We start from the raw sequence: 258870 nt of genomic DNA on the forward strand, positions 1-258870 counted from the left end.
ATTGAGGTCTGTGCATGGTATGTTATAATTAACAAATGATCTTACTGAAAATTCTCAATAAAATCCAGAGCATTTTAATGCTCACAATTTCTGTTTTGCAGCCTTCAGAAATTTCAGGTGAAAATCCGAGTCCCAGAGTGCTGGTAATTTTTCCACATCTAACAAGAAGAACTGATAACTGAGAAGATGAGTACAGCATTAGGGTTAAAGTGACCTGTCCAATGTCATGGGCAGAGCTGAGCTGATGCATGGCTCCTCCTTTCATATTCACACACTAATTATGCAGAAATGCTCCAGGATGACCCATTCCCAGGGGCTCAAAGACTGCAGACATGTTGCTGAGGCTGGAGAAGGTTAGAAGTTCATTTATGTGTCTGCAGGGTTAGACCCTGTTCTCGTTAGGATGCTGCTGGGAACCAAGAAAGCAGTCTTTTCTCAGGCTGCTCAAGGACAAGAAATTATAGCAATGATTACACACCTGCTGGATATGAGTATACATGTTGTTTAGCAAAAAGCATGTTTTCAAAGAGATGTTTCCTTCTTGGACCAATGAGTCTTTTCTATTCTGTATGGCACAAACTACCCTATATAAGTGTAGTGTTTCTTTAAATAAAGCTCTCTTCTGCTTCTCCATTACACAAGGAACCATGTTGTATTATCCTTTTTACTGCTCACCTACAGCCTCGAATGCAACACCCTGTCAGCCCTTGGAGGGATGGTTCCATCCCTCGTCCTGTCTCTGCCTGCTGCTGGTTCTGTGAGCTGTTGCAGCATCTGGAAGTGTTGAGTGAGGTGCTTGCAAGACTTGTCCAGGACCTGGCGAGGTGGGAAGCCTGGAGGGAGCTCACCCAGGGACAAGTCACCCTCTGTGGCTGGGGGTGGGTGCTTGTGACCATCTGGTTTAGAGGAGAAAGGTTACCTCCCCATGGCTATGGCCACACCAGTCCTGGAGCTTTGTTTTGGGTTTATCCTAGATTTTGGCAAGGATGCCTTGAACCTTTTATACAGAAAGGAAGGAAAGAAAGTTTTTAATACCTTTTTTCCTATACTTTTCCCTTATATATATATATATATATATATATATATATATATATATATATATATTTTTTTTTTTTTTTTTTTTTTTTTTTTTTTTTTTTAAAACCTCCTGGTTACGTTAATTGGATCACCTTCCCAGGTGGGATGAGGGCTTATTTCTTCCTTCTAGCTACGGAGAAACCATCTCCTGCCTTGCTGTGCCCTCATCTGATATTCCACATGCTGCTCTTCCTGTGGAGCTTGGAGCTTTCTGTCTTTGAGGCATCGTTAATGGGGACAGAGTTTTGTTAAGCAACCAATGCTGCATAATGGAACAGCCTTTTTTCCTTTATTTCTGTCTTCTTAACCCATTGCAACTCCTGGAGAAAGCTTTTCACATAGAAAAAAGAACTGAATCAAATAACAGAAAGTTGGAATGGGATGAAAAATTTGTTTGAGTGCCATGTTAAAAAAATGCTTCCTGCCACTGACTGCCAAACACCTGCTTGACTTTATCATTAACCTCTCCTGCAGAATGAGAGTAATGGAGAATGATCTTAAGCACTCACAGCCGTCAGTTTCAGATGGCAATAGACTCAGATTGGAGGAAGAGACCAGAATCAACTGAGAGTACCTAATTAATTGGATTATAATTACATTTGGAAAGCTAAAAGGTAATAGATCTGTTTGAATTATGATCATCACAGGCTCTTTAGGGACTGAGTGTGCAGTGTGAATCACTTGTATGTGATCACCAGAGACATGGAGAATTAAATGAGTGCAAATATTTTAAATAAGAGCACATGTTCACTAGTGGGAATATTGGCTGCCAAGCTTGGCTGGCATGAATATGTTTTCATTGAGGTGGCAGTCACTGCCCTTTTGTAGGCTTATTTTTTTTTAAGGATACCTGAGCCAAAAATATTGCCTTTGGTGTGGTTCATCTCTGGAAGAAGGATCAAGCCTAAAGACAAATGAGGGCCTGGAGATTAAATTTGCGTGTGGCTGGTGCTTTCCTAAATTGCAATTCAAAGGGGCCACACAGCATCATTGGACATATATTTTTGTCTGTCTTTCTTAACTCTTTTATCTTTTTCCTGTCACCATAAACATATAGTACTGACTTCCCCAGCCTTGAATATGCACTTCTGCACAAATCCTTCTGATAATAAAAGAAAAAAAAAAAGTTAAAAAAACCAAAACAAAACAGAAAGAAAAGAGGCATTTCAGAGATACAGAGCATTAACAAAAGCCTGTAGATTTCCAGCACAGAGTAACAGGGTGGTGGAAGTATTCGATCAGAGCCGTAAATCTAATGAGATTGTAATGATATGCAAATTAACAACACCATGAGCCAAATGGGTAAAGTTTCTTTATGGAGCATATTAAGAGGCGTTTTGCCTAAGTGGAATGGTTGGGTGAGCAATAAATGGTGAGCCACAATAATGCAAGTATTGGCTGACAACAGCAGTAAGATAAATAAAAACAGATGAGGACAAGTATTATTCTTCCATTTAAAAGGACAGATGCTGCAAATGAAACCATACTTCTCTCCTGCAGTGGGAAACTGCAGCTATGCAGCCTCCATGAAATACCAGGGATTTTTGGTTGCTCTTGTTCAAATTAATACTCACAGGAAACTTCTAGAAAACACAGTTTTGATCCAGCATTTATATATTCAGGGATGGACAAGAAAATGGGAAACCTGAGGCCAAATTGTTTTCTAGTGTAAATTAGGCAGCCCCCATTAGCTCTACCAGTTTATGCTAGCTTTGGATCTGGATCCCAAACTGTACCTGCCAGCATCTGACTCTTGATAAATACTGAGTGGTCTCACCATGACATTTTAATTATAACATTATGGATTTCAGGAGGAGGGGGAGCAAAAGAAGAGAAAGCATTTATTTTTGGTTTTTAAGCTTAAAGGAAGAAAAAAAAATAGAAGAAGGAAATAATATCTCCCCAGATCCAACAGGGATTTAGTGGAGATCAGCTAAATCTCAGCTCATCATTTTCAAGGGCTCCATCCAACCTTATTTTAACTTCCTTGCCATGGGCAGCTACTTAGTAATTTTCACATGGGATGCCTTGAGATCTCAGTGCTGTCACTGGCCACACTAATGATTTCTGTGCCAAAAATGGTGCTGGTGAAGCCATGTCTGTGGATGGCAGAGGGACTTGCTCCTTTGATGTTACCTTGTGCCCTGGCGAGGTTGGGGCACTCATGGGGAATAGAGCTACTTAGTTATTGGAATAAAAATTCTATTTCAGGAGGGATTAGGAATGGAGAAGGAAAAGGTGGGAGCATGACCCTCTAGTCTTGTGGGGACTCCAGAAGATGGTTGTTTGCTGTTCACTGAACATCCCAGCAACGCCACATTCAAAGATACTTGAGAGAAGGAAGAGCATTAAGTTGTTGTTAGGATGCTGCTGAGAACCAAGAAAGCAGCCCTTTCTCAGGCTGCTCAAGGACAAGAAATTATAGCAATGATTAAACACCTACTGGAGATGTGAGAGACGTGATGTTTTGAAGAAGACATGTTTTCAAAGAGGTGTTGCCTTCTTGGAACAATGAGCCTTTTCTATCCTGTTTTGCGCAAATTACTCTATATAACTGTTGTGTTTCTTTAAATAAAGCTCTCTTTTGTTTCTCAATTACACAAAGAACTATGTTGCCTTATCCTTTTCCCCACTCTCCTATAGCTCAAACGCAACATGAAGCCATAGCCAAGGCTGTGCTAACAGGAAAATCTCACGAGGAGTTTCCACTTTCCCAGCCATGGAGCTGGAAGGTCATGGCTTTGAGAGGGGCCAGACCAGCACCATCCAAGGGCATGGAGCTGGCTCAGATCAAGAGTCTCTGAGATGATGCAGTGGCTGGCAGGGACAGCAGCTTTGCATTTTCCCCGGGAAAGCCTCTCTGCCCACCTGAGGGTGGCACTGCCTACTGGGTCACTTTTCCTCCTTGTCAAGTGGATGGATGCCCACCTCCAGGCTAACTTCTGGTTTTGCTTGTGACTATGCCAAGGTCAAATTAAAAATTCTTAGAGACACGAGATTAAAATGATACAGGCCTAGTGTATGAACCTATGAAAACCCTGAGTACAACAAATGCAGCCTAACAGTTTTTCCAAACTTTCCCTCCGCCTGCCTGTCTAAACTTTACATCAAGCCTACAGGACCTGGATCATCTCTCAATGCATTTACCTATGATTCAGACTGTCTTGTTGATGCTTTAGGATTTAGCTTTTGTATTTTTCAGATCACTACTGCTTTAGTGTGTAACTCTAAAACCCTGTAGCCGGCCAGGTACCATTCTCCTGCCTTATTCAGACAAAACAATTCCTCTCTAGGCCTGAAACTCAAGGACACCTTACTGTCTCAGGCCCCAAAAAGTATAAACAGAAGTGAGCTGGGTGCGGAGCACACTGGGTGTAAATGACTTCATTACCTGAAGCTGTAATTGGAGATTAACCCCTGATATGTAAATGGACCAAACTTTTATCTGTCTGAAAAACTCAGTACGGTTGTCCATCTCAAGTGTAGCTCTCAGAGGCTTCTGACTGCCCAAGGTGAGCCTATTGAGGCCTTTAATAAATACCCACTTTTATTCTCTTAATCTTGTCTAGCCTCTGTTCCAGGTAGCCACTCCAAGGCATCACTGGAAGAGTCAACAAGATCCAAGAAAGACAACAAGGCTGAAGTGTTTGAGAAATGTTGTTTAACAGACTGCACATCGATCTAGGAGTTAAGCAACATGGTTTCTGCTCCTCAGTGCAATTTCTTTATAAAGCTCTTTCAGATCTGTGGAGGGAAAATAAGATTCATAGAAGCTAAAACCAGAAGTGTTATAGCAGTGTAAATGTGGGTGCATGGCATTTCCCCTTCAGAGCTTACTAATAAAAATAGCCAGCTCCATCTGTGGTCAAGTTTAATATCTGGCAGAATCCATTCTGTTCACCTCTATTTCACCATCTGGACTGCCCTGTCAATTATTAGCATTGTGCTCAATGGAGCTGCCACACAGCTCATTTTTGTGGTTACTAGCTTAGTAAATAAATGTGTCACACTAAACATCATGACTTCTAAGGGAGTTTGAAAACAAACGGACAAGCAAAGAGGTGCAAAATTACATTAAAGCTACCACCCTCCTCCCACACAGCCTGCAAAGCTCCCTGTTCTGAAAGTGACAGAAAGGATGGAGCTTCTCCCTATCCAAACATTGGGGGTCCCCCCACCTTGAATGTAGTCCCCATGTCTCTGAGGGCAGCCCAAACCCTCTGTGTGCTGGCCCAGCACATGATTGTGCATTGCTAACACGATTTTTAGGAGGTGTGTGGCTTTGCCTGCAGGATGCTGCATGCTGGCTGCTGAAATGGATGCTGAGCAGAGCATCTGAGACCTGAACTTTCTTTGACTTTCTCTCAGCAGCACTGCAGCCTTTGCCTCTGCCAGTGATCTCAGCACAGTGGTGTGATGGTTGCACCATCAAAATGGCCAAGGGCATTGAAGAGGGAAGGTGAAGGATGGACTAACACTGTGCAAGGGGCAAGTGGAAAGGTTAGGAGGCAAGTGGAAAAAGAGTCACTGCTGTGGGCCTGCTGAAACATTTCAGATCCAAGCTAGGACCAGTGGTGAAGATTAGGCTGATGGGTTTGGGGTTTGCTGTTGATTTTTTGGTATTTTTTTGCCACCTTATGGCAGCAATATCCAGCCTGCCCATGCAGTGTGCATGGCCAGCTTGGTCTAATCCAGTATCTACACCCATTGTATTTATTTGTACAATGTCTCCCAGGCTCCCTGTGCTGCATGCAGTACAGTCACTGAGGAGTAAAGGAGTCAGAGCAGGAGGTGAGGATGCTCAAGGCTTTGCTGAAGGGGGTTTTATTAATGAACATCTCCCATATGGTCACCTTCAAAGAAAAGATGGAAGCAGTTACACCAGAAGAGAAGCATGGGCTCTTGCACAAAACAAATATTCTTTATGCTGCCTGAAGCACTTTGCCTGTGGTTGGTATCTGGGGAGAAGATGAAGTCTGGCCCCATTCTCCTACTACCTTTTTGGGATGATGGGAATGAGGTCAGTCCACATGCCCTACATGTGGAAATCTCACTCCTGAAGATTAGCTCCAGAACTTTCCAAAAGGACTGTTTTGGAATGGTCCTGCAGGCAGAGACAGAGAAGCAAATATTTCATACATAAGTTCTGTTTATTCCCTGTTCCAGCCTTTTTTTGAGGCTGTTTAATTCTTCACACACAACTGTGCTCAGAAAATTCAAACAAATCACAGAAATGTCAAATGAGACTCTCTTGCAGAACGAGGGTAGCCTGTTTATGTGCTGAGTTGATATTGCTGAAGAAAATGACAGATAAAGTTAAAATTTGTATAATAAAAGGTGTTAGTGCCACCTGCAAGGCTCACCTCCTCTTTCCGCCTTCTTCACCAACATTCCACATGAATGCAGCAAGGGCAGCTTCATCTCTCAAAAGCCAAAGATCTTCTCCACAGTTAAATCCTCACGAAACCTGAGCCCTTTTACAGCACCTGAGGTGGAAATCCCCCCGTACAGATTTACCTCTCCGTGCTGAGCCAGCATGAAGCCAATTCAGTGCTAAATGCAATGTTTCCCCCATATGTCCTTACAGATAGAGCAATATTATCCTGTATTAGGGAAGTGCCTGACTATGTCACTTGCAACATGCCAAAAGCCATAAGACTATATTGGTTTTCAGACCCCTGCTGTGTTGGCCTGGGCATTTTCTGTTCTCTTCTATCAGAGCACTCTGTTTTCAGCAGAGATGTCAGGACGCCAATGAGCCAATGAAAGGAATCTCCTTGGCATTTATCCTTTAGTATTTCTAGGCTCTTAATCTTGGGATGGGAAATCTAGTGATGGAAGATGGAAGTTAAAAGGATGGCTGGTTTTCTTTATTCTCTTCCTAAGAACATGTATGTGGTGTTTGCATGGGCAGTGGCACTGAGTGCGACTTAGGTCTTGAACAATCAGTCAAAATGTCAGAGTGATGGGATCTCAACTTGGGGATTCCTTGTGCTTACTTTCAGCAGCTTGTGAAATGTGGGATGAATAGGGAAAGAATAAAAGCTGAATAAGGCTTGCTTCAGAAAGTCTTCAGTAAACAAGGTTTGCTCTTGTGTAAGTTTGCTGAGCTGGTGGGTAGCAGGAAGCAGAGCTAGAGCCAGAGCCAAAGGCAAATTCATGGCCAAACCACTACCTTGGCACTAGGAGGAAAGTCAGACTTCCTCAGCAAGTCACACATCCACAGGGAATATTCTGAATAAACCAGATGTGGCCCTTGTTTGTGCTGAAATAACTCCAGGGCAATGTCCTGGTATCAGTGGAGTGATTCCAACTTCAAAATCACATAGGTGGCATATCAATCAAGTCCAGGAACCAATTGCCTCAGGATGAAGTTAGGAACTGCCACACTGGGACTTGTTGCATGAAGGTCTGGAGCATCACCTGAGCTGGGTGCTGCACCCATAAGAGTCCTCACACAGGTGCTGTGCCTGTCCAGGGTACACACCTGAGCTGGCTACTCTGCTCAAGGAGAGCAAAACAGAGCTCAGGGCTGGGAGGTGGACTCTAACATCTTGAATAATCCCTCCAGACATCACCTCACAGAGTTTCAAAGGAATTGTGGGGATTATATTGTGGAGACAGCAATATTCCTTCTCCCAACAAGACAGACAGAGACCATGCAGTGTAAATTCCTGTCCAGAAGCTTGATATTCACATCAGAGACCCACTTAAAGTGTTCTCAGCAGGTTCTCCACCTCTCTGGTCCCTGTCATTCATAACTAGTTAGTCTCATAGGTAATACTACTTTTAAACCCACCATGTTTTACAGGTGTTTGTTCTCCTAGAGTTACAACACTTGACTCTTCCTTCCAGAGCTGGCTTTAACAATCCAGCCCACAGGAGCTGGCTAAAGGTCTGCACACACCAAATACATGCAGCAGCTGTCATCTGCTCCCCATGGGACCCTCATCTCCCACTTCTGCCTCCATAGGATCACCCCATTCCCTCAGACATTTTGACCAGCAGTTCCCACTGCCCTGTGACTTCTGCTCTGGACCATGATTGCTCCTAGGAGAACATGGCCCAAAGAAAACAAAAGGATGAGCCTTAACTATCAGACCTTTTCCCCCTTGGCAACCATGGTATTGCATTTTTTCTTTTTTAATTTCATTTTGCATTTCTGCTGACCTGTACTTAAGCAGCTGTAGCTGGACAAAAAGCCAATGTGAAACTCATTCCATTCCAGTGGGGGGATCAGTTCCCAGAAACCATGACGTTTTTGTACAGTTGTCCATCTTGTCCCCTTCTTGCTATTTTTTCCCAGCACACTGGATTTTATAATTTCCACAGCATGAAAGGTTTTTTCCCATTTTATTTTTGTCGCTGGATTTAGGGGCTAGGTACAAAAGTTTAGGTGACATTCTGATATAAATGCTCACTCCCAGCTGAGATGTGGCTTCCAAAAACATTTAACATGCTCTGCCAGCAACCCTGAGACACATAGCTGTCTGAAATAAATAATAATAAATAAATAATAATAAATAAATAATAATAAATAAATAATAAAATCTATTTAAATTTCTAATTTAAAAATAAATTCTATTTCTTTCTTCCAAATTCCACCACTTTTTGTTATTCACAAACAAAAATGTACATCCCAAATGCCATCTTTCAGCTCCTGAACACTGGGAACCTTAGCTGAGATGCTTGGGACAGAAAGTAAAATGCTTTGTTTCCCTCAAGGGAAGGGATGGGATTGGAAAGGACCATCCCAAAGGCTGACATGCAAATAAAGGTGTTAAAAGAAAAAAATATTTAGGGGAAAAAAAAAAAAAAAAGGAAGGAAGGGAAAATATAAAGAAGAAAATAAGTCTCCTTGGTGGAGCACAAATGGAGTTCTAGCTAGGTACCATTTGCTGGGGAAATTGCATTTCTATTTGAGAATAAATGAATGTAAAACTTGTTTGAGATCCAGGTAATAATAGAACAGGGGAGGAAATTGAAATTTATGACTTTGCAAATGACTCCTGTAGCAAAGAGAGACGCACATCAGAGATGTCTTTTTATCCCCCGCTCTCCTCCTCCTTGCCTCCCGCCTTGTTTCCCGTTCTTGCCGCAGATGAGGAGGACAGGTCTGCAATAAAGGAGCTCTAAGCCGTGCGGGCCCGCGATGCTGCGGGGGAGGCGGAGGGGGCGCGGGGGGAGAGGGGACATTAGCGTTGTCACCGCCTATGTAAATGGCCGCGTACATAGTCAACAAGACACACTTGGCTGCCCGCAAGTGGGAAGTACTTAAATCTTGGCACTGATAAATGGAATATTTTTAAGGGAGCTAATCAGTGAAAATGGGGTTTCATCAGGCGCTGACATGTCTCGCTTGCTCCAGCGAGTCCGGGAGAGAAAAATGATGGCGCGGTGCGGGCCGGGGCCAGCTGGGGCTGGCGAGCAGGGAGGGGGCGAGGGGCGACCGGGGATGCTCGGGGGCCACCAGCCGCGGGGACCGGGCGGTGGCCACGGGCAGCGCTGGCAGCCCCGGGCCGTGATGGATGGGCTGGCACGGAACGGGCCCGGCGCAAATCCCCGATCTGCAGCCTGCTGGGCTCGCTTGGATCAGCAGCAGGCGAGCTGGTGTTTCTGGATAAACACTCATAAATCTTCCTTTGCTTCGCGGCAAGTGGCGCTTCCTCTGCCTGCCCAGCGCCCGGCTTCCTCCGTGGAGAGAGGAGAGAGGGAGGAAAGGCGGGCAGGGATCAGGATGGGGATGGGAGCCAAGCCTGGATATGGGCAGAGATCCTTCTGGGGAAAATCTCTGCACCAGGGGCTTGCAAAGCCTCCCTCCAGGCCTGCCACTCCAGTCCTGCTGCTGGCTGAGTGGGGACTCAGTTTCCCCTCTCTGAAGTCGTGATGGTCATCCACTTCCCAAAGCCTGGGTGAGCTGTGGGTACAAAGGGGCTCCAGGGGTTTGGGTTTGGCTTTTAGCCTTTGGGGAGGGAGGGGGGATGTGGTACAGGGGCTGTGTTCAGCATTTTCAGCTCAGAGCTTCACACTGGCCCCTGTGTTTGGTTCCACGAGTGTGCCAGGGCTAGCTGAGAGCCACCTGGGCCAGTGTTTGGGGCAACAGAGAAATGAAATAGTCTGGGAAAGGTAACTCTGACCCTGCTCTAACTCGTGATGTGCACAACTCCATGGGGTTCCCACAATGACCATGAAGATCCAATCAGACTTTTTGCCTACATCAGCCAAAATCAAGCAGTTGAAGCTGTCCCTGTAACCAACCTACCTGCAAGTGACCTCAAAATCACCTGTAAACCAAAATACAGTCAGTAAGAGAGGCAGCTCCCACTGTGCCCTCACCCTGTACTGGTGAGGGACATGCCAGGATCTGTTCTCATCTGAAGGGAGTGCTCCATGCATGTGAAAATTATCACTGAATGAAACTGTCTCACCAGACTGGCAGAGGGAAGAAATACATAAATTAAAAGATGGGGGAAAAAAGAAAAAAGAAATAAAGCCTGGTGCTTACATCATTTAGTCATAAAGGTTCAAAGAAGGATTCCCTCAGTAATCAGGAAATGAAAATGTCCTTCAATTACGGAGCATTTTAAGACATGATTATTTCATGTGCATGCTATTAAGAAAATGACAGTGGAAAATTCATCATGAAATAAATTAATACTTAAACATTTTTGAAAGGTTCCCTGGTGTATTCTTATCCTCCTCCCCTTCTGACACAATAATGTGTTGTTTCTAAAGAAAATTTTATTGGACTAGAGATGATAAAATACACAATGAAAAATACATTTGGAAAACAAATTCATAACTACCTTTTTTTAAAGGGAGGCAGCTTAGCTGAAAATACACAAAAAACACAAGGACAATTTATTATTCCTTGCTAGTGGAAAAGAGACTTTTTTTCCTCCTTCATAAACTCAGACATGCTGGTGTTTGAATAATTGCCTCCCAAATTCTTGCAAACCACCAATTTTGGCTATATTTGGTTGGTTATTTTTTTAAATTCTGCCTGTCTCCATCTTACCAATGCAGCATATTGCTACAGGTCACAATGCTGCATGAATTTATTGCCACCATGGCAGAAGCTGATGCTCACTGGAAAATGCAGATAGCCCTAAGAAGTATTTGATTTGATCTGACTCCAAGCAAATTGGTGCTGGGGAGAGATACAACAATGTGGCTTTGGACACCTGAGCCCTCCAAATGTGTCTGTTCCAGAGTCTGCTGAAGCCCAGATTTTTTTTTTTTTTTTTTTTTTTTCAATTTCTTTGGCATGGATTTTGGCAGACTTTTGCTTAGGAGGTGCCTTGTGGGAGCCACATGGAAAATTCTTGCTCCTTGGAAAATGGGAGAATTGTTTGAGGACTCCCAGGAAATAGAAACTTCTACTCCTTGACACCACAGAAGAGTCCTACACAGCCAGGCCATGTTTTTGTAGGACAGCGTGCAAGATTTTACCTTGAATTTTATCCTAGTTGGTAGTCAGCTGAAAAAACAAAAGAATACAGATCCAGCAGTGCCATGGGCATTGTTGCCCAGATCTGCTCCTGCTTAGAGCCAGCAGGGGAGGATGCTCCTTGATTTGAACAGAAATGCAGCTGTTGGACACGATGGACTCGGTGATCCTTATGGGTTCCAACTCGAGGTATTCAATGATTCCTTGATTACAAGCCTATTCTACCACTGTGCTTTCTGGCCCATTTTGTATGGTTGTGGAGTATCTATTTTGCTGTTCTATGGCTCATATTTTGAGGAGGGACCATAACTCATGAGGGGTGCCTGCCTAGATAACTCACAAGTGGGATATACACGTCTGTCTCTTACTGAACCACATTTTGCTGCTAACATGTATTATATTTGTACCATGCCAGAGGGGGTGTCTGCAGGTCTAAAAATGTTGGTTATAACAGCTACTCATGCTATTAGTATAGTTGTAGATATCATATGATTTATTGATGTGTTTTTATTTCCCACTGGTATGGTATAAATATATTTATTTCACAAAAGTGGCCAATAAATTTCCCTTATGAATCCTGTTATCTGCACCATTAACCATTGATCATTTTTATGAGGTCACAACTTAAGGTGTACATGAATTTACACCTTAATTTGTGACCCTTTCCAAAATAATACATAGCCACTTCTGAACTATTCACCTCACAAGAGACACTGCTCATTTTTGCTGCTTCCTACTGCCCTCAGTATTTGTCATCAGACAGTGTCCTAGCATCATGTGCCATTCAACTGTTTCATCCTCTCAGCACATACAAGAGAAATGGATGAACCATTAGTGACATGAAACTTTTCTGCACCCAGTTCATTCCTTATGGAGCTCTGGAATTCAACAAGAAAATAAGATGACAAAGCAACACTGAATAACCCGAAGACACGCTCTAGTCTTCCTGCTATAAAGACCAAGATTTCCTAACATCATCCAAAGAACAATAGGAATTCCAGATGGTCCCAAGTAACCCTCTCTATTTTCTCTTTTTTTTTGTTGTGTTATAGGTGATGTTTAGGATCTTGGGCAGCATGAGACCAAGTCTCTCCTTGTGTCCTTCATCAGTCTACTCTTTGATTTGTAAAAATCAGTGTTAGTGGGATTTTTTCATCTTTATTTGTTCTCAGACTGGATTAGATGCCACATTCCCCTGTTCTACTGGTGACCTTCCCCACCTCCAGCTCTTCACCAAGAGTGCTTCATAGACACTTGGCTCTCTTCAGTTGTTTAATTTCCACATTATCTATTCAGCTCTGATCTGCCACTGGTCTTGGCTGTTCTCTCCTCTCTGGGAATGCCTCATCACAGCATTTGGGACATTCTCAAGCCATGGCCAAAGCTGTATTCCCCACTGAACCTCCAGTGAGCTCCTTTCTCAGTTTCAATGACTCATTCTTCAGGGGTCAAGCAAACCTCTTCCTCCCTTTCACTTAACCCCTACTCCTCCCTGGAGCTGTTTTTGCCCAGCCATCCCCTTGCCTTGATGTGTGTCTATTTTGTCTCTAGTCAATCCCTCTTCATCTCCTTCACATCTGCTGGCAAGTTCTCACACAGGCTTGGCAAGTCCATCCCTTCTACTAGAATTTGCCTGGAGAGAATATTCCCAATAATCTCCAGAGTCCACACATGTTCCAGGGGTTGTACATGACAGTCCTGTTCACACTTTGTGGCTGTGCCATGTGCATGAACAAGTCCCAGCTGTGATGCCAAATGATCAGGAGTCCCATGAGCCTTTGAAATCATAGGTGGGGGAAAACCTGAAAACTTTTGATGCCAAATATGCTGCAGCAGATTAATCCAAAATTTTCAAAAACAGGCACAGCATGAGCCAGAGCACTCTTTCCCCACACCCCCTCCATAGCTCTGTCTTACCCAGAGTTTGGTTGCACAGACTTTTTATTTGCACACAGTTGTCCTTAAAAATAATAAGTGACTATTTGCCTGTTCAAAGCCAGAAACAAGTTGACCAATTGCTGCTGTGTTTTACTTCAGGGTATCCATCTAAAGGCAGGGAGAGAGAATCAGGCTGTAATGGCTTGCCTGGCTCGAAAACTCCATTTTGGGCCATGGAGAGTCATATTTCAGAGAGTATTGATCACAGTGCAGTTTGTGTTTCCTCACGTCCATGATCCTGTTTGCAGCCCTGTAAAATAATAACAGTACTCATGTCAGTAAGGTAATTACCATTGATCTAACACACTGTGACAAATTTTTCAGTCATGCCACTTGATTCATACTTAAAGTTATGGCACTGCTGACTGCTCCTTAAATAATTGAAGGATGCCCTTTGTAAATCAGCACACTCTTGCCAAAAAGTGGCAGTTTCTTCTTTGTTCCAGGCCTTGTTTCTTAGCTTCATCAGGGATTTCAAAATTAAACAGACAGCTTTCCACAGCCCACACAGTTCACACTTGGAGCAAATATCATCTGAGCTGGCAAATCACTTATGACACCTTTGTTCGAGAAAAGCGGGAAAAAAAAAAAAAGAAGAAAAAGGTTAGACTACAGGGAAGATCAGAGTCTGTGGTTGGGGAGGAGGGTTGCTAGCAGGTGGTAACAACAAGGGAGACAAAGCCAAATTTGGTTAGTCCCAAACACCCATGAAAGAACTCGTCATCCTCTTGTGGCTGGGATTACTGAGGGCTGAAGAGGAGCACTGAGGACAGTCCTGGTCCTTTGCTCCTGGATCCACTGACAGCCCATGGGCAGAGCTTGTCTTCTCAGGAATTGTTTTGGGATCTGCACCACCACCACACCAACCCCCAACATGCTGAGAGTTAGCACCACAACTTCTTGGCCTGGGCTCTCCAGGCTGGTGTCCCCAGAAAATATTTGAATCTTTGACCCGCCTATAGCACAGACATTAAATAAGACTCCTGAGCTGCCTTTGGCAGCTGGGTAAGTAATCAAGAAGAGTATGGTTCTGAGTTGTGGGACCTTCTGGCAGCTAACCATGAACCAGTTTTCCACTACTGAAATGTGGACACCCTTCAAGGTGAGTTTGGATCTGTTCCCCACAGTTTTCATCAAATCATCCTCCTGGGTTGTCAAGGAAGCCTTTGAATGAGTTTAAATTGGACATCAAACACCATGAAGGATACATTTCTCATTGACATTGATGCATAGATATTTACTTTGGCTCTGGAGTACCTTCTGGAATAGTCCCTCTCATTTTCCACAAAATATGAAGACCATATAGGGAGATCACCTTGTTGCTTTCCAAAGATATTTCTCAGGAGAACAATCCATAATAGGCAGAGGTGCCTGTGGAGCAGTCAATAAAACCTCCATCTTTGTTGTCACAGCAGACTGCCCCAGTTACCAGACTCTTCTTTCTCAGCTCTCCTCTTTAGGAACAGTGTATGGGGGACTTTGCTGCTGACCAGGGGTTTGCAGCTCAGTCTCAAAAGCCAGCAAAGAAAGTCTGATCCATAAGCCTGTCGTCACCACAGCTCAACAGCTGCACTCTCTGCTCCCTTGGTTAGGAAGAAAATCTTGGCTGTGAGGGGGTGAGGCCCTGGCACAGGTTGCCCAGAGAATTGTGGCTGCCCCATCCCTGGAAGTGTCCAAGGACAGGTTGGATGGGGCCCTGAGCAACCTGGACTGGAGAAAGGTGTCCCTGCCCATGGCAGGGGTTTGGAACAAGGTGATGTTCAATGTCCCTTCCAACACAAGCCATTCTGTGTTCCATGAGGTCTGGTGGCTCTCACAGGACCTGCAGTGGCCCCCGTGGCATTCCAGCCTCTGGAGAGCAAATGGAGTGAACTGTGCTCCAGCAGAGCCTCAACCTGCCCCCCTGGCATTGTTGGGACACACAAAGCAGTGGCTCTGCCTTTGATCCACTCTGCTACCTGTAAAGTGTCCTCTTTTGTGGGCATTCTTGTACCTGCTTGAGATGAGGCCAGAACAAACAGAAAGCACCTTTTAAAGGAGCTTACTAAGTAAGTCTAGGATTGAGCAAACAGCATATTCGAGGGGTCAAATTTAATTCCTTCCATCCTTTTGTATTCAGATTAGAGGCCAAGGTAGATTTGTGGAAGCCAGGACTCCTCAGCTAATGCTGCTTTTGCACTTAACCTGCAATTTACCTGTCAGTAACAAATACATAAAAGGCCAGCTAAGCTCTTCAAACTTCCAAACAATTTACCACACCATCAGATGGGCTCTTTAGCATCCAAGAGCATAACAGTCTGTTCACATCTAAGGAAAACATCTGCTGCCTGTAAGAACCCTCCTCAAAAATGCATCTGGTGAAATGAATGTGCATATTTAAAGGAACATCATGTTTTAAGTCAATCAAACCCCTCAAAAATAATAATAAAAAGCCTTCCAAAGAGACTACTTGCCAGTGATATATTGGCTTGGTTAAGAAGGGCTGTGTTTTCAGAGCCTCCTAAATTCCTCAACTCAAGTGCTGAGTGGAGGTTTATTAAGTGACCTGTCTGGATGTATATCAGCCTTGTCCCTAGTGGGGGTCCTGTGTTAAATTCCATCATTAAAACCTATTACCGAGCTATCAAAACCCGCTGTAATTCCATCTAATGACCTCATTTCCCTAAGCATAACTCAGTGCAAGGTTTGCTGATGTGGAGTTGCCTCTTGGTGGGCCACAGCCCCTGAGCAGAGCAGGGGGTGGGAGGGGAGAGAGGCAGAAATCAATGTCTGCGGAGATGACAAGGCACACGGCCAGAGACTGGGGACCAAGAAACTATCCAATATCCCATTTCCTATCCAGTCTATTAGCAGCTGAAGTCAGCCAGGGCTCGGGGTTTGATTGAAGGCTTAGCTGAGACCAGATAGAGGAGGAGAAGCCCAGGCAACATGGCCACCAGGAGAGCTGAAACCGCTCCGAAAAGTCGCTGTGCATAAAAATGGATTACTGCGTTAAAAGTTCAAAATGGTCTTTTTATTTCATGTTAATTTTTTTTTTCTCAGGTTGGACACAAGGAAAAAAGAAAGGGGTAAAAAAAAAAAAAGCCTTTCCTTTCTTCCCCCCCTCCTCAGTCCCCTTTCCACACACACCTCTACTTGCCATGAAATCATTTCGTAAATACAAAAAAGGCCCCTCAGGCTATTGGTGCCCAGACACTCATTTTTAGAGTGGATAATTGACTCCTTTCAGTTGATAATTCATAGCTTGCATATGCCAGCTAATACATCAGTGCCCAGAGACTCAGCGAGAGCCCCAAGCACAAATGGGAGAGAGGGAAAGAAAAAAAAAAAAAAAAAAAAAAAAAGAAAGAAAAAAAAAGAAATATTTTGGATGATAGATGAGTGCATTACGGCTTTATGAATGAATTATGTCCTGCAAATACCTTGAGCAGGAGAGACTGTCGGCCTGTATCTATACTAATCTGGGAGGAATTATGACGATTTTCACATTAAAAAGGGAAAAGGGAAAGAATTAATTGAGCAATTGGGCCATTAAAAATGTATGTCAGCATGTTCTGTATGTCCATTTTCCAATTTATCATACACTAGGAAGCTTCCTCCCAGGGTGACTGCCATTTTTCTTCTCTTTCTTGTGTTTGATCTTTTTTTTTAATTTATTGTGGGTTCCTGTCATACAAAGCCAGCTCAGGAGTGTTTTGACAAGACAAAATCTGGGAATTTTTTTGCAATGAGGAGTTTTCTTTGTGCTTGTGCTCCCTGTAAAAAATTAGGGGTGAGGGAACCCTATGAATTTCTTCTTTGCATCCCACAGCTTCTACAGTCAGTGTTCACAGCTTAACAACAAGAAATTATTTCACCCTCTAGATTTTTATTCCTTTTCCATCTGAGAAAGTTTGAGATGAAGTTAGCATATAGGTGGGTGGATGAAGTAGAGGTTTTATTTAAAAAGTATTTTGCTGTTGCTGGCTCGTCTAAAAGCACTAAGGGTGAGTGCCAGCACATGCAAACACCTGCTCTGCACACATGAGTGAAATGTCACACACCACTGCTTGAAAAATGCACTGACACCAACAATGCATCGCCCAGCCCCTGCACTGAGCTGTGGATCATATCCACTGCTGGCCAAAAATGTCTTATGCATGCTTGTAGTGTTTGTATTCCACAGAAGTCTGCTGTAGAAAGTGTTAATTATTTTCAGGTCTGAGAAATAATGAAGTAGATTAGAAGAGTTTGCCAGTGGGAAAATGTTTTTAGAATAACAGCAATGTTAGGAATTGTTTCCAACTCTATAATTAGAAGGATTGTTTAAATAGCTAAAATAAGAACAAAGTTTTTTTTCTGCTTCCATATGCATAATATATTCCATTATATTATATTGGCTCAAAATTTTAGTACCCTTAAAAAACAAACCTTAGAGACTAGCAAAAAAATATCAGTAATTCAATCAATGTCAAAAAATTCCTGTCTCAGACCTGCCAGCAAATTTCAAGCAGCCTGACCAACACATATTGTTTAACCAGTGTCTTCAATTTTCTAATCCAGGAATTATGCTTCACCTGAACTTCCTCTAATACAATTAGTGTGGTGTATTTGCTGAAACATAATGCCTTTACAGAATAATGTTTTATGCTGCAAAGCATATCTAATCTCTTCACGCAAGCCACTCTACGGCAAATCATTTTATAATATGCAGAAAATTTTTGATATTGTTTATGTTCTCATGTTTATGAGGTCTTTAATTGATTGTAAGCTGCTCTTTAAGTACTTAAAGATGTTTTTTAAATCCTATTAATTTTTCTTGTCTTCTCTTTTTCCCCCCCTAGACTTGTTAAATATTTGCTGATGTGGTGGCTGAAACATGAGAGTGCTGGAGGAGAATTTCAGCAAATTATTGTGTTTGTATTCAGGACCTTAATGTGGGATATACAGGTTTGTTGTCTTATTTGAAGTGCAGCAAATTCCCCTTGATCATGTACCCGGGACTGGGGATTTTGCTGTGGGTTTGATTTAGTTATTCTCTGCTCTGGTACACAATGAAGAGGCAAGCACATCTCAGTGCAAATATCACCCTCCTTCATATCAGTGCTTTTTCAGCAGCTACTGTGCTGTACAGAAGCTTTTGGGAGGTTTTAACAACCCCTGTGAGAGGGCTGATGTGTATAAAAGGGATGTGGAGCAGATTTCTGCCACTGCCAATGTTTCTGCTCTTTGAAAGATACCTGTGTTCCCCAAGACTCTGCAGTTTTATACAGGGGAAAAAGCAGAGGCACCCACTGAGCAGCACCCAGGAACATCTCCAGCCCTTGCTGAGACCTGACAAAGTGCCCTGTGTCCCTGGCAGATCCAAACTCAGTTATTCACTTCCTCCCTCTCAGCTAGGAGCCCTCTTCTCCAGCTAGGCTGGTCTTGGGGACCTTGCACCCCTCTGGACAGTTTTGTCTTCAGCAAAACAACCCCTTTGCTGCCAAAAACAACCACAAAGCATTTTGTCAATCATTCAAGGCTTGGAAGGAAAACAGGAGGGAAGATCAAAAGCAGCCTGCCTCCCCTCTGACCTTGCCTATGGCAGCAGGCTCAGCACCATGGCCAAATGTGAGATTTGGGATCCTACATGGATGCAGCCTGGAGGGGACCATGGGAGTGACTGCTGGGAGAGGCAGGACACCCCTCTTTCCTCTGGGTTTCCACCAGCAGCCTTCACTCCAGCTTGAAGAGCTGAACTGCTGTGCAGAGATGAGGCTGAGTCATGGCAGGGGAGGGACAAAGGTGTGGGGTGCACAGAGGAGCCTGGTGGGCTTGTGCCAGGCCATGTCAAATCCTGCCAGGCTCCTCCTGGAACAATGGGATACAGCATGAGGCCAGCAATAAACCACAGTCCCATCCCCCTTCACACATTGACTTGACTCTTCCTGTCCTGACCACTCCTGACCTGCTGCTCAGGAAGAATTTCACTGTGGGTTTTGTCCAGTTTTGCCCACCCAATAATACTCACTTCTTTATTCTGGGGATCTTCATTTTCTGAAATCAGAAATGGATCAAACGGTGGGACATCTCCATGTGTCTTTAGGATACTGCTGGGAGCCAAGAAAGCAGCCTTTTATCAGGCTGCTCAAGGACTAGGAATTATAACAATGATTAAACACCTGCTAGAGATATGAGACATGATGTTTTACAGAAAACATGTTTTCAAAGAGGTGTTGCCTTCTTAAACCAATGAACCTTTTCTATTCTATGTATGGCACGAACTACCCTATATAAGTGTAGTGTTGTTTTAAATAAAATCTCTCTCTTTTGCTTCTCCATTACACGAAGAACTATGTTACATTATCCTTTAACCCAGCAGGGCCTTCCACACCATGGCAACTGAACACAGTTCATCCCAAAACCAGCACATCAGTCTTGCTGATTGCACACGCCTTCTTCTGGAAACACACATCTCAGGAAAGGATTAATGACAGCCAGAATCCCATCAGGAAAGAAACACAAATTCCCCAGCTTACTTAATATCGGGTTTCTCGCACCTGGCTGGCTGGAGTAGGATGTAACTGCAGAATATAAAATGTCCTGTTCTTGCCTTTGCCACTGACACCACAGAGAAGTGTTGTGAGGAGCATTTATGCATTTATAGACATTTATAACCCAGCCTCCCTCAGACCTGCTGAGGCATGCACAGACCTGAAGGTTGTGCATAACCTTTGCAGCAAGGTTGCTGCTCTGTTCTCCCTGTGACTGAGCTGCTCATGTTTCGGATGGAGATGTAGAAATGTGGATTTTTTTTTCTTGGTGAATCCCACAAAAAGACATCAAGGAATGTTCTGCTGGACAAGTCTGTGAAAGCCATGCACACAAAGGTCTCAGGTGGCTGAAGCATCTAAGACACCAATGCTAGGGTGACCATGCAAGTTCTGTGGTTTTTTCAGAATCCTTCCTCTTCTGCTGGAATCCAAGGAAAGCTGTCCAAACCAGGATATTGCTTATCCATGTATAAACTTCCCATGTTTTTTTCCCCATGGCCTTTCACTGTGATTTGGGTGCCTCTAACCTCAAAGCCATCTCAGATCAGATGTTGCTGAAAATTGTCCCCAAATGAAGCCTAAGTGAGGAACAAGTGAGAGCTTTCAAAGTCAGAGACTTTTCCCTGTCCTGCTTCCTGGGGGACTTTACCTGGGAAAAATTCACCTTCAGAGGACCTAAGTTTAGTACCAGAAAATTTTATGCCTTTTGCCTTATGTATTTATCATTTTGTAGTTACACCAAGCAAGACAAAGGCAAAATAAATGTAGAGAAAAAAGTCAATATGCTACAAGGATAGTAGCACTTTTCTCGTTTTTCTCCCCTGAGATGAAAGCATTTAGTAACAGACTAAAAAACAGAGTTGCCTTTTAAAAACAGATTATTTGCTTTAAAAAATCCCCAAGTGTCACATTTTAAGGAGTATCTATAAGTAGTTTTAACTTTTGTATCCCAGTAATATGGAACAGAGCCTGTTGACCTATATTGTCGGAAACACAACAAGGTTGCTGCACTCCCTGTGAAAAAAAAAAAAAAAAAGTTAAAATTAAGTAAATAAGTACTAATTAAGAAATTAAGTAAAAGTTGGGATATCTGGAGAAGCACTTGCAATGGGAGCAGTTTCTTGCTGGAGTCAACAGCTACACCATCAAGTGAATCTCTGTCCTGCTGTTTCAATACCTGAGATGACTCTGTACACTCATGATCCTGCTCAGCAGGATTTAAAAATCAATTAGACATAATTTGCCTACTTTTTGTCAAGCCTCTATCACCAGCAGTGCCTCCTACTGCATTTCCACAGGGGCACAGAGCAGACCCTCAGTGTGGGGCTGAGGTGTTCAGAAGACTCCTGCATCCAGCCAAGAAAATGGGTCAGGGATGTGGCCCCTCTCTGGAGCCAAGCCAGCACTGAAACCCACCAGGAAAGCGCCCACATCCAATGCATCCATTTCCCCACCCACCTTTATATCAGGCCTTTTCTGCAATGAGATTATTTTATTTTTTTTTCTGAGGGAAGGGTTCATTATTATTAGTGATAATGAAATCAGCCATGCCCTTTTCTCCACCTGCCTCCCCCCAGATCTCTGTTTGGTTACCTGCTGCTTTAGGGATCCACACTCAACCTGTGCTGATAACTCAGGTCTGGCACCTTTCTTATTGAACCAGGTGGGAAAAGCAGCTTCCAGTGTCAGGAATTTCTTCCAGACGTTCAGCATCTGTATTTAAATTAAGAGGCTTAAAGCTCTCCTGAACTTTTCCAGGTTTTGAATTTTAGTTTAACTTCGGGAGTGAAGTTTTAAGCTCGGCATGTCATATCCGGAGTGCCATCTACCGTGTCTTCCAGGGACTGCCACAAAAGCATGGAGCAGCTGGCCTGGAATTCTGGATGCAGGTGTTTGTGGGCAGGTAGGGATGGGAGAAACTCACCTGTCCTCTCAGGAGCACTGAAAATAGTGTGAATGGAGGTTGGGTTTTCCCGAAGAATGTGAGGTAATGTGGGTTAACCACACAGCCACTTCCCTCACTGCCTCCCAGTGTGATGGGGGAGAGAGAACAGGAAGGGTAAAAGTGAGGAAACATGGGCTGGGATAAAGACAGCTTAACAGCAAAAGCTGTGTGTGCAGGTAAAGCAAAACAAGGAATTATTTTGCTATTTCCCATGGGCAGGCAGGTGCTCAGCCATCCCCAGGACAGCTGAGCTCCATTATGTGTAGAAGTGACTTGGGAAGACAAACACCATCACTACAAACATGGCTCTCTCCTCCTTCTTCACACTGTTTTCACTGCTGAGCACAACATCACATGGTCTGGGTCACCCCTGTGGTCCCTGTGGCCAGCTGTCCTGGCTGTGTCCCCCCTCAGCCTCCTCACAAGGAGATGGGAGAAGCAGGAAAGCCCTTGTCTCTGTGCAAGCCCTGTTCAGCAATAGCTTCAACATCCCCCTATCACCACAGTTCTGGTCACAAATCCACCACAGAGAACCATCCAAACTACTTGGAAGAAAATTTATTCTATCCCAGACAACACCAGCAGAGATTAAGAGAAAAAAATTAAGGAAAAAATAATAAAAAAGCAGGGGGAAGAAAAGTGAAAAAAATGTGGGGAAAAAAAAGAAGGAAAAATAAGAAAAAAAGTTTGTGCTTCTTGCACCTTGAAGTTAATGTAAATGTGTGAAAATAAAAAGAAAAATAACATTCAGAGGACTGGAAGACAAAATAACAGATTAACTTGCCCCATAAACTCAAGGTATTTTATGATGACCTGACACACAAATTTGTTCTCAGATTCAAAACCCCAGTGCTTGTGAAGTGAGATTATGGCCAGAGGAGACACTGCCACATCCATCACTCATGGCCACAGCTTTCCCGTCCTCCAGAGGTGACCAGAGCACCAGAGTCCCTCTGTCAGGTGGGACACCTCACTGGGACCATTTGGAGCTCAGCTTTTCACCTGCTGACCTCACGCTTGCCATTTTGGCATTTTGGAAGCCAAATCTCCTTGAGGTCTTGCCTAATGGGTCAGAGATTCTCTGATCTTAGTGGGCAGCACAACCCCACCCCAAAAAACATGGTAAAAATGGAGTTGGCAGGGATTTACCCAAGTGGAGAGGATGCAGCAGCTGTGGTACCCCTCATCTCGTGAGTGCAGGGCATCCACAGCCCCAGAGCAGGCAAATCCCAGCTCCGGGTGAGGAAACGCCGGGAATTGCTGATGCCAGTGGAGAGAGCTCCATCTGCTGCCCAAATCCGAGCGAGCAGCGGTAGAGCCGCATCCTCTCGGAGACAAAATCCTGTTGTCTGCAGGGCAGGACCTACTGCATCCCCTGAGCTTCATTCCTAGCGCTGACCATCTTATCTGGGAGCCTCCTGCCACCAGCATGCCCTCTCCCAGCCCCTGCTGGCCCCAGCATCCTCCCTGGGGAGCTGGGGGTGCAGCCTGCCATGGGCAAAACACAGGTTTCACACTGCTGGGGGCCACAGAATATTGGGGTTACAGCATATTGGGGTCACAGAATATTGGGGTTACAGCATATTGGGGTCACAGCATGTCTGCCCTACCTGCAGCCAAGTTAAATATTTACCCTGTCTTGTTGTTGCTGCCTGCCATAATTAATTAGAGAACAAGGGTGAATTGTCTGTCTTTTGAGTGATTTCTTGCAGGGAGATCACATGGGGCTGTGCAGCTATGTGGGTTCCTGGCTTTGGCTGAAGGATTGTTATAATCCCTATAAATTCATTAGCATTTATCAGCTCCTTATTTGTGGCTGCAGTGCTCTGTCTCCTCCTTTCTTGCCCTTCTCCTTCCAGGGAGCAAAAATTTAGAGCTGCATTAAAGCTGGGAGCTCCCAGCCAATGAGCTGGGGAAGGAGGATAATTCTATTACTTGTCAGAGTGGTTGAGGGGGAGGTTGTGTGCAATAACCACAGCTCAGAGCTCCAGAAATCCAAGCTTGTGAGATGGCACAGGAGAAAAAATGTGAATAAAAAAAGACCAAGCAGATGTGGTGGTGCCCAGGGCTGGAGTTTCCTCAGTGGAAACTGAGGCCAGCTCCTCTGAGCTCAGCCTGGGCTGGATTGGAGTGTGTCTGTCTCAGCTACTCTGTCAGCAGCCAGTCACATTTTGCTGAAAAGTTTGAAAGACAATCGTTATATCTGCTTTTCCTGACTAATGCTGGTGACCACAACCCATTTCCACTGTCCTTTACTTTTAGCTGTGCTCTCAACAATCAGCAAATAACCATTTGTGGACAGTAATTTTATTAGGAGACAAAAGACACCACAGCACTCTGGCCATCACTGAATGAGGAGCCCAAAGTGGCTGGGGCAATATCTGTGTTCCCCCAGTGTTGTGCTGTGCCAAAAATGCACACCCCAACCAGACAGTGAAGGCTTCATAGGGAAATCTGAACTGGACATTTCTGCTCTTCTTTTTTCAGTTGTACTTACTGCTGGTGACACCTACCAGCTCCATCTGGAAGCACAGGCAGTGAGAACTGGCACATATCCCTGTGCTCTGAGGAGGATTGATGTTTGCTACAGCTCTCCGTGCCCAGGATCAGATCAGGTCTTAGCCAAGGTTATATTTTACTCTGAGGGTCCCTGTTCCACCTCAAACTGGAGCAAAGCTCTCTGGTTGATCTGCTTGGGGTGCCAGGCGGTGTGCTGCTTTTTGCCAAGTTTTGGGAAGGATTCTAGGGATGAGGCTCGGATGTGGGAAATCAATGACATTCAGGGTTATTCTGTGAGTCTAAAAAGTCCCAAAGAGCCCCAGATCTGCATTGCTGTGGGCTAAATTGCCTCCAGGAAAATTCCCCCAGTGTTTGGCTCTCACCTCGATGCATGAGGTTTTTGAGGCTCAGGCATCATCCATCCCTCACCAGAGGCTGATTGCTGAGCTTAGGACTGATGGCAGCTCCCCACTGTGCTGTGTCCCAGGATATTTCTGACCTGGCCCATGCAAAATTTGAGAGCTGAAGTGCCAGTTCAGGATCTCTTCTGCTGTTTGCAAATTGTCAGGTCAGGGGTTTTGGTCTGGAAGCTCGGCCATGCTCAGGGAAGTTGGTGTAACAGCAGCATGAGATCTGGTCACCTACCTCCAGCAATTGCTGCAGAAAGGCTGAGGGGATTTATTTCCCAAGGACTCCTCTTGCAGCCTTGGGTATAAATTTCCTCCCCTTTATTTGTTGAAGGCTCTGCTCCTGTGCTGTGTTTAGGCTGTCAGCGGTTGCCTTGGACATTTAGGTCAATCACAGATATTATTTCTGTCTCTGGAGCTGGCAGCTTTCATCCTGGTCCTTCAGCTCTGTGCCTTGCCTATAAATAAAGCACCTTTCATTCTCAGCACAGTGGGAAGAGGCAGTGGAGGTGCTGCACTCAAGGGGAGGGGTGCTCATTTTGAATCACTTGACCCCTCAAAGAATTATCAAGCTCCCTATTAAGAATCCCTATTGCTTTGAGAGGAAGCCTGGTGAGAATCAGAGGTACAAAGACAGACATTAGCTGTGGTGTAAGGCAGTTTGTGTTTGCAGCTCATCTTCCACAGGCTGGATGAAAGTCTGTGTGGTGGAAACTGCTGAATGAGGACTGGAAAAGGCAGAGCCTGAGGGCTGCAGGAACATTTGTGTTTGCTGGAGTCCTTGCAGGTGCTGGTTTATCACACAGCTGATGTTCTGCAGGGAATGAGCCCCCAGAAGCAGGGATCTCACCAATCCAAAAGCTTCAGGACCATGGCTCAGCTTGGTCAACATTCTAATTGCTGACAAATACCAGATCCCAAATCCCAATCTGACAATAGGCCACTGAGTCTTTTCCTCTGCAGGGGAGAATGTTGACACTAAAATCCAAACCAAACAACTTTTAAATCCAAGTCCTATAAAAGGGTGTCCTCTGGAGGATGCCAGGTTGCTCATCTCAGAGGGTTTTGGATAACAGCTGCAATAAATAGTTTTTTATTTGGGTGCTCATCATTCTGCAGCCATTTCTGCTCGAATGGGCTGTGGATGCAGATCTATGCACTGGTAAGTGGAAGAAGATGTACATAGGAGGGGCTCAGTTTTTTCAAATTATTTTGGTTACAAACAAATTTGAAGCATTGTTTAGGAAAGGGAAGTGGGAAAACTTGCAAAACTGGTAAACAACACATCAGGCAGGTGTCTTTCACTGTAAATTATTTCCTGTCTCAAAGCAGCAATGATTATAAGTTCTAAATCTGTGTTTAATCTCTTACTTCCTTAAGAGTGCATGCATATTGTTTTGTCATTTATTGGTGTCATTTTGCAAAGTGGATCCTGGGTGTTTCCACAAAGGGTTTCCATTGCACATGATTGACTGAGAAGATTCCCTTCCAGATGCTCACACATCTCCCTGCTGCATCTGTTAGAGCTGAGCACTTTTTATTTTCTTGCTAGGGAAATAAGCTCTGGCAAATAGAGATGAGATGAACATCACTTTATTTGGGGGCTGAGACAAGGGTGGGGGCCAGAGAGAAGAAATTACTCTGGGTTTTCCTGGGTCTATCTAATTTTATTTTTTTTTTACACTCCCACTCTGTAAAATTTGTTTTGTACATTTAAATACTATCCCAGGCACCTGGTGATTATTGTATTACTGCACTTCAATGCTCAAAACAACTGACAACCCTCTGCCTTTCAATTTCCAACCACAACAGTGAAATAGGGGCCAGATTTTGGCAGGAGGACCCCCAGAGGCTGCTGAGGGGCAGGACTGTGAATCATCTGCTGTGCCTGAAGCCAGGTGGAGCAGTCCTGCTGCCACCCTGCATCTCCTGCATCCTGAGCTTTGCCCTTGGCCCACTGCAGGGTCTGATCTGCCACGCTGCTCAGCATGGATTGATCCCCCCCCATGCTGCTCAGAAAGACTCAGATTTCCCTGTCAGCTGCACTTCCTACTCCTCAATGATAAACCCACCAGTGAGAGCCACAGCTCTTTCTAACTGGTTTGTGTATGCCCCCTAATTAGTCCATATTTAACCATTACAGTTAATAAAAGGCAGGGACATGTTGCAGCCATCCTTGAAATCATCTTTTGTCCAGATGGCCCACAAAGTACATTATAAACCTCATTAACAGATTGCACCAATTAATTAACTGATATGGGAATCACTTTGCTCACCACCCAAGGCAGCTGCCTCCAGGAGGGAGCACAGCCAGGGAAGGACTCACAAAACTCATCCCCAGCTAAAGGACAGGGAAGGAATCACAGTCAGCCACACCAGACTTTGCCACCGTTTCCCCCAAGTTTTAACTGTTTTTAAATGTATTATTTAAAAATCTGATTTTTGGGGGAAATGCCAGCTATTTTCCTGAAAGATTTACCCACATCTGTCCCAAACTGGGAGACATGTGGCTTGAAAAGGAGCTGCCTTCCAAACCTTGCCAACAACAGGGTGCAGTTTCCTCATGGCCTTGGATGTATCTTTAGCTGTGTGAAGTTACATTTTTTTTTTTTTTTACTCCAAAGTAAGCAGATTATAAAACTTCTTTTCTCAGTCTAAAACTCAGTACTTATTGATAACTCTGTAATGAATTTGCACTCTAGGCTATTAACTGCCTTGCAGATGTTTAACCATAGGATTCCAGTGCAGGAGGAGATCGATAGATGCTGAGATTAAATTATCCCACTGTTTCAAAACCCAAATAATCACTGCTTGAGCTTGTTTGGTTTGGGCTCAGGACAAAAGTCAATTCCTTCCCTGTGGACATTTCTACAAAATACAGCTGACGTAAGAAACGATGAGACTCTGGAAAACTTGATTGAGCCATAAATATTCATCTCTGCAGTGGATCCGAGAACAATTACTTAACTTTCTTTAAGGCCCAGCTCTCAGGGTGCTTAACAAACTCTCTATTCTTGCAGTCCTTGGATATTTAACAATTCAGACCCCCTAATCCAGAATTCGGGAGGGAAAAATTAAGATTTGGTTAGAATAAATCCCTGGTTGATGGAGTTAGAGGGGCTTTGCTGTGGCATTTGCAATCAGCCAAAAAGAACAGAAAAGGATGGAGAAGAGTGTCCCTGCCTGGAGGTATCTATAGCTACTCCAGATAAGCTCTCCTATAATTTTTTAATGCTTTTAAGTTGCTACTGCCTAGACAAACATTTGCATGTACTTGCCAGCAATCTCCACCTCCTCTCCCTCACCTGAGCCCTCCCTGGCTCTTTCCAGCCCCAGGAACCACAGCAGCCCTTCTCCTGCAGCTTAAGCATCTGTGCTCAGGGGCAGGAGAAACCTTTCCTGGCCAGCTGCAGCCACAGGAGGATGTGGCATCCATTTATCCTCTGGAAGTTTGCCCATCAGAGTCGCCTGATGCTGTCTGGAATGGGAATTTTGCCCTGTCAGTGGGTGTGGAGCAGCCCGCAGCCGGGGACCAGCACTGCCAGTGTCGGGGTGTCTCTGTGCGTGGTTCTTCACCTGGGCAGGGCAAACATTCCCTCGGGAGCTCTGCTCGGTGGGGAGGGTCCTGCAGCACATCCCGGGCACATTTGGGATTCTAATCCCTCCCTGCCCTAGAGGTGCTTCCCTTTCCTGCTCTCTGCCTCATGCTGCCCCTCTCAGGGATGAAGTGCAGGGGGGGCTCTCTGCTGAACTCTCCCCTGGTTTTCTCAGTACCTTTTCCTTCGTTTCTTGCTGGCAAAGAGCTCAGTTGTTGTTATAGCAACCTAAGTCTCTGGAGGCAAGGTTTACAGGGAGAGAAAATATATTTTATTAGACTGCCTGATAAAGCTAAAAGAGGAATATAAAAGAGAAAGAAAAAAAGAGGGGTAGAGCAGCAGCTCCCTGGTTCACAAGCTCATTGCAGGTCCCCAGAGCAGTGGGAGAGGGGAACAAAGCAGGTACAGAGGGAAGGAGGTGACACCTGTGGACTTGTTGTGGGCATCAGAGAAGGGGCAGACCTGGCACAGGCTTGGCCATGCTGACAGGACAGCAGCCCAATAGGCCAGGAGTTTCCAAGGATGCTAAATCTGGAAGGAAGCAGCGATTCGGTGGGAAAACAGACTCATAATCAATGTTGTCTCTTCCTGCCAAATGCCAGCACTGTGCTGGTTTGCCTTCACTGCCCCACAGCATCTCTCAGGCAATGGTAGCTGCACTTGCTGCTGCAAGAACCACTGCATCCAATGCCTAAATTACTCCAGTCCCCCTGATGCTCTGTGCATCTGATTTTAACCTCTGGTGAAGTCACTCAGAGCAGACCTTGGCAGCACTCAGACTAAATGGTCCTTTTGGGTGCAGTCCCCACCTGATGTACCAAAGGCAGCAGAAAACACTTCTGGTGTAATCCCCAGCCTCAGCTCCAGCCCCAATCCCAGCCCCTTGGCTGTGCCTGCTCTCAGCTCTGCTCCCAGGACATCTCTAGCAGCACTGACAGTCTCTCTTTGCTCAGATCCCCCTGAGCTGCTCTGCTCCTCTGCATCCATCAAAACCAAGCCACTGCTGTCAGGTGCCTCATCCCTCAAGCAGACAGCTCCTGGTATTGGTTCTTCCTCATCAATCAGTGTGGATAAACCCACCTTCTGCACAGAGTGGGATCTATTTCATGTGCTGACTGCTGGGGAGTCAGTCATTCAGATCAGTCAGCTTTCAGTTAAATTCATGGCTTGGTGATAATTTTATGTAAACACTGAACTCAGGGCAAAAAGCTTTACAGGCAGTGATGTAAGAGCTCTTTTCTTGCAGACTGGTGTTTCTAAACTTTAGTATTGCTCAATGGGTAAATTACCTTTCATTTTGCATATTCTGTTCTGTTTAACGAGGCCCTTGCAACCTCCTGAACAGAGAAACAGATCAGGCAATAACTCATAGCCTGGCTACTGAAGCAAACTCAAGCACTTAAAAGAAATGTAAATTAATTCAGCATTAAGCAGGTGGCTCTGGGAAAGGATGGGCTTGCAAGTGGCCCAACAGAATGATGCAGGATGGAGTCAGCTCCTCAGAGCAAACAAAAGGAGAAGCAAGATCTGTGATGTGTGGTGGCTGATTTCTTTTTTGTAAGAAGGGGGGAAATTGCATGACTTTAGATAAGGTAGTGCAAGGCTTCCTGTATTCTAACAGCTGCAGGAAATTTTGGGTTGACAGTTTTGGTGACCACAGATGCTCAGGGGTGACACCACCATTTGAGGTGATGCTGGTTGGTTCTGGGTGCAGTTTGGCCCTGTAAGTTTGGCCTGAGATGGTAGGGATTGGACTCTGGCAAAAGGGCAGAATCAGACTGAGACCAGCAAAGAGCTGTGCAGACAAAAGCATACAGAAAATGGGGGAAACAGCAGCTTCACTGGTCCCTCCACGAGCATTAGCAGAGCATCAAAAAAAAAACCACAACTGGGAGATTCTGTGCACCAAGGAGACCTTTCACCATTCCAACATCCCTTGTGTGCCCACTGCAGTCTTGGCTGATGAGAAGAAAACCCTCCACAGCTCACAAACTGTCCCCAGGTAAGTCCTCAAGGTGAGGGTCAGGTCTGGATCCAGGGGAAGATGTTTAGAGGGCTGGAGCCCCTCTGTTGGAAACTTAGATTGAGAGTTGGGGTGGTCCAGCCTGGAGAAGGGAAGGGTCTGGGAAGACCTCATTGCAGCCTTCCAGTATTGGAAGGGGTCTTATAAAACAGAGCAAGAGGGACCTTCCACATGGCAGATAGTGATGGGAAAAGGGGGCTTGGTACTGCTTACACTGGCACTGGGTGCCCAGAGAAGTTGTGGCTGCCCCATTCCTGAAAATGCTCAAGACCAGGTTGGGTTGGGCTCTGAGCAACCTGGTGGAGTGGAAAGTGTCCCTGCCCATTGCAGGGGATTGAATCTGGATGATCCTTGAAATTTCTTAGCTCCATAAGCCCTGTTTCAGACTGGAAGAGACAAACAGGCTTGACAAGGTGACATGCAAGAGTTACAGCTCAGCCTTTTGCAGACACTGAAGTGCTTTTTGAGGACTCAGCTAATCACAGAAAGGGATTGAAGGGATCACATGGAAGGATGAGGACTGTATCCTAGATGGGAGGTTGCAGTCTTCCAGCATTGCATTTCCTTGTCCTGAGGGTCCCTGCTGCTGCACACAGGCTGCATGGTGCTATCCTGTACTGCTACTGCCTAATTGGATAAAACTGGCTCTGATTGCATTTGGGGAGCTGATAAATGGCATATCTGAAAGGCACTGGTGCGTTACAGCCCAAGTGTCTCTTGCTGCAGGGAGTTAATTAAAGCCAAGGCTATAAAGCTCCTTTTGCTGCTGTGGAACTCAGCTTTTGGGGGCGGCTGGAGGCATCAGTCAGAATGGAAACAATCTGGGGAGCCCACACAGGCTGCCTTTCATTTAGAAAGAGTTATCACAGCAATCCCAATAACCCCTGGCACTGAAATGTGAAACCTTGCTCAGAGCTTGTCTAGAACTCATCACCACAGCAGGTTGCATTAGAATATGTTGACTCCCTGACACATATATATTTGGTGGGTGTCCTTGGTTTCTACTGCATTTTTTCTGCAAGAGTAGCACTGGTCTAGGATATTGGACACAGAGGGGAAAGAGAAGGTTAGGAGATTATGAAGAAACTGTGAGAGTCAAATGATTCTGAGGCATTTTTGTGGTTCACTCATATGAAAAACAAAAAAGCCAATTCAACACTTCCATCCATCCTTTTGGTGAATCCCCTTCCCCAAGAGCTCCCTCGCCCCATGACAGCACCAGAGAGAGCACCAGGGATTTATGGATGTGAACTGGAGCCACCAGGACCCCTCAAATGCCAAGTCACTGAAAGGCTGAGCTGCTGCAGTGCAGGGCAGACAGACACCAGTCCTGGGCTGCAGGGAGGAGCAGGAAGGCTTTAGGGTCCTCCTGGGTGCCTGGGGATGTGCAGGAGCCCTGTGGGAGCATCCCAAGGTCTGGAGAAGGCTGCCCAGCCGCAGCCACATGCTCTCTGCCAAGATCAGCTCCTGTGGCACGCAGGATCTGTCACCTCACCCCATCAGTCTGGCAGACGATGCTTGTGGCTTGATGCAAGTTCCTATCCCATCACCTTTACCCTGCTTCACACATCATGAAAGAAGACAAATCACTGCTGTTCTCACTACAGACAGCCCATCACCTCCCCTGAGTGGCTCTTCACTTTTATTCACACAGATCCACACTCATGAAATGCAAACCAAGAACCTTGGATCCTCCCCTGCCAGACCCATGACATCTGCAGGGTCTGTAATTGCTGTTCCAGGCAGCTGCTGCTCATCTCAGCAGATATCATCTCTCTACCTTCAGAAATGTGTTTTATCACTCCTGCTCTCCAAACTGAAACAAAACCTTTTCCCCAGAACTCAGAAAAATAAATAAGAATAAAAAAGTTTTGCACGAACCCAGCCTCCCAGGCTGGACTATGGATGTGAACTTTTGCTCTGCCGTTTTCCTGCAGGTACTGAGCCTTGGGCAGAGGAAGGACAGATGACTGGGAGAGAGTCAATGTACTCCTGTCACCCCAGCTACAAGAATGTCTGCCTGCAGCAGGAAGCACATCTAGGAAAAGGGGAGTCTGGAGGGTGAGTCACAAGAGGCACTAACTCTAAGCAATGTTTTCCCCTCTGCCACCAAATCCTTATGTGACTTTAGTCACGTCACTTCATCTCCTCGTACATCCAGTTCCCTACCTCCAAAACATCCCTTTTTCCTGTTTATTTCCACTCAGACTCCCAAGTTTTGTTGGAACAGCTTCCTGCCTTGCTTTGCACCTACACATCCCAACACCTCTGGGTCGCTACATCAGCCTGAGCACTGATGTAGTAAACCCAGAGTGCCTGTCTTTCAAATGCCCTTAAAAGTGTGAGGATCAAGATGTATGCCCTTACTCCTATTCACTCCCTCCACCTGCTGCTACCTTTTTCCCTGTGGGGAATAATGAGGCAAAATATTTCACATGGAATGGGCTCTCTCCTTTTCTCTCCTCAGCAAACGCACTTAGCACCTGCTCATTAATGAATGTACACCCTGCACATCGACTGGGGCTGCTGCTGAATTGAACTTTGAATGCCTTTTCAGTGCCATAGCCTAGTTAATAATTACTTCTATGACTCACTCAACTCCATGCTGCTGGAGTGCCATTAGGAGAATTGACAGCAAAATAACAGAAACATTAAACCTAATGATTTTGCCAGTGTTAAAGTGTTCCCGGTGTCACCAAAGAAGAGCTTTTCCCTTTAGCAGTTGTCCCTCCCAAGGGGGTGATTTCTTCCCATGCCTGGCATCACAGAGGAACATCAGCTGGCTGGTCCTTTGAGTTTTGGCAGCAGGAGTGTGGGGTGCCTACATGTGCCATGTGTGCACAGGCAGGGATTGTCCCCATTTCAGAACAGAGCCACAGGATCTATTGGGCTGGAAGGGACATTAAACATCACCCAGTTCCAGCCCTGCTGCCGTGGGCAGGGATGCCACCTGCTAGACCAGGCTGCCCAGGGTTCCATCCAACCTGGCCTCGAGCACTTCCAGGGATGGGGCATGCACAGCTTCCCTGAGCAACCTGCTCCTCATCAATCTGAGTAAGGAATTTCTTCTTAATATCTAAATCTCTCCTCTTCTAGTTTTAAAAGAGCTTTTAAAACCACTTCCTCCCTGTTTTATCACTACCTGCCTGTGAAAAAAGTTGCTCTGACAAACATCTTTGCTCCCAACCAGCAAACTCTGACAAGTTCAGTTTAAGTGTGGTCTGGCAGCTCCCACTGCCCCTACATCCTGGAATGCCCCTCCACCAACCACACCCTGCCAGAAGCCCACAGGCTCACTGTTAGCTTGCCTAAATCCTCAGGGAAAACACACTCCTGGATTTCCCTCCCTGCTCCACAGGGACAGAGGGTTACCCACAGCCTTGCTGATGGGTAGGTGGTAACAGCCATTATCACAAAGCTTTTTGAATGTGACAACAAACCTGACAGGTTTAATAAGGGACTTTGGTTCAAAAGGAGTTTCCCCCACTGTTATTCCCCAAAGCAAAACTGTTTCTGTGAAGTAGGCATTTCCTTTTCTTTTAACAGGAAAATTCAATTTCTCTTCCCTTTTTCTTAGCCAATTCCTCCTCTTTGCCTTCACTGCCACAAATTCCCTAATCTCGTTATTCTTTCGTGTTGGAAAAGTGTAATCATCCAAGCCATGAAATCGAAGACAACAGCATCACTTCCATGGAGGTGACTTAAGTCAGAGGAATTAATTTTCCCAGCAGACAGCTCTTATTTAGAACAAATGTGATTTTCAGAACTGAAGCTATGTATTTAATGAGTCTCTATGAAAACATATGTAGCCCAGAGCTGCTGGGAAATTCAGCCTTGTGCCAGATAAATGCATCAAGTCAGGAAAACAGCATCCAACAAGATTGTTCAGTCAGTTCATCCCTGAGTTCCCTGCAGAGAAAACCCACCTCTGTGTTTTTGACCCTCAGACATTGCTGCCCTTTTGAAAAAGGGAGTCTACATGCATTCATTGAGTGCCTGAATCTGGCCCACCCAAAAGGTGTGTTTTGAGGTTTAATCAGGAAAAGGGATGGTGTTTCCTCCCTCTCCTTCAAAGGAAGCCAGCACACACGAGCAGGTGGATATCCACACAACACAGGGTTAAGGCATGGAAGTCCTTGCCATGGTATGTTACAGATGATGAGAGTTGTGGCTTTATTCCTTCCCTGGGAAAAACTGAGCTCCCTCTTTTCATCTCTCTGCCTCAATTTCCTTTCTTGCCTGTTGTCTTTACCCAGAGCAGGGTCTGCCCTATTTGTACCCACACAACAAAACACCAGGAGAATGGAGGGGGCTGCTGGTCATCTTCATGGTGTCAGACCACATTCAGAGAGATTTCCAGAGATTTATGGCCACAAAAATCTATTTATCCATTGAAAGTTTTGGGACAGGTTGTTTTCAGACAAAGGATAAAAAAGAAAAGCCATTTGTGGTCCACCATGTGGGATGAAGCTGGAAAGGAAGCCTCAGGGAGCTTTCTGTGCTCTGCTGCCTGGGTTTACCTCTCTGGAGCAAACAGCTCTGTCACTCCCAGGTGCAGCTGTAGCTGCCAGGTAAAGGTAATTTTTCCCCAGTGAACTCCCTGTGAAAGGTTCCCAGAAAACAGATCTGGCTGCTGATTTGCACAAGCAGCCTTGGGGTGCAGGCAGCAGTGATGTGCCCACTCCTAAGTGAGCTACAGAATCTCTGGGTTTGCCAGCAGCACGTCCTTCCCACATGTAAAATCTGCCTCCAAATGGAGACTGAGAGACCTGGAGACAGCAAACAGGATAAAGCACCAGCTGCTTGCCATGGGAGAAGGAGGATCAGCTCCTAATGACAGCATCATGTTTGCCTGGCTCAGCTGGAGATAAAAGGATGAACTAGAGATCACACTGATTTCTCATGCCGAGGTAACAACAGAGAGGGATTTTTCTCCAAAAGAAGCATCTTTTCTGCCTACCTGCCAGCAAAAGAAATAATTTTTCTGTCTGACTTTATAACTTCATCAAACATCCATCTGGCACCAGGCCAGAGCATTATGTATGAAGTTGTATTTGCTGTCACAGCAGATGGTTGTGAGAAACTCTGAAGATTTCAGCAGGAGAGACCTACTGTGATGTTTTGGGGAGGGTACACAGATCTTCAGAGACATGGTTCATTAAAAGCACTCTTGTGGAGAAATCTGGCTTTTTGGATTTGATTGAAAACAAGGGGTTCTGATAAAGAAATGTAGTCCCAAAGCTGCCTTTGAAGTTTGGTCCTCATGTGGAGACAGAGTTCAGCAAGATCTTTTTTTAGGGGTGCCTGGAGGATTGAGTAATAGAGCAACACTCAAGAGTTTGGATCGGAAATTTCATCTGGAACCTGGGAAGTTTGTTTCCTGGCAAAAGCATCATGAGAACCAATGTATTCTCAGGACAGGCTAATTTCAAGAAATCAAAATTTCCAGATGACTTTGGGCTCCCTGGAAAAACTCCTGGGGACTCTGTGGATGCCTTGAAAAACATCATCTGTCCTCCCAGGCCAGCCACTGTCTGTGCTCTGAGAATTCAAAGCCATGTCAGTGTGTGCAGAGGGGGGATATCTGCTCTGGCTTCACATCACCCTGAGGCCACCCCAAACAAGGAGCTCCTTGGGGTCATCAGTCTGAAATCCAGGAGTTTTAAACAAATATTCAAGCCTCTCCTATTTCATGTTGTAGTGGGGCTGCTGGAGGGATCTGAGGGTCTCTCCCAGGGCTGCTGAAAGCTCAGTTGAGCTGACAGCATCTGACAGTTGGAGAAAAACAGCCTTTCAGCCTTTAAATTGAGCACATTTGCCATGGACACAATGGAGGCTAATGACATAAAAGCTTTTTTTTTTTTTTTTTTTTTTTTTGGTAACAGAGGGACTCTGCAAATGGAAATCTCCCATTTTCATGGATATTTTTCCCTTTTTTTCCCCCTCTTCCTTTCCTTATCCAAGGAAAATGCCCCATTTCTTGCACAAGCCAGACCTGGAAGGTTTTTACTTTTCTGTGGACTTGGGAGTCCTGCAGAAGGATGGCAGTTCAGAAGCATTCATGGAGCTCCTGAGCCAAAACAGAGGAACAAGGCAGAGAGAAGTAAGGGCTCCTGGGCAAAGGTGAGCATTTCACAGGAGAGAAGGATGGAAGGAGTCAGCCAGCTCAGCCTAAGGAAAGAAAAGCTCTAGGAGATCTACAAACCCAAAATGTTTGCAAACCAAATGTCCAGGAGGTTAAAAGGTACCTTAGTTAAAAGCCATTGTTGGTACAAGGATAAAAGGAAATAAACCAGCCACAGATAAATTTGGGCTGGAAATTAGAAAAAGCTAATTACATTTTATAGAATGTTTCTGGTTTATTCTTGCAGATGGAAAGAGAAGCTCAGGTTAGTGCAGAGCAGCTGCTGTGACAGGAATGCTACAGGCTGCAAATCCAGGAGCATGGCAGTGGATGCTCAGCAAACCCTCCTCTGTGCTTTTCTCTCTGGTCCCACTTTTAAAAAAGAAAAACCTTTCCAGGGAGTTTTTCCCAATGGCCAAAAAAAAAAAAAAAAATCCTTTCTGGAGGGAAAAGGTTTTCATTTTACACACATTGTCAGTGGAGCCTTCTTAGCCAGCTCATTTCTCAGGTCTTTAACCAGCCAGGCTGCCTGGAATGGAGAGATTTCCTCTCCTCTCAAATCACGTGGCTGCACATGGGAGAGAAGCCCTTTGACGAGGTGAATTTGCAAGGCTCTCAAATCCTCTTTATTCTCACTGTGCTATCCCTCCTTGACTCATCTCCAAGAGACCCTGTTGGGCTAAGCCCAGAACGAGCAGGGAAAGGTGACAGCACCAATCCCAGACACGGCACACACAGATGCAGCTCCCACCCCTCCCCTGCACCATAAATTAAATATAATTTCTACCCAGGGCTGGGGAGGATCGGCTGAAATAATCCAGTGCAGTCCCCCATCACCAGAGACCCTGAACCAGAGCAGCCCACAGTCCTCACCCACACCCAGCCCACAGCCCTGCTCCCCCTGTGTCCCTGAGAGCCCAGCGGCTCACAATTCACACCTGGCCTCTTCAGGTGCCCAACTGGGGTTACACACACATGCAGACAGAAAAGGCTGAATTTAGTTATTCCATGTCAGTCAAAGCAGTGGCAGAGGGAGTCTGCAGTGGGATTAGCGTTTAGGCAACCAGGATTCCAAGGAAAAGTGGCACTCTGAATTCTTAGGGACATTTTTCCCTTTCAGCTGCTTGCACTGTCTGGGAGAACAAGCAGGAGAGTGAGGAGCAGGAGGCAAAATGAGCACAGGTAGGATTGGGGCACACACAGTCTGGGAAAAAGGAAGAAGGTGTTTGTTAGAATGAAAGCAGGCAGGCCAAATGCTTTCTGAGTGCAATTATTTTAATGTGTCTGTCTTTTCCAAATTCCACATTGCACACATGGAAATAGCAACTTTTAAAAAAAGACTCACACCAGAAATGCTGACTTGGAGAACTAGGAACTCTCCTTATCTCCCACTGCACAAGGAGGCACGAGGTTCACAACAGCATCAGGCACAGCTGATCATGGGGGTGAACACACAGACAGACATGGAAATCACAAAAGACAGGAAAAGGCAGGAGCAGGAAGGCAGCTGATGTTCTCATGGCCACCCTGCTGGGCAGGCAGCTGGGGTCACAGCTTGGTGGGCACACCCACCACACCAGGGGATCAGCATCTCACTGCTCCCACCTCTCTGCCTGCCCAGATACCATCTCTCCTGGTTGGCATAGTTTTATCCATCCCTGGTAGCATTTCACAGGGCAGCTGTGATAAGGAGATGCTCTCCAGACTTGGCTTTCAAGACTTCAGCAAACAAAGAAATTAATTGCATGGTTATCACTTGATTTTACTATTTTTTTTGCTCCAATTACTCAAAGAAATATCTTGCAGTAACCATATTCACATGGGAAATGCCTCTAGAAGACTTCCAAGCTGTTGTATGGTAGTGAGGCCAGCAAGCTGGGAATCAAACCTATATCATAAGCTGTTCTGCTTGATTGCTACAGCACTCAAGGGCAGGTAGAAATCATGGGGGGGTTTTCTCAGCACAGCAGTTCCTGCATTGCCAAGGGCAGGCAGTGCTGGGGGCAGAGCTCCCCAAGAAAATGAGCTGTAATGGGATCACACAGGGACCAGGCTGCACAGACCCCTCCACCTGGAGCAATCTCCAGATTCAGGTGTGCCAACACCAACCCTGGCAATGCTCATCCTTTCTGCAGATTTCCATGGAGCTGGGAGCAGGTGTTTGCCCTCTCACAGCACAAGGCATTGACTTGCCAGGACCTGGAGGCTGTACCAAAGACTTGAACCCATTGCTACCCAGCCCTACACAAACACCCTTCTCCCAAACCTGCCTCCTCTCCTCCTAACCAGTACAGACCAGCCCTGCTAAAATCAGGATGTAATTTCTGGGTGGAGAAGGAGCAAGTTTGCTGGAGAACTCAAGGACTCACATTATAACTCTTTGGTTAACCTTTTGTCAAGGAATTGTTTCAATTCATCCTACCTGGGCTCATGCAGTGGCCATCAGCTCCCCAGAGCAGCCAGGACACCTCCTGCATGGCCTGTACAGCTCCATGGCTTTGCTCTTCAGATCCCACATGGCTCTCACAGCCTGGCCACACAGAGGTACTTGGTGGCCCAGGGGAGCCTTGGCCATGCCACAGTCCCTGTCTCTCCTCCAGCACCTCCCCTTCAGCCCTCCCACCTCTCTCTACATGCATTTCTGATAGCTAAAGGTTCAGGGCTGTGCTGTCCTCAGCCAAGCAAGCAGCTGATGTTGGGCTAAATGGGAAGTGTTACCTCCCTCTGGCTACAAGAGATTTAAAGATCTATAAGAAAAAGATGACTGGAGGGAACATGACATGGAAAACACATCTCAAAACCCCACTGGTGGCAAGGACATAGAGTGCTTGCTGACCCTGGGAAATTTGGGCCAACAAAGGGAGGTAGTAGGATGCAGGATGAAAATAAGCCAAAGTGTGCAACTCCCTGCTGCAGGATCACAAATGATGAGAATTGACAGTCGAGGTGCAAATGGATTATTTCACGGAGGAGAAATCCATTTAGGCTACTACATACAGGTACCATTTCCAGCTCAGGAAGCTCCTAAGCAATAGCACACTGGAAGCTGGGAAAGCACTTTGGGCAAGCAGCATCCTGGTTTTCCCCAGTCTTTATGCTCTTCTCCAGACCTTGCTCTCAGCCTTGTCAGACATTGGATCCTGGGCTAGCTGGGCTGTTGTAGTGATCTGGTATTGTCCAGATGATTTCCTTGTCATTCCAAGTCACAAAAGCCTCATTTCAAATATAGAGTTACCATAAAAGAGGACCTGTGCAGCCATTCCTACTCTAAATCCTCTCTTGCTGCTGCCTCCCCACACCGAAGTCCTGCCTAGCAGTGCTGTCCTTCCCCAGGCTGGTCCCAGGTCCCACACATCAGCAGGACTCAGAGCCCATCAGCACAGCACCCTGTTACCAGCCAGAGTCACCCAGAGAGGAGCACAAATCCTTTGCAGCATTATTCCATCAGATTAGGGTCTTTCTGAGGCAGAGGGGGTGTCATTGCTTGATAAATTATCTTCTGCAAACTCATCCCACTGCTTTGCATGCCCATGAGCACACTGAGCAGCCAATTTCCTGCAGCAAGGATCCACTCCTGGGCAGTGGATCTCAGTCACTATCTTCCAGCACAGCTATTCTGAAGCCCATACAGTTATCTACTCCCTGCCCTGAGGTGTGCCCCAGGCCAGCCTTCCACAAAAATATGGGAAGAATGTTGCCTAGTACTCAATACGTAATCACAGCCCAAAAATTTAATTTGCAGGCTCCTGTTAGTCTCTGGTTACCCCAGGAGCTTATCACCAAGGATTCAGCCTGACTGACCTTCCAAGGAATATACTGTGAGTGGTAGCACAGCTGCAGCTCAAACTCATTAACTTGAGAGGAAAATCCCAGTGGTGATCTGGAAAATCCCAGAGAGGTGATCCTTGTGGTTCCTTCTTTAAGAATGGGCAGTAAAATCACCCAAATGAGGGCAAGATGGGGCAAAAATTTTCAGCAGAGGGGAAATGGTTTCACATTGCTTTTTCAGCAGCAAAGACATAGCTTTGTCCCTACTGCCAAAAAGTCTGGCAGTAAAAATGCTGAAATCTTCTTGTGACTGAGTGGCAGCAAGCTGTAATTTACTGCATTCCTGCTTCTTTTATGTCCAAGAATTGCTTCACTTCTGAGAAGAAAGAGCTGTCATTTGTCAGTCCCATGTAGCCTCTCCATCCAGTTGTCACATTTCCACATTATATCAGACAAATTAATTCATTCCCCTCTTCCTATCTGCTCCCCTAAAACGGCAGAGTATTTCCAGGAACTGAAACCATCTTTTCACAGCAGCATCATTATCAGTTTTCTTTTTAAAACTGTATAATGGGCATGTTTCAGCAAAAATCTGGATTTTTTTTTTTTTTTCCTCCTGTTGCATCCATCTCCCTTAAAGCGGTCCAGAGAGACCTGCCTGCCTGCTGGCTTTTCACGCCTCTGACCGATGGAACACTTCCAGCCCACCCAGTGCAGCGCTGGCTGCAGGCTGGCAGGAGCTTTAGGATGTGGCCAGGTCCCTGGGCAGGTTGAGCTGTATGGCCTCTCCTCCCGTGGTGTATTTGGCCACCGGCCCGTTGCCTTCCATGGTGAAGAGCTTGCAGGCCTTGGCGTTCTCGTGGACGGGCGTGGACTTTTTGGAGGAGACGGGGGAGTTGGTGGGGCTGAGCTGGACGGCGGTGGTGTCCTGCACCGTGTGCTCGCTGGTCTCGATCTCAAAGGCTGTGTTGCCGGGTTTGATGAGCCCCATGTTGGAGCCTGGCTTGGATTTGCGGGCCCCGTGCGCCGGGGGCCGCCGGCTGCAGATGCAGCAGGCGCCGAAGAAGGTGAAGGCCACCACCAGCAGGATGGGGCCGATGATGATGGGAGGGTTGTTGACAGGGAGGAAGGTGCCGAAGGCGAACGCTCCCACTAAGGTGATGTTGATCCCTGCTAGCATGATGCAGAGCCCACAGGCGCAGCACAGGGCAGGGGAGGGGAGGCCCTGGGGTCGGGTCTTCTTCTGGGTGGGTTTTTGGGACAAAGAGGCGCTGCTCTTTTCGCTGAACATGCTGGGAACAGTCTGGGAGGTCACCTCAGTCCTCACAGGGTGAATGCTGGGTTGAGAAGGCTGTTTCCAGGCTCTTGTTGCCTTGAAAACCTGGAGGGGAATGAAGAAGCAACTGTTAGAGCGATGAACCAAAACACCTTTTCCCCACCATTCCTGGTGACCAGCGTCTTCTCCAGGTTTGTTGGTGCCAGCAACTAAGCACAAATCCAAGCCTGCTTTCAAGGCTGAGCTCTCCCTGACTGTGGTGGTCACCCCCAGGCTCTCGTGAGCCCACTGTGCTCCATGTCCTTTGCTATCCACGTGGATGATGCCCAGGTGAATTGTGTTTGTCACCACCCACACCACACCTGCCCAAAATAACAGAATCCAGCACTGCCCTGAACAACCTCTCTGCAGTATGAGGGGGATATATTTTTGGATGGGTAATGGCCCACAATCGTGACAGAAAGGGGGACACTTTGCTCCATGTCTCAGTTTTCCAGTAATTGGAATGGATCATCCAGAATTGCCTTTTCAGCCATTGGGGAATAAAAGTCCCAGAGAATGACCCAGACCATCCCCAAAAGATGTCAATATTGGGAGGCTGAGCTGACTGCAGAGGTAATCTGACCTGGAGGTCACTGGAGCAGGTAACACTTGGATGCTCAGTGACACAAACACCATCCACAAACACTGACACCTTCAGTCACACAAGTCCATAATAAAATGGAGCAAATGTGGGTGCTTTGTCAGCTAGACCATGCTTTCTACCACACATCTCACCATCTCTGGTGATCACAGGAGACCCCACAGAAGGGGACTGGAAACCTCGTTTGCCTTGGCAACCATAAACCCAAACTTGTACAAGATTGAGCACGAGCAGTATCAGCTCCAGGATGGAGACTCTTGGAAACTGAGATGCTGAAGTTGAAAAAGAGCCTATGTGAGGATCTGTCTAGGACTTAAGGCAATAACACTTGGCACTGACTGACAGCAGCAGCTTCTCCGTGGAGGAGATTATTGGATGTGATGAGTGCTGGCTTTGTGTTTGCTGTACTTGCTGGGAAGTCAAATTGCCAGAAGCCAATTTGTCAGCAGTTTGCTGGTGATGTCTTTGATTTTACAGGCAGGAGAGCATTTCTCTTCCCAGCCTGATTGCAAACAATAGCAGTCTGCTCTTCCTTCCTCCCCTGCCTAGCTCCCTAGCTTCTTCCCTCCTCTCCTGTCAAATCCCTTTCAAAAGTGTTGTCAGAGAAAAACTGATACCGCTCAGTTTCTATGGCAAGAGCCAAGAATCTCTGTGGTGCTATCAACACTCTGTTGCCACTAAATTAAAAATAAAAAAAACCCAAATCAACAAATAATAAGCCATCACCCATCACACTGAAACATGCCAGTGGGATCAGCCGGGCATTTTCAACATGTTTCCAAGGTTATAAAAATTTCTGGCACCTCCAGCTGAGGCAGAGCTCTCTGCTGCTCTGTCAGGTGTCATATCTCATTTCCTTGGCTTGGGCTTTTGTTTGGACCTGAGTGTGTGCAGCAGTCAACTTTCAGCAGTTCCTATTCAATGAGACATCAGCTGGAGCTGACAGGGACAGATGCATCAAAGGATTAAATCCTTCCTCATCTGGGGATGCCTGACTGGGGAGGGGTCTCTCCTTTTTCAGGATACTCAGAGTGTGTGAGAGAGAAAGGGCATTTTCTCCATCAGCCAGACTAACACACATGCATGTTTCCCTAGCAGTGTCCTTTTGTTCTGCCTGGGAACCCTGGCATGCTGATGGGAGCTGGAGCCCTGATTCTGCCTCCTTCACCAGCCCTGGGCCAGCAGCAAGATAGCTTCTGGTTAAAGACACACAAGCACCACTGCCTGCAGACCAGCTCCTGCAGATGCCAATCCAACCTTTACCACACAGAGGCTGCAGCCAGGGTGGCTCTTCCCCTTGGTTTGCCCCATGTTCTCCCACTGCAAAATGTCCCCAAGGAACTGCGTGGCTTCTCATGGTTAAAAGATATCACAGATTCACTCCACCAGCTTTCTTCCTCCTGGCTTCTCAGCACTCACCTGCTTCCTGTCTGAAGGAATTCTCCCTCCTGGAAGAGCCAGGCAGCTGGGCTCCAGCAGGACAATAAACATTTCAGCTGCTTCTTCTGGCTGCCACTGAGATTTTCAAGAGGAACTTCAACCTGTTGCCCATGCCATCTGTCAGTGGGCACCTGTAGCCACTTCAAAGAGACCCTGCTGGTTTCTGGCTGCTTTCAAGGCTGCACTGATGTCACCCAGAATGGTCTCTCATAGCTCTTTTTCTCTGCCTGGCAATTTTTCCCCATTATTACAGATCCCTGAGCACAGAGGCTTAAGCTTGTCAGACCCTCTCTGCAGCTGCACCAGAAGTGTTCTGGCCATGCTGTGTCCAAGGCAGAACTTCTTTCCAATCCTCTTTGCTTGGAGCTCCTAGGTGGGATAATGGCCCTTTCCCAGCAGAAAGCAATGGACTCACTGGAGGTTCCTGCCCAGAACCTCTCCCATCAGATCCATCTTGGGGGCAGATCTTGAAGTCAAGCATGATTGCAGGGCTAGAGCATGATCTGCACACACACCTCAGGGTAACTAACAGCACACAGAAATGTTTGGACTGGGAACACTTAGAAAGTGGAACAGCGGTTGCTTTTCTCTTGATCTCCATATGAAACATCAAGGATTATAAACCAGGGATTCCTGTTAGACAACCAGATGACATGGAGATGGAGCCAACAGAGCAGTGGAGGATAAAGCAAAAAGGAAACCAAAACCACAGAATGCCTTACACTATCCTCTACCTCACCTGGCCCTGTGACAACATAAGGTCCATGTTTATTCTGATTTCGTCTACAACAGAAGCACCTTTGCTCTTCTGTCATCTCCTAAAGCACAGGCTGATGCTTCTCCATCCCCCAGGATGGGCTGATGTGGGTAAGCTCCCATTGCTGATTTGCCTGAGGATATCTGGCAGCTTTTACCTTTCACTACAGTGAAATCAATGTCTTAAAAAATTACCAACTTTTCAGCCAAATTATTCTGTTCAAAATGATCAACTTCTGTTCCATCAGGAGTGGAAAAAAGTTCTCTTTGGGCTCTTTGTTTGGGTTATTTTCTTATCAGTTAGAGTGTAGGTTTCTTCTCCAAACCTTATTTCAGCTTGAAATGCACTACTGCAAGCAATGCTATGCAAAAATAAAAACTGCACACTCAAGCTGGCATGATGGAAATCCAGAGGCTATAATAATTCTGTCTAGAGGAATAGCCACCCCTCCCTGTACTCTCAGGGGGACAAAGACAGACTTTCACCCATATCTCTGAAAGTTCCTAGAGCTCGAGGGGCATTCTGACATATTCAGCCAGCATTTTAGGAACATCATTTAAAGCCATAGCAGCAGCAGCATGTACAGCTAAGCACGCTTCCTTCTTAGTTGTAGTGGTGAGAAATTGAGCTGTCATCCTTCCACACCATCTCAGTGCAGCAGCACAATGAAAATATTTGACAGACCACAGATGAGTCTCCTTTCCAGAGGTGCGATGGCACAGAAAAATAATGACAGTGATCAGCAAACCGAAATTGCAGTCAGACAGCTACAACCACCCCACACACAGGCAGGCTCACAAACACACATAGCAACATTTAGCTACCAGGAGAGCCGCAAGACTTTTTTTTTTCCTAGCAAACTGCTGGGAAACTCTCTGGCAGGGCCAGGGAGAGCCTCGGTGGTGGAAGGGGAGGATACTCACCTGGGCTGGAGCGTGGAGCCGGGTAAGGCGATGGAGAGAGCAGCTGCCCTGGCTCTCACCTTCACCCTTCGGTCGGGGATGACAAAGCCACGGCCAGTCCCAATAGAAGCGGGGCTGGAAGCCCAGCTGTGCGCTACGGGGACGAGGATCTCACATCCCTCCTCCCCTCCTGTCAGGAAACTTTGCTGGGGTGTCAGGCGGGCAGTCCCCGGCAGAGCTCCGCGGGCTCTGTGCGAGCTCCGCCGCTCTCCGCCACTTCCCTGCTTGCCCTCGGAGGACGATGCTGCTGCCCTCAGGCAGGTGGGTGTTCAGCCGCAGCATCCCTGCCCCGCCGCATCCTCTCCTCCTCCTCCTCCTCCTCCTCCTCCCGGCCGAGCCCGGCAGGCTCAGCCCACCGCCCACCGCTGTCCGGCACCGCTCCCCGCTGCTTTTCCTTCTTCCTTTTCTACTTCACGGCTGCAGCTCCCGCCCCCTTCAGCTGACAGAGGTGCCCTGAGCAGAACAGCCCCTTTTTCCCCCGGGGAGAGGAGAAATGGGGGAGCGCATCTCGGCCGAGGCTGAGCCCGGCCGCGCTCCGGGGCGCAGAGCGGAGCGCGGGGGAGAGAAGGACACGGCGATGCCAAATGCCAGGGAAAAGGAGGCTCCCGGTGCTGCAGCCAGGCACGGATCCCTCAGAGCTTTGAAACGCACGGAACGAATAATAATAATAATAAAATAATACAACCCCCGTGCGCGGTGCCTTTGGATGGCGGGGGATGCCGGAGGGATGCATGCGGGGAGCCTTTGCTGGCACTGGGAGATGCTGAGACAGGACCTCCAGAGCTGCAACGTCCAGACTGTGGGGAGGTGCTAAAAAATAATAAAAACCCGTCCCCAGATGTAAAACCAATGTTTCAAAAGAGCAGTTGGGTCTATGGTACACTTAAATCACGTCTCATGGCAGACCCTGCTGCGAGCACAGCCAAATCTTAACTCCCATATTGAGGCCAATCTCTGTTTGCAGAGCTGGTGAGCACAGGGAATGTGGCAAACCCCGAGCTGTGCCCTGGAGGGAGTACAGATAATTCTCCCAGAGCTGAAGACGTGCTGATACTCAGCTGTCCTCGTCTGCTCTCCATGCCCACACTGCTGTAACCAGCCTGGCTGCTGCCAGTGACAGCACAGGCTCTTCTCCAATTTATTGCTGAAGAATGCCCTATGAACCAGGCTGGAGCTCACTGAACATCAATCACGCTCCCCTCTCTTTCAGATTGTTGCTTTCATGAGAGAGAGAGGGGAGAAAGGTAACAGAGGCAGTGAAAAACAAAGGTCAAAAAGAGAAATCACTGAGGAGGAATGAACATTTCCCTCTGTTCTCCAAGCACCACTTCAGCCTAAGAATTCTTAATACAGCAGCATCCTCTACTGCACCGTATTACATTTCACCTTACAGGTCATCCTGGAAATTCAGACAAAACCAAAATTTGCAGAAAGGAGTTCAGTCTCTGCTGAGTTAGACAATTCTGGTTTCTTCTTAGTTTGAGCAATGCCAACAGCATTGAGCAAGAGGTCAGGAGGGTATCAGAAAAGCAGCACTGATCAGATATGTTTACTGCCTGGGCTTATAGGAAGAAATAACTGGGAAATCTCATTTCAGACCTTTCCAGAGATGCAGTGTCTCCTCTAGGGATTTCCTGGACCTGTAACATGAAGTTCAAAATGGCTCAGTGTACTCAGCCCTATCAGAAGAGTGATGAGAGAATGCACAATGGAAGATCTCATGGAGAAAATCTCCCCCTAGCATCTCTGGGAGAGACAGTTCCACCTGTGGCAGAAGTGGTGTTCAGTGTTTGCTGACTGTTGCTGGGTAGAAAACCAGAGTGTCTGTGCTCATTCCTGGTGTAGCACCCCAGAGCCCAGCAGGAACAATCAATCAGCCACGTTCCTGTAGGAACAGAGTGAAAGACAACATCAGGGTCATTGATTTGAGCCCACTGCTCTCACTTTGTGTAATAGTATTCATAAAGCTCAGGCTCCAAGGGGGCCAATTAATACTGAATGACCTGTCAGTTGTTCCCTAATTGCCCAAAGCAGCGATGAAGAAGCTTCCCTTTGGCTGTTGCATGACTCTCCATCACACTTTCCTCTTAATGGTCCATAAACCCCCAAAAAAGGCTGCACTGAAATGTTACATATTTCGGGCTCCACTGAAGCAGTAATTCTGTGTTTTGCATATGTGCCCCTGACAACTGGCAGACTGCATTCATGTGATTAAAACAACTGCTAATTCAAGAACTAAAATTAAAGGCTAGATTTCCCACTGGTATAAATCAGAGCAGATTCATTTCCTTGCAGAGCTTTGATAGCTCATGAGCATTCATGATTTGCCAAGGGGTTTCTGCCAGACTGATGGTTTCTGGCTTCAAACTTGCCAGGAACTCAGAAGCCCTGCCTTCTTTAAAGATCCTAACCCTGTGCTGCCTAGAAATTATATTCCTCTGGGAGAAACTGTTTGTTCCCAGCTTCTGCTGTATTCAGAAATTAGCTGAAGTCAGAAATTTCTGAATGTGAGGAAGCATTGCCTGCTTGTCTTTTCCCACTGCCAGTTCCTGACTCTGGTTCCAGCCCTAAGAAATCTGTCTCAGGCACTCTTGCACCCTCCAAGGCTGGGCTTTAGTGCCACCACGTCCTGCCCTGAAGCAGGTCAGCATGGTGAGTGCCACAAGCCCTTAGACATCACACTGCTTATGGAGGGGTTTCCCTCCACGTGAGAATGACTGGAAAAAAGGTGGGAAGGGTGAGAATGTTCCATAGAGGTTTCAGAGGATTTAGGTTGGGACTGATGCTCGAGGGAAGGCACAGGAGCAGCATTTGTGAGAGCAGCAGCAGTGCTGTGCTGGTCCCCCAGCACAGCAGGAGCAAACTGCACAGCCTGTGCTGCTGCCTGCTGAACCATGCCCATCACAGGCACAGTGTTGGGGAGTTTATGGCCCTTAATTAGATCATTAGACAAAGGTCACTGCAGAAACCTCCCCCTGCAGATTTCCATGAGGTCTCCAGATCTGGCACCTCTCTGTGAGTTTAATTGCCTCTTAAGGGAAGGAAATGCCAGGCTGAACCTGCTGTTGCTCCAAACCAGCTCTAAATGCCACCATATCTGTGTGAAAGTTTGCTCTACGTCAGGATCCTCACAAATCCATGGTTCTGTGCTCTGTGCTGCCTCTGGAAATTCAGTGATGCTAAGGCAAATTTCTGCAATGTTTATGTGTCTATAGCATCAAAAAGGAGGCAAAAAAAATTAGTATTTGTCATTCCTAGAGGCAGCTGTGAAATTACCATGCAGAACATTTAAACCCATGAGGGACACACCTCCTTGTACATTGAGTAATTAAAACCACAGGACTCTACTGTGGACAACACCAGTATTAATGTGCTCAGACCCAGAACACAGGCACAGCTGTCAAACACAACAGACCAGCTGCAGCTCCAGATACACCATGTTATCACTGGGAATGACCTGGGGAGGAGAGCTTGCTCCAGGTTTGCCACTGTCCTCCTAATCTGTGATACTGACAGCTGTTGAGGCAGAACAATAGATGCCACCAGCCTGACATCCAGCTTCACTAAAGCTTTGCCTCTACCCTCTCATCTGCTGGTCTACAGAATACCTCTGTGGTTTGCTATGGGTTTTTAAATAATTTGGAGGTAGTTTACTCCCCATCACACAAACAAACAAATAAATGAACTAAACAGGCTTCCAGAACCTCAGACAAGTTTCTCCTTCCAAGACATCTTCTCACAACACTGAAAGGTTAGTGGACAGGAAGCATCTGTGCAAGTGGCTGTCCTGTTACACAAGCAGCTCAGTAATTTTTATAAAGCTTTCTCAAACAGGAGGAAATCAGTGTGTCAGTTATCAAGCAGGGGCAAATATTTTTAATTACCCTGCAGGAAGGATTGGGTCTATTCTGTTTAGTTCTCAAAGGTTCCCACTGGCAGTCTAATTAACAAGCAGCATCACAGGAAGAGAAGGCCTGAAGTTACATTTTTTTTATTCACCCAGGAGGCAAACACCCAGTTCATCCTCCTCTGTCACTCATGGCTCTCTCTGCCAGCCAGATCACACCAAAATGCAGTTCATCTGGAAGAGACAAAACCACACACTGTGCCCATCAATAGCTCTACTTCATCATTTCAAATGCTGTTCATCAGCCACTTCAGCATTACATCTTCTTTAAAAGAAGGGCTAGTAGAGATTTTAGTTGAGGACTGTTTGTTCCTCATAAACTGAAATCAGAGTGTGCTTCACACCTTAGAGATTATACATTGGATATTACATATTACATATTAAAATAGTTTTTCTTATTTTCCCCTTCTTCTCCAGGAAGAATACACCAATACATCTGATCTGCATTTGGGTATCACCACAAGAACCACTGCTCTATGTACATGGGAGCAGAGCAAGGACCTGCCCTTCCAAGAGGATTTATGCTGTGCTGTTGGCAATATGTCTTAGGTGAATTTGCAGAGATTCCTGAGGATGGGATTCAGGTGGCATCACAAACCAGCACTGGAATTATGATAATGAAGAAAAACAAAGATGATGGCATCTGAGAGAAAGCCATAACCATTCTTGGGGCTGAGCCCTATACACAGGGAAAGGTCAGCCAGCTGTGTCACGTTCTGACTGCGGCTGATGGACCACATGAGTTTGGATTTGGGAACCAAATCCACCCTGGGATCCATTGTCCTGCCCACAGAGTTTTCCTGTCCATCCAGGCACTCCAGCACCCCTTTGAGCAAAGCTCTGCTGCCCATTGAGCCATGGACAACATCAGAGCCTGACTGCAAACGTGCTCTCAGGTGCCTCAGATGCAAATATGTTCATTTCTCTCATCCCCATGGGGGAAAGCAGCCCCTTGGTGATTTAGACCAACAGAATTGATTTCCCAGTGGAAGCAGCTGTGAGTAAAATGAGGGATTATCATTTTCCACATTCAGTTTGTCCCTGGATGTGGAGACCAAACCCCCTTTGGAACAGATCTGCTGCTGCTTTGTGAGCCAACAAAAAAACCCTGAATTTGTGCCTGTTATATCCACCTGATGGTCAACTTGTAGCATGCCAGACCACAAGAGACACTAATTACCAGCAGCACAAGTCACATTAGTCTCACCAGTTTGGATTCCTGGAAAATCTCGCTTTGAGGGATGTCAGGCTCAACACCATGAGCAGATGGTGTTTCTGTCTGAAGAGGAGACATGTCCTCGATCAGTCTGTCACTGCTCAGGGCTCTGACGTTTTTGTTTCTCATCCAGCAGTCTGCACCCAAGAGCTGAGGCTTTACAAGGCAGCCCACAGTCTACAAGGGTGTTAGGACCTGGAAATACAGGCAGAAAAGCAATGTCAGGGTGATAGAGTCCATGTCCCCTCAGAATATCTAACAGATTGGACACAGGTGTGATCTCTTATCAATTTTTGTGGCTGGCAAAACTCTTGGGCTCCCCATGGCTTGATCTGCAATACAACAGTAGAACACCTCTCAAGGTGAGTCCTCAACAATTCAGCAGAGCAAAATAGGCAAGAATTAAGTGAAAAATAAAGACCAGAATTAGAAGTCCTTATGTGAAGGTCTGAAAAGCTTTTCAGTGAGTATCTTATCTCCTCAGGTGCTGGGTGCATAAAGAACCAGACTGCTTTGATCCTTCTGGTGCTTATCCAGATCCCACAGAGCTTCATGGAAGTGCTTCCAGTGACTTCAGCAGGCTGTGAACAAGGTCTGTAGGATGCTGTCCTGTGAATATTTACCCTCTGGCAGACAGCAGATGTCTACCACCTCGATGTGGGATATCAAGTTATACCATGACAAAGTACAGGTCATTAATCACATCCTTCAGTGAAGTGGTTATAAGGTCATCACATCAAACCCTGCCTAGCACCATTGTGCCTGCACAAGTTTTATTTTACACAGAGCCCAGGAAGCATCTGTTTAAGGCACTTGGCTCCTGCTCATTAGCCCTGGCACAAAGCCTCTCTCCTAATACACCTAATCTTTCTGCCTCTCAGTTACTGCATTGCTGTCATCAGCACACACAGGGAGCAGCTTCTCCTGTCCCTCCAAATACCTGCTGTCAGGAGAGACTCAGGCTGCAGACACCACACAGCAGAAGTCCTGTGTTTGCAGCAGACACAGAGAAGCACAGCCCTCTCAAGTCCCCATAACCACTCATGTCTGTAGGGAGCAGCTGCTTCCCACAAGATTGAGATTCCCTGTGTGTGCAGCTAATGCCTTCAAGAGCATCCAGAGAAGGAAAAACAATCCCATGATAATCATGTGCTATGAAAACTATGGCAGCTCATACATGATTTCCTCAGCAGGCTTTGGCACCAGATCCTCAGGAGAAAGCAGAACTGTGATCCCGTAACTCTTGCAGAGTTTTATCTACAGTAGCCAAAGAGAGAAGTGAGGTACCCCAAGTAAACAAGTTCTGGCTCCTGAAAAAAGCTGTCTCCTCTTCTTTTAAACAACAGGCACACAGCAGGCCCCTGTTTCACCACACCACACCACTTACAGGGTGATGGGACCCACAAACCAGCGAGCTAGGACATGTTCCTGTCACCTGTGACACCATTTCAGAGATGTGTCAGGAGGAGTTGTGTCAGTGGGTTTGGAGCAGAGGGACCTGGGTAAGCACCACCAGCCTGGAGCTCTGCCAGCAGATGCAAGGAAGTGCTGCTCACCTGCTACAGCTGAGTGAATAACTGAGGGGCAGGACAAGAGCCAGATTCACCTTTCTGCAGACACTGGTTAGTGCTGTCTAATTTTATAAATTGCTGAAATTGCTATTTCCTATTTCCCTCTCCCATCCCACACACAGACAGTGCAGGCAGGGAAAAGCTGCCTTGAGCATCAGTGAGACCCTGCTGACTCCTCAGCCAGCAGACTGATTCAAACCAGGTGAGAATTAAACACAGGGTGCTCAGCTATCACCACTTCCAGGATAGACTGGAATTCTGATTAAATCTGACATACACTTTAGCAAGTTGTGTAGAGCTGAAAAATCATGAAGTGCTACTGAAAGTAGATTTGGTTTATCAGGAGCACTTTTCCAGCAGCACAGATGTGGTCACAGCCACACTGCCCTTCCCTCATCACCTTTCAGTCTGCTTTTTGTAACACTAACATTTCAGCCCTTCCACAGAGCTCGAGGACCAAATGTGTGTTTATCTGCTACATAAACACGTGGATGTAAGGGATTTCTGTCTCAAAGAGCCCAGGAAAATGGTGATACACACATTTGGCACAGGAGGAAACTGAGGTGCAGAGGCTTCCCAGAGTTTGTGCATCATCAGAGACACAGCACAACTGCAAAGATACTGTGAACATCCCACCCCATCCCACTGCCAAGGAGACTGGCAGCCACCAGCTGAGCATTCCCTAAGGTCTGCACAAGATAAAGGGTTGCACACTTTTTCACACTAAATCATTTGTAAAGAGGGTAAGGACCCTTAACCTGTCTCTGTGAGGAGTCACTGTTTATCTCCTCCTTGGGCAGTAGAGGTGGTGCCTAGAATTATTCACCACCATTTCAAGCAAATTGGAAAGAAGTAGTCCATGTATTCAATATCTTAAAGATCAAACTGTGCAATAGAACAACAGCACCTCAGGCTGAGGTTAAGAACCTGGGACTGGGAGGAAAAGCTTGGCCAGCACAGGTTTGACTGAGGGAGGTGCTAAAGCAAACTGCTGGGGAAAGATCTGCAGGACTTAATGAAGCCAGGGTGGAGCTGCAACCATTTTTCACGTCCAGCAAGTGAGAGATTGCCCTAAAAATACTGCAACGTGTTTGGACACAGGATGAACTCTCCAGCCATTTTCTGAAAAGCCTGAGATGCTGCAAACATGGTGCAGGAAGAGAAAGAAAAATGAATAAACCAAATGATGGATAGACACTGAAGATTGTTTCTGTGACTGTAGAGAATGAGTGAACACAAGGTTCCCCTTCATCTTTCACATGTGCTCTTTAATCGATCATTCATTGCTCTAAAAGAGGGCAGGGGAATGGAATCATTCCTCTGGCTTTGTGGTAAGATGAGGACTGAATGTTCCCTGCCTCCTCAGGGACAGGGATGGGGATCTGAGCTTCTGCTGAGTGTTCATTTGCAGTTCTGACCTGCAGCCCCCGCCCAGCCAGCACAGTGTTTTTCTGCTGAAGAAACCCCTTTTCTTAATGGCTGCTGTTGGTTTCCATGCAGATTTGCTTCTCTCATCCCTTCTCAGGATCTGACTGCATACTCCCATCCCTTTCCAATTAGGGGCTGAGCTGTGTTAGCAGCACCATGCATCAGCTTCCCTGTGCATGGCACAGGCTGGGAGCACTCACAGAGGCAGCTCTGGAGACTCAGCTAACGAGGGGCACCTCATTAAGTACCTTGGGGAAAGCTTTCAGCTGCTGTGCTTCCCTTTGCAGCAAGACAGGCCTGGAGCATTCTCAGGCAGTGCTGAAAGGAGCCTGCTCATCACTGCTACCTCATTAACTGCAGCAGCTCAGTGACTTGCCACATCTTTACTAAACTCTGTAAATTATTAAGCATTTCCCTTATTGCTTCTTCCTGCTCCCTTAGCAAGTTTTCTAGCCCAGCCATCACCTAGCTGTCATCTTTTCTCCAATGGAATCTTTGAGGAGACCTCCTGTGTGTCCCCAGCCTTCCCCCTCTGCTCCCCCAGTTCCTAGGCTGCCCACAAGAATAACCAGCACAGCTTTGGCAGGGAAGAAGCTCATCATACAGTCTCCAGCATCTTCTCCAAGGCCTCCAATGTCCTGACAAGCTTCACCTCACCAAGGGCCCACATCTCTGTCTCTAGGCTTTTGCCACCATATCACCCCAAGGATGTTCAGGGCATCCCCAGGCACAGAGGATCACTGGCTCACCTGTGTATTTGTCACATTTAACCTCATTCTATAAAACTAGAGGCAAATGCTCTCCCCATCCCTAATTCACCCAGGAGGAATTTTCTGCTGGCTCCCCTCCGTGTTCAAATGGGTGCAATTTGGTGCTGGGTGGATTGGAAGTGCACTGGCACTTCCCTGTGAGGTTTTCTGCTCGCTGCTGGGGCTTGTGCAACACCTACTCATCTCAGTGGGAAATGGTGTGTGCTTCATAGAAAGAGCAGAAAGATAGAGTACTGAGTATGTGCATTTTTCAAATAGTTCTTTATGAAACTGCAGCTTATTCCTGATTCAATAGCATGGCGATCCCAGGATCTGGAGAGGCAGATTAAATCTATGATTAATTTAAAGTAATTTATACTTTTTATAACCATTCAAGCCTATTTTCCAGGCCTGAGACCTGCAAGCCAAGCTGGATCAATGCCTGGAAATCTATGAGCATTATTTCAGGTGTAACTATTTATTCCCCATAAAACAGCAACATCCTCACTGCTAAGGAAGCAGTTCAGTCCTTGGTTCAGCTGTTTTCTGGCATTTTGGGGTCAGTTCAGTCCAGTTCACTTGTTTGGTCCTGCCAGGGACCATCTCCAGGGAGTGTCCAAGTGCTGCACACACAGAGATGCTTTTCTCATCTAACCCATCACTGTGCTTCCTCCAAATCTGCTCCTGCACAGCCTCAGCCCACTCTTGACATGGAGCCAAGGACCAGGGCCCCTGCTGACCACAGCTCCCAGCAGGAAAACTCTCAAGGGGCTCTGCAGCAGCCCAGGGATCAACAGGCACTTGAGCCCTCCCTGTTTTCATCATGCAACAGTCTTGGTTGTTTTTCCTGGTCAGGAGATTTTACTCAGCTCCTGCACAGCCACACCAGCCACAGCACAGGACAGGGATCCCTGCACCAGACAGGGACAGAGAAAAGGTTGCTGTGAATTCAGGAATGAGGGGATGTGCCCTTTTCTTCCTGCCTCGCCCTGAATCCCACATGGCACCTTTGGAACCACAGGATCTCTCTGCACCTTGCTCACCCCTTCTGCAACACATGGCTAATTGTATTTTGATTTCATCAGAGCCATAAGCTCTGCTGCTCTGCATCTTGCTCCAAGTCTGCAGCAATCTGAGTGACCATGGGAATAGAACAGCTGCAGAGGGACTGAACTGACAATGACCTGGTTTTATAGACCACATAAAGCTGATTCTGATACCCTTTAGTGGCAGAAGTGTCTGTGTGGGGAGGGGGGGGCAGAAGGATTTACTGCAGCAGAAATAAATTTTTTTAAAAATTAAATGCAACACACTTTCCCATATAGTGTATGACTGACTTCTCAAACCATGAGTGGTTGGTTTGCTAGAAAGCATTAATAAAACTTGCAGTATAATCCAGGAGAATTCATAGGAAACATTAAATGGGAATTTATGGGTTTGCTGCCAAGTTTTATATTCTCAGTACTGAGGCTCATTTCCAGAAGAGAGACTCTTGGGTGGGCTGAAAGCTCTCTCTGCTCTCCAGGCAGAAGGGGAAAATAGAGGAAGAGAAGCCCTTTTGGGGTGGCAGGAATCTCTGTGGGATTTAGCACTATGCCAGTAAGGTACCAGAGTGTTTGGATTGATTGCTGGTTCCTCCAAGGCAGACAGAATTGCCCCACATTGATTCAGGTTTTGGTGTGGCTTTTTCACCCACCAGAGCAGAAGTCAAATGAGAATTTTATTTGATCCTTCCCAGCCATACCCCCCAGTGCTTGTGGGAGCAGGAGGCAGGGAAGGGCAAGAGCAGGGGGAACAGAGAGAGAAACAAGAGCAAAGCAGAGAAACACCCAGAGACACATGAACAGCACTATGTGAGCCTCAGGTGGGAAACCTGGCCAAAAAAATAATTAAGACCTATTCATACCCTTGCCAGCTGGAGCCAGCAACAGGCATGTGCCTCCTCCCAGGGGTTTCAGAGCTCTCATTTCAGACCCACCACAGATCTGTGCAGTCAGGGAGCTGCCAGGTGTGGTGGGGATGGGACCAGGCAGAGGTGATGCTCTGAGCCTCCACCTGACTGTGCACAGCTGCACCCAGCCCCAGCAGGCATCCAGAGATCCCTCTGCAGCCAAGTGAAGGAAGTCGGTGTAAAAGGTGGAGAAAAATAGCAGGAATCAGCCAAGAATTAAATACCCTGAGAAATTGCCAGCAACAACCCCTTCTGCTTGTTATCATTCCTTTTCCATTTGCTTTTAATTTGCTCAACCTATAATTTGTCAAGCAGGCTGCCCAGTATCATCTCAGAGCTGACTGTTTGCAGGTGCTGCTTCTAGCCTGGAGCAGAGAGAAACATATCAACACCCAGACTGGGGCACAGCCAGGAGAGCTGCTCATTGCACTGAGAAAATTATGAACATAACCCATGTCCTGCTTCCTGCTGCTAACAGCAGCATTAAAAACCACAATGCAGCCAAAGATAAAACGTGACAGGAGCAATGCAGGGACACAGATCCCACAGGGGACACACCTGGAGCCCAGAAGGCCCAACCCACACCAGAAAGTCCAAATTTTTCAAGTCCCTCTGCTCTGCATTAGCAGTGCAGCACTGGATACCAGGGGTCCTTGGGTGGAGATGTGAGAGCAGAACCAGGCAGAGCTCATCAGGAGCCTTCCAAACCCTTGCTGCACCAGGAAAATCAGCAAAACATCTTAGACCTCATGAACCTTAGCTGATTTTTTTTTTTTTTTTTTTTTTTCAGAAACTGGATGCCTGCTTTCCTCCCAGACTGCCCAAGGACTGGCACCAGGTCCCAGAGCCTGCTGGAACATGGATTAAACAGGACCTTGGAGCCAGGACATGGCTACAGAGATCCCACAGAAGCATCAGCCTCTAAAAGGCTTTAACAGCTCCTAAAGGAAACTACACTCAGTGTAAAAACACACAGACACCACAAGCACATACCAAAACACAACAGCATTACTCCAAACTGAAGTCCTCTATCCTGAAGAAAAATTGGATTTTTAAGCTTACTTTAGACTCTAAAGGAGAGCTGCAATCCCCCAGTATAAATAACAAGATCTATTTGGCTGCTTAGATGTTTTGTGATGGGAGGGAATCAGCGTGACTGGGACCTGAACAGCCATGGGTTGGTTTGGAAAAGGAATCCACAATAAAGCATCAGCTCTGACACCTGCTGAAGCTTATTTTCCCTGCTGAGTGCCCCTGGACACCTGGTGAATGTTCCAGGTTAGCCACCCAGAGCCTGAGGGTGATTCACTGGGATGTGAAGGACACACATTGACTTCAGGCCAGCTTGCAAAATGAGCCCAAGCTTGCACTTTACATTTTTTTTCCTTTTGCTTTCTGTAAAATTCTCTTGTCTGGGCAGCACCACTGTGTTTTAGACCTTTCTGAAGACATTATTTTTCAGCTATTTTTTGTGGTTTTTGGAGTGCAGTTCCATGTCTCTAGCACTGCAGGCTGCCACCCCCACATTGCCATCCCAGCCCTGCTGTGTGGGCACTCACTCAGGTCTCCCAGGTCCAAGGACATAAACAGTGTCAGAAGCAATTTCTGTCAAACAGCACAGCTCAGCTCAGCCACAGGTGAGCCCACAGAAAGCACAGGAGTAAAGGCAGCCTGTGGTCAGCCTGCAAGCCCTTTACAAATCAGGATCCTGTAATGTTCCCACAGCCCAGGTGCAATCCCCAGAGCCTGCACTCTGCAGATGTGTGGGAAATGCTGTCTGCCTCCTCTTTCTCCCTGATTTTCAGTGACACAGGACAGTTTTGTGGCCAGTAGTTCCCATCAGCTCCAGCCCCTCTAGCTGTAGGTGTGAGGATGGGAGGCAGTCCTGGCATTACCAGGACCATTCACCCCAGAACATCATCTCAGCCCATCCTGCCAGACCAGAGGGACAGGAACACTTTGTGGTGGCTTTGGTGAAGATCTGTGACAGAAAGCAGAAGATGGAGACAGATATTCCTCACCTGCTGAGCTGAACTGTTTGGTCACTGATTCAGAAGGCAGGAGCTCCTCCAAGACTGCAGCTGGCACACCCCAACTGTAAAGCTCCAACTTTGCAAGGGATTATTTCAGGATGAAGATGAGCTGCTGTTTGTCTCTGTAAGTCTTGTGAGAGCAGAGTGACCTGGTGTTTTTTACCCACTGTCCTCCTGTTTTCATATGTCATAGGAAGCAAACATCAGCTCTCTGAGCCCAGACAACTTCTACTCAGGTTTCACCACCAACTAATTATAACAAAGGGCTTGGAAATAGAAGCCAGCCTGGGATCATATCAGACATGGGTTAGGAAAATTCTCAAGTTCATCTTCTGTAGTTAAGCTCCCTTACACAAGCTGAACAAGAAAGATTATTAAAGATAATTGTTATTGCAGTTTTGAGCCAACAGAGACAGCTTGTACTGGGAGGACAACACATTGTGCCTCAGCAAAGCTGCTGTAAGCATTAGATTACATTTGCTCAGAAAGGTATCAAGCTGAAAGGTGGAAAGGCTCAAATCTTTGGAACACCAAATAGCAGCAAAACAAAGAGAGAGTTGGATGTCCCTGGGAATGGGGAAGATTAGGGAGAGCAGTAGTGAGTGTGGCTGCACTAAATCCTCTAGACACTGCCAAGCCAGAGCTCTGGGGGAGTGCAAGCAGGGGCTGCAGCAGTGAGGGAGAAAAAGTGGGATGCCATCAACACCTTGCTGCCTGCTCCCTGAGCCTGTCCCACCCTCAGGCCCTGCAGAGGTCACTGACTGGTCAGTGCAGCTGTACCAGGGTCCAGTCCCCACAGGAGGTGCTGACAGGCAGCTTGGATGTGCCACAGAAGAAATCCCCCTGGTTCTGTTTTCACATGCTGAATGAAATGGCTTTTGTTGGATCTCCTCACCATGCTGTAGTAGGGCTGAGAACTAAAACTGCTCTTTTCCCAACCATTCTCCTCACCCAGGTCACACTGATAAGGTCTTTGTCCTCATTTTGTCTCTCTGTAGCAAACCATATGGCAACTGATCGATCTGAATCTGCAGCTTGTAAAGACACTTAACCATTATTGCATCTAGTAATGTAGAAAAGTACATGTGCTGATCCTTGGGGCAGCAGGAAAGTCTTCACAAAGCTCTTTTTCCAGCCCCAAAATCTATTTCTTCTCTTCCTCCTGAAGTCAGAAGCTGGGAGGGAGCAGAACAGTTTTTCTCCTTCTGGTGAGACACAGAGGGAACCCAGAACAAGGCCAGGTGCTGAAGAGAGCAGGCAAACACAAGCACTGCTGACCTGCACACAGCACACTCACCTTCCCTCCTGCATCGGCTTTTGCCAGCTTTTCAAAGGACATTTAATTAGAGAGAGGTTTGGTTTTTTCAGGTTTTACTAGATCTGGCCCCTCCACTGTTTTCACCTTTTGCATTAACTATCCAGATGCTCAGAGCAGAAAAGGACAAGGTTCTCAGCTCACAAGACCCTCAGCCAGTCTGGGAGACAGGCTGTGCTCTTACAAGCCTTTAAGAAAACAGGCTGCTAGGCAGAGAGGGAGAGATGCTCCTGCTGAAGAAAGGGCAGGGCTTGGCTACTGCTGAGTGAATCCAGGTAGAAAACCAGATGGTCTTGGCCAGGTCAGCCTGAGGCTGCTCTGCAGATGCTCTGTGCTGAGACAGCTGAGGGGATTGCATCAGGAGGAGCCAGGAGCTGGCACACAGGTACCCTGCAGTCCCTGCAGTGCCCACATTGGTGACAAGCTGGGAACAGAAATGACAGTGCTTCCTGCATCCCCCGTAGGGAGACACCCAGAGCATCCCTGTGAGAATCCTCACCAGCCCAGAAACAGAGCCATTGTGTGGAGAGACAGCCCATTCCTCCCACCTGAGCTCCTCTCCTCCCCAAGGCACAATGAAGGACCTTGCCCCTTGGAGACCCTGGCGATGGGGAAGGAGGGAAAAGAACAAACAGCAGAGAGAGCTTTGTGAAACCTACAGCAGTGCTCCCCATGAGACACTGCTGGGGTCTGAGCTGAGCTGGAAGGAGGAGAATCTGCAAGGTCAATGAACAGCACAGCTCATCCCTGAAGCCACAGGGACTCTCCTCCCAGAGGAGCATCTCTGTAGTGCTGGCATTGCTTTGTTAGAGGGAAAAAGGGACAGTCCTGTCGTGCCAGGCTATGTAAAAACACTAAGGCCAAGATGCTGAAGAGAGGCTGCCCCAAATAAAACAAGGAGGCAGATAAAGATTAATTATCACATTTCCTGTCTTGAAACTGGAGGTAAACTGAGGCACAAAGCAGTTCCCAGGACAGGCATCTGTGTGAACAGCTCAAGTTAAGGGTGCTGGGGAAAGCAAGAAAAAATCTCTAGGGAAACAATCCAAAAGAAAGGAATACTGATTTCAGTGACTGCATTTTTAAAATAGTTTGGGTATTTTAGTACATTCCAGAAATTGTAGCACATATGTTCTTGTGCTACACAGACTCAGCCCCTGTCAGGCCTCCAGCTTCTGTCTGGAAATATAACAATGGGGGAAATCTGCATTCCTCTCTGGAAATGTTCCCACAAACAGCAGCACAATTTTAATTAATATAATTAACACTCATAATATATTCTGTTCTTACAGCTGTGGCAGCACAGACACCTCAATCTGTAGTGCTGCCTCTGGTGTGAACTGGGACGTTCTGTCCTTTTTCAGCATGTTATGGCCCAAAGGAAGTCCTTCCTAAATGTTTTTCAAGGGAAAGACAGGATAATGGAAGATTTAACATTTCACAAGAGCCTCTGGTTCCCCATCCCAGCTTTAGGAACAGCCTTGTTGGATCCACTCCTGACCACACTGCTGAGAAGCCCCAAGATGTTTCCCACTCCCTGAAGTGGATAAGCAAGGTGCCACAGTCTGCACTCCTGGAAAAGGCTGCCAGAAACCCTGAGCTGGGCTTCCAGCTGAGAGGGCTGAGCTGTCTATGAGGCAGGTTCACACACTGCTAGACAGATCAACAGGGATTGATTTTTATGAGCAAGCCAGATACAGAGAGCTGAAGAGTTATTTAATTATTCTCCACTTCTCCTTTTTCAAAACACCCTGCCAAGGTCTGTGGGTTTCTAGGTTGGTGGGTTGTTCAATCTGTGGATGAACGAGACACATAATGTCCCCAAGGGTAGCAGCTTTTTCTGGAAGTGGGAGCTTAAAAGATATTTATTAGGTGACAGAGACGAAGATGGCAGGGAGCAATGGATGGGAAATGTGGGAAGAGTGCAGGCAGAGGCACTCCCCAGACCTTCCTTCCTCACCTTTCAGGCTCACAGCTGTGCCCTTTGCACTGCAAGATGCAACTCTGGGACCAGTGATAGCTCTGGAATAAACTCTGAGGAAGGACCAAGGATGCAGATTGAAAGACAACATGAATATGTGCCCGATGGGCAAGAACCAAAAAGAGCCATTATCCCTGTGGAGTGTGCAGCCACACAGCAGCAATCACTGACTGCAGCCAAGTGTATTATCTCTTCATGTGCTCTTCTCCTGCAGACTCAACAATTCATCTCATCCTACACCTCCAAGTGCCCCATAGCTGGGAGATGCAACAAGTGACACCTCGCACCACGAGACATCATTAGTCTGGCTGCATCCACTCAAGGCTGTTTATTTTTCTTCAACACAAAGCAGAAACGTTTAAAACCTTGATGTGCAGCCATGGGAACAAGTGAACCGAGCACCCAGCACATCTGACAGTTCCCCTCTTTTGCACACTTTGCTAATTCATGCCCGCTGATGTTATGTGACAATTCTCCCCCTCATCAGGAATTATTTATTAGCCACGGAGCTCACTCAGCCTCCTCACTGATGCCCTGTGAGACCCTGGCTGTTCCCTTTCCCAAGGGGGCAAATACACCTCTCACAGCCTTACTATCCCTTTGGCCAGACTTTCTTCCTCATCCTCCTGCTCTTTTTGTTGTTGTTGTTTTAAGAAATAAAGTTGAAATGAAAATGAGACTGTTTCCACCAAGAGATGGTGTCAGCATCTCTGAAGCTTTTCTGCACTACACGTCAAAGGGGACAATCCTGCTGGGAATGGGAAGTTATCACTTGCTGTCATCAGAGGACCTCCTGGGGGGAGCTGAGCCCCAAGTGTCCCAAAAATTAAGAGCACAAATTGATGTGTGCTCCTTTGCTTCACAGAATCTGTGCGTCATATGAAGTAGGGGTAGCTGTTACCATGGTAACTAATCTAATCTTTATTTTAATTTTTGCTGTAGTCAGATCACAGCAGATAGGAAATAGCTATGCTCAGAATTAGAGCAATTGCATGTGCAAACACATGCACAGAAAACATGCAATTGCAGGCATGGCTGTAATTAAATGGAAAAAAAAGACCTTTAAAAATGGGGGATACACTTTTTGAGGAAACCACATTTGACTTGATCTCAGAGATGCATAGAACACAGCTCAATGCACAGCTGTGATGTGCAGTGTAACTGAGCCTACTGCCATCCTAGGGAAAGGACAGTGTACAAATTCCATACCTTCCTTTGGAAGAAGGACCCTACCCCATCCTAAACTGCCTGCCAGCTCATTCTCCACCCCATTCCAGAAACAAGGCTTCTTTTGTAGAAGGAACACAGGGCAAACTCAGTTGTGTTCTAAAGCAAGAGCTGTGATATCCCTCAAGCATATTTCCTGGGATCCAGGTATCTCAGGGATGTCCTGGTTTCAGGACACTCTATCATCTAGCTGGGATAGGTTAATTTTCTTCCTAGTAGCTGGTATAATGCCGTGGTTTGGATTTATTACCAGAATGATGTTGCAAGCTGATGTTTTAGTTGTTGCCAAGCACTGCTTACACTAGGTCAAGGCCTTTTCTGGTTTCCCTACCACCCCACCAGCAAGGGGGCTGGGGGTGCATGAGAAACTGGGAGGGGACAGTCAGGACAGCTGACCCCAAGTGACCAAGGGACATTCCACACCATGCTCAGGAGATTTCCTCAGCATATAAAGCTGGGGGAAGAGCAAGAAGGGGAGGTGTTTGGGGTGATGGTGTTTCCCTTTCCCAGCTGCCATCACACAGGATGGAGCCCTGCTCTCCTGGGGCTGGCTGAGCACCTGCCTGCCCATGGGATGTGGTGAATTCATTCCTTGTTTTGCTTTGCTTGTGTTCATGGCTTTTTTCCTCTGCCTGTTAAACTGTTTTCGTCTCAATCCGTGGATTTCCTCCCTTTTACTCTTCCAATTCTCTCTCCCATCCCATGCAGGGAAGTGAGCAGCTGCATGGGGCTGAGCTTCCCACTGGGGTTAAACCATGACAGTGGTCACCAGTCAGGTACCCCCTCAGGCCACTGCCACCACTACAGGCTTCCAAAAGGACAAGCTGGATCCCACTCTGAACTGAGATAGTTTTCATCAACAAAGCTCCATTGTTTTCCATTAACTTAGTTTTATCAAAGGGTCCTTTTACAATGACTCTTGAGCTGGCTTCTGGTTTGTTGCTGTTTCCTTTTACCTGGAGAACAGGATTTTCCATGAAAAGCTCCCAGCCAGAACACCACATTCTGACAACTCTGCTATCAATCCAAATCTAGAGGGCAGCTTGCCAGCTGAACTTCAGGAGACAGCACACAGCAAAACTCATCACCAACAGGAGCCACCCTGAAACATCCTGACTCAAGAACAGCATCAGCTAAAATTCAGCCTGTCTGCTGAGCCATGAGACTGCAGGAGGGTTATGCCATGGGTGAGTCAGACAGGAGGCAAACATGGAATAGAAGGTCTTCTTTAAATTTCATAAGGGCAAGTAACATCTCTGTCTTTTCTACTGCACAGCACACACAAAGTTGCTGATTGCCAGAGGCTGGGGGTTACCAGCAGAACAAGTGCAGTAATTACATTTCTCCTTTCAACATGTCCTCCTGCCCTCTGACTGAAAAAGGATCCAGAGTTACACAGGATTCAGCTTGACCCAAAACAGCCCTTCTAATTCTCAGCAAGAGGCCAGGATTTTCCAACATCCAATTTAGAGGTTGATGGCATTATCAGCCTTCCCTTCAGCTATTACCAAGCCAGACCCCTACCTTGAGGGCCAAATCTCCTGTTAGCTCAGCAGGAGAAAAGTCAGGACTATGGAATAACAGGTTCCCTAAAGATGAAGTTCTGCTTTGAAGAAATGACTTAATTTAGTCAGAGAAGAGAGGTGTTTAGAGAGAGATGGATGTTTGTGCCTGGAACAAGAGCAAGCAGAGGAAGCAGCTCAGAAAATGATATGATATTAGGTATTTTTAGTAAGGTAATGCAGCAGTAAGAGGAAAACAAAGAAAAAAGAGCAAGAAATGACAGAAATTAGTTTGAATCCAACCAGCTACAGTGGGATCACAGTGGTGCATCAAAGCAAGCTCCTGGTCCCCACCTTTATGGGCAGGCAGAATAAACCCAATCCTATGATCCCACTGTCCAACAGAAAGCCTAAGCCTGGAGTGGGGCTGAGCACACCCCATCCCAGTGGATTTTAATCACACCCCACCAAGACTTGTCTGTCTTTGTCCATCTGCTCCTGGTTGCTGCTGGGACCCCTCCCATCACCCCTGATTGCAAAAACAGCAGCTGCAATTTAATAATGAGGAGACACTGTCAAATGCTCACCTTGACAGCCATCTGGCTTCACATCACACACATCCCTGCCAGGCAAAGCAAGGGTATTTCATCTCCTGCCATCAGCAGCTGAAGGATGGACTAAGACACGAGCAAGAATGATGTGAAACAGGAGACAGATTTTAACAGAGTAAGAAGCAGAGGGAGCGTGCTCAGCAACACATCCCTGCAAACAAAAGGGGATCTGTCTTCCAGAAGCAACAATTGTGAGTTTGCATTCCCTGAGGACCCATTTTGAACAATGCTCCCAATCATTCTTTTTGTCTGTTTTCCCCTGTTTTTCCTTACCATCATCATTTTGCTTATTGTCGAGGCTTTGAGAGCAAACACAACAAGCCAGGTCTTTAACCATTCTAATTTGATGCAATTCCCTGGATGTCCATATAGCAAGGTTGATTTAACTCAGCCTTGTCTCTTCAAAGGACCCTTGAATGGCAATTACAGGCCAGATGAGTGGGATTTTATTTTCCAATCAAGCCAGGTTAGCTCAATTCAGAAGTGCCAAATTTTGCCCAGCTGTGCCATTCAGCTTAGAGTTCTGCATTTCGTGCAAATGCTGGCAACAAAACAGGAAAGAGATGAGAAAACACTTCCTGAGATCAGAACACTCTCTTGGACTCATGTTTGTACAGTATAACTGGGACCTTGCCATATGTGAGGACTTTAGATGTACATTTTTAAGTCAGTATTTGAGATAAAATCTTCTTATCAAATTAAGCATCTCATCCTACATCCATGGGTAAGAATTTGACCCCAAGACCTAAGATGAGTATCTTCCCTCTGTGGCAGCAAACATCACAATGTTAACAACATCAAACTCAGATGCAGCACTCGGTGTAACTTCAGTTCAGCTGCAGAATTTCACCGGGCAGGAATCTGAGATGAGAGTTTTGGTGTCAGACAAGCTGCTGGCTTGGGAGAGGACTCATCTGAGCCACATCAGCTTGACTTTCTGCCTGCTCCCCACTTGTGGCACTTCTCATCCTGCAAAGGAGATGAGGGACCTGGCAAATGTCCACCCCAGTGGGACTCCTCAGGAACCCAGAGTTGCTGAACCCAGGAAAAGACAAATGCAGAGAGGACAGGTTAAACTGCTCATCTGAAATATGTCAGTGTGGATTTTTATCTGAACAAGCTCAAGGTAAAGTGATGTCAATGTCATTTTAAACGGGATTCAGCAATGTGCAAAAAGATATCACATACTTATTTTTTTTAGTCCCATCTCTATCACATGGACTGCAAATCATCCAGCCTTTTTAAAAAAGAACAAAGTTGGCAAAGAAAAAGAAAAAGCTTTCTATACAAACCTTTATTCGTTAAAACATGGCAAGAAACAGAGCTGCCAACAGCTACACCTACACTCATCCTCTGAATTAGGTCTCTCCAGCAAGTTAACATCCTTTTTCCCATCCAGCTTTCCTGCTTGCAGATATTGAGACAAAATGAGCTTGCAAAGACATTTCTATTACCATCACTTCCTTCCACGCACGCTTCACCTTCACATTTTGTTTTCCCAGGCAGGGCTTGGGTTTCTTTTATTTTGTTTATTTTTTCTTCCTCGCCTGCTTAAGTTAAGACAACAACGTTTTGTTGTGTATTGCCACGGCTCTTCCATGGTGATTTGTTAATAGTGTTGGGTTTGCAGTCAAATGACTGGAAAGATAAAAAGCTGGCAAGCTGCTTCCCTCATTAGGGAACAGCTCTCAAGTGCTCCAGTGCCAGCCTATTAGCTGGATTATTCAACAGAAGAAAAAACACAAGACAAATAAAAATATTAAAAAGCTACAAGAGTAGGCAGGGAAGGGCAGTTCATTGACTTTGGTGCTGTTGTAAAAGTTTGGCAGCATTCCTCAAAACTCATTTTGGGATTAAACCCATCTAAGGAGCTCCAGCAAGGCTGAATGGCTGCACAGCAGCAGACAGAGGCTGGCATTCATAATTCAGATATAGAACTGTATTGTTGCTGTCTTGAACTGATAATGAAGAAGCCCAAGGGGGAAATATTTCCAAAACCATAATGTAAGGGATCTGTTTGTGTGCAGTTTGCGAGTAACTGGTGGTGTTGGAAATTTTCCATATCCAGCCAGAGGCTTTAAGCATTGAAACAACTCACCATGAGGAGTCACAGTAATAGTCTGTGTGTGTTCTTATTGTGCAAAAATTACTGTGCAATTCAGGGAAGCTTAACCACCCATGGCAGAGGAGAGGGTTGCCTCACATGTGCCAGTGGCAAGATGTGCTACAAAAAGGTGTGAACTGCACCAAAAACTCTGATGGAAAGTTGAGATTGCCCAGCATCTGTTCTTGTGTCGCCTAAAAAAAAGAAAGTGCTTGATTCATGCACAGAATTAAACAGGGTGGTGAAGATCCTGAGGATCCTCACATTGCTGGGAAGCTGCATGCAAGTGGGCAAACCTGGGGTCTCAGTCTTAACTCTTGAGGGAGATGAGAGGTAAAACAGAACTGGTAACCCAGAGATGCCTCCAGATTAGGAACCAAGTCCTCCACTGCAGAAACCAGGATTCAGATGGCACAGAAGAGCAGGGACAACTGTCTATACTCCAGAAGCAACATGGACATGGCAGGCAGAATAATTAGGTATTTTTAGTATGGTAAATTCAAAAATTTACCTGAGAAGGTAAAAAGGGTATGAGTTGAAGCAGAAATAGGGACTGTGTGATTCAGATATCAACTGGTAAGCAAAAGGAGGAGGAATTTGGACTTCTCAAAGCAAAAACACTCAAATATTGGGAAGAAAACAGGAAAAGCACAGATGAGATTCTGACTTTTCTTACAGCTTATATAATTTCCCGTGATAAAGCAAAAGTTTTATAAAATTTTGTAAGCTATAGGCATCTGCTTATTTTAATTGGCATGTGATATTAGGGAGGTAAAATCTGAGTCTAGAGGACAGGAAAGCACATCCTTTAGCTGCTGCAGAGCCTGAAAGAGCAGCACTGTTTATGCAGCAGGCTGCCACCCACACACTCATTCCCAGGCAGGTTCTTCCTTTCACCCTGAAACATTGTACAAATAGGTTCGTGTATGTTTTTCTGAGGAGATTGGTCGTGCATACATTTTGTGCAAATGTAACTTCAGTGATGTGAGCCCCTGAGAGGAATCTGCACAGAAGCCAGAATTTCATGGCATGGTCATGTTGACAGGACAGGATCTAACAAATAAAGAGAAAGCAGGAACAATGGAATTCCTCGAATTCCACTGGAATGGAAGCAATTAAATCACTTTAGCTGATAACCCAGACAGAGGAGCCAGGCAGCGAGATCTGGTGATGACACTGAGCCCTCATCTAGAATATCACAAGGATGATATTAAAGAGCACCTCAGTAATGTAACAGGGCTGAGAGTCAACAACAGACAGCCCTGCTCTTAGGGAGCAATTAAAATTTTTGCTATGAAAACTTGACCTCTAGCCCATTACTCCCAGAGGGGAGGAAAGGACTGGGTAAACAGAAGCAAGCTAGTGGCTGCAGACACCAAGACAGCAGAGAAATCTTACACAGTCAGCTGAGAGATTTCTGTGGAGCAGGGAGGCATCAGGGCAATGTGCAAGGCAATGACTTGCCTTGGTGCACAGCTGGAACCAGAATGGGGGGTTTTCATCCAAAGGACTCAGGGTATTTACCTGGACACACAGAAGGAATGTGATTACAAGGAGTAACATTTAGAAAAGTAGAGATATTTACATTGGAAGATGAGGTTATTGCATGGACTAAAGGGTAGAGAGGCTACAAATGTGTTCTGATGTTGCCTTCCTTCACAGTCCAAAATTTTCATGGAACCTTCTCAACAACCCAAAACTTTCATGGCATAAGGACCTGGCTTTGAAGGTGGGAAAGGCCCTTACTCCCAACACACAAGCTTACATTGCTTCCAGCCCTGTAAAGAAGGAAAGGGATGCCATGAGAAAGAGGCTGAAAAGGCAGAGCATCTTGGAGAAGCTCTGGTGCCAGCCTAGTGTCTTCCCCAGAGATCCCCTAAAATCACCATCCTTTGGGGTAATGTGTGTGGAAGGAAAGCACACCAGGAAACCCCAGCAGGAACCCTTCCAGGTGACTGTGTTTGCAATGTTACTCTGATGATATTTGATGTCTCCATATCAAGGAGAGGAGTCGAAGTTGTGATCTGATTTCCTAAAGATCTCCCTCATCACCCCAGTTTTTTAGAATCAAAAGCAAAAAGGCTTCAAGTTCTTGGCTGAGACTTTTGCAAATTTTTCCACAGAATCACCAAGGCAGGAGAGGAACTGTTGGTGCTGAGGAGTGCATGGCTTTGCCATTGATTGAAGTAAAGGTCTTGCTCCACACACCTCAGGCAATGCTTTTGGCAGTAGGAAGCGTGCTGACATGTTTCAACAAAGGGTGATTAATCAGAAGCCAGGGTAATTGAACACTCCCACTGCTGCTCAATTAATCTGATCACTTCCCCTATAAATCCACAATCACAGCCTGTGACTGCAGCAGAGCTCATTGATATGCCAGCAAGGTTTCCAGTTAGGATCAGACAGACTGCTCTGGCATTTCCAGCCCAAGCCTTAGGGCTGTGTCTATGCCACCAGCACAGATACCACTGCTGGCTTCCTGCAATGCAACTGCATGGGGAAATCACCTGCTCCAACAGCACATCTGGTGAAAAATTATGGGATGAGGGCCTTCAAAGCTGCCCAAACTGTTTAGACCTAAAATTAAAACTAGGACAGTCAAACCTATGGGACTCTCATGGTGTTTCCTGCAGGAGTTGGAAACCTGCTCCAGTTTCAAGTAAATCTTGAAGTAAATTGCTCAGAACAGGGCAATTTTACAGCTGCCCTTCCCTGCACTGCAATGGATCTGAGAGCAGGTGTAGGGATGGGAGGAAACAATCTCTGTGCAGATGAAACACCTCAAAAATGGCTTTGCAGGGCATCACAGCACTGTGAGGCAGTTTAAGGCCAGTCATGAGGAAAAGCTGTATCCTGATGCTGCTGGAAGAACATGTGGAGGATAAACAGGACCTTCCCAAGCCAGGAGTGACATGAACTTTTCACAAAACACAGCAGGAAGTTCTGGATGGCATACTTCACTTAGCTCAGAGAGAATTAGAGGATTGCTGTAAACTCAGCTTGCAAATACCCAAACTAGGTTAAGAGTTCTCTGTAGAGCAGCAAGGCTATAACATAGCTCAGCATAAGAGGAAATCAGCCAGAGTGGAAGCAACACTTGCTGAAGTCAATTGGAAGCTTTGTACCAGAGCTTGGTGCTTAGGCTGAGCACAGAAAGCACTTGCTCCACAAAAGTTTAAGGCAGCTGCCAAGAAAAGCTCTCAAGTCCTGAGGGTGATGATTTTGGGCAAGGGGACAATGAGGGAAGTAAGACTCCCACCTGTAGACACACACAGTGTTGCCTCAGAACTGGCCACAGGACTCTAATCAGATGTGGTGCCAGTTAGCTTTGCTCTGGATCACAGACAAAGCAAAAACATGAAGCATCCGACTCCAAGCTCCTGTGTACCCTCTGCTCTGCTGTCCTTGCCCTGCTTCTTGCTTAGCAAAACATTTCAGGAGGCCCAATTCCCCCTTCCCTCCCACTCCAGGCTGAATCAGAGCAAAGTTGCTGAACTGGGGCTGCTTGTCAGTCTGCCAGACTTTGCTAACCAATCTTAGTGTGAAAGCAGCTGTGACAGGCAGCAACAGAAAATCTGGTATCAAATTAATTAGCTGGAAGGGACCCAGCAAAACACTGGTACTGTGGCTCACAACCACTGGATGAGTCAATTCTCACCCTCCTCAGTATTACAGATATTGGGCTGGAAGCAGAGTCCAATTTCCCAAAGCAGCCCATGGCAGCAAGCCCCCACAAAACAATCTAAAGATGAAGCATTTGACTTAAGAGTTTCAGGGTTTTATTCCATATTGGAAAGAAATTTGTGTCTCAGTGACATATCCCTCCAGACTTGAAAGAGATTTTTTTTTCCCCCAAACAATAGCAGTGAAATGGCACCATTGGTTTTACAACTTTTTTTGTTCTTCCCAGAGAAGTGAATTTCTATGGTTGGAGAATTTTAAAAGTGCTGATGGAATCTGGCAGGGGTAACTAAATACACACATGGGGGGAGGGAAGGGAAGGAAGGGAAGCCTTTTGGTTACCATGGCAGTATGTTTCCATGGAAGCCAAATTTGAAGCCTGTTGCTGCCACTGGAGTGGCCTGAAGAAAATTATTAGTTTTGAAAATTAACAAAGCTACTCACTACCTTGAAAGCCAGCCCACCCACAGCCCTCCAAATAACAAAGGCATCTTTGCATCCCTGATAAAAGATTCAATAAACATCTGGAGAAGTAAGAGAGCAGAAAAAAATACCACACTATGAAAAATGGGAGCTTCCTTTTATGCAACCAACAATACAGAAACCATGCTGGTAAGCAGAAGGCTGAGTGCAGTTTGTAAAATACTGCACATTAAAGGTCAGCAATATCCTACAGAACATCCTGTGTCACTGGCTCCTGAGGGGACTGCTTTGAGACCAGAGCTGCTTGGTTGCCATTTGTTTGAAATTATTTCCCCATAAATCATGCTGACAGTTCTCCCTCAGTTTGCTCACCCACCTCCCAGAAAAACCTTGGGGATGGAAAGCAAGATTTTCTTGTGGGTTGCCTAATCAATATTAAAGATCAGCTTAGCTGCTCTGATGCTCTCCTTGCTGGTCAAAATGACTTTTTGAATTCTTTAAAGTCACCTTGTGCCTTCCCAACCCGATTTCCTCACCAAGAAGACACTTTTCCCTCATTTTTCAGAAGCCAGGGAGCCCACACAAACTGCTTGGTGTAGTTTATCACATGTGACTGAAAAAACATGGCACAGATTCAGCCCCCTTCCCAAAAGGGGAAGCAATGGGATTCAGGGATGAAGCATTCATGTTCCACAGGCTGCCAAACAAGAGGTCCACAGGCATCACAAGCAGACCCAGCAACACTTCAAAAGCACAGATCACAGAGTGACTTAGTGACCTTCTACCTAGAAGCAAGAACCTCCTCCTCACTAACATGAGAAAAGCATTGTGAAGGCCTTCCAATGAGGCCCTCTGGGGACAACTCACCTGAAGAAAGCTCAACTCTCAATGAAAGGTAAAATCAGAGAAAAAGAGGCATCTTTCAGATCATCAGCTGAATCTGACTTCTCATTTTGAGGCAAAGAAAGATTCAGTAACCTGCAGCCCCACTGAAACATCACTCCAGTACTCCTGCTAAAAGGTCTGTGTTCTGCTACCTCTCTTGTCCAGGAGGAAAAGGGAAGGAGAAGCAGATCATTTTAAAGCATAGTTTAATTAAAAGCATTTCCTTTGAAAGAAAGGCAAGTACAAGTAAAAGGCCTGGCACCTGGTTTGGGACTGCTGCTCTGTTCAGATTTCACTCAAGGCAGGAGCTGCACAGAGCACTGGGGAGTGCTGCATCCCACGCCTCTGGGAAAACAAGAGCCACAGACCTCCAAAGAAACTGAAAAATGACTCTGCAAGAGGCATTCAGAACTAGACTACACATGAGAGCAGAACAATTGGCTTAAGTTAACACCTCTTCCCTGCTTGAGGCGCTTTTCTCAGTTCCCAAAAAGAAATCTGAGCTCACAGACTGATAAATAAAATAAATCAATAGAAGAGGGAGGGATGCCTAGTCCTAGGAGACTTCAACTGTCTTAAATCCAGTATCACACAAAGAAATAATTCTCTTTTCTGTGTCACCACAAATAAAAAACCACAAAGAACTGCCAGATGTGTTAAAAACATAACTTAGGGCATTTTAATACAAAAAGCAAAATACATTTCATCGTTCATAGGCTGGCACAATGTATAAAAACTTTTACATAACAACTTTAATATTAGTCACAAAATACAGCATGTTTTATAAAAATAGCTGTGTGCACTGATATTACTGATATGTAAAATAATGTAAAACCACTCTGAATAGGCCATGCAAAGACATTCAATTTGACCTTTCAACTTCCAAGTGCTTGTTGCATCTGCTACTTTAGTCCTTCTCACTCTGCTTGGGAGGGTTTTGTGCTGGCACCTGGGAGCCTCCTCTTCCCCCTCTGCACACAAAGCCCTGGAAAAAGGTTTCAGAAAGGGCTGACAAGTTAAGGTGCACCATGGGCAACTCAGTGGCCCAATTTTCACAGCTTATGTTTCAGAAAGTGCTCAACATCTGTGTCCTTCTCCACAGACCTCCCTTTGGTCACTCAAAATCTTCAGCTTTTCAGCCAAAACCCTTCCAAATGATTCTTGGCTCTGTTGCACCACAGTATTGAAACTGGAAGCAAAACTCTTAGACATCCAGCCTGAGATTACTGCAGGAGGCAGAATTTAATGGCTGCAGCACCATTTTTGTACAGTTGTACCTCTGCTTGTGGCATTTCTAAATTATTCACATGCCAAAATTCACTGATGCCTGCCTGTTCTCCAGGCAGGACACACAAAAGGTCATGGAGAAATACAATTTTACACAGAGGAAGGTTTAGCTGAGGATAGCATTAATATAGTAAAACCCCACATTAGTATTAATAAGCTTATCAAACTGCAAATATAAACTGTTACATAAACAGTCTCTTACACTGTGGTTATCAGATTTAAGAATGTAACTGTTCCAAGGGGACATAATGGACACCAAACTCCAGAAAATTAAAAAAAGAGATGGTTTAGAGTACATTATAGTTAAGGGTGAAGATAAGTCAGATAAAAAAACCCTACCTCTTCAAGTTCTCACCCCACATGCTGACACACAAATGATCAACAATGTAAAAAAGCTACCCAAAAGCTTTCTCCATCTCTAGAAGTATGAGCAATCTTTGCATCTTTACAGTGCCATCCTCATTCCATTTAAGCCCAATAAAGGTAATGGAGACAGAGATACACCCAGCCATCATCTTCATTCCTGAGTCTGCAGAAAGAGAGGAGGGCACTGTTGGCTGAGAACAGTCCCTACTGCTGGAAATAACAGCAGCCCCTTCAAAGTGTGCCATCAAGGAGAGCAGCCACTGGCAGGGAGAGGCTTGATGCTCTGCCTGGCAAAGTGTGGGTTTTTCCTGATGTTTTCAAGTTTGCATTTTAAACTGTGCTCTTCTAAGAAGAAAGTGAGGAAAACTTAGTGATTTATCACCTCAGATAATACAGCTGCAAACTCATCTTCTGTAGTTTTAAAAAAAAATCAGTTGAATTATCTTAATGCACTAAATCTGACAGGCAAAAAACATTCCCATAAAAGCTGTCCCCTTAAAGTTACAAGTCACATCACAAGTGCAAACTCCTAATCAAAGTGTCAGAAGCAGAGCAGCTTTTATCAGCGCTGAAAATCCAAATAAGAACACAGACCGATCCTGTCCCCCCCCCCCCCCCCCCCGCAGCAGGAAAGAACTTCAGAAGGCTTTATGGGGAACTGGCTGGAAGTCGCTGGTTTTGGTGGCGTGTGCCATGGCCCTGCGCCGGGCCAGGCGGGATTTGGAGGGAGGGGACAGTCTCACGGAGCACACGGTGTGGGCGGTGCTCTCCTGCTCGGCGCTCAGCTCGCTCTCGTGCTGGGACAGCTGCCGGTTCAGGGCTATGGCCTCGGCAGCGAACAGAGTCAGCTCCTTGGTGCTGCTGTTCCTGGCCAGGCAAAGAAAAGGAGGAAACAGTTTCAACACAGGCACTTCACCCACTTGTCCTCACAGCAGAGTATCTATTTCCAGGCGTGTTTATTTCTTTTACCAAATCATTGAGACTGCAGGCAAAATGACCAGTTAATATTTGCATTTACCCTCACTCAGAGGACCAGCAATACATGAGAAAAACACTCAGGGATTTTGGAAACAGCCACAGTTCTACTCCTCCTTCTGCCAAGGACTTCTGATTTTAAACCCAGGAAGCCACCTGAGATGTCACCCTTAATTTCTACCTGTTCTCAAAGGATGGGCATATGGGCCCATTCTGCTGTCCTTCTCCAGAGGACTGCAGTCCCACTGTACTGCACCTGTGGCTTAAGGAAATGCATTTCTGATGGGAGAACCTCCTGAAACCACCAGAAGCAGACATAGAGAGAAAGAGCTGTGTGACTCAGACTCTCAGGCATACAGAATCTCCCACCAAATCACCTCCAATGAGGCTTGCCCTGCTCACAGTAAATGGATATTGTCAGTGCCACTAACTACAAGGAAAGTCAGATCCAAGGCTGTGTTTATGGTGATTATTCACCCATCAGAAAACAGTCTCTGGGTAACACACGCCTTTATGCCTTTTTCTCCCCCTCCTGGGCAGCAAGCTGACAAAACCATCATTATCTCCTGTCTAAGATTAACACTGCACTGCAGGAATTCCCTCTAATGCTTTTCCCACAAACAAGCACGATTAGATCATAAAGAAAATTCAGAGCTTTAATATTTCTGATGCTCTTAACAAAATTACTGCAGCACATTTATGAAGCTCCATTCTCAGCCAGGGATGTTACCTCCTAATTTGTCAACTCCTCTCTCCCTCCCATTCTTTCAGTAATTATCCTTGGCCAAGTTTACAGATGTTTAGACAATAAACTCTACCTTTGAAGAACTTGAGGTGTGGGCAATCCCCTTTCAGGAGCCTGCTAGAAGAAGCAGTTAAGAAAAGTTAGTTACATATTAGCAGCTGGGAACCAAGCTTTCCAAGAGTGAGAAATACCAAGTGACTCCCCCAAATCTTTGCAATTAACAGATACTGCAAATAAACTAATTCACTGTGGGCTTACAAATCACTGTTTGCAAAGCATATTTCATAATCTGTCTCCCCTCACAAGAAGATTTCACAGCTTGCAGGTATAAGACTACAGCTTTGGAAGCTCTCCAGAGGGTCTATTCCTTCTTTCCTGAACAGGAAACTGAAACAAAAGAGGAACACTGCTGTTCTTTTATAACCATATTTACCAGTGTTCTGCATTACTGTATTAGCACAATAATTTGTGTACTGCAGTGCTTGCTATTCACAAGAAAGCCATTTAAAATGCACAAAGAAATAATTAAACAAAACAAACACTTAAAAGGCTGACATATTCATCCAAATATCTACCACTCAGAAAAAATAATGCCACTGTATATCATTTAATTAATCAAGATACAAGCACTGAAACACAAAAGGACTAATAAAAGTTCAGAGACAGGGAACAGCTTGTTTGTCACTTTGGAAGAAGAATAACTCTTAATATAAAGAGAGATACATACTCCTTGAACCCATGAATGCTGCAAAACTTGAGCAGCACTAAGTCGTTCTTTGGCATCACAAACCAGCAGCTTTGAGATGAGATCTTTGGCCTCAGAGGAAATGTGTGACCAGTCTTTGTCAGGAAATTCATATTTGCCTTCCTGAATGCTCTCAAAAAGCTTGTTCTAGTAAAGAAAAAAATATTCAATTGAAATATAGTGCAACCATAAGTTTTCTCAGGTGAGACCTCCCACTCTTATCCATCTAAAGTAGAGGGCAACAACTGAAACCATCCAGTCTCCTTATGCAGTCACTGGAGGGTGACAGGCAGCTCCAGAGTGTCTCAGTGCAGCCCAAGATGGACACACACTGTCTACTGCAAACACTTCCCACACCCCTTAGAGGGCAGATAAAAAACTCCATTTTTAGAAAATAAATTTAGGCCCTGCATGGCAACCCTCCCAGGGCTCAGCTTTAATCTAAGGAATTGCAGTGACTACCATAAACCAGATCAAGAATTACAGAACAAGGCAGGATTCCAGAGTGGGGAATAGGGTGAGGAGAAGCTCTGAGATCTCAACAGGAGGAAGGAGAGGTAGTTGCCCAACCTTTCTTTAGCAACTGGCATCACTCAACTTCAATAGAGCCACCCTCACTTCTCAGTGACAGCTCATCCTCCAGCTACCTGCCAGCATCAGGCACAGCTGTCCACTGCTGACATTACAGCAGGTCCTACACACAAAGCCTGGGGGGCACTCTGCACTCCCCACACACCCAGGAAATGCACACCCACCTGGCAAACTCTGCAGACTTCCCCTCTGTCCCAGCCACAGTCTGTGCCACAGTTGCCCACAAAAGGGGGGTAACCACTGAGCATGATGTACAGAATCACCCCCAGGCTCCACAGGTCACACCTCTTGTCATAGAACGTGGCCTCCTCCATGAAGACTTCCACCACTTCAGGGGCCATGTATTCTGCAGAGCCACACTAAGAAAACAAATTTGAGCAAGTTTTTAAAGGGAGGGTCACATCAAGACAAGACTCAGGTTCATCATTTTCCACTCTTGATACCAAGTGACACGATGTAAAAGCAGAAATCAGGCCTCAGTGAATACTGAAATTCCTATAGCTCTTTAGGAACACTACTTTAGCAACACTAGTTGTTCCACATGGCTGTGAACCTTTAATCCAAGGTCAAAATATTAATTTACATCTTTCAGGTTTTTAAATCTTATCCATTAGTTATCAGACAAGTGTACCAGGGGAATAGATTACTGTAAGATTTCTGCAACACTGCTGGGTTTTTCTTTCACAGTAAATGGCAAAAGCACAGGACTGTAGTTTTTCAAACTAATGGGTATTATAAAGCTACACACATTAGAGAGCTTGCATTCTCCTGAGCTTGTTGGCTTGGCTATAGAACCAAAACATGGAGAAATGAACACAAAACCAAGGTTCAAAGTCTGTCCATAAGCACACAAAAATGGGCACAAAAAGCTTCCCCTTTGATTGTGTAAGAGGTAAGCAGGACCAATGTGTTGTGTGCTTGCAAACAGGAGAATTAACACTGTGAGTCCCTGTGCTTTTGTGTATTTGCTCTGTGACTGGGAAAGTCAGCCAGTATTTACCACACATACACTTGCTTGAAATGAACTGTCCAGCACTAGGTAGTAAGCTCTTTGGAAAGTCTCCTCTGGAGATAAGAAAAACTAGTTTCTAGTAGAACAAAAGAAGTAGAAATCCACAATAGGTCTCTCACCGGCGTTGTTAATTCGGGAGTAGTTATCGGAGTACACGCACTGTTCAGCTTCACCCCACTGCCAAGATCAAAGTCACATATTTTTACTGGTGATATCTAAAAAAAATAAGAAATCAGGAAAATTAGGATTAATGCAAAATATATGAATACGTATATATGTGAAGTAGAAAACCCCAGGACAGAACACAAGTCCCTAGTGAGAGCCAGTCTCTTACAGCCACCTTCCCCTCCTTGCCTTCATCTGCCCTGCCCCAGCTGCACCCACACCACCAGCACCTGATCCTGCTACATTATTTTTTTATTTAGTTAGGCAAGTGCCAGTATACACAGGGGCACTTTGAAAACTGGCCATATAATGTGACCAGCTGGCCTCTAAATGCTGCTTGTCTATCTGGGTACTGGCTCAGAACAGATGAGGCACGAGGGTGCCATTGCCATCCCTCTACAAGGCCAGTTGGCTTTTTATCTCTTAGCCAGCTGTTCACATTTTCACAGCTCAAAGAAGATTTTAGTCTCTTTTAAGCTTCAGTTCTGTTAGATTTAGTTGAAGTTCATTAATGGGTTCAAAAGCTTTCAATAAGAGAAAAAACACAAGGGCTGTTTTTGAGAACCAAGTTTTAAAAATTCAGTTTGGAAAGTTGAGAGACCAGAGCAGCACCTTTTCTGGAGATTCACAGAGGATGTTTTCAGGCTTCAGGTCCCTGTGAGCAATACCTAAACACAGAGTACAAATGTTCATTAGAAAGGATACTCCCCTGTTTTATTTCTCATAACTTCTCTTTATTAGAAGGTGGCCTGAGAAATATTCCAGGTCTGAGCCTGCTACACACATCTGCCCCCTTAAATATAAAAATTTAATTGTAAAGTGCAACTGTTACATATCACTGTTGCATCCTGCTATGCCTTTATCATCCTTAATTGTATAGGAGAGTCTGTCAAGCAAATAAGAACATAACATCAGAACTTTTTGTGAGCCCAAATTAATTATGTTCCTTAAAACCAGCTTATTGAGATGACTGACGTGTAGGAAAGTTTAATTCTTTAAACAGTTTAATGAAATTATTTTTGTGCCTTTTACAGTAAAGATGTTCTTTCCAGATCCATCAACTGGCTTGCTGAAAACCTGTCAGCACAAACAGTACTTGAGGCACTCTCCTCTCCAAAAAATCCCCCGACTCCCAGATGAAAATATCCCTTTGAGGTACATGCCCACTGCTGAAGCAAATGAAAAATTAAGGGTTCAGTTAGAGATGCAGAAGTAAAGCTAAAGGAAAACAACCAAAGGGCTTCTTCATTCAACTCCTATAAGAATAGACAAATCTAACAGGGAAGCCAAAGTTATCTGTGTAATCCACATACAAGGTGGTTCTCTGCTGTCAAAGAAGTTCTTCAAATGCCTAAAACCACAATATCTAGAAGTCCTCCATTTAATTTGATCAAGCTTAGTTGGAAGGTAGAAAACAAGAGACAAAACAAATCAAATCCAATGAGCAACTTGGCTGTAATTTAACTGCAGTCTAGCCATAATTTAGAAACTTACACTCCAAGGACACCTGCTATTACTTCAGAATACAAGAAGGAAAATTTCACCAAACTCTAGGCAAGGGAGCTTTTCATGTCATTTCTTCAGCACACTCCACAAGATGTGGCTTAAAATGTAACACCAGAGCCCAAACCTAAAGGAATCAGTGTTCATACTGACACAGTGCACATGGCCTTGGCACAAAAGAAGGCACAATGAACCCATGGAGGTGGCCTGTGCTGACATTTACAGCAAGGCTGACCAAACTCCCAACAGTTGGCTTGGCTCACAAGGGGAAAGTCAGAGTCTTTTTGTATTATTGTGTGAATTCAAATGTCTGATTATGCAACATTTGATTTTGCAGTTGCCCAGAGTACTGAGAAAACAACTGCCTTTAAACACCCCTCCAGCAGATTATTAGCAATAAAGCACACACATCCCAAGTGGGTGTAAGGCAGGATTATCATCCAGCTGAGTTTTAAACTACTCCTGGTAAAAGGATTAGTTGTCCTCATTCAAATGTTTTTAAAACCATTTAGCTATAGGACTTCACCATTAAGTTGTGCAATAAAACTGCTTTAATTTCCTGTTTACTTCAGTGTTCTGTATCCTACTTACTAATTATTTTAATGTCACACGGAAGAACCATAAAGAGAACAATAAAATGAAAAGAGGACGTGGCTGACTCTGCAAGCTATGTCCCTGCTGTCCCAGCCCACAGCAAACAACAAGAAAACAGATTGCTGCTCTACAGCTATTTCAAACACCCTCCTCTTGTTTGGGAAAAAGGGAATTAAAACTAAAAGCTGAGAGAGAACTACAGAAAGGTATTAGCTCAATTGATGTTAAACCTCTTGAGTGGGGTACCTGGACTTTCAGCTGTTAAGAAACCCACTATAGCCCTGCACATCAAAAAAGATTTTTTTTCTACACATTCAGCCTAAGTTTCCTATTTCTTATAAGTCCCATATAGTCCCACAGGTATTCAAGAAGCACCTTCTGTGAAGGTTTAATGTTGAGTTATCACATAGAGAGCCTGTGAAGGTTATAAAAACTCTTAATGCAAACTACATTTGGTTTCACATTCAGATTAACTTCTTGTAACAGTCACAACACGTGACAAGATCCACATTCCTCAGGTTTATCACTGTTATCCCTATGCATTGCTACAATTTTCTTAATGGATTCAACCTGTTGAGGAACCCAGTGCTGTGATTCCATCTCAGCATATAAACAGTCCTGTGACTTAAAAGTAGACTCCAACTAAACATTTATTGAACCAGGGCCAGCCTTCTCTCACCTTTTGTATGAAGAAAGTCCAGAGCAGAGGCAATGTCTCTCACCACTTTGCTTGCTTCTCGTTCATTGAAGTGCTTTCTCTTTTGTATATGGGTCAGGATTGAACCTGTCAGGGTAACAGGTGAAAGAGAAAACCTCAGTATGAATGCTGAACTAGTTCCAAGTATCATGAATCCATAACCTCATTTTCACACTTTATAGCAGCCTTTCACAGCAGGCAGCTTCGGTGAAGCAAACAGGGGAATGACTGAGAAGAAAAGGCATAACTGAGCAGCTTCACCTCTTAAGTGTGCTAGAACATAATTTTCAAACAGTACAGCTGTCTAGTTTAAGCACAGGTTGAGAGGCAATCACTTTTTACTGCCCCAGGACATGACTGGTCTGTTTTCCACACACTGGGACAATAGAGATTTGCTATTAGTACCAGTAAAACTCAAACATCAGCAAAGGAGATACATAAACACTTCAGCAAAACCCAACCTACCCAAGGTCCTGGGTGGTCATACTCAAACTCTCCTCATTTTCTATCATGTCACCACTGAAACCCTACCCTAAAAGTCAAGGATACACGTTTTGTGCATCAACACCATCAAAGTAAAAAGAGATTTGACCTTTAAATACACATCAAAATTCCCACAGGCATCAAGACAAGGCTTTTGCACTGATATAAAATCTGACAAAAGATCTCTAAATTAAAACATTCTGAAGTACTGGTAGCTTGCAGGCAGAACCTCACTGGTATCACTAACAAAGAATAGAGGAAGGTTTGATTCCTCATCTTCTTGAAGTGAATTCAACCAAACCTCTCAAAAGATTAAAAACCACATAATCCATAGAGATCCCAGCTCCCTAAGCAGCCTTACTATTGCCTTTTATTTTCTTATTCAGAGAGGTGTATTTGTAAAAGCAATCAAGCAAAGAAATTCAAATAGTAACTGCCATTTGATATTAGCCCCAGTACAATAATTTCTAACTCATGTGATTTCACTTTTATTCTTCAGTTCTAGATGTGGAAGGAAATCTCCTACTGGGTAATTCCTATTCTAATACCATCAATGCCACTGCCACTTCTCCACAGTGAGCATTCAGAGAGGGAAGAGAAAGGACTTTCAGAAAGGAGAGATGGACAAAAGACTGCTCAGATATGCACAGCCATGCTGTGTCAGGTAGGTGGAGGAAGGCCACTTTGGACCAGCTTATTAGATTTCAAACACAGACATTTTCCCTTGCCAAAACCAACACCTTTTAGTTTGCTACAGATTTCTTGAGTGCACAGAGTTCAAAGGGGTTTCCTGGTGTACTTGTTCTTTGCACCTTTAGAAAGCAGTAACAGCTCTTCAATGTTTCCAGCCCAGTGGAAAAGACCCCACACTTTGCAGGAAACAATACTAAGCCACTGGAAGTTCTCATTTCACCCAGCAGGTTTATCTGAAATTACCTTTCTGAATAGAGCTGATGTTCAAACTCTCTCAGATAAGAATTATATCAATATCAATAAAAACATACTTTACTGACTTTATATTCAGCCCACGTAGAGAATTCTCATGAACAAAGAATAACAGGGCACTCCTGCCACAGTTGTTCCTACCTCTCCAGTACTCACAGAGAAAGCATAGCACCTCTCAAAATGCATTTCACAGGGAAAAAAAAAAAGGAAAAAACCCTTAAATCATACAAGTTCAATCTAATCAGCTCAATTTAAACTCATTCAACTCATATAAAATGCTGTCAGACAAGGATACTAAAGGGACTCTGGACATCACAGTGAATTGAAAACAGATAAAACAGGAGCAGAGCTCCTTCAATTACCACAGCTACTGGAAGGCAAAGCTGAAAATGGAAAACCCAAAATATGCTCCAACACTGTAAGTAAGAGCAGCCTCTGAGACTGGAGTTATTGAAGTAAGGCTTGCATTGAAGATTAATGTTCTCATTCTTGCTAGCCTTGCCACTCACATCAGAACCTGCAGTGCATCAGATCTGACCTTAATTCCCACACTTTGTCTTCAAACCACGTACCTAACTTTTCAAATACTGATTTTCTTTTAAGAGAAAACTGGCCTCAGCCCTAGCTGAGCTTGTAAAAACAGTAGCTAAGTGGGAAGCAGTAGCATTATTTTCCTCTCAGCAGCTGTGCAGGTACACTGACAATCACAGACTCACAAAGAAGAGGGTTAACTAATGGAAGAATGTGGAGATGAAAAAAAAAAACCAAACAAATGCAGATTCATCTCCATCAAGCCCCATTACAGCTAATTTGTCAGAGACATCTGTGCATTAAGACAAACCATTATGGGAAAACACAATAAAAAGATGCAGCAATTTTGAGAAAAGTTAAACAAAAGCTTTTAGTCACGAAAAATACCCATCCATCTCTTTCAAAAATAGTTCTGCATCTATGCAGAAAGAGTTTTTATTTCTTGCACATACAGTTTAGATCTGGAAACCTTCCAGACCAGATGATGTTCCCTGGGCAGCAGGATGCTCCAGAAGCTTGGTTTTCCTTTGAAGGGTTGGCCACATTCACTCCTGGTTTTGCACAGCCATGCAATTAGGGTGTACTGTAATTATACTCCACACAGACAAATGTGTGAGAAAGTCCATGAAGTGCTTGCTGCAGCTTTCTCATTCCCCAGGTGAGTGGGAAGTGCTGGAGCCCAGTGACCACTCAGGCTCATTGATGGATCTCCAACACCAACAAGCACAACTGGATCTCAGTAACACCAACCCCAGGCACAGGCAAGGTGATTTTCATAACAGAGTTCCACAAGTTCCAGGCAATGAAGGCCATCCTACATCAAAGGAAAACTCTGCCAGAGTATACAGATGCTGCACTAGGATCAGGCAAAACACCTGACATCCTGTGTCTCCCCTTGCCTGAGGGTACTGTGAACTGATTGTATTTCAAACCTGCCACTTTAATAGAGCTGGCATTTCCATCACTCAGTCACAGAAAATGATTGCAAATACATGACCAAACCTATCAATATTCCAGAATAACCATGCTTCAAGCTGTGTGTAATACTTCCTCTACTTCTTGTCTTGAAATTCTCAAGGATTTTAAAGTAAGCTCTTCAGTTCCTACTTTAAAACAGAGACAAATAGGAGCCAAAATGATACAACAAGCAAAGGCCCAGTTTCTGCACAGTACCTCCTCTTAGCTTCTCAAAGACCAGGTAGTATCTTGTGTCATCTTCAAAAAATTCTATTAACTCCAAAATGTTCCTTTAAAAAAAAGAAAGAAAAAAGAAGGGAATAAAAGAAACAAGCATGGAGTGTACACACAGCAATGAAGAGCTTCAGTGTGGATAACTAGGAAGTGCCAGAAGTAACCAAAAATACAAGTTCTAGTTAAACAAGTTGTTTTGGTTGCCTGTGGCATTAAAACCACATTTCCAATTCACACTGAAATTTAAGCACAGGAAACAGGCCAAATACCACACTCAGATAAGATTGTGAGAGCTCTGCTACTGCTCAATTGACAGGAAGATAATTGGTAGTAGGTTGTGTTTAATAATTTAAAACACTGCATTTGTGCTGAAGGCAGAAATAAAGAAAAAATAATTAAACTGGCATTCTTTCTCTCCAGAAATCACAAAGCAAAACACACAGGACTCAAAGGATACAGGCATCTGTCAACAAGATATTAAATCCAGCTCCTTAGTTGCCATTTTTACACCAATTCCTGTTTAGCTCAAGTAAATTCTTTGCAGCACAAATACCCCAGGTTGTTTTGAGAATGCCAAACATCTAAGTCAGAATTTTTTACATTTAATGATATACCTAACCCCCAAAATTCTGCATGTGGTTGTGTGAGCTTGAGTTTTCCATCAGTTGTGCTCTGGGTGACCATTTAACCTCACAAAAGAAGAAAGACATGGTCTGCTCCTCTACAGCACGACATAAGCCCATGAGTTTAGTAAACAAGTTGGTTTAAAAATTATTTCTGTATGTTATATTAAGTATTTGTTGGAAAAATTCAATCTAAACTGCACAATTGTAATATATATACCATCTGTTGTATATACATTGTATATTAACAGAGACATCTAAAAGTAGCCTCAGAACTGGTTCAAATCCATCACAAAGCTCCCAGAGAATGCTGCCAGTGCCTGCACAGCTTTTCTTCCTCTTCAGACATGAGTAGCAGCTTTACAGTTGCTTCATCCTGTGGCTACATGAAGTCAGCACACATCCAAATGAGAACTATGTTAGCTTTTTGCTGACCTAAGAGTTCCAGTGCAAAAGCAGGAAGGTTGACACAAGGAGGAGGACAAATCACACATCAGGGAAAGGAATGGTAAGACTTTCTTTTCACAACAGTTGGTATCATGTCAGCTTTTGCTGATGGTGAAATCACAGGGGAGAGTGTCAAAATGTTAATTTCTCATCTGGACAAAAGCCATGCAGCACTGAAGCACAATCAAGCTACACTCACCTGGCTGCTAACTGAGTTATATAACTATTGATCTGTAAATAGTTCCTCTAAATTTCATAGGTAAAGTAGAGGAAGTTCTTACACTGAATAAGTCAAGTCTAAATTTCAAGTGGTTTTAAGGAGACTACTACAAAGCAAGCCTCTAACCTTGTCACACATAAAAATTTGAAAACAAATAATCAAAACACTTTTAAACAAAATCAAGACTATACTTACTTGTTACCCTGACACTGGTACAGAGTTTCTATTTCACGAAAAACCCGACTCCGACTGTGCCCAGCATTTTTTTCAATGATCTGTGAAAAAGAGTTTTAAGAATTCATATTTGAAAAATTACTGCAAGAAGCATGCATGTAGCTCTGGAACCAGGTAACTGTTCCAAGGTTTGAATCTAGGGCATGCCCACTGGAGAAAAACACTCCACCTCTGTTTGTTTGTTCAATTTCTCATTTGGCAATTGTTTACAGAGCAGAGCAGTGTCAGCAGAGCTCTGGAAGGCATTCAGAGGACAAGAGAAATTAGGGCAGGAAGGGAAGAAAGGAACTAAATCCACACATTACACAGCCAGGAACCAGTTACCACAAGCTTTTTCTTGCATCATTTTAACTTTGTAATATGCAGAACAGGATATCCTCCTGAGTTCTACCAAAAATAGATTTAAGTCACATCAGACACTGAACGGTCAAAAAGAAGAGATTTGTCATTAGAGGTACTTAAGCAACAAGTACTAAATTCACCACAAAATGGGAGCTAAGTTTATAGTGTAAACTTTATGGAGACCCAATAATAAAACCTAAAGAAAACATACATTCAGTCTCAGAGTCACCTTCCTTCACACTGTCCTCAGGTTGAAAGAGGATGAGAACAAGAGCTTTCCACAGAGGCTGAGCCCGAATGATTGCTGCATAAACTGAAAGCTCATGATATTACCAAAACAACACCCACCATCTTTATTCAGGACTGGTTTCTTATTTCTGCAGTCTGAGTTTTCTGGTTCTGAACAGGCAGCTATTCACCACAGGTCTCTGTTTCTGATCACATCAAATTCCCAATGCAGAGCTTCAGAGCTTTGTTTATTTCATCCTTTCAACTTGAACAATTTTACAAAGTACAGACAAAATCCCGGCATCTATAGAACTACATTTTTAAAGGGACTCAAAATTTTGTGCTTATTTTTGAATAGAATTAAACATAAAGCTATTATTTGTGGATAGCACAAGGATAGCAATGAATTTGTAAATGAGTCCTAATGCTTTTCAGTGATATTACAGGGAAAAGATTGGCCTCAATCAAAAAATAAAGCTTTACATGAACCATTGGCAGCACCTGATGCTCTCTGAACTTGGAGCAGCACCCTAAAGCCTGCACTATTTGGGAGGCCATGCTGTATAGTGACTCAGCCTCTTTCACAAGAAGAGGCAAAGGTAGACTACAACTAAAGCAGGGCCTGAGAGGAAAGCCTGCCCTGAGATGCAACCATCACAGTGATTTACTGCTTTTGATTTTTACCTGCAGCTGATCCACAAGTTCATCTGGAGGCACAACACTTAAGATGATAGGTTTGCTCAACACTTATAAAACAAGCTCCTTTCAAACATCAGAAACTTCCTAGAAGGATTTGCTATACCCACTCTATTGCAGGACACTCAGAGGGAGGAGGAACATGACAGAAGTGATGCTGCTTTATTCTTTACTACTTTCACTGCATATTCTTTCCCAGTCTGGAGACTGATAGCACCCTGAACTTTAGCATATGCTCCCTCACCAAGCAGCTCAGCAGTCAGCTTGTACAAATCTGCCAAAGAAATTCAAAGAAAGGACACATCCATCAAAGTGAATTGTGAAAGTGGAAATTATTTCAATAGATAATATCAAGACAAGAATCTGATAAGCATCCCTCCAATTTATGTGGCATTAAAGCAGACATGCCAGTTCTAACTACACTTCCTCTTTCACCTCCCTCTTTCAAGTTCCAGAAAAATTAGAATTAAACTTTATTACAGCATCAAAATTGCACATTAGTTCACACTAGAAATGTTTTACATCTCAGCAATCTCTAGGATCTCAGCCACCTTCTCTGTCTTCATGTAAAACCGAAACATTTTTTTTGAGGTGGAAAACAACTCTTTGCTCAGAAAATGCCTACCATACATAATCTACTTGCAGAGATAGTTTTAAGTATAACAAACTTGAACATTTAAATCTAGAACATTACTACCACTTGTATTTGAAATGTACCTTCCACTGCTACTTGCCTACTAAGAACTTTTATACTACTCAGTTTTCTCACTTATGTTTTAAGTGAGTTATAGTTATAAAACTATTTTATTTACAAAAACTTCACACTATTTGTGCACATATCTATTCAATGAAAACACTTTGACATCGGCACTGTTGCTACCAAAAATGCAATGTTTAGAAAACAGAGAAACAGCAAAAGCAAAGCAGACTGACAATTAAAAGCATTTAAATTGTCACTGACCTTCGAACTTCCCAGGGACCTGATCTGTGGCTCTGGTTCTTTTCTTCTTTTTCCTTTTCCCATTGTCTGCTATGGGGACAGGCTGACTGCTGACCATCTCTGTGTGGCAGAACATAGAGGTGACTTTAACAATCAATTACTTCAGGAGAAAATGCACATGTTCTTATCTACCCAAAAGTTTCTCTGCTTTTTTTCATCACAAGCTGCCATCTCTTTTCCAAATATCAGAAGAAACCTAAAAAGGCAATTGGAGTGCCAATTAATAGTGGGGGAGGGGTGTTGATAAATAAACGTAAAATCAGGAACAATAATGCATCTACACTGAATCCTTATCTCACAGCACAGTAAGGCAAAGCACAGAAATAACCCACAACAGAACACATGCCTGATACCAGACAGCACATGCAGCCCTCACAAGGGCGCTCTCCTCTGAGCTATCCCACTGTTTTACAAATCAGCTCAAGAAAAGCCTCCAAAACAGCAGGAAAGTGTGGGGAAGTTTCAAACCACCCAGTGAAACAAAGCAACCACAGGAGTTAAGGTATCACAGGAGCAATCTAGGTCAGTTGATGCTGCCAAAAGGCCATAAAGAAAACCATTTCTCACAGAACCATAATATATCTTTTTAAACCACCAATGAGTGGATAATTTATGCTCCAAATCAAGAAGTGCTTATGGCACTTAGATTTTTCTTCCTACAATACTAGCTGCAGATAACATGGCAGAAAAAACCATCTGCATATTGTTATTGAAGGCCTAAATAAGAACACTGCCATATTTGTGCACCTAACCTATCTCCAAAAAGGTTAAATGATTCCTGAGGTTCTAGCTGGGAGCACTCCACACCAGCTGAAAGTCTTCAAGTCAGTAGCAAAGTGCACCTTCACAGCCAGGAGGAATTCTGACTAAATTCACTTTCAGTGATCTTGTACTACAGAAAATGTTAAATCAATAGAAATAGTGTAATTATTAGAACACTGGTAATGAAAGATCAAGTCCCAAAAACTAATGTCAATTCTCTTTTAACAGAGATTGTGAAGAGTAGTTTTTCTGCCTCTTGCTATTTCTAAAGTACTCAAACATGGGAGAAGCTCCAATGCAGAAAATATTTCACAACAATCTACCAATACATAAAGTACTTTTTCTTTGCTCCATTACATTTTTCTTCTTCTTATCTGTCAGTAATAGCTACTCTGTGTGTCACTTAAAACCCACAGGTCTAAAAATTTAGGACAAGTGTTATTTTGAAAATCCTTTCTCCATAACAACTTAGTGAAACATTTAAACATATCACTCAAAGCCTCAAAAAAACTGTAAAACCTCATTTTCAAATCTTAGGCAGAATGTGTTCAGAAATCATCATGATGGATGTTATATGTGACTTCTTAAATACAATAATATAAAGCACAATTTTACCAATTTCTGAAGAAACAGCTTCCTCTTAACTCAATCTGACACACAGCTTCAAATTTTAACATAAAGAGAAGATGAGCCTTTGGCAGCTAATTCCAGCTCTCCTCTTTTTCAATCCAACCTGCATCAGGAGTTACTCAGAACTGGGACTGAGATGACACACATGAAGCTGCTCAGAGATAGTGCTGCTCTGCTTGAAGGTGGTGCTTGATTTCCAGATATCAAATAGATAACCTTAAAGACCTGACCTTCTATAAGGCATAACTAGACAAATTCTATTCCATTTCAAATATCACAGTTTCAGAGCTTAAAAGAGACTGAAACTTAGCAAAACTCCAGAATGAGAATCCTGTCTCTTAGCACAGTGACATATTCACAACCAGCTCCTGCACTCTACCAGTTGGCCCTGATATTTACAGTCAGCTGTTTATTAACTCACTACATTATTTCAATTCCCTTTAGTCTGACTCAATTCCTAAATTGCAGAGAATTGCTTCCCTGAAAACAGGAAGTTCACTAGTCATGTATATAGAAACCAAATTGCTGAAAAGTTGACATTTTTAACCTATAGTCTTGACTAAATTTGTCATCACACTAAAGCATGAAATATTTGCTATATTAGATTCTTATTACTGCTCTGGTCTGCTATTTCACATCATTGTGTAGCTCAGTTCTGCCAACACAGCTTATCCCTTAAAGGTATCACAGCTTCACTGTCATTACTCACTTTGTTATAATGAACCAGTTCTTAAGTAACAGGTGGGAGTAGAAGAAAATGCCTTTAGTCCAGCCAAACACTTCAGAGATTTTTCAAGCTTTCAAATAAATGCTCTTTTTTTTTTTTTTTTTTCTGCAACTGCACAACCAAAAGAGTTTCTGGTGACACTGAAGGACAGTATGCCTCAACCATCCAAGCAATGCTGAGGTGCTCTGCATACTGCAGGAATGCTTCTGGTGACAGGGACACTGTGGGCTCTGAGGCAGCTCACCCTGCCAGGCAGAGAGCCCGGGGACTGGATGGACTGCTCTGCAGGGAAATGGCCTGTGGCCACATCAGGTCCAGCATGGGTGTCTTCAAATTCTGATCTTTCTCCAGTCAGGTTAGGATCATTACTCACAGGGTAATGTTACCAGTGAAATCCACACTGTAAGTAAAATGGGAGCAAGTCTCTGTCTTAGCTGCGGTTTTGTTGAAGCCCCTGAATTTCATTTCCATCATCATAACTCAGTGTTGAGGCAATATTTAATACACACATTATTCAGAGCCTGTGTGGGAAGGTAGTTACAGCCTTTTGCTGTTAAAAAAAAACAAAAAAACAACTTGCAAACAAAGACAAGAGAAGAAGAAAGGGAACAATTAACCTAAGTTTCACTTCATTCAGACTTCAAGTCGTCTTTATCTTGCTTCCTAACACTCCATATATGAACATGCACTACCCAGACCTAACTCCCCTCACATTCTAATCTGCTTCCCAAAGGAAGGAAGAGTATATTTGGAAAACAAGCACATACATGTGTGTAACAGGAAGCACTTGGAGAACACAGAAGAGATGCCTTTTTGGAGAACATAGAAGTAAATACCTTATTTGTGTGTTTGAACTCAGTGGAAGCAGAGTCCAGGTACCACCACCTGCTCCAAAACTGGGTCTTGCTTGAGCCAAATTGTTCTGGAGCTGAAAAAATAAACCTTCACATTACCATTAAAAATCATGAAAATGTTTTTCCATATATTTTGGTAGTGCCAGAGCCTAAAGACATTGCAATGACCTGTTGTGCTGGCCCACAGACCACACACACACACACACATATCACAAGCAGACCTCTACAATTTCACTGGAACAAAATGAAAACAAACTTCAGTCCAATTTTCCTCCCAGCTCAGTGTATCACATTGTTCCTGGACCCTCCCTTCTCATCAACACTGATTCCTGAAGTTGTAGCTCATAATGAAACTGGACACACTCAGCAGGTGCTGATTCTACAAAACCATCTAGCTGCAGGAAGTTCAGAACAACCCAAGCTGACTTTATAAAGCAACTACATAGTGATTAATTCTGTTTGTACTGTTACACATCAAGAGAGATACAATTTGAGGAGGAAGAATGTGCAATGGTGTAAGACAGTCCAGTGCCAAATCAGACAGATTATTTTATACTGATTCTGTATTAAGTATATTAATTTCAAATTGTAAGAAGTGAATACTCTTGATTTTTGCACTATTTTGCCACAATTAGGTCTTAGCTGTCAGTTACCTTCTCATTCCACCTACAACTTTTAGTTTCATTTAATCTGAGATATCCACGAAGTGAGAGGAACTTAAAAACATTCCAACATCTTCTCAATAGTATACATAGTATAACATTTTCAAATGAGCAGTCAAAAGTTCACAGGAAGCCTAAGCAATCCAATTTCATGCCAGAGCAAGTGTGACAAAAATTATTGAACCAGCCTTATCACAGCATCATTGTAACAACTCAGAGTGTCCCAGCTGACACCACCTGCCTGAAACCTTGCATGTTGGAGAAAAGGTTACAGCAGCCTTTCTCTTTCCTTCCCCCTGCCATTCCCTCTGTCACATTTTCTGAAAATCAGTGTCATGTTACCTCCTGCTTGTGGAATTTGCAGAGTAACTTTTTGGTACTCTGAACTAACACTTCCCTTGCAAACTAAGTGGGGGGGGGGGGTGTGTTCCTGAAACAAATCCTCCAGCAATGGGTGGATTTCACTTTTCAGAATGGCAAATCAAGTTACTTCAGGTAGATTCCTCCCACCCCAATTTCTTACTTCTCCAGGATTACTGCTAGGGAAGCAGGGAGAACCTTAATAGAGAGGAGAGCACACACTTTCCCTCTTGTGCTGGACAAACAGCATATTTTGACACACATGCTGCAGACATGAGACCTCCTGATATCAGCTCATGCTTCCCCAGGTACACATGCATTTCTTTAAAAGCATTAGTAATCATCCAGAATGACAGCAAAGAACTGTTATCATCCCCACTGGAAGGACAAATGCAAACAAGAGAAGTGTCCTGATCCAGCTAAGACTAAATTAGACTGTAATCTTCTTAATTCCTTGTTCAAGGACAACGTGTCTCCAAGGCAGCCACACGGATGGGAGGATATAACAGAGTGTATTTCACAGGGCTAACAAATAATTGTGAATGGTGAGCCCTGTGGGGAACAACACAGAACAAACGCTGGTTATTGAACTAAAGAACATCCTCTGTGCTCCCACATCCAGCAGAACAGTCAAACAGAGTATTTAATGCTACTCACCACTGGCAGACAGCTCACATTTCAGACTTACCATCATCACATGGCAGTAAGAACTTATAAGCAAAGTTACTTTAAACTCCATCACACACATTCTAAATGAGAAAACTCCTCACAATAGTGTGTTGACTTAACTACTTAAAAGATTCTTCAAGCCCTAGAGCACTTTAAAATTAAGGAGATATCCAATGTAAGTAGATTCTGAGGGCCCCTTACTAAACAGCAAGCTGTTTCTTCTACATCTGATGGCATGAACAACTCTCAGAAGACTGTCTCTGCATCATCAAGCAGCTCCTCTAATCCCCCTCAGCTCCCTTATTAGTGTGAGCCAAAGAGAAAGACTTCTTACACAACAACTTTCCATTTCATACAGATACAAGATAAACATTTCCTGCTCTTGCTCCACACCCCACAAACTATCAATCAGATAATCACATCTGTCACTGGAAAATAAAGCTACACAACATACACCTACATCAGAAAGCAGTCTTGTTTGGAGAAGCTAATCTACCTTAATGCTTTTCTAAACTTTGAAGCAAGACTAATTTTTCTTTATTTTCCCCTCTCTGTGCTTTCAACTCTAAAATTAAGTCATTAAACTCCACTGCATTGTCATATTTGATGCCACATAAGATTTGCACCAGTGTTTTAACATTTGTTACCAGGAAGGTACTAGAAGGAGAGAAGAAATTCATCACAGCAGTAAATACTTTTTTTGAAAACATTAGAGTACTGGTTACCATTAAATAATGTCATAGAAGCATTTTGGTTGAAAAAGACTTGTAAAGAACCAAGGAAGGTTCAAATGCGCAAGGCATGCCACTTTACCTGGAAGGCTGCCAATACAAAACACCTTTAGAATTGAAGTGAAAGAGGTTCAGCTCTGCAGGAGTGTTTTTTTGCCTTGCTTCCATCCAGCACCTGGGAGGCATGAAGAGGAGCTCTGTTTAAGTAGGAAAAAAAAATAAAAATAACAGAAATTATAGTTCTTTGAAGTTATCAGAACATACACCAATCTTCCCAATCCAATTGTGAGTCATAACATTGTGTGACAGAGGCTCTTAGAAGTGGTCATCTTGTAAATGGAAAGGAAGGGGGGGGGAAAAAAGAAAAAAAAAAAGAATAAAAAAAGAAAAGGCAGTGGTTAATATCTCAACAAATCTGACACTGCACAGACAAGTGCCAGTGGTGTCAGGGAATGGGCTGATTTTTGGCTATCACAGGTCCTGCTGATGCCAGCAGCCGAGCTGTCACCCAGGGCTGGCCCGCGGCTTCTCCTGCCTCAGAAGGTCACCCTGCTCAAACTAATGCCACAAAGTGCACATTAGGCAGATCTTCAGTGTTCCTCGGGGTTCGCAGCTCTCGTTTTATGCCAGAGGAAAAACACAGGACTAAAAGATTGCTGTGCTCACACCCAGGAGCTGCTTTATTCCTTCGCCTGCTCTTTTCCCGCTCCAGCAACGTCCTCAACAGAAAGCAGCTGCCGTAGGAGTGTACACACTCCCCACTCTTTATTGAAAAACGCAAGAAACAAAGCACTTTAAACCTTCGGGGGATAAATTTCCAGCTGCAGCCACGAGGAAACTCCCGCATTCCCTGGGGAGGGCCCCCAGACCCAAAGCTACCGCCGGAGGGCTGAGGCACCTGAGGCTGCCGGCGCCCGAGCGCTCTGCCCGCCGCACTCCCGGAGGAGCCGCAGCAGCTCGGAGCCCCCGGGACTGCTCGGAGCCCCCGGGGACTGCCCTCCCTCGCGTCCCCTCACCGGCCCGGCCGGGCAGCGCCGCGGCCGCAGCCCCCCGCCCTCACCTCCATGGCGGCCGCGGGTCCCTCTCGGCACCGCCCGCCCCCGCCCCGCCACGCTGAGGGGCGGCGGGAGCGCGCCTGCGCGCGGCACCGCCCCGCCGGGAGCGCGCCCGCCCCGCCCCGCCCCGCCGGGAGCGCGCCCGCCCCGCCCCGCCCCGCCCCGCCCCGCCGGGAGCGCCGCCCGCCCCGCCCCGCCCCGCCCCGCGGGAGCGCGCCCGCCCGCCCGCCCCGCCCCGCCCCGCCGGGAGCGCGCCCGCCCCGCCCCGCCCCGCCCCGCCGGGAGCGCGCCCGCCCCGCCCCGCCCCGCGGCTCCTCTGAGGGGACGGGACGGGCAGCGGGACGGCGAGCTGTCCGGAGAATTAACCTACAACACCGCAGGAAATAGAGGAGTACTTTTGCTTCGAATAAAGGGAGAGGCCGTGGGGCATTCGCCTGGATCTCTCAGTTTTTTAGAGGACGCAGCTCCCCTCGTATCTCATTTTCCGGCGGCATTTCCCTCTGTCCTGGTTTTAAGGACAGGTGTCTGCCAAGAAAGGCAGGAGCTTCTCTTTGAAATGGAGAATGTAAACCACCCTCTCTCCAAATTATTATAATTTTGAAATTAAGGGGCTCTCAGGCAAAGATAGGGGAATTAGGAATAACAGTTCTTTACTAAGAAAATTAATTAATTATTAATTTATCGGCAAAACTACAGTTTTCCCTGCAAGTTTTGCTGGGAAATGGGAGATTTTGATGCCTAGAGACTGAAGCATTGCACTGTGTGGTTGCAGATATCAGAGCAATAATGGGAAACTTTGAAGCAGAACCTCAACATGCCTGGAAAAAAATCAAAGTAAATTGCAAGTTATCAAGTTATCAGGACTTTGGAAATCATGTATAGATGTTTTAACTCGTTTTACTTTGCATTTGTGAAGATCTGAAAATGTTCACACTGTGTTACCCTATTTCACCAGGGAGATGGAAACTGCCAAATGGCAGAAAGCCTGTAGGAAAATGGATGGCAAAGGGAAATAGCTCTTTCCACCTACAGAGTGCCAGAAACCATATTCAGGGTGCCAAGAGGTGAGAGCAACTTCTTTTAGCTATACTAAAACCCAAACCTTTCTGCTGCTACATAGAGGGTAACTTGTTGATAACAGCATTTTTCACTCAAGGCTGTTCGATTCCAGTAACATTTACTGTTGTTGAAATAGCTCAGGTGGAAACGCAGAATTCAGGTTAGTTAATGAGTTACAGCTTTAACCCATGAGCATCCCAGCATTGCCCAGTTTCCATCTGGATATCCCACTTGATATCCACAACTCTCAAAGCCACAAGCTCAGGGAATCCAAGGCAAGCTCAGACATGTGTTACCTACTCCTGCTGCCTTCTCTGCCAAGGGGCCAGGAAGGTGCACCAGTTTTAGAGCTGCCAATTCCTCACCTGGGTTCAAAGGACTCAGCTCAGAAGCAGAGCAGTGCCTGAGCCAGCTGAAGCCTGCAGGTCCTGGATTAGAGGGGTTAGTGACCATCAGTGGTTTCTCTGTGGTATCCTCTGCCAGGATGAAAGCATGCTTTGTTCTTGCCACCAAAGTGGCAGCATAAACAGCAGAAGCATTGAAGCCTGCGTTCTGAGGGATTCACCCCTGCAAGTTGGTGCAGAATCTGATGTCTGAGAAGGTGCAAGCCCAGGAATATTTCTCCACAGCAAAGCCAGCCCCAGCTGCTGTTCCCCACAGGAGTCTCTGGTAGCCCATCCAAGCTGAGGATGCTCCTGTTTCCCTCTCTGCCCTGAGGGAAGGGATTAGTAGTCTTTGCTCTCCACTAGCTGCCCATCTATTTCCACAACATCTCAAAACCTTTAATCCTTGAATGGGTCAGGACTTGAGTCTGTACAACTTCTCATGTTGATCTCCACTTGAACAGGAGTAAAGGGTAGACTGTGGGAGTAGCTCACATCCAAGCAATCACATTCTGACTCTCAACATCTAGAACTGTATCAGCTCAGGGGAAGTCATGTCAAACTTCTGCAGAGTATTTTCTAATTAAATTCATTGTGGTTTTGAATTCCCATCCATTTCTTGTTGTTCTGCCTTTTTCTGCTGGGTTAAAGGGCTTTTACAGAAAACAGCATCTTCTTACTGTGGGAGCAGATGTCTGCTCTCAAAGCAAGGTGTGTATACTTAACTTGTTGTTTTTCTGCCCCTTTTCTTCTTTGAAAGATAACCCAGCTGCACAACACACTTAACCAGAGGGCAAATCTTGTTTCAATCTAGTTTGTTTTAAAGCAGGAGGGGGAAACAAAATAAAATATAGAAAATATTTTGGTTTTCATTTTGTTGTTTTTAATACAATAGGTATGGTATTTCTGGGAAATGTTTATGCTAATATTGCAGGGCTGAGTCCCATATAAAGTGAAGAAGAAAGCACCTCCTCAAATGATATAATTAACTTATTAACTACAGTAAGTCGTTCTTCCACATCTCTTTTCCTTTTATTTTTTAATAGCTTTTCAAGTGCATGGCTGTTTTTTACCCATGCAACATGCAGCAGAGAAGAGAAGGAGCCATCTGTGTTGGCTGTTAGGCAAAATAAAAAATAATTACCAAAGCTAGTTTTGGTTTAGCAGTGTTACAAATGGATCACACTACTCTGGCCTATGTTTTACTACTGAAATTATTTCAAGCCTTGACTAGAATTATTCTGCTCTTATCTATCCACAGCCAAGCACCTGGATCTATATTTAAGCACCTGCAATCTATTCTGATTTTCAGGACATACAGCATGTACTGTTCCCTCTGCTGTTCAAGGAATCTGTACAGGCTCAGTTTCTCTGAAAATTTAGGCAGTTAAACCCAGAGAGGCTTATGCAATCACATTTGCCAAGATCAAGCTTCTGTATCATTCCTTTGTTGTGAATGTCCCTTCTCCACCCCCTAAAACCACCAGAAAAATAAAAATAAAAATAAAATAAAATTAAATTAAAAAAAAAAAAAAAAAAAAAAAAAACCAAAAAAACAAACAAACAAAAAAAAAAAAAAAACAAAGAGAGAAAGCACTGTTTCTTGCAGGAGACCTTGTGATTAATGTGTAGTGTATCAGTAGTGTGGGATATCTCCCGTTTCAGTTTCTGGTGATCTTACACGTGGTGTTTTGATGATATATTCCTATTAGAATGAACAGGGCAAAGCTGTCTCATGCCCTTGGGTTCCCTGGGATATTACCCACATGAGTAAGAACCTCTTTGGCCAATTTTTTTGGATGCTGCAGTTTTATTCCATGACACTGTACATGCCACATCTCTCTGAGCTGTCCAGAATTTTAGGCAGTATTTGTACATAGATAAAAGTCTTGGTGCCAGGGATGACCAACAGTCCAGACAGTCCATCTGATAAGTGAGGGTTGATAACTTCATCCTACCCAAGTGGGTTCCTCAGATATGAGATTGCTGCTGTGCAAGTGATCAGCACAAAAGAGGGAGACTCTCAGAGTCTTCTTTTTGTGCTTTTGTGCTTGTGCAGGAAAAGGAGCTTCTTTAATCCTCCTATTGCTATGGGCTTGTTACAAGATAGTGTAATATAAAAGTGTCTGTGAGTTTTAATGAATTTGTAAGTCAGCACAAAAAGGGTTTCTTGGGGAGAAGATTGTTGTCACTGCTGGAAACAGAAGTGGGAAGATGATTTTCCCTCTGAGTGGTGACATTTTCAAATGCAGAATCCCAATTTCATCTCATTCTCCTGATCTATTTAGGTTTGGGTTTTTTTTGCATCAGAGAGCAGTAATACCCAGCAGATTGCTGCTCGAGGATCACACAAATGGCAGTGAAGCTTCTCCTTCTAACACAGGCTGAAGAGTTGAACAGGTTGAAGAATGCTTAAAATATGGATCCTCTCTCTTTATGGTTGTTGCTCCTGGCAGCAGATTGTTAAACACATTCCACCACTTGCTAAATATGGAGTGCCCAGCAGACAGCACCTGGACTCAGCTGTGCTGTAAGGAAAGCCCTACAATCCAGGATTCCTGCAAAGTACTAAAATTCCTTCAGGTTTTTCCCACAACACATGGTTTGGAAGAACAAGTGCCAAATACATTTAAAAGCAGTTGTGGAGCTGCTGTACTCACTCAGTATCCAAGGGGGATTGCCTGGGCAGTGCTGTCCCAGCTCTCCTCCTTGCTGCTGAGGAACCTGTGGCTGGCCCCATTGGTGAGCCAGCTTGGCTGGGTGGAAGGATGGCTGAGCTCAGCATGGGGACAGAGCAGAGATGATGGGGCAGTCCAAGTGTGGCCAGCACTGATGACTGCACAGGCAGTGAGTCCTGCCCTGTGGGTGTCAGGAGCAGGTGACATCACCTGCAATCCCCAGTGCATTAAGGTGCCTCATTGGAGATGAATGGATTGTGTTCCACTGAAACCTTCAAGAAATTTGCAGGCAGACCATGCTTTTGTTTCCCTCACAGCCACCTCTACAGCAAGAAATTCTCTTGTGTGAAAGAACTCATGGAGTTCTGTTCTCCAAGCAGACGTGGCATTTCAGGGTCTCTTTACAACAGGGGCCTGAATGCTGCACTCTTGCTTCAGGGTTTTGCTGACATTTCTGAGTCGTTTGTCCTTCCCTGACCTGCATGAGGGAATCTGGCCAACCAGGCTGTGTTAGCAAAGCCACCACTCCCCAGAAAGTAAAAGCTGCACACATTGAAAGAAGCACTCCTGTTAGTGTTAGCACTCCTGCTAGTTGTTAAAGTCTTTTGAGTCATGTTAGCTCAGTTCCAAAAGAGTGAACAAGGAATTAGCTGAGTACTAAGTGGGATTAACCTGACCTAGTGTTATTAACCCATCTCAACCCTTTCTGATCCGGAGTGGATTCGTGGTCATCTTCCAGCACAGACAGTTTTTGAACCCTTGGAAACAACAGATTCTAACTGTCTGCTTTTTTGCTCTTCCCAAGACTTCTCTTACACTTGACAAACTTTTATCAGGAGAGGAATATCTCAGCCCAGATGGTGTCATGGTTATTGTGAGCATTTATCCAGGAATGTCCAGCCTTAGCTCGGGCAGGTTTAAACTCAGGAGCCACCACTCAGACAACCCTCCACAACCATCCCAGGTCCTGCCAGGGTGGGTCAGCCTTGATCCTTGCCTATGCCTGGCCAAAGGCATTTGCTTCACTGGCTGAGCCCAAGCCCTCTCCATAGCCACATCCCTGTGGCAACTGGGAAAGCAGCCATTATGTTCCACAGAGCCCTTTTTCTCCCGTCCCAAGCTATTTCTAAATTCCTTAATGTCTGCAGATATTTCCCAGCACAGTCTGTCCCATGCCATCCTCTAGCTGACCTGGTCACCAGCAACACAGCCTTTTGTTCAGTTCCAAAGGAAATGCTGGCTGCAGAGATGAAAAACAAAATCCTGGCAGTAGCACATCTGCCCTTCATCACAAGAACCAAGGAATTGTGCATAGGGACAGATGAGTCTGAGGCACCTGGCAGACAGCTGAGCAGATGAGTCATTTGAGGAGCTGGGGCTAACAAGTGATATGTGCATATTTAATATATCCCAGGATTCCTGTCTGCTTTCAAATTGCTCAGGGATGTTTGTTGAGGCTCTGGGGATGTTGGAGCTTCACAGGCACACTTGAGACTCCTGAAAGGAGCAGTTTGACTCAGATACTTATCTCAGCACTTTCTGCTTCATCAATATCTCAGGCCTTAAAGTCTCCAGGCTGAGAGGCACTCAGATGGATGAGGACCTGGGGAGTAGTTCAGTGTCTTGGAGAGAAACAAAAAGACCTTTCTGGCAGTGAATGATCTCCCTTTCTAAACTGCTTCCAGTTACTGAAGACAGTTGTCACAGCACGATCATGGCCTTTATTTCCTTGAGTGAACCAGATTAAAAAGGGAGACAAATGAAAAAAAACCACAATGAGACCTTAGAAATTATTTCTAAATTGGTGCTTGAGATGAGTCTGTGAGCTAATCTTTCAAAAATAGTGTTTTCTGTTCCACAGGAATCTATAGGAGCTCCATGGTGTAGAGAAGATAAACAGGAAGCATTCCCAAAGCAGCAGGGTTGAAATCCTCAGGCATGGTTTTGAAGTACATTTCCCTTTTGCAATTCATAGTGAATAAATGACTTAGTGGAACACATTGCCTCAGGACCATGGTAAGGACAAAAATAAAAGCAGGCTTCTGTGTTTCATTTATTTATGGAAATTATTTACACCACCTCTTGCCTAACCAAGGAAGGTTAACACTTTCTCTCTGGGTAGCTGTTAGCTGATTGCACCATTCCTTTGCATTTTGTTTTCCACTGCCCAAGTTGAACCTCCCAAGCTGCAAATTGTTGCTGTTGGTCACTGCCTCACCATCTTGCACTGTTGAGAAGAGCTTGACTTTGTCATCCTGGTACCTCAGCTGGAAGTAGCTGTAGGCTGCTGCTATCAGTTCATGCCTTAGACCCCGCTGTTGAAACAGCTTCTCCATAATTCCCAGCCTTCCCAGCTCCCAGAGGGTGCTGTGCATTGAGTCCAGCCACACTTCACTCCTCAGCAAGGTAGAAACTTCTTGACAGAGCTGTTGTTGACTCGTGCTTCTGCTCCACAAACAATTTGTGCCTGGTTCTGATTTCTGTGAGGAGGCAGGAGCAAGTATTCCAGGACTTGGACACCTCTGCAAAAATACTGAGTAAAGCTCACCACCATGAATTGCTGGGAAAATGCCTTCAGGGGAATTCTGGTGCAAAGCCTGCAGGGAGGATGCTGGCCAGCAGCACTGGCCTCTGTTAAGCTGCTCTCTGAGATGCAAGCTGAGGTCTCAGCATGGCACTGAGATCCATCAGTGCTGCAGCTCTCAGGGGAAAAGCACTCCTCAGGTTATCCTTGTTCATTAGGCCTGGTTAATACAGATGGATCAGGGAAGAATGAAGTACATCAGGCTTATTAATGTTTCTTTAATTAGTAACAGAGCTAATATGTTTATTCGATTATTTTACACAGAGAATATTGGAATGATGTATCAGGTGATTTTGTGTTCATTTTGCTCTGTTTTATTTCCATGTAAAAATATATGTCTGGTACACAAGATTAAAAAAAAAATAGATTTTCACAACAAAATAAGTGCTTTGAGCACTAAAAATTCACTTGTGCACTTTAATGTTGTCCCAAATATTTACATTTTCTATCCACATCCCCTCCCTACCCCAAAAGTGGGCAAACCCCAGAGTATAAATATTATCTGTGTCAGATATAGAAAACTTTCCCAGAAAAAGAGCAGAAAACACAAACATGACAATTCTGTGGCTCAGACAAATTGATGTTCACTCCCCTAAAACAATAAAAAGGAAAAAATAGAAGTATTTTTCTCACAATTAAAATGGCACAGGGAACACAACACTAATTATCAGGCACTGCAAACAGAAGGGGAGGAAATTGTGAGACATGATACCTTCCAAGGGAGTAAAGGCACAGACCAGGTAGCAATAGTATGCTTGCAGATGGTCAAAAAGGTTTAAGAATCACAGAATAATATTATATTGGAAAGGGACCTTGAGAACAGAGAAGTGTCTCTTATGAGTCCTTCTTCACCTGCTGTAAGGTTGGGTAATGGAAAACCAACAGTTTCTACAACCAGCATTTGCCCATCTTGAGCCAAGACACATCAGGAAATGCTGACATGTTGAAAATGTTGTTTTCTGGCAAGAGTTTCTTTGCACCACTTTTTGAGACTTTCTCAGGTAAACTGTGCTGATCACACTGGATAGTGACCCAGTTCACCTCCTCAGTCACTTGCCATTGGTACAAGCAGTATTGGATGCATCTTAGAACATAATCAAGTTCCCTCTTCCAAAGGTGTTTTCACATCCCTTGAAGTGAAAAATGGTCCCTTTGGTAAACCATGAATTAGGGCAGAAGGAGATATTCACAGCTCATGGTTAAAAACAGCACATAACAACTAACCATGTGAAGGCAGTGGGATGAAATGGCATCAGCTTTGCAGGGCTGATCTCAGGTGTTACCACAAGTCCACTGCCTGTGGAAAAGGTAACAGGCATTACCTGGTGGCCAAGGTCACACCTGATCACAGGCAGGAATTGCTAACAAAATATTTGGAGATCAATAGAGCTGAGGACAAAACAAGAGGGAAGGTCACTGAAAATTTGATGTCAGACATGGGATTGAGTCTTAGAAATCAGAGTGTGCAAAAGTAAAACCTTTTGGAAGTAAACCAGACGTGCCTCATTCTCCAGTAAGTCAGTGGCTTTCTAAAACAGGAACCATACAACAGAGATTAGGATCTATTAAAAGAAGAAAAGTCTGTCCAGAGGTTCTTGGAAAACTTAGGATTCAGCCCTGGCCTGAAGAGGCTTTTCTGCAGTGTTCATAGGAGCTGGAATGCCCAGAGCAAGTCCTAGTGAGTAGCTCTTCCACCACAGGGTGTCTTGTCCCACTAGACTCTGAGTGAGCCAGCTGAGTTCATCTGCCAGAAGACTTCAGTGGCAAATCCGTTCTGTCATTTCTTTCTGCATTGAAGGGGGAGAGAAAAAAAAAGAAACATTAAGTGCAAAAGACAGGTTTGAGTAGCACGATGTGTCAGGCAGCTTGGGAGGTGTCCAGAACCAACCCAGGGAAGCAACTGTGGGAGTGTTGGAGAGCCTTCTTCTATGTCCCATGACAGCTCTCCTGGGAACTCAGCTGCCTCAGCAGCTCCATCCTGGCACTCTCCCCAGTCTCTGTGGCACAAAGTTGTTTTGACTGTGCCCTAGCCTTGAGAGCAGTCCAAGGAAAGAGCTTTGGCTGGGATGTTGAAAGATGAAGGTCCTGCTCCTGGCTCAGCTGCAGAGCAGCCAGACAAGGTGAAACCACTCTCAGAGCCTCTCTTTGCAGCCTTAAGGAGATGGGACATGGAGCTGCTCCCAGTTCTCACTCCAGGAGCTGACCACAGCTCACCCAGAGGAGCTGTGGTTACAGCAAGGGATCCCACAGTCACACTGCAATGCAAATGAGTGCTAATAACAGGGTCCACAGGAAGCCTCCAGCAACACCAAGCTCTGTTTAGGATTACAGACTGTTTTCTTTAGCCAGAATGGCATCATGTCAGCTTCATTAGGAAGGTGTCCAGCTTTCAGCTGGTGGAAGGTGGTATTTGTCCTTGCCTTAAAATGCTCAACTAGTATCTTGAAAATCCTGCAGTGAGAAAACTGTGATTCTGGGTTTGTGAATCTGTGTGCCCACAGGTGCCTCCATGGACTCCAGAGGAAGGCTTGCACATTAAAAGGTGCAAAATCTATTCCAAAATAGACTGGAAGTAGGACTGGTCCGTGGAGAAGGAAGAATGCAACTCTGATAAAAGAAAAACTAGGAAAGGAGGATGACCCTTGAGTAACCCAATAAAAGGCCCTTTAGTTATATAACCAAGGGAGACAGAAGCAGCAAACACTGATCTTCAGTGCTGGGAACTTTGTTTTTCAAATCCACCAGGGACAATGGCAAAGAGAGGATTTTCCTGTAGGAGTGACATGCAAAATCACTTGAGTGAAAGGTTGATGCTCTGCCACAAAATCACATTGCAAACAGGAAATGTTTGCAAACATCTTGGAAGGAAAAGAAGAGGGTGAGAGGACTGTGCACATCCTCTTGCAACAGCAGTACGCCCACTCCACTAGCACAACACCAGGCACAAAAGCAGCCATGAACAGGAGGGACTGCAGTGACCAGTGGGCTGATAGGTCACCAGTGAGCTCCTCAGACCAGCTCCAAATGTCCAAGGCATTCCTCACATTCAGGAAATCCCCACAGTAAGCAGCTGGACCCCTGCCAGTGCTGCAGCCCAGCACCACAAGCTGCCCTCATCAAGGAAATGAGTGCAGGGCTTCTCTCCAGCCCCACGTTCCTTCACTTACTGAGAGTGAATCACTGCCTTTTGCTAGTCTGCTGTACAAAGGATCTCATTCTCAGTTCCCAAGATTTGCTGCTAAGAAATCACATCCCACAGAAGCTTGGCAAAAGGGAAATTGAAGGAGCAAAGGGAGATTCAGCCAGAGGGAAGCTTAGAAGTCTGTCATGGGGCTCATGGGGACTAACAATGCAAGGTTAGCACAGCTGTGTGGGCTGGTGAGGCAGCCTGGTTGCAGGACACTGTCATAGACATCTAAAGCAACACTGCCTGAGGGAAGGAGCCTCTCCCTCCTCCCTGCTCCCTGCTCCTTCCTCTCAACCCTGTGGTCGTGTCTGCTTGAGGCTTGGATGGCAGGCAATGAGACACAGATAGACCAGGGGCAAATGTGTCTCATTTCTTTGTAGTTTGACAGTGGTTACATCACACAGAATGAATCTGTTCACCTGAGATTTATGCAGACCCATCAATCATCTCATGTTGCATGTGAGTCACTGGCATTGAAAGCCTATTTAGCAGAGTCAGCCTCTGCTTTGGCTCCCAGGTGTTAATTATTTACATTAGCAAGCAGCAGTCCAAGGAGATGACAGTATTATGGACAGTGCAGCAATGCTGAAGAGGTTTGTCATTGACAGAGTACAGAGTGATGCTGAACTGCCATTTTCTGGAGCTGAGGGCCATTGTGATGTGTTACAGTTGAATTCTACAAAATAATTAAAGTCGATACTGTTGTCCCCCGATTAGATCATCTTTCCATCCCCCTACATCATGATTAGAGCAGACAGGCAGAAAATCAACTGAATGAAATGAAAGCAGAGGAGTAAAGTGCTCAGCATTTAGAGGCAGGGGCATCTCCCCCTCCTCCTAAGCAAGCAGCTGGGACTCTTTGGCTCTTTCTCAGATTTTATCCTCTTGGTCTTCCCTGGCTCTCTCCTGTTGGATATGGCCTTTTCTGCAACCCAGCCCTTATCAAACCATGCAGACTACTGGGTTTCCTATTAATTCTTTCTTCACTGCAGCATGTCCTCCTTAGGTGAGACTACACTAGACCTTGTCTGTGACAAACTTGCTTCTCTTACAAAACCAACTATGTGCATTTTCTAGTTTATGAGCCCTGAGCTGTCTGGCCTCTGCTTCCCACAAATCCTGCTGTTGTCAAGGTCTCTCACCTTCTGCCTGGCTAATTGCTTCCCAAGGGAGGCATAGAGAAACTGGGAGATCCAGTGAGGCCTCTCCAGCATGGCCTTGACAGCTATTGTCTGAAGCTGTGTCCTATGGGGGCTTGCGTTCCCTGCAGCCTCAGTGTAACTCACACTAGGATCTCAAGCAGGGAATGCTAAAAGAAAAACATGGAGAAGAGGCTTGGGCTCAAATTTGACTCCTGAAAGCAATGTGGGCACAACTGGCTTGAAACACTTTGATGTGCAAATTGCATTAGAGTTACCAAGTCACTAAGGGGACACCACCCTGAGGTGGCCCTAAGGGTACTGAAGGTCACTTCACAGACATGACAACAGAGGCAAAGGTTAAGAAAGGATCAATAGTTTCCTTGGTGCACCTGGGAATTTCTTTCTTGGAGTATTAAGGCTGATGGTCCCAGGACAGAAAATATGACTGTGAGTCTGAGGTAGGGTGGCCACAAGAGTCCAGAGAGGGTCAGCACTGCTCAGAGCCCAGCCCCAACCCAGTGCTGTGCCCAGCCCACACCACTCACCCTCCACCTCCCCGTGCCAGGGCTATCCTTACCAAAGGCTCCAGCTCCCTGTGGTCAATGAGGCTGAACTCCCTGATGAAATAGTAAAAGTGCTTGTAGCAGGTGTTGACGTGAGCCTCAGCACCCATGTTGATGATGCTGTCAAAGTGGTGGATGTAGACATGGACAAAGACACGGAAGAGGCGGGTGAGGATCTTGGTGCAAACTTGCTGGAACTGCTTGGGGAAGGGAACACCTGCAAAGTAGAAGCAAATTGGAATATTTGAACATTTCCAAAAAAACAAACAAACAAACAAAAAAAACCAGCTAGCATTTGCATGTCTGAGTCGTGCTTGACAGGCAGTCACAGATTGCCCAATGCCAAGAGTGACACTGGGGCAGTGTGCCATTGAGCTCTTCCCACAGAGTCCCTCTGCCCAACCAGCAATTTCACACAGGCATGGGCTCAGGATTTGGAGAGCTGCCATAGGAGAGAAGATTCCTAATCCATTTGAGGAGGCCACAACTCTCCACATCTGGCTCAATCCAGAGCAATCTGGCAGAAGATCCTTCTGCCCTCTCTCCCTGCCTTTCCCCTACAAGCCTGTGCATGCACAACTAAGTCAAATTGTATTTAGCCAGGTCCATGAACAAAGCCAAACCATCTCTCACCAGAAAAAATACCTTTCTCTGAACTCAAAAGCATGGCTTGTACTGTTTTCCTTCCCCCTCACACCTCAAACATCACTTCTGCTGCATCAACAGAAATGGGTGGGGTTTCTGCCTTTTTCCTGATCCTTATTTCAATAAAATGTCTCATTAAATCAGGAAGAAAACCGCCCATCTTAATGATGTTTGGGTTGTAATTTTATTACACCTGTATAATCCTGAGATATCCTCACAGGATGGGACCCACCACACCTGGCTCTATACTTTCAGCTTTGTACCACACAGGGATGAAATGTGAGATATTTCCACCCTTTTCAAAACACACTCCTATCACAAGGAAAATCTCAGGGTGTGATACCATCAGTGCCAGCAAAGCTTGGGGTAAATCCCTAAAGGAAACATGGCTTTGAAACACTAAACTTTTTGGTGGCTGGCTTTTGTTTTTGTTTTTTTATTTTTTTGTGAGGAGGAGAATGAAACAACTGATACTTGTTTTCCTGAAGCTTCTTCCTCTCCCCAGAGCAATTCAATGCAAATACACAAAGAACAAAATAAAAACCTCCCTTCCCACGGTTGTACCAGCCTTCTCCCTCAGCTTCTTATTAATGCAACACATAACCTCTTGAAAATCCTTCCAAACAAACTCTGCTCAACCATGGCCAGCTCACACGTTTTGTGCACAAGAAAGCATCAGCAAATCTCTTAGCTAAAAAACCAAAATTAAAAATTAAAAATTAATTTTATCTTTGAATCTTTCTCACCAGCCTTGCTAGGCAATTAAAACTGTTTTTTTTCCCAAAGGCTCCTGGCAGTTTTGTTTCCCAGCAGCAGGGCTGAGCCCCTCTTCTCCATGGGTGGTAAACACAAAGGATCCTTCCAACATCATGTATGGAGCCTGTTTTCAATTGCCAGGGCTGGGCAGGTGTTGGGTTTGAAACTCATAAAAGAAAATTATTTTTGGTGTAAAGCAGAGTCACCCTGAGCACAGCCCAGTCTCCCTTTCCTGCATGCAGAGTGTTGGAGCAGAGGGCAGGGCTGAAGTACCTGTGCCCGTGCCACATCTGGGTGTCCCAGCCAGCACTTGGAGAAGGACACAGATCTTGGCTCAGCATCACACAGAGAGTTGGTTTTGGTCTTTGAGATTGATTTGTGGCCACTGCTCTGCATAACCACGAGCACACAGCAGCCCCAGGGCTGCTCCTGCATGACCTGTTTCACTGACAGCTCTGGCAGATCCCATAGGACTTTTCAGGGAAGGACTTTTCACATCTGGCAAAGCACAACCAGGCTATGCCAACACCTTAGAGCTGTGACTGGAGATCTGCTTCTGCCCAGCACCCTTGCCTGCTGGCCTGACAGAGGCAGGGATCAGAGAGCTCTCCAGGTTCCCCTGCAGTCAGGAGGAACATGGCACTTCATCAATGGCTTCATTTGAGCCTTCTGCACTGGGTGAGGATGTGCTGAGCAAATAAAAGCTGGAATCACCCAGCTGGCGACTCAGACATGCCCCTGCAGACCAGCTTTGAAGAACTGGTTAAAAACCATTTTTTAAAAATAAAGCTCACCACAGTAAATGATTGCTGGTAAATGCACATTTCTGGGCACTGACTGGGGAATAACCACTGCTCTGGACAGGCTGTCATTGTCTGGGAGCAGAGGCAGCTGGAATCTCAGCAGGTGCCCAGGAGCAGGCAGAGAGGCATTTGCTGCCTGCAGTTTGTCCCCCACCCCAGTCACCAACTGCCTCCCCAGTCAAAGCAGGAAGCGAGGGAGAAATCTGACCTGACCATCACCGGGAATTTATTGCCAAACTGCAAAGAGTGATAGTGAAGGAAAGCAGCAATCCTCATCCCAGTCCTGACCTGAGAAGGAAATAAGCTCAGAGTGACAGCAGATCAAACAGATCTCAGGCTCCCAGGGCTGACAGCATCTATGGTGCAGATCCTGCTGTCAGATGGGCCACCTCCAGACACGGCAGAGGGTGACAAGTGGCTTGCCACAGCTTTTGTCCTGAGGTTAGTCAGGAATTGTCTTGTCTTACACATCTGTCACCAGCGAGTCCTCATGGACATGCTGGCAGCTGGGAGACCTAGAGAAGACAGGCCTCCAGCTGCATTCTGGGTTCTCCAAAAGCAGCTTTTGCATCAGGGAACAGGGATTTAGCTTAAATCACAGAAACAAAGAATAGTTTGAGTTACAAAGGATCTTTAAAGTTTAGCTAATTAAAATCTCGTGGTCATCAACAAGTATAGGAGTTGCTGAACTCCTAAACCTAATGATATATGGTAGGATACCATCAGGCTGCCAGGACCTTCAAGCTCATTTCTGAACTACTCAACCACTGTGTTTCCTATGAACCAGGAGCATGGGAAGCTCCCAGGAGCTGAGGCTGAGCTGCCCTTCTTTGTGTCCTTCACCAGGTGTCAGTGTATGGCTGTCCCCTCCAGGCATGGCCAGGCTGTGGTGCTGGCTGCCTGTCACTAGTGGATTTCTGCACGTCCCATGTCAGGACTCATCCCTTACTATGGTCCTTTGGGACCATTCTGCTCTGGCTCTTTCTCCCTGCAACACCCCTCTGGCTTGCACACCTGCCCAGGGAGGCACAGCAGGGTCCTGCTTCCTCTCCCTGCAGCCACGTCTGTCTCCTGGCCAGGACCCTCAACACAGGCTCGAGGTGCCTGACTGGACCCTGCATCTGGCACAGGGCTCTGTGCCAGCTGATCAAAGCACTTCCCCGGGGAAGGAAGCAGGGCAGATATCTGATGTGCAGATTGCCTCTGCCAGCAGTGGTGCCTCGCTGCTGATCTCCAGTGACTTGGAAAGACACCCACAGCAGCCCCAGCAGCCACTGGCCATGCTGGTGGGGAGCTGAGAAACACCCCATGCCCTTGGCCAGAGCTGAAAGAAGAGGGTTCTGCAGTACAGGCTGCAGCTGAGAGCAGCAGAAGGATCTGGCACAAACACAGCTCGCCCTGGGTCAGGCTGCTGGCGCAGCGGATGTCCAGCAGACATGTGACATCCTCTCCAGCACGGGAGGGGACAGGCTGTGCCTCCTCCCTGCAGCCTGTCCCAGCCAGGGGACAGCCATGGGGCAGGGATCTCTGGCCACACACGCCTCTCCTGCCCTGGCAGGTGCTCAGCTGCACTCTGAGCACTGGCCAAGCTCACTGCCATCCCACCAGACCTGCTGGGAGGGGTCACTGCCACACACATGGAGGGGCAGCTGCTCCTCCCAGGACTCCCACCTCCCTGCCAGGATGGGCCAGGCACAGCCAGCACAGAAACCCCACCAGTGGCCAGTGCACTGGTAAATGGCATTTGGGAGTGGGGCACTGGTGGCCCTTGCTTAGGGGACTTGCTCCATCTCAGAGGTGGTACAAACCAGGGACAGTAGCAGATGGATGAGTGGGACAGGCCCTGCATGGCTGAGATGTCCTCAGCAGGCCAGGGGAAAGTCAGGAAGGACCTCCAGGTTAGACAAACTGCCCCAACTGGGTGACACTGCTAGGGTTTGCTTCGCCCTCTCCAGCCCTGCACACCTGCAGGGACCAAAAAAACACCATCCTAGTTCATCCCACTGATGGTAGTCTAACCACCCCAGGGGGACAGCAGAGCATCACAAAACCCACCTGGGCCGATTTAAAAGCATTGAAATTACCTTTAATGCCCTGGTGCTTGCCATCCAACAACCTTGCAGAAAGAAGCAGCAAGCCCACAGTCTGGCAGGCAGCAGCCACCCTCTGACTCTTCTAATGTGATGTTTAGTTTAGATATTGGGAAGAATTTCTGCTCCAAGCCAAGGCAAAAAGCTGTAAGTACAGCAGGTACAATTTCACTCCAAGCAGAGTGACTCACAGCCCTGAAATGAATTGGCACCTTTAGTTTGTCTTGGACATTTTGCTTGAAAATCCCAAGATATGATTTAAAGCTCCAAGGAATCTGTTTCCCCCACTCTGTGCTGACTGCTTCAAAACATAAGGAAAGCATGTGTAAAAGGAAATGAAAATGACAGGTAACAAAGTGCCTGTGCTTAGGGTAAGGGACTGCCAAAGGGTCCTGGATCATTCCTGCCATCTCCTATCCCCAATACTTGTACACCAGCCAATTTAAAATTTTCATGATGAATCAGTACTGGGAAGCTATTTTGCTTCTTGGCAATCGTATTTTTTTCCTCTGCAAATGCAGTAATTCAGTGAACTTCGTGATGAATTGTTGTTGTTATTTCTCAATTTCATTTTGGCCACTGTGGTGTTCAGTGATTCATTTTTCCTAAAAATAAGTCTTTAAAACCCTGTTTAAAACTAATGGCATGATGGCAGCTGCAAGCTGGCGTGGTATTAATTTCAGAAGAAAAAAAGCTGGGGAAAAAAAATATGTAAAAAAGAGCCAGCTGAGAGAACACCAATAATTACCTGAATTCTGAACATTTTTCTCCTGTTGTTATGGCAAGAAAGTATCAGATAATTTCGCACCAGGTTTTCTCTGGTTTTTATAATTGTTTTGGGACTATGCTTGAATGACAGGCTTGAGTTTTGAAAAGCTTTCCAAGAACTGTTATAAAACCTCCTGTGGCCGGTGCTCTGTCGAGCCACAGGCAGATCTGGCAGAGACCACGGGGTGTTTCTGGGCTGGGGCTGCTCCAAACCCTGTGCCTGCCCTCATTTAACAACAGGCAGGTTTCAGCAGCCACCAGGGTGCTGATGGAGGACACCTGGCCTTGTGCAACCAGCAGCCTGATGCTGTGCTGACCATGGCACAGCCATGGAGCCTGGAATCCCTTCCAGCCATCCTTCCTCAACATAGCACTGCCCAGCAGCAGCTCCCTGGCTCCAGGCACCACGGGGCAGAGTGATTACTGGGAGGAGAGGATATTTTCCAGGTGATAATATGTTCATGTGGCCACTCACTGAATAAATTTACTGATATAGTTTTACCAGCTGGTGAAAGTACACCTGCAGAATCATTTATTCTTCTCCCTGCATGGGAAAAATGCCTGTTCTCCATTTAAATGTATTTTTCAGGACAACTACATTGGCTGGAAGAGTGGAAACAAAGCACTAGCATGCACCAAATGATATGGGTTGTCTGGGAAAGCTGCTGCTTCTGTAGATTTATAGCCATCAGGCTGGCATAGCTCATGCCATGCAGGGATTTGTCTCATTTTAACTGGCTGACAAACAGGTTCACTCCAGGGAAAGGATTAGACAGTGGGATGGAGCCCTGCAGGTAGATTTCCCTGGGCATGGGGAAGACACAGTATCTCCCCCAACCCTTGCTGTGGTATGCAGGGGGCTTGGCAGCCCCCCAGACCTGCTAATAATCTCCACCATAGGGATTTTATACTGGTGCCACCGGGGGCTGCAGTCCTGCTGTTCAACTCTGCCAGGTCACAAACTCTCTGCTGGTGTTGGGCTCCCTTCCTGCCATGTCAGATGCCAGCTGTCCCTCTGGCCTCACTGCAGAGCTGGCAAGAGCTCTGCATCACACAGCTGGGCTAAACCAAAGGTGTTTGTCACTCTGCTCCCCTCCCACCTCTGGCATGTGGTGAAGGAGCAGATGTTTTAATGTGCAAATCAGCTCTGGTCACTGGAGCTGTGAGCATTTACCCCAGCCAAGGACTAAGCTAAGGACCCTGTGAGCCCACAGGTCAGTGAACCATCTCTGCTTCTTTCTAGCTGGGGTGAAAGCTTTCCCCCTGTGACCCATGAGATACCTCTCAAATGTCAGGAGCCTACCAGCATGCCCTGCTAAATCACTGCTGCTCCAGTCTGTGGAGGATGCTGAGGTTAGCCTCCAGCAATGTTTGTGAGTTTGGGAAACACTTGCAGCTTCTAAGAAAAAAGTCTGTTTTGTCTGTGATCAGGTGATCTTAGCCAGGGAAATCTTTGTGCTGGGGCAGCTTTACTGCACATGGCAAAGAGGGGCTGGGGGGAAAGCTGAGATGCACAAAGCTCATGAAAACACCAGCTGAGATAGTGGGCAGCTGTGCCCAAGGACCTCTCCAGCACAAGCAGGAGTGAAACAAACCTTCATGCTAAATCCCATCTCTGCTGCACACATCCAAGAGTCTCACCACAGCTCTCACCACAGTATGACATTTGTAATTTCCCCTCATCACCTCATCAAGCTCCTTTCCCCTCCTTAAAACAGCTCACATCTCCTCTGTGTCCTCTCATGCCCTATTCCCCTTGTCCTGGCTCTTTTCCCATGGTCCTGCTCTTTAGGAGAGAGGTTAAGCACCTCTGTTTGGTCACCCTGGTCACTGTCTTGGGGTCCCACATCCTGGCCAGCCTCCTCTGTCACCCTTCAGCCAAACACTCCATCTTCTGAAATGCCGGAGCTGCCAAGCAATTACCCAGTGAACAAGGCAGGCCAGTGAAAGGCAGATAATTGGGGACACACTGATGACAAAGTGCCACCAGCTCCCTCCTCCCCCTGCCTCCCCCAACAGCCTTTCATGTGTTTTACAGTGCAATCTCAGCCTGAGTTCCCTTTCACTTGTGTGAGACCAAAACCACCAAGATAGGCTGACACAGGGCCTGAAGTTGTTCTGGGGACACAAGGGTCCCCACCACAAAAGGGCTTGGAAAAGGGACCCCAGCAACAGCCTTGGAAGAGGAAAGAAAGGGGTTTGACCCATGTTCACCTACAGTCGTCCTGCATCTCCCCCAGGACTGCCCCCAGGCTGAAACGAAAGGAGAAGTGGAAACCAGAGGCACCAGCCATCCCTCCCCATATCAGGATGTGCTACAACTCAGAGGGAGAAGTGCCAGAAATGAGGTGAAAACCACCAGGACCATCACTGTATTAGGCTTTTGTGCCTCAGAGAGATGTGGGAGAGCAGAGGATGCTGCAATGTCCATCCCATGGCTGCCTGCTTTCTGAGATGTTAATACTCCCTGCACACCTTTACTCCCCAGAGCAGCATCAAACAGCATCACATCCCAAATCCCACCTGAAAGGCATGAAACTGGATCAGGACACTCCTTTCTGGCTGGAGGAAAAACAGAGTAAATCCACATCTGTGCCTGTGCCTTGAATGGCATGCAGGTCTTCTCCCTGGGGACAAGCCATCTCAGGAAGAAGAGCACCTACCCTGTTTCCTGTGCTGCTGTCTCACCCTTCAGCAGCAGCAAGTCTGTGCAGGCAGGATGAACAGGGACTTTTCTGTCCCCAGCAGAGCTGGGACTGCTGGCCCAGAGTACAGCTACATGTACAGCACAGCCAAATGTGGCTACAACAGTGACTAATGCCAGCTATCCCACACAGACCATTTTCTTCAATGTTTCCCAGCATATTAATGAAAATCTTGATCATAAGCTGCACTGATTTCATATAGCTCTGTCTGCTTAGCAAACAAAAGAGGTCAAGCAGATTTGCAAAGCTATGCCTTTCCTCCCCTGCCAAACTCCTTAAATCTTTTCTTTACAGTCAAGTAGCTTCAGTTCCATCTGAAAAACAGCCTCTACAAGGCATGACCTGAGACTCTGGAAACCCCATCAGCTCCAACCCCTGAACTCATCTCCCCAAACGACAAAAAATAGCTAAGTAGCAGCTAACATCAGCCTTGGCAGCTGCTGAGCATTGCAGGTCAACAGCACAGGGGATAGCTTGAAAGCTGTGTTGCCTTTGGCAGCTGCTGCAAGCTCCTAAGGCCAAGCTTTTTGAAGAGGTACATTATAGCCTCTGGGCCTTGGCAGTGGCAAGGCCACATCCTGGGGATGGGCATCTCTGCTCAAGCAGTGCCTCAGCTACATAGCAAGATGTGAGGTATAATCAGGGCTGAGATAGAAAGGGGCTGAGGAGTGAAGCAGCAAGGGTTGGATCTTGGAACCATGAGTGTAAGTGGAAAACCAGAGAGATATTGACTTCATTAGTTGAGAGGAAAGCAAGGATGTCATGACCACTTCTAGCCAGCCCTGCAGCTCAACCTCTCGAGAAAAGGCAAGGAAGCTAATGACCTACCAGCCTTCATTTCTCACAAACACAAAGTTCAAGCACAGAAAAGGAGAACATTGTGATCCACATCCTCTAGTAGCAGGATGAGAAATCCCAAACTCAGTTTGGAGCTAAAGGGTGTGGGACAGACACTGAGAAACGCCTGGAACAGGAAATGCCACAACACTTCGAGTCACAAAGTTCATCAATACCAACCCTGAGGTGCACCAGCAGCTTGGGAACCTGCACCATTCCAAGCCCAGCTTTCCTGCAGGGAGCCAGAGCACACTCACCTATCCTGGTGGGGAAGATGTCCTCGTTGTTGATGAGCATCTCGATCCAGTCCATCAGCATGCACATGTACTGCGGGGCCGACAGCTTGGTGGGCTTCTTGTACTTGCTGTCATCCTGCCACCTGTACTCGTACTTGAGCCCCCCAGACATGATGGGGCAGCTCCTCTCGGTGCAGTACTCGGACATGGTGCCGTAGATGAGGTTGATGCGGTTGAAGAAGTCCACCACGTGCACGGCGATCCAGTCGTTGATGCTCTCGCCCGGGGGCAGCTGCACCACTGCCCTCAGGTCCAGGCCGGACTTGAGCGAGGCCTGGGCTTTCTTGTACAGCTCAAAGCGCTGCGTGCCCGGCTCGAACTTCTTCCGGGGACGGAACGTTTTGTCTTTGTTGAAGACTTGCTTGAGACACAGGGCCATGGCGGGCAGGGCTGGCCAGGGTGAGGGCAGGGGCTCAGAGCAGCGTGAAACCCAGGGCTGGGGTCTTCATTGAGGGAGGTCTCTGGGAGGAGACAGAGGCACATTTCAGTCACACATGAAGACAGCTGCGGGTGTGGGCACGCTCGCAGGGGTTTGCACTAGGATGCTGGCTGGCCCCACTGCCCTGACAGCACATGGGGACACAGATTTGGAGTGAGCTTTGGCCCCTTCACACCCACCAGGCTGACCTGGAGCTGCTGCTGCCACCTCACACAGCAGCTGCTGGCACTGGAGAGCCACGCAAGGCTGGATGGGGCCAACAGATGGGGCAGACAGATGAGCCCCTCCTCCCTCCTGAGCATCCCAGGAGCTCACCAGGCTCCAGCCAACCTCTCCCCTCCAGGCTTTTACCAACAAGTGCTGCAATAAAACAAGAGCCATGATATCAGCAGAGCTCCCCAGATGGGGCAGTCCCACTCTGGTGGCCTTTTCCTCTCCTGGCAGAGGGGAGGCATCTCTTTCCCAGGCACTTCTCTGTACAATCCCTGACCCTGCAGCAGTGGCTGGCAGGCGAGGCCCCGGGGACCGCGCTGCGAGCGCAGCTGGCTGCTGGTTCACACAGCCCCAGCATCAATGGGAAAAGGGGGGATTATTTCTGTTGTTCTGCCTGGTGTGTTTGTCCAAAAGAACAAAACCCACATCCGAGGAAGGGAAGCGCAGCCCGGCACAGCAGAACACACTGCCAGGACGCCGCCGCTCTCCCGGCGCGCACAATGCCCGCGGCACCTTGAGGGGCTGGGGCTGGGGCTCTGGGTGACTCCAGGGCTCAGCAAAGTGCTGAGCTCACCCCTTCCTGCCCACGATTAGCAGCACAGATGAGGGCTGTATTCTCCTTTTCCTCCCTGAGACCCAGTGGAAATGCCATTCACTCAAAGCTGTCCTGAACAGGCTGAAATTGTGCATTTTGTTACCTGCCTTAACCACCAGTGGTTGTTAATGTGAGACCAAGGCCTCCTTGTGCTAAATGCCTTGCTGAGGCTTAGGGAAAAGAAAGTCTTCCAACAGCCTCCCCCTATTAGGAAGAGATGGAGAAGCAGTTAAGAAAAAGGAAGGAAAATATTTATGGAAAAGGGAAGTGACTGGCCCAAAGTCACAAGCAGGAGGGAATGGTGCAAACCTTAGATGAACATTCACCATTAAAAAGACAACTTCAGACAAAAGCTTGCTATTTAAATTCTGTTTTCTAAACTCAGTCCTGAGCCTGAGGCAGGTCCTATTTTGTGATCAGCTAAACATCTCTCAAGTGAAACCCTCTGCTCCCCTTAAGGCTCACCCCGGGGTCATCACTGGGAAGCAGTAGGACCTAGTGATCATCCCAATGCCTGCAGGATCTGCCTGGTGGGGATTTCTGCACTGCAGCCAGCACGTGTAAAACCCTGTCATGGATGCACGCCCTGGTGTGGATGGGAAGCCCAGCACAAATGCCATTAGTGCACAAGCACAGCCTTTCCCATAGGCTGGAGCCAGAGCTTTGCCACCCTAACACAGCTCACAGCATAGTGAAGCCCCACCACGCTCTGCTGTACCCAGGTACAAAAAGAAGTGTGTTTTTAGGTGTTTTCTGCCCCACAGAGGAGTCACAGCCATTACACAGAGTTATGCAGTATGACTTCAACACCAGGGTATCTGCAGACCTTCCCCATCTCATGTTGCTGGGTGGGATTTCAATTGCCACATCCCTGACACCCTCATTTATTGCCTCAGGGCAATGACTGGGGGACATTTCTTGGATGGTTTTTCTTCCCCAGCTCCAACCATGCAAAGAGCTTGTTTCCCACTTGAAAAAAAGAGCATGATCTTTCCAAAATGCCAGCTGATGAAGCCAGCATGATGTCATGACTCCTCTCTGTCCCTTGGGAATGGCCTGTGCTACAGCAGTCCTTATGGATCCCGTGGGACTCTGGGCACTGCAAGGCTCTAAAGAAAAGCCCTTATCCAGGACTTCCTGGATTCCACATATTCAAGCACATCCTGTTGATAACACCTCTAAAAAAAGCCTTCTGGGGAGTTTGCTAACACAGAACACTTTCAAAAATATGTATGCATACATACATATATATTTATATAAAAGCACTGCAACAGGGATCCTAATTTAGTAATGCAGGAAGTGCTGGGATACCCTCAGGATGAGACACTCAGCAGGCTTTGCCCACAGTGCAAAGTAGGAGTGATGGGGCTGAGCAGTGCCTGGCCCTGCAGCCAGGTTCCCCTGGAATTTCAGCAAGGGAAGTCATGCCAACAGACATTTCTCTATGTCACCATTTCTGCTGGCCTTGGCTCCATCTGCTCTGCTTCAGGAGCTGTTGCTGTTTGCAGACTCTTCCATGCAGAGACTGGGTTGTTCCATGGTGATGAGCAGCCATCCTAGCAGACAACATCCCATCAAACATGTCACTTACAGGGGCTGACAGCTGTGAAATCAGCTCTCTTTTAGTGCCTCACACTGCAAGTCCTCCTCAAATATTGAGCTACTGACTGGGAAATAAACATCTCATCTGCTGAAACCAGACCTGAACTCATCTACAACTGCATCCCTGCATCATCCACAGCTGGCTCTCTGTGTTACCCTGCAAGCTGCTCTCGCTCATCAGGCAGGTGGGAAATGTGCTTTGTGGTTCAACACCATCTGAATAAAACATCAGTTAAAAAAAAAAAAAAGAGCAACAAAACTGCTAAACATCTGCCAGGTGTTTTGCTATCACACATCTGTTTGAGTGGGAATGGAGAGTAAAACTCATTGCTGCCCAAGTGCTTGGAGCTGACCTGTCCCTGGGCCAGCAGAGGATACCAGCACAGCACTGCAGCCTCTCAGTCCTCCAGGCAGCAATCTTCTTTTCAGGATCCTCATCACCACCACTACCAAGTCATTAAAAGACCTTGTTAATCTTTACTGGAGAAAAATGTACTCCAGAAATTATATTTAACACAAAGCCAAAAATACATCTTGGGATTTATGACCTGAAAAAACATAGAGAAGCACTGAGCCAAAGTACACATTTGTTCTCTACCTCACCTCAGAGCTTTCACTGCCTAGAGAGATGGATGTAGAGGGAAGTAAGGGGGCAGTGGTGGCCAGGACCAGGACATGAGATCCCAGCTCTGGCCCTTGCAGATTCCCCTCAGCACCCACCTGTTTTCTGGGGAAAAAAAGCAAAATCCTTTGTGGATGGATCCAGACACATCCTGAGTCTATTTGGTGGAGAAGGGCCTCAGCCAATGCAAAATCAGATTTTCCCAGTTTCCACCTTAATGCATCTGACCCGATTGGTGCTCTTCCATCATTGACCAAGTATTTGGGGCAGATCCATGTAAAGAGATGGAAAATGGGAAATCTTCCAAGGTTTATGGTACAAAGTTCAGCTGAGTCTGATGTTCAGGGCTGTCGTGTTCCTAGAAATCATGCTGTGGTCCACTGGGGCTTGGGGTGGGGCAGGAGATCTCTCCAAGCCCTAATCACTGCTCACACTGCCTGTTTTGGGAAGTCCTAAGGGCAGAGTGCCATCCAACAGGCTCAGACAGCAGCTTCCTACAACATGACCATGCAGGTCCCACCCCAGCCCTGGCAGCAGCCTGCAGCTCTCTGCCCTCATTCCCACATGCAAAATCAAAGCTTTTCCAAGGGGAACCTTGGCAAAGGCTGCAAACCCTCTTCCCCACACCACAGTTCCCATCACAGAGCAGTGCTGGTGCTCTGGGGGTCCACAAATCCCTTTCTGAAGCATCTGCAGATCCCCAAATCAAACCTCATCCTATGCTTGGGACCAGACAAGGAGTGAAGCAGGTGGAGCTGGAGACTTGTCCTGCTGTCACCCTGTGTTCCCACAGAGGATGGTTGGAAGAGGATGAATGAAGCTTCTGGGAGGAAAGAGACTGACATATCCCATGGGACATCCATGCCATGGTGTCCCATCCACACTCCCAGAATAGCCTTGGCTTTGAGGAGTTTGGCTACAAACCCAGCTGAGTGGCCACAAATCCCATCCCTGTCTATGAAGGCTGCTGGGCTTCAGTCCTGCCCCTGTTTTTGCTGCTGGCTTCAGTCCTGCTTCTGGTTTTAAAAGCAGCAGCAGAAGCAAAACTCAGTGGGGCTTAGCAAGAACCAAAAATGCACAGGGTTAAGCTGTGCAAGGACAAGGCAGAACCACTGCTGGGGAGGTAGCAGGTATAGACATGTGAAAAACTGATGTCCTAGATTGCTGGCAAGTCCAGAGATGAAAGGAAATGAACTGGATGGGAGGGATGCAAGTTCAGGGTCAGACTTACTCCCTAATTTCAGGTTTGAGGGTTGGGTTTTATCTAAACTAGTTTCTTTCTCTTTTCTTCTTTCTTTCTTTCATTCTTTCTTTCTTTCTATCATTTGAAAACCACAGAGAAGCACAAGGTGAAGGCTTTGTTGTAAACTAAAAACAACTCTGAAAGGCCTGTTTAGAAAACAGACAAAACAAAAGGGAAGAGCAGGCAGAGCTGTGGGAGAGTGGCTTCCTCCTCACAGTCCTGCAGGCATGGGGGCAAGGTCACCAAAGGAAACCTCTGGTTTTAAGTCCAAATAACCTTTAGTCAGAAACCCAGCAGGAAGGATCAGATGCACTGCCAGACTCCTGGATGGTGGTCACAGTGCTGGTCCCTGGCTCCTTGCCTCAGTGTCCCCAGTTTCAAAACTGATCTCCCTCTCCAGGATCCTTTATATTAAGGGCTGAAACAGCAAAGGCTTTGCATGTGTCTCTGGGAAGCAATAACAGCCATGAAGGGTAAGGAGAAAGGGCAGCTCTGACAACTCCCATGGCTCCAAGTGCATCCTCCCTGGATCCATCCCAAGATAGTGACACACTGGCAGAAGCATCTGCCTGGAAACTGCTGTGTTAGCAGCACAGTCCAACCCTCATGGGCAGTGGGAGCACTGGGGAGCACAACAGGGGTCCAGCACTGTGGGCAACCTGCAGGGAGACTCCACCTCTCACTGCTCTGGGAAGAGGCCAAGGAGGCAGAGCGCAGACCTGTCCAGCTCCAGGCACCTTAGAGCAAAGTGTAGATTAATTACCACCTCTCTCAGGCTTCCCTGGGGGATCTTGTCTTTGGGGAACCCATTTATCCATGGGTTCTCTGCTTCAGGGGATTCCTATCTCCCCACCACAGGCAGTGTGAAAGTCCCACCCAGCCCCATCCCAGATGGACGAGGAGGACAGCATCAGCTCAGCCACCATGTGGCACAGCCCTGAGACAGACAGACAGCCTCCAAATGGACAGTCTGCCCAGAAACCAGCTGGCTCCAGCTAGCTTTTCACTGCTTTAGGAAGCCTCACTCCCTGGCTGAGGAGTCAGCAGCCCTGTCTCTGAGCTTCCCTTCAAGTCCCAAAGAAGTCCAGACTTTGGTCTTCAGCCAATCCTAGAGCATCTCTGCAAGCAGAGCTGCTTCTTGGGACTCATGCCCCAAAGACTTCTCCCAAGGAACCCTGAACTGCAGACACTGCAGCCCAGACCCAGGGAGGGACTGTGGGCAAACGGTGCTTCCAGGGAAGGGAGCATATTCCCTCTTTTTATAAGCCTTTCCAGCCTTGTAATCATCTAAGGAGTGGGGGCTGCAGAAGGAGGGTGCTGGGGAGCAGAGCCCTGGGGCAGTGACCCCACTCCCTCTGTGCTTCCTGCTGGAGCCAAGCCCCAGCTGGGCTGTCCGTGAGAAACGGGGTTATTGGCTGCTGATCCCAAATATAACCTAAACGACAGAGAATTCCAGGAAATAAGCCAAGACAAAATGCAGGGAGGGGGATCAAGGCCCAGAACATGGGCTGGGGGAGCTGCAGAAAAGCCCTGGGCTCACAGCAGCATCTCCCTGCTGCCAAATCTTCCCGTGCAAACGCCCCTGGTGCCGCAGAGACGCATGAGAGCATCCATGAGCACAAATCCCTGGAGCAGAGCAGGACTCAGACCCCCACACTCCAGCTGGGGACAGCTGCCAGCAGGAAGCTGTGCTGGTGCTTCCCCCAACTCACATGGTGCTTGGAAATCCCCAGCTCGTGAGAAACGGACCTGGATGGCTTCCAGGAACAGGACTGCTTACACCCGCCCTGCAGATGTCCCCTGCGGACCCCAGCTCTGTCCTGCTCCTTGCCCTGCCTCCCTGCCACACCAGCAGCAGACCAGCAGCTCTCTGGCACAAAGGCACAAAAAAGTTTTTCCCAGATCACACAAGACACCTCCAAGCAGAAGAGCAAAGCAGCATCTCTCCAGGTTAGAGGCAGCATGTCCCGTTCATTTTAGGTGTGATACCCAGTGGGGCTGGGGGCTTTTAGGGTACCTCATTCCTGGGAGCTGAGATCTCACTGTTGCTACCAGTAACTTGCTGTGACTCCTGAAAAGGTGTCCAATGGCCTCAGTGGTGTTCAACAGCTCTGCTTCAGTCCCAAAGGTGATTACTCTGTTGCCATAGCCGTAATTCCAAATTCCAGGAGCTCCAGGCCCGCGAGCTCAAGGAAGAAGACGAGAGGAGATAAGCCAGCTGTGGAAAACCCATCTCAACCGCTTGTTCTCACCCAGTTCTCCCGCCCACAATTTCCCACCCTTCCTCCGACACGGGCAAAGCCGCTGCCGGGGCTGTCCCGTTGGGGAAACGCCTGTGCTGCCTTCTCCTGCCCCTGCCTGTTCCCCTGTCCCCCCGCCTGTCCCCGTACCCCTGCCTGTCCCCTTTTCCCCTGCCAGTCCCCCTGCCCCCGAGAGACCCGTTTCCCTGCGCATCCCGTGCCGGTCATAGGCACGGATCCCTGCCCAGCATCCCCATAACTGAGGATCCCTGGTATTTACACACTGGCTGCTGAGCTGGGGAAGAGCCTTCTGCAGGCGTCCATGGCCCGGCTGGGTGAAGAAGTGCTCCTTTCTAGACTAATGCCACCCCAGCTCTTGGCCATCTCACGCTGAAAAGCACGCCAGGAGCATCCCCAGGAGCGCGGTGCTGGCTTTTCACCTCCCAGGACTCACCTCATCCCCCGGCACGGCGGCTTCCAGTCTCCAACAAATCCCTCCGCTGCACTTTCTGCTCTTATTCAGGAAAAAAGGGGGAAAAAAATTAAAAATATACAAAGTCCAAGGCAGGCTCTCTTTCGGGACTGTTGGGGATCGCAGCAGCAGCAGCGGCAGGGAGAACTGCCTTGGTCCAGCGCTCACTGGGGTTTCGTTAGAGAAACGGGGGCCGAGGGTTTTTCTCTGGTCGGTGATGTCACATCCTGACCCTGCCGGCAGCTCCAGCTGTCCCTGGAAAACCCGCTCGGAAGCGGGGCTGCCAGCCCGCCCCATTCGCGGGCTGCTGGGTGGGCACGCACCCAGCCAGACCCGCACCCCGCAGCATTCCCGCACGCTGAGATCCTCCCTGGCGACCCTCCCGTGCCGCTGCCTGCCTCCGCTTCCACAGGACAGCAGGGAGCTGCGGAACGGAGATGAAATCTTGGGTGTTTTCCCCTCCTCCCCCCATATTTTCAGTTTGTCTCCCTTCACCCTTCCCCGCTCTGCACACACACAAAAAAGCAGCCGGGGGTTTCCGTGCCAGGCCAAGCTGGATGCCGTCCAAAACACAAATGACGGAGAAAGAAAGAACGAGAAAAACTTTCTCTGCACAGAGCACTTACTTTCGGTCTCTGTCGGAGGTGGGGTGAGCTCTGCAGCTCGCAGCTCTATTTAAATCCTGCTAGCAAAGGCAAGCCCGAGCCAGCACGCCCGGCGCCGGCAGGAGCGGCCAGCCAGCGTGGGATGGCTTGGCAGGAGCCGGGATCCGCTGCGGGGTCAGAACAGAGCGGGTGGAACTCCGGTGCGCGCCCAGGGTGATGCTGGGGGGTGTCGCAGCAGGGGCAGGCACAGCACGGCCCCGACACTCGCGTTCCCTTCCTGGCACGGTGACGTGTCTCTGCCCGGGGATGAGATGGGTGATGCTCTGGCTTTACTGAAACGTCTGCAGATTGTTTGGCACCGGCACAGTCCTAGTGAGGGAAACGTTTCCAGCCTTTCTTACATGTGTGTTAAACTCAGGTCAAGCCGAGCGTTTGCAGGTGATGGGGCGAGCTGGAGAGTGGGGCACAGGGCAAGGAGGATGTGGCTGATGGGCACGTTTGCACAAAGCTGAAGGGTTTAGGATAAGGGTTTGATTTCCTGAACCCTGCCTGGCATCCCCTGGTGCTGCAGCAGTGCATTTATCTCCCCGTGCAGCCTGTGCATCCAGCAGGATACATCTCTGTGGAATCCAGACTCCTTTCCCCAGAACACGGCTCCTCAGCTGCACGTGATGCCAGGGTTTGCTCTTGAGGCACAATATTTAGATGCACTCTTCAAAAATAAATCCATTCAACAGCCTCCCAGACCAGCCAGCCACGAGGACCTCAGCCCAGCCCTGCAAGGCATTTACTCTCCTTTCCTCCCTCTCTCTGCGAGGCTGGTTTGGTGCAGGTGCAATAGAAACTCTTTAGCACCTGCAGCAGCGTCTTAGAAGTGAAGAAGACACTGTAGGGCCCATTTCATCAGGAAGCAGCCACTGGTGGATCACTTTTGACTGGAGCTGAAGGGAATTGGAGCATGCACGCCCCAGAAGCCCCTTGACTGTCCCCATTTGGGACATGGCTGAAGGGCAGGTTCTGAACTAGGTGACAGGAGAAGGACACATCAAGGACATGCAGGATTCATCTGTACTCTGTGTCTATGTCTTAGGCTGCAGTACAGGATGTGACCAGAAGTATGTATTCTGTCACCATCTGCTAAACCAGGTGGGGCAATCATCTTTATCTTTCCCACAACCCATCCTTCCTCCAGGGACATATCTTCTGTTAATGGGCCATTGAGTCCCACTGTGTGACTGATAAAATTGCATCATCCCATTGGGAGATGCTCCATCCAGGGGAGGAGTCAAGCCTTTCCTACATAGATAAAAACTGAGATTTGGAACACCAAAGCAGCCCTTACCCACTGAATTCCAGAGGAAAACTGGACCTTTCCACATCATCCCTGGACCTTCAGAGGAAAACTGCACCTTCTACAGGAGCACTGCTTCAGCTGAACCACATCTGTCGCTCCAGGACGACTGCAGCCACCATTTAATGGCACTGCTACCACCATGCTAATTAGTGGGGTGGCAGGTTGTATTCTGACCCTGCCAGCGGTTTTTCTTTTGTACTATTGCATGTATTTTGTTTTTCACATTTTTTCCTATTAAGTTGCATTTCTCACTTGGAGTGTCTCACTAGTTTTGCTTTCAAAACCATTACAATCCACTATAGCATGAGATGGCTGAGCTGTGTCACATCTGCAGAAAGGGTAAAACCTTGAGGTGAAGTGCCTTGCACAACTCTTGAGGCTGGAGGGAACCACAAGCTGTCAAATTCATCTGTCCAGCTGCTTCCCACTACCATAGTCAGCTAACCCAGTACAACAGCCATGACCTCAGAGCTCAACTCTATGTGTGCATCCTCCCCAGACCTGCAGGCTGAGCCTTTTCCATGTCAGCCTTGCCCTGCTCATGAGTGAATCCCTCACAGTCATTGCAGGTAGTCTCAGGTCAAAGTAACAGCCCTAAAATCAGGATCCAGCTGAAGTAATCCAGCAGACTCTTCCTGGTCACTGGCAAACCAGCCATATTCCTGACTCCAATAGGTTCAGGCAAAGTCTTTTCTGATCCCCAAAATGTTGGATGCTCATTACAATCACCCCAAGTCCCATTAAGGGCTGAGCGGGGACCTGGGATGCAGGAAACAACAAAATGTCCTCAGTACCTTGTGAGCAGGAGGTGGAGGTCTGTGGAGCAGATGTAACTCCCAACAGCAAATGCCAAGCCAAGGAGGAAACTTTCAACTGAAATCCCTGCAGAAAATGGGCAGCAATCCAAAATTGAGGGGGCTTGGCTGAATAGCAAAGATCCCAAAGGCAACTCATAGCCAGGATTTACATCCAGGCAGGATGGAGCCAAAATAGTTGGAGGCAAGATGGGGTCCTCCCACCCTCATCAGTCTGGAGCCAAAGGAGAGGGGCCAGGAGAACAGCAGGAGGGCTGGAGTGACATCAGCTACAGCCCCACAAGTCCACAGGGGCAGCAGCACCTCCTGCACAGGGACTCACCCCTCCATGTGAGGTTTTGGAAACTTCACAGAGCAAAGAGCCCAACAGGGCCACCCAGGTGTGGAGAGGGGAAGCAGGAAGCAGGGAGAGAGGAAAAGGTCCGAGGGACAGGTTTGGGGAAGGAGGGATGTGTTATTGTGAAGAGGGCACTTGTCTGCCCTGAGGAAGGAAGAGGGGACCGCTGGCCTCGCTCCTGCAGGCAGGTGCAGGGCTGAATTTCTCGGGGGAAGGAAGCAGGGACGGAAGCGAGCCCGGAGCACTGGGCGGCTCCATCGGAGCTCCGGGCAGGCACGGGAAGAGGCCAGGACAGCGGAGCAGCTTCACAAGGCTCGGCAGGACACGGTGGGGGAGCCCCCTGCCAGCCCCAGCACCGTGCTGGGCTCTCACACAGCGCCCTGCACCGCACCTCATGGGCACAGCCAGGGAGATGCTTCTCCCAGGCCGGGCTTGAGGGCTGTGAGTGCCTGTGCACCCCAGAAGACAAAGCAAAGGCGGCAGTGGGTTTGCTCTGGTAATTCCCAGAGAGGAACAGGATGTGTCAATAGGAGTTCTCAGCTTTTTTCTCTCTCTAACTCTATTTCTCTCACTCTAACTTTCTCTTAACCCTGTTTCTAACTTTGTTTTCCTTTCTAGCTTTAAAATATAAAAGCAGCAGTAGAAGCGTTCAGGCTCCATGGGAGTAAAAAGAAAACCAAACCAAACCAAAATAACTTTAAATTATTATTTAAATAAAAATATTTACTCCATGGGAGCCTGAAATTTTCCGGTGCTTCATCAGACATTGTTTTTTAATACATATAAATATAGTATATAGGAGCCCTAATTAGTACTCCAGATGTGAGTAACTAATAACTACCTTGATTGAGTATTACATGCCTACTCCCAGCTGGAGTACTAATTAAATAAAAGAAATAACTAATTACACACCTAATTGGTTAATTGAATAATTACTTAATTAGACAATTAGCTAATTAGCCAATTTTTCAGAGCACCGTCACCACTATCACTGATCAGATGATCCACCTCTCACACAAGCCCAGCCCCCTCCCAGGGCAAGCCCCCTGCAACATAAACATATGGCCACGCCTCCAGGTCAGGTGATCCCCCTGACGTCATGTGGCTCCACCCCCTGGCCATATGACCCACCCCCAGAGTCACATGGCCCCTCCTCCTCAGCCATGTGACAACCCCCTAGAGTCACGTGGGCCTGCTGCCCCCCGCCACATGACCTTGGGCGTCACCTCATGTCACCTCACCTGCCTGCATGGGGGCCGCCATATTTGTCTGCCATCACATGACTGTGTGGGTGTCGCCATGTTTGCCTGGTATCACACGGCTGCATGGGGCCACCATATTTGTCAGGTACTTAACCATGATTTTAAAGAGTTAAGATTTTTGCTAAGGGTAGAAGCAATTTCCATGACCAAGATGTAAGTTAGGTAGGCAAATGGCAGGTTAATAATTATTAGATCCTTAAGCTAGAGCTAATTGCTATATTGTCTTGAGTATAGAGCTTGCATATAGAAGAACGTAGAGTAAGTGAAGTGTTACAAGAACAGACTGAAAGCAGTAAGAACAATGGCCAGCACCTGGAACTGCATCACAAAGCACAGGAACTTGGATCATGCCAGGGGGTCACCAAGACCTGATGAAGACTCTCCTGACTTCATCCTTTGAAACCACTAACCCATTTCAAGAGCACTGACCCAATTCAAGAGAAGAATGAAGGACTAATAGCCTCATTTTAATATTGAATGGGAGGTGCTGGGGTTATGCATATGTATTGTATGTAGGACCTTGGGAAACAAAGAGATGGCAAAGAACCTTGTTGGGGCAGTCACACCTTAGGGAGATGACTCCCGTGCCACCCGCCAGTGAATAAACATACTGCTAACTTTAATTAGTTACAGGGTCTTCGTCTGTGATCATGTTGGTTTTTAACAATTCAGAGTCACATGATTGCACAAATATATATCTGTCCCCTATCACATGACTTCCTGCAGGCTGCCATCTTGGTCCCATATCACAGGACATTCTAGATGCCACAATGGAACACAGGGTTTTATTCAGATTATACAGAAACCCTAATCAGCACTGCACATGAAACTAACTAAAAATTGACCTGACAAAGCAGGACATCACTACTCCCATCTGGACTACTAATTTCATTAGCCTATTAACTAATTACACAACAAATGCCTAACTGCACAAAGACATAAGCAAATAATTATCCAATTTTTCACAACAGCACCCCCTAACCCTAAGCCCTCCCCACCACCACCCCTAAGGCAAGCCCCTCATCAAGCACCACCTCTAACCCTAACAGCCATCCCCGTGTTACCCCTAACTCTGACTCCATCTTCCAGCACCAACCCTTACTTTGATGCAGTGTCAAGAACAGCCAGTTCCCCGCTCTGCTCCACCATGCCTGCACAAACTCAGAGACAGAGAATTTTTCAGCCATGGATCAGAGGGCACTGGAATCTTGCCATTTTCTAAGGCATAGAGGAAAAAGCCAGGTGCGGATGAAAAAGCACTGGAGTCATCATTTTAAGGGAGGGTAAGAACATTGCCCATCAATCTGCACTTCCTCAGCTGCTTTGACTGCCACCTTGGGAGTAGGATGGGCTCTTGGTTATCTCCCCAGGGTGGCAGGGGTGGATGGGCAAGCCAGAGGTTTGAGATGCTGGTAACAAAGGGCCTCCGCCTGCAAAACTTGCTCCACCACTCCTAGCAGGATTTCCTGCCACATCCCAGTTCTGGGCTCTCCTCCAGCTGGAAGCAGACCACAGCCAGCTCTGAGGGGGCTCCTACAGCACCTGCTTCAGCCAGCAAGTCCTTGCTGCAGGGTTCTACAGGGGCTGAAGTTTACACGGGGCTATGGGAGTCTCAGGCTTCTTCCACTCAACTTGCCCATTTGACAGCTACTAAAACCAGACACATCCATCTTGTGAAAATTCTGGCCCAGAAGACTGGCAATCAGAAAACATGCTGGGAAACTACTGCAGGATGTTTGTCCTCCCAAGGCAGCTCAGGTGGGATCTAGGACACTGGGTGGTGGAACCATTAGCTGAACTCAGCACAGCCCAGCTCATTATGGACCATACAGGAGGAACCTGAGCACCTATATGGTTCTCAGCACACAACTGACAAAGTTCACAAAGCTGAGCAGGCAGCTAAGGCAAGCTGTGCCCAAAGCTCAGAATCGGGAGACAAATCTACCCCCTAGTGGCAGAATGGCACACAAATCCCACAGCCACCTTCTCCCTCTGTTACCTGTCTCCCCATGCCAAGCCTAACAGCATTAGTTTTCACCAGCCCTAAGGCTCAGCACAGATCCTAATGGTGTCCAATCATAAAAATTCTGTGTGAGTTTTTACTGGCCTAAAACTGGCGCAGCTGCTGATTTGCACAAAGCCAGACAGTCCTGGGGACCTGTGTCCACTCTGCAGCTCGTAGTGCCCATCCATGCCCGTGGTCAGCCTGTGCCATGGCTGTGCCAGGCAGCACAGTTCATCCACAAGTGTGTGCCAGACACTGGAAATGCCACACAGCCACAAATCGCTGCTGTTTTCTGCAGCAAAGGTGGTTTGTAGGGCCAGTTCTTCAGCCAGGTTACTCCCCCATGCAGCAGTCATTCAGTAGGACAGAGGATTAGACCTAGAGATGTTGTTAGAACTATTTATTATGAGTCTTCTTCCCAGTTTCAGGCTCATCACTGTCCATTTCTGCCTTTTTTTAAACCCTGGAGAAGTTATTATTTCAGGAAAAAAATCACACGGTGGTTTGAAAAAAACACCACTCATAATTACAGGCAGTGATCACTACAGCCTTATACCTGAGAATCTGATTCATGCTCAGAAAGAGGCTGAGGTGTAGATTTGGAAGCCTTAGATTTCACTCTCAGGAATGTTACATTAAAAATAAATGCAGCAATTTCGACATCTTCAAAATAGGAAGTAAATAATTAATCAAAACAACCCTTCTATCAGCTAAGGAAAAATGATAAATGGAGCATGAACACTATAAACCAGAAATAGAAACGTCTTTTAATAAAGGTGATTTGCTGTTCAGATTATCACAGCACTATCCATGCTTCTGACTGATTATTTCCCTGCCCTGCAGACTGGTCTGTACTCACTCAGTGAACAGAAACCAAAAGACATTACCAGGGAGCAAGACCATCTTGTTTCAGAAAAGCCCCAAGAGAAGATCTGCCTCTTCTAGAAACATTCTGCAATTTCCTGAATGGACAGGAGTTCACACCTAAGAGTTGGTGGTAAAACAGACTTCAACATAAAACTGCACTGTGTAGTTTTAGTGCTCAGCTGAAGTGTTCATGTCATAAAATGTGGATTGGAAGGGACCTTTCAAAGGCCATGTAGTGCAAAGAATGGGCTGAGAAAGTACAGAGTGACAGTGGGCATTACAGCAACAGGATCCTACAACTGCATACAGCAAAAAGATGCTGCAAGAAACCTTCTCAACTCATCACAGCTTCATATCAGGTTGTGGTTAATGAAGATATTGATACCAGCCATGCCCTCCAACAGAGAGACAAACTGCAGATCCTTCTTTCCCCCCTTTCTCTGGCAAAGGAGGGAACGAATGCTTGCCAGCTCCAGCAGGCTGACAAGGTGCAACGTGGCCCAGAGGTAATTAGTGCTAAGGATGAGTTAGTGCTGGGCGTTTGACATGGGAAGTATTTCACTGCTGCTCCTGGAAGCTCCTGGCTGTGCTGTGTCCCCCTGTGCAGTGGTGGAGGTGGTGGTAACCCCCACAGGCTGCACATCACACTGCTGCAGTGTCCTTGTCCATGGATTTGCTGCCTGCCTCTGCTGGGAATGAACACAAGACAAGCTCAAAGCATCAGTTTCAGGATTCTTTTGCTGGGGGCAGGTTTATAACCCCCAAGCTGCTGCAATCTGTAAAGCCAGGCTCTTACCAACACTGCTGTGTTAAAGCATCTCTGCATGTTCATACCAAGATATTTTTTTCACTTGACAAACAAGAAGCTGTCTGGTGACTCTCTCTGTCATGATGCCAGTCCATCTTTCCTTTGTTATGGATAGTGCCTTTCCTGAAGTGGGAACAAGAGCTATTTTTTGTTGCTTTAAATGCCATTTGTGAGTTGGCTGACTAGATGCCAGCCTGAGAAAAAATAATCCTGAAGAACAGGCAATGATCCCTCTACACTGTTAAAAATATACTAAAAAAATTAAACCATGTTCATACTGCTCAAAAACAACATCTCAAAGACAGAAACATCACAACAGGATACAATTAATATGTCAATTAAGGAGCCGAAAATTCCCAGAACAAATTTACTGATTCTGGTTTTTTTTAATCCTGAGAAAAGTTCAGACCACAATACACATCTCTGTAAGAAACCTCACAAAGAAACAAAGAGGTGTCTGTCTTAGACCATTGCTCCTATTATTTTTTCTGGATTCACAAGCCTGTATGAATTCCACACAGATTAAAAAGCACTGAACCATGCAATTATAATGGTGGAGGGCACTTAAAATACATTGAGTGAGAAGAAACATTGGTTGTCATCTCTTTCCTGATATCAGTACAGCCCGTTACACAGTTCCACTTCTGTCACTGTATTTCAGATTTCCACAGTCCAGCAGGCAGCAGGAAGCTACAGGATGAAAAAAATGGCTCTTTCTGATGAAGTTACACTGAATGGGCTTCATTTTTTGGCAATTAGTTACTGTTGTTCAAATGGCCCAAGTCTTCATCTTGCATCAGTGCCAAACAGGTGTGACTGTCACTCTCAGGATGTCTGCATGTTTCTGTGACCAAATTCAAGCTGTAAAACAGAAGACACTGGACCACCCCTCCTAGGACCCCCTGCCTGCTGCTGGCTCCTTTCACTGTAGCCCAGGCTCTATGACTTGTCAGAAGCCTGCCCAGGTCTCAGTTCTTTTCCAAGCCCACTCTGCTCAAGCTCTGCTATCACTGCCATGTATTTAAATTCACTGGATCTGTGGTTGAAGGTCTCCACTAATCCGTAGGTCTCGGAGCGATCCGTGGCATAGAACAGCTGCACCTGGTTGGCCAAGCACTGGGCATCATGGACCACCTGGGAGTGAGAACAGAGCTGTTACCACTGGGGTGGGCTGTGCCATGTCCCACTGGAAAAGAAATGCCACAGTCCTACTCACCACATGGCTCAACTCCAAGTCAACTTAGTTCAGCAAATCTCTTAACAAACCATCTCCCTGTGGCTCCTGACCTACTTAAACACTTCAGCATCACATCTTTTAGCAATTCTCCCACTGTTCATCTGCCTCAGAGGTCAAGTGTGTCTTTTGTGATCCCTGCCCACTCCAAGATGCACCAAGTCCTCATTTTTCCCTTCTTACAGCTGACCTACTTTCAAGGATTCACAGTTTGCTCTGAGATCCAGGAGGGAAAAAGAAAAGCATTACCAATTACTCCACTCGTTGTTTCAGAAGGGCTTCAGGAGGTCATTTAGAAGAGGCCTATTTCAATCATCCTGTTCCTGTTCCACTACAGTGCCCAGTACCACCAGTTCAGGCACTGGTACAGCTGTGCCAGTAATGGTGTGCCCACACAGAGAGAAAGAGCACAGGTGTGCACAAACTGAACACACAACTCTGGAGTCTCCTGCTTTGACAAACAGGATTAAGCTTCAAAACACTGTTTTAACTTGTTTGCAGTTAGCAACAGCTTTCATTTAAATTTGCTTCTGTTAGTAGTAAAAACAGAAGCTTTGTTCTTTTACAATGATCAAATATAATACCCATATTAAAAAAAAAAAGAATGCATAAACTGAAATCACCAAAGACTGGTGATTCCCTTCTGGCTTTCCCTAGCCTTAAGTACATAAAGACAGTGAGACCATTCTTTGGCCAATGGTCTTTGAAAGGCTTCATTGTAATTTGATTTTAATTCAAAACTGCAGGAGGAGTTGCAGCATAAGTGAAAGAAGCCAATGAGCAGAGTTCTCTTACCAAGAACTTGGAGTCCATTTCTGCTGTCATTAGTACTATCCCTTTCTCCTTCTGCAGATCAGGATAATGGTACAAGACTAACTGGCTTGGAGCAGTTTCACCTTGGGTCTGAAGGAGAGAAAGAAACCTGTCAGTATCCCATAAAAACCTGCACTCCACTGCAGATTTGGGTGTTTGATTCCAAAACTCTGAGCATTAACTGCCACAGAGGAAGTTACTTCCCAGAGCTTAAGGGTCAGTTCTAATTAAAAGTTCATTCTTTAGAGAAAACAAGGGATTTTCAGAGTTAGGTTGTTTTTTTCCTTGACTAAAGAGCATTTTGCATTTGAAAGAACCCAAAATTTTTAGGAAGATATTTCATCTTACAGCATCTACTCCTGTTTTAAGTAGCTTGCACAAACAGTTGTAAAAAGCTGGGCTCTTGCTCATATTTTGAGACTACTGAATTTCTACCTCATTCTCCTCTACACTAGAGAGATGCTTAATACCTACAACTTTATTAATTTACCTGTAACTAATGAAGAATTAAACCATAATTAATAACAGCTTCTGTCATGATAATTCTTTTCAAGTTAAGCTAGACAACCTTTGGCTAAACTATTTAGTAAATACCATATATTGCAATATGCTGATATTATCCATTTCTGGATCCTATGTAAATTTAAAACTTTTTATCTCAACACTCACCTGAACATTTATCAGGGAAGTGAAGTGTAATTCTGTTCCAGACCACTGCCCCACGAAGAACTCATAACCTTCTTTTCTTGGCAAAGCATACAGAAACTGCAGAGCAATGATTAAAAAAACAAACCAATTTTCCCTTACATAGAACAAAATGATGACTGTGTCATGTAATGTTAAATGCACTGGCCTCCTGCATCAATGCTTTAGTGAGAGAACTACAAGAGAAAAAAGTGTTCCTTTGCCCCACCACAAGTGACAGGACAGCAAGAACCAGACTTCAAAGCACACAATAAAGTAGAATTACCCTATCAGTACTAATTCATTAGCAAATATATTGACAAATTACCAGTATGTTGAGACATAAAAAGGAAAGGAGAGTGGAGAACATTTGGGCTCTGACATTTTTGTTCTCACCCAGAAAACTAAGAGAAGAAATGGTCAAATATAAGAAGAGGAGCAGAGTATTTAATCCTGTCATTTTATCAGCTGCCCCAGAACAAGCAGCAAGCATCTTCTCTCTAGACATTTACAGCTCCACAGGCTACAGACCTGCTCATTTTCCCACACCAAGGGAAGGACACCATGGAACAGAAAACCTTGCAGGATACCTGACAGAATGCCAGTGCACTGTGCAGAAATGCACTTCAGGCTATAAATAACTTCCCAATCTCCGAGTAGCTCAGGAAGCCAGATACATTTGATCTTGCTCTTGGCAAGTGAAGTAGGTAGGACTAATCCATCCCAGTAAAGTCTCCATTCCCTGGGAGATTCTGTGCTCCTGTTCTCTCAACCCTCCATCTCTTCTGTCTTGTTCAAACTGTTTCATACATATGAATAGGCACTGCTCTTTCTGAGCACCAGGACAAGTGTTTGAACACCTGGATTTTTCTAACCAGGCTGATACCATGGGTATGAACACAGGAGGGTCAAAAGATAATGGATCAGGCTTTGAAGAGAAGCATTACAGCTCTACAGCCACACGCTGCAGTACGTACCGATGGACAGTTATGGGCTCTCTTCCACATCACATCAAACTTGTCTGCCTTTGGGGAGGGAGAAAGAGAAGTTCAATTTTCATAACACAAACATGGATGCAGAGCTGTTCACAATCACCTCATTAACCTTTAGAGGGTACAGCTTCCATCTGGAGAAGGTCCCACTGTGGGCACAGATGGCAATGAGTGTGTGGAAAGCCACATTTAGCTCTTATTTACCTAAAAGTCACCAGCATCCCATTTTTACAAGTCTGTCTCTAAGATGCAGCAGCAAAATCCTTGGATCCAGAGCTTCATTCTTTGGATGTGGGGGCCCCAAGCCTGAGGCTTACATTACATCCTTTCAGTAATTGCTCCACTGCATTATGCAGTGTCAACAGCTGAGCGAGACAACACATCCCTGGCTCCAAATTGTGGATTTACATCATTGTCATCTGTTCTTCAGTATAAAAATGTAGCCCATAGATACACTCAAATACATACTTATTGCTTAGGTTTAAATTAAAACCACAAGCCTACTTCAGCCCTGATGAAACCTGGCAATTTCATTCCCACTATATCAATATCTACTCTTAGGTGTTCAGGAAAGAAAACATATGCCATTCATCAACAAGAAACTCCTTCGTGTGTACTTTTGAGCACCAGAGAATTATGCAAGGCCTTTCTTTCAGCCAACAAAAAGCTTCTGGCAAAAGACAAAGGGGATTTTTCCCCTCAATGACACCATGAACTGCTTCCTAATGTGCCTGGGATCTGGTTTGCATAAAAAGCTTCCAACACTCTTCCTAAAACCAAAGCACAGTCCCAGTCCCACTAGTGAAAGACCTAGATCATTTTAACTGGAGCCCCTGGGTTTGGCCCTCTGCTACAGTAGAAGTGCAAGTCAAACATCCACGTTGGGAAAACTGAAACATGGAGCTGCTTGACTTCAAATCCCACACTTCCACTTTCAGAGCATACAGCACATCACATGTTCAGAATACTGCCTCCCACTGAATTCAGCTGCAGCTCAAAGGGCCAAATACAATTACAAATCAGACCCCAGATCTAAATGAGGTTTCAAGAACTCAAGGAACACACAGTTGTGAAAAGACAGATTTAAGAGATTGCAATCAAGGAATGACCCTGAAGAAAAGAATAAAGAGAAATCCCCAAAGTGAAGAAAGGCTCCTTCAGCCTAATGCAAACTAAGAACAATTAACATCTGGAAAAGTTATCAGGAGTAAGAAGTGTGATCTTATCTCAGGAAACACCCTGCAATCTCAAGAAAGACGGTGCTGCCAATAATTGTAAATGTATGAAGGTAAGTTCTGAGTGGTTAGCCACATGCAAGTTACCAGCCAAGTGCTCTAGGACTGCCACATTAAGCTTGAGGCAGCTGCCTGTGCTGCAGGGAAAAGGGCAATGAAACAGGCAACTCTGAGAAAAAAAACTCTAAAAATACAAATGCTACTTAATAAACACTAGGGCCTTGTGAAAAGTGTTGGATGCTTGTATTAAAATAAGTCTGGAAATTCCTGCCAGGTGTGCAGAAAAAGGCCCTTGATTTATTGAGACTCCTCTAAGTGAGAAAAAAAGGACTATGCATTTCTGAAAACAAAAGCCTTTGTTTGGGGAAATAAAATCCTTCATCCCAGAAAGTAAGTTTGTTCTTGAAACCTCACTTTCCTTTAATGACTGCTTTTAAAAGCAGCAGAATCTCAGTTGGAAAGGAAAGCTCTGCATGCTGGCTTTTCAAGTGCAGAACTACTTACAGGAATAACAGCATAAACTGTGTCTTTTGCAGAAAAATACTGATTCCAAATCTGCAGGAAACAAAGAAGATGAGATATAGTTAAAGTCCAGCATTTAGCAGTAATGTTAAATGCTTTAAAATGTCAACTAACCTTTATAAGCACTTTGGGAAATCATTTTTCAACCAAGCCTGACTGACTTTCCTGCTAGTGCAACATACTTCTCCAAAGGTTCCATATGTGCCAAAGGCCAGATTCCAACCAGGTAACAGAAATCAGCAGTGGGCTCAGAGGTGGGTCATTATTTATTAACCAGTAGAACTGCTTCTCACATTTTTCCCAACAATCACACTAATGCCTTTTTGGTTGGGTTTTGGTTTTTGGCTTTTTTTTTGGTGGTGATGGTTTTTTTAATAAAGAACATATAAAACATTTTCAACAGAAGACAAATCTTTGCATGATGCTGCTCTGTGTTGACAGTCTTTTCCTTCACCACATCAGGATGGCAATACCCAGTGTACCTGTACCTTCTAGTGCATCCTAGGAGGACTTAACTAGCTGGAGAAAATTTTATCTTCTCCTATGGATACCCATGTGAATATGCTTTTTGTAAATATACATCCACAGCTGTGCTTTATTTTTCACTCTAAGTAAAATTTCCATCCTTACATGCAGATTACTATTAAGCACAAATGTGAAGCAAAGTTTATTCCATTTAAATCCATCACCTGTGTTATCTCCTCTGCTGATTTTTCTTTCACCATCTCAACGTTAAGAATTGAATCAAGTGTCTGCAAGAGAAAGCATAAAGAATCTGGCATGATGGCAGTTCTTTGACCTTGTAAGAATCCACAATGAATGGATACTATCACAGAGAACAAAATCAACCTAGAGGAATTTGATTAAATTTATAGTGTTACTTAGTCCCTTTAATTGCCAAATAAAATACAGCAGCAACACACTGAGAATTGGATTCACACACTGAGGCAGAATAGATTCTTTCAGGACACAGCACATGCTTTGCTCCAGTTGTGCAGATCTCTAGTGAAGCTTCAAGAAGAGCTGCAGCCTTCAGCCATCAGATGCTCCTTGGCAGATTTACACTGAAGATTTATCAAAATAAAAGAATGCAAAATAGAATTCTCTTGTCCCTGGGCTGGCTGATCACTGGAAATGTATTCCCATGCTGTAAAATGAGTTTAACCCTTTCCATTTAATGTTCAAAACAGATGCCCCAACTGGAAGGAATTTCCAGAGAAAGGGTAACAAAAACCCAGAATGCTGGGACTTTTAAGGCTGAATGGGATCCCAGCAGCAAACCAAGATCTTCCACTCAAATGCAGCATAAGGAACACCAGGTTTATACCAGTGTTTTTGACTGGAGCATTGGCTGTGGCAGTTAATCCCCACCCTTTCCTTGCCACCACATCCCCTTCCAACACCTCTTACCTTATTCTTTGTGAATCCTCCCTTTCCTGTCTTGCTGCCCAAGCCTTCTGCCTGCAAGAAAAGAATTTTTAGTTTTACAACTAATGCTTTAATACCATTGATTTCCTTTCCCTGCCACACATAACCTGCCTGCTGACAAAAACTCCTGAGTGGAAGCTCAAGATATTTGAAGACCACTGCAGTGTATTTTAAATAAAGTAAGTGGTTGATGAAGTAGGTGAAGTAGGTGAAGTAAATAAGATTAATAACTTAATGTGAATTGTGAATTTTATGGCCAGAAAGGATTAGTCAAAAGGAAACTATTATGCATTTTGGATCCAATATTATTGAACAGTTTTCTTGCATTCACTAAAAAATGATAAATGCAGGATTGTGTCATTCCTCTGGCCACACTAATCTGGAACTAATTAAACTTAAACAAGGCTTAAAGCAGGGAATTTACAATCCAGAAATAATACAGAACAATGCTTTTAACCATCACACAGCGAAATTTCAGAGCTCCTACAGACAGTTTGTAACATTACACCGATCCCATAAAAATAACATTATAGCTTCAATGTATATGATTTATAAAGAAAATTTGCCTTGCCTTTTCCTCCATGCATCTGATAAACTCTCCTTGTTTGGAATGTCCCACAGGCTGCCTTTTCACTTCACTTCTTTTTTCCATACGGGACTCAAACACATCTGGACTGGACCTGAATTGGAACAGGGACTGTTAACAGTACAACAGAGCAATAGAACAGCTCGAGTTGGAAGGGACCCACAAGGGTCAGCCAAGTCCAACTGGACATAAATCCATATCCATATATATCCATATAACTGGATATAAATCCACAACTAAAACATTCCAGTTTGCTTTTAAATAGTCTGAAGTTTTTAATTCTGATAATCAACAGGAAAAATTAATGCACAGTTAAGAAGCTGTGAAAGCTGTTGCACAACATCTCGTGTGATCCAAGGCTTTGGGTTTGTTTTTGGCACAGGATTCCAAGATCAGGTTGGATGGGGGTCCAAGCAGCCTGTCCCAGTGGAAGTTGTCCCTGCCCATGGCAGGAGGGTTGAAGTGGTTGATCTCTAAGGTGCTTTCCAATCCAAGCCATTCCATGGTTCTCTGAGTGAGTCTGTTAAGTCTTTTGCTTCATTGATTTATATTCTAAGAAAGGTGATCCATCTTTATCAGGATAATTCAAAACCATGATTCTTTTATGGGCTGTTCTGATTGTGGCCTTGCCAGCAGATAGACTTTTACTTAAAATAAGACCAACTTCTGCTTACTCATTTTCTGTTCAAATCCTCCTTTATAATAAAATACTAGATACTAAAATAATAAAAGACTGTTAAGTTGGAATGTTTTTGCTTGCTCCAATGGTTTCCAAAGTTGGAATATTCTTTGCCTGTTCCAAAGTTTTACAAAGATGGAGAGCAGTGCTGGGTGATTACCAGCATTTGAAATGTTTACTATGATACTGATTCACGTCCTTAACTTAAAATTTCACTTTGATTTTCGCAAAACTACCTCTTATCAAGCTGACCACGTTGGGAGACGACTCTCACTAACATGTGAATTTCGAGGCAATCAGCCGAAATTAATCGAGTTTCTTATGAGGGCGAAAAGCTAAAAAATAACGACACCTCTCCTTCCTGAAAGAGGTTCCCCAGACACGCCCTTTCCGCAAAGCACAGCCCGCCTCCCTCAGGGCGCACCTCCGCAGCTCCTGGATCTTGTGCCGGTACTTCCCGTAGAAGGGGTTCTCCTCCAGCGCCGCCTCTCCCGATCCCGCTGCGGTTCCCGTTCCCCCTGCCGGCCCCAGCAGCCCCCGTGCCGGCGGTGCCAGCAGCCCGAGCGGCCGGAGCGCGGCGCGGCTCCGCAGGGCCGCCCCCAGGCCCCAGCCCTGGCACAGCGGGCCCGCCATGGCTCCGCTCCCTCAGCCCGCCCCGCGCTCCGCCCGCCGCTCCCTCAGCCCGCCCGCGCTCCGCCCGCCGCTCCCTCAGCCCGCCCCGCGCTCCGCTCCCTCAGCCCGCCCCGCGCTCCGCCCGCCGCTCCCTCAGCCCGCCCCGCGCTCCGCCCGCTGCTCCCTCAGCCCGCCCCGCGCTCCGCTCCCTCAGCCCGCCCCGCGCTCCGCTCCCTCAGCCCGCCCCGCGCTCCGCCCGCCGCTCCCTCAGCCCGCCCCGCGCTCCGCTCTCTCAGCCCGCCCCGGCCTCTCCCCTCAGCCCGCCCCCCATCCCGTTCAGCCTCCCCTGCCAGGAACCGGCCGGAAAGGAGCGTTAGCTGCAAAGGAGCTTTTATTGAGACAAAAGTCGCGTTACATGGTGGGGCGCCGCGGAGCGAACAAGCGCGGTGGGCACGGCCCCGCTCCCGGTGCGGGTCGAGGTACACAGTGACCACCCAAACCTACAGGTACAGCCTGAAAGAGAGCCCAGGAATCAACGGCATAACAGCAAGTCTCGGCAGGGCACAGATCTTTTCCTGTTAGTTTGCTCTCACTGCAATGTTTTTGATTTCACTCAGATATCGCCTTTTTCTCAAGGACGCGCTGCCAGAGCATCCAGCCGCCCCTCTGGCAGCGCAGCAGCTGCACGGCTCAGGGCCGGGAGAGGATCTGCACGAGTGTATTTCCTGCACTCAGGGCTGTTCACTGCACTGTCAATGAACACGGCAGGGGAACCCTGCCCACAGCTGGGCTCAGGGCTTTGGGAAGCGTGCGGGACACAGAGCCCTGGCTGAGCAGACACTGCACAGCGATGGGACCGGTGCTCCCAGCCTGCAGCACAGAGACCTCTGTACTTGGGGATGCTCGGATTTTATCCAATTGACAGCACAAGCCCATCCTACAAGTGATCACAGCAATCAGCCATCGACTGTGCCCTCGACATGCAAGTTAAAAAGCAGCCCTGGGCAGCCGTGTCCCAGCAGAGCTCCCTGGGCACAGGCAGAGGAACAGCACACATCAGCTCTAGCTGGCATTTTCACTACTGCTGCTGAAGAGCCTTCTAAATTAAAGCAGACTGCAACAAAACAAAACACTAAAAGATTCACGAGGCGGTACCATAATATTTTAAAATTTTAAGGTAAAGTTAAATTTCATACAAATAAACTTCCAAAAATATTTTGCAAACTCTGGCATATGGCTATGATACAGTATGTACAAATAAAATATCAGAATGGTTACATTTTATTGCTTTTTTTCTTTATTTGGTTAAGGAATTATACAGTAGTGTATAAAAGGGTATGGGAAGAGGCAAGAAGCAAGTGTTGGCTTCTTGTCCTCTCTAAAGCCAAGGTTGGTTGGTTTTGCTTTGTTTTTAAATACAGCATTTTCAAATGTCACATCAAAAGCATTTTGGTACTGGCTGGCATCTGCATTACCCAAACAGGATAGAAGAACAACAGTGAAAGAAGCCTAGGAAATGGGTAACAGGGCTCCATTTTGTACATTCCTTTGCTGATTCATACTTCCAAAATACAATTATTGATAAAACATCCAGTCTAAAGTTATATAAAAATCAACAATTATGAACTGACTTCCTCATAAACTGATGTTTCAGCGAGGTGGGCAACTTCAACTCACTAATCATGCAAAAAAACTCTTTAACAAGATCAGTGATATTTGTGAGCAAAATCACCCAATTTGGCCCTGATCTAGCCTGTGAGAGAATCCCCTCTGCAAAAGCAATTTTTCTATGTTCCAGAAGGTAATAAACACACTCTGTGTTTAGATTCACTGCTATGAAGAACAGAGCTTAAAGTTCCTCTAGTAAGAAAACCTCACTCACAAACCATGTGTCAATACAGAATGATGATGCCATTGCACAGGCCAACACAGCTTTTTACATCCTTCTGTTGGCAAGGGGACAGAAAATAAAGGTACCAGGAAGGGATCACGGTCACAATAGTTAGGAAAGAGCTCACAGGTCTTCTCTGGGCCTTCCCACCTGCTCACACTCCTGGAGTGTATCAGAGCACTGCTGAGGCATAAACTGCTCAGGTGCTGCTCAGCAGGCTGCACTGAAGGCTTTTTACCTCTTAAGCATCTATTAAAGCTATTAAATATGTTCATTTAAAAAAAATAAATAGACAGGCTCATCTCACAAAATATAATCTGAATGCAACACAGCAAAGCCTAAAGAATGCTGAAGTGAAAACCCAAGCACTTGGCAAGTTAATTGCTCCTGTAGGCTCATGATATATATATAAAAACACTTCCAACTCTTCCTTTTAAAAATACATCCTACTATAGATGGGCATGACTTACCCCTCCTGCTTTCCTCTGACTGAGGCCAAATTTATTCATGGATATAGTTAGTAAAATCAGAAATTTAGCTGAAGGTCTTAAACCCCCTTCCAGTCTCTCATTATAAACAGCTTACTACCAACACAGCCCCTGACACAACTTCTCCTAAATATGCATAATTTACTCTATCTCAAATATTTACAAGCAGAAGCAGCCCATCTTCACAAGACAGATTTTCCTTCTGCTCTACATAAAGTGCAGCTCTCTAATTTAAGGCAGATTTCAGTGAAATATAAAACCATAGTTTTATTTTAGTATGTATACATTTTAAATTATAACCAATAACTCCCTTGAAAAGGAAATAATGAGAGGAAAATATTTCCAAGTATGGGAATTTTCTGGATTTTAACAAAGTCCCAATATTATGTCCTATCGACATATAAATTTGTAAATTTCTTTTCAATAAATGCAACTGAAAAAACGAGGTGACAATGTGTACAGTAATTTAGTTCCAAAGATCAGTAAAACACTGGGAAAGTGCAGCCATAGTTTTTCATGTCCTGTAGCTTCCTTTAGCTACAGTAACATCCACAGATATCACATTTCTAAACATATACTCTATACACCTAATGCTAATCTCAGTTCTTTTAGAGTGTATTTCTCATCTCCATCTGTGTCAAACTCCTTAAAGCTCTGTGATTCCTGGATTGTGAAGCCAAGCAGCTTTTGAAGATCTCTGTATGAGAGTTTTCCATCAGCATCCTCAGGTGCTTTTTCAAACAGTTTCTGAAGATCTGCAAAGAGAACAAGGATTGAGAAACAGCTCCTTTAAGTACACAGGAATATCCTATAAGCTGCTTTCCCAGTTTTACAACATTGTCTCTTACTACCCAGTAATCACACACAGCATCCTTGAGTTGTTGTCACAAGACCTGGTAAACAGCTGAGGAGAAAAAAGCATGAACATTTCTGGATTAAATTACACTAAATCTGAAGAAAGTAATCCCTATTTCTGGCCACAACTACCAGCCCATTTTACAACCACTAACTGCATACAGATGCAGTTACCCCCCACAAAAGCAAGCTCTGAATGACTGTTGCTATACCAACAGGACAGATGATAGAAAGGGAAAAGTGTCTATTCACTTCCTGATGCAAAGACTTGCCCTTTCAGGAGCTGAAGAGACTGAACAGCAAGATCCAGAAACCATTCATCTGACCAGACAGTGTTCTCTTGGGGGGAAAAAAAATACAGAACAGAAAAAAGCCCCAGAACATACACACTCATAGCTACTTCTTTTTTCCTTCAGCATGTTAACTCTGCCCTTGACTTCTTTTCCCAGTCTCTGGGGCACTCAATGGAATACTTTGGTATCAAAACAATTATAATTCACTAATAATTCACACTCCTGCTTAAATCTCAGTTTCTTTTCTTTTACATGCTATGCTTTATTTTCTGGTTTTTTCCTTAATTGCTTAAAAAAAAAAACAAAAAACCAAACAACAACAACAAACAGTAGTCCTCAAGCTTTTGAATTTGATCTCACATCTCCCAGAATGTTTATACTTATCCTCTACTAAACATTCACATGAAATACTCAGAAGAAAAGGTCAGCCTAAAAAGGACATACCTTCAATGCTGGAAATTCCTGGTAAGGACAGATGGCTCAGCTGCCCGTTTCTCTCTGTGTTGTCACCAGCTGACCTTGAGGACACCCTTGAAAGGTCTGTGGGCTTTGCTGTAGTACTCTGACTACTTTCAACTGTTACAGAAGAATTTCTATTAGTCCTACAGATTCCTCAGAAATACAGCTAGCAAAACCAAACAAAAATTTTTAGCACAAATGGGATAAGAATCCTGCAATATTTCAGAACATAGCAGTGCTGTCCCTTTTTACTTTAACTGAAAGAACAGTTTTGGAACAGTCACACAGCTTTAATCTTCCATTCTGTACTCGGAAGTGTGTATTTATAAACTCACATATAAAAAAATTACTTGGGAGTGTTTCCTGCTCCCCACCCTGAGGGTGCTGAAGAAGCTTCATGAAGCAAATTAAATCTGCCCATCTTATCAATACCACTATTCCCCAACAACAAGGTATAAATTTCCAAGGACCTGCTTGGAACGAACAAACAGCACAGTTCTATTGTAATGAAGTATTTAAAAATCTGATGTTCAGTAGAAGTGCAGAACTGAAGTCAGCAGAGACAGAGACCTTTCCTTTCTGTTACACTTACATTTTGAAAAAGCAAAACCAGATGTTACTGGGTATAAAGTTCTACAGTTAATCAGTGCATGCTTTCAAACATCAGCTATTGATCCATGTGAATACTGCCATACATATTTTAAGTCACCTTCAACCTTCTGGAGTCACAGACAGTTTTCTATTTGAAAACTAAAAACCCTTCATTAAAATCTTAAGGAAGAGTCTAAATTATACACCTTAATTAGTTATTCTTTGAATTACACAGGGAACCTCCAGATTTATGAATTATTGTTACCAGACATTCTTACCATTCCTTGATGCCTCAATGGGTCTGTCATTTTCTGACTTGCTTGTGAGAGCACTGATAATCTGAAGAGTCTCTTTTAGTTTTGATACCTGAGAATCCCTAGTTACTGCTTCCTGCATATGTACAGAAAAAAAAAAATCTTAAAATGCACCCCTTCAGTAGATGTAGATCAGAAAAAGTAGTAATTTAAAATATGTAAGCACTTTTGACTGACTTAGAGGTATCCAGGCTGATCAAGTTTAAAATTATAAACAAGATTTTAAAACATAAATAAATCTTTAAAAACTCTATGGGAAGATGTAATGAATAAATTCACACGGTCTGCAGGAAAACAGCAGAATCATTACCTCAATCTGAAAAACAGGCAATTATTTTGCATACACTCATTTCAAAAGAATCCAATTTTTACTTTCTGAATTTCCTACAGAAAACAGCAAGACACTGGAAAGCTGTAATGTAAAACAGTCAAGCATACTTGGAGTGAACACTTATACATTAATTAAATTGCCTCATTGTTCCAAAGGTTTGTCTGCAGTAGTAAATACCTTTGTGCAGGAGCCACTGCATCTCTGTTAAATTAAAAACACCGTATTTTTTAATATGCAGCTCCCTGACTCTATTCATTGGTACATTCCAGATGACAGGTTGAGTTCACACCAGTACAAGCCCAGAATTGACAGTGCAGCCTGGTCACTCACCCATCTTCTTTCCAGCAGATGGAAACTAAACTCAGCAGCCTCCCCTCCCATCCCCAGCCCATAATTTGGCCATTCAGTTAAACTCACTCCCAGTTAGTAATACACCATTACTGAGAGGGGCTTTCAGCAAGTCCTTGACTCCATTAGTGCCTCTTTGCAGACCTTTGCTCAATTAAGGTCCACTTACAACATCTTTAGAAAGACAATTACATGCTCTACTAATGCAGTGGAATTTGTATTTCCTTACTTTACCTTCAGTTCTTTATTTGACTGAGTTTCACTATCAAGTTGATCTTCATTTTCCACTTTTAGAGAGATACTTGCATCATTCCCCTACAGAAAAAAACAGCAGTTTATTCACGTGCTTTTTATTTTCTACAACAGTTTCTTTCCTTCAAATTTGGCAGACATTAAGCAGAGATAATCCAGGGCAGATACACTGTAGAATAAACATGAAGCCATAAAATTGGGTTATATAATTTACCACACTAACGTCAGCATGTTCCTTTATTGTTAAACATACAGAACATGTTCTCACAGATGGGCCCCAGTGTGGCAGAAAGCACTGGAAAAATTCATGAACTTATTTAGGAGGTTTTTTTATTATTGGGTTTTTTTAGAATTTTAACCATTCTTGAACAAATGCAGAGTCCTACTCAGCTCATCAGTGGGTCTTAACAGATCTATGCCAGAATGATCCCTAAAACACAGCTTAGTTTGTGAATCCTGCCTCATAAAGCAATCACTCAACTCTTAAATGTCAGTGTTTTGGACACTTTCCTGTAGATACTTCAGGAAAGAAATTAAATACTGCTTCTGAGACACTCTTAATGCTGGTTATCTGCTCAGGAACAAATTCCATCCTTTTATAAAGGAACTTCTGTGTATCTCAACCTATGTTCCCTCTGACATTTCCTTTAGTTAAGTCTGAAAAGTTGTACTTGCATTGTAAGGGAAGTGTAAGTAGTCTGAGAAGAACACCCTGAGCCATCAAAAACTTACCACAATGGTAGATGAGTTCTCTCTTTTGTCCAGATTTTTCACAACTAGGGGAGAGTTTTCCAACAGTGTGATTTTCTGGCTGAGGTTGCCAATGGCTGAATCCACATTTAGAAGCTTGATGTCATTCAACTTTTGGTACACCACTACAGTATTATTCAGCTGCTCCAAAGCTGCATGCAGTGCCTGGCTCTCCTGAAATATAAACAGAGCATGTGTCAGTTTACCCAACCTCTGCAGCAACTCCTGCTATTAACAACATGACAGACCCAGTTTAACTGGGCAGACTTCAGGCTGGCTCTCCACTGACACCACTGAAAGCATCCAACTGGAAGCTTCCAGAAAGCTATTCCAACTTTCTAAAAGTCTGAAACAGATTCTTCCCCAGGGCTAACCTCTCTGTTGCTAATATAATCACTTCAGCTGTGCAGTGAACACAGAAAGCCCATTCATCTCATTTTTCCAGGTCAAGTTTTGTAAGCACAACAATGGTTTTTCCCAAGAAAGCATGTACTGGACATATTTATCTAGAGGATTCCTTTTTGAGGAAGATACTGACTGTAGTAAATAGAACACCTACATATTAACCTTTTCCTTCTTGGTTTTTTTTTTTTTTTTTGGTGTTGCTCTATTACTGCTTTCCACACCTCATTACAATGAGGGTGACTCAGTACATGCCACTCCCAAGTTTGCCCAGATTAGCAAGTACCTGCCATAAAATCCACTCCACTAAAAGCCTTTAACTTATTTTCATTTACTTTAGCAAAGCACACCTATAATTTGTCAAATATTGGTTTTACTCTTTTTACTCCTCACCCAAGCAGAACACAAAAAAGCACAAAACAACTCTCTCAGACCAGGGCACTTCCCTGTTTGCACATACACAGGAACATCTTATGATTTGCTTTAAAGCATGCTACCTGCATTATCTTGATAAAAAACATACTTTAAGCACACTTACATGGGCAAGTTATATATCCATGACACTTGTACCAAAATTCCTTATTCAAGGGAGAAAAATACCTTTTTGCAGTACTCTGTCTGATTTCCCTCAGTCCTTGGCACAACAGTGGAGGAAAGTGAAGGCAGCTGTTTTAATTCCTTCTAAGGAAAGAAGTAGAAAATTGTGTTAACAAAATCCCTGTGAATAAGTGTTTAAGAACTGGCACACTGTAGCTAAGGATGTTTTGCTACAATTAGTCACTCAGGTCTGCAGTGCATGCAGTATTTTAACTAGGCTAATAGTTCTCTTTCAAACACATAAGATCCAAATTAATTTTCATTAAACTATCCTAATTAACTCTTCTCCATCTAATGATGCATTATGATGCACATTTCACTGCTACCATACACACTGCCATATCTGCAATGGCTTTAGAGCACCCACTGACTGAATCAAGCTTTATTATGTGTCTAATTCAGATTTTATCTGCAAGAATTCTTGTACTGCAGTTTAGCTGAGAAACTGTAATTATTGGCTCAGTTTGTTAACTCCAAGTGAGAGGTCAGGATAAGTACAATAAGTAGTTTTTGCTGAAGACAGTAATTTCATCCTTATACAGACCCTTAATTCAACCAACAAACCATATCAATTTTCTGACATCCCCAAACCTCAAACAGTGCAGACAGTTACCATAAGCATCCTACATCACACATGAGCATCTCTCAAGCCCTCATATCAGTGGAATAGGAAGCAAGATATGCAGGACAGAAAGTGTAGAAAGGAACAATTCTGGTTCCAGAGAAACAAGTACTTGGTACCATACAAAAGTCACACAGCGATTAGAATATTAACTAATTAATTAAATTAATACTAGGCAGTGTTAAAGCAGTGAATTTTTCTTACCACATCATTCTGGAGTATTTCTAATGATTTCTTGTATTCTTCAATAGCTGTCTGTATATTTTCAACATCATGAGCCACACTGGTAAGGGTGCTACCTATGTTGGCTACAGTCTGCAATAAAAAAAGATGACAGAAATCTCAGCCCTGCCCAAAGTACCAAACTGTCCCAAAGTACCAATCAGCTAAACACAATGTTTTGTTAGTGAAACTGCAGGTAGACTGCCACAAAAACATGCACATAAGTTTGAAGAATTTGGAATTTTTTTTCACTCAAAACTGCAAATTATACCCGAAGCAACTTCTGCCCTGGAGGACCTCAGGACATCTCTAGCACCCTTCACCAGTAGGAACAAAAGCCACTACCCAACAGGAATTCCCTCAGTAATCCTTCAGGATTTTAACATCAGTAGGCACCCTTATTTCCAGGAATGGCACCTACAAGGAAAAAGCCTCAAGAAAACCAAATCCCACAAAAGAAATGCAGTCATAGGATCACTTAGGCTGGCAAGGATCTCCGAGTTCAGCTGTTAACTCAGCACTGCCAAGTCCATCATTAATCCATGTCCCCAAGCTCCTATCCACATCCTTTAAATACCTTTAGGGATGGCAGCAGCTCTCTGTGCAACCTGCTCCACTGTCTAACAATCCATTCAATGGAGAATGTTTTCCTATTACCTAAACCTCGACTGGCACAGCTTTAGGTTATTTCCTCTTGTCCTTCCTGAACTGAGGGGCCCAGGACTGGACACAGGATTCAAGGTGTGGCCTCAGCAGTGCCCAGTACAGGGGGACAGTCACTGCCCTGGTGCTGCTGGCCACACTCCTCCTGAAAACAACATGCTTTCAGACTTGCTTCTGACCAGGTCACAGTGAAAATCCAGCCTGCTTGTAGCAGCAAATAAGGAGCTTAGGAAACAGCTTTGTGCTCCTCCCAGAAAAAGAAATCCTGGCAGCCTCATCAGCCAAACCACACTCATTGCTTTGCATATCACTAGCTTGTTAATCACACATTAATTTTGTAGGGATAGGAAATGATATGTGGAAACCCATAAAGCCACAAAGACTTGACTAACATTAGGTGTTAGCCCAATATAAATGTTTATAGCCAACATTAGGTGTTAGCCCAATATAAATGTTTATTGCTAAATAAACAGAACTGCCATGGAAGAACCAAGCAAGTTTCAACAAGTCATTCTTTTTACCAAAATAAACAGGACAGTTCTTTGGTGATGAATCCTCAGTAAGGCACACAGTAAGACATTGTATTAACAGAAAGCAACACATTTCCTTTTCCAATTATAAAACCTAAACAAACCACCAAAACTATTTGCATGCAGTTTTAAAACTGCAGAGAAGCTTTTTCCAAGTGTCTCACATGATATTAAGATTAGCAACTTAACAGATCAGCTCCAAGGTACACATGGGACAGCATAATACAAACATATGCATCTCCAAAAGGGATAAACAAGGACTTTAAATTTTTTACCTACCACACATAATCATAGGACCATACAATTTATGAAGCCAAATTTTTATGACAGGAGAAACAAATATTCCTTGCAACTCAGGTATCTCCTGCTGTCACTGCTGTCCTCAAGAGCCCAGCTGCAGCTTAACACACAGAACACATTTAATGATAGCCACACCCACAGTACCTACCTTCTGAAGTTTCTCTACTGTGAGGGGAAGAGAAATCAGGTCAGCAGCAGATTTTATATTGTTTTTGAGATGATTTACTGTTGAGGTCAATAGTGATATCTAAAACCAAAAAGGAGGACTTGGAATTAGGCAACATAATCCTGATTCTGACCTCCCCCAATAGTGATGGCTTAAATGTGCAATATTCAAACATAAAGTAATACAAAATCATACATGCACACACAAAAAACACTCCTGTCTCCAGATTAGAATTCCTGCCTAGGCTTCATTAAAAATATTCTGCCTCTTGCAAAAGAGCAAGTTTTTTTTACCTATTTTTTAAAATTGAATGAAAACCACAGAAAACCCCTCTTTTCAGTAAGGTACCCTCTGCCAGGTTTATATTCATCCTCTTAGAGAGAGGCTGTTGCCCAAGAAAGACTTAAATAATTGTGCAAGAAGTTTTCATGTGGAGGAAGCCATCACCCACTCTTGTATTTAGCAATAAAAACCTGCCTGGCAAAATCCAGCAAAGCCATGCAACCTCTCCAGCTGAGGGATGGGCAAAGAAATTGCACCTATCACCCAAACTCTCTGCTATACAGTGGAACACAGACTAAAATTCACCTTCTTCTGGTTAAAAAACAAAGTTGTTTTGCAAGTTGAGGAAAAGATCCTAATTTTACATTAGGTCAGTGTGAATCAGCTGGCATGTAGACTCTCTAGCTCACAGCTGTGAACATTGGCTGAGATTATTCCCAGCAGCACATCCCAACATTTCAGATTAAAAAAACAGCAAGAAAATTTTGATCCCCAGAAGATCTGGCTCAGACTGTAACCAGACCCTGAAGTAACCTGAGGGCCTGCAAGAACCACGTGCAAGTATCTTTAACAGCCAGGTGCAGATAAGAGCATTTTAGAAGACTCATGAAGAGCCTGAATAACTGTGGCTAAAACAGTGAGATGCTAAAGAAAGCAAATCAAATTTTCAGATGTGCCCCACTAAGCACTTCACTACCACATGGGACTGAGGGAAAAACAATCTAAGCAGGCACCTCAGTACTCTAACAAATTAAACCACAGCACCTGGGTCAAGAAGAGCTCCCCACAGACACCTCTCAATGCCATTCACTGTGAGCAGCTCTGAACTTTTACCCTCCAGGGCAGAAATTTCAATAAAAGCCTTGCTGGATGCTTCATTTGAAGTGTGAGTTCATAGAGCAGCTGAGCAAAGAGCTCTCTGGTAAGTGCCCTAGTTCTAGCCCCATCAACAGTGCCAAGATTTACACCAGCTTAGAGGCTGAGTGTGTGCAGGTTTTATACTCACAGGACACTTAGTTTGCAGCAACAGCAGCTTGCTCTGAGTCAGGTAACTCTTTCACACTTACAAAACACTCTCAGAAATTTGAAATGTCAAATCTCTCATCGTGAACATCACAACTATTTGGCAGGAAAATTAAGAACTGCACAGTTCTCAGGTTCTCTTAAATTCTGCCTGAACTTCTTCCACCAGTTATGCAATTTCTCCTCTTGTGATCAGTCTCCAGCCCAGCTGCATGCTCAAGCTGTTTTCTGCTTGTTTATAATGAGGTTTACACTTTATTTGAACCTAAAAAAAAGCTGTGACGTATATGGTCACAGAAGTCCTTAGATAAAATTATTTTCCATTAAAAATAATTGAATGGAATATTTTATTTTTTTTCAAAACCAAGGACTGATCCCCTCTCACCTGTTTATTGATCTCTGTGATATTTATCCAAATTTTACTCAGCCCTAGTTCTCCAGTTTCAATTTGTTCTAGCTGCTTTTGGCTCTGCACCAAATCTTCATTCAGTTTAGGAATTTCTTGGAACGACATCTTTTGACTAGATTCCACTAAAAGAATGAAAAAAGTAATTAAAAGAAAACCAAAACAAAAATTCAGGTAAACAACACTAAAAGGAATAAAACAAATTACAAATAGCAACATCTACAACAGTGAAAGAAGGCAATAACAGTTTCTACAAACAGGTTTGTTGCCAATCTGCATTCAGTGTTTGCTCAGAATGACAGCTCTTTTTTGTTTTAAGAGTAGCAATATCTGCAGAGAGAACCCAGAGAGACTGTACTAAATTTAACACTTTGCACAGTCCTGTCATTCTGGCAAACCTCAGTAGGTCTTTATTTAGTGCAGCTATTTTGCATTACCTCCACAGGGGAACATGAAATAGTAATAGGCTGGTGAATAAGAGTTGCCAACAGTCCCAGGGCAAAGGAGGCAGGTGAAATGAACCTCAGAGCCCTTTTCAAGCCTGCACAAGGGCTGCTGACAGTGAAGTGAATTCCAATGAAATTAATTAATTAGTAGCTCTGTGTGACAGAAAAACAACTGAAAAAATTATGTATAAGCTTATACATTAATGCCTGTTGGTAAACAAATCAGTAAACAAGGTCCTTGGAAATGAAGTCAGTTATTATTGCAATTAATACTACAGGAAGGGGGAAACATGCAGCTCAAAGCAATTCCAGTGAGCCTCAGAAATGCAGTTCTTCCAGATCTGCAGTGACTAAGCTGTTTAGCTGCACTGTGAGGCAATCCAAAAATCCCTCGGTCTGAGAAACAAATAAGCAAAGGTTTTGAGATGAAGATGAGATGAAGTTCTCCAAAATCTGCACATCCACCCTGTAAGGCAGCACTGGAAAGCTCCACAACAAACAGCCATTGTTCAAACCAGACTGCCAAGAGCAGTGGGACCTGTGGGAGGTGTAGCTGGCACACCCCAGGACAGATTTCCATGTGTGACCCATCCAGCCAAAAGGAAAAGCCTGTGGAGTGGATGTCCAAACACACAAAACTGGAAAGCTGTGCATATCCAGAAATCCACCTCACTTCTCTTTAAGCAAGTTCTAAAAATACTTTCTAGGTGCAAAGAAATTTGCACTGCATCACCCAAGGTCCTAACAACACTTCTGGGTAAGACCTGGAAAGGTGTATTTTAGCCAAAACAGACTGGGAACTAATTTGTGCATTTGACACAAGCAGCTCACACTAAATCTCATGCTTTCTTAGGCTTTTGTCACTTGTAGATAAATTATTTTCCATTTTGCCACTCTCACTGTGAACAGCAGAACTCCACCTGAAGAGTTTTCTGCAGCACTAGGAAGGTTAAATGCCACATGTGTTCTTAGCATCACTGCTGACAACTGAAGGGAAAACACTACATGACTTCCTCCTATTCCAAACACACTTGATGCAAAGATGTCTTGTTTATAAAAAGCACTCATCCCACGCTCACTTTGTGCAAAGAACGGCAGAACACATCAAATACCACCACAAACATCTGCTCTTATAGGGAAAAAAGTTTGAATAAAGATTCAGAGAAAGGTTCCTTTTCCAAACTTGCTGTATGACAGATGGGTCACCTGCCTTTTTGTCACCCACACATTTCACCAAGGCAAAATGTTGCCTTTGGGAAACAGGTTGTTCTTGCTGCCTGCTTTTTTTTGTTGTTGTATTTAAATGCAGTGCCTCATTATGAGGCTCCCATCCAACTCCTAGGCATGGTAATATGATGGCAAGGAAATCTGACACGTTTGCCACTATGCAAAGCTTTAAATGCACAGCTTTTCTATTAGAGCTGTTAAGAAGAAAACAAACCCATCTGTAACTGCCAGACAGGGAGAACACACTCAGGGAGAACAGTTGCTTTAACAAAGAAGTCTGTGTTGAACAGGAATGATGAAACTTAACTACACCAAAGCCAACAAATGCTGTCCTCATGCAAAACTTTTACCACCAGCACACCCTTAAAGGGGAGCAGTCCACGAAGGGCAGCAATTGCTGAGCCAGAACACAGAAACAGCCACTGCAGAACTGCTGGGAACACTCAGCCACAAAGCAGCACCTGGAATTGAAGGCATCCTCCAGAACTGGTGGACAGCAACTACAGCTAACTTCTAGAGTTTAGTATCAGCTAATAATACAAAAATAAATCTATCAGCAATTCTCTCACACCCAGCCAGCCTGTTCCACCTTAGCAGAACAGGAACACCCAAACACCAACAGCAAAGAATTTCTACATACACTCCCTCAATGCTTCTTTTACCACAAGCAAGACAACACCTTTGCTTGCCTTTTTCAATCAACACAGGATTTGAAACACTACTAACAAAAGGTACCAAAACACATATTGTGCCCAGAGGTGAGGCACAGAGAGCCAAGAACATACCTTACATGCACATATTTGGTATATCTCAGCCTACAGAAGCTATTATAATGAAAATCTTAGTATGAGAATCTTGACATGGATGGAGGAAAACTGAGTTTACAAGCGAAACGCTTCATCTTAATTCCACACTTCAAAGAATTAAACATATTAACTCTACACCACACATAACCTGATGTAAAAGCTGAACAAGAACAGGTCAGTGCAAGCAAGATAAATATTCAGAAGATATAGAGAGAAAATACAGTACTGAAGCAACATTCAAATTGCAGTAATTCCACAGCAAGTATCACAGGTTTTTAAGAGTTCAGGACAAGAAAATAATTTTTCTTAATGTTTTTCCAGAATTCCCTAGACTGCTTTGGCAGGTCTGATCAGAACTTTTAAAATAGGGTGATTCTTTGGAAGAGAGCACTCTGAAGACCAAAGTCAAGAATTTTAGAAATGTATATACAAGTAGCTACAGGTCCACCCAGTCCAGTATCCCTGCACCTCAGAAGATACAAAGCAGTCAAGAATATATAACATTCACTTTAGATTCACCAAGTTTCTGTGTTCTTGGCTCAGAGCCCCTCTCAATTCAAATGTTATTAGTTTACTCAGACTTTGATGGAGCATGCAAGCAACTAAACCTCTTCATACTGCCCAGAGAAAATGTGAAACAGTAGTTACATTCATACTTACTAGTTCGAAACTTGTCCTTTATTGCATCCAAATCCTCCTTGAGAGCCACCTGCATCCAGACTAAGCCAACACATGCGACCACACAAGCAGCAAGAATGACGAACGCACATAAAGGGTAACAGAACCTGCAGCACCGCAGGTAGTCTCCCCTGCAGAAAACAAAGTAACAGCTTGTGAATATACAGCAGCGCCTAGAAAAGTGTTATTTTAAATGCTGTTCGAACAAAGGAAGGGACACAGTTGTAACAGTATTTTGAACGACAAGGGCTAACAAAGAGCGCTTTCAGGAATAAATAAGGCGATAAAGTCAGGTCAGGGCTGTTACTCTCTACTCAGTCTATCTCAGTAAGAACACCTGGCATATTTAAAAGCAACTCTCAGGTTTCCTTTAGTACAATATCCCGCTCTGCTGACATAAAACTTATGTCAGGCACATCTCCTTGACAGCTTGAAAAACACGCTTCAAGACAAGGTATTACCACAATGCTACGACACTTCTAGAGCGTTCTAAATTGTGAAAGCCCAGGTTTCCTTGAGACATGCCTATTTTCAGGTACGCACAGAGGCCCATTATTAACGCTGTTACTTAACTGAAAAGCTTATTTACTGGCGAAAGCACAGCACAGCACGCCGCTGAGAAAAGCAGCACTGCGCCAGCTCGCAGGACGGTGCCAGGCTGAGCACACACACACACACACACACACGGGCAACTGTGCCCAGCACCGCCGGGAGCTGCCCCCAAGTTTAGTCCACAAGGTGAAAACAAACAGAAAAAAAAATAAAGAAAAAAGACAGGGCACGGTCCAGTGCGAGCTGTCCCGGGCCATGGCTGGGGGTTGGAACTAGATCATCTTTAAGGTCCCTTCCAACCTAAGCCATTCTGCGAGACGATGATACTTCTGTGCGCAGACAGGCGAGCCGCGGGGCGGGACACGGTGCAGCTCCGGGTGTCCCCGGCAGTCCCCAGCCTCGCACACCGCCCTCACCGCCCACTGCGAGCGCGACCGGCCGAAGGCAGCGCAGCCCCGGGGCAGGACCGAGCGGGGCCCGGGACTCACTTTCCGCAGCGGCCCCGCGGCCCCGCGAACTCGTCCTCGTCGGAGCTGGACTCGGAGTCGGAGGCGGGCGGCTCGGTGCGCAGCAGCCGGTGGCCCGAGCCCTTCTTGGCGGGCTTCTTCCTGCGGCCGTCGGCGGCCAGGCCGATGAGGGCGTTCAGCTCCTTCCGCTTCTTCATCCTCTTCTGGGGCGGCGGCGCGGCCGGCGGCTGGCTCCCGCCCGCCTCCTCCTCCTCCTTCTCCTCGGCCGCCGCCAGCGCGCTCCGGCTCGCCGGCCTGCGGCCCGGCGGCGGCTACAGGCGCTCCGCGGGGCCGCGGCTGTTGCTCCCCCGCCGGCCCCGCGGCGGCTCGCCCGGCCCCGCGGCCGCCGCCCGCCCCGCCCGCGCCATGGCCGCTCGGGCCGCGCCGCGCCCGCCTGCCAGCAAGCCGCGCTCCCACTGGCCGCCGCGGGACCGCCCCGCGCGGGCCAAGCCGCGGGTTCGAGTCCCGCCCCCGGCGGGTGCCGCCCGCCGCGGCTCCGCTCCGACCCCTCGCCCGCCAGGCTCAGCGGGGGCTGCTGCTCGCAGAGATAGCGGTGTCGCCCTGCCTGCAGCTGCCTGCCCTGTACCTGCCACCGAGCCGCGCCAAAGCCGTGCCAAAGCTGCCACGGTACCCGGCCCTCGGCAGGCGCACGGCATGGTGCGGGATTCCCCCGCGCTCGCTGCCGGGAGATGCTGTCCGCTCGGCGCTCGGATGCGGCTCACGGTGCCGGCAGCGGGGAGGGAGAGGAAAGCAGAGCGGGAGCTGTCAGCCGGGATGCGGGATGGGAATGGGTGGGGATGACGGTGAAACCTCGTGAAGCAGGAATATGTGATGATGATGCCCTCAGGAGGAGGAATCCCACGCTACGGTCTATCCCTCTCTCTTCAGCCGGAGGTGCCGGCGGCGGGGACTCGGGGCGGGCACAGCTCTCAGCAGGTGCGGCGGCCAGCGGAGCGTTCCCGCGGGATGCTCCCCTTCCCTTCCTTTCCCTTCCCTCCCAACAAGCGCTGCCGTGATTTGGCAGCCGCTCGGACTCTGGACCTGCCTCTCCGCCCCGCATTGGCTGCCGCGGCCGGTGCCGCCGGGGCGCTGCGGGACACCGGGGGCAGCCGCCGGCGGCTCTCGGCGGGACCATGAAGCTGCTGTGGCTGGGCGTGGATGTCTCCAGGGTGCTGCACCTGGCCGCCGTGTTCTGCCTGACCTGCGTGCTGCTGAAAGCCATCCAGCTGTTCCACCGGCGGCGGGAGCTGCTCCGGGCGCTGGCCGACTTCCCCGGGCACCCGACCCACTGGCTCTTCGGCCACGTCCACGAGGTGGGGCAGAGCCGGGTGTGCGCTCCGGCAGCGGGGGAGTGCGGGGAGCGGCTTTCCCGACGGGCGTGCGGGAATGATGCCGGTTTGTCCCCGTGGTCCGGGAGAATTGCTGGGTGGGTGAGAGGTGGGCATCCCTTTTCCCAGCCAGACCAATGTGCTTTCCCTGTGTGTGATGCTTAGCGAGAGCGCGGCTCACGCAGAGCTCCCGCAGCCTGCTGCAGATTGCACGGTAGGAAAGGGTGGTGGCTGGTGAAGAGAGCGGTGACACGGAGAGGCATTGTCAGGGCACAGGCAAGGTCATCCCGGGGTGTGACCGGCATCGGTGCTGAGGGCAGCAGAGCCGCTCAGTCCCGGGGCAGGCTCCGCTGTCCCCTCTCTGCTCCTCCGGCAGCCAGGGCAGGGCCGCTGCAGCTCTCCCTGCGGCGCTGAGCAGATTCTCGCTGAGCATCCAGAAGCATTTTCTCCTCCCTGCCAGCTCGCCTCGGCCTCACGGCCAGGTGAACCTGACAATCGATCATTCTGAGCCACGTCTTGGCCACAAAACACATCACAGGCATTGCATCCAGGCAGGAGTCATGGATCTTACAGCTGCGTTAAGGTCATGAGTAACTAAACCCACGTACATAGGCGAGCCCTGCTCTGGTCACTGGAGGCAGGGATGACTATTCCCCGCGGTATGCACTTGCCCACACAGATCACCATGGCTGCCTTGGCAAACAGATTTTCACATCTCATCAGCAGTCTCACGAGGTGTAACTGAGCTTGGCTGGTGCAAAAGGCTTTTCCATATGTGCTAAAGGCTGCTTACAATCACCTTGCCCTCTGCTGGACTCTGCTGATATCCTGTCTTGGCCACCTCTGTGGCACATTAAATAACTGGCCCCCTGAAAAGTGTCCGGGAAATCGGGGGGAGACCTCCCAGGGCAGTGCCAGTTCTGCTGCGCTGGACGGGACAAGCAGTCTTTTGGCAATGTGAGCATGAAGATGGGCCAGTTCAGGGCTTTGATACACTGCCAGTTAGACTTCAAAACTGCAATTAAATAAAGTATGTTCTTCTGTTTGTTAGCTGTGACTATTTGTCCTGGAAGGGAATTTAACCATTTATGCCAGTCATGGCTAGGTTGTTTGTGGCTCAATTTTTACCTCAGACAATGTTTGTTTGAGAATTCCCTTTTTGGAGATCTAATAATTTGCTGATTAATGCTGATGAATTCCCCAAAGCCTGACAGTTCCTTGAGCCAGCAAAGAAACCAGCAATGCTCTGGGCACACACTGAATACAAAGTGTGCACACACCTCGAGAAGGACCTGTGAGCTGTATTCAGGAAGAGTACTGACATTTCCTGTTCTTCTGATTTGATTGTTTCCCAGTTTTGATTCAGCCCAGTTTAGAATCTCAAACCTATTTGTCATGCTCTGAGTGGACCTCCTGGGAGTACATCACTTTGTTTTACAGCATTCTCTGGTTATCAGTCTCTGCTCATCCAAATCACTCAGTAGAAATGGCATTAAAATATCAGGAAGAGGTTGTGTAGAGCTGTTCAGCTTAGTTAAAAGCCAGATTGGCAGCCCTGAGCTTGCCGGATGGACTGCCCGTGGCCGGGGTGGGTGGGAGGCAGAGGAGGGCAGGGTCAGTGCCCTGCTGGCCCAGGGAGGGTCAGTCCCTGCACAGCCCTTTGTCCATTCCTGCCCTGGGTGGGGAGGAGCCAGCCCGGCTCTGGCAGCACACAGCACACCCTCATGCTCAGATTTCAGCTCCTGTGTTTTCTCTTTCATTTGCTATCAGTGTATAGTTACTAAAAGTGCCCTTAAGCCTCTTCCCAGATGCTTTTAGTGTTGGATCCATTTCAAAACTTGCATTTCAGCATGAGTTCAGGCAATTACCTTTCTTTCTTAGACCCAAGTCGGGTTTATACTTTTCTTTTCAAGCCCCCAAGGGAAGAAGTAATGATCTTTCATGCAGAGCCGAGTAGCTGGAGCTCTTCATTAAGGCATGAGAGCTTTTTATTCCTCTATTCTGTACTCTGCAGCTCACAGAAATTTACACCTTTCCTCTGCTCCACAAGTGCTTGGTGCAGCAGGTTACTCACCTTGAAGGTAAACTCTCCTCTCAAATAAACCCATCCAACCCTCTGCTAGTACAGGGATGGTTCTTGATAGCAAAACCCAAGGGTGGTGCTCCAAAAATAAGATTGCATGCAAAGGCTTCTAGGATTAGGACTTCTGCCAGCGAGACTTGCTCAGCATCTCCATTCTGGTTTTTGTGATTCACAGCAGGAGAAGCACGGGCAGCTGTATCAAAGGGACTGTCACTTAGCTAGGTCAGGTGTCACTCAGCTAAAGGCATTGTGCCAAGCCCTGCTTCTCTTGGCATTTGCTGAAGAGGTGGGTGCTGAGGAGAGATGCCCCTTTTGCCCCAAAACTTGATCATCAAGTTAGAGAAACTCATGGTTCTATTTATTAAGTTCAAAATCTTGAACTTGAGTAAGCAAAGTTCAGCTTTCTGTAATAACTGGTTGTAGTTCATAATTCTGCTGAATGTGGGAGACACATGGGATGTGCTGCAGGGATGCCCCCCTTGTGGGGAAGGGGGGGCTTGGTCTTGGACCTGAACCTGGACTTGCCCCTGGCAGACACTCCATGACTCACAGGTATCCTCTCCAAGAGAACTATTGGATATGGATAATTATTTGATGTGGGTGATTATTTGAGTATGAGCCATGCCCTAGGTTACACCAGCCAGACTAAAATCTGAGCTGGCCTAACTCAGCACTAGAGCAACTGAGCAAATATTCACTTGATACAGCCAATAGGGTCACTTTGAGGCTGATTTCTGCACCAGTATGCTGATTTAATTAAACTTCAAGCTTCAAGTCAAGCTGCAGAAGCTATGTCAGACCTAGCTTACCAAAATCCTTCTCCCTGCATATTGACCCAGAGTTTCTCTTCAAAGAAAGAAGAGTCTTACATGGTTTTGTCTCTGTAATTTTTTTTCCTCTGCCTGTGGTTGTGGATCTTTCCACCTGTTCTTTATCTATTGCCTGTACATAACAACACAGGCTGTAAAAGCAATAAAGCAATTATTACTTAGGAGTGAACCTGCCACTGCTGCTGCTATGGTGAAAGCTGGTGCTCATGCTGCTCCTCAGATTGCAGATTCCAAGGACAGGAGATAAATCTTTCTACAAGCACCAATTCTTCATTGTCTGTAAAATTCAATTCCCAGAAATCAATGAATTCTTAATGTTATGTTATTAACCAGCATTCCCTTCTCTGTACAATCCACTGGTGACTTTGGACTAATTCTGTTGAATTTTTCCTGGACACTGTCCTTCTCCACCTAAATGTCTGGAGGAAGCTGTGGTTTCCCACAGCTGTTCTGGCAGGCCAGCAGTGATGCTGTTGGCTGCTGTGTTTTTTCCCAGCTGCAGGGTGCTAATTGCTCAGCCACGTGCACGTGAGAATGTAGTTGCATGCTACAAAATGCAGATGCTGTCTGGGACAAATCTGACTCTTCTATGGGGTGGCCATGAAAAAAGAAGATAACATATATGAGCTGATAGCCACCAGCACAGTGCCTAAGTGTAAGGTCAAGTGATAAGGAAGAATTACTTTATAGGAGCTTTGAAAGTGGCAAACATCTCTACTTCCGATGCTCTGCAAACACAAAGGAAGGATAACTTGCTTGTCCTTACCTGGTTTTGTGCTCAGAAAGACACTGAACTTTTAAGACAGTGGATTGTGAGATTATCATTTTGAGATGTTTGTTTGTTTGTTTTCCAAATCTGTGTATTCTTTCTCTTTTTTCTTCTCTTCAACTAGTTTCTCAAGGAGGAAGAGGTGCTGGACAAGGCAGAGATCTGGGCACAGAAGTACCCACATGCTCACCCTATGTGGTTTGGGAGTTTCTCAGCATTCCTGGTTGTCACTGATCCTGACTATGCCAAGGTTCTGTTGGGTAGAGGAGGTGAGAGATTATGGCTTCAACACCAGCCTGCAGATTTCCCATGCCAGCCTCAAAATTTACAGCAAGGCAGGGTTTCCCAGAGAGGTTTTCTTGCAGGAATCATCTAAAGGCAAGGAGAGATACCCCTCCTTCATGCTGTGCCCTGGGTACTTCAGGCACAGGGCTGCAGGGCTGACCTGACTCCAAATCCATTGCTAGGAAATCAGACTTCCTCAAATGCTCCTTGAAAATTTAACTGCTCAGTGCCTGATCTTAGCAAGGAGAAGACACCTGGGAGCTTTTTCCAAGCTTCAGAGTTCTGGCTTCTACTTCAGAGAAGTATCTGTAGCGTATCAAGAAGAAAAAAATGCTTCAGTGGTGTCTGAGAGGGTTAATCATTTATCACACTGCACAAACTTTGGACTACCAATATTCTTGATTTTTCCACTGTGGGCATCTGCTTTTATATGTGTTTATTTCAGCTGGCAGGGATAAAGTTGTTTTGTGTTGAAATACTGGGAGTTTTGCAAGGATGCCACTGATTTTTCTTCATACCCAACCAAAAGTGAGGGCCCAGAGGGAGCTTGCAGCTGCAAACCTGGATTCATGCTATTGAAACATTTACCATTTTATTTTCTCTTTCTTTATGTTTGCTTGTTTGGGTTTTTTTTACAGATCCCAAGGATAACATCAGTTACAAACACCTTGAACCGTGGATTGGTATGTATTCCCAGGGCTTTGCCTCTAAGGAGTGATTCTCAAATTAGTCAAAACCACTCTATAAATAAACAGCATTGCACCTGTACCTTGATGGAGTTATAGCTAAAAGCTTCCTGAAATTATTACATTTACTGTAAAAGGTGCTAAGTAGTTCCATTTATTTTCAAGGGGGAAAAGTTCAGACATGTACAAATATTTACATGTCCACAGACAGCAAAGACTTGTGATGGGAGAAGCTTAAATTCATTGAAGGACTGGTGAAAAATGAATTTTCTGCTCTGAACTTCTCTTAGTGTTGGTGTTTCTTTTCAGAGACACCACTGTGCCATTTTGATGAGCAGGGCTTTGCTTAGCTCTGAGAACCTGGGGCTGGTGTCAGCATTTGGAAATACCCTCTCACAGCAGCTCGGATAGCAGATTTAATCACACTCCCTGCAGGCTGAGGCTGTGTCTTCAGGCAGCTGAGAGCAACCTGTTTGTGTCCAGCAAAACATACCTTGCCTGTGTTTCCCCAGGGAATGGGCTGCTGATCTTACATGGGCCCAAATGGCACCAGCACCGAAAACTCCTGACCCCAGGGTTTCATTATGATGTCCTGAAGCCGTACGTGGGCCTGATGGCAGAGTCTACAAACGTGATGCTGGTAGGACTCATGATGCTCCTCTCTCTGCCCTCTTTTCTTTTCCCCATCCTGTCTGGTTAGGAGATAAATGCTGAAGCAGGGTTTTCTTTGTAAGGACACATTATGTCCTGCTGGTCAATCTTTCTGAGTCACCTCAAATCCCTGCCCTTGAGCTGGAAGGCATGAGCATCTCTTAGAAGGGATGAACAGCTTTAGCCTCCCTGCAATGACAGTGTCTCTGGTACTGCCTTGGGATCTGTGGCTGAGATTTCAGGATTAATGTTACTGCCATCCCCGAACTGTGCACGATCTCAGTTCCAGCAGCAACTTCTTACAAGGTGTTTGTCTAAATAAAAAAATTGAGGTAAACAAATGTTCATAATAAATCTGCCAAAAAAAAAAAAAAAAAAAAAAAAAAAGGTTGGAGCAGAGCTATATTGTGACCTAAGATTAAAGGGTATTATTTGCTGTCACCATACCCATGAAACAGTGAAAATGCATTGTTCTTCAATCCACTGGTGCTGGGCAGCATGGAAACTGATAGGAATTACAGGAGAAGGGCACTAGGCTTTGTGCATGTGGACTGGAGGAGTCTGGATGCTGGATCTATTCCTTCTTCACCTCCATCACTCCAACTTCCCCACCAGCTTCAAATAGATCCTCGCTGGGTTCCTGCTACTGGCTCAGGAAGCAGCCAGGAGCCAGGGGCTGGAGAACGAGGTTTTTTGCAAGGTTCCCAAGTGCCTGGGAGTTTGAAACTCCTTGTGAGCCCGTGCCACCAGGTGGCAATCGTTGCCCGTGCTAGGGTCATGCATCCGTCCCCATACGCCTGGTTTGGTGCTGTGGAGCTCAGATGTGACCGTGCTCCTCCCTCCCCTCCCTTTCTCAGCTTTTAAGTCCACTAAAAAGCCACGAGGGGACAGAGGATTCATCATCACTTCATGTCTGCTGGGGAAGAGAGACGGGATTTGTGGTTTCTCTAGGGATCCTCTATGTGAAGAGTTGAGCAAGAGCTCCTGTATTACTTGCTGGCAAAACACACTGGCACAGAGATGGTGTGACAGAGAAAAAAACCTTACTCCAAAGTTTGCATCTTGGGCACCAAGCTCAAATGTGCTCAAGAACACACCCAGTGAAGCCTAGTGCCAGCATATGTTGCTCCTGTACAGGAAATCACACTGCATGCTGAGAAATACTTAGGTAACTCCCCTTCACCCAGAAATGCCCCTGTTCTGGCCTTGTCCAGGTGCCCTTGCCTCCGGATAGAACGTAGCAGGGCTCACCACCAGCAGGTTCCAAGAACAGCAGCTGCCCGAGGCAATTCTGTTAACCATCCTACTCCTGGCTTCTCTTCTCTGGGATTTTGCAGGCAACTAAAAAATTCCCTTCTCTTTTTTTTTTTTTTTTTTTCCATTTCTCTGGAATGTATCTCCATCTTAGGACTCATTTAACCAGAGAGTGACTGCAGATCATGCAGAGCTGACCCTTCTCATTTCTGTCTCCTTTGTGCCCTAGGATAAGTGGGAAAAGCTGGCAGCAGATGGGAAGTCAGTGGAGCTCTTTGAGCACGTCAGCTTGATGACTCTCGATAGCATCATGAAATGTGCCTTCAGTTGTAACAGCAACTGCCAGACCAACAGGTCAGTGCTGGCTACCCCAAACCCTGGCAGGAAGTTTGCAGCTCAGAAGGGAAATAGGCAAATTGCTTGTCACTGTGCTCCCAAATTTACAAGCTTCCTATTCCCTCTCTCCAGGAAGAACACCTACATCCAGGCTGTCTACGACCTCTGCCACATGGTGCACCAGCGCCTCCGCATCTTCCCCTACCACAATGACATCATTTACTGGCTCAGCCCCCATGGATTTCAGTTCAGGAAGGCCTGCAGGATTGCTCATGACCACACAGGTATTCCCTGCTGTCATCATCTCCCAAAACTTTGGACAGAGGCAGTCGGGTTTTCTCCTTGCCTGTGCAGTGATCCTGCCCAGAGGCTCAGAGTTGAGATCCAAGCAGGGCATCAGCTTGCAGTAGTGATCTGATCTAGGCATGAAGCAAAGGGGTCTCACAGCTCCTGGGTTATTAAACTGGACTACAGGAGGAAGTGCCCTCTGGAAATGCTCCTATAAAATGGCCAGAGACTGATAAGAAAAGGAGTGGGCACTGCAGGCAATACCAATGCATGGAAGGATTTTCCATTCCAAGCCAGATGTGATTTTAATGCATGAGGGGTGTGTAAACTAGGCTGAGAATTCCATAGTGAATGAAGAAAAGTATGACAATATCCATGGTATTTTTTGCCATGCTGCTGAAAAAGCCAAAGCTTCTGGGATGCAGAAGCACAGGTCAAAAACATCATGGGCCGAGCAGTGCTCACCTCCTTGGATGAGGTTTGCTTTCAAAGGAAGGACAGTTTTGCAGCTTGGCATCTTCTGACCCTGCTGAACCTTTAATCCTTTCTCCCCCAGACAAGGTGATCCACGAGCGAAAGGAATCCCTTAAAGATGAAGGGGAATTTGAGAAGATCCAGAAGAAGAGACATTTGGACTTCTTGGACATTCTGCTGTGTGCCAAAGTGAGTGGCAAGGACTGTATGTCTGGCAGGGCACGGCGTGCAAAAGTCAGTCTTTGCAGGGGTGCCACAAACCTCCAGAGACCCTCAGGACTGCCCAAGCCATTAAAAAAATAAATTAACTCAGTCCCACCCAGCTGAAGAGAGGCCAAGGTGATCCAATTTTCCATTGTTGAAGTGTTGGCAGTGTCTTTTTGGGTATACAACATGCAGAGGGACTTCCTAGTCCTGGTGGTTTAGTATGGGGAGATAAAGAGATTTAAAAGTGAAGGGAAAGGGGCCCTGAATTCAGTGTAAACAGACATTGATTTTGATTATGTGTATCCCACAGGCATCATCATACCCCTTTTGCAACAGGTGAGAGAATATAGTGGCCCCTCCTGAGATATTTACATATTTTCATATATGTGTGTGTGTGTTACTGTAATATATATATAAATTTTATATATATGGGCCACTGAGAGTGTCTCTGGACTGTTAGGATGAGAATGGAGCTGCACTGTCTGATGAGGACCTGCGTGCTGAGGTGGACACCTTCATGTTTGAGGGCCATGACACGACAGCCAGTGGCATCTCCTGGCTCTTCTACTGCCTGGCAATGCACCCTGAGCACCAGCAGCTGTGCAGGGAGGAGATCCAGGGCATCCTGGGGGATCGGGAGACCATCCAGTGGTAAGGTGGCACCAACTGCCATTTCAAAGTGAGCAGTGTCTTCAAGGCTCAAAAGCTGGGTTGTTAAAGATTGCTGCATGCCCAGGGATTTCACAGGAGGGAACAGATCCTTCAGCTAAGTCAGCTACCCTGGAAGGGACATTCTGGATGCCATCTCATGTCTGGGCCACCAGCACTGCTCTTTGTTCTCTCCTGTTTTCTCACCACAGAACATCATAGATGTGCTTTTCACTTTTCACTATCTCTGCACTCGAGCTTGCTCAGTGGATGTTCAGGCTGTTCAGAGGTGTCCTGGCATCCCCAGCCTCCAGCAGGCTGTGGCTGGGCATTGAGGGCCCCTCTGTTCTGTAGCAGGGGTTGGATGGCTGTGGGTGCAGGGACCTGCAGCACAGGCAGTGGGGGGGCTTGGGCTCAGCCTGCCTGTCCCAACAGGGATGACCTGGGCAAGATGACTTACAGCACCATGTGCATCAAGGAGAGCCTGCGCCTCTACCCGCCGGTGCCGGGCGTGTCCCGGCAGCTCAGCAAACCCGCTGCCTTCCCCGACGGACGCACCCTGCCCGAAGGTCTGTCAGCCCCACCCCTGCTCCCCAAACCCTGCTCTCAGCTGCATCCCCCCTGGCACAGATCTTCAGGCAGGGTGTGCAGGTGTTGGCTAGTTTCTTTGTCAGTGAGCCCTTTTCTCCCCCTCAATTGTTTTCCAGGCACTGTCGCTGCAATAAGCATTTACCTCATTCACAGAAACCCTGAAGTATGGAAAGATCCTTTGGTGAGTTTTCTTTTCATCTCCTAATATTTTTTCCCCTTTATGGTGTGCCTCTCCCCATGTACCTTTCACCTGTTAGCAGGAGAGAGTAATTCTCTCTCTGCTGGGGTTCTTCACAAATTAAGGGGTGTCACATTTCTCAAGATACCAGTCAGTACCGTGTTCTTCAAATAATTGCTTATTCTTGCTGCATATTCTTCATTTCCAGGTGTTTGACCCTCTGCGTTTTTCCCCAGAGAATGTCTCTGGCAGGCACTCTCATGCCTTTCTGCCTTTTTCTGCTGGAATGAGGTAAAGGGACTTGAACACTGAAGGAGTAATGGGCAGAGACCACCACCTGCAGTCCTGGCCCTGCAGAATTACATAGTTAGATAAATGAGGATATAAGTGCTTGTGCAACAGAGGGGTTCTGATACCAGCAGGCAAAATGGGAAGGCAGCATTGCCAAGCCCCTTATAGGGACAGAGATCTGGTCCCCAAAGCTGTTTGTCCCAAAGGGACCCTGCAGCATTCTGAGCTCACCTGATGCAGAGACCCCACTCCACCCTCCAGCTCTTCTATTTCCCCCTTCCCCCCCTCCCAATCCTTCCATTTGCTCTGTGCTGACTCCTTCAAGGCAAACACTTAGACCTTCCCTGCTTGGAGACCCAGCACCTCATCCCTGCTGGCCCATCCTTTGGCTTCCCCATCTCCCTCCTTCATTCTCATTGACCACACATCACGAGCTCCCAATGTTCCTGTCAGCTTCTCCTGCTCAGCCCGTGTCTGTGAGCTGCAGAGGGCAGGATGTGTGGTTTAGGAGGGCTGGGATGGGCTGTGTGGGTTTGCTGTGCCCAGCACTGGATGGAGCTGGCTGAGCTGCTCTGTTTCTCTGCAGGAATTGCATCGGGCAGCAGTTTGCCATGAACGAGCTGAAGGTGGCACTGGCTCTGACCCTGCTGCGCTTCGAGCTCTTGCCCGACCCTGCCACGCCTCCCCTCAAAATCACGCGGATCATCCTTCGCTCCAAGAACGGGATCCACCTGCACTTAAAGAAAATCCGCTGATGCTGGAAACATCCCACCTTCACCAGAGGGAGGCACCAAGCTGATGACAGAAAAATGTTTCTCTGGGGCAGAAGTGCAGGGCAGGATTTGGGGATGAGGATTCCTGATTGCTGTGCTCTGTCCACCAGCTGAAAGCCCTTTTCAGGCTAGGTCCAGGTGGCTGGGGTGACATTGCACAGGCCCACTGCCATCTGCTCCAGGGCACTGATCTGCGAGCAGCCATGGCCACGCTGTCTGTCCCTTTGCACTGCCATAAGGGCTGGCCTGGCCTGGGAACATCTGCAGATCCCACCAACTTCCTTCTTACCAAATCCTACCTTCACTCTTGTGCCCTGGCCAAATCTGTGACCATCTCCAGCCCTGCTCTGTCATCAGCACCTTCCTCAGTGCCTAGAGGTCAGCCCTCCTCTCCTGCAGTGGGGACAGCCTGGGACAGGACCTCAGTCCCACTTCTCACACTCAGTGAGTCTCTGTTTTGTTGAAAGCACCGATTCCAGTTTGGGCTCTGAAATCGTGCCCAATTGGCAAAATATTCTGTAATTTTTATCTTAATAAATCAAGAATTTTTTCCTGCAACTGTAGCTGTGTTGTTTATGTTGCTGGTGCTTGCCTGCTTCATCACAAATGCAGTGTAATGCATTTAGAAATGGAAGAGGGACAGGAAGCCCATGAGCAGCTGTGAGAAGGCTGCTGTGCAGTTGGACAGCAGCTGACTTCATACAGCCTTCACCTGCAGAGTCTGGTTTGCAGGGATGTTCTGGGACAGCCCATGAGAAAATCCATCAGCCTGTCCCTTCTTCAGACAAGAGGTGCAGCTCTCGAGCTGAAATCAGAATTATACAATGGAGAGAGACAGAGTATGCTTATGTAAGTATCAGAAGTTATGAAACTATGAGACACCACAAGCTCTTTGGAGGGCCATGTCAGGATACAAAATTATCTTGATAAATTGAAAAACTGCTGCAGTGAATGGGATGTGAGTCCATAAGCACAAGAGCAGGCACAGGCATTGCATAAAACCAAGAGAAAAAATGACTGACAGGCAGCAATCTCTCCAGTGGATGTTTTGTACATGGAGAGACAGAAAAGATAATATGAATCAATAATGTCCTGCTGTTGCAATCACAGCAAACATCATGCTTGGATGCATAAATACAAATATTTCTCAAAAATTTTTCACTTATTTCTCTTTCAGTAGATGAAATGAGATGGTGTCCTTCAACCCTGTTTGGAGATTCAAGTATAAAAGCAACAGCATCTACTCCAAGCTTATATACTCCAAAGTGAAAAATGAGAAATTTTTTTATCAAAATAACTGAAGTTACCAGAAGTAAATTACATACATCTCTGTATTGGATGCAATTTTCTTATAAAGACAAGATTTGAAAAAAATACCATCTAAAGAGGAGTGGATGAACCTTGGCATTCCAGTGTGTAAGACTAAAGCACAAGCATTTAATGAGCAAGAGCAAAGGCTGAAATCAAGGTGTACCCACTGAAAGAGAGTAGGTTAAAGGGGATCACAGTAGAGGAACTTGATATACCAGTCCTCGTGCAAATAGATGGCAGCTGCTGAATTGCTTTTGGGTAGATATCGATTGCACAACATCAAGTACTCCCTAAGATTTCTAAAACCCTGGCATGGGTAATTTGGGGGATCTGCAGAGGTTTTAAAATTTGGTGACCTGTTTTACTGAATACTCCAGAAGTCCAGAGGAGGTAATGAATGTGATAGAAGGCTGGGGAAGGTTTGGTTTGTTTTTTGTGAGTGGACTGAATTGACGGTACAGGAAAGCTGCACTGTGCTGTCCCAACTGGACCATCCAACACATGAATGTTGCTGGCCCTGGGATGGAAAATCCTGACTGCTCCTGTCTTCATCCTGTTCAGTCATTGTCTGCCTTGTGACTTTATGGATTCACTAAAAAGCTGCTTCTTCATATCCGAAGAGGGAAAGGGAAGATTCTCTGCAGCATTCTCACTGTCCTCTCAGAGTTGTGCTTGTCTTCACATGAGAAGGGAGCAGAGCCTGTTTTCCCCTGCAGCCACCCAAACCCAGCATAAAATCTGCTCACAAATCTCTCCTGGGTGCTATCACCCCCTGAGGCCAGGAACTGGAGATGCTCTGCTAAATAAGAACACACATGGCAGCCCAGCTCACAATTTCCCTGAGCCACATGGGCCAGCACTGCATGCCAGGCCAGCACTGCATGCCAGGCCAGCCAGCCTGCATCTCACATCCCATATCCTGCATCCTGCATCATCCCACATCCTGCATCATCTCATGTCCTGCATCACAGATCTTCCATGGCTGCCCTGCTTCTGAACTGGAGAGCAGGGCTAAACCTGCACCAGGGCTTCTGGAGCTACTGTGCCCCAGAGCTACAGTGAGCCAGATTTTTCCAGAATGTGACTCCTGAGATCAATTCCTTACATTTACCTTTCCCCTCCTAGGCATTAGAGACATGGAAATAATAAAAAGGGCAGGTCACCTGGGATGTACTGCTCACTGCAATAAAGATAGTCAAGCACCAGCTGCAGATAATTTCCTTCTTTAATCCTTCCCTACTTTCTGCAGAAAGGGTAATTGCAAAGGTGATGATGGGGGACCTCGGACTGATTCAGATCTTCAGATAACTATTTTGGCATGAACTCATGGGAGTAGCTGTGCCAGGTGTAACAAAGGTAAATCTTTGTTTCATTTAAAACACCTTGGGTTTTTCTTATTGTGGCTTGATTTTTCCACAGCAGCAGGGCAAAGATGTCACCTACTCCTGCAGTTATTCCTTTCCCCACAGATTGTCACCGGTGCTCTGTGGCCTCTCCTTGTCATGTGAAGGGTGTCTGTCCATCTCAGTTTGGTGGTGGCACTGTTTTGGATGCTGCCAGGCCTGTTGGAAGCAGCAGGACCAGCAGGGAGAGCAGCTGGCTCACAGCAGCAGGAATGCAGTCCCTGCACAGGACACACGCCGCTCTCCAGGCAAATTTACTGTCAGATGGCACCAGCAGTTTCCATCTAAAGTCCTCTGGGATTTTACACTGGAAGCAGCCTGTAAATTTAGTAAGTATTGCAACATATTTGTAAGACAGCTGTATTAAATGATTCCAGATATGCATTCATCCTCAAGACATGTGTGGTCAGATGGGATCCAGGCAGCTTGCATTACTCTGCAACACTTGCTGAGCTCTTGCCATGATTTTCTCATCCATCATGCATTTGGAAGTTTGAAATGATATTATTTTTTTTGGCATTACTGCTATATTTCATCTGTCATCACTAAGTGCTGCAGGAACACACAGGGACAGATGGGCCTGGACTCTTCTTCCTTTCTGAATAAACACAGGCACAACCAGGGAGGGCAGCTGCTGCAAGGTCATGCTCTGGGGCAAAGTACCCGTTTGCCACCTAAATTTCACCTGCTCAGTAAATCACTTTTTCTGGAATGAATTCCAACAGTGCGAGTTAAATTGGTGAGATCCTCTCCTTCTGTGTCTAAAGTGAGTGGAGAAATTCCCAAAACCCAGAAAGCAAATTCCACAGCCTTCTATGTCTGTGGTTGTGGTATGGGTTGGAAATTCTTCAGTGTAAGTGGGTTATTTTGTGTTGATGGCCTGAGCTCTTGTGGCCTTGCTGCCATCACATGGACATCTACAGCATTGAGCCAACCCTCCAGAGGCTCTCTGCAAATGTTTGATGACTTTCTAAGTGTTCTTTAACACCCAACTGCAGTTTCACTGGTTTTAAATGTCCAGAAGGTCACGCCAATCCTCTGTTCCCCTGCCAGCCTCCCCAGGCTGCTGTGGCTGTCAGAAGATGCTTGTCCTGCTTTTTCATGCTGAGATCTTCTTCTGGAGTCCTCTGTCACCAGGGCTGTAGATTCTTCTGGTGCTAACAGATTGTTCTGGCCCTTACAGTGATCACAAATCAACCAATACTGTCCCTTTTCACTTTTCTCCACTTGCAGCTCTGCAGCAACTTCGCTTTGCCTTTTGAACCTTAGTAGTTTCTTCCCCTGCAAAACCCCCTAAATTTTCTTCCCCAGGCTGTGAGTGTTCATGGCTTCTCTTGCTGTGAAACCTCTAAAATACATGAGAAATTATTTTCTCTCCCCTCCACTAGTGAAATATAGAACGCAGAGGCTGGATTAAGCACTCAGATTTGCTATCACCCAAGATCAGATTCTTGCTCCAAATACCCATAAATGTGGATTTAGCCACTCTGTCCCCTATGTTCCCTCCATATCAATTCAGCACTTGACATCTCACTTGACCTTCAAGGCAACATATATTCCTTGGTTTCATGCTCAACAGTGGTTACTGGTTATTTTGTAACTATAAGGAAGTCAGTTTGGTAAAAATTGACCATGTTCATTGACCCACACTCCAGGGACTTTGTTACCACTGAGAATTTCTGTGTTGTTATAAAAATTTAATCTGCAGCTAACCAGAAATGCCATCCACTGGCACCTGTGGGTTGGGTGGTATTTATGGGTTATTTTGTAGGGGATTGCTGAAAGATGCCAGCTAAATCCAGATTGGTCAGTCTGGTAATGATGTAGGTACCACAGGATATTCCAAATATTCCAAACAGCTCCACTGGCACTGAACAAAGGCTCAACCATCAGATCTCCCTCTTTCCCCTGTGCAGACCTTGTGAGGGACCCAGCTGCACAGCATCATAATATTTATGGATGTTCTGCAGGTCTTCACAAGAAGGTTTGCCTTGTCAAACTGAGTCCCTTATGCTCCAGCTACAGCCAAAGCCCTCTCTAAGAAATGCCTAACCTGATCACAGCCTCCTGCCTCCTAAAGATCAACCTTTATCTCTCCCCTGAACTTTCATACAGGGCAGCTGGCTCAGGTTAAAATGATACACTAATTTTCAATGAAGGTGGCCAAGTGTGTTGAAAGGTAACTGTGCTCAGTGCCTGCCAGGGGTGCTCTTCAGGGCAATGATAACGAACATCAGATAAACTGTGGGTTTTTTTCAACAAAGTGACTCTACAAGCGGAAAATGTGAGACATGGTGTGTTTTAGACTGAAAACTAAAGGGAAGTGCCCAAACATCAGAAGTCCTCTGTCTCAGAGATGTGTTACACTGAAAAGAAGCACTCACAGAGTTCAGCAGCCCTTATGTTGTAGTCTGTTGGACTATCAGCCTCCACAGCTGATAACCCATTTGGTCCTCATAATATCCTGAGACAAATGAGACATTATTTCAGCCCATCTGGGTATCCTGCTTTTTATGATATTTATGGAAGTCCCCCACACACATCATACTCCCAGCCCCAGTTCTCCACATTGCCATTCCAGGCTTCTGGGTTTATGGGATGTGAACCCAGGTAAGCAGCAGGATCTGCACAGGGATTGCAGGAAGGGTCCTACCTGGGGCCCAACCAAGCACTGCACTAGAGAGGAAAATGCAGAGATGCAGAGACTTTTTGGAGAAGGTGAGATGCCATATGGGCAGAAGAAGGAGGGCTCACCAATCTGGAGAGGGAACATGGCCTTGGCATCACACCTCCCCATCATGCTCTCAACCTTGCTGCAGCTCACTTCACTGCTCTGCAGCTTTTCCTCTCCTTGACTCATCTACTGGCCATGGTAACTCCTCTGGACAGCAGTTTTATGTCCTGGCTTGGCCATGGAAGGAGCCCTTGGGGAACAGGGCTGCATCCCCTGTGTGCTGCTGGAGTTATGTCCTTTCTCTGGATTACAGCCCAGCAGAGCTGGGTGATGCTGCAGTCACCCAGAGCACTGCTTTCACAGGTGCAGGTGGCTGAATCCAGGCATCCCATTCATTGAGAAGAGCTGTCCTGTGTGTTTCTGGGGGCAGGTGAATGGCTTCTGTACCTGAACTCCTGAGGACAGCATGGAGCTCAGCTAGACCGCCAGCCTGGCTACATCTCAGTTCCTCCCTCCTCTGGCTTCACCCACCTGGGTTTGAGGACAGTGGGTGTGTGTGGCAGCGTTGCTGGGGTTTCAGAGAAAGCAGGAATTATTCAGAGGCTGTTTGCCCTCCAGGTTGCAGTGACAGGCTGCAGAAAGCAGGTCAAGGGTGAGTGGGAGCGCAGGTTACTGGCTGAGCTGACGCAGTGTTTGCTGTGATAACCCAGCAGCTATAAATTGCTGTCAGCTCCACTCCACCACTCATCTCCTGCCGAGGAGAAGGGAGAGGATTTTTACCTGCACTGAGCTCCCCACCTGGCTCAGGTGTGAGAGGAGCAGGCAAGAAACAGGCAGGCAGAAGGCAGCGTCCCAGACCAGCATGGCATCTCTGCTGGACAATGCAGCCAGACCTTCTGCTGTCATCCTGCAGCTGTCTGTGCTGCTTGGTGTGACCTTCGTGCTGCTGAAGGTGCTCCAGTTCTACTGGGAGAGGAAGAAGCGCATCAAAGCTCTGGAGGCATTCCCTGGGCCCCCAAAACACTGGCTCCACGGCCACAACCACCTGGTAAGGAGTGAGTTGGGCTCAGCCTGGGTGGGTTTGTCCCAGCTGTGCAAGGAGCAGGATCAGTCAGGGTGAGAAGGACTAGATGGGGTGTGCATGCCACCTGCTCCTGTCTCCTCCTAAGGGAGAGGACTTCTGCACAGGGAGTGCCAAGGCTTCTGCAGGGAGGGAGGAAAGGGTGCTCAATATGTGATCTGCATAATTTGCCAAAAAAGAGTCATGCTCTTTTCAATCATATCCTTAAACAAAGAGTTATGGGACTTCCATGAAGTTATTTAAATATGAACAATCATACAATGTCGCTTTGCTATATGAACCTTTCTACAATAGGAGTGTCTTACCCTGAAAAAGGCATGGCCACAAAAGCAGAGTGGTTTAGTGCAGCCATTTTCATCATTCTGTAGTGAAGATGTTTTGCTTTCACACTTCATGCCCACCTTGCACTGCTGAAATTGGGGAACAGGGGTGTGACAGCCTTGGTCCTCCTGGCCTGTCCACCAGGCATCCTGCTGTAGCTCCCAAGTGCAACACAGAGCTGCTCCAAGCCCAGGCCATCCCAAGGTGTCTCATTTGCCCCCAGCCCAGCAAGGAGCTCTCCACTGAGCTCTCTTGTGCTGCAGGGATTTGGTGGCTCAGGCAGCTTTGCCTTTTGTGCATGGTCCCTTTGCAATGCTCATCCTCTCCTCCACCTGCAGCATAAGAGCCCCTGTGTGGCAAGTCTGTAGAGTGCTACATTTCCCAAGGGAGAATGTCTTGCATGTGTTTTCCATAAGACTCCAAGTTTAACCTCTGCTCTCCCTGGCATGTCCCTCTTTTTCTGCCTTTATTAATCCCTGATTAATTCTTGTTGCAGATACATCCTGAAAGCATTTTACAGAAGATTGTATCATGGGGAGAAGAATATCCCTATGCCTTTCCCAGATGGTTTGGACCATTCCTGCCTAGTCTAGTTATCCACCATCCTGAATATGCCAAGAGTATACTTGGCCGAACAGGTGAGTCTCCACCTCTGGTTTTGAGAAGTCTTTGACACTTTTCTACCAAGAAAATACTGGGAAACTTGCCTGTAGTTATCCTCTCTGCCAGCTTCCTTCACAGCTATTGCAATTATTTTTTTTGCTTCTCTTCACAAACTCCCAGGCTGTCCCAGGTTTCATGGAGCAGTTTGTATTCCTGTGCGAAACAGAGACCAGGTGCCTGTTCCTTCCAGTTTTCTGTCAGTTCCCAGTTTGAGGGTCATCTGTCTTATTGTCTTCTGTGGCTTCTACCACCACAATATTTGTGTTTCCCAGTAAACCCAGTGAAAAGTGTGAGCTGTCATGGCAATGGCTCTCAGAAGACATCTTAAGTCTCCTCTGCTCCCTTCTGTGGAGCATATGAGTGGTATGAACATGGCCATCCCCAGTAACTCCCATCCATTGTTCTCAGTCTTGGAATTTGCCATGGCTGTTTCTTTTCTACACACATATTCCTGTTCTAACTTTCTCTGTTTTTTCAAGTCCACTGCGGTCATAATTGTAGATGATCACTTTTATGCTCTACCTCTGGTGGTACAGTATTTTAAATATTGAAATGAGATTAATTCTATGGTGTGATTTAGAGGGCAAAATCTAATGCCAATTTATCCTGAATTTTCTCTTTTGTTGTGTTGAATTAATTAGTTATTAATACATTTATGATATCTGTTCCATTTTACAGATCCCAAGGGTAGAATAACCTACAGATTAGTAGTTCCCTGGATTGGTAAGTCCAAAGCAGCAGTAGGGCTGCCAGAGCTGTGATCAGAGCCTGCAGGAACTGATTGTGCCTTTGCTGTTTATGCATCAGGGAAGGGGCTGCTGGTCTTGGATGGAAACAAATGGTTCCAGCACAGGAAGATGCTCACCCCAGCCTTCCATTACGATGTGCTGAAATCTTACGTGACCCTGATGTCAGACTCAGTCAAAGTGATGCTGGTGAGAATCCCCACTCCTGCTACTTTCACATTTCATCTGTGAAATGGTGAAAAAAAAAAAAAAAAGTGAGAGAAAGAGATGGCACTTAGAGAGTTTCTACTTTCACTGAACTTTTGGAGTACTTTGAGGTTCTAAAATTGCTCCCATCACCTTCTTTTGGACATTCCACTTTTCTTTCTCTTTGTTTGCCAATAAAATCGACCACTGCATACCCTTACATACCCCAATGTATATCCTTTTATACCTTGGAAAAGAAATGTGCAGTTAGTTTAGATTCACTGAATATATCATGAACTAGGGCCTCTGCTTCCAGAAAGTGAAGCAATTATCAGAGTGGATCTGGGAAGAGGGACAGGAATATATGACCTGACCATAGATGATGGTCTGTCTCTCCTTACCCCTGGCTTTCCCTCTAGGATAAATGGGACAAGAAGATCACAGAGAGTAAATCAGTGGAGCTCTTTCAAGATGTCAGCTTGATGACACTAGACAGCATCATGAAATGTGCCTTCAGTTTTGATTCCAACTGTCAGACACAGAGGTCAGTGCCTGAATTTCCAAACCCTAGGAAAGCAAGTGCTCCTGTTTCACCCTCATTTTACTAACACCAGCTTTGACCTTGGCCTCCTTACAGCGACTCCCACTATTATATTAAAGCTGTTTTTGACCTGAGCTACCTTGTGAGCCGTAGACTGCAGACTTTGTCCTTCAAGGACATCTTCTATGACTTCACTTCCAGTGGCCGTCAGTATCGGGAGGCCTGCAAGCTGGCCCATACCCACACAGGTATTCCTGCCCCTTTCTCCCCAGTCCTGTCTCCCAGCTGGACCTCTCCCCCACTTGCCCTAGCATGGCTCAGAGTGGGGTTACAGCATGGCCAGAGGGTTAAACAGAGTCCAAGCTGATGACCGAGCAGTCCAGTACATGAGGGCAGGATGCACAGAATGATCTCTCCTCTCTGCAGATCAGGTAATACAAGAAAGAAAGAGGTTGCTCTCCGATGAGAAGGAACGTGAAAAGATCCAGAAGAAGAAGCACCTGGATTTTCTGGACATTCTTCTTTGTAGCAAGGTGAATGTTTGAAATGATTGTACAGAATTCCAAAGAACAGAACTGTGAGGTACCAAAGGTACATCAGCACAAGAAGGAGAGCACAATAGACACCAAATTATACAAGTCCTTTGGGTATAAAGATTAAAGACCTGTGTGCATAGGAATGACACGCTCTTCTCTTTCTTAGGATGCAGATGGAGTTGGACTGTCTGATGAGGACCTGCGTGCTGAGGTGGACACCTTCATGTTTGAGGGTCACGATACCACAGCCAGTGGCATCTCCTGGCTCTTCTACTGCATGTCACTGCACCCTGAGCACCAGCAACTGTGCAGGGAGGAGATCCAGGGCATCCTGGGGGACCGAGATTCCATTGAGTGGTGAGCTAGGCCTTCTTACTTCTTTATCTTGAACTCCTTTAATTTATCCTTGAAGGCCTTTGATACAGTTCTTCCCAACATTCTTCTCCCTAAATTGGAGAGATAAGGATTTGATGGGTGGACTGTTCAGTGGCTGAGGAACTGTTTGGAAGGTGGCATCCAGTGGGTAGCAGTCAATTGTCCAGATCAGTGACAAGTGGTTTTCCTTGTGGGACAGACCAGTAACATCTTTGTCAAGGACATAGACAAAGGGGTTGAGGGCATCCTCAGCAAGTGTGTTTTTAGGGAGGACCTTGGAAAGATGACCTACACCACAATGTGCATCAAAGAGAGCTTACGCCTGTTCCCACCTGTTCCTGCTGTATCCCGACAGCTCGCCAAGCCCATCACGTTTTCTGATGGACGCACCTTGCCACCAGGTCTGTTGAGTTTATTCATCCTTCATGCTGCTGTCTGTGACATGAGTGGCTTCCTCACTCTGTATGGAGGGTTTGGAGGGTCTTCCAGACTCCCTTCTCTCTCTCTCCTGTAGCTATACAGAGCTAGCACAGCTTTGCCACCATGATGAGCCTGGAAAGGGTAGCCAGAGAGAGTCCAAGAACGTGCTCCAGAGCTCAGAGGGGACTTGTGGAGTGCTGTTCCTGGCCAAGTGGAAGTTATAAACTGATTTTTAAAAAAAAAAAGGGACCCAGCTCTGAGGTCTATGTTTTTGACATGTGAGGTTTTCAGGAGATTCCTGCCAGGTCTCTTGCAACAGCCCCTGCAGAGCCCAGGGAGGGAGAGTTCCCAAAACACCTCTTCTGCATTTTCAGTCTGAGGTGTCATGAGCTTTTTCTCACTTTTCTTTTACAGACATCCAGGTTGGAGTGAGCATATTTGCTGTTCACAGGAACCGGGATGTGTGGGAGGACCCTGAGGTATTTCACCTTTATAACAAGAAAGGGAACATAGTCTCTGAGCCAGGACATCCATTCTTCTTGAAGAAGGCAGCCTGTGCCTCTCTGCTATTTTTATTTTCCCCTCTTGTCATTCCAACAGTCCACATCTAAATGCAAAGTGCAATGGAGTTAACAAACACTCCAAAGGCTTTGAACATGACAAAGGGCTGGGAAAGTGTGTTCAACAGTCTCCCTCTGTGCATGGTGACACAGAGATGCTCTGACTGCTCTCAGCTGCCCTGCACACACTTAGAATGGTATGAGAAGTACCAAGCCCCACAAGACAACAAGATTATATTTTAGAGGCTTCAAGAAATAATTGGAAACTTTGAAGAAGGATGCAGAGCTGCCTCTCTGCAGTGGCTGTCTGCAGAACAAGGATCAGGCATCTCTGGAATGGGGGACCCTGACTTGATCCTTGCTGCCATGGATGAGAAAACACCTACAGGCATCTTGGGTGTTGTAGTGGGTGACCTGGGTATCTCCAAGGGGAAGATCCACTCAGTGGCTTTACAGAGAGATATCTGCCATCTGCAGCTCCCCCAGCAAGAGCAGAGGCCACTTCCAGCCCTAACCTGGGGACCAGGGAAGAACCTGGTGCTGCTCAGATCAGACCAAACACTGACCAAATGGTCTTTGTTGCTCCCACAGGTTTATGATCCCCTGAGGTTTTCTCCAGAGAAGTCAGCACAGAGGCACTCCCATGCTTTCCTGCCTTTCTCTGCTGGATCCAGGTGAGAGATCCTTCACCCCTCTCCTTCCTATCAGCCTTGCATGTGAGACCTAGCTCAGATGTGAGATCCTAAGGCTAATCCCCCCTCAGCCTCCACAAGCCAAGTTGGCCTGGCTGACTCAAGCAGGCTTTCTGTAGCAGAATCTCCTATTACAGCATCTCCTGTAATACGATTTCCATGCTCTGTGGTCACTGTAGGATTTCACACATTTTTCTTGTGGCTTTGTGGAGGTGTTTACATTTTGTGTTGCCTTGTTGGGAACACCACTCCCTTGTTTAGGGTGAATCCCAGTGCACCTCAAAGCCAAGGGGGCCAAGTCTCCATGGTTCCCATGCTGTGCCAATAGACAGATGCAGGATACTGAAGTCTCAGTAGCTTGCAAGGGGATCACCACACAGAGCCAGAAATAACCTTTTGGAGGTGTCTGTGCTTTTAGCTGGATCCTGACTGCACTTCCTGGTGAAGTAAGCCCCTGTTCTCCCAATCTCGTATCTTTTTGCAATGTTTAATAACCAAATAAATAACAACCCCCCCACCACAGAGCTGAGTGCATCAGGGGCTTACTAGATAAGCTCAGCAGCAGCTGGAGGGACCCCAGCTCTCACATGGGCTGAGTCTAGCTGGGGGTGGCTGGGGATGAAGGCAGCAATCAGAGCACTGTCACTCTGTCTCCAGGAACTGCATTGGGCAGCAGTTTGCCATGAATGAGATGAAGGTGGCCCTGGCCCTGACCCTGCTGCGCTTCGAGCTCCACCCAGACCCATCCAGGGTTCCCATAATGATCCCACAGCTCGTCCTCAAGTCCAAAAATGGGATATATCTGCATCTGAAGAAGATTTTGTGATCCCATGGGGTACCATGGCAGGGGGGTAAGAGCTCTCCCAAGGGACCCCCTCCACCCAGGGGGTTAAGAGGGGATTAGCAAACAGGCCCACAGTGGCCACACTGGACCTCTCCCACATTAACCCCTGCCCCACTGCTGTCCAGAGGGGCTCACTGAGTCCACAGACACCAAACCCAGCAGGTCTAGTTCCCCTCCTTGCAGGGCAGCAGCACTGCTAAGGGGGTTCCACAGCATGGCTGTGGCTCATTCTTCACCTCCAGAGGCATCCTCCATGCCCTGCTCATCTCCTCACCTCCAACCTGCCCCCACACGCTCCCTGACAGGACTCCTGTCACCTGCCTGTGGATTTGTCCCATTGTCAGTTCCCCACTTGGTTTTGGCAGTGAACACCTGGCACGATTTGCAGGGAGCCTGGAGCTGGGTGCTGCCCCAGCAGAGAGCCCCTGCCCTGCTGGGCCAGGAGGGCTCCTCCTGGCAGCCTCAGTGCTTCACCACCCTCCCAACCATTCCTGCTCTGGGGCTGGCACTGTGCCCACCACTGTGCAGATGAATGCCTGTGACTCTTTTGTGCCCCACCTCTGAACTTCCTTGAGCTGAGGCTGCTCAGGAGCCAGCACAGAAAGTGCCACCAGCTAACCTGAGGAAGCACTTGGCACACTGGAAACAGCAGGTGATCAGCATTGTTCTCCTCTCTGAAATGAGAATAAAGCCTTGTGGTGATGATCTCCAAGCTTGGTTTGGCTTCCTTTGCATTTGGGGGCCCAGCAGGGTGCAAGAGGAGTCCCAGCAGCCCAGAGGCAAACTGTGCCCAAGCTGTGCAGTGTGTCAATGTTTTCTCAAGCCACAAGCATGCACTGTTGAGCCTGTTTCCATATATCCCACACCATCTATCACCTCATCTTTGACTCCAGGAGTTTCAATGATAAGGAAATACCTGAAACAATCTGTCGTCAAACAAAGCAAAACAGAATTAAACACCACATACACAAAAGTGTTGGTGGTAAGAATAAACATGTCCTGAATAAAAATGTCCTGTGCCTGGAGAACATCCCTGTTCCCAGCCTCAGCAGAGCAGCCCCTGCTCTGTCAGAGTCCCCAGTGTGTCTGTGGCATTATCCAAAGCCCAGAGGAAGTTTGTCCCTGCAAGGGCCCGGGCAGGCATTGGGGGGAAACTGAGGCACAGAGGCCTGCATGTGTGCCATGCCACAGTGACAGACAAGGCTGTGCAGCTTTCACATGTAGTACTGGCACCACCAGAATTACTACAGGCACCAACATTTCCAAACCAAGTCTGTCTGTCTGTCTGCCAGCTCTCTGCTCATGGCCACATCAGGACAGTCAAACCTGATCATCTCTCCATCTGACTGAGCTCCTGCAGCCCTCCTGCTCTGCTGCCTGCTGCATCCTCAGTTTGAGAAACAAAATTCTCCCCAGGCTGGATCCAGACCTTTGGGCCATGTGGGTACCAAAAGGGACAGGGATGCTGAGATTAACCAGCAAGGTGCAGCTTATGTTTATTTACACTATGATAATGTTTATTGTTACATACAAGGTGCAGCTGGAGACCAAGTTCCTCTTCTCCCAGTGCTCCCCTTCTCACCCACACAAGGTGGGGCACAGGTTGTGCAGGTCCCAGTGCCAGCCCCCTGGCACTGCTGGTGGACTCAGGTCTGAAAGGTCAGACTCCTGCAGTCCTCCTCCCCAGCTCCAGCACACCAAGACCTTCAGAGGGCAGTGGCTTCAAAACACCTTTGGTCACTGAGAAATCCTATTTTTGAGACATTCCAGCCATCCACCTGGGAAGAGGCAAACCACCTTGAAGCTCTACTCATCTGCTCTGCAGCAGGTGGTCCAAGAAATGAGCTTTGGGTGGGCTTGGCCACAAAGACCCATCCCAGTCTCCTTGGGGGTGGGTTCCTAAAGAAATTCAGTGGCACTGAAAGGTGTCATTCTGGTTTGGGAATGGGGAGTAGGACCCCCAGCTGCTGCCCACCCCATGGCTTGTACAGTGCCCTCTGTTCTGGGGCCATCACCCCATTCACTGCCATGACCAAAGCTGCCCATTTGGTTTCCAGGAGTCCTTCTGACTGTTAGATTGTTATGAATGGCCAAACCCCAACCACTTCCAGCAGAGAGTCTCTAGGGAAACTGCTCTTGGTAATCTGCTCGGGAAAGAAAGGGGAAACTGGTGCCATTTTTTATGCAAAAAATGGATTGTTATTCCAGGCAGCTATGACAGTAATTGAGGTGAGCAGAGCCAAACACTTTAAAATCTCTTCCTGCTAAGAACCATGCTTAAACCAGGTTTGCACTTTGAAGGGCCAAATCTTTGCAGGGAAGGTCTCGCAGCACCGATGCACCGTGAAACCTTAATGCAGCAGCAACCAGGAGAAAATTCTTCCAATTTTCAGCTTAGCCAGGTCAAACCGAGCAGCACAAACATCCCCCCACCTTCAAACGTGGTGGCAGTTTCTGGACAGCAGCTTGTACAAGATAACCTGCTGTGCCAAACGGCTGGGAGAGCAGCAGAGGAGCTGGTGAGGAGCGGGCAGCAGCCAGTGACACAGATCTAATCGCCTGCGTTTGCCCCACATATCTCCCTGGCAGGCTGTGACATTCTGCGCTGCTCGGCTCGCTCCTCCATCACCATGGCTACAGCAGCCGCCAATCCTCCCCGAGTACCAGCGAACCCTGCGGGAGATGCTCCCAGAGCCAGCCCCTTTGGCAGGGAGACACCTCGGGGACCCCGGCACAATCCAGAGCACCAAAAACTCCCCTTTTTCTTCCTCCCCTTCTCCTTTTTATTTTCTCTTTTTCTTTCTCCCCCCCCCCCCTTTCTTTTTTCTCTTTCTGAAGCACAAACAATGGAGCTAAAAGGTTGGGTATCAGGCCGATAATCATGAATGACGTGTCGTTATTACACACCACACATTCATTATCTCCCACTCCAGCCATGTCACAGGCGGCTGGAGGAGGGCAGATAACGGGGTGCCTTCATGCAGATGGCTTATTATCAGGATGTTCCAGGAGGGGCTTTAAGACAGTTAGTGATGCTGTTTGCCAGTTAAAGATTAGAGACCCCAGAGAATAATTAACAATCCCAAAACCCAGTTTTTCTGCTGGATTCTTCAGCTTTCTCCCCCTCCCCCATCCTCTTTAATCTATTCACTCTAGCAGGTGTAATAAAGTGATAAGGACAGGCTCCGGGGATGTTTGTTTGGCTACTACGGATGTATAAACCAACAATAGATGGTATTTTACTTCTGGCTTTCAGTGGCTTGAACCAAGACCAAAAACTTTGCAGCTCCCTTGCCCACACACAGCCACCCCTCCATGACATGCTCCTGGCTTCCACCTGGGTGGCTGGGCTTCTTCCCCACCCAAAGGGCCACGAGGGTGGGACAGGCTCCCTTTTTCCCTCTGGAGATCCAAATCACACCTCTTGGGTGTCAAGGTGCCCAGTGCCAGGATATAAACCCCAAGTTTGCCCAGGTGAAGGGATAGAGCTGGTGCTGCTTCCAGCAGCAGTTTACCTGAATACAGCAAGTCCGTTATTAAACTACCTTGGGATAATTCATATCATAGGTGTCCACCTTCCCAAACTGCTCCAGTTGCAAACTTCCATAGCTAAAGAGCCTCAGGAGAGACTGGGGAAGCATCAGAATATAGGTGGCTTTCAACAAGATATCCCACTGATCACCTGTGGTTCCAAGAGATGGATTGCATCCTAGGCCACAAAGAAAAGTTATGATACAACTTGTAACAAAATGGGGATGTGGAAAAATCCACACTGCCTATCTTCTGTCCCAAAGGAGGCTATCCTGTCTGCAGCAGAACACAACCCTGGACATCTTCCTGAAGCCCAAGGCTTCAGAGACAATGGCATTATGGAACAGGGGTAGGATGGAGCAGCCGTGGTGTCCTCACCCTTCCCTGGTGGGCATGGGGGGGTTTGTGAAGGACCTCATCTCCCTGTGCTGCATGGAGAGAGGTGATGGGGAGGATTTGGCCCTCAGGCAGGTTGGCTCAGGGCCCTTCAGAGAGGTCACTGAGGCTGTGGGAGAGGCCCCTCACCTGAGGATCCCAGGTCCAGCGCTGGCTCTGGACAACATTCCCCAGCTCATTACATGAGCACTGGCACGCCAGAAGTTGTCTTCCCAATCACGCTCATCCTGCCAGGGAGGGATGAGACAGCATTGTGCTTTAAAGAGCATCCCGACCCTATCAGCAAGAGATGAGATATCCTAATTATGGCAGTACAGGCGAGGATCTGGGCTGTATCAGCCAGTACAGAAAGGTAAACAAGAAATATAACAATGGACCCTTAACACTCATTAGCTGTGTCAGATAATACCTCAATTTTCTCCCTTTGGGGCTTAAAATCTAATTAAGATTTTCCAACAATAAATTTCATTTCTGCTCGCTGCCTTTTGTTCTTTTTAGGATCACACCGAGAAGCATCTGTGAGTGACTGCACAGCTCGTGGGAAGGCAGCTTCAGTCAGCCCCAGCTGGTGCTTCACGGACAAGGGAAACTGAGGCAGGACAGCACCCTGGACAGTGCAGAGATGAGATCCTGCTAGGACACAGCACTGGCTCCTGTTTTCTCCAGGGAAGTGAACTCCAAAGGGCACTGGTGGTTATAAAACCAAGCACAGAAGTTCCTGGGCAAGCCCAGCAGTAAAACCTTATCCTTGCTCAGACATAGAGCCATAGCTGGGATCTGTGGGGAAAGGGACAGTGAGCCCTCAGCACACCCCCACTGCAAACCCACATCCAGGCATGGCAGGGTGAGCAGCTCGGGCACCTGTCACACATTCACCCTGCGGACAGGCAGGGAATAAACTCCTCCTGTTACTCATTATAAGGATGACATTGTTGACTTCTTTTGCAACCGAGAGGTAAAAAATTAATGGGTTCCCTTCCTCTCACCACACCCCCAGCCCAAGTGCTGACATGGCAGGAACAGGCAATGACTAATCCTTAAACCCTGCTGAGTGCAGCAGTACCACTGAACCTTGTTTTTTCCAAACCCACGTGACGTTTGGCACCTGTGAGAGGAAAGTCAGGGGAGCAGCATCCATCAGGGGCATGAGTGGGGTGGTCCAGGACGCAGCCTGGGGCTGGCTCAGCCTCCAGCTACCCAAGAGAGGGTGGTAGATGGAAACAGCTCTGACATGGTGCTGGGGATGCAGCCATCCTGTCTCCACATCTGAGGGCTTGACCCATCTAACCCTTCTGCCTGTTTTCTTCCACTCCCATGAAGTTTCTCAAGGGGAGCTGTGATTTCTCAATGCCAATACTTTGAGGGCATTTTTTAAATACTCACCTACTCAGGCTCTAGGGAAAATGCTTTTCGAGGTGGGTCTGTTACTGGAAGACATCTGCCTGAATTTTTGTGTCTCCACTTGCTGGTGACATCAGCAGCTTCAGCTGTGGGATGTGCACAGCAGAGAACCTTGCTTCCCCCAAAACCAGAGACTGCCAAAAATGCCCCTCATTAATCTCCCACCCCAGCACTGCTCCAGCTGGGCTGTCCTTGGTTTCAGAGTCCCTTAATCCTCTCCTCTCTGGTCAGGAAGAAGATCCTTCACACCACTGGGGTAACTCATGTTCCAGGAATGGCCAAAGCATCAGAGGTCTCCCATTTCAATCTGCAAATGCCACAGCTTAGGAGTGCTCGTTGTTCCCATGGTGGCCCTGGCACTGTCCCCACCACAGCAAAAGACAGATCCTGGTTAATGAACAGCCTGGCAGGAGCAGGCTGCACTATGGCCACTGCCCCAGGAGAGCCAGCACTGCCCAGAGCAGCCCCCAGCCACTGCCTGGCAGCATTGCTAAATGACTGCCACCCTCAGCCTCCAGCCCTGGGAATGGCTCTCAGCTGGCTGTAGGGCTGCACATTGTGGTCAGTGGGATTCAGGGGGTGCTGCCTTTTCCTCATTAATCAGCACTGACAAGTGCTGGATTGTTTCAGTGCCTCAGTAATCCCACCTGGCAAATGGAGTGGAATGATGCTCTCACCTCCCTGTATATTCCTTTGAGGATCTGCAGCAGTCCAAACGCAGAGCATTCCCTGATGTCCTTCATTCTCCCAACTGCCTGAAGGCTGGGAGAGCTGGGAGATGCCAGAAAGTCCTTTGGCTGCTTAGCAGAACAACCCTCTTTGCTGTCATGGGCAACAATTCTCTTTATTGCTCACCAGGAAGATATGTACAGAGGGGGAGGTTTGTTTGACATTAAAATGCATGGTGTAGGTCATAAAAAGGAGGGTGAACTGGGGAGAAAAGAACAGGTTTTCCATCAGCAGCTCCCTGGAGGGCAGCTGGGAGCATGGGGAGGCACTCAAGGGGATCCCCTCTGTGTCTTGAACAGGATAACACCCTCCTGGGACTTGGGACATGAACCTTGCCAGCCAGGTGGGGTGACCACCAGGCAGGAGAGGTGGCACCTCCAGACCTCTCCTGGGGACCAGTGCCCATGTGGACCAGTGGTCCCAGAGGGACAGGAGCATGTCCCATGGGTGGAAAAGGGAAAGATCAGGAGGTGGTGGGGCCATGGAGGGGCCAGAGCCCCACCACTCACAGGGGTGCCAGTGCAGGAATGGAATTCCCATCGCAATAGTGGGAAGTGAATCGGGAGGAAGAGGAGGGTGGTGGGTGGGTGGTGCTACATGGCCGTGGTGATCACCTTCTCCTCAGGCTCCACAGTGTTCTCATAGGCATGCTGGTTCTCTTTGGACCTGCATCAAGAGGGACAAGCACAATACTGAGCTCAGTCCCAGCCAGACCAGCATTCCCAAAGCCACCACTGGCATCCTGACCTTGCTGGTGTCAGCTGTGCACTGAGTGGGGGTGAGATGGGGACCACAGGAGGGGTCACCCTGAAAAGACCTGAGCCAATGTGGGGTGGGAATTACTCTAATTTTTAGTGAGGGCTGTTTTGACTGTCATCATCTACGTGGTGACCTGTGGTCATTTTTGGTTGTTTCCTCTGTTGGAAAGCTATGATGTAGCATAAGAAAAATGTGGTGCAGCAGGTTGTGAGGTGGTGAATGGATTGTGGGGCTCAGCTGCAGGGATGGGGAGAGATGAGGGAGAAGGAAATACTCCCTCACTGCCTTGTACTTAGCCCTTGAAAAGGTTAAAAGTACCAAAATAGGTGCATGGGATGTGTAAGACCCTGAGGGGGCGAGACCACAGCTCTGCATGTCTGAACTGTCCCCAAGGGCACAGAGCAGAGCCTGGGAGCCATGGGGAAGAGTCTGAGCAGGTTCCTCACCTGAAGTCAGCTGCAGCTGATACGTATCTCACTTCATGGCCGTTGGATGTGACAGCATCTGGCTTGTCCTCCACGCTCACCACGTTCTCAACATTTTCCCTGGAGGCAAAGAAGAGAGGAGCTGAGACAGAGCAACAAAGGAGCCGTGCAGGGGAGCAGCCTCTTACTGGTGATGACACTACAGAGACAATAGGGGACCAGGATGTGATTCTGTCCTTCCCAGCAGGACAAGGACAAGCAGAAACACCCTCACCACAGGTTTGCAGAGGCTGTGCCAGGTGCCAACCCCTGTCTCTGCAGCGGTGACACCCCGTGCCGTGCTGGCAGTCAGCAGGACTCATTGTCAATACGTGGGATTGTTTTCTCCTGCTAACTGGTTTTTCCAGTCTATTTCTATGTAATCTGTTGCAAATAGTCCCTTGTGTATCCTGAGGGACACAGGGAGAGCAGTCAGGGCTCTGCTGGTGCCTCAGCCCTGGTGTTGAGGGCTGTCCTTGTGCACGTCCATGCAAGCAAAGCCGAGCTGCTCTCCCTCAAAAGCGAGTTTGGATCACTTGCAGAAAGAACCACTGGGCAGGGATGGGGTGTTCAACCTCAGCCAGACTCCAAGACTCGGCTCTGGAGCAAGCCTGTGGCCTGAGCAGTGCCAGGGAGATGTAGCTGCAGAGGGTGGGTGCAGGTCCACCCTGCTGCACGTCCCTGCCTCCTCCAGCACCTGCCCAAGGGCAATTTCAGAGGCTTCTCCAAGGAACAGCCTGGCATAAACAGGCAGTGGCTCGAGCTGATAGCTGCTGTCACAGTGACAGCACAGAGCTGGCAGGGCTCCAGCCTGCCAAGCCTCGCTCCCTCTCTTCTGAAGAAAGGCCAGATTAATTAAAACAAGGCACCATCCCCCCTCAAGCCCTCCTCAGCATCCTCTGCCTCCAGGCTGGGAAAAGGCAGCCAGGCACGGGCAGCAGTGAAACACCATCCCTGCCTGCCACTCCATGGGCTGGGGGTTCCTTCAGTTTGAGGACAGAGGTTCCTCTTTGGGAAACAAAGACTACAGTGGCAAATCAGACCATATAAATATATATACACACACGTTGTATTAATGCATCCCAAAGGGACCCACTTAAAATGCATTTGGGGCTAAAGCTGACCTGCTGATCATCAGAGATCATCATACCAGCTCCCCACCTCCTCAGTCTGGAGAGGCAGGAATGCAAATGTACAAGAAGATTCCAGCCCAAAACAACTCCACCAGTGCAGAGGAACTGGGAAACAGATGTAGGGGGCTTTTGGTCTTCATCCCCTCTTGCTTTTGGGCTCAAGGTCAAAATCACATTGCTGCAACTTAACCAGTTGGCCTTGCTCAGCTGAGCAGGAGCAGCAGACTCTGACTCTGCTTGGCCAGCATCAGGCAAGAGGTAACCCATCCCACAGAGCCTTCTTCAGGTGAATAAAGACACCACATTTGCCTGTGCCATGGGCTCCAGGTGGGGAGTACTGCCAGTGCCTGGCTACCTCCCTTCCCCAGCTCCTCTCAGTGTGTTGTCATGACTTGGCTCTGTCTGCTTTGCAAAAAAACAGCTGGGTCAGGTTTATTATCCCACAGATACAAGGCACATGGGACCTGCACTCCCAGAAGCCATATGAAACCAGGCTGGGCCAGCCCCTGAACACATGCCTGGGTAACACAGCCACGATGCTGTGGCTTTGGCATTCCCAGCACAGCGCTTTCCCATGGCAGCACTTCCACGGTGCAAGCTCACACCTAGCAATCAGTAACAGGGATCAGAGACCAGGACAGGGACAAAAGGACAGGGAGGTGAGCACAGGCAGTCTTTGCTCTCCCAGCCCATCTCCCAGCACAACAAGCACGGTGTTCCCAGCCCTGGCAACAGAGTTTGCTGGAAGTGACGCCTGCCAAGGCAGCCAAGCCCAACCCAGAGCAGCCTCCCACACTTACACTTTATCCTTGCACCAGAACCTGTTGACCACGAAAGCAATGGCCACCAGCACTAGAAACACGACCACTGCAATGACACCTTGTGCCCATGGCTGAAGGTTGCCCCGGGCTGCAGGGAAAGAAGAGAAGAAAAAGTGTTAGGAATTCAGGCTTTTTCCACTGAGCTTCTCCCATCCAGCTTCAGCAAGGTCCAGATGAGATCTTGATCCTGCAAATCTGAGCAGAACATTGCTGTCAATCCAGGCAGGCTTACCTGGGTGATAACAGTGAAATAAAGTACAATTAACAGTGTTTTCATTGTGTTTGCCTGTGGAGTGTGGTGCCTTGCAGCTTTGGGACCCCATATTCACTGACATACACATACAAATAGATAAACATGCACCTTGGGGTCTCCTTGGTGACTGTGATGGGGGAGAAAGGCTGGGGGACATGGAGGAAGGGAGTGAAGGAGAATGTTTGCCAAAGGAAGAAAGGCAGAGGGGTTTCAGCAAATTGCTTATTCTTCACCCCCAGATATCACAGACATCATTCCCAGGATATTTCCCAAGTACTAATTGGTAAAATAAGGGCTCCATAAGGCTGAGTGCAAAATTTGGTTGTCATTCTCACAGCAAATAGTTATAATTGTGGATTCTGGTAAAATGCACCATTCAACAAGTCTCCAGAGCAGTGAACAGTTTATGACAGAAATTGAAGGCTGATGCATTCAGAGGAATAACCTCAGCACAAAGTCCAGGCAGGGCTGGCATGGGCCCAAGCAGAGTTGGGGTGGAGGGTGGGGGTCTGGGAGCTGACTGGGATGTTCCCATTTCCCCCAGAGATGGAACAGACTGACAAGTTCATTTTTCTGTATCCAGACCTAAGCAGGAATCCAGCCACGGGCGGGAAGGCTGTGAGACAAATTCCTGGATGTGGGCAGGGTGCAAGGGCAGCGGGTGAGAAGAGGAAACCTGGTCCCAGCCCTTGTTGGGATGTCTGCTCCTTGCCTCCCAGTGGAGTTTGGAGCATTCAGACATCATCAAACCCATCCTTAAGTGCTGTCACAACAACACTAAGGGACACCTTGTCCATAAAGCCACATTCCTTTGAGATTTAATTACTGTTTACTCAGACCCCACTTTTCCTCATCTGCTGATCAAAACATCTCCTCTGCTGATCTAAACACTTGCACACTACGTGTTTCCAGGGCAGGGCAGGTGGATGCCAGCCCTGGATCAGCCCCAGCACACCCAGCCCCAGCCCCAGCCAAGGATTCCTGCAGGGCTGAGCTGCTCCAGGATGAGCAGTGGGTACTTCAGTCTCCCTCAGGAGCTTTACACTGAACACTTCCTCTGTCCCACAGGAGACAAGCCTCTGCTATAAACAAAAAATGATCTTTACTAGCAGTAGTAAGACAAGGCTGTGTGCTCCACACCTGCCAATCCCTAACCCACAGCCTCTCTTCCCTCTGGTTTTGGGGAGGGGGACTGTCCTTTGGTAACACCCCCAGCTCCTTGAGTCTTTACTGAAGATACTTGAATTTAAAAAATAATAAATAAAACAACAGCAAAACCTCAAACCTCAAATCAGAGCTCTTTTTTCCTCTTGGAAGTGAAATCAGCCTGGCCAGCTGACTCACCAGCAGTGCCAGTTTGGAAAGCAGTGGCACTTCTGGGCAAGGGGCTGTGAGAACAGCCCTGAGCAGCATCTCTCACACAGGGACATTTGTCATGTTTCTGCAAGGTCCTGGAGCAGAAACTCAATCAGGAGGAATTCAAATGGAAATTCCCTCTTGTATCAGCATGTTTGGACTGAAATACCATTGCATCACAGGCTGCTGGGGCTGGTGGCAGTGGGGAAGAGCAGGGGCTGGTCCCTGCTGCCCTGCCTTGCAACCAAGGATGCTCCTGCCCTGCTGCCCACCCCCTGTGAATACAGCCCCAAACACACCTGTTGCCTCCTGGCTGAATTTTGGCTCATCCTCCCTCACTCTGCCCCTGGCTGTTGGCCACATTCATTTATTATTAGTACTTTATTTTTCCTGCCAGACCCAGGTTTCCAGCCTAAGCCTAATGGGGAGGGGGGCAATCAGGTCCAGCCCCTGGTGGGGTTTCTGCTGGGGTTAAGGGAGCTCAAGGTCAACCAGGGAATGAAGTCAGCAATGCCTTAAACTGCCAGATTTGCATTTTGTGCTCTTCCAGCAAAGGAGGAGGGAAGATAAGAAGAGATAGCAAACTTCCTTGGAGCAACCATGCTCAGGAAGTACTGGAAGTTTTTGAAGTGAAATCTCACTCCTGTGGCTGTTTCCACCAGATTTCAGAGCATCCACAGCCAAAAGAGAAAACACCAAACCAAAATCAAGGGGTACTGGCTTTGAGAGACCACGTAGGGCCTGGCTGCAAGGGGAGATAAGGGTGGTAAGGGAATGGCAAATGAAACTTGCAGGGGCATAAAAAGGAGGAATGGGGATCAGGCAGAAGCAAGAGTTTGATAGGATCTATTCAGGGAGCAAATGTTTGGGTCCCAGCCCTTGGGGCACTGCCTGGCAGAGCCCCACGAGCACACCTTGCTGCCCTGCCAGAGGGATGGCTGAGAGGATGAGTCTCACCTGTGGAAACAGAAATTAGTTCCTGGAAAAAGGCGTCACTGGGGATGTCCCTCCTGGGTCAGCCTGTCCCTCAGGCTCTGCCACCTCCTCCCTGCATTGCCACAAGGCAAGGATGGGGTTTTCCCCCACAAAGATCTCCAAAGCCAAGCTAAGCAGTGTGGAAACTGTGTCTCCACACATCTGCAGCTACAATCCAGACCAAGGGAAGTGCCGTGCCAAAAAAAGCCTGTGCACTTGTTGCAATTCCATTTCCATACCCAACAGCTAATTTGAAGACACAGACCTGTTTTTTAATACATCTTCTTGGAGTGTTTGGAAAGCTTTGGCTGGCCTGTCTTTTCCACTCTCTAAGGAAGCTGTACCAAGCTCTGGATCCTCATTAAAGGATTTTTTTTGTTACTCTTTCCAAGCAAAAGCCAAACTTTCAACCCTGCTGACAATGGACACCCCAGACTGTTAAATCCTCAGCAAGTTGGTAAACAAACACAGGAAGAGCGGTCAGGGCTGGGGCATCAGGAGGAGAAAGGGGGAGGGAATTTTCCAGGACTTTGGCAGCACCAGATGAGTTTTAATTACTCCTCATTATATCTAGCACTAGAGAAGCCGTTCAGTGAGTTTCCTAAAAATAATACCCTAGAACAGGAAGTTTCTCTGTTAAGTCTTTGGGAAGAGAAGAGGAGGTCAATTTGCTGAGGAAAATATTTGTTCCCTCTCCTCAGCAATGATCAAAATTACAGATTAACAGGAGGATCTGAGAGCTCAGGGAGCAACCCAGAACAACACTCGCTCACGGACAAGAGTGAGGAAAAAGAAAGAAAAAAAAAAGCCTTAGGAAAACAGATCACTCATCTCTGTGCACAGTCCTGCCAGAGGTAAATCAGAGCAGTTTATCTCTGTGTGAGCAGCTCATATAAAACTCAGGTGGCAGTTTCAGCCTTCAGCAAAACAGGTAGAAAGTCTCAGTATCCTGGCTCCAGCAAAACCCCTCAACCCACCGGGCACCCAGCCATCCAGAGCTGGAGCTCAGCTTGTCTCTCAGAGCTCAGGCAGGAGCTGGGATGCGTTTTCCCTTCCAAGAGGCTCTCCCATAGGTGTCCCCCAGCAGCTCCCCGCTGCCCGGGGCCGGGCTCGCCTTCCCTGCCCTACCCGGGATGCCGGGCGCACTCACCTTGCTGGCAGAGGGCAGGTTGCAGCTGCAGCAGCAGCGCCAGCAGCAGCAGGCAGCGGCCGGGCATGGTGGAGCGGGGCCGGGAGCAGCGCTCGGGCACGGCGCCCTGCCGCAGGAATGAGCGCCGGGTCAATTATCAAACACCTTAACCGGGGAGGCGATGCTCTCACCTGCTTATTCAAATGCTGCTGGGAAGGAGGCGCCTCTTCCTCTTCGCCTTCTCCCGGGAGCCGGAGGGCAACTTGGGGCACGGCCACTTGAACCTGACAGTCCCCTTAGGTAGGGTGTGGAAGGGAACTCAGGCACGAAATATTTGCATCGGCCCACGAGGAAAAAACAAGAGACGGATGGGTAAAACTCTTCCCCAGTGAAGTGTGGTGTTGGGGAGCGTGGTGTCCCCCAGGTCCCCTCCCAAAGGGGGAGTCCAGCAATGCCCCAGCTCTGACATTCCCTCCCACCCCGGTCCCTTCCTTGCTCTTCCTCTCTTTTTCTTTTCCACAAGTGTCACTAACAACCCAGCAAAACACATTAGTGAGTTTTAAACATCAGTTAATAGACCAGACCCCGTGCTGGGCGCTGCCTCTCACCTCACACATCTTGTTTAATGGTGACACTATTTAGCAGAGAAAATCCAGCCTTCATTTTATTGAGTCATCAGGGCTGTCCCCAAAATTTCTTCAATACCAGAAGAGATAGAAGCAGCCCAAGAGCTGCAGCAGGCTGCAAGGCTTGGCCTTCACAAAAGCTGCACAAATGCTGCAAGACAATGTTGCAGGTCCTGAGTTAAGCAGTTTGCCAGCCCATGTCAGATTTGGATGATTGGCAAACCCACCCCACAGGAAAAATAAAAGATATTTGGCTTTACAGCTGAGAAACTTCAGTTTCTCCTGAAGGAAATCATAAAACTGTGCGCCAGGGGTTCCATTGTCACTCTTCTTGTGATGTGTCACAGCATCTTTGTGGCCCCTCAGCAGCATCTGAGCCCCTGGCCTCTGGGTGTGGTGATTTCCCCTCCAGGGACCCTCCCTGGGTGCTCTGTCCTGAGAAGCAAATAGCACTTTTTGCCCATGGGACCCATGTTCAGGAATGTGCAGCACCCTCAGGAATGCACTTCCACTGGAGGAGGACTGCCCTCCTTCATCTCAACTCTTCACCCTGCCTTTACAATAATATCTTTTATCCTGAAGACAAACCTGATCTGGCTTCAAGCTGTGCAAGGTCAAAGGCCAGTTCCCAACTCGTTCCCAAACTCCTTTGATGGGCAGGTCCCCATCTGCAATGTGGGATAACCCCACTGCCAGCCCTGCTAATTTTTGCGTGTGAGATCTGCGAGGCAGGGACTTTCCTACTGCACCCAGCAAGGAAGTGTCACAACAGGGGCCCGTAATTAGGCCCTGTAAAACAAGCTAATCATAATTCAAAGGAAAAGGAATGGCTGTGGACGAGTAAAAGCGAGAGTGAACTTTGTGTTCCCCAAGAGCTGCTTCCACATTATCTGGAAATGCATGCAGAGCTTGCCATGTTTGCTGCCTGCCTGCTGCTTTTCTCTTTGCAAAAGCCCAGCCTCAGCAGCCTGGATGTTTGGAGCAGAAGGCTCTATCAGCAGATCAGAAGTCCTAGAGAAGCCTGTCCTGCTGCTGCCCCTGGGAAATTCAAGGTCTGAGACATTCTGCCGGTGCTGTGCACTCCCCTGTCACGCCTGGGGTTGAGCTTCCTTCTCACGAGCTCTGGGTTGTGTTATCACCCCGGGGCTCTGCCCAGCACGCTCCAGGGACTTTGGGCTGATGTCCCCGAGACAGGGAGGTCTCAAGGACCCACCCATTTGGGGTGATAGGACATGACAGAGCGGGCTCTGGGAGGAAGGCAGGGCTCTGTGCCTTCCACACAGTGGTCTTGCTGTCAGCTCCATCCCGAGGAGCAAATAACACTTCACCAACTGCATGTTCCCACATTTACATGAAATTTAGGACAATTCAATGATTTAATCGTTTGGGGCTCACTGATGAGGCCAGGGAATCACTCAGTGCTTATCTCAAAGCTCCCCTGTGCTCCAAAGCATGTTTATCCCCCAGCTATCAGCAAGGTACCTGCTTTTGTGACAAAGCTCCTGTGGCACCTCCTTGGTTGCATATCCCTGGATCTAGCCTGGGGGGTGAGAAGCTGCAAGCCACTGTAGCAGCCTCCCTGCAGGGGCAAAGTCTGAAATTTCAACAAATTATTTGCCAACCAGGTTTTCCTTTTTCCATTCTGGATGTGTCTTGGTACTTGCAATAACAAACTGTGTTTTATCTATAAAAAATTTATATTTATATTTATATTTATATTTATATTTATATTTATATTTATATTTATATTTATATTTATATTTATATTTATATTTATATTTATATTTATATTTATATTTATATTTATATTTATATGTAGTATTTTAATATAAACTCTCTGTGTTTGTTTATAAACAAACAAACAATAATAACTGTGTGTTTCTGCTGCAGGGTGCTGGGAATCTTGCTGTGTCGCTCATTTAAGCCACCACCATCACCCAGCCATGGTGAGGCAAAGCCCTGCTGGTCCATTTTAGAGCTGAGACACAGAAGGACAAATTAGCCTGGCAGCATTTAGTCAAAGCCAAGTGGAGCCAGAGCCAACTCAATGCTCTTTCAAGGACCCATGTGAGCAGTTGCCTGCATAACAGATTTTACACAAAGCAGGGATTGGAATTTCAAGCTTCACACTCATATACTCCAAAATATGGGGATTATTTACCCTAAAAAATACATAACTTTCAGGAAAAATTCATATTTGCTCAAAGCAACATTCCTGAGTGATACATTTCAAAGCACAGATGCCAGTTCCTCTTTGAAAAACATTGTGGGACTTTGTGTTTTAATGGAAATTCTTTTCTTTCTTCTTCACCTCCTTCACTTCCTTCCTCCCTCCTTCCTTCCTTCCTTCCCTCTTTCATCCTCTCCATTTCCTCCCTGTCTCTCAGACAGAGCCATAAAAATAAAAAAATACTATATGAGAGCAAACCTGAGCATTCCCTAAAGAAGAGACTGCATTTTTCGTAGAGAAGTAATTATGAATTTATTGCATTTCAATAGCTGGTAAGAAACATTAAAAAATCCACACCAAAATAAATAAATAAATAAATAAATAAAACCACTAATCAAATTTAATATTTCTTGTTTCTTTTGATATCACCATCCAAACCAAATATTCTTGGCTTGTGCCAGAGTTCTCTCATTTCCCACTGACACTTGTTTTCAAATCCTGTCTGCTCTGGATGCTGCCAGGAGAGAACCAGGAACTGCAACCTCTGTGAAAAGGGCATTTCTTGGCTCAGTGTGCCAATGTGGGTGAAAGGCAGCAGAAAAAGGCAGCTCCTGCTCTGGTTTTTCATCTATCACAGCTCTGTACCCTACTCCTCCCCTTTAAAAACGCCTTTAAACTGCCATATATTTTCCTTTTTATGTGCTGCTGAAAACCCCAGTCGTGGTTTGGCAAAAGGAATCCATTCAAGGGCCCTCATTTGCCCTTAAGTTCTGCTCAGCAGCACCACTGCTGTATTTCTGTATTGATCTATGAGTATTTCATGGGACATTCTGGGTGATATTTTTTACACCAGTTGATTTTGGGATGGATCTCTGGGCAGCATTCATGCCCTTCACTCTCTGTGTTGTTGCACCTTCATCTAAGGGCAGCTCTGGGGTCTCTCTGCCCGCTGAGCTCCCTGCTCCTCTGTCCCTGATATCAGGAGCTCTGACAGCGCATTCACATCAGCCTCAGGCCACACAGCCTTGGAAAATCAGGCTGAAAAAGCACCAACATGATCTGCCCTGCCTCGCCCTGGGGTGGGAGGAATCCAACTGAAAATCCCTGAAGCAAGAGGAAACCCCACCTGCCTCTTCTTTGCCTTATTGTTGGGGGATGAGCCTGAATTTGTGACCCCCCCCGGCTCTTCCATCTGCTCAGAGGGAATATTGCACCCCTAATCTCCTCTGAGTGTGGGGGGAAAGCTCTGCTGTGCTGCTGGAGTGGCAGATAGGAAGGTTCCCAGTGTGTGATGCTCAGAAAGGGAGAAAGGAGCTGACTTTGCTCTGGATATTCCCTCCTGCCCAGAGATATCGAATGGAATGAATAATTTGCTATCCGATCATCTCTAATCTTCATCCCATAAAATCAGCAGCAAGCTGGGAGGGTTTTTGAAGCCTCCAGCTGCATTTGCTGATAAGACATGAGGCAGGAAAGATTGGAAGCCCATAAAAATGATAATCTCAGGCTTCAGTGTAACTTGGTGGAAGGGTTTTCTCCTGTCCTTTTATTAGGGATGGATTTCATGATCTTCCTTAAATAACAACAAGCCTCCTCACGAGGAATCTCCCACCCAAAAACTGATTGCATCATCATTAGGAAATAGGAGACCAAGAAGCCACAAAAAATAGATGGAGTGCAGCTGAGCTCAAGGCTAAGGCCAAGGGGTGGGAGGAAAAGAGGGAATTGGAAGTAATTTCTGAACACAGAGAGAATCTTTAGGCATTGGGGCTCTGCCTAGGAGAATCAGGCACTGGCACCATGTCAAACTGCTGGGCACAAGCCTGACCATGAGTCTGGATGTGGAGAAGAGCCTCCTCCTCATCTTTCACCTCCTTGGCACAAAGAGAAATATCACATCCCGTTTCAGTGTGATTTTGGTACAGCATCCTCTACACCATCCCCAATTCTGGAGAGAAGGAAAAGGAAAAAACCCAGCTCGCCAATCATTTACATGTGAATCTCAACTATGATGGACAAAAGGAGGAGAAGGGAATGGTGGCTGGTTTGGTGAGGGTGGAAAGTTTCAGAAAATAATTACCTCAGATGCCAGAAAATTAGAAAAAAAATAGGAGAAATAGGAGAAAATTGAAAGTGTAAACTATAATCAAATGTTAAATTGTTTTTCTTCAGCTAATTGAAATAATGTTTTCTCTGCTTCCCACCACTCTACCCCTTTCAGATGCTAATCCCTATCAAACATGGACTTACAATTACAAATTCATAGGCATTTTTCCCAGGAGCAGAAATTGCTTTGCCCTGTAACCTCTAAGATGAGGTCTTAATAGGAATTCACAAGCAGTCTCTGGTAAAGCTTCATTAGCTGGAGAGAATAGACAAGGGCAAGTTGCAGTGCTCCCTAACCACTCTAGGGAAAAATTAATTTAAATTACTTTGTAAAGTAACAAGGCCAGATAATGTGTTTCCTTCTTGGATTATTGTTTTCCAACACCCTAATATGAGGGCAGATTAGGTTACTTTGTGTGTGTTGATGGTGGTCCATGCTAAATTGTAATGTATGGAAGACTCTGGAAACACTGACCCTAGGGCCAGAGCTGGATGGAGCTGGGGCAAGGAGCTGGCTGGATGTCACAGGTGCTGGGGGGCTGTTGGAGGCAGGGGAACACCTCCAGCACAACTTCAACAGCCTGGAGAGAATCTCAGCTAGTAAAGGAAGCACACCAGCACTTCCCTGCCTGAAAACTGATCCAAGAGTCCTGCTGCTTTGGGGCAGCTTTAGATTTGTTTCCTGGGGATGATATCCTAAGCAATGCTGAGTTCTATGCTTCTAAGGGCTGGACCAGAGTGGAAAACCTCTTCCAGAAGTCCCTCAGCAAAGCTGCTGCATGGGACTTATTCCCAATCAGCTAAAACCTAAAATGCACTGAAAGATGCTGAAAATCAAGGCTGCAGCCCGAGGAGGGGGAGGCTGTGATGTCATACACCCCCTCCAGCCCTCGCCAAGCCTTCCCAAAAAGAGTTATAACTCTCTTCCCCTGGCAGCAGGCTGGGTGCTCCTCACGCTGGTGTGGGTTTGTGGAGCTTTGCAGAGAGCCAAGCCGGGGGCCAGGGGAAGATGTGGTGATAAAGCCCTGGCAGAGGGGCTGTGACTCTTCTCAGCACCCTGGGCTCGCAGCCGGACTCCAGGAGGCACTGCCAGCTCCAGGCATTATTCACCTGAGGCTTGTCACACAGAATGGGCCAGTCTGGCTCAACCCCCCCGGGATTGAGCATCATTCAGCAGAGAGACAAAGAGTTCAAAGGGCCTTTGGGCAACAAACAGCACAGATCATCTCAGCTGATTAAATAGGTTCCCAGCTGATGTGGGAGTCCTAGGAGACCAGCCTGAAGCTGGGAAGATTTATGGACAGCTACCTGAATTGGAGAGGGAATGTATTGATTTTATTCCTGGCATCTGAAGGGGATTGCTGCTGTTTTTCAGAGCAAAGAGGGCTGGTGAGAGATGCATCAAAACAGAGGGATAGATAGGTAAGTAGAGGGAACCAGGCACAGAAATCCAACCCATGCAATCATTTTCTTGTCCCCACTTACCTGGGGAAAGATAAAAACAGCTCTACTTTCTGCCATTCTCCCACCCAAAACTGTTAACACTTCAAAATGCGACTATAAGCCCCAAGGATGCAGGTTTACATCATCCCAGCTTCTGCAGTCACTTGAATTTCCCCCCCCCCCCCATCAGCAACCCATTGCTGTCCAAGCTCTGACAAATTCTGGACTAGCTTTGCTGTGTTTTGATATCTCCAAGCACAATTAAGGATGCTCTTGAGTCTTCTTAACTTTGCTGTCTCACAACAGGCAGGACCAAGCATCCTGGAAGGTGGAGGAGCATCAGGAGAGGCTATGTCTCTTTAGCAGGATGCCCCTGCATGGCTGTCTAGGTCCCCAAGGGGTAGGGAAGATGCTGCATTCAGTAGGGTTCCCCTGCTCAGCCCCATTTGAGGAAGGTGATTTCCTTCCTCCAGCCCCACAGCCTTACTGGGAAAAAGAAAGGGCCCTGGGCAGTGAGGAGCATCCCCAATACAGGAAGCCAGCCTGAGCATCCTTGAACTCTGGGCTGCAATCAACCAGAACCCTGCAGCAGGCACCAGCCTTATCTATTTCCATGGTCAGCAGCAGAGGCAGTAGGTTTTCAGGTGGCATCTCTCTCCTCTTCCTTCTCAGAACCAGGGCTTTTGCCTGGAATACGAAGGGAAAAAAATAACAGAACCATCGGCAGTAACTGAAATGAATCTAATAACCTCCACTTCTTTTCAACGAGCTGCAGTTGTTGTTTTACAAGTGTACTCCAGCCCTGGCGAGTGCCAAACAAAAGCTCCCCTCTACTTCTCCCTGCCTGTTAAACAGCCCTTTTATTTCAGAGAGCTGCATCTGCTGGTGGCAGCCGTGATTACCATAACACAGGGGTAGGATTTGGCCGGGATGTTTCCCCCTCGACTCTACAACAGGCGGGAGTCTTGGGCTGGTAGAAAAATAAAATGAAAAATAAAGGGCAGGGGGAAAAAAGATTGAGTGCATGAAGTCACTTTTCTGGCTGTCACCCAAGGAAACAGATGCAGGTAATGGAGGAGAGAAGGAAACTCATGTCCTCATCTCCTCAGAGCAGTGACTTCTGTTGCTGGGGAAGGGAGCAGGAGAGACATGGAAAGGCCAGAAGGATTTCATCTGAGTCCAAGACATGAAAAAGGTTTTTCTCAGGGTATATTTAAGTTAGGAGAACTTTTTGGGAACCTTAACAAATTCCTGAAGTTTTGGAGGCTGCCGGGCCCCCCGGGATGCTGCTGCAGACACACTGAATACCATGAGATGGGGACAGGGATCCAGAGCTCCTGCAGGAGGGACAGGATTGATAAGAAAGGGCTGTACCACTCCAAACTGTGGCGATGTGCAGCAGCTCAGAACAGGCTCCTCTTGGAACCACCCCTGAACAGGTTTTAAGGACAAAAGGTGAAGACCCCTGAGAGATGGCTTTGCCTGGGACTGAGGAGGAGAGGTGGTTTCCAGGACCGGCAGGACTTTAATTACAACTCAGTTAATAGTAGGGTATCTGCACAGACACCAGTGCTTCCACAGGGAAGTGTGAGCCTTCACAGGGTCACCTCACCTCTGCTGAAATCCCAGGAGACTCGGCTGCCTGTGACCACAGGCACAGAACACACTGCGCCCGCCTTCCAGGGAATGGGAGCCTGAGACAGAGCTGAGAACTCCAGGGCCTGGCTGAGCTGGGGGGAACAGCAGCTGCCCCGAGCTGTCTCTGCCTTTCCACCCCAGAATACAAAATTCTTCAGGAAAATACCCGCAAGTGTTCAAACACAGCGGGTTTAACACAGCGATTGTCGGTCTGCGGTAACCCCAGGAAGATCTGTAGAGGGTGGAAGAGGGGAATGGACGAGGGGAGAAGGAGAGAAGAGGAGAAGGAAAGGGGGAAAGGGAGAGGTAAAAGGACAGTCTTTTACGCACTTTATTTGGAAAACACCGAGAAAACTTATTAACGAGCCCCGTTATTACCGAGCGCCGGGGCCGCGCTGCTCCCGCGGGGCCGCTCGGGGCGGGGGGCGGCGCCCTCTGGCGGCAGCGGCGGGGACGGCGGGGGTGCGCCCGGTCCGGCCGCGGCTCCGCTTCGGGACCGCCCGGTTCTGCTCGGGCTGAGGCTCCCATTCGGGACCGCCCGGTTCTGCTGGGGCTGAGGCTCCCATTCGGGACCGCCCGGTTCTGCTGGGGCTGAGGCTCCCATTCGGGACCGCCCCGGTTCCGTCCCGACCCGCGGGCAGGAAGCGCTGGTGCTGCGGTGGGTTTGATGTGCTGTTTATCTGCGAGCGGCGCTTCCCCCCGCGCTGTTCAAAGGAGGCGCCCGGCCGGAGGAGGTGGCGCGGGGAGCGCAGCGCCCGCCCGGGCTCCGTGCGGGGCTCGGGGGGACCCGCGTGGGACAGTTCCCCCCGGGATCCCACAGCGAGGGGACTGTCCCCGCTGGAGGGGACAGACGCGCTCCCGCTCACGCCGCCTTTCTGCCCGTCCCTCGGTGTGTGTGGGTGCAGGGCCTTATCCCCCTCCCGCGGCACCTGCCCGCAGCGATAGAGGGGAGCAGCTCGGAGCGGGATGGAGCCAGCTGCAGGGTGGTCCCAGGGACGGGCAGAGAGCCGAGATAGGAGCAACGGGTGCCACGGCTCAGCTCAGCCTTCCTGCCGCCCTGGGAACACCCCGGGAAAAAACATCCAGTGCCTGCTTTGGGTGGTTTAAATGCCACCTGACCCAGAAAAGATAAAACAGCTCAGGGTTTGCAAGGATGAGGCAGGGAGCTGCTTGTGGGTGATTTCTGCTGATGGCAGCCAAAAGCAAGCCACCCTGGAGTTTTGTCTGGTGGGAACAACAAGCAGGGCAGTGTGCAAGGGGGGACACATTTGTGACCATGTCACGAGCTTGGGTGACACATGCAGGATTGTATGTCCACATCCATCCAAACGTGTATTTAGGACTGTCTGCAAATTCCCACAGGAATGGAACGCGCAAAATACTTCACAGCAAGAAAAGTGCTCTGGAGCTGGGGCGGCTGCTGTAAAGCATCCCCTTGTTGCCAATTTCCCCCAGGCAGCCTTGGATGGACAGTAGGTGAGACTGTGGCTGGACTTTTCAGCCATGCAGGATGACTGCACCTCTGGTTTTTGTGGACTCTGGCAGGCCCTGGGCAGCAGGGTCCTATTCCTGCTGCAGGGGCTGTGCTGCAGGTGGTGACAGTGGTGGAAGCAGAACAGCTGCAGGACTGGACACATGCTCTTCCCTTCCCTGGGCTTTGGCCGTCTTCCCAGCTGTACATCTGGAGTGGGACTCTGTTCCCTGACACAAACACAGGGCGAACAGAGCGTGCAGGCAGCAACCTCCCCTATCCACTGTAGACTTGGCATCTCTGGAGCCGTTCACTCCCGACAAGCCCAGCCCCAGGTCCCACATCAGGAAGGACCACAGCTTGACAGCCCCTCACACGAAGACCTGCCACCTCCAGCCTGCTAATTTCTCGTGATGCAAGCCAGGATGCTCTGCCATGCCTTGGGCATGTCCTCAAACCTGTCCTAACCCAGACATCTCCTTCCCTTCTTTCCAGCATTCCTGGAGCTACTCAGCGCCAGCAGAAAGCCGCCTTTCATCTCGCCGTGAGGAGCGCGGTACCACAGCGGGTACCAAAAGCCCTTTGCTGCAGGACCAGTTCCCACCTTGGCACAGCCAGATTAAGCTGGTGCCATGCGGGATTTATCAGAGGGATGGGCAGGGAGAGAAGCCCCCGTCCCCACCACGTGCTGCTGGTCGGGTTCGGCCACGGCACATCAAAGCTCCGGGGCAGCTTAACCATGCTCCAGACGCTCCCTCCCATTTCCTGCTGGATTCCCGTCTCGCTCCCTGCGCCCGCATCAGCAAAACAGAGTGTAAAAATAGAGGCTGGGCTTCACCAAAACACAATAGTAAATTGTTCCCCGGAAAGGTCACTGGGGCGGCTGAGAATAGCTCCAGGAGCAGGGGAAAAGGAATGTCTACCGGGGGGACAAGTTTGAAAGTGCCTGCTGGGTCCACCCCCAGGAGGTTTCCTGCATCCCTATCAGTGGTACAGGTCCCTGCTGTGGCCCCTGTGGTCTCAAAGCATCCTCATCCCTCCCATCCACTCCTAGCCCTGCTCTCCCATCAAAGTTTTGGAATGGAAAAAAAAAAAAAAAAAAAAAAAAAAAAAAAAACAAAAAAAACACCCCAAAAAAAAAAAAAACTGGGGAGCGAGGCATAAGGTAAAAGGAGAGGCAGGAGGATCAGAGAGACAAACAGGGCTGGGAGGAGGGAGAGGATCCCGCTCGCTGCTGATCTTGCAGCGTGTGACAGAGCGGAGTCCCCTGGGCAGCGCTGGCCGGCTGCAGCCTTTGTGCGGCGGTGGGAATGCGGGGATGAGCCCCGGCACGGAGAGCAACCCAGCAGTCCCAGAGAGCCATCAATTACTCCCTCCTGTTGTCACTTCGCCTGTCACCGCGAAGAGGAGCAGCTTTCTCATCGGCTGCGGGGTGGGAATGTTTGGGTCCTGTCGTTTCCCTAAGCATATTTGATTCAATTATGTGGGAATGCCCTTAATGAAGCAGGTTCTTGCTCCTGGCTTCGGCGGTGTTCCCAGGCAGGGCTGCCAGTGCAGGCTGCCCTCAACATGGCTTTGCCAAAAAAGCTGGGATTAAAAACAGATAATGAGGCTGGAAAATAGTAGCTGCCCAAATTTGGAGTGATTTTAAGGCTTTGTGTTTGTTGTTTCATCATTTGGATATATGCAACTCTCCCACCTTCTCTCTGGTTTTTAATTCAGTTTTATCTCAATGTCAAGTCCCCTGTGTTCTCACTCCCCAGTGTCATCCATGTACTTGTGAGGGAAATTTTCTGCACTGGAAGCCTGAATGTCACTGAGTTTCTGGAACACATTACAAAACTGGATGAACAAAACATCTTTAATGCTTCTGTTTCAAGCTTGTGAAGAAACTCCTTTGCCAGGAAAATTCCTGCCCTACAGACCAGAATCCCCAACACCTCGTGGTGCCACCAGTGAGAGTGGAGCCCCAGCACGGTCCCAGCTGAGGACAATGCCACCCATGACACCCAGGCCACCTCCCTCCTGCTGCACCAACTTCTTCTGTGATTTCCCCCACTTTCTCTTCTGTTTTGCATGAACAGAGAAAAAAATGGGCCGGGTTGGGTTTTTTTCCTCCATATATTTGAATCAACAGAGCATTGCACATCACCCTTTGCAACACAACATGATTGTAAAAAGAAATTACCACTTGATGAGAAATGAATTAAATTTTCCTTTGGAAGACAAGAATGGGAAGGGTTTCAAGAACTAATTTTAAAAAGAAATACAAAGACAGGTGAATATCTGCTACCTTCTGTGACATTTGCATTTTGGTGGACAAGCAGAAGCAAGGTTCAGCTGCTCAGGAGAAAAAGATGTTGGAAGAGAGATACTTCTCCCAGCATGGCCAACATGAAGCCACCACCTGAGGACAGAACCCTGGAGCCTGCCCCAGCAGAGCAGCACCCAGGGTCTCCCCTCAGCAGGGTGAATCAGGAGTGATGCACATTGACCATCCCACCATGGAGCAGGTGGCACTGAAAGCCTCTAGCCCTTTCCATAGGTTATAGAACCTATAAATGTGCACAGAGCTGTTTGAAGCCTTCACCCTGCAGGTGTTTTACCCTTAAGGATGTTTTTTATTTGCTTTTTGCAAAATATTTGTGGCCATCAAGGATATTTTACTTGAAAAAAGCAAAAGAAGCAGAAGGGGGAGGTGAAAGGAGAGTTGTCCAGGAGGGAGGGAGAGAGGCAGGAGGTGGGAGGCAGAGATAACTGGTGGGTGAGCTATCAGCCCTTGCTGGGCTGGCAGCAGAACAGGAGACAGGGGTTAAACCAGATGTGCAACCATGATCTCCCAGCTCCAGATAAACATCCAGCAGCCACACACTGCCCACACCTGCCCCACGCCTTGTGCCAGTGCCTGGGATGAAACCAGCCCAGTCCTGGCTGCCAGGGCTTTGCTCAGCCTGGCTGTGGAGGGGACACCCCCATGTCCCTCCTCTGGGGTGGACAGGGCTCCCTGCACCCATGGTGGAGCCTGAGAAAGGCTCCCCTCTTCCATCTGGGGGAAATTTCACCTAAAAGCCTTAAAATCAAGTGTTGGCTCCCAGGCTGCTGGGGAGGAGGGGTTAGCAGCTAAAATCTCGTGGGGAGGATTTTAAAAAGCAAGGGATGCTTGAAAGGGTTTGTTCAAATCAGCAACAATTCTGTAACTCATAGAAATGAAAGACAAGAAAATACTTGTGGTATTTTACCATTCCTGCTCATCTACTCCATGCTTTGTATGGTGTCAGCCACCATCAGCAGCATAGTGATGTATATTTATATAATACATATATATATGTATAAGATATATATATGCATATAAGATATATATATATATATTTAAAAACACACACACATTCAGTGGACCATTTAGCCTGTAAACACTCCCTAATTCATGCTGTATATTTTTAAGGGCACTTATGCACGTGGCTATGATAATTTCTTTCTGAAAAAAGAGGAATTACTCTGCCTGCCTGTTAAATCATAGTGCAAAGGGAAGTAGCATGGCCCCCAGCAGCCCCTTCCTTGCACAGCCAGGCTCTCCAGAAGAAGGGAAAAGGCCACTGGGGCTTTTTGGGGAGCTGCAAATGGCCGGGGGTGAGGTGGGGTGGCTGGTAACGCTCGCCTGCGGCGGGGCATTGCTTCATCGCCCGCCTTCCTTCCTGCCGGCCCCGCGCTCTTCCTCCCGCCCCGGCTGGACCGTGTGAGTCAAGCAAGGAAAAAAAGAAATTAGCAGATCCTTTTGCAACGTTTTTTGCTGCCTGTTTATGAGTTTGGCTGGCTGGGAATGGGCCACCCTGGCTTCTTGACCCCACAATATTTAGGGATGAAATGGCAAGGTAATGATGGATTCAAGGGGTGAGGTGGGACAGAGGCAGACAGCGAGTGGAAGCTGCTTTGTAAAACTTTATTTAGAAATATTCTTGATATATTCATTATATATATATATTTATATATACACACACATTACAACAAATGTGTTTTCTAAATAGCACATCCACAGTGGGTTGAGACTCAGGGTACCAGGTCTGGTTACTTCATTTCTGCAGAAAAAATGCAGAAATCCAAGGGAGGGGCAGCAGAGAAAGGGATGGGGCTGAAAAAACCCAAATTCATAAGGCAGGAATTCACTCACACGGTACGACACTGCCCCAGAGCGCTGTTTCCAACAGGAATGGGGGTGATGGTCCACACAGCGAGAGATGAAGCAGGCAGGAGAGATGGGAGAGGAAATGTACCATTCAAATCACAATTAGAGTACAACTGTACATAGCCCGGGGTCCTGGGGCACTCCCTGCAGGACCGTGTGTGCCTGGGGGCGTTTGGGGGTGCTGACAAGGTTGTACCATTTTCCCAATTGTTCAGCTACCGAGAAGATATAGACACGAAGTAATGGATTTGTATGGAATGAGGGACTTCTGAGTATCGGTGAATTTTTTTTTTTTTTTTTTTCCAGCAATGGTTTAATAGCAAGGGTGTAAAACCCCCAGATACCCCACTCAGGGTTATTTGGGAACCAGGAGTGGCTTTACCTGTGTGACAGCACCCCCCTACCCCCCTGAGGGCCCCTGGCAGCTCCCCCTGCTTGCCTCTCCTACCCCTGGCACCAGTACCAGTCCAAATCTCTTCCTCAGCATCCCTTCCTCACCCGCCAGCACCTTCCCTGGCCCAGCCCTGCAGGTAACCCCCTCTAGCAAAAACCCCCATGCACAGGCAATCCAGACCAAGAATCTTCCTCCTTTTCCCCAATTTGAGATGGGTGCTTTCCAAAAATCTGGGGGCTATGCTGGAAATACTTGCATGAGCTAGGATCCCTTCCCAGGCAACTAATTCTGCCTGACATGCCAAGCCACATGCCAGACTCTTACCTAATATTTACAAAGAGGCATCAAAACCAGGCAGGGATAGAAAATGACAGGGCTCTGAATTAAGCCTGGATGGGCTTGCAGACACCCACTCAAATTCTCTGTGCTCCCTTGTACCTCAGCATCCTTGGGAAGGCACGAGTGTGGTGGGAGATGTCCCCACTCAGAAAGATTTATTCCCTTCCAAAGGAAGTTTGTGTGTGGGTTGGGGTTTTTTTTTTTCCTACTGTATCATGGTAGAGATTACTGTGCCTTGGCATCTCTGCAGAGGGAGAGGATGGGTTTGGGGCAATCACTCCATCAGGCCTCAGGAGATGGGCTGGTGGGAGGTGGGTCTGATGCAGCAGGGATGGCTCAGTGTGGTTCTCAGCTCCCAGCCACAGCAGCAGCCTCCTGCTCCCCTGTCCCCCTGCTTCCCAAATGTCCTCCTGGGGGGCAGCAGGATCAGAGCATCAGCTCAGTTTGGCAGCAGTGTGAGCACTCAGGAATGGAGGTTAATCCCACCCCTGTTTTCACTGCTTCCCCACAAGATTCAGAGAGGCTGTGGACTCCCACCAGCCTTGACAGGTGAGGACCTTCCTAACACCAGAATAAATCCAGCACTATTGTCCACACCGTGGGCATTGGCACAGCTGAACCACCATTTTCACACAATAAAACAAAAAAAAATTCAAAGCATACCATCAAAAAACCTTTTTATAACCCTATGTACACACACACTGTTGATACATCATTGACTCCTTTTGCCCTTTTTTTTGATTTTTTGGATTTAAAAATTCCCCAGTTCAAAGAGATAACTTCACTAGCAAATATTCTCTTCTCTTACCAACTCTAAAATTCATCTTTCTTGAGAGAAGCTCTGGCCCCACAGAAACCACTGGAAAAACTCTAGGAGACCACAGCAGGTTTGAAATTCAGCTGCTGAGTGTTACCAGCAGAAGGATGAGGGACTGGGAGGGTGGCAGAAAACACCTATGTACCTTTTCATTCAGTGGATACTGCATGACAGTGTTAAACAGAAGTAATCCCATGTCATAAATACAACAAGCCCAAAAAATCTGAAATAAGATAAAGGAGAAAGGAAGAAAGGGAAGGAGAAAAAAAAAAAAAAAAGAAAGAAAAGAAAGAAAAAAAAGAAAAAAGGAGAGAAAAAGAAATAATCTAAATCCATTTAATAGTTCTTTTGCTGAGGGTATTATTTCACCTCTTTAAAAAGATACAGTCAAAAGCTCTCGGACACCAGGAATGCGTGGCCCAGCTGCTGCTCAGAGCAGCTGGATGTGCCCCGGCTGCAGGGCGCTGCAGCCCTGGAGTGATGCAGCAGATTCCAGCACCGCCTGCAGCTGGAAAGCGCCGGCGGCCTCGGCGGGCGGACAAGAGGAGTTCCATGCCTCGCCCGGACCACTGTTTGAGAAGAGACCAAATGGTCTGAAAACCCTCTAAAGGCTGGAGAGGCGCCAGCCACTCTCCTTCCCCTCCTCAGAGTCCCATCCCGAGCAGTTCTGTACAACGAAGACGACTTGAGCGCTTCTCTTCTTCGTACGGTCACGTACCTAAGCCCCGAGCGTTCATCTGGGTGGGTTTGTCCTCAGCCCGGGCTGTGGGGAAGCAGAGTCGCCAGCCCAGCAGCAGCAGCAGCAGCAGCGCTGCAGAGCCGGGCCGGGCCCGGGGCCATCACCGCTGCGCCGTGCCCTCCACGGGCAGGATGGCGTGGTGCAGGCTCCGGGCGTGCTTCGCCTCCAGCTCCTGCTCCTCCGTGAAGCTGTCCGGGCTGCCCGCCCCGTCCAGAGAGCTGCCGCAGCTCGAGTTGGGAGACAGCATGTCCTGCAGCAGGTCTTCCTGCACTATCCCCGAGTCTTTGTTCGCTTTGCCCCTTTGGTTTCCCTCCTCCTCCTGGTCGTTGAGCAGCTTGGCCAGGAAGTTGATGTATTTCATGGCCAGGCGCAGGATCTCGTTCTTGCTGAGTTTCTTGTCGGGCGGGTGGGTGGGGATGAGCTTGCGCAGCTCCGCGAAGGCCCCGTTGACGTTCTGCTGCCTCCACCTCTCCCGGCTGTTGGTGAAAATGCGACGGACCACCTTGGTGTGGGGACCTGCAATTCCAACCACGCAGTTAGGAGCTGGGCTCGACAGGCCAGGTATTGCTTTGCTGAGCAGGTCACCACTAACTGACTCGTTTGAGTGAGGTTTAATCAGCAGGGCAGTGAAACAAGAGTTTCCAGCTAGGTGGAAGCTGACCCCACAGGCTGAGAAAGCCCATGAACAGAAAAAACTCTTCAACAGAAAGTTCAACCCAGTGGAAGGGAAAAATGGAGTTGCATATCTTTGGATGTCTCCTCAGATATATAAAATTACCTCTCCAAGGAAGAAGGCTTGGGTCATGATATGTGTGAAGAAGGCTGTTGTAATTTTAGGGTAACTCATCAACAAGGGTAACTCAGCAACAGTGGTCCTATTAAAAGTTTATCTCACTAGATGGCTTTATTTTCTATCCCAAAAATACTCTAAAGGACACACCATTGGGAAGGGAAGAAATTAGCTCGAGCAGAGCCTTTGACAGCTCTGAGATCCAGAGCTCTTCCCTGCTGAGAGAGACCCCAGGATTGCCACCAGCCCTCTGAATTAAATGGGGTGGTGGGATTTGTCCCATAGCAATGAGGACAGGTAGGAAGTGACTCACACTGACCCACAGAGTGAAGGCAGTGTCCTGCTGGAAGGGTCATCACAGGAACAGTTTCACAGCTGACCTGAGGGCTGCCTGCTCTCTCTCCTCCTCATCACTGCCAAAGGGCAAAAACTCTCTCTGACACTAATTGGAGAAGAGACTCCAAATTGCTAGAGGTGTCCATTTGACATGTTATCTCCAATTACACCTTGCAATTTTACTGTTTCTGAGAGGGGATGCTACATAGGATGAAGGTACGAAACACGCCAATTCTCCTTTCAGCACATCAGGGCAGCTCCTGGTGTACATGAGAAAAGCTTTGTCTCTGTGCTAGAAGAGACCCAAAAGCACATCTACTAAAAAGTACTGTTCTGCAGGAGCAGCAGTGCTGTTAATCAAGATTGCAGGTCCTGGGGTCCATGGAAACCAGCTCACATGAGGGAACATTACCATAATATGCTTTTATTATTACATCCTTCCCATCATCTCCTCCAGGAGACATCAACAATGGAAGGTCACATCAATCTCATGAAAATCTGGAAGAATGACCAGGGTAGAAATTCCCATGGGATAAGAAACATCACATACAATGAAAATCATCACAGTGTGGGAAGCAGACTTGCAGGTAGCACATTGGTGAGATTTACCCCAAAGGACTGTAGAATTCCCATTTCCCCCATTTCTCCCCTGTATTCCCCACTCTGAGACTCCTGCCTAACTTCTCCTCCTGGTCTTGGTGAGCAGTGTAAGTCATGGTTCTGACATGAGTGGAACCATGAGTTCTGACTCAGTGGAACCAGCACCCCAGGGCACCTTTAAACACCTTTATTCTTTTCTAGAAAAACTCTTGGCTGCCTTGGCTGTGGCACAGGAGCCAAACTGGTGTGTCCTTTTGTAAGTACCCCAGTCAGGCTGTGCCTCAGCAAATCCCATCTTGCACAACAGAAGTGGAATCCCCTGTTCCAGCTGATCAGATACCATCAGGCTCTCCTCCTTCAGGGGAAGCTGAGTCCCCTCAGGCCAGCACACCACACAGAACACCCTGCACTGCCACACAGCTCACTCCTCCTCAGTGTGCTCAGAGCTGGGAGTCCCCTAAAAGCACAAACAGCCTCTGGCACAAGCTGGGGGGTGTAGAAATGACAAGCACCTCTCTGACCTCTAAGATTCCAGTGTGATGCTTTAATAAAGACAATATTCACCCCCAAACAGCACCTACTGCCCTTTGTGTGAATTAATGTACAAGAACTCAAGCAAAGGGAAGGTTTCTTGTCCCTGATGTGCAAGTCTGCTATGCCACAGGACATGGACAGGGACCAAAAGGACCTCAGCAGCACTGCTAATTAAACAGTGAAGCATGTGTTACATCCTACTAAAATACGACATTTCTTACACTTTACTGCTCTTTCCAGACAATATAATGCAACTGGTCTTGAATCCAGAGAGAGATGGAGCTTAAGAGCTATTTACTCCCAAAAGAGTATGAGAAATAACCCCATCTTAGACACTGTTCATTTAAAAAAAAATCCTCAAGAGACTTTCAGTCTTCAAACATGTGTCTCTGCTCACTGAAAGTTGATGGCTATAAGGAATCTATTCATAAATTGGTCAAAAATCAGAAAAAAAATAAAAAATAGACCTGTTCATTTTCATCCAGGGGCACACAAATCAAGCTTCAGTATATAAAACAAATTCTGACACCACTCAAATTCTTGATTCCTTCACCAACTGAATTAAACATATCTTTTAAAAAGAGATCAGGCTTCGACCAAAACATGTCAAGCAATGGAGGAAATTAAAATGCCCCATAGCTGTATTATAATAGAAAATCTATTTCTCATAAAAATACTTGCTTCATAATTAATTCAAGCAATCAGATGAGAATGTTTGCCTAGATTTTGTTCTAATGGATTGACTGATGTTTTTTGAAATTGTAATTAGAAATATGAGGAAAATTAATAAAAATATGATCTTCCAAAGTTCCAGGATATACTTTTTTAGAGATACTTTTTTGCATTTTTATCTTCACTTCTAGCTATTTTTAAAGATATTAAATGGAACAAAACTTCCATGAAATAGATAAAGAGCTGCTTCTAAAACCCCACCACTTATTCTCTCACAGAAAAAATACAAACATAAAGTGTGTGACGAGGCTTTCCTGCCCTTCTGTGTCCCCAAGGGCTGAGGACCCTCGAAAGTGATGCTCCTGTGTACCATGAATGCCACCCAGCAGGTGACATTCAGAGCCATAAGCAAAGTCCCTCAGACCACATAGATGCCTCAGCATTGAGATTTACACCCCTACAAATTGTTCCTGTTTAGACAACATAATCTGATACCCTTTCCCTCACCAAAAAAACATACTGAGTCCAATCTTGGAAATTCACATGAACCAGAACCTGCAAGGTTGGGCCCAATATGTACACCTGCCTTAAGTCACATGTTCAAAAACTTGGTTACAACCAAGTATTTCTGTAATCCTTAACAAATTATTTAAAAGCAAGTCCAAAGCTTTAACCAGACATTGAGATTGGATGGACTTTCTCCCATAACCACTAAGCCTCGGAGTGAAAACCCAGACAAAAAGCCTTTCTTGTGCCAGGGCTGTAACATCCCCTGTCCCACAGGGCTGCAGTCTGAAAGGACCAGGAGGGCAGACAGTGGGGAGGGAAGAACTGATTAATACAGATAGTACACTGAGCCTGTCATTTTGGGATGCACTATTTTAGACTGATGAAGGTTATGATTTGATCTCAGATTAGCTGGGTAGAAGGAAAGGGACAGCTAGCTGGCAAGGAGGAAAATTAATTGTCCAGCAATTGAAATACAGTTTTCTCTAAAGAGAAAACACATTTCAGTGACTCTCATGTGTACAGGCTATTCACTCCAGAGACAAACAGCCCAGCCTTCCACGTGGAAATTGCTCTTGCAAGTGTCCCTTGGCGTGGGCAGCATCCCGTGGGCAAATACCCCTTTGCAAACACCCCACAGCCCAAGCCTGCTGCCAGGAGCAGGCAGCAGATCCTGCCCTGCCCTCTCCCCGCCTTCCATTCTCCAAAACCATCCTGCAGCTCCAACAGGGATGCCTGAACCTGGGATCTCTGCTCGAACAACAGAACGCCACCTTCCACATCTCCTCCCCGGCTCTGCCAGGGATATTTCTCCAGGGCAGACGGGAGCAGTGTGTGGATGTACACCGAATTAAGGGACCCGCCACGACCCCACCGCGCCGCTGCCGACCTCAGCACAGGGTTAGCTCTTTGCCGCCAGGCAGTTTAAATGGACGTTATCCTTTCTGCCCAAGGCTGTGCTCTGCAGTGAGAACGCCTCCCGGCTGAAATGGTTTATAGATGCGACATCTCACTGCAATGGCCCCGATCTACATTTCAACAAAGACTTACACTGATTGTCTTATTTCGGATTTAATCTCTAAGCAATTTGCAGAATAGGAGTGTAATTAGCCACGGGCTGAACTGCATCGCTGGGTGTGGGTGAAGGCAAACTCACCAAGCACACTGCTGGGACCGCTGTAGGCTCTGCTTACCGGAGAGCCACCCTGACTCCCTGGGCATCCTACTCGCGTTTTGGGGTTTGGGGTTTAGTCCTTTTGTTATTTGGGGGTTCAGTCCCAGAGCGTGGCATCGTGCAGGAACTTTCCCGCCTGGGAAGATGGAAGACACCCCCCACCCACAAAAGGCGGCGCAAATGCGAAATTCTCTCACCGTCGGTGATCTCCATCTCGTATGGAGAGGGTCTCCGCTTCACCCGGTTGCTGCCGTACATGGAGAAGGAGTCCGGTTCGCCGAAAAACCCGCTGCAAAGAAAGGCAGACGGGCCGTGAGGACACACCGACACCCCCCCCGGCCCTGCCCGTGAGGGGGGCTGCGTCCGGGGCCGGCGGGAAGCGGAGCCGCTCCGTGACCTCGCAGCGAGCTCACGGCTCACGAAGCCGAGCCGAGGTCGTGCGGTGACACCACACGCGGCCAGCCGGGGACACGCAGCAAGAGACGCCAGCCCTGCCTGGGCAGGGGCATGTGAGCGGCGTGAGGAGTCCAGACTTGCGGTTTAGGGCAAAATCCCCCCGTTCCCGCGACTCCGTGCTCCCCGCAGACGGGCACGCACGTCTCCCCGGGCCGGTCCGCAGCGCAGCTTTCCCGGTAGGCGAGACGGGTCCGTCCCGCACAACCCCCGGGCTGCCTCAGCCCCTGTCACAGCCCCTGCTGTCCCCTTCTCTAATTTGGGACTCGTCGGAGAGCCGAGAGAGCCCGGGGAGCTCGGAAGAGCTGTACCGGTTCTCGTTCGTTTATTGTCGGATCCCTTCGCTCTGCACAGGACTTTACCACCGCAAATATTGCTCCTTCGAGGAACGAGTTTATCGTTTCTTTTTTGACTTCCCCCCCTTTTCCCTTTCTCTCTTTGCAAAGTTGCGTGCAAAAACCTGCGATGATGAAGCAACGAGCCCCGCGCAGAGGAGGGGATGCTGCTGCTTCTGCCCCTGAATCTGCCACCGCGCGGGACAGCCCTGGGGAAGCTGCTCCGGGACGGGACGGGACGGGACGGGACGGGACGGGACGGGACGGGACGAGACGGGACGGGATGGGACAGGACGGGATGGGACAGGATGGGGTAGGGGATACACGGACCTGTTGATGGTGGCCAGCGGCTGGCCCAGGTTGTAGAGCATGGCCCTGCCGGGGGGCTGCAGCGGGAGCGCGGGGGGGCTCAGCTGCACCATGCGGGCCTCGCAGGCGGCCTCGGCGGCGCGGCACGGCTCGGCTCCCGGCGCTCTCTGCATCGCCTCCCCCGCCGCCTCACGGCTTTTTATGTCCAGGGAGCCCCCCCGGCGCACCAGCTCGATGACGGGCACAGGGGCGGCGGGGGGCCCGGGGGAGGGCCGGCCCGCCTCCTTGGCCGCCCCGTTGAGCAGCAGCTGGGGGTCCGCCGGCGCCTCCATGCCCCCGCGGCTGCTCTCGGGCTCGCTCGTGCTCTCCGCTTCCGAGTCGTGCCGCCGGGCGGGGCGGGCATCGCGGGGGTCACTGGGGGGCGGCGGGGCGGGCGGCCTGTCCATCGTCCTGCGGAGAGAGGAGCGGTCAGGGGGCCCCGCATGGGGACCCGGGGGGCTGCACCCCTCGGGGGGGCTCCGTCCCGACGGGGGGGCAGCGTCGGGGCTCAGACCTCGTCGGTGAGAAACGGGGCAGTTCCTGATCACCCCAAATAATTTAGAGTTTGCTGACGGCACCGGGGTGGGTCTGTGAGTCCACCCCGCCGAGCCGTGCGGTGCTGTGACGTCACGGGGCGCCCCGGCCCTGTCGTAACGTCACGGATCCTGGCGGAGCGGCCCTTTGACGTCACGCAGCGCCCCTGTCCCGCACGGTGGGGACAGGCCGGAGCCCCCGCCGCGGTCCCGGAGCCCCGCGGGGATTCAATCGGCACCGTCGGGGCGGCGGAGCAGCGAGGGGCTCGGCCAGCGCCCTCAGCGCCGCCGAGGCTGCGGTTGCATTGTGCGGCCGAAACACGGCGGAGGCTTAGCGCACATCCCGCTTTCCTGGGGTATTTCTCCCCGTTTTGGGGTCCCCGGAGGTGTTTGCTACCCTGCGGAGCCAGCCCTGTCGCGGCCAGGCCCGCCTGTAGCGGCCTTAGCCTTACGGGCGGCTCCTTCCCCTCGTATGATTTTTTTATTGTTATTTATAAGCTATCGAAATATACCTGAAACCACTTTTTGGGGGAGAGGGGGTTAAGCCAGCCCCTAACGGAGTCAATCCCCCCGCGCATTCGCTACCGCAGGAAGGAGGAAGGGGCCCCCCGGCCGCGGCCGCACACGGCATTGTCCCCCTTCTCCCACAGATAAATGCTGTCGCGATAGGGCACCTCGCGACGAGTTCAGGCTGCCATATCGCGATTATTTCTAAGCTTTATCTCCCACATAAACCATTGTTCGTTTTCGGATTTTTTTTTTTTTGGTTAATTGATTATTCTTTTCTATATAAATAAGGAGCTTGACGGAGCAGAGAGCTGCCACCCATCCTCCTCGTTCTTTTGCCTCAGGTAATTTTTTATTTCGTTTCTGTTACGCTGAATCGCTAGAAAAACAACAACAACAACATTTTGGGGGGGGGGCATATCTCACTATATCGCTGGAAAATAAAAAAAAAAAAATACAACCACCCAACCTCAAGAACAAGTTCTCTGCCTTCCCTCCGGCCCCCTTCCCGCCAGTCCTCTAGTAAGAAAAATCTAATTGCCTATTCCGATATTGCATAGGAAGAGATTACTCACATGTGTCATATTTAAGTAGGGACACCGCAAGTCTCTCCTGTTTCAACAAAAGCGCTCTCAGTGTCAGGCTGAATTTACTCCTCCCACCTCAAGGTACTTACGACTTTACAGAGAGGAAGGACACCCGCATCGGGATAAAACTGCTAAATCCTGGGAGGAAGAGAAGGGGGGGAGAAAAAAAAAAAAAAAAAAGAAAAAAAAAGGAGAGGGTGGATCTCGTGGGTCCGGATTGCCAGAGATCAGTGAAGGGAAAAAGCTGCAGGGGAGAGGGAAGGAGGGGACAGCACCCCGGGGAGGCCCCTGTGACAGGGGACAGCGGCCACCCCCGGGTCCCCCCCCCCGCCGCCGGGAGCCGCCGCTTCGCACACGGGGCGACAACGAGCGACGGCCATGGCCTGGCGTGGAAAAGAAAATAAAGGCAGAAAAAAAAAAAAAAAAAAAAAAAAAGGCGTGAAAAAAGCGCCCTATATTTGGGGCGAATTGGGCGGTTTTTTGGACACATTGCAAGCCCGGTCTTCCCGGGAGGAAATCACAGACGGGGCCGGACACGGGGTTGTTTTTGTCCCGATGGGCTCGCACGAAGCGGCGACGGCGGCGGCGTTTCTCCCACGTCTGGCTGGAAAATTTAATTCCTAAAGGGGCAAATTAAATTCCTCAAGGGGCCGGTTACGGGCCGAGGAACCGCGACAGCGGCACCGGGCCGGCGGCGGAGCGAGCCCGCTCCTCGCCGCCCAGCGACAGGAAGGTGAGGCCGGTTCACCCCGCCAAAGAAATCACGAAAAACTAGGTTTTCCCCTTCGTGAAAAAAGAATAATCCCGATGGTGTCTGTTCCCGTATTTGTTAAAAACGAAATACGCAAAACCGCAAAGATATCAGCAGAATTTTGCCTTGAATTGGGGTGGTTTCGTTTAGAAAAAAAATGGAGGGGGGGCATTAAATCCCCGCCCGCTGGTTTCTGCTCCGCAAAATCCTTTTGTTTTCCAGCAGCCGATCGGCAGGAAATTTCCAAGGCAAAAGCGCACCTTTCCCGCCGGCCCTTTTCAGGGAAATCGCCCCAAAGCAGAGGGGCGGCAGGGAGCGGGATATCGGGGACCCCTCTCGGGGAGAGGCGCTCCGGTTCTGGCTGTCGGCAGGGCCGTGCCCTGGTGTTTGTCCCTGGGGGAGCGGGGCCGGCGGGGGCTTCGTCCCAGCGCCCCACAGCCCGTCCCAGCCGCAGCCCGAGGGTCCGGGCGGTGGGGGTGCCGCACCCCACAATTTCAAAGGGGAAGGTGTATTCTCCTCCTCACCGACCCCGCATCAAAGAATAAAAAAGGTTAAAACCCAACCGCGGAAAAGATTTTGTGTTTCTTCCCCTGTCTCTCATGTGGGGCAGAAGCCCCCCAAAGCTCAATCGCTTCCCTCCGGAGCCCCCCAAAACCACATCCCGCCGTCCCCAGTGCCCAGGCTTCTGCAGAGCCGATTCCTCTTTACTCACCATTTGCTTTTCATTGGGAAAAGTGAGTGGAGCCATTTTGTGGCCTACGCATCGCGGCTATATTTGTAGTAAGTGTTGGGTGGCTTCAGCTGGGTAGGCTCTAATTCCACATCACGTCCAGTTTCCTATTTAGTATGGAGAGCGGAACACTACTGCAATGTGGCCGAGAGAGATAAAACCCCAGCAGTGGCCCGCCTGCCCTGATAAGCTTCTAAACCCATTATTTATGAAATGATTCATTATTATTTGGCAATTTTATCGAAGGAAAGCGGAAAATTATTGCAGGGATATGCATAGGAATAACTCCGGAATGCATGCCTTCTAGCTTTTTATGTGTGTGTGCTTAGATGCTCTTAAAAAGACACTAAAAAAAAAAAAAAAAAGTAATAAAAAATTGCACCGTGGCTGCTTGCATCTGAATAGCGATTCTTTATTTTAGTCCTCTTGGAGGTTATTATGCCTCTTTTTTTTTTTTTTTTTTTTCTTTTTTCTTTTTTTAATTTTTTTTTAATTTTTTTTTTTTTTTGTTATTATTAAATATGGAACACCTACTCCGTTCTTAATTAAATTTAATGAGCCAAAATAAATTGTTGGAGATGTTGAGAGAGGGGGAAAGGGTGTGGGCTGCTTTGGGACAAGAGGAGGTAAATAAATCACATCGAAAGGAGATATTTTGGAGAAAAGCAGCCCCATCCCCAGCCTTCCTCCCCCCACACTGTGTATTTTTGCTGAAGGGCTAAATTGGGGCGAACTCCCGGTCTCGTCTCCCGTTCTGGGCCGGGAGGAGGCCGAGCATCCCTGCCGAGCTGGGGGATGCTGGAGACTGTGAACGGAGCAGGTACCGAGCCGGCACCTCTCGCCCTCGTGTAATTTGGAATGTGAGCGGCGGACCCTGGAGGAGAGGGGCTTGGGAAAGGGACTAAAGGGCCCTGGCTCGCCCCATAGCAGTGCGGGGCAGCCAGCGGGGCTGGAGCTCGGCACCCGCTGCGCGCCCCATCGGGACAGGGGCTCAGCCAGGCTGGGCGGAGCGGGACCCCCGGCCCGGCCAGAGCCCCCTGCCCCCGGGGCAGCTCATAGATCCCCGGCCCGGCCAGAGCCCCCTGCCCCCGGGGCAGCTCATAGATCCCCGACCTGGCCGGAGCCCCCTGCCCCCGGGGCAGCTCATAGATCCCCGGCCTGGCCGGAGCCCCCTGCCCCCGGGGCAGCTCATAGATCCCCGGCCTGGCCGGAGCCCCCTGCCCCCGGGGCAGATCGTGGAGACGGCAGCAGGCGGTGCGGGGATCACGGTGCCCTGCACGGGGATCGTATAGAGATGGAACGCGTGAAACCCTCTCCGAAATGCCAGAGGCTCGCGGCATGGAGAGGGAGAGGCAGGAGCGGCCGGAGGGTCCCAAATCCGCTCCTCCGGACACCCACGAGTAGAGAGGCCCTAAAGGCAGCGGCGGGGAGCGGGTTTGGGCAGCTCGGGGATCGGGAACACGAAAATCAACGAAATCACCCCCGGCGCGGGGAGGGAGGGAAGGGGCCCGGGCTGAGCCCCCTCCCGGGACACCCCCGGTTCCCTCTGCGGGTCTCGGGCCGCACCTGCCGAGGAGCGGGGGACAAGCCGGGGTGCGGGGTCGCTATTGTCACCCCGCCACCTGCGCGCCCTCCCGCAGGGGGAAATGCCGGAGCTGTTATTCTTCCTTTCACTCCTTCCCGCTCTGTTCGCGGCCGTGGGAGAGGTTTCCCCCAGCGGCCGGGGCCGTGTCCCGGCGGCAGGAGCCCGCACGATGCCGGCAGCGTGCGTGGGGCGGCGGGGCAGGCCGGTCACGACGCGGCCGAGAGCCCGCCGTGCCTCCCGCCAGGAAACACGACCATTTTCGAGCCGGCTCCTCTCCCCGACAGGAAGCGTTAAAGATAGAACAGCCGGGGCTGGGCGGGGGAGATTAGGAAGCCGAGCATCTTCTGAGCACCGAGAGCTGCCGCGGGGCCATTCCCAGCCCTGCCTGTGCCCGCTGCCGTGGGAGCCGGGGCCGTGCTCACCCCACCTCCGGCCCGCATTTGTACTTCACTGAAGATGGATCAAAGCCTTCAGTCAGGGTGGGGAGCACCAAAATGATCCAAAGTGGGCAGTGATGCTCCGAGCAGACCCAGCACCTTTTCAGCTAGCATTGTAAATATCTGCCCTTAATTGTAATAAAGGATAGCTAGGAACAACAGAAGAAAAAAACTAAAAAGCCCCCCCAGACAATCAATAACGTCTTAATATTGCCCCATTGCCCGTGTCAGCACCTGACATGTAGCTCTAGAGCTTGGGCCTCAGTGCTCAGTTAACCTTGCTAGACCTGGCTTTACATGTGTTTTTTGTTGGGTTTTTTTTTTTTTTTTGTTTTTTTTTTTTTTTGTTTTTAACCTCAAATTGCAGTACATGCTTCAGGAGAAAAAAATCCAGACATTTAAAAATTACTCAGCACCACACTATGAAAGGAAAACGCTGCTTAAGGGGAAGGGTGTTTTTTATTGTTTTGGTCCAGTAAATTAACATTTTGCTTGCTTGGAGGTTGCTGTCCAGGATTATATGCTTTGTGTAACGTATTACAACACCACACCCTGTCCTGAGCTGTGTGCAAGTAGTTTAGCTTTTGTTTTCAAATTGTTTCTAGCCCTTAAGCATTTGAAGAAAGTCTTTAAAATATTAACCAATACAACTCTCATCTTCCTGTGTTTCCAGACATTTTACAATAGGAAACAAAGAACAAAACCCTGCAACAATAGCTCAGAGGTATGAATTGCCTCATTCATCTCACTGGAATGTTCAAAAACATTAACTATTTTTTGACTGATTCAGCAGAAAATGTGCTGGCAGATTATAAACTTATGCCTGATCCAGGGGAGATTCAGGGACTGAGAATGGTTTTATTTTTCAGCATAGCAAAGTAGCACCTTTCCTGAAAGGAAGCAAATACCCTTGTTGATGGAAGAGGCTGCGTGAGAGGAGAAATTCTGGTTTAAAAGGAGCTGCTGCCTTCCTCTCTCTGTACTGGCTTTAAAACAGCACATGGTTTATCTCAGCCCAATTCTGTAATAAATTAATTAGCCACGAGTGCCCACTCAAACATACCAAGAACTAACATTGCAGCCTTTAGGATTTGACTGGAAAGGCCCAGGACTTCAGTGTGGGGAGTTTTAATCTCTGGTTTAACACTCAGAACAGGAAAGGCAAGGTCAGCACCACTGGCTGAACTGCTGTTGAGACAATGCCATCACTAAAACAAAGTTTGTTCCAGCGCCTGTGAGAGAATGCTGATGCACTAAAAGGTCTGTGAGAAAACACATGGCTCCATCATCATTCCACTGGAGCCCACCAGGAATGGTGGAAATGGGAATGAATCACCACTTCCAGCCAAATTCTTCACCTTGTGCAATATTATCATCACAAGGTTATGGAAAAGAGCTGCTTCATTAATAGACTGGAGTGCTTGGTGACAGAATATTTATGTGCTAATTCAGAACAAAGTAAATTATTATTTCTGCTTACCCCACCACCCAGTATCAGATTCCTGAGGAGTTCAGTAGCAGGTGAACCAGTAAACTTCAGTTTAACTATTCTAACAGTGACTGGGAAGCCACATGTGTCTTAAATAAATGCAGCATTAGACATAGTGAAAATTATTTTTTTTTAATGGAACCTTTGAGCTTTATGAGCAGTATATAATTTTAAATAAATAGAAAACAAACAGGTGAAAAAAAAATTACAACTTTTAAAAGTGCCAGCTTTCCCCCCTTTCATTAAAGATTTCATGATACAAAGTTATATGTGCCATTTTGGCTGAATTCAAGATAATTTTATGGAAAGTAAAGCCAAAGTTATACTTCCCTTCCCCAGAGACGCAACCCACACACAATAATCCAACCATTTCAGCAAACTTCTAGAAATTAGTGCTTTAGCTCTGTTACTCCTCTGCCACACACATTATCAGTGGCTCACAGTTGGCACAAACACAGAAGAGTCTGTTTCTAAAAAGTCAACAGAAGAACACTTAAGTAATCACCACTGTTAAAATTATATTAAAAGTACATCTTGGGCTCAGGTTGATTCACCTTCAATATGCTTTAAAATCACACCTAACTGTAAACAAAAGTGCACACATATGTCTGTGCTGATCAGCATTGCCTCAGCCAGGCACTTTGAGGTGGTTGTCCCTGAGCTGGGCTGAAAACTCAGTTCTGCAAGTTTTACATGGCTACAACAGAGTGACCTCTTCAAAGACAGATCAATCCGTGGTTTCCTGTAGTCTTACACAGAGAGGTCCCTCTGATTTGAAGCAGTGGTTGCAGCCATCTCAGGGGATGCTCAGAACAGCTTTGGTAATTGCCTGAGTTGTTTCACATCAAGAATGGTGCCAACAGAATTTATGCTGTTTGAGTGGTTTAGCATTTCGAGAGTTGAAGGATGGAGGTTTCCACGGAAGGCCTGAGTAACTCCTTCATCTTTCCTGATGGGTTGTTCAGTGAATTCAACCCTCCCAGGTAACAATCTGGGTTTTGATTTTAAATCTTTTAGGAACTGCAGTGAGTTCTCATCTGCTTGATCTGTTCTGGGAGGAAAAAATTCATTTGTAATATTTCTTAACATAGGGTTGTTTAATTCTGTTGGACGAGCATTAGCAGTCAACTCTCTGCTGTGACTTTTTAGGTGAACGGGAAGTCTTCCATCCATTCGTTTGGGTAATTCAGTCTGGTGGCTGAAGCTGTCCAATGCAGGGGTACAGTTTTTGTCTGGCATGCTTTTGCTTTTGATAGTGCCAAAATTGCCATCCTGAGCCTGCAGTTCCTCTTCATCTTCACTGCTGTCACCACCCTGTATCAGCCCGTATCGCTTCATGTACTTCTTGGTTGCAAAGGACATATTGCTGGGTGAAATTAAACTCAGGCCCACCATGCTCTTGTCTGTATTTGTCTGCAAGATGTCTTGGAAGGAGAAATCTGTGGGAGGATTTTGGCCTGAGCGGCTGAGGGACAGTCGGGATAACTGATTCTCACTGAGATATTTCAGTGCTATGGCGTTTGCTTCCATGCTCAGATCAGCAACGTTGGGACACATGCTCACATTGGCAAGAGACATGGAATTTAATCCAGGCACCACTGCTTCAGGACTTATGCACGCCAAGATGCTGAAAGAAAGCATCAAAAAGTTACCTCAGCATAGTAGGAAAGCATCAATTTCACAATTTTGCTCACTGTACTGATTTCTCCTTTCTTCTGAACATGGCTCCATCAGGACTGAGATATTATCTGCACATACTGAAAACCAGCTACTCACCCCCACAGTACCCAAACACTGTCAGAGGATGGATGATATTCCCTTCTCCTTCAATACACAGTACCCTCATATGAAGAGCCACCCATCTCTAGCAGGTTACAGAGCTGGTTTTGGTTTTAAAGCGGGTTTGACCTCTTGGTCTTTTCTCACCAGTGAATGTGACATTATGTGTCTGATCCTACAGTTCTGCTTTCTACCATTCAGCCCAAATTTTATAGCTAGAAATAAAACCCAGTGACTGAGACCAAGAACATCTTTCCCAATACATGGTAACTCCATGATTTTTATAGAAACTCTTAGCATCTGTTTCCAGAAGCCTATAAGGCTCTTGTTTTTGAAGTATCTTCAAATGGGAAATGTTCGTTTGTTCTGTTGCCTGGTGAAGCAATTTCTTGTATATGTAGCACGTGTTTAAAGATAGAAAGAACCTGGTACACCAGGAACCACTGCATTTAGTTCACACATCATATACTAGTTCACAAACCCTAGCTCCTCATATAAGGAATTAAGAAGCTTCCTATTTCACTAAGCACAAATTGTGAAGTTTGCCTAGGGAGAATAAACTGGCTCAGAACAACAACCACCACTTATTATGCTATGGAGCTGCACTGTTGTTTCCTTCTCCACTGAACTGTAAACCTTTTCTCAGAATTGTTTATCAGTCTTGAAAGTGGCAGAAGGAAGAACTCCACCCCACTCCCCAAGTTTGAAGAAAAAAACCCCAAGGGTTCCAGTTTTGCCTTATGGGTTCACATGTTAGCATGTTAATGACATTAAAAGAACACTGACAGACTGCAGCCAGGAAGGTAGTCCAGAAATTCCAGAAAACCACCCAATAAAATACAAGTAAAAAGGAGAGAAAGAGGTTAGAAACAGTATGACTGGAAACAGCTTTTGACACATGGCTGAAGATTAATTAGGAGATGGTTAGATTTTTTGTTTACATAACAGCTACACACCAGGATCAAGAAGACAATAAGGATGAAAGTGAAGTTGCACCAGGCAGTCAGCCTATGTCTACACAGCTACACAAGTTAATTCCTGTGCCTAAAACCCTCCTTCAGAAGTTACTTCTCTGTTCCTTCCTCTGTTTCAACAAGGTTGTTTCCCTCCCCAGCACTTTCTCTGCTCAAGGCACTGCACCCACAATAACAAGCAATTAGGACAGAATCAGTTTTGCTTAGATACCAAAGTCACAATAACAATTTCACATATACTGGTAAAGTGCAAGATAAAGTTAAGAAGCAATGAGAAAATACACAGCTGCTTAATATTCAGTCTCCCAAGTCCAGAGTTGCTCTGGAATACTTGGACACAGACCAAAGAACTGCCCATAGCTTCCTTGTTACTCTAGGGGAATTGCATGCATAGTGCTTTAAGAATCACCAGATGCTCTAACAGCAAGAGCTACTTGTGTTATACTTAAATAATCTGAGTTTTGCTAGCAGAGCTCTTCTCTGAAATGCCCATAGCATGAGCCAGCAACTCAGTTCTGCAGGAAATGTAGATCAAGGTGCACCCAAATCCCAGTGGCAGTGAACAGAGTCTTCTCCTGACTCATTAAGCCAAATCTTCATTTTCAGTTGTATCTACACATTACTACTCAAAACCACCAGCATTTTACCTGGCACTCTCCACTTTGTGTGTATTTTCCTTCATACTGCCAGGTGAGTCCACTGTCACTCCAAGATTCCTCAGCTGTTTGAGTGTGGCACTAATGACACTCTCTTTGTCCACCCCTCCTGTGTCAGTCTCTGAAGCCACTTCTGCTGCATCATCAATATCCTGATATGTAGGACCATCATCAGTAACAAATCCTGATTTCAAAGGCAAGTGATCTTGCTGTTCTGAGGTTTTTAAGAGGTGGTTTACTTGGCCCTACAGAAAAAGAGAGCACATGGCAAAAACATCATGACATACAGGGACTGTCAAATACCAAAATCCTGACTTATGCTTACACAACTTCAAATACAACTTAATGGATTAATAGCTTATTCTGACAAAGAAGGCAAATTCAGATATAGTTCAGATGCAATCACTTTAACTCACAGCAGTGTAGTCAAACACTGGAACATCTTACACTTCAAGATTTCTATAAGAGTCTGTTCTGAATTTAAACACATCACATACTGATATTCTTCAAGATTAAAATATCTGCCCTTTAAGGCACTTGAAGGTAAAATGCTGTGTTATTTTAAAGGCCACTAATTTGGGAAGTTATCAGCTGACATCCTTGAATTAAAGAATTGTTATTTATTAGATAATAGAAAGCACTCCATCTATGCATGAAAAAGAAGTACAAAATAACCACTTAAACACTTTAAAAAAATTGAAGAACCACAAACTTGGAGCCTTCTGCAGAGCACAATGTGAAACTGAAAACCACACACAGCTTTCATTCATGCCAATACCACATCATAACTTCAGCAGAGTGCTGTTCTGACTGTTGCAGTCAGTGCAGAATATAAAACGTGCATGAGTTACCAGTAAGTCCTGGTAAAGCTTCTGCTCCTCTGAAGGTTGCTGAGGCAGCAGCGAGGTGGGTGGCTCCGAGCTCTGCTCGCTTGTTGCCACCACCTGGCTCCTGGCTCCCTCCGATGGCTCTTTCTGTAAAGACACACTGACACCTTCTTCCAAGGATGAACCACGAACAAGTGCTTGGGAAACATTTCCAGTTCTGGAAGAGAACACCAACATAGCTACAAACTTCCTTGAAACAGCAAAAGCATCATTATCACTAGATGTACTTCATTTTTTCATGAACATCAGAGGAGAACAATCGAGTACTGCAAATGGGTCCCAATGGGTTTGAGTTCTTCCTGCTGCTCAAGGCTTTGCTCCTTTCTGCAGTCACAAAAGTTATTTGAGGACCAAGGAAACAGACCTCCAAATGTGCAATTACAACAGCCCAACTAGTTTTCCAAAAGATTATTTGAAAGGGCCAATGACATCTCTGGACTAGTCAAAACTCAGTGACACTCCATGACTTAAACCAGATGAAAGGAAAGTTATTAACAATTTGGAATTTAAGTTTTCAGCATTTCACTTATAAGCCTTTAGGAGCAAGTATCTTCTGTATTCTCTGACACATAATTTATTCAAGAAACTGCTTTGTACATAATTTATTGTGGGATTCCTGTGGCAGTTTAAAAACTTCTCAAAGACAGTTACAAGTACACACATGCACACTGAGTAACACAAACTGAAATACTGTTCAATAACAGATGTGAAAGAGGAAATATAAAGGGTAAACACTGAATGAGTTATAACACAATGCTCTGCACCCCCCTTGGCTGCTGTGTGCATTGCATAAGCCTTTGGAGACCAGACATATCAATACTACTATCATCCCAAGAAGATCCTCAAGCGACCCTCCTCCCCTTTCCTGTTCCTCCCGAGGAGACAAGTGTAAGATAAGGGAATTTCAGAACTCAACTGATCAATTGCCTGTGTTGAAAGCGATAAGATTTAAACCACGTGACATACCAGATAGTCAATGTAGGTTATCAGCTACTGTTACACTAGCAATTATTCATCATTCCCAAAAATGTTCCCTCCTCCTCCTCAAAGAAATCTGGGTGACGCCCTACATTCTCACTATAAGATACTTTACAGCTATTTTACTGGTTTATGAATCCAAGTTGAAGAGAACCTTAAGATGGCATTGTCCTAAAATACAATGTTCCTAAGATTGACCTGAATTTGTAACATTTCTGGTAGCAGTAAATGTTTGCAAACAGTACTTTAATCAAGGGCTATGAATTGTTAAGTTACAGCTCAATTGCCATAATTTTTCCCTAATTTGAGTATATTAGGAACCTAATTTAACTGGAAGGGTATTTCCCCCCCTTTGGCTTCTTATACTTAGACAATATTAGATCACTAAAATGCTAAATTGTTGAGCTATTCCTACATAGAAATAGCATCCATATAGATAATTAAAAATATTTTTAAAACCACTCCCCAAATTAGTCTGAGATTAGTCACCACACTATAAAGAAACTGAGCTTAAAAATAATTAAATTGACAGCATTGATATCTGCATGCACCACACACAAAGTAATAAGGCATAAAATAAAGAGAAATTCAGGGAACAGTCACATAACCACAAACTCCTCATCCCAAGCCCCTCAGAACTGGAAGGGTTCTGAATGCTGACAACGAAAAGCCACTGTAGGAAAACAACTGAGTATAGCAGCACCTTCTTTTGCAATCAGGATTTAAAGGTAAGAAAAGGAATGCTGCACAGTGCATGCTTTTGCAAGTTAAAGGCTTTTGCCATCAGCTCCTGCTGATAGGTAGGCAAGCTAAACCTGCATGACTGATAAATGCAGACTCTAAAGGCAGCTGTGTTGGTGAGCTGTACAATCCAAAGCATAATTAAAAAATAAAAAAGGGAGAGAACACAACAGCTGAGGTCAGACTATTTATAACTCCTGAAGAAAAAAATATTATAGAAGTAATAACTTACATAAGGCAGTTCGGGACATTATGTGAGCACAGGGTACTTCTGTTACTTACTGGGGAGTGTTCTGATTAGCTCCTTCTTCCACAAGGTGAATACTCTCTACAAAGCTGGGCATGTCAACCACCCTTAAGGAAGAAGCAATACTTGTATTACTTGCATCTTGTTCAGCATTAATTGAAATGCTTATATCCTCCTTAGAGATCTCTCCATCTTCTTTTTTCCCTCGTGGTATGGAGTTGCCTTGTTTTTCTGAGTCTGTATTCCAAAATAAACTAGCACCTAGGACAAAATTAGAGATTTAACTATTTAGGAAGAGTCATTACTTTCTTCTAAGACCCTTCTGAGGCTTTGTACAGCTAGAGGAATAATTTTCCCTCATTCATGTTTCTTTCACCATTTAAAAAGTGATTTACAGTTCAAATCATCTAAAAGTTGCCAAAACATCATTCAAGTCCTAGTTTCTTCCAAAGTATACTTCATGAAAAGGAATGGTTGTATTAAATCATTTTAATGCATTGACCTTGAGCCTGTTTCAAAGTTTCCTCCAAACTAACCAAAACACTTCCACGGGTTTAACAGGAACCAATATGTTAATATGCAGCTGTACAGATGCAGCGGCATAAGTTGTCTAAATTAAAGCAAATACAGTCTTCATGCATGATTTACAAACATCAATATTTATTGGAACACTGTACGGTGTAGGAGCTATTACTTATTACTTTTGGAGTTATGCTTCAACAACACACCATTTTAAAACCATTGGAAAAACAATTATTTCAGTGATGGCAAAGACAAAAGTAACTCCAGCATCAACTTGAAAATAACACCTCAACTTAGTTTTTTTTTGGATCTAGGAGCATGTGTGCACAACTTCAGCATTTGTGCAAAACACCTCCCCCATGCCCAAAGAGCCCAGAAATGCCCAGAAGCAGTGCCAGGCTGCTTTAAAGGAGGAAGGATACCTGTGCCCACGGCAACGCTGGCGCTGCTCCTCCTGCGCGCGGGCGGCGAGGTCTGAGTCTCCGTGCAGACGGCAGCCCCCGGCCCCTGGGGCTGCGGCGCCGCCCGGCCAGCCTGCGCCTCCAGCAGGCGCTGGATCTGCAACAGACAGCACACAGTCTGCACCTGCACACAAAATGTCAGCTCTAGCAGCTGAAACAGAATTAACTGGCTTCTGCTAAGAGCTGGATTCCAATACAGGCTACGCTGCCACAGCGGCCTGAACGCCTTCCAGTTCTCAGCAGTGCACACGGCATAAATCAAAACACCAATTTTGATGTTGGCAGAGCTAGCAAATAAGATCTTTAAGCACATTGGCAGAGGCAGCACCAAGACAACTTGGGTAAAGCCTATTTGTACCACACTTGCTGGAAGTATTCCTTCCCTTTCATTCACATACAAAGCCTATTAACCGACTTACCAGCCAAGCATTTATATGCCAACTGTCCCTACACCAACTTTGTATTAATTACAAAGCTAAGCAATTAAATGATAAAATTTAGGTTGCCAGGCAATCTTCTCTCTAGGCTTTTCATCCACCCTGTTCACCGATTAGCTTGCAGCTCCAGGGGGAAAGAGTAACAGTGAAGGCTGCAGTAAGGAGGGGTTTCCCTCTCACACAACCCATGCTTTGCTTGACTTAACATACAGGAACTGTACCAAAACCAAATTCCAGCTGCAATTTTCTAGTTCAAGTACTGCAAACTTTCCTGTTTATATTGTTCACCACTAACAACAAAATTTAAACTCTGGCTCTCCAGCCCCAAATCATATCCTGCAAAATACAGGGTCTGCAGGTTAATTAAGTGGCTGGTGCTTTGAAGAAACTTAACCTAGTGAGGCAACAGACACAACAAGGTCCCCAAAGTCCAGTTTTCTAGCACAGCAAAGACCTGATGAATCAGGAATCAATGTAGACAACTGGATTTTTCAAGGCAACAGCTCAGAGAACTGCAGGCTTGAAGGTGGAAAAAGCAACATTATGTGCTTCATCTGTATGTTTACAATAATTCCAAAGCCTCTAGCCTATGCAATATTTTTTTTTTTTTACAGAGATGAGCATGTAAGTAGAAAAGCATTTATACAGAAAGTACATCAGTTTGCATTACAGTCTACTGAAGAGAAACCTTCATTATGGAAATACCACAAAAATAAATGCAAAATTTAATTAGATATAAGTCAAATAATTTTTAAAGGGACACCAATTGGTAGAGCTATTGAGTCCCCTCTCCATGCCCAGACTGCAGCTGGTATGACAGGCTCCCTTGTTCCAACATGGATAGACAACAGTTAATTTAATTCCTTCAGCAGGGGAGCTATCAAAGCTTAATCACTGAGAGGGCAGAGGAGAAAGCTGACATTTCCACAAACCTGAGCTTGAAGTAATTTGAGTTGTCTGTCTTGTTCAGTAAGAAGTCTGTATGCATCTGGAGATAATCCCATCATGCCATTATCTGATGCTGTGGCAGGAGCAGGCGTGTGCAGGCACGGCGCGCAGGCTGCACAGCACTGCGGGCTCGAGGGGCTCCCACTCGATGGCATCCTTATTCCAGGTGATAAGCCACTGTCAAGAGAGCAGCTCCCTGTTTTCCCAGGATATCTCACATTTATTGGGCTGCTTGTGGCATAGCCTGGGTTACAGCAAACATTTGGGCAAATATTTTGATGGAACACTGCACAAGGATTTTGCTGAGCCATCTCCGACTGGATTTCCGCTCCGTGTTGGGGGCTCATTTTACCAATTCCTTGCCATGAGTTCATGGGATTATACTGGAGAGAAGCAGGACACTGACAGCTGCATGCTGGACAGGAAGGTGGCACTTGAACTGGCAGCTGCAGATCTGGTGGTTGTCTGCAGCTCTGTGGTGACAAAGCAGAGTTGTGAAGGACTGGCTGTGTAACAGCAGGAAGCTGCTTGGAACCAGATGTTGATGTTCTCCTAACTGGAAGCTCTCCCTGTGGTGTGACACTTTCAGGATTTAATACAAGTTTTTCCAGTGGCTTTCTGGGGTGGTACACAGATGTATCTGGGGAAGGCCCACTACAAGGAGTTGAAGGAGAAGATGATCCTGAACTTTTTCTTGGTTGAGGGGAAGCCTTCTTACATTGCACCTGCTGCTGTAGTAGAGCTTGATTTCCTCTACAAGGCATTGAAGCTGGAATTTTCTGGTTTATAGGATTTGGTAATCGTCTCAAAGTGGGATCTCCCTTATTAGCAGGAAAGTTCTGCCTGTCTTCAGAGTGCTGGCTGGGGTGACATGTAGGTCTCAAGCACCAATTCTTTTTAATAGGCTGATTTGACACTGTGGGTACACTTTTAGCACCTGAGGTCCCCACAGGCTTAGATGATTGCCCTGATTCTATGAAACTCCCATCCAAAATAAGTGACAGCTCCGGCACTGATGGAAAAATTCTGGTAACCTGAAGGAACAATTACACACATGCATGATATGTATGATTCAAAAATATTGTCTGTTCTTTGAATGCAAGATTTTCTCAAAGAAAATTTTTTAATTTAAAATCAATACATGATGATTATCAGCTCCAAACCAACCACATGTTAAACACATTACTAAAAGGCTGGAGAATCCAGAAAAACCAGCAAGATCTCTAGAAACATTCTTAAAGAAAAGTGCTTTCATATAGCATAACAGCCACATCTGCCAAATGAATGTTTCATGTCATTTGGAAGTACATTTCCGAATATGGATACTGCCCTTCTAGAGGTGGACTATGTTTCTCTTACTATTCTTAGATTCAGGAGATAGCTGCAATAGAACACATTTTATACCAAATTTTTACATCCTTCTAGATCTATGCTGCACAAGAGCCAGTATTTATTGTATTTGTACTCATTTCAGTAAAAACAAGACAGAGCAGCAGATCTTTTTGGTAAATGAAATAAAAAAAACTGAAGTGCTTGCTGCCTGTGTCTCAGACACTGCAGCTCTTTCATTCAAAAACAGTGAGATTCCTGAAGTAGAAACTACTCTCTCTGTTCCCAAATCATAGCATGTGCAGGAATTAAAGAGTCTAGAATCCTAGAAAAATGGCAGGTTAACTACAGAAGGAGTGGGACTCTTGGTTCATTTCTGCAATTATGTTTTTCCCTGTTAGCATTCAGAGAGAAGCTTTACACTCTCCAGTTCCCTTACAATGAGTTTTGCTGCTCCAAGTGTCACATCTGAGATATCCAGAGCAACTATTTAGTTACCTGTTGACTCACTGGGTGAGGACTTGGAATTGGTCTGGGGGATAAATCCTCATCTTCCACACCAGAGTCGTGATCACTTGCTGACAACTTGCTGGGTGAAGAGCCTTGGGGAGGACTAAAAACAACAATAAATCAAAATAAGTGTCTGTTTGTCAGATTTGGCAGCAGTAACATGAAACTGTGTTTTTCAATGTGCCATCTACAGTCCATCATTTTTCCAGTAAATGGTTGCTATCCATCTTCTGCCTGGTGGGGAGTTCACCCAGCAAACACTTCTAAGATCAAACAATGAAAATATAAATGCTTCTTTTGAGCAAGAAGTTACAAACCCTCCCTCCTCCACAGCATCATACAAACACACCTTTTAAATGACATTCTAACAGCAAAGCACTGATTTATAGTAAAAAGATAGGAGGTGCTACAGTAAAGATTGTAATGTCTGAGGGAAAATAAAGGCCATCTTCTAGTCATAGAAAAAAATCTGATGAATAAGTCAGGTTCTTAAAAATCACTAAGTTTCAACCTAATAAGTTCTTGGAGCTCTGAAAAGTGGGAAGAAAAAAAGGAATTTTTTTTCAACTTAAGTAGATTTCAATTAGAGATTTGCTTCAAAGGACAGATCTCACTTAAAGCTTAATACAGAGAACTAAGCCTCATCAGAGAGGAGGCTTTTTTAGAAACATCCAATGTATAAATTAAAACCACCAGTATCAAGTAGGTTTCTTTGGAATACAGTCAGCTTGACCATCGTACTTGAAAAATATTAACTCTAGGAATAAACAAAAGCACATACACAGATTTTAATGCAAGAGAATGTATGCACAGTTAAACTGACACATAGCACAAAACAGATCAAAAATCTCATCCAATAAATATTGGATTTTTCCACATAAATAGCATCTGAGATATTTACCTTTTGATTGGAAGTTTCTTGCAAATTCTGCTGAAGAACTCAGTTTCTGCATTTTGGTTTTCTCCACTCAACTCAAACTGGATAGGACTCTTATCTGACGGTTCAACATTCTGGAATGAAATGTTCCAAATTTGTGAAGCATGAAACCTTCAAACTTCCAATCACTGAGGTACTACTCCCAGAGAAACAGCTTTAAGGACGTTTATATGATTATCTGCTACTTTCAAATTTTTCACCACTACAAGGAAGCAGGCAACTTCCCTTCCTGTTTAACACTGTTCCCCTGCTACTCTGTAAAGTAGTTGGGCTAATTATAGCCATGAGCAGATGCTTCCTCATCTAACTGCTCAGATACTCCTCCAGGGCTGCCACCACTACAGGAAACAAACATTCCTGTACTGTTTCACACACCACAGCTGGGCAATTTCTCCAGACCACAGAAATGACATTCTGTGGAGAGATCTGTCATTTTCAGAAAGCTAAGATGTCCCTAGGCTAAAGGTAGAAGGCAGCTCTGAACAAGGAAATTCAATTGGAAAGAGAACTGAGTACACAGCATAGCACACACATTACACTCACTGCTTCTCTGACAGAGCACAGTAGCACTTACTGAGCAAATTAACAACTCCAGGCTCTGCACAAGCCTAGGAAAGCATACAAGGAACTGAGATTTCCTAGAACTTCAAGCCTTACTAGCCATCTCCTAGACTTGTATCATCAAATTCTTTCAGAGTCACTTTGGACAAAGATAAAATTTGCCATTCTGTCTGAATTCCTTTTTGCATTCAACTTGAAGCAAAGCACAACACTCAGCTTTGCTCTCCAGCAAGCACCACCCAGAGCAGCTGTTAGATGTGGCCAAGGTGAACACAGCAGACCACAGTAACAAATGCTGTAGCAAGTCTGAGTCTCTGCTCATAAGGCCAGAAGGTCACTAGCAGGAAGGAACACTAACCAAGTGCAACACAGCACAGTATACTTAGACACTTAATGCTATTAGAAAAGTGAGCACTGCTGATTTTGGAAGTAATTTCTCATTTTGAGTGACAAACTGAATTTACAGTAGTCCCTAAGAAAAAGCAGCTTTATAGAGCTACATCATTCTCAAACACTGCAGATCCATTTGGTCACATGATAATGATTCTTTTAAGGCAAAATTTGAAGTACCACAATGCAGGAGGAAAGCAAGACACTTACTTTGAAGAGGTGAACAGTTTCATGACAAGTTAGGATCTGAAACCCCAGCTCAGTCTGCCCACTGTATGGAACACACTCATAAAACTCTGGTTCCTTGTGTGTCAATGAATACAGCACAATAAGAAAACTCCCAGATTCTGAAAAAACCCTAAAATAGAAGAAAAATCACATCCTTAAATAACTTAAACATGAAGAAGGCCCTTAGATTTTTCAATATAGTAAGCCAATTTTCACACAACTTAGCAAACTGGTGAATCACAGCATTCTGAGTGGTGCTGAGCTATAGATAGTGCAGAAGGATTTATGACTGTAGCCACATGCAAGAATCAAAGAAAAGTAGAGAAGTGGGAATAAGTCATCTCCTTTGTATTTCAAACCTTTACTTTGTACTTTAAATGAATTCCTGGAAGGGTTCAAACATGACACAGAAGAAAACATCTGCAAGAATAATACTGTGTTTTATTTTCTTTTTAGTTTTCAGTTGAAGATGCATTGTAAAGCCACTTAGTGACATGGTTATCCCTAAATATTCAAAAAACATTCATTAGCAAACATACTTTTTTAAAGAAAAATTATATTGAATGGTTTTTTTTCTACAAGTTGAGAATAGCAAGTAACAACAATCAGCATTTAACACAAGGTCAAGGATAATGACAATAATGTATGTTTCCAGGAAAAGGCAGTACTACTTTCAGACCAGTTTTTCTTTTTATAGCACTTGTAACATGCTTGTTTGTGGGGTTTTTTACTTGTTTGTTTTTTTTTATTAAGTAATATATGTGATAGAAAAAACAGTAGAAACAGGATTCTTGAAAACCACATTTGTGCAACTTCAAAATTATACTTACAACTAAAAGAGTTAAAAATGTATAATGCACAGATTAAGCAGTTAGCCTGCAGAGGTTAATGCTATTTGCATGGTTCATCAAATCTCCCTAATCCACTTCCATGATGGCATCAGTGAAAGTTAATGAGAGTCAAGCATCCAACTTGCCTATCTAATAATCTAATTGGTCTCTTATCTGTGTTTGGACAGATTTCAGTTGTTAAGGGAAAGGAGTCTGTTTTGTAATTGCAGACACATCTGCTCACCAAACGTGGTTGTATTTCATAATTTAACAATAAGTGTGGTCAATCAGAAGAGGTGCTTATGCATACAGCATATTTTAGAGTCTCACTTACCTGAGGTGCAGTTTCAAACTATAAACACCTGAACTCTCTCCCAGCTCCATATAAATAGAACCCAGCAAATATTACAAGTGAAAAGATATAGACAATGAGGAATGACTATCCACTAACACCACAATATAAAAAATACCCCAGAATGCAAACACTCTTAAAAAACCTGAACATTTAACAGGAAGTCATAACAGGACAGCATAGGCTGCAAATCAATATGCTGGTCAGGCACAAGCAGGAAGAAAACTTATCTCAAAGAAAATAGCCCTAAGAAAAATTCAAAACCAAAACCCCATCATGGTTTAAACTACTGTTTCCTGTGGCTTCTTATTTAAACTAAAATGACCTTAATGATATTAATGTTTACCCTCTTCTGACTCTGAGATATCAGCTCAGCTTTCCAACATTTCAGTCATAGAAAATTTTTGTGCAGAAGCCAAAACCAAAAAGAACACTTAAATCAGACAGCCTTACTCCTATGCAACATATAAATCACAGAATTTCCTCAAATATCTTTAAGTAGAGCCCATGTTGTCATGCATTTCTGTGGAATAGTTTTTTAGGCAGCCAATAGCTTCTATGTTTGACCTATAAAAGTGACTTGCCTTTCTTGAATTGAAGAACTGAACAAATATCGCAAGCAAGAGGCCCAGACTTGAGGACTGCAGATATGAGTAACTCCACTCAGCCAACTAAAAGTAAGGAAAAAAATCAAATTAGAGACAGCTATGTTACCACATTTTTGCTATGTAATCCCTCACATAAATCTCAAATCAATGTGTGAATTAACCTGGACAAACACTTACACTCCAACTAATGGCAGAGCATAAGCCTTGGGATCAGACTCAAGCAGCAAAAGCAATTTCCGTGTTTGGTCCATAGTGAGGTAGCTGAAAAAAAACAAAAGTTGGGCTTGATTGCATTTTGCAAGGCAGTTTTTCAGAATAAAAAAAATCCTGAAGAGACAAGTACAAGTTTAGAAAATACTGTAAGAAAAGAAATTTAGGAAAAAAAAAAAAGGACCAAAACTACTCTTACTCCACGCACTTAACTGCAACTCCCCAGCAATTCCCTGTGTATCAAGGAATTAACAAGGACAAAATTTACTTAGTACTACTTGCAATATTTTAGTAAATACTAGAATTAGTACTTATAACAAATTCTGAAGTACAAGTCACTTAAACTTGACAAGTAACTTCCAGAGAGGCATTCATAAAGTCCCTGTCCAAATAAAATGATATTCAGTTGCTTCAAATTATTTCCTGATCTATCTTTAGTTCATCCTAATAAATTAGTTACCAGTCAGAATGATGACTCACCGATACCACCTCAGAAACACAATTAACAAAAAAAACCCCAAAAAACAGAACAAAAAAAAAAGCTTTGGTTTGCACTCATCTGATTTTCATTGTAGGGCAAGCACTGATGATGTTTAAAAAGCTGGAAGCTGTTTATATTTATTATGTTAAAGAAAGGTGTGTTCTTCTGCCCAAGTAGGAAGATCCTTTCAGTGATGCCAAAAGCAAGAACTCCTACTCAACCAGCTAATGTTTTTGCTCCACCCCATTTCCTGTTTCTTTTGATAACATTTATTATATAACTTTTAATACATTTCCAAGGCCAGAAGACATGCCATTTTTATGGCAATTATTCTTAGTAAAAACCAAAGTACAATTGAGATCTCTCCTACACATCTCTTTTAGGAAAGGCAAGAAACTGACAGACAACTTTGACAGCTTTAGCACCACCCTTTACTCACCCACATTTGTAAGTTCCTTGAACTTGTGCAATATTCAAAGGACTGTTCAATTTTCTTGCTAGGGCTGTTGGAATAATTGGGACAGACTTCACAGGGGTGTATTCCAAAATATTTGCCACAGTAAGAGAAGCCCAGCGAAAATTAAAGTGGAGATTATCCAGGTTTTCTGTGAAAACAATGTGAGCTCTAACAGTGAGCAGTTTAGAAAGATCCAGAGATTCTTTACTGCACAGACTCTGCTGCAGACCCTAGAAGCAAGAAAAAAAAAGTTACATACACTAAATTATTTTCATACGATTACCATGATTCAAGATGTATTACACTAGGAACTCACAGCTACTCTTGCAAAAGGTACTCTACAAAAATGCCATTAGCCAGGTCTCCAAAGATCACTGCTCTATTGATTATAATCAATAATGCAGAATACACTTGAAAATTAACTATGCAAACCTTAGCACTGTTTTTTGATGTATTAGAAAGCCTGGGGTTACTTCAGTTATATAAAAATTAATATAACAACAGAACTAAAAGGCTCAAGCTGATTTGTCAAAGTTTTCTTACTTGCATTCAAGAAACACATAATTTAACATATTATCATCATGATAATATGTTATCATATTATGTATCATCATGAGGAAGTTGAGATGTGAAATAGGCTCAATTTGCATTACAAAATACACACAACAACAACTACAGTGAAAATTCTACAGGAATAAAAAGTATTTAGGCAATTACATGCCTACAGCAGAGCACATATTTCAGTTATGGCTGCTCACCTACATAGGGCTTTACATGTTTTGGGCAGGTCACTTGCCTAGCAACACTTCAGCAACAACTGTCCAAACACTGCAACTGATTAATGACAGTTTTGAGGGGGGGGGGGGAAAGAGACAAAAAAGCTGTTTTTTTTTGTTTAAGTAAGTTTGCTGCAATCTCTTTTGTTTTGCTGGTTTAGGTGGTTAGACCAGCTGAAAAACTTTGGTCAGTCAGCAAGATTTCTGTCCGAGATTAAAGACTGTGTGATCCTTAAACACCTGTGAGGATTAACTGATTTTAACAGTTTCAATACTCTTCTCAATGACACTCAAGCAGCTCATTTCACACAATTAACTGCACAGTTTTGCTTCAGCCATAACATTGCTGTGCTGGAAAACAAGCTCTGTGTACAGTCCCATGCCCTGCCTGGCAGATAGTTCACTGTTGAAGAGACCCAAAAGTTGCTGAGAGATGCCTACCTTGAAAGCCAAGGTGATATCTTCCACACTGTGCACTACTATATTATCTGAACAAGGTCCCCAGGCATTAATTGTACATGGAATCAAAAAGTCTCCAGGAAGGGATGCAGTTGGAATTTTGCCTGATCCACCAGCAACTTCTCGGCCAGGATCAAAACGATCGATTGTTAGCGTTACTCCTTCCCCATCTTCAAAACAAATAAATGGAGTTAGAGTCCAAGAGCAACAACCCAGACTCCTTAACAACAGATTACTCAACCAACCAATACTGCCTGTCTACCTCATGTGGAGGTAATTCTAAATTAATTAATTAATTCTAAATTACCTTCGTCTACTGCCAGGGTCCCAAGCAAAAAACAGGAAAACGATTTCTTTTCATTCTGCTTAGCATGGCGATAGGCAAGCCGCAAGGTTTTCTCCACCAGAGATAGTTTGGGGCTTCTAAAAAGGGACAATAAGCAAGTTTAAGTCACAATTTCTTTTTAATGCTTGTTTTTAAAAAGTATCACTTATCCTTAAGGGAAGAAAAATGGAAAGAAGTTTCTTTAGACTGATGCACCTTCAAGCCACTGGACAAAGGAAAGGAATGGAAACTGAAATCTTTCCAATGAAAATCCCTGCATGCTTATAACAAACACACTGCTTCCTTTTCCTTTGGGCCTTGTCACACAATAGACTCAAAAGACAAAATGAGGCTTCACATCACACAATCCATAATTTATGTTAACTTTAACCATTACCTTGCCTGAAAAAGTTATCGATACCTGTAATAGGTGATGTGTGCGCCAATGACATCACCCATGGGGACTGGGTCCCAAAGTGCACACTTGGACAGAGGGAAGCTGAAAGGGACCATCCTTCTGGGAACAAATCTGGGAAGATCACAGATAAAAACAATGGATTAAGGTTCATCACAATCTTACAATGTTTAAAAGAAGAAACAAAGGCATGACACAGTAAGAAAACCAAGAAATAGGATACTTAAACTGTTGGTACTTTTTTTGTTTCAAGTTCAGGCCAACAAAGCAGAAACTTTGTCCTATGAAGTTGCCAGAGTTACAAAGTCAACACAAAACCTTTGTTGTCCACCTGACAGTTTCTCTGTGGAACCTTGGAAGATGTGTAGGGCAAAATACAGGCTTGCAGATAAAACTGAAGGAAAAACTGCTTGGGTATAGTTTAGGGAGAAAAAGAGTTATCATTAGTTAGAAACTCCCATGGCATGAAAGAATTTATTTAGCAAATTTAATACAAGATCAGCTTCCCAAAGCCCTGTTTTAGCCTTCATATTTCCAGTAAGTATTCAAACCACTTAAACTTTGAAGACTTCTGAAATAAAGCGTTGGCTTAATTAAAATAATACAGTCCAAAACTTGCAGTCAGACTTCAAAGAGACCTGAAGAAATTAGTATGTAATCACATTAACTTATTTACATGAGCAGGATTAGATTTTTTTTGGAGGTTCCTAAACAAAACAACATACAGAACAACTGACAGCCCGTATCATTTGGCAAATACCTCAATACCTTTTAACAAATAAGCAAGAAGTCTCTTTGTAGTTATCTCAAGCACGAAACCTTGCCAAGCAAAGGTGCTTCCTCTGCATTTCAACTTGCCAGGAAAGTACTTTAATTTTAAGGCAGTCCTCCAAGGAACTCAGCGACCTCTGATGCTTCCAGCGGCAGTTAATTAACCCCCCTTAAAAGCCAAATGCCCAAATTAGCCTCAAATTTAAGTTTCCAAAAGTGTGACATTTTTTTAAAGCCCCACTATTTCCACTTGACAAGCAGAAGCAGAAGCCCACCCCTCCTCCTCGCGCAGCTCTTTACACCCAGAGCCGCACTGTGCCCGGCGGGGCTGGGGCGATGCGGCCCTCCCGGTGCCAGCGGCTACCTCAGATCCGCGCCGGGCCGGGCGGAGCCGCAGCTCGGTCCTCTCCTCTCCTCTTCTCCTTCTCCCCGGCTCGGCCGGGCAGCGGCCGTGAGGGACGAGCGGTGCCGGTGACGCCGCGGGCTCCAACTCCGGCGCCGCCGCTCCCGCCACGTCCCGCCCGCCCCGGCGCCTTCTGCGGCCCGGCCGGCCCTCTGTCCACACCGGCCAATCAGCGCGCAGATCCCACCCCCTCCGTCCGCCCCGGCCCAATGGGCGCGAGGCGGGGAACGGTCGATCAGCCAATCAGAGCGAGCTCCGGGGAAACCAACCGCCAGCGCGCGCGCAGGGGGTTTAAAAATGCCAGGGGGCGGGGAGCGCGCAGGCGCAGTGCGGCGATGCGGCGGGCGTTGCCATGGCAGCGGAGGCGCCGCTGCCGCCGGGCCGGGCCGGGCCAGGCCGTGCTATCCAATGCCGGAAAGGCCCGTGGCGGGGCGAACAATGAACAGACACGCCAGTCCCGCTGGAGCGCCGCGCCGGTCTCGGCCTTCCCCAGCCGGGGCCCGGGGCCGTGAGTCCCGGCAGAGCCGCCGCCACCGCCAGCCCCGCGCCCACGTGCCCGCCCCGCCCCGCCCGGGACCCGGAAGCACTTTCCCTCCGCGGGGACTGCGCGGCGGCAGCGGTGCCACAGTCACAGCCCCGGTCACAGTCCCGGCCTCGGCCCCGCCGCTCCCCGCCCGCCCTTCGGCCGCCCCACGGCCGCCGCCCCGCCGCCGCTGTCCTGCTGCTGCAACGTCGCCGCCTCCTTCTCCTCATGAAGCCCGTCGTCGTCTTCGTCCTCGGCGGGCCCGGGGCGGGCAAGGGGACGCAGTGCGCTCGCATCGTGGAGGTGAGGTGCGGGGGGTGCGGGACCGCGCGGCCTGGCGCCCCGGCGGCGGGGGGCCCTGGGACTTGTAGGATCCCCTGTGGGGTGCTCGCCTGGGGGTCGTGTCCCGCTCTGCTCCGTGGCGGGACCCCCCTCTGCCTTTCGGTCTGGTCTCTTGTCGAGGCTCCATCCACTCCTCCCCGCTTCGAGGCGATAAATAGCAATAACTAACCCACATCTCCCCGTCGGTGGCTGAAGCGGTGGGGCAGCCCCACTCCAGCCCCTCCGTCCCCCTTCCAGCCCCTGTCAGGCCGCCTGGCCTTTTCCCTTCTGCCTTTCCCCGGGTTCACAGCCCGCCGGTGTGACACCTTTGGGGTTTTCACATCCGCTCTAGGGGCCCGCCTGGAGCTCTGGAGGCTGCCCCGGTTCGGGTGCCCCGCTGTGCCCTGGCGGAGGGCAGGGGCTCCTGCACGGCTCCTTCTGCCCGGGCGGTGCCGGTGGGTGGCTCCCAACACGGCTGCACGGCCACGTCGGTGGCTCCGGGGCTGCCACCCGGATGCTCAGGCAGCTGGCAGAGGAGGTGAGGTGTCTGATAGCCACTGGGAATACGTGCAAATGGATCAAGGTTCATGTCTCCTGAGGCCTGTGCCATAAATGTTACAGCTGGTACAGCAGACATTGCAGGGTGTTGGCTTTTTTTACCAGTGCCATCTCAGTAAGTTGTGGAAATAATATGTTAAAAATAGAACAAATTTTTTTTTTTTTCCTGTGACACAATATGATAGAGGTCAAAGGATATCCTGATCACTTAGATTGTTCATCTTGTTCCTTCTTTTTAGAGCCTGAAACTGACAGTGTAATTTGACTAAACTTCTAGTTACATTATCAAATTTTCAGTTTTCCAAATAAATTTTTGCCTTTTGGGACAGCAAATATCTGAGAAAGAATGGTGGATGATACATGGTGTAGTACTGTCCTTTTTAGCACTGAAAACCGCAGGGGTAATTACAGTGTATCCAGGTGGATAATTACAGAAATAGGGCTGAATGCTTCCAAACATGTATGTTGGATTTGAAACAGCTTTTTTATCTTTTTTTTTTCCTTTTTTTTTTCTTTAATGAGCAGCTGTATGTACTTTTCTTATTAAAAGCCATAACTTCACGGAAAGAAATGGCTAAGAACTGTGATGATGCCCATGTTCCTGAAACTATTCAGTGGGAAACTGTCCCAAAACTTCTGGAACAGGCACGTTGTGTGTGTCCTCTGTTCTGGTGGTGCCCTGTAAGTGCTGTTACAGTTTATCCACGCTGCTGTTACATCCCAGACCTCAGTGATGTATAACTAAGTTAAGTGAATTTGGTCCAGACTAAAAAATGCTGTTATGAAAGATTTAAACCTCAAATTACAGACTTGCATTCAAACCAGCATATTCATGAAATTAAATTGTGGGATGGAAGGTTCACAGTGCTCATAAAGCCTTTTTGGTAAGGTCAAATTCAGTCCCTGGCATGTAGCAAACAAATGAGCTCAAACTGTAGGGGAACCTTGTAGGCTGTCATTAATGGCTTTCAGTAAACCATTAGTGTGGCCTCAGGACTGAAGTACCTTGTGTGGCTGCTGGCCTGTGTTTAGGAGGATAAATGCCCATGGCTGATATAATTGGATAAAGACCACTTTATTAGAAAGAGTTCAAATGAGCCATTGCTACTAAATTATATTTCCAGCTAGAAAGGGAAAAAGAAAAACCTTGCTTTTGCAGTATTTATTTTCTTCTCTAAGCCTGGAAAGAGAAATCCAAATTCAAATAAGTGCAAATTTGCTTTAATTCTGCTAATCCTGTTCACTACATGGAAAGAAGTTTATTGATGTCAGTGAGCTGACAGTAGAAGGCACTCAGACCTGTTGATGCAACTTTCCTGCTGGCTCAGACACCTCCACAAGAGTCACTGGCTAGACTGGGAGGCAGAGAGGCTCTGAGGCAGTTTAAAGAACAGCTGGACTGATGCAAGTGTGCTGGAAAACTTTAGAGAAAGGGCACATGAACAGGGAAGTGTGGGTGAAACACAGCAGAAGAGCTGGAGAGAGCAGCTTTTCCAAGCACAGATCCTCAGTGTGGCCCCTGGCAGCCCCCAGGGAGCCCTGCTGCAGGCAACTGAGCAGCCTGTGTGCAGTCAATGCTGCCTTTAGCTTGAAAGTGTATTTTTATTTGTGTTTTAAACCCTGCTGGCAGTTTGCCACGGAGAAAAGGGGGCTGTAGCTAAGTAATAATAAACTTCATTCATCCTTGTTGCAAATGGATGCAGTAGTATTAGTTTACATTTGGAATGAATCTGACCCAGTATCTTGCTGTAGAGCTGAAGGTTGTGCTGAACAAAAAGTCAGTATGAGCTATAAATATGTCTTGGTTGCTATTCATACTGGAGATTTGGGACAGAGCACATCACATGTGGAAGAAGTCTCATTTGGCTGAGGTGAGCTTTTGTATGAATTTAGCATCAAACCATTTTTATTAAAAACCAAGGGTGTCTGTGTTTTGTAGTGTAAAGGGGATATTATGTACTTACTACCTGGGAACGATTTCTCCAAGAAGTGTTGTAATTTTTTTTGCTGACTTTGCTTTATGTTCCCAAAAAAAGGGGAGGTGGGTATCCCTTGTTGTGGGTGAAATATGTATTTGTTAAGAACTAGCCTAAATCATAACTGCTCAATATGTGTTTGCTGGAGTCCCTGAATGTGGAGAAGGCGTGTATGCATGCCAAATTTGGACACAAATGGAGAAATTATATGAGGGAAGAAGACCTAATAACAAGTGGAAATGGATATTGACACAATGTAAGAAAGGGAGCAGTGGGTAAGTGATTAGGATTCTTTATCTCTACAGATAAGCTTGGATGAGACAGCTGAACCAGGCTGGTTTTTTCTGATACGGTGGGAAGACTCGACTCCTGTATGTTCCATAGACACAGAATTGTCAGAGAAATGCAAATGTAGCAGAACTGCTGCTGTTCTGGAGCAGTTCCTCCTATTTAGAGAGGGATGAAGCAGAATTCCCTCTTAAGTTCTTATCCTCTCCCTTCCAGCTCTGCAGATTAACTCCTGAAACCTTTCTCAGCTTTGTTAGGTGGAGTTTGCCATCATCTGGGACTGTTGCATTGCTGTCATGTGAGGCAGAATATTTGAGCTATAGTTGAATGATGTCATTTGAATGCAGGTTCTTGCAATAACCTTCATGCTTTCCACAGTGGCCGTGAGATAATGAAATGTGCTTTATTGCTGACTTCTGAACTTTGGTATAAAATCATTACGGTAAAGTCAAGGGAAAAAAATGCATTCAGCAAATCTGCACAAAAAATGCTTTTTTATGCTTAAATTTTAAATCCTTATAACCTCTGCCTGAGAGGCAAAGCTCTTTGGTTGGTGGGAAGGATAATAACTAAATCAGTTGTCTTTATTCCGAGCAAGATTTGAATTGTACTTTTTTGTCTGTTTGTTTTGGCAAGGTGATCTGTAGAGATTTGGGGTATGCAAGAAATTGCTCACTGTGTACCTAAAATATAATTCACCTCCACCACAGCCCTATCCTGTATGTTTGTGGTTAAATCTAAAATTAATTCCACAAAGTGGGATGCTGAGCTTTCTCGTTTTTATAAGAGCATAAGTTAATATCCAAATAGAAAAAGCTGTTAAGTTGCTTTGGGATGTATGATAAGAAGATTTCCTAGGGTGAAGGAAACAATGCAAAGAAGAATTCATTGTATCAGAAATGCTCCTCTGAAAGTAGCAGAGGATTTAGGTTTTGCTGTCATGTGTTAATTGTATTCTAGAAGTCTGCTGAGATACACCGTAAACTTCCTTGAAATAAAAACAGTGTTTAAATTGTTTGCTTTAAACTCAGCTTCTGAAACCTCTTTAATGAGTGTCCTATATTAGTATTCTACTTAGCCTTAAGTTGTCATAGTTGGTATAGAATATAAATTTATATTTCTGAACTTTGGAGCTTTTTTAAACAACACGGTGAGTGTTTAAATCTACCCCCTGAAGATTTATCCCTGAATATTTCCATTTTGCAGAACACTAGGCATTAAATGTTAGACTTTGCTAAACATACTGAGTGCCTTGTATTGAGCCAGTGCTCCTGAAGCACCCTGGGTGCTCTGTTTGCACCCCTCCCTTGGAGGAAGTGGCAGTGGGATCTCCATTGTGTGTTTTGGTTTGTTAATGTGGAGTTTTGTTTGCTTTTATTTCCCAGAGACAATAACATATTTCAAACTAAGAAAATTTCTTCATTTTTTAAATTGGAATAAACAGACAGAATGTCTATTACTGCGTTATAGTCTGTACCTCAAAGATTTAATTTCATGTGCTAGTAGAACAGACAGAAGTTTTCTAGGTAAAAAAAAAAACTCCAAAAGCTGCAGGCTTTGCACAGTTCTGCTTTTATTTTAACTAGTTCTTGAATGGTGTATGTAGCAAATTTTGGTTGTTTATTAAGGTTGCCCAAGATTTGACAGGTCAGAACTAGAGCAATAAAAGTTTGTATTTTATTTGTTTAAATCTTAAGCCCTGTGACTTTCATTTTCAAACTAGCAATGATAAGCCAAGATAGGAGTCAAGGTCAAAGCAGTAATTTGTGTTTCTCTTGCTTGTCAGCTTCTGCTCTCTTAAGGAAGTCTCAAGCTGTGTGTTTAGTGGGGAGATGTGTTGCAGGACCACAGGGCTGAATCAGAAATAAACCCCGTGTCCCTCGGAAAGGGCTGTGGGAGGGATCCCAGTGCCACACACCCCCGATCCTGCCTGTCACCCCCGATCCTCGCTGACTGCCCGGGATTGCCGGGGCAGACTCCGCCTGGTTCCAGCGGGACACAGATGTGACTCATGGATTTCCAGTTCTTTGCATCTGTTGTTGTATTCACTGAAAACAAAGCGTGTTCTGTCTGCAGAGTGAAAGTTGCAAATCCCGGCTGACAAGGGAGCAGGAAGGGCTGGAGGACAGGGGAGGGAATCCCGGGGAGGCTGCAGTGTCAGGTTGGAATTTGGAGGTGTGGAGCACACAGTGTGTCCCACTTTGTCCTGCTGTGATGGGACTGACTGACCAGGCAGAGGCAAACAGCAAGTGGTGTTCTGATCTGCTCTATCCCTGCTCCTGTGATGGGATTGGTGGAAACTTGAGCTCACCTTTCTATTTCACTGGGATTTTTTTAAGAATTATTTTTATTTGTTGTCTTTTTAAAGCAAAAGAGGATGATGTCTCGAGTGGTGCAGCACTTTTTTCATTCACAGTTGATTTTTGTAGGTTATATTTGGAGACCCATACTTCAAAAAAATGGTTTTAAATATAATGAGAACTTGTGTAATAAGTAGATGTGGTGGTCACACTACTCTTGCCAGTTTTAATCAAGGTGTTTGAGGCACAAAGTTTTCTTTCATTTTAGGTGAGGGAAACCTTCAGCAAGTGTCCTGAATTGGAGCAGATCATTGCAGCACCAAGGGCTTGCACTACTTGTGTAATGATGAGAACTTGTGTAATAGTAACTTACCAATTTAATCTTCTTTTACTTCTTCTAGATCACACCAGTCTGACTGCATAGCAGAAAACATCTCTGAAATACATTTTAGAATAGTTAATATTGTATTTTCTTTTTTCTTCTCTGTAAAACCAAAATGTCTCCAGATTTTCAGTGCTTGGCATACAAGTATTTGGAATTTTTCTTTTTACCTATTTTTTTTTTTTTCCAAGTTGTCCTTTCAGTCTGACATCATGTGCCTAGTAAGAGCTGGGGAAACTGCTTTTTCATTGTTTGGCAACCACAGTCCTGCTCCCTTTTTGATTGCAGAGAAGGATTAGGTGGGAGTGGCAACGAGTCACATTCTGAGATTGCATCAAGATGTGCTTGGCACTGCTGGCAAGTCCTGCTGCCACAAGGCAGACCTTGTCAAGACCCAGGAGTGTTTAGATCCGTGTTTTGTTTCTTCTCCTCTTGCTCCAGTTCATGATGCTTGCTGAGGGTTTCTGTGACCTAAAATGAAAGAAAACTTTGTGCCCTGAACGCCTTGATTAAAACTGGCAAGGGCAGCACAAGCACCACATCTCTGAAACCTTCTGTGTGTGGAGCAGCAGCCAAGCTGTTCTCCCCCCTTGTTTGCATTGTTTAAACCCACGTGTTTTCTTTGGCTCTTGGCTCAGTACAGTTCACAAATAGATGTTTTGCCCCTGAAGGAGAGGTTTGTTTTTCTTATTGCCTGGTTAAGCCATTCTGAGGGTTAGTCTTGAATATAATTTATTATTATCTCAAGTCTATTTGTACAATGGCACTTTAAAACACTTCTGTCTTTTACTTTCAGTTCAGCTGTTAAAAACTACTTTAGTTTGCTGTTGCAAAAGACAGAGAATTCCAAAAATTGTTTGACTCAATTTCATTTTCATGCATGAAAAGGGAAATGCCAAGGAAAATTAAATGGTTTGGTAATCCTCTAAAAGCTAAGGGATTATATTTTCCTCCTGTTTTCTCCTTTGTAGAAACCTGATGTTAAAAAAATCATCATTCTCTAACTTTAGCAAGAAGAACTACGTGTTAATTTAGCATTCAGCAGAATAATGTTTCTTGCTTATAAGGAACAATTTATTCTGGTTTTTGGCTTCTGTAGGTTATAAATATTTAGATTTGCAATTAGTTAGGCATATCCAAATGCAGTGTACATTAAAGCAAGAGTACGGTGAGCTTACAGAGGATGTTTGTGAAGCTTTTCCTTCACACTTAGAGAAAAATCTTGCTTGTGTTTTGCCAACTGTGTACAGTTTTGGAGATTTAGGTAATTATATCCCTTCTTAAATTATGACTATGGCAGAACTAACTTTCCATGCTTTTGTGGGTGAAATTGGAAAGCAACTGAAATGTTTTAAAGTCACTTAGTGGGTTGTGTAATATTTCTGTTGTACTTAGTTCAGTAGCCAAGTTTTTAAATCCTAAGTTCACAGCCTCACCAAGTGTGTAGTCACATTATTATGCCTCTCAGGCACCTTGTTTGAAATTTGCTTTGGATGTTGCTGCAGCCAAACTGATAACCCTGAAATTTTTTGCTGCTGCTTTTGTTTTGTGCAAACTTTCAGATGAGCCTGTATGTGTGTGCTGTGTTTTGGATGTATAGCTAGCCTTAGGTAATCACCAAGGAGATGTCTTTATTGCCTCTTTGGATGGACTTATATTTGCTCGAGGAGCATAGCGCGCTTTGTTAGTTGTTTTCTTGCAGTGTTAAATGAGCTGAGAAAATTATTATTTTGAGCTGTGAAATTTCCTTTATAACAATGCATTTCTCTTTGGTAGGAATGTATGTGTGTGCTTGCACTAGGTATCTATTTACAATGTTAAATGCCTGAGAAACTCACATGTTAAATAATTTCGTCAGTATTTTTCATAAGTGACTATTTTAGCTGTGGTTTGAGGTGAAAGAGCAATGGTGTGTGCTGTTTTCCTGTACACTATCAGGTTGCTAGATCTGAACCTGATATCTCTGCTCTCCCTGTTTACTCTATGTGGTGTGACAGAGGGTGGCACCAGCGTAGGTATTTACCTTCATCTAAAACGTCATCCTTAGGAGATGTCACTGGCTTTTCCCAAGGGCTGGTCATCCCAGGGAAGGAGGTAGCAGGGGCAGGAGGAGTGTTTGTGCAGCTGCTGTGTTATGGGTGATTTCCCCAAAGTAGGGGAGGAAGTTGGTGCCAGAACCTCAACATTAACACAGAGATTTCTCACTTACCCTGTACTTGGGACATCTCTCCAGCTCCAAAGGACTTTCAATCACCCTATGTGTTTTCTTTAAGTAGGTCATTAAACAAAACTTTCGTCTTGTCTTGTTTTCAAACATAACAAAATTTCTTTTGAAAGCTGTACACAGATAGCTGACCAAAGCCCTGTTGAGCATTTTACTCAAGGATGTCCAAGTTCTGGGCCCCTCACCTCAGAAAGACATTGAGGTGCTGGAGAGTCCAGAGAAGGATAATGGAGCTGGTGAAGGGTCTGAGAGTGAGAGCTGTGACCAGCAGCTGAGGGAGCAGGGGGTGTTTGGCCTGAAGAAAGGGAGGCTTAGGGGAAACCTTGTCATTCACAACTCCCTGAAAGGAGTTTGTACTGAAACAAGAGTCAACCCCTTCTCCCAGGCAACCAGCAACAGGACAAGAGGAAATGGCCTCAAGGTGCACCAGGAGAGGTTCAGGTTGGACATTGGAAGAATTTCCGCACTGAAATGGGTGTCAGACACTGGAACAGGCTGCTCAGGGAGGTGATGGAGTCATCATTCATGAAAACATTCGACTTCATGTGGCACTTAAAGCTTTGGTTTACTTGTCACAATGGTGCTTGGTCACAGGCTGGGCTTGATGATCCTGGAGGTCTTTTCCATTCTTCATGACTCTGATTCTTACTGTGTGTGTTGTGTGCAGAGCGTGCTGTATTGTCACACTGAAGATGGAGCAGATCCATCACTAGTAAGATGCTGTTCCCTGGGTTTTTGTGGTGCAGTGCAAGGATGAACAGTGCTGACAGTGTTGACAGATGTTGGGTTTGCACAAATGCTGTGTCTGAAGGGAGCCTGTGTTTGTCTTGCCCGTTGCAGAAGTATGGCTACACGCACCTTTCTGCTGGTGACCTTCTCCGGGATGAGCGCAAGAGGCCGGGCTCCCAGTATGGAGAACTCATTGAGAACTACATTAAGGAGGGGGAGATCGTGCCTGTTGAAATAACAATCAGCTTGCTGAAGAGGGTAAGGAAAGGGCTATTTCCTTGCAGGGTCACTCCTGCAGGCTGAGCAACAAAGCAGTGCTGTGTTCTGACAGAAATGCCTTTCCTCCAGTGTGAGCACATGAATGGGCAGACACTGCCCATGGGAGCTGCTTCTCAGCAATCACTTGTGTTTCTTTCTGACTGCTGGAGGGCTGATGGCCTCCCTTACCTGGGATATGGGTAAAAGGATTCATCTTTTCATATTTTCCTTTATTTTTAGTAGCTCTAGGAAAATCAGTGAAACTGTGTTTCTTATTTCCCTGCACTAGCTTTTGGACCTCTTGGACCATTCAGTCATATTTGATTGGAGGTGTTAAAGGCACTAAGATTTGTTATTTTTATCAAAATAGATAGTCAGGTGAAGGAGAAGAGTGAACACCTACTGATGTTCTTGTGGAAGGAAAAGCTTCAACCTCTATTGGATGTCCATGAAAACAATAGGAGTATACCTTTGGTCCATGAAAACAATGGGAGTATCTCTTTCAAGTAAAAAAAAAAAAAAAAAAAAAAGGCTGCTAAAGGCACTAAATTTATCTGGATCTTTTACCTTCAAATTAATTCTAGATCAGGGATCTTCTGATGTCTTATTGTGTAAAGACACTTCCCAGTATCTTGTAGAAAACAAGCTTTAAAGCTGGGATTTATTACAGGATTTGTTTGTTACAAGATTTTTGAGCTTTGTGAAATAATTAATTCAATTTGAACAATAGCTGTGTTGGTACATCAGTGAATTAACCAGCATGCATTGAAAGTGAAACAAAGCACATTTTGTAAATCTGCAATAATCCTAAAATAAATGCCTCTCAGCTTACCATGTCAACATCTTGGGGGTAAATTAATAAATAGATAAATCAGAGTATGTGCAGGAGATTGTGAATTGAATTATCTTTTATCAGGCTATGGATCAAACAATGGCTGCCAATTCCCAGAAGAACAAGTTTTTGATTGATGGATTTCCCAGGAATGAAGATAATCTTCAAGGCTGGAATAAAACTATGGATGGAAAAGCGGATGTTTCCTTTGTTCTCTTCTTTGATTGTGACAATGAGGTAATGAAGTGTGTAATTTTGTAACTTCCTTTCTTGCAATATTGTGGGAATCATTCAAGAAGAACAATTAAACTCTGACAGGGAGAATGGACTAATGTAAGAGTAGAAGGAAAACTTGGCCTGGGTGTTTAAAGGATTTTCTGGCAACTTGTTTTAGTAGATGAAAAGCTGCCTGTTTATTGAAATGAACAGCTAATGACACTTAGTAAAATTACATGTGAATAAATTATATTAAGGAAGTACTTCAGGCAATTGCATTCTCAAAAAAAAAATGTATCTAAACTTTAAACACAAAATTATTTGGTAACTTTTCAGAAAATATTACTCTGTTTACTCTTAGTAATTTATTGTTTAGTCCAAAATGAACTTGGTACAATGTCTGCTTTAATTCTTGAAGTGCATCTGTATTTTCATAGTTATTAGCTATGCTATAGGATAGTCAGTAATCAACATTTTATTCAGCAAGTCATTAAAGTACAAGGGCATTTTGACAGTGATGCATTACATTCATTTAACAAGTGCCATGATGTGCTGTCTTTTTAATTTGTCAGTGCCCTTGAGCATAAAAACTGTTACAAGTATCCCAGCACCTTAAGCTGACTTTTTTCCTTTTATCCCTTTCCCCAACTTCCCTAGATTTTTTTTTTACTTATTTGCAATTATTTGGTAATCTTACAGAGCATGTGAGGGATTATTATTTTTCTATTAGAACCTCAAATAAGACTAAATTCATTTTTTCACTTGGTGGGACATTAATATTGTAATTCTGATTTTATTAGATCTAAAAATACACAATGCCTAATTGATCTTTATCATGATTGTACAGTATAGGAAAAAAATTTTTTTAACCATTGTCTTTTGCATGACTAGGATAAATGTATTCATGGTGTGTACATGTGTCAGCTTTGCTTATTTAACTGAAGGTTTAAAACTTACTTCATTGGGACATTTCTAGTTATGGTTAATTCTTCATTTTTTACTTAGATTTTTGAAGTCTTCATTATAGCAATGTTAGGCAAGAACATTTTAACTGACAATAATTTAGTATTGTCACTTTGCCTTACAAAATTCTTGAGAGAACATACAGTGACTTTCCTTTAGTGCAGACATATATTAATAGTCCCATTTGACATGCTGCTTTTCAGAAAGCCTGAACACATCCTTGTAAGTCAGGTAATTTTCTTTTTTTTAATGTCTCAGGCTGGGGACCCAATCAAATCACAGAGCTTGATGCTGCTTTTACTTCCTCTGACCCCAATCCCATTTCATAAACTGAATTGTAAACCATCATCCTTCTCTAGAAGGAACTAACATCCCTTGTGAGTTCTGCTTACATCCACCAGATCTGGCCTGTATTTTGTGTGCCAGGCCAATTTAGATGTAGAGGATTTTTGGTTGCTCCTGCTCTGAGGATGACAGCTTGTGTTCCTGGCTGTAGTCACCCTTTTGATGTGTTTTTGCAGATTTGTATCGGCCGCTGTCTTGAAAGAGGCAAGAGCAGCGGTAGGAGTGATGATAACCGGGAGAGCCTGGAGAAGAGGTATTGTCTTCAAAACTTTTCTGTTCCCTTCTCTTTGTATTTTACTATGTAACCTGGGGTTTTTTTTCTCCCTGTGCTTTCTCTTAGAATTCATACATATCTGCAGTCTACTAGGCCTATCATAGATTTGTATGAGAGAATGGGAAAAGTCAGGAAAGTCGATGCATCTAAATCTGTTGATGAAGTAAGTATCTAAGCCAAAAAACATGGGGATGACAGGGTGGCAGGGTGCATATTTTTTGGCATTCTTCTGAAATGTGTGTGTGATTAACCAGCTAATTAAGAACTGATTTTATTACTCAGGGATATTGTGGCACTCTTGATTTGACTCTTGAAGGACCGAGTAAGATGTGAATAACTTTAGGAAATTGATTTGTTCTGCTTGAGTGTGAGCTGGACTAAACACATTTCCAGTGTTTCTGTGTTTAATAGGGTCTTGTCTTTTTCATTTTCATGAGGTTTTGCTTTTCTGAAGTAATGTTGCTCTTCTGACTGCTTTCCAAAATTGATGCCAATTTCACTGTCAAAAAATTTCTGTGAATGTTTTAAAAAACCCCTATGTATTTCTAAAAGTACTGTCAAATACTGTTTATGTTGATTTAACTTGGAATAACTGTTTGATGAATGCTTCATAAATTTCTTCTTTATCTTTTTAGGTTTTTGAAAAAGTTGTACAAATTTTCGACAAAGAAGGCTAATTCCCAGCTTCAAACTTCATTTAAACTTGTGCTTGAATCTTGCTTGAATAGCTGCTACTGCAGTCCACTTTTTGTAATTATTTTAAAAGATTTTTTTATTTTTTTTCACATATCTAATGATGATTGGCAAAACAGTTGATTAGAAATGGATCTGTTTTTTAAATAGGAAATCATTTCATGTGGCAATTGTATACAAGTTTCAGGGTTCTCCATTAGTGCAAGTTCAGTTACTCACATGGCAGAATCACAGTTAATACATCTTGCTGCAAAAAGTTTTTATTCTGTCACAGTTCTGTGCCTGTCATGGGCAGTCCTTCTTCTTCCTTATTGCTGCATGCCTGCTTTCTTTTTAAGGATCAACTGAACAGCAGCATTAGGCAATGAAGGACCCATATACCTTGGTTTTTTTGGATGCTTGGACCAAATTTCGCAGGTTTTTTTTCCAAGTATAATTTTGCCCAAAATTCTCTTATATCTCCAGACCTGAATTCTCTAAGTCAAGCTGCAGTTAGTGCAAGAATCTGTTTTAGCAGTTCTCACAAAACTATTACATATGCTTATCAAGAACAGACATACAAAGTACTTTATGGAAAGTGGTGCTTCCTTATGACTCTGGATGTAAACTGTCTTGCAAGTTCTTGGATGACATGGCCCTGGATTTTTCCTTGTTTTTGTTTGCAAAAGATGAAGAAAGTCAGTTTAATATTTCAATACTCATTTCTATAAATGATAGTTATATTCTTAATTACAGCATGGTCTTCACAAGATGGCAAAGCTGTTAGTGTACAGTAAGCAAAATCTTCTGACAGTTCTTTTGTAACAAGTGGAAGGGTTTTTTCCTTATTATTATTGAAATACTGTGTTACCAAATGCTTTAAGGTTTGTTATCTGGGGAAATATTTTTAGGTTAACTAGTGAATATGTTTCCCTAAAAATGTGTAATTTTAATAGGTGTTTGTTTGAGAAGTTTGTAAGTTATTGCACTTTTGTTACGACGTGGTCAGCTAAGGGGAAGATAAATTGCAGAGAAAAGTTTCATTCCCTGGAATAGTCTCGTGCTTCCCCATGTTCTCTTGAATAAGCCAAGTGCAGTCAGCTGGGGTGAGCAGAGCACTGGTTGAAACAACCTGGTTGAAATGTTTGCACAGATGTTGTGCAATTTTGTCTTTTTCTGTCCCCTGTATAGTATGCATAGGTCTGGGGGGGCCCAACCATGCATTCCTTTCATGCCCTAAGCTTCCACTGACAGCCTGAAGATGAGAGTTTGAACTGATTTTAGTGCTAGAGTGGTTGTTGCTACATTTACTGATGCTCTAATTGGTTTGTGACATGCTAAGTACACAGAATTGCAATTTGGAAATCTTGGCGCTCAGCTTTTCTTTATTCATGACTTTCTCTATTTAGGAAAAAGTTTAAATTAAGCTTAGCTTTTAGTTAGAATCAGATGTGCTGGTCCTCATCCTGCAGTCAGATTTGTATTTTCAGGAATTCTCATCTTGCGGAGCTTGTTAAGGCTGCTGGACTGGGGAAGAGTGCAGAAACAAGGGTAAGCTGCAGTAGCTTTTCTAGTCTGGTAGGAGTTCAGGTAATGGACTGGCCACAAATAGCTGTTTACTACTGCAGAATATATGGACCATGACTGCTTTTGTGAGTGTGGGAGGCCAATGCTCTCACTTTATGAATTTCTGCTTTAAAAAACAAAAAAAAGAAAATGGGGAATTTAGCTCTTACTGTATAAGTATGCTGACATGGATAGGATCCAGCAAAACCTCATGTTTTAATATGAAGGTTAGAATCAGGGTTTTTCAAAAAATACTTTAAACTGGATTCTTTAATTCAATTAGAGAGATTTAATTAACTCTTGCTTCTAAGTTATTGGATTTTCAAATTCTATTCAGAATTTTCTCTCATCATATACTTTTCTGTGTATTTAAGTACTGAAACAAAAAATAAAGCAACCAACCTCTGAAGCAAGTTTTAGAAAAACACCAAACAACGTTTTGGCAATATTGAATTTGGAGTGGATTGTAATGTGTCTGTGCAAGGACTAGATTTTTTGTTATTTTATTTATTGAAGATGCCATTAAATGTGTTACCACTTATTTCAAGATGGACTTATGATTGAAATAAAGTTAAAGGCAGTATGCCAATGTGTTGTGACCATTTAGCAGCAAAACTGTAAAAAAGAATTTTAAGAGATCCAATAAACTTTGTTCTGTGGCTTAATGGGTGCTTGCCTTACAGTTATCTGTCACAAGGTATATTTTTCATATATATCCATCTATATAAAGGGAGTATTTATTAGAGTTAAATACTTCATGAGGCCACATGCACAGGTATGTGTATAAAAGTTGTTTTCACCATCAAAAATGGAGTCCTGAAGATCCTTTTAGGCACAAGAGAAGATCAGGCCATTGCCTGTGGAATTGGTACCTTTTCTTGATTATACAGGTTTGTCAAATGACTGTATTCATATAGTTGTGCAGTGATAATTCATTTGGTATGTGTGAAAGTTTAGTGACTTGGAGTGGTCTAGGAAACACAACCTGTTGTGCACCTGCTGTTTGAGACATTTTTGGTCTGGATTTCTCATGATTCCTTGCTCAATCAGCAGCTGATCTCCTGACTGCCATTCTTCTGGCTGTGCAGCACATGCCTACGTGCTGTACTCCAGGCTGTTCTTAAGGAGATTGGCACAGCATAATATTCTCTATAAAAGAAACAGAGAGGCTGCCAGGCTTATTTTAAAATAACCCATTTTATGGAAAAGTCTATTGCAAAAGAGGTTGTTTTGTCACATGTACCTTACCATTAAACAACTTGTTGAACTGAAAATTATAGAATCATTTGGGTTGGAACAGACCTCTAAGACAGATCGAGTCCATCTCTTCCAGCTTTAAACTTTGCACTGGAAAGATTTGCAGAGCTGGTCTGAAAGGGGTGGGGCAAAGCAGGGGATTTTTCAAGTAGTGGTAGGTTCCTTTCTGCTGCTAAATCTGCAGAGGCTAAACTTTTGCTGAGACCTCACCCTGAATTTGTAGCATCTCCTCAAGAATGGACTGAAAGGGGCAAAGCTGCCCATCGGATTTGCACCTTTTGGGCAGAGATTTTTGAATTAAGTCTCCCACTTTGGGAATAAGAGCAAGCAGAGAAGCCCATAAGCATGCACTTGAGAATTGCCTCAATGTAAGATCCCCTACTAGGAACAATTTGTCCTTAATAAGAAGAGCTGGCTTGTGAGACAGTTTCAAGGTCTTGTGGAAAATTCTGTGTTTCACAGCAGTGGGAATATCTGTGCTGCTGCCCAGGCTGCACTGGGGAGAAGGGGAGAGTTAAATGGAAACAAGGCTCAGCTCAGCCCGGAGCTGCCAGCTGTCATTACCGGTTGGCAGCTCTGGCTGCCAGCACTTAGGAAAGTTGCAGCTTAGGGGATTACTTTCCTTCTCTGGTGTGAGGTTCACCAGCAGTTCAGTCCCTGTTGAAGCACAGATGTCTCTGAAGGCTACGATCTGACAGCTCTGCTGGCTTTCTGCTCTGGGGGGCAACAGTTGGCTCCTTGGCACAGGCAGTTTTTTTCTTCAAGCTGTGGTGCAGCAGGACTTGGAGACCTGGGGCTATGCCCTTGCCACAGTCCAAACATCCCAGGGTTAATGGATGATAATGAAAACTGGAAAACAATGTGAAGAGGATTTGCCTGATCAGGTAACAAAGGAGGCAAAACAGATAATATAAAAATATTAATACGGTTTCATATAGCAGCATTGTGCACACTTTTGTGATCTGCAGACCTTTATAAGCCTTCCAGTAGAAATAGGGGAGCATGGAAGAATTTAATCTTTCATCTCTGCTATTTTTCATTAATTACTTAGTTAAAGATGGTGGGTTTCAGCCTGTGTATTTGTAGAGTATTTCTATTGGTAACAATAAGTGTCTTTATTGAGTCTTCTAATCTGCTCAGCTGAGGTATGCTCTATCCTCTTTGCTTTCTGCCTTTTAATGCCTTTTCCTTACCTTTTTGAGTTTCAGACACTCCTTGGGATAGAGAAAGGGGTGCTTTTGCCAGCTCTGTGTGCCTTGCTAAATAAGGAAAACCTTTAAACCTTCATCTAGAGCAATCTGAACCTGTTTCTAACATTAACTTGGTACTTAAGATGTTACAAAACCAACATAAAGCACATTACTTTTTTTTTTTTCTTTTTTTTCCCCAGCTACAGGAAATCTGTGTATTAGCTCTGCTCTTTTCTCCTGTATGAGTCAGATCAGTTGTGTGCCTTGCTTCAGCACAGTGCTTAGCAGCAGTTGCATGAGAAAACCTCAGTCACTAGATGTTAAACCAGCAGTGAGCAGTTGTGCATCAGTGGAGGCAAGTGAGATGGTTGAAGGAGGGAGGGAAGATGCTGAAAGAAGCTCAGTGAATTCTGCTTCACTCATAAGACTTCAGCTTGAGATAAATACCTGTTCTACAGGGCAGCAATGCATGTGGGATCCAGCTATTTCATGGTTGTGCTGTACAGAAATTAATGCAAAAGCACTCCCTGCCTACAAGTTACTCATCTCCTCATTGAGTCTGCCACCTTTAGTAATGAGGGTTGTGGAGACAGGATTTTTTTCTTCAGGATAACACTGTAGAAAATAAACTGGGTAGGATGAAGGCAACATGAGCTTTGCATTTGAGGTGTGAGACACACAGTGTATTTCACTGTGGGCAGCAATGCCAGGCAGTTTTGTCATCCTGGCTTACAACTGTGTTCAGACAGCAAAGCAGAAATTTTCTCTTCCCCCTCAAGTGTTTGGCAGAAAGCTTGCTTTTGTCTAAAATGCTTCTTAAGCACTGTGTGAACCCTTCAGTCTTAAACCAAATACCAGTTTGAGTTGTGCTTTTTCTATCCAATTTACAAATAGGAGGGCTTGGTTTACTTTCTTGTAATAACTGCTGCAGCAAGACAACTCTTGGAAAATACAAGGCACCATCCCAAAAGATATTATCTGCTTTACTCTGGAGGGCTTTTTAGCACAATGCTGTTTCTGTGTGGTAAGAAATGGCACAGATTGCTGTGTGACTACCAAGGGTGATGGGCTGGGTATGTATGGTAAGTAAAAATGGTATCTTGGGCAACTTCTGTTCTCAGCATGTACTTTTATTTAGTGCCAAGAGGTATAAAAAGAGATTTGGGGATAGAATTAGATCAAGTCTTAGAATTAAAACTTAATCAATGGTGGATGTCTTCAGGACTATCAGGATCTATCTGTGTACTGAGGATGTGATATCCCCTCCTGACTGAGCAGAGGGCAGCTCTTTAGGTTTCTGTTCAGGATATCACTACTGTTGTCTTTTCAAACCACACCCAGCTGAAGTTCCCAGCTGTGGTCACCAAGTATGCTGAGGTCTGTAGTATGTTCTAACTCAAATACCTCTGTTCTGTCTGAATACTCCCTCCAGCTTCATTTGGATGTGATGGAAATCATCAGGGAGAGGGAGGACTGGCACAGCTAAAGCTGCTGCTCCACCTCATAGTCTGCACACAAGTTTTTATAAGAGTGAGATACTTTCTGGGAGCTGTAGTGGCCTCCTTACTTCCATTTTGCCTTCCAGGCCATGTATGATGGATGCACAAGAATTCCAAAGATATAGCAGTATCTCCATACCCTAAGTGGGGTATGGTAGCTGTGCCATGGAAGAAACCTTTTGGACAGAGAAAACAACAATAGCATGAAACATCCTGGGTGGATTTTTCAAATGAAAGTATAATTAGGAACCAATTTTTTTTTTTTTTTTTTTCTGGGTAATCAAAATATCTGTGGAAAAGAAACAGGGATGATTTCACCATGATCTTTCTAATTTAAAATTTTCTGTGGAAAGAAAGTCCATTTGATCACTTCCTTGCACCAGCAAGCACAGGGGTTTAAGTGCTGTTCCTGAAGCAAGCATTGCTTTTGGCTTACTATGTGTTACTCCTTGTGAAGCTTCCCTGGGCTCTTGGATACTGCTCTTGCCAGCAAGAGCAGATTGCTTCCAGCAATAAACATCCCACAAAATTATGTATGTTCTTTAAGAAAAGTACCAAGACTTTCTGCTAATTGCAAAAATACATAATGGATGCTTTCAGCATCTGTTATTTATTCTCTAACCAGCTTTCATCCAAAAGTAACCTTTAAGCAAACATTAAGATTGAGAAGTGTAACTGTTTCAATATGTCACACATTTCTACTCCCTCCACTTTAATGATGTTTGAAACGTGTGCTTAGAGTTGACTCCTAGTAAGAAGCAGAAGTTGTTTATATCTGTAGCTCGAAGACGTTCACAACACGGAGAAGGTGGTGCTTGGTGCCAGAGATGATGGATGTCTCTCTGCTCTTTTTTGGGAGCCAAAGTGCAGCAGAGAGCGTTTTGCTCACACAGCAGTTGCTTCGATGCACCACAAGGAGGGGTGCAAGGCTCGTGGAGAGCAGGATGCAGCTTGGAAGTGCTGTTCATGGGATGCACAGTACTGCCCGTAGACTGAGACTTGATTTCTAGTTTAAAAGCCTGACTATTTTTAACGGTGCAACTTAAAAAAAAAATCCTTATAAAGACATAGTTTTTTTATTAGTTTTTTGTTGTACTGAGATGGGTCTGCTATGCTGGTAACGTAACAACAGTCATTGCCATGCCTCTTTTTTTACAAGTAATTTTATTTAATTGCATCTAATGAGGACAACTAGATGGAGACAGCTTAATTATTATGCCTGTTCTGTGCAACTACATTCGTGACAGCATAGAACAAAAGGTAATTTTCTGAGATAATCTTGAGTGAGAGTTTGCCACTAGTGAAGGAGTTTGATACCTGGTACCATGGCAGAGAAGTATTCCTTGTGTCTCTCCATCCCAGAGTGCCTCAGAAGTGAGGTCTACCCTGGGGTAGTAGAGGGGACACTAAAAGTGAAGGTGCTGGGAAGAGCTGAGTGGTAAACACCTGATTCCCTTCCACAGGAAGATTTTAGAGAGAAAAGATAGTAATAACACAGTCAAATCCTTAATTGCTTTGTCAATTTTTTTTTTTTTTTTTGTCAAAATCTTCTAGTTGCCTTTCTATCCTATTATTCCTTCCAAATGACTCTGATGGAAGAGCATAGACTAGTTTACTCTTCAGGCATGGCTGTGCAGATGCTACCTGAGTGTCCTTCACCAATAACAAGCCCATGCTTTCCCAAAAGGACCTCAGGGGAATGGGAAGAGACAGAATGAGGTTGGCATC

At 46.1% G+C, this 258870-nt stretch overlaps 10 protein-coding genes and 1 long non-coding RNA gene across 23 annotated transcripts; 2 read left to right on the top strand and 9 right to left on the bottom strand.

Annotated features, from left to right (window-relative positions):
* Window positions 1-20840: 20840 nt before the first annotated feature.
* Window positions 20841-21689, bottom strand: LOC306805715. Its single transcript, XR_013775275.1, has 2 exons — window positions 21574-21689; window positions 20841-20994 (listed from the first exon to the last, which is right to left on the bottom strand). It is a non-coding gene; the product is annotated as an uncharacterized lncRNA (long non-coding RNA).
* A 15918-nt stretch (window positions 21690-37607) lies between these two features.
* On the bottom strand, window positions 37608-45915 carry TMEM275 (transmembrane protein 275). 2 transcript variants are annotated; one of them, XR_013775237.1, is made up of 3 exons: window positions 45382-45915; window positions 39043-41723; window positions 37608-38992 (listed from the first exon to the last, which is right to left on the bottom strand). XR_013775237.1 is itself a non-coding variant. In XM_079313336.1 (2 exons), exon 2 carries the CDS (start codon window positions 41631-41633, stop codon window positions 41085-41087), a length of 549 nt encoding a protein of 182 aa, XP_079169462.1. In that variant the 5' UTR covers window positions 41634-41723; window positions 45382-45915; the 3' UTR covers window positions 37608-41084. The 2 variants fall into 2 exon arrangements, 1 of the variants encoding a protein (XP_079169462.1); XM_079313336.1 differs by having other exon boundaries at window positions 37608-41723.
* A 26748-nt stretch (window positions 45916-72663) lies between these two features.
* Window positions 72664-94039, bottom strand: MKNK1 (MAPK interacting serine/threonine kinase 1). Of its 9 annotated transcripts, none has more exons than XM_079313327.1 (14): window positions 93102-93237; window positions 90580-90671; window positions 89988-90143; window positions 87586-87684; window positions 86801-86898; window positions 85320-85399; window positions 83817-83890; window positions 80667-80771; window positions 78503-78558; window positions 77845-77940; window positions 76878-77072; window positions 76105-76269; window positions 75451-75494; window positions 72664-74524 (listed from the first exon to the last, which is right to left on the bottom strand). In XM_079313327.1, exons 4-14 carry the CDS (start codon window positions 87680-87682, stop codon window positions 74296-74298), a joined length of 1239 nt encoding a protein of 412 aa, XP_079169453.1. In that variant the 5' UTR covers window positions 87683-87684; window positions 89988-90143; window positions 90580-90671; window positions 93102-93237; the 3' UTR covers window positions 72664-74295. The 9 variants fall into 9 exon arrangements, with proteins under 9 accessions (XP_079169453.1, XP_079169448.1, XP_079169452.1 ...); XM_079313322.1 differs by having other exon boundaries at window positions 87586-87820; XM_079313326.1 differs by lacking the exon at window positions 89988-90143 and having other exon boundaries at window positions 93102-94039.
* Window positions 94040-100978: 6939 nt separating this feature from the next.
* MOB3C (MOB kinase activator 3C) lies at window positions 100979-122419 on the bottom strand. The gene is made up of 5 exons (XM_079314324.1): window positions 121979-122419; window positions 121302-121470; window positions 114532-115031; window positions 105685-105887; window positions 100979-102565 (listed from the first exon to the last, which is right to left on the bottom strand). The coding sequence occupies exons 3-5, from the start codon at window positions 114947-114949 to the stop codon at window positions 102536-102538; spliced, it is 651 nt and encodes a 216-aa protein (XP_079170450.1). The 5' UTR covers window positions 114950-115031; window positions 121302-121470; window positions 121979-122419; the 3' UTR covers window positions 100979-102535.
* Window positions 122420-129121: 6702 nt separating this feature from the next.
* On the bottom strand, window positions 129122-138902 carry ATPAF1 (ATP synthase mitochondrial F1 complex assembly factor 1). Its single transcript, XM_079313338.1, has 9 exons — window positions 138647-138902; window positions 137529-137637; window positions 136940-136990; window positions 136219-136281; window positions 135512-135562; window positions 133758-133805; window positions 132766-132861; window positions 132079-132186; window positions 129122-131183 (listed from the first exon to the last, which is right to left on the bottom strand). The coding sequence occupies exons 1-9, from the start codon at window positions 138853-138855 to the stop codon at window positions 130989-130991; spliced, it is 930 nt and encodes a 309-aa protein (XP_079169464.1). The 5' UTR covers window positions 138856-138902; the 3' UTR covers window positions 129122-130988.
* Window positions 138903-139207: 305 nt separating this feature from the next.
* Window positions 139208-155229, bottom strand: EFCAB14 (EF-hand calcium binding domain 14). Its single transcript, XM_079313368.1, has 11 exons — window positions 154817-155229; window positions 153759-153907; window positions 150599-150744; window positions 148891-148989; window positions 147232-147342; window positions 146409-146489; window positions 145389-145580; window positions 144639-144719; window positions 143690-143801; window positions 142806-142937; window positions 139208-141968 (listed from the first exon to the last, which is right to left on the bottom strand). The coding sequence occupies exons 1-11, from the start codon at window positions 154990-154992 to the stop codon at window positions 141793-141795; spliced, it is 1455 nt and encodes a 484-aa protein (XP_079169494.1). The 5' UTR covers window positions 154993-155229; the 3' UTR covers window positions 139208-141792.
* Window positions 155230-155600: 371 nt separating this feature from the next.
* Window positions 155601-179229, top strand: LOC306805829 (uncharacterized protein). Its single transcript, XM_079314042.1, has 25 exons — window positions 155601-156147; window positions 159969-160113; window positions 160768-160812; window positions 161328-161455; window positions 162950-163074; window positions 163189-163340; window positions 163901-164007; window positions 164486-164676; window positions 165109-165242; window positions 165381-165445; window positions 165651-165733; window positions 166320-166483; window positions 172513-172546; window positions 172585-172942; window positions 173793-173934; window positions 174638-174682; window positions 174767-174894; window positions 175311-175435; window positions 175529-175680; window positions 175859-175965; window positions 176135-176325; window positions 176611-176744; window positions 177178-177242; window positions 177915-177997; window positions 178673-179229. Exons 1-25 carry the CDS (start codon window positions 155968-155970, stop codon window positions 178839-178841), a joined length of 3252 nt encoding a protein of 1083 aa, XP_079170168.1. The 5' UTR covers window positions 155601-155967; the 3' UTR covers window positions 178842-179229.
* Window positions 179230-185005: 5776 nt separating this feature from the next.
* PDZK1IP1 (PDZK1 interacting protein 1) lies at window positions 185006-191943 on the bottom strand. The gene is made up of 4 exons (XM_079314480.1): window positions 191828-191943; window positions 188073-188181; window positions 186122-186220; window positions 185006-185582 (listed from the first exon to the last, which is right to left on the bottom strand). The coding sequence occupies exons 1-4, from the start codon at window positions 191892-191894 to the stop codon at window positions 185510-185512; spliced, it is 348 nt and encodes a 115-aa protein (XP_079170606.1). The 5' UTR covers window positions 191895-191943; the 3' UTR covers window positions 185006-185509.
* A 15886-nt stretch (window positions 191944-207829) lies between these two features.
* On the bottom strand, window positions 207830-216734 carry TAL1 (TAL bHLH transcription factor 1, erythroid differentiation factor; the record flags this gene model as incomplete). 4 transcript variants are annotated; one of them, XM_079313332.1, is made up of 5 exons in its annotated part: window positions 216569-216730; window positions 215195-215243; window positions 213461-213889; window positions 212540-212631; window positions 207830-208245 (listed from the first exon to the last, which is right to left on the bottom strand). In XM_079313332.1, the coding sequence occupies exons 2-5, from the start codon at window positions 215221-215223 to the stop codon at window positions 207830-207832; spliced, it is 966 nt and encodes a 321-aa protein (XP_079169458.1). In that variant the 5' UTR covers window positions 215224-215243; window positions 216569-216730. The 4 variants fall into 4 exon arrangements, with proteins under 4 accessions (XP_079169458.1, XP_079169460.1, XP_079169459.1 ...); XM_079313334.1 differs by having other exon boundaries at window positions 215094-215243; window positions 216569-216687; XM_079313333.1 differs by lacking the exon at window positions 215195-215243 and having other exon boundaries at window positions 216569-216727.
* Window positions 216735-220213: 3479 nt separating this feature from the next.
* On the bottom strand, window positions 220214-238897 carry STIL (STIL centriolar assembly protein). Its single transcript, XM_079314520.1, has 16 exons — window positions 238731-238897; window positions 237602-237709; window positions 237163-237278; window positions 236838-237025; window positions 235603-235850; window positions 234650-234733; window positions 234449-234535; window positions 232665-232812; window positions 231468-231577; window positions 230555-230669; window positions 228712-229761; window positions 227304-227439; window positions 226395-226620; window positions 224358-224550; window positions 223498-223751; window positions 220214-221724 (listed from the first exon to the last, which is right to left on the bottom strand). The coding sequence occupies exons 2-16, from the start codon at window positions 237691-237693 to the stop codon at window positions 220905-220907; spliced, it is 3867 nt and encodes a 1288-aa protein (XP_079170646.1). The 5' UTR covers window positions 237694-237709; window positions 238731-238897; the 3' UTR covers window positions 220214-220904.
* Window positions 238898-239089: 192 nt separating this feature from the next.
* CMPK1 (cytidine/uridine monophosphate kinase 1) lies at window positions 239090-253589 on the top strand. The gene is made up of 6 exons (XM_079314576.1): window positions 239090-239595; window positions 248182-248328; window positions 249245-249397; window positions 250861-250937; window positions 251025-251121; window positions 251594-253589. Exons 1-6 carry the CDS (start codon window positions 239521-239523, stop codon window positions 251633-251635), a joined length of 591 nt encoding a protein of 196 aa, XP_079170702.1. The 5' UTR covers window positions 239090-239520; the 3' UTR covers window positions 251636-253589.
* Window positions 253590-258870: the final 5281 nt, after the last annotated feature.

This window comes from Erithacus rubecula (genome assembly GCF_903797595.1).
Source record: "Erithacus rubecula genome assembly, chromosome: 10".
Classification (NCBI taxonomy): Eukaryota; Metazoa; Chordata; class Aves; order Passeriformes; family Muscicapidae; genus Erithacus; species Erithacus rubecula.

What these genes read in the sequence shown, in the direction of transcription:
- MKNK1 (XM_079313321.1), bottom strand. Translation starts at nt 87,700, where the DNA reads ATGTTCTGCCACACAGAGATGGTCAGCAGTCAGCCTGTCCCCATAGCA. An exon ending in CTTTGAGAAGCTAAGAGGAG is followed by an intron (nt 80,772 to 83,816) that starts GTACTGTGCAGA and finishes TTACCCTGACAG; the next exon opens with GTTCAATCCTGACCCATATA. An exon ending in ACACCTCAAGTTCTTCAAAG is followed by an intron (nt 74,525 to 75,450) that starts GTAGAGTTTATT and finishes TTGCCTGGCCAG; the next exon opens with GAACAGCAGCACCAAGGAGC.
- LOC306805829 (XM_079314042.1), top strand. Translation starts at nt 155,968, where the DNA reads ATGAAGCTGCTGTGGCTGGGCGTGGATGTCTCCAGGGTGCTGCACCTG. An exon ending in GGTTCTGTTGGGTAGAGGAG is followed by an intron (nt 160,114 to 160,767) that starts GTGAGAGATTAT and finishes TTTTTTTTACAG; the next exon opens with ATCCCAAGGATAACATCAGT. An exon ending in GATCGGGAGACCATCCAGTG is followed by an intron (nt 164,677 to 165,108) that starts GTAAGGTGGCAC and finishes CTGTCCCAACAG; the next exon opens with GGATGACCTGGGCAAGATGA.
- MOB3C (XM_079314324.1), bottom strand. Translation starts at nt 114,949, where the DNA reads ATGGCCCTGTGTCTCAAGCAAGTCTTCAACAAAGACAAAACGTTCCGT. An exon ending in CATCTTCCCCACCAGGATAG is followed by an intron (nt 105,888 to 114,531) that starts GTGAGTGTGCTC and finishes TCTACTTTGCAG; the next exon opens with GTGTTCCCTTCCCCAAGCAG. An exon ending in ACAGGGAGCTGGAGCCTTTG is followed by an intron (nt 102,566 to 105,684) that starts GTAAGGATAGCC and finishes CCTTCAATGCAG; the next exon opens with AAAGAAATGACAGAACGGAT.
- STIL (XM_079314520.1), bottom strand. Translation starts at nt 237,693, where the DNA reads ATGGTCCCTTTCAGCTTCCCTCTGTCCAAGTGTGCACTTTGGGACCCA. An exon ending in GACCCTGGCAGTAGACGAAG is followed by an intron (nt 237,026 to 237,162) that starts GTAATTTAGAAT and finishes TTTGTTTTGAAG; the next exon opens with ATGGGGAAGGAGTAACGCTA. An exon ending in GCTCTGCCATTAGTTGGAGT is followed by an intron (nt 234,536 to 234,649) that starts GTAAGTGTTTGT and finishes CCTTACTTTTAG; the next exon opens with TTGGCTGAGTGGAGTTACTC.
- CMPK1 (XM_079314576.1), top strand. Translation starts at nt 239,521, where the DNA reads ATGAAGCCCGTCGTCGTCTTCGTCCTCGGCGGGCCCGGGGCGGGCAAG. An exon ending in TCTTTGATTGTGACAATGAG is followed by an intron (nt 249,398 to 250,860) that starts GTAATGAAGTGT and finishes GTGTTTTTGCAG; the next exon opens with ATTTGTATCGGCCGCTGTCT. An exon ending in CGGGAGAGCCTGGAGAAGAG is followed by an intron (nt 250,938 to 251,024) that starts GTATTGTCTTCA and finishes GCTTTCTCTTAG; the next exon opens with AATTCATACATATCTGCAGT.
- EFCAB14 (XM_079313368.1), bottom strand. Translation starts at nt 154,992, where the DNA reads ATGAAGAAGCGGAAGGAGCTGAACGCCCTCATCGGCCTGGCCGCCGAC. An exon ending in CCGCGGGGCCGCTGCGGAAA is followed by an intron (nt 153,908 to 154,816) that starts GTGAGTCCCGGG and finishes TGTTTTCTGCAG; the next exon opens with GGGAGACTACCTGCGGTGCT. An exon ending in AGGAATTTCCAGCATTGAAG is followed by an intron (nt 141,969 to 142,805) that starts GTATGTCCTTTT and finishes TTCTCTTTGCAG; the next exon opens with ATCTTCAGAAACTGTTTGAA.
- PDZK1IP1 (XM_079314480.1), bottom strand. Translation starts at nt 191,894, where the DNA reads ATGCCCGGCCGCTGCCTGCTGCTGCTGGCGCTGCTGCTGCAGCTGCAA. An exon ending in ACCTGCCCTCTGCCAGCAAG is followed by an intron (nt 188,182 to 191,827) that starts GTGAGTGCGCCC and finishes CTTTCCCTGCAG; the next exon opens with CCCGGGGCAACCTTCAGCCA. An exon ending in TCAGCTGCAGCTGACTTCAG is followed by an intron (nt 185,583 to 186,121) that starts GTGAGGAACCTG and finishes CTCTTGATGCAG; the next exon opens with GTCCAAAGAGAACCAGCATG.
- TMEM275 (XM_079313336.1), bottom strand. Translation starts at nt 41,633, where the DNA reads ATGTTCAGCGAAAAGAGCAGCGCCTCTTTGTCCCAAAAACCCACCCAG.
- ATPAF1 (XM_079313338.1), bottom strand. Translation starts at nt 138,855, where the DNA reads ATGGCGGGCCCGCTGTGCCAGGGCTGGGGCCTGGGGGCGGCCCTGCGG. An exon ending in CAGTTTATGCTGTTATTCCT is followed by an intron (nt 133,806 to 135,511) that starts GTAAGTAGTTCT and finishes CCCTCCCCAAAG; the next exon opens with GCAGACAAGTTTGATGTGAT. An exon ending in GAGCCCATAACTGTCCATCG is followed by an intron (nt 132,862 to 133,757) that starts GTACGTACTGCA and finishes ATTGCTCTGCAG; the next exon opens with TTTCTGTATGCTTTGCCAAG.